General features: G+C 37.4%; 5 protein-coding genes and 2 long non-coding RNA genes across 9 annotated transcripts in view; 3 read left to right on the top strand and 4 right to left on the bottom strand.

Moving 5' to 3' along the window:
• Nucleotides 1-17,622, top strand: part of LOC122360777 — a 26,262-nt gene extending 8,640 nt beyond the window's left edge. Inside the window, exons 2-4 of one of the 2 annotated variants that reach the window (XR_006252837.1) lie at nucleotides 16,416-16,561; nucleotides 16,665-16,776; nucleotides 17,006-17,622. This is a non-coding gene — a long non-coding RNA (uncharacterized LOC122360777). Of the gene's footprint in view, nucleotides 1-16,415; nucleotides 16,562-16,664; nucleotides 16,836-17,005 lie in introns of both variants that reach the window. The other variant, XR_006252838.1, reaches the window with a different exon arrangement.
• pear1 (platelet endothelial aggregation receptor 1) overlaps nucleotides 1-20,939 on the bottom strand; it is a 34,788-nt gene extending 13,849 nt beyond the window's left edge. The window contains exons 1-5 of one of the 2 annotated variants that reach the window (XM_043261631.1): nucleotides 20,697-20,939; nucleotides 2,667-2,774; nucleotides 1,177-1,281; nucleotides 563-663; nucleotides 357-449 (exon numbers count right to left, since the gene is read on the bottom strand). In XM_043261631.1, coding sequence (XP_043117566.1) covers nucleotides 357-449; nucleotides 563-663; nucleotides 1,177-1,281; nucleotides 2,667-2,773 — 406 coding nt within the window. In that variant the 5' untranslated portion in view covers nucleotide 2,774; nucleotides 20,697-20,939. Of the gene's footprint in view, nucleotides 1-356; nucleotides 450-562; nucleotides 664-1,176; nucleotides 1,282-2,666; nucleotides 2,778-20,696 lie in introns of both variants that reach the window. The other variant, XM_043261630.1, reaches the window with a different exon arrangement.
• Nucleotides 20,940-23,591: 2,652 nt separating this feature from the next.
• On the top strand, nucleotides 23,592-28,294 carry pdia7 (protein disulfide isomerase family A, member 7). The gene is made up of 13 exons (XM_043260944.1): nucleotides 23,592-23,828; nucleotides 24,209-24,287; nucleotides 24,394-24,511; nucleotides 24,877-24,984; nucleotides 25,161-25,290; nucleotides 25,541-25,654; nucleotides 25,784-25,909; nucleotides 25,982-26,164; nucleotides 26,284-26,392; nucleotides 26,466-26,594; nucleotides 27,057-27,136; nucleotides 27,249-27,306; nucleotides 27,418-28,294. Exons 1-13 carry the CDS (start codon nucleotides 23,686-23,688, stop codon nucleotides 27,505-27,507), a joined length of 1,467 nt encoding a protein of 488 aa, XP_043116879.1. The 5' UTR covers nucleotides 23,592-23,685; the 3' UTR covers nucleotides 27,508-28,294.
• A 730-nt stretch (nucleotides 28,295-29,024) lies between these two features.
• On the top strand, nucleotides 29,025-35,136 carry cct3 (chaperonin containing TCP1, subunit 3 (gamma)). The gene is made up of 14 exons (XM_043260943.1): nucleotides 29,025-29,135; nucleotides 29,705-29,766; nucleotides 29,860-29,910; nucleotides 30,010-30,072; nucleotides 30,173-30,269; nucleotides 30,489-30,606; nucleotides 32,182-32,368; nucleotides 32,732-32,881; nucleotides 32,968-33,100; nucleotides 33,186-33,267; nucleotides 33,683-33,863; nucleotides 34,121-34,366; nucleotides 34,478-34,609; nucleotides 34,717-35,136. The coding sequence occupies exons 1-14, from the start codon at nucleotides 29,108-29,110 to the stop codon at nucleotides 34,813-34,815; spliced, it is 1,629 nt and encodes a 542-aa protein (XP_043116878.1). The 5' UTR covers nucleotides 29,025-29,107; the 3' UTR covers nucleotides 34,816-35,136.
• Nucleotides 35,137-36,982: 1,846 nt separating this feature from the next.
• tmem79b (transmembrane protein 79b) lies at nucleotides 36,983-41,046 on the bottom strand. Its single transcript, XM_043262025.1, has 5 exons — nucleotides 40,890-41,046; nucleotides 39,606-40,211; nucleotides 38,938-39,132; nucleotides 38,583-38,805; nucleotides 36,983-38,007 (listed from the first exon to the last, which is right to left on the bottom strand). Exons 1-5 carry the CDS (start codon nucleotides 40,891-40,893, stop codon nucleotides 37,812-37,814), a joined length of 1,224 nt encoding a protein of 407 aa, XP_043117960.1. The 5' UTR covers nucleotides 40,894-41,046; the 3' UTR covers nucleotides 36,983-37,811.
• A 17,489-nt stretch (nucleotides 41,047-58,535) lies between these two features.
• On the bottom strand, nucleotides 58,536-183,165 carry sema6e (sema domain, transmembrane domain (TM), and cytoplasmic domain, (semaphorin) 6E). The gene is made up of 21 exons (XM_043260764.1): nucleotides 182,940-183,165; nucleotides 165,437-165,532; nucleotides 125,732-125,820; nucleotides 102,625-102,821; nucleotides 97,364-97,478; nucleotides 96,865-96,922; nucleotides 95,187-95,243; nucleotides 94,298-94,399; nucleotides 91,439-91,529; nucleotides 91,019-91,141; nucleotides 90,844-90,932; nucleotides 90,063-90,280; nucleotides 89,846-89,981; nucleotides 88,896-89,050; nucleotides 88,516-88,689; nucleotides 86,042-86,179; nucleotides 83,448-83,525; nucleotides 76,564-76,622; nucleotides 75,809-75,859; nucleotides 71,546-71,698; nucleotides 58,536-62,550 (listed from the first exon to the last, which is right to left on the bottom strand). The coding sequence occupies exons 4-21, from the start codon at nucleotides 102,761-102,763 to the stop codon at nucleotides 61,274-61,276; spliced, it is 3,213 nt and encodes a 1,070-aa protein (XP_043116699.1). The 5' UTR covers nucleotides 102,764-102,821; nucleotides 125,732-125,820; nucleotides 165,437-165,532; nucleotides 182,940-183,165; the 3' UTR covers nucleotides 58,536-61,273.
• A 64,319-nt stretch (nucleotides 183,166-247,484) lies between these two features.
• Nucleotides 247,485-277,500, bottom strand: part of LOC122359994 — a 40,508-nt gene continuing 10,492 nt past the window's right edge. The window contains exon 3 of the long non-coding RNA XR_006252752.1: nucleotides 247,485-250,280. This is a non-coding gene — a long non-coding RNA (uncharacterized LOC122359994). The remainder of the gene's footprint in view (nucleotides 250,281-277,500) is intronic.

Here is a 277,500-nt window from a genome sequence, read left to right as displayed (position 1 = left end):
CATACATTGAGTCAGAAGTCAGCTAAGACATTGCCGGAAGTCAGGTATTTAGATAAATATCATTTTAAAATTAGAAATATTTTTGTATGTACTTGCGGATATATCCGATTTATGGAGCTTCAAAATAACGTCCGCTATCCACCAACATTACCAAGCTTGGAAGAGCCAGGAAAATTTTTAAAAACCGATTGTGTTCGTCCGAAAGAAGAAAGTCATATACACCTAGGATGGATTGGGGGTGAGTAACATATGCCCTAATTTAACTTTTTGGTTAAACTATTCCTTTAAAAACTGCACTTTTATGTTGTTTTTGCATGTCAGAAAGAGAAGGAGAAAAAATCTGCCGCATTACTCACAGCTGGAACAGTCTTCTCCACGCCAGCCGCTCTCACATTGGCAGCGATCAGGTGCTACGCAGCGGCCATGGACACACTCCTTAGTGCAACGGGCTACACACACACATAGAGCAGCAAGGGAAAAATAAACACAGAGAGATGAAAAATACAAAAACAAACCATTCAAAACCATTAAGGTAGAAGTTAACCGTCAATTTAATACTCACGAACACATTTACTTCTGCTCTCATAGAAACCGCGGCAGCACTGATACCTCCTCCGATAGTCCATTTTCACCACCTGCCTGTAAAGTGTTTTATAGGTGATCCTGGAGAGTGAATGAGAGAACCTCCATTTTAACCATGGAAAAATAAACAATTCAAGACCACACAATAGTCATTATTTCATTATCACAGCTCTGCTGTACTTGGAACATAACGTCTTCTGATTCAGTAGCTGTCTTGGATCAGCTTTTGGCACTTTTTTACAGAAAAGTATAATATTTAGAAATGTATTAAACATTCGGTACCCTTCCCATTCGCCTTATTTCAGATTAACCTTAAAAAGGCCTTTGGGAAACGCTGTAAGACCGGCAGGGAGAGTGAGTTTGCACGCCAACATTGTAATAAAGGGAGCGTGTGCGAACGCCAGCATCACAATTACTTGGATTCAAAGCAATTTTAAGATTGCACTGCCAAACCAAACAATCCCTCCGGTGACCAAAGCTGAAGGCCGAAAACCTCTGCAGCATGAAAGAATTCGTGCTGCGTTTAGTCTAAGTCAGCTCGCTGTAACTGTGAGTAAACGCATGAGCGCTTGTGTGTTTGTCGGTGTATGTCACCTGTGTCGGGTGCATTTGTTATCGTTCCAGGGTTCAGAGCAGGCCTCGTCGTACTTCACTTGGTCGAAAGGTTGAGCATATGATACCTTCACTGAAGTGGTAAAACTAGAAAGAAACGAAGATTTATGTTCACCAAATGCTTGTTATTTTGCATCATTCAACATGATGTACAACACAATGGCTGGAACTGTCCCCATTAAGTGTTTTGCTCATAGTCTGTAGGGTTCCGCTCGGTTTGTAGTGCTAAAACTGAGATGAGAATTAATTTTGTTCCCTCAGGAATTTATAATGGGTTTTTGGAATGACAGTTTTGGATTTATGAGTAAAAATAGGTCTGTGGTTAAAATTACTTGAAAAGGCTGTCACAGTTTTTTTTTTCTTACAACATAAATGGGTCTTTCTCAGAAATTTAAACTTTCAGTTAAAAAAAAAAATGTTTGAAAATGTTTGAGGTTTGGTTTTCTGCCATTAAAAATGATTTGATACAATTTAAAAACTGTAAAAAAAAAAAAATCAATCCAACAGCTTTCCCTTTAGCGTTGAAGGAATTTATTTTATATAATGAATTATTTAATTTAATTTAATTAAAGTACATCACAACTCAAACTTTCTGATCTAATTACATTTTTCAAAGTTCAAAAATTTCAAAAGTTACTAACAAATACAATTATTATCTATCCATTATCAAACAGCCTGTGCTTTAGGGTTGAAAGATTTTTTTTTAATGAATGAAGTACATCATAACACAAACATGAATTTTAAAACCATTGTGATAACCACCTTAAAAATAATCTCGGTAACACTTTACAACAATTATTGTAAAGTGTTAGCAGGATCTCTTTCTAAAGAATATTTCTGTACAAATGACTTATTATTATATACAGAGATTAAATAGTTTGACACAAGGGTCCTCAACCGGGAGTCTATGACCCCTAGGGGTCTGCCAATTAATGTTTAATCGCAAAGATTTTTTGTAAAAAAAATTAAAACATGGGTAGACAACATCACAAAGTGAATTTTAAATACAGCTCAATGTAATGACAGCAAAGGCACTCTCAGTCAATAACATACATACATACAACATAATTTATTCTTAATCATAACATGGTTAGTTACAATTAACACTGAAGGTCATATGCTTAATATAGCTCTGCTTGATACAGGGGGTCTCTTCTCCATGTCTTTATCTCCAAAGGGGTCCTTTCCCTGAAAATGTTGAAGACCCCTTGTTTAACCTGTAGCTTATGAACTTACACTTTTATACTCATGCTGTATAAAATAATTTTAAATCAGGTCTTGAAATAATTTATATAATCTTCCTACTTGGCTTACTTGGGTATCTTGTTTTAACATTTCCTTCATATTGAGACATTTTGACAGGATTTTGGTTGTGTTGTTGTTGTTTAACTTTTGACATTGATGTACTGGAGCAGATTCTCTCAACTTGGCACTGGCTTTCTCAGCTCTGTATCGGAGCAGATGATTCTTACCTTTCCCATAAGCTGCAAACATTTGAATCTCGGGGGTCCAGAGACAATGACAGTTCACACACGCAGCCCAAGACAAACAGGACCACACAGATCTCCTCCGTCTTCATCCTGCTGTAAAGAGAAAAACAGTCAACTAACTTGTAAAACTCTGCCTCTCAGAACTGTTGATGCGACACTGCAAGGCCAATGCAAAACTCTCCTTCCATTTTAAGACATATTGAAGCCATCTGGTTTTATTTATGAGGATGCTTTAGGCACTCCGTAGGAAAGGGACAGACAAGTCTCCCATGGTGAGGATTTTGGAGAATAACAGCAGCTTTATGAGCACAGGCTCTCAAACGCAGTCTTCAGAACAATCCCAAGATACATACTAGCTCTGTAAAGAGTCTTTTCTCCAGTATAGGAAAACTGCTAACCCTGAAGTGTCACAGAACCTTCCCTGTCTGGACACCTAGTGGAATTACTATTGCGTCTAAAAAGGTTAGCAAACATCACATGCTATAAAAGCATGGTGTACTGTCGTAACAAATTAAGTACTATTTTATTCTGCAGTCCTTTGCAGATGGATTGACGTGCATTAAAATATATGCCTAATTTTATATTTTAGCAAGTGGGTTGCTCCCAAGAGGAACATCATATTTGGGAGTCTGTGGCGTTTAAAAATTATTTAAAGCCTTGGTCCACTATACTTTATGAGTGAAGGAAACTCTTTACAGCGAATCACAAATCATCACTGCCTGTTCTGTTTGAAAATGAATAATGAAATGACTTTTGAACAATAACACTACAACTTCTGAAAAAGTCATATGAAAGGTCAGTTCATCATCAAACGCAAATCCTAAATCAAACTAGACACAAACAGAACGAATGAGACCAGAATATTGTGGGTACAAGTCAGGTTTTCATTAAGAGCTATAGGATTTTATAGGTCCCTTTACTGGGGTGGAGTATATTATCCCTGTTCTTTCTGTTTTTTAATTTTTTTCAGGACTTCATTAGAAAAAGTGTTCGAGACCGCATTAGGATTCCTGTGAGCTGAGAAACTAAGAGCATGTTTAATGAGCAGTGCACCGCGACAGAGAGTCTGTGACAAACAAGTGGTTTAAATCTACTCTGAACCTGAGGCTGCGTTAATTGCATTTACGTCTAAGTAAACAACAGCTTTATGCAGGAGCAGATGGATTTTTTGGAAATTGAGTACTTGTCTCTAGCAAGATATTTGGCACGTGTGAGGATGCTGACTGTTAAACTGCTACTTCAATACAAAATCCATTACATAAGTTTATGACACAATGAATATTAATGGCAAGTACTTTTAAGACACTCTAGATGGCACAGGCTGATGTGTCCTCAAAGTAAACCAATGATTTTAACCTCACTATACGACATGGCACAATGCGATTGGTTCATTTTGCGTAAGCAGCCAATGAGCTTTCTGCTTTACATTTAAATGGCTGGTTATCATTCACTTGAGCATTTTGTAGTTTTTCTAAAACCCTCCACCTTCCCCAGCTCCGCTTGCATAGATCTTCTATGGACTATATTTTATTTGCTACTTAGCCTCATGGCATAAACATACCTTGGTGCACTTTTTAGTAAGAAATAAAATACGTACCAACAAGTACATATCACGCCAGTTTCCAAAAGCAATTACAACTAGAGGCAGTAAAACTCTGACACCTTTTATTCCTTCTCCCACAAATTTACAGAGTTTTGATTAATAAAGTGTAACTTTTACACAATTACTTGAAGAATATCATGATATGACTGATGCTTTTGAATGTTAGCACCACATATATTCAGCTTCATATTTATGTTTTTTCCAAAGGCTGCAGGTTTGTTTGGTAGCTTATGGAGTATGGAGATGTGCTTGAGAGTCGAGGAGCACCTGTTTGAATCCCTAGAGTTTGAGAAACAAAGTTAAACTCTGTATTAAAGAAAGTTGAACATACTGTTCAACAAATGCATTTTATATCAGTTTTTTGGGTTAGGGTTGGTGTAGGTGTACATATTTCCAGCATGATAGAGCATTAACTTTTAGCAACAGTCCACGGATATTTGTATTTATTTGCAGCAGCAATAATCTAATCAAGCAATAAACAGCATATATTGTGAGTTACTTATGAAAAAGAACCAGTTCATTTGTGCACAAATCTGTCTTGCACTGTTTGTTGCTGCTTGCAGGAAAAACAAGTTTAACTAACGGCCTAGATTGTCGGTTGCAAGTATTTTGTTTTTCTTTTAGCTTTGTCCATTTGAGTCTCAGCTTGGAGTTCCAAGTAATATTTAAATAAGTTTGATCGCTCTTTCTAAACTGTTGCAGGACTGCAGGGCTTTGAAAGGTGCAGTATTAAGCCATGAGTTGATTTTAATGAGCCGAACAGATGCCGTGGCCGCACTCGACTGCTTTCATGTGGACAAATTATGGGGAGGACGCATTACACGGCACAAACAAGAACGGAGAGAGAGTGAGGGATTTCTTTCATCAACATTTTGTTTGCATCTGACACCAAGAATTGGTGCCACATTAAAAATGAGTACCATACGGCAGGATATTTTTAGGGAACACGCTCACAAATGTCAAGCGTTCTGCATCCGAGTAGTAGCGTGACTGAGAGTGCTCCGAGCACCAAACCAAAGACGTTCTGTCATTTAAAAGGCCCCACAATGCTGCTCCTGGGTTAAGATAAGGGCAGAATAGAAAATGAATGAAAACACATGTAGCCATCTGTTTCTGGCTGGGTCAGAATAAAGTGCTCGGGAAGAGTCCAAAGTCAATGCACAGATATGAGCTTTTCATGCAGTCAGATATTGCAATTTAATTTCCATGGTTTTAACTGTTTTTTATTATATGATAATAATTCTGAAATCCAGATAACTGAGAAGGCTTTGCGTGCATCAATATCTCAGAGTGTTTGTATGCTTCCTATGGAAATAAGCATGTGACATGATGCCCCAAAAATGACCGTCAAAAATATAAACTTCCTCATGAGTTTGAATCAGACTCAGTAAGAGCCATTTTCAGAGTTGTTAGTAAACAGCTAAAGAAATTCATGCAATCAGCAAATGAAAAAAAAAATTATCAAGAGATTCTGTAATTGTTCAACTAAAAAAGTCATGTTTTTTTTTATCTTTTATTGTAGTAGCTAATGGTCTTTTTGTGTGTGTGTGGATCTTTTCTTTTGGCCATAGTGTTGCACCACATGCTGTCTTTGAACATCCCGCCGTATGCATTTGTGGTTTTAACTGTGCAAAATTAAAAAATCTTTTGTGATCAGCCCCCTAAAATGTGTCCAGTGAGCTCAGATGGGCATGAAACTAGCCAAAGAGTACCTAGTACACTTGCAAACTACTTTTGGAAAACACACACAAAAAAAGAACACGCAGTCACAGTTTCTCGTAAGTCTATTTCAGCCTGGATCGGAGTAAATTAAGTTTGGATTAAAAAGGCTTCAGGTTTTAATGCTTGTGCTTGGGGTTAGATGCACATGGCATTGATCAGATTTCCTTATTTCCTTTCCTGTCCCTCTTTTCAACTGCTTGGGGCCGCATTCTAATTTAAGGAGAAAATATTAGTCATTATTTGGAACGGAGGAACACAGGGAAAGGAAAATAAGAAGAAAAGAAAAATGAGCCATCAAAAAAGACAGCCAAAAAGAGAGGGAAACAAAAAAGGAGAGCGAGAGGGGGAGAAAGGTTGCATAATATTTCTGGACCCTATGGACCCGCATGCATAAATAGTTTCTCATATAACATCTCATATAATCATTCCAGTTTTCCTCCAATTCCACAGACCACTGACAAATGTAGCAAAGAGCAGATATCCTGGCAGGATCCAACTAACACGCGCTCAGAAACACATATACTGAGACTGCCAAAACTGCTATGAAGTATATTGTGGAAAGGCTGGAAAATGAGAAAAATAAGCTCTTAAACAGTCAACATGTCTTTCTAATTCCACTGTTGTAGATGTCCACTTCAACAAAAAAATGGGATTTGTGTATTATTCGTAAAAATAACACACAAACCTCAACACCCCTCAAGAGAGCGTCCAAATCTGACATCAGGACTTGGAAGACGCAGAACTGAACACAAATTCATGGCCATTCGGAAAATGAGAGAAATACAGCTGGAAAGCCGGTGTATTTGGTCCTTCCGTTTTAAGAAAGATATAGTGTCAACACCGACAGTAACCAGATCTTTGGGAGCACAGCCAGCTGAAGCTTATCTTTGAGTGAGGTCATACTGTATGCTTGCTTCTCAAAGCATCTCTGCATACACACAATTTATTGTTGCAGCTTATTTGAGATTGCAATTTTTACATTTCATTTGATTCAATGGGACCTTACTGTTTTGTTGTATTCAAGCGGAAAAATGTATTGCTTTCTAGAGTACTTGAGAGGTAAATTTTGTACATTTGTAAAATAATTACAAAGAAACTGTAAGTGACACATTAAATTAAATTAAATTTTTAAATGGACGGACTGAAATAGTATTTTCTGATTTAAAAAAAAAACTCCAATTAACTTTGTGTTAATAATGACTTGTGACCAGTAATTAACCGTGATTAACCGTGATTAGTTAATGCAATTTTATAATAAGACAAAAAAAACAGGGTAACATTTAACATAAAACGTTATTATAAAACTAATTACATGGCTTTGTGGAATACTGCATTCTGATTGGTCAGTTGCCACATTCAAAGGTTTGCTATTCCTATATAACAACCAGTAAAACTAATAAGACAGGCTCATCCGGGTACTACGAATAATTTTGACTGTTAGTAATTATATGTATCACTCCGCTGTCACTGACAGTTTGGGCTTAAATCTTGCAGTCTAAATTTGTCAAATATTTCAACTATTTCGATTTATGTTTTGTGTTTTATTATTTAATTTTGTGGCAAAAAGCTGTGTAATAAGCGGGAGAAAAAATCTCCAGTTGGGCTTTATTCTGTGATAACAACCTGCTGGTTGTACATTAGCACTTATTTATTAAAGGCTATAATACATTATAATTAGTCTTAATGTGTGTTGCAATATGTTAACTGTTATCTTGTCCTAAATAATTGTAAGCAAATTTAAAATGCATAGTGTAATGAATTGATAAGTGTTATAATGCATTTATAGTGGTTACAATTATTCATGAGAGCATCATACAGGCTTTTTGAAAGTAAAAAAGTACTTTTTTACAACGTTATATTTAACAGTGAGAACCTGTAAATTGTTATTCCCAGAATTTTTCATTGAAATTAATTTATTATTAAGTTAAAACATATTAGTACTTCATTAGGAAAATGAAATGGTTACGTGAAATGTTTTTGGTTTGTTTGTTTTACTGTGAATTTTAATTAGGATTGTAAAACCTAAAATGTTGCTATCATATTATTTTTAGTTCTGTAACCACAGTTGTCAGTATTTTACAAAAAAGTTTCAGTGTAAACTAACTTAAATATAAAGTAACATAGTAGTCAGATCTATATTTATTAATTTATTCGTAAATGAATGCAAATCTGGATATTCATTAGGATATATAGTAACAGTAAAATAGCCTGTTATCACCAAACAAATCACTGTATGATAATTATATGTCATATATTTCTCAGCAATAAGGTGGTAACATGTTTTTTTTTTAAGTAAAGAAACCCACAACTCCAGAGATGCAGGTAATTCTCCATGCACTATCTTTCTTATCAATATTGGTGTTAATCCAGAAATGCAGAAATGCAGACGTTTCTCCATTGATGTTTAGCTGTAGTACAATTAGGATATGACAGTTGGTCGATGTGTTTTCCAAAAGGTTTTAACATTTTTCAACTCCCGGTGCATAGATATACGAACAACACAAACTTCTTCTATTGAAAACACCTGAAAAAAATACACTAGGCCACTTTGGTGGACACACACCCTTATTCTAATCCTTCCAGCCTTACGTTTGCTCATTGCAAACATCGGCATCACTTTTAATTTATCCATGCTGGCAAGTCATAATGATACAAGCAGCGTTAATTAAAATAATATAAGCAGCATTTTATGTACACCTATCTTCAGATCAAGTTGTTCTTTGCCTGCGTTGTGCATTAAATTAGTTTTATGCACACCTAGCCATGCATCTCTTCCATTATTTCAGGATTATAACGATAGTTGTTTGAGCTAGCGTGCATTAATTTTCAAAGCCGAAAGGAGACAGAGTTCATGACTGCATTAACCACTCAAACCAAAGTCAAACTCAGTTTCAATCACATTTAACCTCAGCGAAAACAACCTCATAAAAACATCTCAACAGACTGAGAGTGAGCGAAGGGTTACTACAGTGTCTATTACAACAATGATCTGCTGCTGACCCGCTCCTGTTCTGGCAAGTACGGATGCCACACTGTTGTTTACCTTGCCAGAAAGAGCAAAGAGATGAGGTAAAGGAATAATACAAAGCTGACTGTCGTCTGACCAAACCCCTAGTTCTGGCTCAGACACACTAACTCCAGTTAAACCAGTAAATCTAAGTTACGGTAAACTGGCATAAAAGCCCCATAATATAAAACATCTGGGGCTGAATTTCAAAACACACTCTCAGCCTCCGCACCACAGAGTGTTTAGCTGGCTGTGGTCTGGGTTCAGTGTAGCGCCACATAGTGTGTGTCTATGAGTCTCTGAGTCTCTGAGTGTGGGGGTGGGGGGTAGTGAACCCCTCATCAATAAACCAGGGGTTAGTGAGTCAGTGCAAGATCAAACCCCACCCGTTTTTCCATGTTTAATGCTACACTAATCGCAAAGGCTGCGGTGATGTGTATTACTATGGTAAACGCTTGGGTTTGGTGAACCCACTGACTCACTGTGAGCTTTTTGTGTTGCAGATTCACACTGTAAAATCATATGTTTATGTGTCTGCTAGAAAAATAATAGTCACGCCAAATGCGCCTCGATTTGAGCTGGCTGGTTTTTTGCAGCTTGGTGCAATTTTGTTTACGCACATTACCTACCTCATAAAAAACATTAGAGCCACACAAGAACAGCAGAGTTTGGTGGGCTTGTGGGAAGGCGTCATATAGGGACCAGGTCTAAACCACCAGAATATCCACTTACAGGCCATACAAGCCATAATTACAATGGAAAATCACATAAACTGGCAGCTAGAGTCTGTTCTGATGCATCTCAAGTGACAGTGGATACATTTCAGTTGGAATGCAACTTGGCAAAGACCATTTAGATAGGTTTAAATATATATGTTTTAAAAAGAGTTAACAGCGTATTTTACATTTAATGGTGTTCTATTCACAAAAAAATAATTTCAAATATTATAAATTAGCAGTGTTCTTTTCTCCATCTTGTCCTGTTGTAAGAGAATAACAGAAGCATCTCCACTTTTGATGAATAGTAATAGCTAGAACGTTGACCTTTCAGGCCTTGTTAGACACTTAAATTTTCATTCTCTAATTTATCCCCAAAGCAAATAATGTCTCGAGCTCTCTATTTTTGCATTGCTGTTGGGTTATGCCACAAACGCAGCACAATTTCGCATCTTTCTTACAGCAACACGTTTCTGTTTTTACTTTTAACTGAAAGACAAAACACAGATCTTCGAGGGGAATGGCCGTTCACTGCACAGATGGATTTGCAATACTGTTCTTCACAGTGTGAGTAACAGAGGTCTCAAACCCAAACACTCTTAGCAGATGAAGTGACATGTTGGCTGCTGTCTGCCAGCCCTTAAGCTGAAACACCCCTATACCAGCTTTCACATGCTGTTGCCCAAGAAGTTAAGATGGAAACCATATAAACACCACTGTAAAGTACTGCCTGAGAAAGAAAATCTGAATGACTAAACATGCCTTCTAAAAAAACATCAAACGTTTTTGCATTACATTTTAAGGTCTTTTATGTATTTTCTAGTATTTTTCTAGTGTTTTATTACATTTTATAGACATATAACATGCATATGCAAATATTTTAGTAAAAATGTATTCTGTCTGTATAAAGTGTGTGTATGCATTTTTGTGACATATTAGGACATAAATTTGTATAAAAACATGGGTATGACACTTACTAAACACAGTATAAAAATGTCTCTACACATTAAACATATAGCTTCCTTAATATTTTTGAAAGGAAGGGGATCATAATATTTAGGGGTTCTTGGCAGGGGCTTCACTAGACCCTTTTTATTTTATTCTGTGAAATGCCACTGTGCCCCAGTTAAATAAATCCTTATGTTAATAGAGATTTCTATATACCGACTTGAGAATCTTTTTTGCTGATAAAATTTCAGCAATCAAATCATGGTGTTTTTGATCATCTGTTTAGATTTGCTACTGACACACTATTCTGATTGGTCAAAAATGGGTATGAATCTGTTTGAGGTTTAGTTTGATTCTTTTGGACAGTTCAAATCACAGTTGGACAGTTCATGGACTGAATCATTTCAGAGGTATTTCACATCAAGATACTTTGTTTAATAAGAAAAAACACAAATGAGCACTTAATGAGCAAGATACAATATGTACTTACAATCGAATGTTTGAAAAAACATGCAGTTGTACTTTGCTTGCATTTTGATAGTCCACTTTAGACATTTTACTATCTGAGAGAAACTCCCTGCCATGTCAACTAATTCTCATTCATTTGCAACTACATGTCTTCTAACTCTGTAGTATACTGTTAGGGTAGGTTTACGGTGAGTAGAATAAGTTGACACACACTTTTCAAGTTTTTCATAGTTTGTTGTGTTTTTTTTTTTTTTTATAAAGATTTGAAGATATTAAGTATCTTAATATATTTAGAACAATGATCAGTGATATTAAATTCAGAGCAAATTCAGTAAACACCTGATCATTCTCTCCTTACAGGCAAGCAGATGAGCGCAGAATATGAACATTATGTACTAAATGGTTCCATATTTTTTATTTATTCTTTTTAATAATGGTTTTCTTTTCTTTATATTCTGGGTTCATCTGCTTTCATGTACAAAGTACATTACTAATGCATAACTGCATAAAAATAACTGGCGGTCAGTGGAGCAAACCTCGTTTTTCCCTCCAGGTGGGTTTTCCTATAGGATGTGATTCAAGTGATAGTGACAGGAAGTGAATTGGGAGAGAAAGTAGGGGAGCAGGAAAGGTCCATGAGGCCAACAGATTACACGTTTTTTCAAATCTCCGTTTTGCTTTGAAGGAGGAACAGACCCAAATTCAAGCTATTTACAGCATTGATTCTTTTTTATTTGTACAATCTTATGTTGCTTTTATGATGAGATTGTGTTCCTTTTACAGAAAAAAGCACAAATTTCCTCCTTTAGCGCTTCGAATAAGAAATCCAAATAGGCTTATAAAGACATAAAGCAGCATGATTGAAAGATCAACATCTGTTCGATAGCAAAACGTTTTAGAACTAGCTGCAGGATTCTGTGAGACTGACAGTGTCTGGTCTCATTGGGTTTGGCTGTGGAACAGAAGCTTATGTCATGCTGGTCTGTAGCTCCTCTAAAAAGAGAAAAACAGGATATGTGGGGGCCCTTCCTCCTTTATCGCGCTCTCTTAACACCCGCCATCTCTCTGGGGTCAGACAGCACTCTTCCACACTCGCACGGCCCACAGAGACCGACCTGACCACTCCACACATCAAAGAGCACGATTCCATCAGCAACCACACCTCTGCGTCCGCTCCATGTGTCTCAGAAGCAAACCCGACCTCGTGTGTTTGTGTTGGTGAGCGGTAACTGATTCTAGACCCGAGGTGGTTTTGTGCCCAGCTGGCTTATGTCATGGCTTATATCCGCATTACCTCACGCCTGGAGGAAACTCCAATCGCACAGACACCCCGATAAGGCCGCTGTCATCACAGCAGTTGTGTTGTGGTCGTGCTAAAGCTGACAACAGTCCCCTATAAACAGAAAAACTTTCTCATCAGGGTGTGTTTTGCGATTTAAAGCGGCGTAGACAGTGCGACCAAAAATGGACAGATGAGTCTTTATTTTTGGCTTTGTCTGTTGCGATATTTCAGCAGGAGTGTTTTAAGTGGTGTTAAGTTTTCTGCCATTTAAAGGCATGGAGCCGAGAGCTCCTGAGGCCTTGTGGGGGACCTCACAGTTTGACAGCTGGTTCCTGCTAGACATTGTCGACCATATAACCACATGCTACATGACTGTGGCTTCACTGGGCCTGAGACACGTGGTGGCCAAACAAACAAAACACATTTCTATCCAAACGCAGGGTTGTTTTTTTTTAATATACTCGGCCTTATTTTTTCAAGTATAGGTGCACACAACCGCACCAAATCAAATTATATTCACATAAAAGCTCACATACTCGTGTTCACGAACTTTGGTGAGTGTCGCCATGCTAAACCAAACCCTCAGAGGCAGAGAAGTTAAAGAGATGGGCACTTCTGAGGTTTGAGCTCTTTAAAAAGACATGACCGAGCACCACCATAATTACATGGGCCATAATTTATATGGCCCAGATCATGTAGAGGCAAAAACCAAAGCAGAAAAAACTAACTTTGCATATAAGTCAATCTTTTTGTTTTAAATGTAATTTTAATGTAACTCTTTTTCATTTGATAACTGTTATCGTTGCCCGTATATTTAAGTGTAAAGTGGATCAAACATCCACTTTCATGACTCAAAACTATGACATCTGAAGTATTTATTCTTGATATGAATGTTTTTCCGAACAGGAATATGACAATAATTACAATGGAATGTTGATTTACACCGCAGAATGACTCTACACATCCTTATCTAACGGGAAATGCTTTCTAGCTTACCTCTTCCTCTTACTCACTTCTTCCTCTATTCCTCTATACTTCCAGCGTGGTCCAAACACAAATATCACGACAGATGCATATTGACTGACATATCGCTCATGACTAACTGGCTTGAACTTTACTTCAATTAAGAGTACTACTTATGCACTATACACATTTTTTTATATTAAGCCTAAAATGTGATTTAACATATTGATAATGATTGTGTGATCCTTGAATAATATCATTTTTTAAACGTAATATAAAGTGTACAGTATACTAGCAACACTTCCACTTTCAAATGCACTTCAGTATTTCTTGGACATCAGCCCTACTTCTGTGCAATTAAAGTGCATTTAGTACAAAATTAGTTTCATTTAGCAAACTTTAGGTATGCAAGGTATTTTTTAAAAGTACATGTATAAGTAAATGAATTTGTAGTATGGTTAGCATGAAATAAATATATTTTAGTATATTTATTTGTGCTATTTTTACCTCATTTAATCTGTAAAAATTAGGTTTGCTGGTATAACTGGATTTATATATTTTGGTTCAGTGATGTAAAATAATATTTTTGACTTAAACCAGTTCATTTAGTTCACTTTGTTCAGGTGACCTTTTGTTTTCAGTGTATTGTAAATGTCTACTAAACGGATAAATGTAAATATTATTGTTTCACATATAAATCCTCACCTCAAATCCATGCAAAATTTACTGTGCAATTTACAAAAGGTTTTTTTTTTAGTTCTATCAACTGTCAAAACACAATGAGCTCCAAAGTGTTGTAGGTTTTAGTGTTAAGACATGCAAGCAATTTTAAATCTAAAGGGCATGAGAAACTAATTATGACAGTCTGAGATTTTAAGTTCTATAAACAGATTTTTTTTTTAAGAAAGAGGCTTTGAGAGAAATTACAAGGATGTTTTTCAGTTTTTGTTTCTTCCCAAAGGGACAGATGAGGTTACCCTCTTAATTTCAGTGACACAGCCAAACATTACATCATGACCGTTCCTTCAACATGATTTATCTTCCTTGTTTTCAAATACACACAACAGAAACTAGTGGACACTATTCTTTTGTTCCAAACAAGGAAAACTAGATACTCTTTAAAAAAATGTAGGCTCTTATAATCTTCTGCTTATTGCACTTGGGACTGTGACCCAGTTTAGGTAATTGCTCTCTAAAACTTGTCACAATGATTGTTGCCGAAGACTGATTGGAAGAAGACTGAGTTCAATTTTAGCTCCAGCTGTGCCGGCACGTCAGTCACAATTTCATGAATGATTGGCCAGTAGCTTAGACTACAGGACAAAGATGAGCAGCGTTTCCTCTCCCAGTTCAACAAAGTGTACAGTATGTCATCCACAGAAAGGAAATGCAGAACAAATGTGTATGTGTGCAAAGAAACAGCCAAGTCGATCGTCACAAAGCCCACATGAGCGTACTTGAACTCCACGTGCACATATGCAGGCCTATATATACAGCTCTTTTAAAATGGGGGGTCTCTGGTGTGACGCCCCTTCCCCTGCAAGCTAAATTGATTGCAGATTTCCATGAGCGCAGAGCTGGCCTGTGTGTGTGAGGCCCTCAGGAGTCTGGGCGTACAGTCAGAACACATGCGAGAGAAAGCAAGGAAGAGAAAAAGAGTGCCGCGGTCCCAATAGGACCCAAAGGAACATCACTCCATGCAGGCTGGAGACCCAGAATCACAGCTGTGGAGTCAGCTGAGCAACCTCTCGGTGGGGGACATTTTCCTGAAAGAACTTCTGTCAGCACCATCAACGTAACAACTGTGGAATTGTGCTGTGAAATAATAGAAATATGAGCTCAAATCAAACATCAAAACGTGAAATTTACAATAGACAACATCAGCTTAAGTGATTAGCTGTTCAGATGGGGTTCCCCAAAATGTCTGACCTAGTGAATTTCAATACTTTTATTGTCATCTGTACAAATTTGTAAACTAAAATTTTAGAGGAATTTTGTAAAAAAAAAAAAAAAAAAGATTACTTAAGATTTAAAGATTACATTTTCTGCTGAAAAAAAACAACATATGCTGGTTAGTTATGGTTTGATGGCAGGTGGTTTGAACTGGTCCTTAATTGGTCCTGAGCTGGTTTAAGTGGTCATGTGCTGGTCCTAGCTCCTGCTCATAACCAGCTAAGGACCATCTTAAAGCATCTTAAACTCAAAGCAGCTGCCATGCTTTAAAACATTTAGGGATTATACTAAAGGTGCTCAAAAGGTTTTTCATGGTGATGCTATAGTAGAACCATTTTTGTTTCTACAAAGAACCAATCAGTCAAAGGTCAAAGGCTTTTAAAGGGTTTTTTTACAATGTATAGAACCTTTTTTGGCCACTGTTCATTGTTTTTGTGAAACGGAAAGGTTCTTTATGAAACCATTTAGACACACATTTTTCATACTTTAATTTTTAGAAATTCTAGATTTTTCCAAATTTATCCAGATCTGGAAATTAATAAATTCAGTTTCCATATATTTGCACAGTGCATGAGAACCCTCCTCAATAAAGAATCCTCTTCTTTAATACATTTCCTTTTTAAAAATAGCACTGATGTGGTCAATCAAACAATCTAATCGTTTAGTCTTTTAGGCAAAACAAGCAGTCCACACATTTGCTTGACTACTCGTTGACAAGATTTTTTCATTATGTACAATATATTTCATTCATTTAATTACAATGAGCTACGCTGACAGCTGCTCAGACAGTTCTCATCATCTCATATATCACCAGCATCACCGAAGTCCTCTCACTGTGTTTTCAATCACACCATTTCATTTTGCTTAAGTTTAGTTAATGAACTGCCACAGGACTGAAGGGAGATAACAGACTCCATCCCCCCTGAATCTGGTCTAAATCAACATGCTGTTGGCTGGCAAATTTATTTGCAAACTAATATGAACAAAAGCTCAATCTGCACAGCTAAGGAACTTTTCATATGTGTGTTTTTTCTCTTGTCTGTGGTGTTTTATTGTATGGCCTGGGCAGTACTGGATGTCCTGGGTATAGTAAAGCTGTCCCACACAGGAATTTACCTTAAGAGGCCCATTTATTTATGAGACAGAATAACAAACATTTGGATCAGGACGAGGTGGCTGCTGTGCCTGTGCGGACAGATGGACAAACTGCAACAGGTTGTACTGATGAGAAAGCTAATGCTGTGATGACTGAATTCGTGTCCATATTTTTGCATTTTTATTTATTCATATTTTTCCCCCAATTTTATTACATTTTCAGAGATTTGGATCAGGCCTGGATCTATTCAAGCGAGTGTGACATACAACACTGAGCCTCCCCTAAGTGCAAAGAGGAGTGCAGCATTCAGAAAAGGCATTAGGACTGAATCCAGGTGCGTGATGAAACAAAAGCCTTCATGGTTTTGCAGCAAAATATCTTTTCAAAGCAACGGTAAAATATTTTTATGTTTGCCAGCTTAAAGATGTGCTGTTTCTCTTATAGCTTTTGATAAAATGCGTGCGTGGGGATAACGCCGAGATAACGTTCGAATGAGGGAATTCGGGGATTTGGTACCACACAATATCATTGCATCATACGTTTGCCATCATTTATCTCCCCAGAGGAAGTCAATCCGCTGCCAGTACATTCTTCCTAAAGCTTTCTGATTTACTCAACTGGCCATCGCTGCAGAGCCCTTCTGGAGAGCGAGGAGGAAGCCTGCTCCTTATTAAAACCTTCTTTTTATCGCCTTTTTACAGCTGAAAAAATAACCAGATGTTTCTGAATTTGAGCATTTGCAAGTAAAGAGGTTTTCACCAGAAGAAAAGAAACGCATCACTCTCTGTCTGCCCTGAAGGTGACTCCGTGGAAATGCTTCTATTCTCTTCCTCCTCTCACTCTCGTCACAACAAAGACTATAGTTTAACCCCAAAAGAGAGGATTCTTAAATGGTAAAGATTTAAAATTTAAGTTGATTTTAGTTGATTGAAATTACTGAAATTTTATTACAACGTTTTAATTTAGTATTTAGTATATAATTTAGTTGACTGCTTTGATCTCTGAAGCTGAATTTTCAGCAGTCATCACTTTTGTGTCACAAAAAAATAGAAATTCTATGCTGCATTTATTTATTATCATTTATTATCAATGTTGTGCTACTTAATATTTACGTGGGGACTGTGATGTTTTAAAGTTTTGTTTTATGAATTTAAAGAAAATAAAGAACTGTAATTTATTAACGCGCCTTGATAAAAAGTATTATAAATCAATACTGACTCCAAAATGTACTTTTTTCTAAGCGTTTAATATACATATTTGTTTGACATATTTGTTTGATGAATGGATTAAAAAAACACAATTCATTTGAACTAGGAATCTTTTGTAACATTATAAATGGCATACTGGCACTTTTTATCCGTTTATTGTTTCCAAGTATTTATTTCTTATAAAAAATATCACATTGACCTCAAACTTTTGAACAGTAGTGTGTGTGTATATATTTCTATATCTTTACTAATTTGAAATGCAGCTAAAGACTATGAATCTGATTCCAAGGTTGTACATCTTCAACAACAAGGCAGAAAAAACAGGATGAGAGGGAGAAGGAGGGACAGAGAAGAGGGCAGGTATTTACCAGATTCTGGTCTCAGGATGTCCTGGGCACAAGAGAAGACAGGAAACACAGGGGCAATTTCCTATGCTTCCAACAAAAAAATGAACCCAAATTAAGTGACGTTTTTTTTCCATGCAAATCTTTCTTCCATTCGCATCGGATGTGCTTGAGGATTCATTACTTAATGTATTGATGTTTACAAATCCTCAGTCCTCAGGTCTCTACTATCTCCTCCTCTGATTCCGAAGGACACCAGGGAGTTTACCAGAAAAAAACTATAGGAAACATCTTGAGAGAGAATACAGGTCTGTCATCAAGTGACCATTTCCCTTTGGTGGACAGCACTGCACACTCACAATACACATGTATAAAGTCAAAGCTCTCTATTTTTGTGCGTCTCCCACGTACTTATAAAAGATCGTTTGTCCTGACCTCATATTTTACCACAATGAATTTTCCGATTGGATCTCGTGGGACAATCTTCAGCACAGTGCCAGTATGCCTTTTCCATAACACTGAAGCAAAAGGAAAAGATGAGGAGGGTTATTATTTTCCCCCTGTCGTCTACCTGATTTAAAATACAACCCTGAGACAGCGGGAGGACAGAGGTAAAATCAATGGCTACAGGTCTGAGTTCAAATGTCAATCCCAAATATGAAGGACCGGATTTTTACGCAACATTGGCTTTGTTTTGACTGAAGGGAATGACAGATATAACTGTTATAAATCATAGCCCCTTTCTGTATCGCAACAATTACAAAAAGGGCTTTACTGCCAGCTGTGGTGGTTGTTTTTCAAGAGTTCTCCACTTAAACACTTGCATGAGATTTACAAACACAACTATGTTTCTATATTTCACCCTAGATGGGTTATTTGTCTTTTCTTCCGCGCAAACAGACCGTGCAAAACAACATCAGAGTCACTTTCCCCTCTCTTAATGACTACCAGCTCTGCGGCTGTGCTTCAGTTCTCTCCAAGGCCGACCAACTTTCAGATCTGAGATCTTCTCACTGTCTCTACAAGTGTGGTGGTTCCGCAGTGAAAATAAACAAGGATGCGCAAACAAAAATGCAAAATGAATTGCCAAAAAAGTCAATGGACAAATGGACAAATAAAAAAATGGGAACAGCTTTAGGAAGAAGTCCACAGATCCAAAGCCCTCCTTAGGCCTCTGCCTGCAAAAAGCATGAGTTAGAGAGGCTTATGTAAGCATGTGGTGGAAATATTACCCACTGTCTTCATCCGTTAACACAACACCCCCATCTCATCACCGCTGACCTCTGTATGTTCTTCATGCTATTTTATCTTACCCTAACCTCATATAAAGTCCATTTTTGACATGTAGAAGGTTAAAGGATTTAAACGGATAAAGACAGTTTAAAGATTTACAAAACCTAAAATCCGATATCTTTTTTTTTAATGTTTACAAAAACAATTCCAGTTTATTAGCTGCTAATTTGCAATTAATTTCATGACATAAATTATCTCATAACGCAAACAGCTGTGAACTACTGAACCAAGACCCCCTGGTGTAATCTGAAGAATTTCAGTTAAAGAGCCTGTGCCAACCCAGTGCTCATGACCCAACAAAGAAATCATATCCACAGCAGATGTTTTTTTATGAGGACCTCAGTATGCTGCTGTCAAGGTGAAACGTTTCTCCTGTGGAAATCAATTAGAGTCTCTGCTCTCCAGATGTGGAACCATTGGCAGGTACGAGTGATTTTTTTCTGAGCTCCTAGTCTGACCTGTTTTAGGGGATATTGTGGTCTGGAATAAAAAGATGGCGAAACAGGTAGAGGACTCGTTTTAATCAAGAAGCGAAGTCAAGGTCAGTGTCACCTGGATCTAATGTGCTTTTGGCCGGTTGTGGTTTTGCAGGGATCGGGTTTGCTTGTGTCTGCAAGCGCCTGACACTTTAGAATGCTAAAAATCTGTTAGATCAACAGCAAAAGAGCAAAAACATTGGCAGAGCATTTGATATGACTCACAAAAAGATTAAATGTGTGTGTCATTCCAACATTCTCCTTCAAATAATACAGCCGTGACACAGATATTTGTATTATGACAGGCATCACATACAAAGTACATGTCGTTTTTAAACATAGGCTAATAAGATAGGCTACAGTGTGCTGTTTTGTTATGCAAATGATGAAAAAGGGTTGTTTTTATGGAAAAAACATAAGATGAATAAAGCAGCACCTGCTTCAGATCACAAACACATGTCTGATTTTGTCTTAAAAAGTCACGTCTATGTTTCAGCAGCCAATTTACACCTTAATTACAGGAAAACCACTATTTTTCAGTTATTGGCTTAGTTTTTTTATACAGTTGTGTGTGAGCTAATGAAATGTATTACCAATGTATTGTTATTCTGTTTGAAGTCTAGGTTTACATGTTTAACATTATTAATTATCTCATTTTGGTTCCATGAATGATACGGTTTGTTTGAATACTGTATTCAGTTTAAGAGTGAGCCCCAAGAAAAAGCAATCACATAATCTCATCAAAACCAGACTTTAAGAAGTAGGTCAGGACAGAAGATGGAAACTTCAACAGAAATAACTTCGGGCCAAAGATGCGAAACGAAGTAGGCTATACACAAATGTGATGCAGTCAAGCAACCGATCGCGTCCTTTGCGGTATGAAAAGTCTTACTTTACATTCGGGTGTATTGTGAGTAGCGTAAACTTTCTTACCTTACTGGAGAAGTGGCATGGAACTTTATTGAGCGAAGAGACGGAGTGCTCCGGCGATCAAGACGCTCTCGCAGACGTACGTCCTTTTGTAGATTTCTTTGGAAGCGGTGTCTTACTCCCAAAGTGATCGCTGAAGCGGTGTGTGCTAAATCACTCTCCGTGTCTCTATCCTGTGCGCTGGAGAGCGCGCGACACTGACAGAACCTCAAAAACAATCGAATCGCGAGTGCGCGAGGAGTGGGTCAACTCTACGCCTACTCTATTCTCTCCCTCCCACTCTTTAGTTCTAACTATAGTTTAGTGTAAAAGTATAGTACAGATGGGCATACGACTGTCATTACAAAACACAAAACAATACAATCTTAACAAATGATGGAGCCTTTACATTTCCATACACTACACATTATAGGTTAGACTAATGTTCATAGCTAAGAGCTAACTTATGTACTATTTTTATTTACTTTTTGTTGTATGCATTCCAGAAACCCCAATGATATTAAAATTATGGGGATAATTCGGCTACGTAATGAACCTAATAATGTTTAGGTGCTAGCAAGCTGTTACGTTTCATGAATCTCTTCATAAATGTTATTCAAATATTTCCCTCAGCATTTTACCATCAATTATTAGTAGAAATGTGACTATCCATTGTTGCTTATGTAAGAAGTCAAGCAATACAAAAAACAAACAAACAAAAAAAAACCATAAGAATTAACTTTTTTTTATAGATGCAGTAGGTAATCAATCATATCATATCAAGCACATAGCAGAATTATTTACAAGGGTTTTTACACCATTGTCTACAAACTTAGATTTGGAGATTGAATAAAAATATTAACTGAAACTGAAACACAACTATTGTCTGTTTTAGGATGGTCTGGAAAGTTAAATAAGGGATTTGGTTAAAATGGGGGAGTAAAATGGAAAATTCAGGATCTGGAACATCAAAGCTTTCTAAATTACTATTCGAATGTCTGTTCAAAAATAGCTGGCCAAAAGAAGGCTTTAACAACTATGATTGGTAAGCCATTGCACTGAAGGGTCCGTGAGAATGGTTTCCTGCTGGCTTTAATGATAAGTGATGCTCCAGGACGTATTTCCCCTGCATGCATTGTATTAACAGATAACACGCTATAATTTAGGAAATAATTGAGAATGAAGGAAAACAGGGTTTCCTTTTCAATAAAACACTCAGCAAAAGATAGGCTGAGTCAGTTTTGGCATTAGCTTATCATCTGAAGACAGGAACTTCACTTGCACATACTGTGGGTCTTGAAATTCCCTAGGTGATGTGTTTCTATGTGTAACTTCTTGTTAAAGGAAATCTTGAAATAAGTACATGGAAATCTTTTTGCATTTCTACAAGTATGAATAACAGGTTTTTGTTGCTCCCTTGAAAAGTAACTTATTATGTTAATTTGCTACTTTTTATAGAGAGTAATGCATTACGTTAATTTTGTGCTGTTTTTGCGTTACTTTTTCTCATGTGTGCTGAGCTTTTTTCAATAAAAAAATTTTTTCAATAAAATTTTTCAATAAAAAAAAAAACTTTCACACCAAAAGTGAAACGGATAGGCCTCAAGGTGAAGAAAATGTAAATTCAAGTCGGTACAATAGAAGGCGCAGCTCAAAACCTGTTATACTTCTGGGCTGTGTGAAAAATAGGATGAATGGGTTCATTTAGCGAATAAAAAATAGGCTAATTTTCATTTTAGCGCAGTTTAGCATAGATCGTTGAATCTGATTAGACCATGACCAAAAAATCACCAAAGAGACTATTCTGTAGTTACGTCGTGTACTAAAACGGGCGGAAAATTAAAAGTTTGCTTTATAGTTTAATTTGCATTTCACTGTTTTTATTCTTTATGAGGAATAGTAAATCTGTGAAGTGAAATGGGAAAATGCATGTTTATGTTTAATGTAAAACTAACCATCATGTTTACACCCGATTTATCTGAATATGAGGACAGAAGAGCTGTCAGTCAATGAATGGGGAAAAAGTGACTTTATTTAGATGTTTTCTTGTACATGTAAAAAAAAAACATGTACAAGTCTTACTTACTACTTGCTAGTCACGTCTTACTTTACTAGTCACTACAAAAAGTAATCTGATTATGTTAATACTCAACACTGGCAACAACTGCATCTCATTGTATCACTCACTCAGTCATCTCAATCGAAATGCGTTCATTCAAGAAGAAAACACTAAACTCAAGACAAGTACGAAAATTTACCTTAGGACAAAAAATATGGTTGCTATAAACCATGCCAATCACAAATTAACAATGTTTTCGCTACACTAACTATAATTTAACCATGGTAATTATAGTAAAACTGATTATACAAATGTTAATGAATTCGGCAAAAACAAGCACTACTACACTTTTACTACACAATAAATTTGGTTAATTTTCATATTCAGTAACATCTGTTATAGTAAAGCATTATTTCACTGCTCAATATCAAAGGTCTGTTTAAGATCTTATCTTATTCATAAATATACTACTCTCTTGCTGCTGTAATATTTCTTATATTTGTATTTTATATTTTGTCTGATTTAATGTCTGTCCGGTCTCAACTGCCAAGTGAAAATCTCGAAAAAGCAATCTCTTGTCATGCCAAATCTAAATATGTGTCTGTATATATAAGGGTGACCCCTAGTGCTAAAATAAATCACTGCATACCTATTCCCCTCTTTTAACTTATGGTCTTTAAACCCTTTATTGATTTTCATAAACTAGCCTAACATAGCATCTAAAAGATTAAAAGATCCGAGAGCAATAAATCCCATGAGCTGGTGCACCACGCCGCCGTAGGCACATGTTATACCGAGTAAATTGTAAATTACCAGTGTACTGAATTTATCAAACGCGCTCCGCTAGGAGAGCGGTGCTTTGTGGACCTTTAGGCGATCCATATATCTGCTACTCGCGCAGCGGGGCCAACTTCAATATTCGCTTGCTCTAGTCTCCACTGACGGGAGTCAAAAATGCTTTTGGCTCGGTTTATTATCTGTCTGGTCCTGACTGCGTGGTGTGCGGACGGCAGCGATGTGCTCGAGCTCGGAGACTCTGACTTTGACCGGAACGCAGCCATGCACGAGACTCTGCTGGTGGAGTTCTTCGCGCCATGGTGTGTCCCAGATAATATGTATTTGTTATAATTGCACAAAAAGTAGAATTCAGTCTGAAGCCGGGTTTTAGTTTGGTGTTTAGTTTAGTTAACTGTTTGTGCGGCGACCGGAGCGTAAGTTGCGTTTTTCTCGTTTTTGTCTGGACTATGTGGAGAATGCTAATGGTGGATAATGCATGTAGTGGATAAATCGAATTTTATGTATGGAGGTGAATGGACCTAAATGGAGATGCAAATGCACAGTTCTGTCATTTACACGATAACATTAGGTGTTTTCTCCAAAAGATCTATCTGAAGCTGAAACTATCTAGCTGTTATTGCTGTTGACTAGTACAATGCCTTTATGTATCATTAATATCTCTGGTGTGATGTTACCACAGGTGTGGTCATTGTCAGAGACTTGCTCCGGAATATGAGGCTGCCGCCACGAAGCTGAAAGGGACACTGCCTCTGGCAAAGGTGAGGAGTGATGGATACAAAGCCCAAACCTGTTTCTGTTACCCAGCTCGAGATTATGATTTTCTATACGTTTAGTAAATGTGTCTCTCCCCCGATGTTTGATCAGGTTGACTGCACCGTGAACTCGGAGACGTGTGAGCGTTTTGGCGTGAATGGCTATCCCACACTTAAAATCTTCCGTAGTGGAGAGGAAGCTGGATCTTATGATGGCCCCAGAACAGCAGGTTGATGTTTTATGTCCATACATGCAGCAGGCAAATATGATAATAATATATTTCTGCAAGAGCAAAGCTGAATTTCCAGCAACCGTTACGCCAGCCTTGTTTTGACCCTTAAGAAACATTTCTTGTTGAAAATAGCTTTATTGCTTCATATTTTTGTTGAACCTGTTACTTTTTCAGGATTCTTAAAATCCTGTATGCATCTCCTTACTGCCACTTTTGATCAATTAAGTGCATTAATTTCTTTTTTTTTTTTTTTTTTTTTTTTTTTAAACCCAAACTTTTCAATGGCAGTTTGTTTTTTATTGTTGTTTTTATGTCTCTAAATATTTTTGTGTCTTACGTTCCTTTAACTTGATCTGAAACAGATGGCATTGTGAGCTACATGAAAAAGCAAGCAGGTCCAAGTTCTGTGCCTCTGCTCAGCGAGGTGGATTTGGATTCATTTGTTGACAACTACGAGGCCAGCGTGGTGGGTGAGTTGAATTTGTAAAACCTGCCAAAACATCTAAAATCGCTTCTGCAGCAGACGCTCAGAACAAATCATATTTGACTTCTGCATTCATTTTAATCTCTCTTGGAACTAAAGGAGGCTTAAGTTCTCTCCTTTCATGTTTTGCCCTCTTGTGCCTTTGTTCATGGTTTCGCCCAGGCTTCTTCTCTGGGGAAGAAAGCGCACAGCTTGCAGAGTTTCTGAAGGTCTCCAGTGCCCTGAGGGACAGCCATCGGTTTGCTCATTCCACCGACGTGAGAACAGGCCTGAAATACGGCGTCGAAGGAGAGTATGTATGACGCCGAGCATAAAGGAAACAACTGTTTGAGAAACTGATTGACTACTATAATCAATATTTATTTGCAGTCAGAGGTAGTGCTTACCAAAAAAAGGACCGAACTCTAAAATTATATAGGCAGAATTATTTCTCTTATTATTTTATATGTGATAACTTACCTTAAAATTATAGAAGCTATGAGGGTTATACGCACATTATAGATGTTTTAATGACTGAAAATGCCTCCGTCTTTTCTATTCAGGTGTGCTCTGCTGTTTCGTCCCCCTCGTTTAAACAGCAAGTTTGAGGAAAACGTGGTGAAATACACAGAATCCATTTCTTATTCCTCTCTCCGCACATTCATCAGAGACAATGTGTAAGTTACTTTTATGCTTGTATAGTTTGTGGATAATTGGTCAAACAGTTGGAACTCCATGTAAAAATGCAGTTTGATTTTTATTATGATTGTGATACCTGGTCTTGTTGTTTTCAACTCCGCTTTTAGATTTGGTCTCTGTCCACATTTGACCACAGAAAATAGGGACGTTCTGAGAGGAAGTGATCTGCTGACAGCGTATTACAACGTAGATTACTTACGGAATCTCAAAGGCACAAACTACTGGAGGAACAGGTGAGCAACCAATCATAGGAATATAGGTATACTTGTTCTATTTATATCTGCACATTTCTTTGTCTCTTTCAGAATAATGAAGGTGGCGACACAGTTCCAGGGTCAGGGTCTGAGTTTTGCAGTGGCCGATCGACAGGAGTTCCAGGATGAGCTGGAGGAGGAGTTTGGCTTGGGCTCATCTGAGGGAGGGGATGTTCCCCTTGTCACAATCCGGACGAGAGAGGGACACAAGTATTCTATGCAGGAAGAATTTACGTGGGTTTTACAACACGCTACACTCTACAAACGATGCTTTTCTGTTTACATCCAGTAAAGAATAATCAATAAATTAGAGAAAAGGCTTCAGAAGCTCGTTCTGTGTTTTTGTTCTGTAGGCGAGATGGCAAGTCCTTGGAAAGGTTCCTCGAAGATTACTTTGCTAAAAGATTGAAGCGATATGTAAAATCCGAGCCTGTTCCAGAGCCCAGTGATGACCCTGTCAAGGTAAGCCGACCCATAGATATGTTTGTTATATTTTGAAGGTTTTCTGGCATTCATCACGTATGTGGTTCCGCAGGTTGTTGTTGCTAACACATTTGACGAGATCGTGAATGATCCAGAAAAGGATGTGTTGGTTGAATTTTACGCTCCCTGGTGCGGCCATTGCAAGAACCTGGAGCCTGTGTACAAGGAGCTGGGAGAAAAGGTTTGTTAATACACAGCGTATTTTTAATACAAAGCAAAAAAATAAAGCATTATTGGCCGGGTTTTAGAGATTTAATGAAAAACTTAATTAAATGAAGTCACCAAGGCTGCATTTATTTGATCAAAATATGGTAAAATTAATTACAATTTATAATATTATTACAATTTAAATGCAATTATTACAATTTAAAATAACTTTTATATTTTAATACATTTAAAAATGTCATTCATTCTTTTGATGGCAAAGCTAAATGTTCAGCAGCCATTACTACATGTTACTTTTTCCTTCAGAAGTCCTTCTAATATGCTGATATTGTTTTTGTCACATGTTTTAATTCAGTATTTTTTTTTTTATAAAAATGTTAATTTAAAAAAACATCTCATTAACCCCACACAGTGGTATATGCCAAAAAAATGTTGCCACTAGTGCTCATTATTTGTATTTTATTTGTGTTTGTCTTAGCTTTCTGGGGACCCCAACATTGTAATTGCTAAAATGGATGCCACTGCGAATGACGTGCCCCCAAATTATGATGTCCAAGGGTAACGATCTGTCTCTCTTTATGTCTCTGATTTATATTTCATTACAACAAACATTCTGTGACACTTTGCTGTTTTTCTTATTAATTCGCCATCTGTTTTGCCTAAACTGCAGATTTCCAACCATTTACTTTGTGCCCTCTGGACAAAAAGACCAGCCACAGCGATATGAAGTGAATATCATGTTTATCTTTCTCTCTCTCTCTCTTTCACACACACACACACACACACACACACACACACACAGAAAATTGCTACGTTACTTAAATGTTTTTGTCCCACAGGGTGGTCGTGAAGTTAGTGACTTCATCGCCTTCCTGAAGAAAGAAGCCACAAATCCACTCATCTTGGAAGAAACAAGGGATGAACTGTAAACAAACAAAAAGATGCTGAGTTTAACAGGTGGAGAAATGCACAAAACCACTTCAGCCAAATATGTCACTCGCAGCTATTCATGACATCAATCGGGATCAACGAAGCACACGATAAAATGCATCACTTGTAAAATGTTAGTACACTACTGGACACATAAGGAATGTAGTTTATAGTTAAAATACAGTTTTTACATCAGCTACTTAACAATCTGCTGCCAAGTTGCCTCCGTTTCTTTTATTCTGTCTTTTATAACAAAATGCACTGCATATGTAAAATATGCTAATTTCCTGTCTCTTTAATTAAAGAGAGACTGTGTTTATAGGTCACTTGTCACAAACATGTTGCTGTAGCATCCTAAAGTGTTCCACTGACTGAATGCTTTTAAGTTAAGAAGTTGACTCTTTACTGCTGGTTTAGTTTACAAAATGTTGAAATTTGTTACTGCATTGGTACATCAATTACACAATCGCATCATAGTCCAATCGCTATAAAAGTTTGTTTCAGTTATACAGGATTCTGTAAGCAGTTTATGACTGCAGTAACAATCTATGAAAAGAATCGTGGTACCTCTACTACCTCCTCGTGTCTGTCGTATCGAATCAAACATCTGTAAGACTCTTGGACTAGATCCTTCATCCATACATGTGAGGATGTGAGATGTGCATCTGCTCCCAGGCTACTAATCTTTTTAGAAGTTTGATACTTCTTGAACTGTTATCAAACTGTCATAAAAAATGGGAGCGTTTTGTGTTTGCAGTTATAATAAAGAAATGGACAGACACCTGATTCTGTGTGTATTGTAGCATTTTTATATATATATTTTATATTTTTTTGTAGTACTGTTTGAAAGGTTATTTAGTAAGATGAGCTTTTTTGATTAATATTCAATTTCAAACAGAAGCAGTCATATTTAAAATTTTAAATATTTAAATACTTAGTTTTATAGTAAACAGACAAAAATAGATTAATAGTCTTAAACATGTTTTTCTTTATAAATCTGTAATAGTTACAACAGTTTGCTTTAAAAACGATGGATTATTAATAATAATATTAAAATTAATCTGTTATTAGTTTATGGCTAAGACTTAGGACATGTATTTAAATATGACCATATATGGTAATTTAACATGGTTAACTATTTCGGAGTTTTAACTGATTTTTTTCCATTACTATTCAATATTTCACAGTTTAAACGTGTGTCGTTGGCATATATTTTGATGTATGTTTATATTTTGTATTAATATAAATGATTATTTTAGATCATATAAAATGGTATACTGTCTAAAAAATGTAGATTTAGTTTTTTGGATCTAAAATCTAAAATTAAGCGTTTAATTGCTTGTAAGTAAAATCTTTTTATCTCGGAAATCTTCATCCTGACGGGATTCTTTCGAGAACTTTTCAGTTCTGCTTCAGTCTAAACCCACCCACAAGCGTTGCTGAGCTTTCTTTGATTGGCAGAGATATGTGTATGTCAAAGACGTCTCGGTTGCTCATTGGTCCACTGTTTCGCTGAATCCCCAGCCACGCCTCGTGCATCCTCTCCTCTTACCGTTGTGCGCGTTGTCCGGTACCGGTGATCTAAACCACGCCGCAAACATGATGGGCCGACCGGTTCTCGTGCTTAGTGAGTGCTTATTTCATTATATCATCTGAAAACGCGCAAGTGTATCTTTCATATGAGCCGTCGCTGATCTCGTAATCGGCTTGAATAAGAGTTTTATTCATGCATCGGTGCTAGAATGCTAAGCTAACTAGTGTGGCATGGGGGCCTCGCGTGTCTGACAAGCTCGTGTCAGTGTTCAGATTAGTCATTGTGTTAGCCTTGTAGCTAACATTGCTTATTATTAATAATAATGTTGTAGACATTGCACCACAAGTTGCACACTCAATAATAAATCTAACTCTGCTCAGTTCTCAGTCATTTGTTGGCTTTATGGTGCGGTCGGTTCTGTTTAACGGAGGTTTTAAAGTAATGAATTAGTTAGCCTAAGGCTAACGGCAAAGAGGGTGTGCTGCACCCTGTTCATATGCTTAATAGACGCATACCATTGTTAATATTTTCTGTTAACTTGTCAAATAGTTAAGTTGAGTTTATGTTTAAGTCACTGTGTTTTATGTTTGTAAAATAATTAGGGTTCATACTATTTAACTGATTTAACACACTGGCTTTGCTTCTGCTTCTGCTCATAACAGGTCAGAACATCAAGAGAGAGTCTGGACGAAAGGTCCAGATAGGAAACATCACTGCAGCTAAGGTGTGTCTGCTTTATTGTGTTTTTCTTTTCTTTTTTTTAACGTTATGTCAGATTAAACAAAATCACTAATTTGCTGCTTCACCCTCTTTTCAGACCATAGCAGACATCATAAGGACATGTCTGGGACCAAGGGCTATGATGAAGGTGCGTTTCTGGTGTTTAGTCCACATTAATATGTAAGATGAAACGCATGATATTGCTCGACAGAAACTTTTGATTAAATGTTTTGTTCTTTGTGTGCAGATGCTTCTAGATCCCATGGGTGGTATCGTCATGACCAATGATGGCAATGCCATTCTGAGAGAGGTGATCATGAATACCACTCCATAAACTTGTAAAATAAACATTACTGATTGTTAGTAATGTGTTTATTTATTATTATTATTATTTTCTTTATGGCATTCAGATCCAGGTCCAGCACCCTGCTGCCAAGTCCATGATTGAGATCAGCCGAACACAGGATGAGGAGGTTGGAGATGGGACCACCTCTGTAATTATTCTGGGTGAGGGTCATTTGTGTTCTTCCTGTCATTTCAGAGTCTGTGAAGTCTTTGATTAAACATATTCTTGAATAATGCATTTTCTAGTTTAGTAAAACAAATAATAATTATTAGGAAAAATAATTAAAATAATAAAAAGTACCAATTAAATGTATGTTTGAAATCTAATTTGTTTAATAGCATTTGAAGTGTTCGAATCCTAACGTGACATTCTGTGTACAGCGGGTGAGATGCTGTCGGTGGCTGAGCAGTTCTTGGAACAGCAGATGCATCCTACCGTGGTGATCAGTGCATACAGACAAGCTCTGGATGACATGTTGAACGTACTTAAAGATATCAGGTACAACCAGTTTAATTGTTCTGTATGTACTCTCAATTAATAAATGAATAGTTTGCAGAAAAAATGAATCCGCTGAAAAACCTCAACCTCAGATTGTCTAAGATGTAGATGAGTGTTTGTTCATCAGAACAGATTTGGAGCGCTCCAATCTTCTGCAGTCAATGGGTGCCATTAGAATGAAGTACAACTCCAATTAAACGGTTAATAGTGAAACGAAATCCATCAAGACATTTTGAACTTCAAACTGTTGCTTCCCACTAAAATGATGGTTTTCTGCCCCATTATATTGCTTTCTCCATTGAAAAAGTAACACAGTCTGAATCTGGAGAGAAATGTCCATAGATCATGCAACAATTATAGATGGAAACTGTTCTATACACGTCAGGGGATTTGATGTGAGAGGGAAACACGGCTTGGACATTTTTTTTTTTTTTTTTACTTTTTTTTTTTTTACTGTTTGGACTGATTTTGCAAATACAATGCCTTTATTATGGAATTGTGTCTTACAAACAGGCAGGGTTTTATTGCACAAGATTTTAAATTGATAAACTGGTATCATGTGGATTTAAAATCTTTTTAACAGCAGTTTGGTAAGCAAGTGACTTAGTAGCCACGGTTCCACTGTTGAGCCAAAAGCGGGTGTGCTAGTGCGTTCCACGGTCAGTCTTGTTTCCACTGTCACATCTGGGGTTTGATCGTGCTTCCTCGGGGCCAGTGGCCCACGACAACCTTGGGCCAAAGCGGCACAGCTGGGGCTAGAGGAGGGGTTATGAACAAAGGCGGAGTTTCTCCGTGTCTGGAGACCCTCAGCGCCACAGATAATTTCATAAGGTTAACAGAATAACACCAGCATCAAAGACTTTTAAAAAATTTAAAGCGTAAGAAATAACATATGTTTGAGATCCAGTGATGATTATGATCCCCATTCAAGGCAGAAATGTTTTAATAAGGAGTGTAAAAGAGTGCTTATATAGTCGATTTGCAAGTACCAAATTGAGTTTGATTCCAAGCAAACTCAATAGAACCTCAAACGCATGTCCTTGTCCAGCAGATTATCAGAATTATTAGCCGAAATCCAACTGCAGTCTTTTTCCCTGTTACACAAAACATGCAAACATGATTGTGCTAGTTCCACTGACGTATTTCTCATTAGCATTCTGGTAATGTCCCTTTGTTGCTGAAATACTGGGGTTGTGTGTCATTCCAGAGAGGTGTGTAAAAGTTTTAGTGAAGTGCAGCAGAGCTGGCCTGACAGTGGAATACATGTGGTGTTTTTGGGCTCGGTGCTACAGGTCCGAGGCTGTTAGCTCTGCCTGGCCTGTTTATAACACTGGCCCGACAGTGGAAAAAGTGGCTAGTGCTACTGTTCTCCAAATCTGTTCTGATAATGAAACAAGCCCATCCACATCTTTAATATACTTAGGGTGAGTGTATTTTCAGGATTTTTTTCAGTCATTCTGTTAAGCTGCTCTGTTTAATCAGTGAATTGTAAAAGTGGATGTTTGACTAAAGTGGGCTGAAATTTTTCAGAGCTCTGTAGTCTGAACTTTTTTTTCTTCCTCCTCCCCCTCATAGTACTCCAGTAGATGTGAATAATCGTGACATGATGTTGAAGATAATTAACTCTGCCATCAACACCAAAGCACTCAGCCGCTGGTCCACCTTGGCCTGCAACATTGCTCTAGATGCGGTCCGTACTGTTGAGCTGGAGGAAAATGGACGCAAGGAGATTGACATCAAGAAGTATGCCAAAGTTGAGAAGGTAGGACTCAGCCTCAACAAATATACCTTAAAGGGGCATTCCACTTTTTTTGATAAATAGGTGCATTTTCCGGCAGTACTTAAAGGTTCCACCCCAGAATAATTTTTTTTTCATTAATCAAAGAACCCGTATACCGTTCCAAACCTTCGGAATGCTGTTGAAGATATTTTTGATAAACCATCCCATTGACTGCCAAACAATTACTAAAGTTGTGTAATCTATTAGATGATCATAACCAAGGGCCACATCTAGCAATAAGACCAATTCATGATCCAGTTCATTCTCAATGGAAAAATTATCATAGGATCTGCAATTCGTTATGTCAAGCAGTGTGTAAATATACCTTCATTTTTGTGTGAATAGGTGCCTGGTGGCATCATTGAGGACTCGTGTGTGCTGAAGGGGGTGATGGTAAATAAGGATGTAACTCATCCCCGAATGCGAAGACTCATCAAGAACCCGAGAATTGTTCTGCTGGACTGCTCTCTGGAGTACAAGAAGGGTGAAAGTCAGGTGAGAGATCTGAATCCACAGTCTTCCTCCGAATTCTCATTTAAAACCATCTAAAACACTGACCCTTGACCTCTTGTTTCTCTCAGACTGATATTGAGATCACTCGTGAGGAAGACTTCGCCCGCATTCTGCAGATGGAGGAAGAGTACATCCAGCAGATCTGCGAAGACATTATTCGTCTCAAACCTGACCTGATCTTCACTGAAAAGGGCATCTCTGGTACATTTGAGCACTCATGCAGTTGTGCTTTTTTTTTTGTTTTGTTTTCGATCCTGTGAGTTGTATTAATTTGTCTGCTCTATAGATCTGGCTCAGCACTATCTGATGAAAGCCAACATCACTGCGATCCGTCGTGTCAGAAAAACGGACAACAACCGTATTGCAAGGTACCAAGCTATGTGCTTTTGTCAGTGCATTTTAGTTTTGTGTAATTATTTGCATCAGTGGTTATTTAGCGAGACATGCATGCACAAAAATGTAAAGCAAATTTTCATTTTTGGAAAAAAAAAAGTTAATTATGATAACGTATTTAGTGGATCTACATTTTTGTGTGTGTGTGTGTGTGTGTATATATATATATATATATATATATATATATATATATATATATATATATATATATATATATATATATATATATATATATTATTAGTGAGTGGTTTATTTTATTGTAAAATTGTAGTTTTTATTAATGCTTCAAATTAACTTTTGTTTTTGTTTTTTTTCTATAAGTAGTAGTTTTGTGCGTGTATGGAAAGTGTGGCGAGCCTTTAACATTCTACTTGTATTCGTCTCTGTCAGAGCATGTGGTGCACGTATTGCCAGCAGAACAGATGAGCTCCGTGAAGAGGATGTTGGTACAGGAGCTGGCCTGTTTGAAGTCAAGAAGATTGGTGATGAGTATTTCACCTTTGTGACAGACTGTAAAGACCCCAAAGCCTGCACCATTCTCCTCAGAGGAGCCAGCAAGGAGATCTTAGCGGTGAGAAAAGAAATGAGACTGGGGCCACTGTTAAAAATTCATGACTGTGCAATGCTCAGAGGAAGATTAATGAGGATGTTTTTTAATCGTTATATAGAGTCTCACAAAGGTCTCTATAGTGAGAGCAGCCCTCAGGAAGAGGTGCTTAGATAATTCAACAGGCCATTTGTTGAATATTTGATCAGCTCATCCAGAGTTTCAGGGGATTTTGCGCAGGTTAATTGACTTGTCGCTGTTTGACTGATGATCTGTCTCAGGAAGTGGAGCGAAACCTGCAGGATGCCATGCAGGTCTGCCGTAACGTGCTGTTGGACCCGCATCTGTTGCCAGGCGGTGGAGCAGTGGAGATGGAGGTGTCCCATCGGCTGACAGAGCGTTCACGAGCGCTGACTGGTGTAGAGCAGTGGCCGTACCGCGCTGTGGCTCAGGCTCTGGAGGTCATCCCACGTACACTCATCCAGAACTGTGGAGCCTCCGCAATACGAGTGCTCACTTCCCTTAGGGTAAGTTTTTGCTTTTTTTTTTTTTTGCAATTTTTATTTCAGTATATTACGGTTTTTCTTGAGTAACTTGTATTTCAGGTTGCGTTAAAGCATTCCTCATCTCTTTTCCAGGCCAAGCACACTCAGGAGGGCAACTCTTCATGGGGTATCAATGGAGAGACAGGAACTCTTGCTGAAATGCAGCAGCTGGGGATCTGGGAACCACTGGCAGTTAAAGCCCAGACATACAAAACTGCAGTTGAGGTAAAATGGCACAAACACACAGGAAAACTGCTTTAGACTCCAGGAGGAAGTTAAAGGAAGTCATTTTTTCTTTTGACTGTTAATGGATTTTCTCGTTTTGCTCCTAGACGGCCATCCTGTTACTGCGCATTGATGACATCGTTTCTGGTCACAAGAAGAAGGGAGAAGACCAGGCCGGTGGTGCACCGATGGAGGACAAGGAGTAAAGAAAGTGGAAATACAGAGGATGAATGAACAAGAGTTCAGAAAGGACAGTAATGCAGCAAATGAAGAGCAATTATACACAAGCATTTATTTGTGCAAAACTCCATTCTCCAACATAATGTTCTCATTAGAAAGCCATTTGCACTCTTGCTTTGTGTTGTGTCATTAGGCCAGAAGCTCTTCTTCCCTTCAATTTTTTTTTTCTGGAAATGAAACAACTCTGGATTGGATTAGGATGTTTGTGCTAGTATCTCTGTGCTTCAATTTGCTGGTATTGTTACTTTGTATTTCCTACCGGTGATAAATTTCAATATCAGACCACATTGTTGAGTATTCCTGTGCCACTTAAATTGAATATAAGTGAAGGTACTCCACTTCGCAAACCTCAACCTATGATGTTTTATTTTTTTCATAGAATCAGTAACATTTACAAACTCCACCCAAAGATTCAAACAAAACACTTGTGTATTAAATATTTCATACAGATTTGTCAGCAAATGTGATATTAAGGCACCAAGCATTTACAGAAAAACAAGCCATTTTGATTTGTAAGCATGTGCATCAAACAGCATTTTACAAAAAAAATATTTAGTTATTATAAAATACAAAACAATACTTGAGTCCAATGGAAGTGTTTAGCTTTACTAAACTCCAAGCAATCCAGAAGACCACCCATAAATTACATGACGAGCAGTTCTGCACAGGTTTATTGCCATTTGACAGTTTTTGGATGCTAAGATGATTCAGTATTTGCATTTCAACACCACCAAACAAGTTTTATGTGCAGTTTTGGTTACGCTTGAATAGCACTCAGACCTAATCTGTCATCATCAAGCGTTGAATCTGCCTGCAGTCCTTGCCTAGAGACAAAATACATTCAAATTCACCCGGAGTATTAGTCATGGGTTGCGATATCCAGCTTATTTGATATTTTTCCACAGATTTGTGGTATCACCCCTGGGCTCGCTCTCCTGTCTCTGGGTCAACTTCACTATCCAGAGCTAAAATAAAAATAGAACATAAAAAAAAGATAATTTACAAAATGTTTATCAGGCATGTAAATACGATCAACTGAACAACCAAGTTCTGCTTCTCTTACCCATAACACTATCACTGGAGGACAGGCTGTGCTGCTGGCTAATGAGGATTAAATTTGAAGGTCCTGAAGCATCTAATACAGCATAATCCGAGCCATTTGGTGAATCCGTGTCTGTGTCCATGTCTGTTCAGACAGCAGGGGATAAACAATATATGTAATAACAATGTTATACATGTATATCAATAATTTACAACGCGCCATGTCGTCGCACTTGAAAGACCTCCAAAGTTAATGTCAGGTCGACTCTGACCTGAAAACTCTTCCTGCAGCTGTGAATCAGACTGAGGGGGTCTGGATAAGGTCTCGGCGCTGACGGCTCTGTTTATCCCGCAGTCTAACCCGGATGCTCCTGCCTGAGGCGGGGTTTCTAATGTTCTCCACTGGCCTCCGGTGGGCACGAGCGTGCTCCTCGAGTCTGTGCGTTGCGATTGATTGATAAAACAAGCGATACAACTCCCGACACACAGCTGGCACAGCCGACAGATAGATTTATTCTAAACGACTAACAACTTATTGAAAACACAACTTGCCCTCATGGGTCGTTTAAGGGCAATTTTAGAACTTGAGGTCAAGCGAACACTTAGATAACGATAAACGTTTTACACACAACCAGAACGTTATGTCTTTATGAACACACAGTGCGTATTTGATTAAACATTTCTGTTATTATTTGACAATTTGTGGGTTTTAATTGCTTGCACGAATATTTTGGTAATGAGTTATGTAACCTTACCATCGCACACGTTTCTCCTTAGCTTTCGAAACGGACAGTTCTCCCTCACCCGAAACAGACAAGCGCTGTGTTTCCTTCGGCCTTGAGATGTCATTCTCCCTCACGGTCAGACTTATACAGCTTATGATACAAATGTTATATACCGCTGGAGGTTTGCCGTCACCTTTCCATGTACTCCAGCTATCAAATGACAGCAGGTAATAGGAAATACTTTCTGCCCTCCGACAAAAAAAAAAAAAAAAAAAAAAACCTTGTCAGGCAGGTTTGAAACGACCACAACTGTATAAATTGATCTGCGTTTTATATTTAAATCATGAACAAAAACACTCACAAAATATTGGATTTGTTAAAAATGTTTATGAAAATATAATAAACGTATTTATTAGGCTTAATACATTCATTTGCACTAGGCTACATAGATTTCCTATACATCTTTGCAGCTTTAAGATTTCTTTTACAACACCTTCTAACAGATACCTGGACTAATGCACCTTTACAAACCTTATCATTCGAATACATTTTACAAAACTAAACAAATTTGTTCAAGATATGTCTACACTTTGCATACATTGCCCTTATATTAAAGGGAGATGAAGGAGTGGTTGTGGAAAATTACAAGTTTGGGCAGGCCTCTAACTTCACACACCACACAGTATAAACAAACCATGCATGAACATTTTTTTTTAAATTGCATTCTTGTGGAATAAATATTTGGAATCTTGTTTTCTTCTTGTTGACATTCTCATCTTAAAATAGAGTTAAAACCAGTCTATTTAGAGCTCTTTTGAGTGATGATGAATCTGCTTTGTGCTCATGTTTGGCTGCAGTAAAGAGTAGCTAGCTCATTTTAATTTGTAGTTTAGTGTCTAAAGTTTCACTACACAACTTCTATTTATAAGTTAGTTAAAAAAAAAAAAAAAAAAGAAAAAAGAAAGATTCCCCCTTTGTTCTGCCCTCCTTCTTTGACTGGATTTCTGTCAATTTCAACCCACCTGGTCGTGATATAAAAGTACTCGTGAAAGCATAGAACAGGAGAGGAAAATTAAATCACAGCTGGATTAAACATTCTCAGACACAAATTTCTTAAAGTCCAATTTAAGCTGTCTCTAAGCCTAAAGTAATCGGTTCTACATTTGGCAGTAGCAGAGGCATTAGATGTGGCGTGTTTAGCCCCAGAACCGCTGTTTGGTTGGAGGAACAGGTGGTTCTGGGATGTCTGGGGCAAAGATGGAGCCTGCAGATTCAGAGACGAAGATGAAGTAGAGGTTGGCCACCAGCATAACCAGGATCGGCAGAAATGAAAACCCAAAGCCAACACCTCTCAAACTGCTGTCACAAGCTGCTGCGATCCAGTACAGTAGTCTGTGATGAACAAAGACACCAATTAAAAAAAAATGAATTTTTTTTTTTTTTTTGCTAGTGACATTAAACATCTGGGATTCATAGTCTTATTTAAACCTATAAGTGAGGTGTATCAGTAAATAAAAGAAAAACGAAGGAAAATAATCAATCAAAACATAAAAAAATAAGTAAATTAATCACTAGGGTTGTAACAATATATTGTGCTGTATCACAATAAAAAATATGCTACAACATACAATACGTATAATATGTATTTGTGGATGGTGACAATATGCATTGTGTCTAGTTTAGTCTTATAACATTTTATACAGATATAATCATTGGTTAATGCACATACAGAGAGCACAGTAAATATGGTAAACCTAGAAGCTGAAAATAGTACCCTATGTGTCTGTTTTTTGTTTTTGTTATTTCCATATCAGGTTCAATTAAAATGAAAATATGGACTTTTTAAATTTAATTACACTATTTTGATCTTGTTTATTGAACTGAATTGTTTCATTATAGTCTTATCGATCTTTGGGCGCTTTCTATATCAGATATTTAATCTTACAAGTTTAAAGGGGATTATGTACCTTCCGAAGGCAAAAATGATGGTGAGAAGAGGAACTAGTTTAAGCAGATCCTGATTCAGGTAGGCAGCCATGACAGCCAGTTGGAGGAAGTAAAGCAGAAAGAGGTAGACGGAGTCTTCCACGTAGCGCTGGTGAACTGCCACCTGCTTAACTTCCCTCTCCCCCTCAAACCGCGGCTTCAAGGATCGATACCACAGACGGGACACACCTAGCACCAACATACCTAAGAGCGGAGGAAGGAAAAAAACAACCATTTCCAAACAGCTCGCTTCGATTTAATGATTCAGCGCTGACAGAGCACAAAGACACACTGTATCAATCAATCTTTGGGTCATATCAAATCATTCTTTCTCACCAAGGACAATAGGTATGACGGCGAAAACAGAGCAGCGCAGTGTGTAGACCAGTCGTAAGGGGGCACTGTCGAGCAGAGGGGCATCAAAGGGCAGGAAGACATAGCCACCCCAGACCAACAACGGGAAGATCAGGGCCGAGGTGAACATGGACGCACCCAGTTTAAGAGCATCACGATTAGATCCACCAAAATCACCTGAGAAACACAGAGACTGTAAAAAGTGCACCAAAATTCTAAAAGTTTAGAGGTAGAATTATATTACGCTCAAGAAACACTATAACAATATCATAAAGGACAGTATGAAAAAGGATGTTAATAGTTAATTCGATAGTGTTATTTTTTAAGATGTAATGAAATGCAATCTAAACGCAAAAATAGGGTAAGTGAGTATGCACAATTACGTTACCAAAAATATTTTTACATTTATGCATTTGGCAGATGCTTTTTATATAGTGGCTTATATTCCATTCAAATATATATTTTTTTAGTTTGTGCATTTCCTGGGAACTGATCCCATGATTTTGGTAGTGCCATGCTCTACTGTTTTAGCTACAGGATTAATATATTTGACTCTATACCAACAAATTGTCTAATCAATAATATAAGTTTATAATAGGGTATACTATGTATTAAAAGTTACAAAACATACTGATTTAATCTGATCTTACAGCAGCGTGATCTGGGTGTGACGGGCCAGTCGTTGTAATACTCTTCTAGAGGTGTTCCATGTGTTCCATGTGTCCCCAGGAAAGGACTCCTCTCTTCTTCTTCTTCTTCATTCCTCCAGCAGTCTGCAGCCTCCTGCTGGCTGGTGGAGTGCAGGATGGTGATGCTGGGGCTGAAGACTCGGGCTGCGTTCTCTGGCATGATGTTCACCTCCTCCACCTCTATCTCCGAGAAGGTTCTTTTCACTCTGTTTCTCAGCTCAGTGTCAGAAACACTCTCTTTCCCCGTTTCCAACCCCCTCCACTCCTCGCCCGTATTCTCCTTCTCTCTCAGCCCAAATTCCTCCCTCTCGCTCTCCGTCCGGCTCACTCCACCCCGGAGTGAGATGCAATCCGATTTCATGCTCGCGCTCTCTCTATCCCTGACCGGCAGAATCTGTGCTTCGGGTTTGTTCTCACGCCACGGTAGGGTACTGGGTTCCATATTTGCAGATTTGATTAATTCCTCCTCAGTGCTCTTCACATCCTTTGTAACCTCGTCCACATCTGCCACCCACTGAGGTGTTTGGGGCACCGCTGCTGGCCCAGGAGGGCCCGGGTCCACTGTCCCTAGGAATCAAAACAGAAATTCCGGTAAGGAAAGATTTAGAGAAGCTGCCATGGCAACAGTTTGTCTCAGTAATTTTGTGAGACGTTTACATTTTTGACATCTCCTGGAACCAATATGTAATAAATTAGAAGAAGAAGAAATTATGATATGTATTTGTCAACAAAATAAAAAGAATCAAGAAATTGATTATCAGATCAACAAATAATGTCACCCTAACAAATGTACTTATACATGTACTCAAACTTAACAAACATAACATAGAAAGTACTAACTACAGTAAAAGATACTGGCTGTAAAAGAAAATGGATTTTCACCAATCTATCAAACCTGTCGATATTTATGTAGCTCGAAACTACGGCATTTAGGTTTAATAGTGTCAAAATACTTAGCTCGATTAGCTAGGAGACGAAAAACTAAAAGCGAACGAGGCCGCAGCACAACTTTAACAAACAATCACATAAACAGAGCGAGTTCAGAAGAAGCACGTAGTACGTTACGAGCAGAACTTATTCTCAAACGTCTTGTCTACGTGACATTTAATCTTTATTGTGTTCAGCGGGGCCTGTTTTAATAACGCGATGGAGATTCTTTAAACGGGCCTAAAGTCATTTAATGTCAAAAATCGAAACAGGTTGAGGAACATGTAACACCTATATAAAACTTTCCCGTGTACTCACCCATATTTCAGCACAGGATGTTGTTTTTTTCGGTATTGTTTTTCCTCTACTATATCAAACTCCCGTAGTGGAAGTTCAGGTGTGTCCAGGTTAAGTTTGTTAAAGGGACAGTCTCTTAAAGGGAAGGTTTGTTTGTCACAGTCTGTCATTTGGCTTGTGGCTCTCTAGGTGCCGCTTATACGCTTATAAACTCGTGAAAGTTTGTCCAAGCACGATAACAACAAAGATGTAGTACTATTAACGAGTTACAGAGTCCACGCTACGACGATATGGAATCATTTTCATAACGATTTTATTTCCAGCTGATGAACGATATTGTCATAGGAACATTGACAGCCAATCAGAATCCATCCTGCATCCAGCTGGAGAATTTAAAGCAGACGCGAATATGCGCTTAGTACAGATATTGTTCGCTGGGTATCTTTATGGTTATCGTACTTGGTTTGAACGGACCTTAACTCTACTGAAAACAACTTCATTTGTGATCTTGGCAAAAGTTATTTTCTTGTGATCATGACATTAGTTGATATGCTAGAATATGCTTTTTATTCAGACTTGTAAATACCCTTTTTTTTCCTAAACTTTTTCGTGTTTTAAAGCTCATTGTCTCGTATTTATTTTTTGTGCTGTAAAATGTCTGTTTGTTTTTCAGCTTTTGAAACTGAACTTTTTATTCTGTTTCCCCTCCCCTGTAAAAACCTTGCTTAATGTGCTGGTGTGCATGTTTTTGTGTATACATAGTATTAATGTGGTTACAAATGTAACTATTCTATTTGAAAATAGCATATATGACATTTATACTTAACCAGTGTTGGTAGTAAAGCATTACAAGTAATGCAAGTTATGCAAGCGTTACTTTTTCCAAAAAGTATTGCTAGTTCCTTTGTTTTACCATTTATTGACTGTAAGGTTTCCTGTCCTCATGTTGAGAAGAATCAGAAGGCCAGAGGCGTTGTGTATGAATACGGTGTAGTTCTAGACTAAAGGTGAATGTACAATAATTCATCTCACTGGCAAGAAAACTGATTTAGCGTTCATCAAAATTAATTAAAACAGTGAAATGCAAAAAATAGTTTTTTTAATTGCTGAAGAGTATTGAAATGTCTTCTCCCGTGTTCTAATGTACAGACATGGATTTGCTTTTCCTTCAGCATACGGTTTATTCATTACACTTTTTGGTGTGAAAGGGCATTTACACAAAAGTAGCATAATGCATTACTTTCCAGAAACAAGTAACTAATTAGTTAAAACAATATTGTAATGCATCACTTTTAAAAGTAACCTTCCCTAACACTGCTTAAAACACAATACATAATAATAACTAACATCTCAGTTTAACTACTTTTTTTTTGCTTTCATTTGAAATCTTACTTGATGACTCTTCTGTCAGCTTTTGTGATCTCTTCTTAATGAAGATCATTACATGCTAGACATTGTACAGACGCTATTTCACATTTTCCATGTGAATATAACTTCTATATAACAACAACAGTTGAGCAGTGGGTATCCCCTTGCATTTAGGGACACACTCTTTAGTCTTCATAGGTCTTTGTGTCAGAACATTGCAGTCAAGGTTTGTGCCATAATATTGATCACATGACCAGCTGTACGATATTACTGCTAATTAAATAAATGTAAACTCTTAATTTTATGGACTGTTTCATAGTGCAAAAGAGTCTTAACACAAATATTATTCAGCGAATTGAGTTAATGAACTGTTAAAGATATCTATTTCGAGATAAGATGTAAATTTTTACACAATGTACCTAATTATGACACTACCTATTACTAAATATTGCAAATTGCCTAAACTGCAATGACAAATTGATAAATGGCATGTTCGCTGATATAAATAGACATTTGTGATTTCAAAATAGACAAATAGACATTTGTGATTTTTTGTGATTTTTTGTTTTACCAAGAAGATGTTGGGACCATGGAAAGTTGATGAAATGTAATTAAAAGTTGAGTAAATATAATAATATGATCTTAAGGTGGTGGTTCTTATTATGTTTTAGTCAACTAGCTGAAACGTGCACCCAAACCCCTTCAAAACCATTAAAACAGAACCAGAAAACGTTTTGTTTGCATAATATATGTGTGTGTTCTATGTATATTAATTTATATATACTGTGTATATATATATATATATATATATATATATATATATATATATATATATATATATATATAAATGCACATTGTATTTTGAATGCAATTAATTGTGATTGATCATTTGACAGCCCTAATTTCTAGACATTATTTCTGACATTCTTGAAGGTTGTCCGTCATAGGCACTGTGTTCATATTGGTACATCACAACTTTGTTGCAATATGTAATGTAATGTAAATATAAATTATGATACTTGCAAAACAAATGATGCCGAACAGCATAGCACAAGATTGATTCAGTTCTGCACCGTTACAACGTTGCAATGAGAAAGTAATGTCAATGAAAGCCATCACCGTAAATAGCACAACATGTAGTTTGATGAAGTAGTGCTCCCCTTCTCTACATTACATGTCTCATTACCTTTCCCTCTAAAATAAGCCTGATTCATTTTGCACTACAGTACATTGTTCTGAGCTCAAAGAGCCCCTGTGGGATGTGACACTGTAAAATGGAGCCGTCACTGCTTTTCTGAGGTTGAGTAAAAGCACATCTGTACACGGTGGCAATGAGAAGATGAAGACAGATGACTTTGAGATGTTTTCTCGCTGCACACTCCCTCCTGTGAAAGCTGCTGCCAGCATGTGTGCCTGCTGTTAGCATAATGCTAATGAAGGGGTTAAGGCTGTTTGCATGCTGTTCTGGAGGGTCGATCTGATGTCTTTCTCAACAGGAGGAGATGTTTTTGGACCAAAAAGTGTCAGGGTGAAGGGATGAGTGCCCCTTGCCATCAGGCTTTTGAATCGGATCTTAATGATGTTATATGTGCGGTTTGTGGAGTTGTGAACTAGACTTCATGAAAAGTGGAACAGAATTACATCAGTTGTACCAGAAATCATGCACCAGAATTTGGAAGAATTTCAGTTTTTTATATCCATTTGATGCAATATATAAACTAAATGCAAATTTCTGTAGGTGCATGGCATTTCAAATTAATATTTATATGGCCCATAAACCTTCAAATTTCAATATTTGAAAACTATTTATTGCACTTTGCTTTTCTAGTTAAATTTCAGTCAAAGTTTGATTTCTGCTAGTTAAATTCATTTGAATTGAAGCTGCATTGCAATTTAAGTGCAAAATATATGTAATAATGTAATTTCAAATGGCGCACAACCATTCCATGCATGTTTCTATTTTAATTGTTGTGTTGTTTTATGTATTAAGACGCTAGGGTGAGATGTAAACATATCTTTTTTTTTATTTGGAAACAAATATAAAAGCACATTAAACTGCAAAAGCCACTTGTAAACTACATGGCACATTTTCTCTTTGAATAAAATCACCAGCATCTCTCTGCATTTTAAAGGCTCAAAAATACTGGACACGCCACTCAGCTAAGACACAATGTGCATCGTGAGAACAGCACATCGGTGTTGTGGAGAAATAACACCGCCGTATTACTGACTTGAAAGCGATATCTAAGTTGCACCTAAATGGCAATATTGACCTCCTCGGCACGCAAGACACATATCGGACCTGTTTATTTCAGCTTCATTTCTATTGAACATGTAAGTCAAGCAAATCACAGGTGAACCAGACTTTGAGAAGAAAAAAAGCACTGTGCTGATAGCCCGGGCAGAACGGCAAACGTTTGATAGAACAGTCCATTTCAACATTGGCAAATACCGAAGAACAACAGAGAGGAAATCAGACTCATCCTATTAAGAACACCGTAGAGAGAGGCAGGGAAAGGACCTGGCAAATCAAACATTCAGTTTGCCCACAGAGGCTGGTAGGTCAGTACATTGATTGACATTTAGCTGAATAACAGCAAGGCCAGTTTCTCTGGCTGTTCTGTAAACACACGGATTTATAAGGCGCAAAGCTCAAGAGTCCCAAACCGAAGAGCTCAGAGGACGTAATCATCCTGGAACCAATGCACTGTGCTTTTATGATAAGTGTGGAATGATTCATTGAGTAATGGATTAACCTAATTTCCCCATTACGGAATTGTGAATTTGTCGTTTCCTTGGACATAGAAAATAATTAACCATATTGTTCATCCGTAATAAAGCTATTTGGCTGGTTTCGAACATAAAAGATTCATCGCTAAGACTTGTCAGCCGTGCTGAACGTGACATCAGTGGTGGAAGCTATGAGTTGAAAAACCCTGTCAGAACACGTGAGACACGAAAGTGTGTTTAAGTGCAGTTTTCAGATGGAAAAACCAGACCCACAAGCACACAAAACCACCATCACGGAACAACAACGCTTGAGGGATACAGCTGGCTCTGAGGTGGTGGAGGAGGTGTGGTGGTGGTTGTGTGTCGGCGTTTGCGTGTGCGTGTGTGTGTGCGCGTGTGAGGTAATCATCGCATGTCTCCTAGCCGAAAATCTGGCTAGCAGCTCAGGCAATGCGGTAGTCGAACGTGTCTTTTTCCATATAGTCTGTCCACGTGGAACTCGGCATGCTGCTGTACGGATCCAGAAGGATTCGGAAGCAGCGCACGATGAGCAGCCCCAGAAAGATGAAGAGTAGGAGGACGAAGACGAAGGCAGCCTTCTGTTCCAGTGTGAGGAAAGGGATGGGGTGGGGGGCCCCAGACGCAGACAGCGTGCTGCCGTGGAGATGCTCGGCCATCCTCTCCAGCTTGTCGGCGCGGGTCAGGGGCACGCGGCCATTTTCACGATCAACAGGTTTTTGTATAGAGCCATTCTGGAAACACACGAGATGATTAGAAAAAAAAATCACTAGAAAACAGTGCATTTTAACCTGAAATATCGCTGATATCACATCACCTAACAACATTTTCGAGGATTCAAAACAACAACAACAACTTCGCAGCCAGTGTGGTGCAGGCCTCACGTTTAAAGGCACAATGTTATATAAGATCACTATATACATGTTTTACAGCATTAAATCCAGCTCACGGTGCACATAAGTGAAATGATTCATCGTGCTGAGGACAGTAAGTAGCCTTGAAAGAATTATCTCTCTCATCTTAAGGCGATCAAATCCATTTCCGCCTGGTTTTTCATGCCCCCCTGATTCATTCTCTGAAAGCGCCGCTTTCTGTGATAGTCGCTGACCCTTTAATGGTTCGGTTCTTTGATGCCAGCGCTCACGATCAGCCCTGGCACTCCCTGTAAAGCCACAAATGTGAAGATTTCTCTTGAACAACGTGAAGTCGCACGCACGAGATGCCAACGTGTTGCTCAAAATTTAGCCGCACGCGTATTGAGTACCTAGGCTTTGGATTACAGAAACGAGGAGCAAGACACAAACAGCTCTCCATTTGTGATTTTATTTATCAAATGGCCGTGTAAATATCCAACCGAGCCCTCCTAGATTCGGCCAAATTGCATTGTCGCCGCTCTGACAGTTGAACATACACAGGGCTGCGAATGCAATGAAAGCATTAGTTTCTCACCTGTTGTTATTGAAGAGGATTCATCAGTGGGAGGGTGATGGAGACCCAAAATAAGCAGGGAGAGAGACAGCTTCCATCACGGCTGTCTGCCCAGAGACAGATGGTTGTCAGAACTTTTCCAACCTAGCTCGTCGATTTGTTCAGCAATCCAAATAAAATCAGCTGCTCTCCGCTTCCATTCCTCTCCTCTGTGGTCCAACTCCCTCTTTCCCTCACCAAGATGAGCATGTAGTGGTGTCACATCACCCATAGCAACCAGTTGCCATAGCAATCCCTCCAAGTGTGTTCAGTAAAGCCGAGCTGGTGAGAGACAAGTGTGATCCAGCCAAAGCGCAGTGTAAACGTGTGTTTCTGTGAAGGCGGAGGATTTAATACAGACCCACTGATGTGTGATAACAACAGTGGCTAAAAATAGTGGTCGCTTTTAACTTTGCAGGATTAACACGTTTTAATACGGTGTCTACTACAAGCTGCTCATGAATGTCAGCCAATCAGCTTAAATGGAGAATTGTCATGCTTTCAGACATGCTGCTGTCATCTGATACGTCTGAGACAGCATCCAGTCTCAGTATCTTCAGCGCTGTCATTGCAAACACTGTCTGTACGTGCAGTTCTAGAAATGTAGGTGTATGTGCTGGATATATTTAAACATTACTGACAGATCAGCTGACTGACTGATTTATACATTTCTGGTGTGATTGATGGCCGTGGAGAAATAACTGTGAAGTCTGGATAATATTCAGCCATGAATGATGCAGGGAGAATTCATCATCATAGCGAATTATAATTTTTTTTTTAATGCCATCTTAAATGCTTTGGATACATGTAAGATGTAACTGGATGCACAAAATCTTAAATATCAGGCAGGGTTTGTAAATAATACAGTGCGTAAAGCAATAGAGGAAGATAGGGCTAGACTATTATTGTTTTGCAAATAATTCATAGATCAATAAATCATGTTTTTAGTCACAGTCATCATAGTTTATTCAATTAGAGTGAACTTAGCCTAATTGATTATGTTGTGAATAATTTTATTATTATAATTTTTTTTTTTTACTTTTTATTCATGAAAGAATTGTGGAAAAAAATGGTCACAGGCTCCAATAAATAAAAAAATAAAAAAATAAAAGAAATACATTAAGCAGCGCAGATGTTTTCAGCATTAATAATAAATCAGCATATTAAAATGATCTCTGAAGGGTCATGTGAGCACTGTCGTCATTTCTCATTAAAAATCAGCTTTGCAACCACAGGAATAAACTGTATTTTTAATTTGATATATTTTGAATGTATTTTATATATACACTCAAATATGCGTAAATATATTGAAGATATATAACTGAACATAAATACATGAGCCTGATAAAAGTGTTCATTTTAGAAGAACACACACACACACACACACACACACACACACATATACGTATACTGTGTATACTACACACACGTACACTGTGCTTGATTGGCCAGCCAACATGCCTGACCTGTACCCCATGTGGAGTCTGTGCCATATTTTCAAGAGAAAGATAAGAAACAGTCGATCCAACAACACGAGCTGCAGATTCAGTGGTGCCTCAGCGGAGCCACAGACTCAGTGCATAAATGAAGAAACTGTTTTGCAAAACAAATGTTTTTTGATTGAGTTCTTATTTTGCATTAATGATATTATGAATAAAATAATCAATGGAATTTTATTACCTTCCTTAATGGAATAGTTTATCCAAAAATTAAAAATAGTTTACTCAACCTCAAGCTATCCTATATGAGTTTTTTAAAAAAACATACTTTATAATGTAGAGCAATACCAAATGCCAGTAACAAATTAAAAGCTGAAAATGAGAAAAAATGAGAGAGAGAAAAAGTCAGAATTTCACTAACTTGACTCTCTCACGAACACGCACACGACCAATGCTGGAAATCAGTCATTTGAGTTATAATTTTTAAAATATTAATATTTTTGTTACAAAACCCCATCGATCTGCTTTAGAAGACATGTGTTTATGCCCTGGAGGTGTATAGGCTAGTTTCATTTTGGCTATATCGTATTTATGGAGCTTCAAAATAAATGTCACTATCCACCAGCATTATCAATATAAAGAGACAGGATTTAAAAAAATCTGACTGTGTTTATCTGAAATAAAAAAAGTCATAAACAACTAGGATGGCTTGGGGGTGATAAAAATATGGGGTAATTTAAAATTTTTGAGTGAACCATTTCTATAATGTACAACACACACACGCACTCACACTGGACATTTTAAGGGGATACATTTTTTTTTAAATAATGGTATTGCAATAAACTTTATGAAATAATTTTCAGAGAAAGAACGACCATCTCAAAGCTCTGTCTGAGAAACTGAATTTGGCCTATTCTTGTTCAAATATGTTGAAATAGCGCCACCTACCCGATGTCTGTTGTAGTTCACTTCACCAAAATATCTCGATTCAGGAGGTTTTAACCAAGACACAGAGAACACTTTAATAATACATAAATAATGATGTTTGGCTCTGGTTGTTAACATATTGTTGTATTAATATATGTAAATGAACTTCTACCATCTTCTGCTTTCATTTTTAATTATCAGTCTGTAAGATTCACTCGTGCTGGTAACAGATGGTGTGGAAACTGGTATTAAATTCACCAGACATCAGATACAACTTGATTAATATGCCATATTCACAAAAATAAAGAGAAGCATAGAGATTATTACGTGAATTTTCTTATTTCTGGCCGCTGGGTGGCAGCAGGGCACCATCTTTTTCCCGCTCATTGTTTTGTTTTAAAAAAATGTACGTAGATGGCGCTCTATATCTCTGGATTACTTTTGTGCCAGAATCTTGTTCCAAGACAAAGAGAAAACAACTACATGAAAACACAAGCATGTAAAACAGACCCACACTTACAGTTACATACAGTTCGTGTCTCATAAAAGAACAAGTATGTTGTAAACGGTCTACTGTAGTAAACTGAATTTAGCTAGAATTACTTTAAGATGCACTTAGCTAGGTTTTTGACCCAATGTAACAAAAAACGCACAATAACCATTCAGTTAACGGTGAGTAAGAGTTCTACAAATTCGATTACTCCAACAAGTAACAACTACCCACCATGAATCAACATACTCGACATATTTTTTGCCCAGCCAAATACAACATAAACAAAACCATTTTCCGTCTTTGCTCTCTCAAGCTCCTTTGTTCTAAACTATGAACACACAGCAAGACGCTGCTGCTGTACATCCTCGGCAGAAATATTACAGTAATGAAACATTTGACTGATTCATTCCCATTTATACTAATATGAATGCAAATGGCACAAAAGCGTGGGTAGCTCACAGATATGTGATCATATATTCCAAAGATTAATGATCTTATCGATCGTTATTATTCAGCTGAGAGTGCTGTTTGAATTAATGAGGTGTGAGGCATTCAGTGTGGAATGCTAAAATGAAAACAGAAGGAACATTTAACACCATAATGTGCCACATTCGAAGACCTAAATTTATCTTTTAGCACTATAATGCACAGTATTTGCGTGGTTGCTGCTTCTCGTTCTTTATATTTCTTTGTGTTATTACCCTCGACCAAATGTCCGTGTGTGACATGCCTGCAGTGACCTTTGGCGGGTTTCCTCGCATAAAGCTCAAGAGGGCGATGAAAGAAAAAAATAATTGCTTCTTTTCCAAATGTTTCAAGCTCAAATCCCTCTGATGCTTGACACTCGTGTTCATTGCAATCAACTGTCCTAAACACGTCTCCCTCGCCATCAAAGCGCTGAATAAATGATGTGTTTATAGAGGAGAACTCAAATGCAGCTCCAGCTGAACAGAAGTGCGTGAGCCACTTTGAAATATTTTAGCTTCATTTCATCAGAGTAAAATCTTTTGAAAGAGGAGCGAGAAAGAAAGCGGCAGACGGAGAGTCGGGGAAATCATCTCCGCGCTGACTGCAATGACCCTCGGGCCATTTTTTCTGTCCTCCGTTTTGAGACAAGTGATTTAATTGAAAAAAGAGGAAAGAAATGATACTTGTGGAAGATTGTGGTTCCGAGTCGTTAGCTGCGGGGAGGTGCGCTGGTTAAGGGGACTAATTGAATGTCAGCATGAACCATTGAGAAAGAGCTCAGGTGCTGTGTCAGCAAAACCAGGTGGGCGGGTGAGGGGGCGAAAAAGTTACGAAAATGAAGGATTTAATCTTATTAAAGAAATAGTTCAATCAAAAAATCATTTACTCACCCTCATGGCACTCCAAACCGGTACGACTTTATTTATTCTCATTAAATATGCTTTGAAGAATGAACTATTCTTATGAACACAATAAAAGTAAATGGGATCCACATACAGGAACGTTTTTTTTTTTTTTTTCCCAGAAATTTATTTTCTACGTATCTGGATCTGGGAACATTTAATTTGTGTTGCTGTCTTTGATGGGTCAGATTGCTCTCAGATTTATTCGAAAATATCTTAATTTGTGTTCTGAAGATGAACAAAGGTCTCACGGGTTTGGAACGACATGAGGGTGAGTAATTAAGGACAGAATTTTCATTTTGGGGTGAACTAACCCATTAACTGTGTATGACAGTTCTTCAACATGAGTGTATTTATGTGGTGACCAGTTCACAAAACTTTGTGTTGGACCAAGTGCAGCTTCAAATGTAAGAACAATGTTTACAAGAGAAGGCGTGAACTATTGCTCCCTCACACACCACATTATCTCACTCTGTCTGGACCTTCTTCCTTAATCTCTGGAAATCCAGCCTGCATTGTCCACAGATACGGAAAGGGAGTCTCAGAGCAGAATCTTCTCTGCTTTATGTCTTCCCTGCGCTATGTTTTTTGGCACCCTTCCACCATTACACACACACACAGCAGGAAGAAAACTCTTCTCCAGATGCTCCCCATCTTTCACTGATAGTCGCAATTCATATTCAAGAATATGCAACCAGATTGTTCCATTTTTAGCCTGTTAGAATTTCAAGCTAATTGGGCGCAAAAGCGAAAGAACGCTAGAAAGTCTCGTGCTGCTTCTGGATTACTTCAGTCTGTGGAGTTCAGCCACCTGGTTGTTTTTTCGAAGCCTCCTCAACAGGGTCTGCCTCAGGGACCACCATACTGCAGATCGCCTCTAAAAGCCTGTGATAGGAACATTCAATCTGTCTGCTCTGGTTTCATCAGATCACTCTTTTATTTCCATCCCCCTCCTCCAGTCTGAGCTGTAATGGGAATGAGGAGAGAGGCAAACAGTGATTACAGGTATCAGGAGTTAACGCCGGATCTGGGCTATGAGATAGGACCCTGCGAGAACCAACAACAACTTGGCACAGAGGCCATTACTCACTGCTTGCTTGGACTCTGAACTGATACTTTTCTTTTTCTCCAATTCAATTTGTCTTTCTAAGCACATATTAAATGAATCTCACCACCAATCAATACAGTAGGGGAGAGCGGGGTAAGTTGCGCCACCCTTCAAATACAACTATCTGTGAAAGAGTGATGACCTTTTTTTATCTTTATGAATTTGATGTCAAAGCAATAACATAACATAACATAGCATAACATAACAGAAGCATTGATAGATTTTTTTCCATTGAAACTTTACCAATTATATAACACCTTGAAATGACACATCCCTAATGTGAGCAAAATCTGTTATTGAAGCCCATGTCAGGATGCTTTCTAGTGGGGCTATTTTTTAAAATAATATTTTATTTCCTATTTTGCTAATACATGAATTTTAAGCAATTAGGCTATTGTTAACGATCTATTTTTATTACCGCATTTGTCTTTTTAGAATTGTTTGATTATTCGGTTAATCGACAGAATGTAATCGTTAGTGGCAACAGTAAATTTCAGGTTTCAGGTTTTAAACATCCTGAAAGATAATTAGGAATATTAGTTATGCAATTTACCCATCTCTCCCAAATACCCGAGACTTTGTATTACTTAAACCTAAAAAATCACTGGCATCAGGTGACAGAACAGATGTCCTGTGACAGCTGCTAATGTACGTGAGTTCTGCAGAAGTTGTTTAGATTTTGTGGTGCTGTGATGGATGCCAGTATGCAGCATGCTGCGAGTGTATGTGTGTGTTGGTTGGGATGGGGGGTCATGCTTTGTAGGTTAATTAGAAGTGGGTAGAGAGATGAAGAATGTGTATATATGTGTGTGTGGGCTGCGTTTATGTGGCTAATTAGGCTGGGAATCATTCAAGCTTCTGGGGGACAGATGCGGGGTGTATATGGTGAGCAGGTTGGGGCAAGTAAGCAGGGAAAGCTGCCAATTTAGTGTGAGATGGTCAGGGAGAGTATATATATGTGTGTGGGAGTGTGACAGGCAGAGGCAGGTGTGTTACTGTCTCTATGTAAAAGTGCTGAGTAAAGGCATCAGGGCACCAGAGAGAACTAGATGAATCCAGTCCTGACTGTAACGGGGGGTGTGCCATGCCTGTCTGGCATACTGAACACGCCAGACATAGCACATAATTCTCCACTGACCTAACAGTTACTGTACTACTGCCTGGGACTTCCCCACAAAACACACACGTTGGCTTCACTACATTAGTAAGGACATCGTATAGATATGATGGTTTTTATACAGAGGTCATGTGATTCTAAACCTATTCTTGACTTTGACCGATATTAAAACAGTTAAGCTGCCAATTCGTTTTTGTGTTGTGGCTTTGAGTCATAACTGCTAGATTATTTATATTTATATTTATGCAACACTGAAAAAAAATAATCTCAAAATTGCAAAAATAATTTAAAAAATAGCAAGTAAAACATAAATAAACATGACATTTTGAAGTAAAAAGCTATTTTCTTGTAAATTGTAATAAACAACTGATATGAAGTGAATTTGTAAAATCTAATATCAAGTGTGAATTCAGGTTTCACATTATAAGTGTATGAAAATTATGATATATATATATATAAGCACGATTTACACAGCATCCTTGTTGGTTTTGTCAATCAGATTTATGGTTAAGAGCAACATTTAAATCAACCCATCATTCCCCTCTGCAGTTAGGGGCAGGTTATAGCTATGGCTTGACTTACGACTTACGCTGTAATAGAAATGTTGTTAAAAGGCCAGTAAAGAATGTTGATTCAGGAACATGTTCTACTTGTGCAACTCCTCTAGTCACTCAGTCCTGGAATCCCTTAGTTCTGGTTGAGATCCATCTGGCTTTTAGAGAGTAACTCAGAATCCCTGAGCATCACTGCCGAGACGCCAGAGGTGTGTTATAAAGGGCAAAGAAAAGCATTTGTTGATTTTAAGAAGGCTTTCCTCAGCTATGTTTGTCCATATGTCTATGGACAGAGGACATAGTGGGACAAGGTTACCATGACAACAAGAAGAGAATATGCTGTGGTGCTCCATCTTTGGGGGGACGTCCTCTCATGAGGTTATTTGCTTTGTCAGATGCATACGTAATTTATCTTCATTCAGAATGAAATAGCAGAGGCGATGACTCTTTTGACTTAAACTATTAAAATATAAATGAGGCAAACAGCCAGCAGTGAATCTTAAAACATCATATTGTAAGTGCAATTCTGAAGGACACAGTCCACTGGCTCCTCTGTCTCCTAACACACTTATGGAGCCATGTGGTTCTCTTTAGTTTATGGTTCGTATAAATGTATCCAAATGCTATGTGGTTTGCGGTACTGTTCCACGTAAAAAGTCTCTGTGAGAGGGAAGCCAGACTGAGAATCTGCTAAAACACTCAGGAATGATACAGATGCTTACAGTTACATTAAAAATACGTTTAAATGCAGAACAGTGTTGTGCATTTTACACTTCTAGAGTACAGGCGTTACTGGCATTGCTCTTTAACAAACCATAAGTGTACATATATGACAGCAAAATAACTGTTGTTACTGAGTAAATGAAAATTTTGAATAAACTGGCTGAGTAAACGATTCAGTGAATCACTTAAAGACATTTCTTGCCGGAATGAATCACCTTGTGTTCAAAAATGCTATATGAAAGGTCAAAGGCCAAAATGCTAAAAACTAGCCACTTCAAAGGGAAAGGGCAGTAAACGAGTTTGTTTGCAGGATTTTTGATGCTGTAATTTCTTGACTGTACGAAAATGTAAAAACGACATAATACCTTTTTCATAAAAACTTTTTTGTTTTCATGGTGTAGTTGTTTCTTTGAAAAGCAATGCTATAGCCAGTTAATCTGCTTTGAAAAATACGTTCTGTGTCAGACAGTGTGTGATTTTTAAGTCTGTGTGATTCTGCCCACTGACAATTTACCCAATTGTATTTTGACCTCCAGGGTTACCAGGTTGCAGAAAACACTGTGTATTGCAGCCATGGAAGCCACCAAGTGGACTACCTTGGCATTCACCCAAAAAGTTGTATGAACAAAATCATATTAAAACATATTAAAGCATGAAACCTTCCATTGTCAGTTGATCTTTTGCAAAGACCTGCCCCCTTCATTACTGTTGCTATGTCCGACAAGCCATGGCACTATCATGTCACACATGATGTTTTCATGCAGGAAAAAAATACATTGCTGAGCAAAGAAGAAACTGAGAATACACAGACAGACATTTTAGTTATGAAACAGCCTGAAGTCTCAGCTTTCCATTTTTTTTTTTAATTCAAACAATAAATATTGTTTTTGTTTCTTTAATGTATTGTGACAAATCGTTGTAATGGCTCAGTTCACATGAAACAATTTCGTCTTTCTTTTTAGTTATAGCTTGAAATGAACATGAATGAAACTGTGGAAAGATGCCAAATACACCGTTAATCTACTCTCATGTTTGATTCATTTGTCAGACAAAAATGGCAGATTCAGAGTTATGATTGTTTAGGTTTCCTGTCAGTCAAACTCTCTGTGAAGGGTCAGCTGCACTCATTTCTGTTGCGTTTCCTCAATCTGGCAATTCAGAAGTCAAATCTGAGGAGGAGAGGGAGGAGGAGTACCCATTTGAACTACTTAGGTGTCAATGTTGCGTGCTGCAACTTTATGATAATGTTTCCTTCTTAATTGACTCGGCAAGATGAGACTGTTTTATCTGAGGGTGGACACTTTAAAGGGACTAGGGGACTGGAATGAATCCTTAAATGGATTGGATGAGTATATAATTTATATAAATTTAACTTCTGACTGAATCAGTGTTGTTGAAGGAATAGGTTGAATAAATGATTCAGTGACCAGTGTAAGTTAAGTTTCTGAAGAAGGTTTGAACGAATCAGTTGAGTGATTCAGTACCTATTCAATTTTGCACACTAATGCATAAATTGATAACCACTTATAACTGAAGGTGAAGGCGTTTTAACTGCAGCTCAGTCTGGGGAAACACAAATACTTAATATCTGATATCAGTCTAGGTGGAATCCCTCAGCAATATTATATTGCCTGACTAATATAGCAAGTTCAGTTTCATAAAGCACAAGGAGTATTTTTAATGTTCTTCATTTACAGTAAACACCATGTATCAACATGAACGATACAACCCACATTCTTAGCAGAAAACAATAATAACAAACAATAAATGGGAAGAATTTTTAATATCAGAACCATCCATCTCTTTGTAATAAAAATAATGCAAATGAAGGAGGGTAGCATCGTATATTATGCCAAACACGGCAGCAAAATCATAACCATGACTATCAGCTAAATCCTTCAAGATGATCTCACAGATATGAGAAAAAGACACAACAGCAAAAGAGAGCATACAGAGAAAGAGAAGAGGAAAAAACTCTTTACAAGAGAGAATTGAAAGCAAATGAGAATGTTTCTAAGCATAGCAGGGATTTACTGCTGATGCCTTAAATTAAGATCGCAAGGTTAGAAATGAAGCAATAATGCCAGAGAAAAGCAACATAAAAAAAGACATGCAAAAAAAGAAGTTATATTCACTATTAGTTTTGCTATATTCAAGTCACTTCTTGGTCTAGGCACATATATTATCACATAAAATATCTGTTGGTGTTGAGTTAATTTTATGGGTAAGAGGTAATAAATTCTCAATCCAATTATTTAGATTATGTTAGGGAATTTATGTATTTGACATTAGATTTTATACACGGTTATAAAAAGCCCTCATAACAATAAACAATGCATCTGGCACAAATCGGGTATTTCAATTTTATCCATCAACAGCTACATAGTACACCATATCACACAATGAGTCTATGAGTGCGCGTACACACACACACACACACACACACACACACAAACATTTGTAGTCAGCAGAGTTACATGTCGCAATGTCAGCAGTGTCTATTGTCATGCACTGTTCTGTATATATCCTTTCAGCTGTGTTATTGTGAAACAAACAAAAAAAACAAAACAATCCAAAAAAAAAAAAAAAAATACAGACCATATGCTGACAAACAAACTCAAGCAGCCGAATATATCACTACAAACCATTACAGCATTTTTACAAAAACCAGCAGATGTTGAGCAGGTTCTGGATCTTTGCTACAATTCACGGGTCCCCGGATGAAATGTTTGTGAGCCCCCTTTTCCTTTGAATCCAATAACCAGACTACATACCATAGCTGTTCTCCACCAGTGATGATGAAATTCTGTATATCAAACAACAAAATGCATGCCGATTTATCTACAGAGAGGTTGGACTGGTCTTGACAGTTCTAAGATGAAAACCGTTTTTTCCATCTCCCAGAATACATCTCTCTAATGCCCTCTCGCTCTCAGAGCGCTGACAACCAGCCAGAGAAACACAGCCAACTACTGAAAGCAAGAGAGAGCCAAATAAAATGATGTAGGGAGAACCAGGAGACGTGAATGTGATGATTCTCATAGAGGTGATATCAGGTAGTAGCTCTCTTGATGACCCCTGATGAGTACTGAACTAAGAACTGTGGGTAATAATTGAAACCATTCAGCTCCACCTGTCAGACAACCTGCAGTTAGTGTGTCGGCCGAATCCGGAGCCACTTATCTGCACCAGAGTCTTTATGGATAGGAAGTGGGGAAGTGAGCACCACATAGAGTATAGGATAGAAAATCATAACATCGCAAAATGATCTAATATAACAAATCTATGGGTAAATAAAGAGAGCCTGTAAGGGACTGTTTTCTAGGCAAACGCAATTCCCAAATAACTGTGGGAAACCGAACAGGTTCTGCCTTGCTTACTCTGGCTGGACGGGTACGAGCAGTTACTTTTGGACCTGAAGAAGCTCAGTGAAAACAGTGATTCTGGTGAGTTTTCATTAATCTTTTACAAAGGCAGGAATAATTTAAAGCAAAGATATGCACTAATGTTACCAATATGTGGCATTTTGGAGCTGAATCAATGAGAAGGCAAAGAAGCCACAACAATAAAGCAAATAACAACACAGATTTACAGTAAAAAGCAAGGTTATTTTGTGCTGTTCGCCTTCAGAACTTCCTCACATCTGTAGCCAGCAGTACCTTTGAACAGGGAAGGCAGCAGAATTGAATCTTTTGAACAAGAACAGAAAACCAGCTGCCATTTAAACAAGGTGCACCGTCTCATGGATCAAGTTCATGCTTTTTATTTTCTCTGGAGTGGAGCTTGTATCTATTCATGAAAGACATTTTGAGAAAGCAGTAGTGAAATGGCAAAAATCTTGAATTTGTAAGTGAAGCACACAGACTTACGCATGCACTGAAATGTAAAACTCATTTTGTTTACTGGTAGAGGATTTTCATGTGTGAAACATAAGCATGTGAAGCAGAGCTCTTATTGTATTGTAGAACTCTGCTTGAAACTTGTAACCATAGTAAATGCATAAATTCCATGCACTCCCGATTTGGCTAGAGTTCCATAGATGTCACTTTTAATATATATTGACCTTCAATTCAAGGGACCAGAGGAACTAATTGGCTATTAAGTCATTTTTGGCCCCTGAGCGGTACAGTAAACATCATCCATTGCATCCTTGTAGTGCAGCTGCAGTTGGCCAACAATACCAGGATCAGCTGTATTTTTTCCATTACAAGAGCCGGGAGACCTTGACTACAAACAAATTTTTTTTTTTGCTTTGTTTTTGCTGCTGCAAAACATACATAAACCATCTGAAAAATGTCAGATAATGAGGATAGCATGCAAACTTTGCAAAATGATCAATCAGTAAAAAATATGCATGTTATGATCTTTCATTTATTTCTGTTATAAGGAAAATACAACAGTATTCCATAAAAGCAGAGGTGGAGAATCCATAGGGCTTTGCCCAATAGTAATCATAACAGAGCACTGAATCCTGGGAAACTCCAGGACTGTATTTACACTGTGCAATAACAGAAACCTCAATGGTTAAAGCAGATAAAACAGACACACGCAGTTCCCTTTCCATCATAATATCTATAGAAATTCAAAGAAACTACACCAGTCTCTTTCCACTCGATCTCCACGCTCTGGATTTCCGTCGAGGACGGTGCGGGGATTGAACCCTCAGTCCATTTTCCACCTGGGATGCATATGATGTGGTAGCCGTCTATTAAAATGTGACATTGCATTTGGTTTTGTGAGGGGCAACAGAGCACACAGTTACAGGCAGCCAATTTGAAAGGTTCATTCAAGTGTACATGATAAAAACTGTATCTCAGACCAGCACCAAAAATTTATGCAAAAGCAGACACATCATAGAGTCTTAAGACAGACTGAAGAAGAAGATGAAGATGACTTTGAGCAGAGGAACTGTTCTGAGTTGCTCTGCCAGACTGAAGAACTGGGGAAAAGCAAAGGGAGGTATGTGTTTGAACTACAGCCAACTGATATGGTATCCTCATGAAGCAAGCGCACACGCACACGCGCACACACACACACACACACACACACACACACACACACACACACACATACACAGCCAACCCACCCACCCACCCACAGAAGTCTCTCCTCCAAACAGAGTGCAAAGCCTAAGAAGTCTTGCTCTCTCCATTAAACATAAGATCTGAAGATACGCTGCAGTTTAGAAGTTCACGTATCTTATACATCTTACTTCATACATTTCAGAACAAACCTGTCTGTGAAGACACAGGTTTCTTAAACTAATGCTGTGTTCAACATGAAAGCAAGAAAGAGAGATAAATCTTGCAACAATACATAGAACAAAAGACAGGATAGACAGTGATAGAAAGAAAGAATGATAGATAGAATGATTGCTCGATCGACAAAGAAATACACAGACAGGACACACAGCGTGATGGATTGGGCAATAGAAAGAATGACAGAATAATAGAACGATAGATAGATAGATAGATAGATAGATAGATAGATAGATAGATAGATAGATAGATAGATAGACAGATGTCTCTTTGGAGGGAAAACTATGTAGATGCTGTTCCAAAATGCAAAAGCGTCACACAGCCTGGGGATATCAAAAGTATCTAGAAATATATATCTACAACAGTTATGACATACAGACAACCAAGCTTAAAAAAAATACAAATATTAAAAAAAAAGACAAATGACAGCCTCTCTGCCCTTTTCTTATGTCCCCTCTCCCATTCTGCCGCCACCCTCCCCCCATTAACACATCATATTAAATAAGGCACAAATTTACACAAACAATTAAAATTTGGCTAGTTATTGTTCATATATTTACACAAAACAGTTTTAGTGTTAATATCGATATATTTTAACATAATATAGGAATAACTCAGGACAAAAGTAAGAAATCTTTTTGTTCTGGACTCTTATGCAGTGTCCTATTCAGGTGCGACCTGTTTCAGTGTGTCAGACTGCTTCATGGCAGAGCCAATGATGATTATGGAGCAGAAGTTTAGACTGGATTTCACTGTGGGTGAGGCTATATATAATAGAACACAAAGTGATCACAGATAGCTTAAGACAAAAACGTAAGATTTACATAGAAGAGATAGTTTTATCGGTTTATCGCGCCTGGATAGGACACAGTGTTTGACGTTTCCACTGTAAGATTAAAAAATTTGGATTCACTTTCACCAATTAAATGATTTTAACAGAGACATAGAGTAAATACTGGAGCACCTCACACTGATTCTGCAGCGTATAGACAAAGAATACATTCTTCTTAGGTATATACATACATCTCCTTTATAACACTAAGACTTATTCACCTCACTTGGGCCCGAGCATTTAGATGTAACTGTTTCTCTAGCCATTTTAATCATCTCAATTTGATCTATGAATTTGAGTTGTTATAACTGCATTACACTGGAGTGGACAGGATGGGCTGGAGATTATTGCTTATGGATTTTACAGAGATCACTTCAAGTTGTGTGGGAATTTCAACAGCACATCTGCTTTCAAAATAAGGCGAAGGAACTGGAGGGGGCTAAACCATTTCAGTAATCTAGATACATACACTAGGTATGTATATACACACACACACACACACGCACACGCACACATGCATGCATATATACACATTTCTAATTGGATTCAGCACAGTTCATCAACTCTACATCAACAGAATAGTTAAGCCAAAGCAAGAAAGATCAGAATATCAAACAAGGTGTGTACACTTGTTCGGATAAAAGTTCAGGTCCAGAGTTTTGGATCAGTGACACCTGTCTAGACAGTCCAAAGTAACACCATAAAGCCACACACGTATCACTGTGGCAGCCTAAATCTAGGTGGACTCCTGTAACTTCTCCTCTCCTAATGGCCAATAGCTGAGCAATACCAATATGGTACAAATATATTCATGAAACAGAGAAAAACAAGTCATAGTTCAAATGTAAAGTTCGACAACACTGGCAGCCAATCTCCAGAGGATTTTTTTTCCTATAAAGGCAAGTTTTTCATCCAGTCTTTTAATTGTTCATGACCACAATCAGTTCTGATGGGTCGTGTAGCCTTTTTACGAAAAACCACAGGCTTTTCTTCTCCATCGTTCAGTAGTTGAACTTCCCTGCCTGGTTGACAGGAGAGCTAGCAGGGATGAACAGCGGTTTGGGAGGGACGTCAGGCTTGAGCGAGGCTGTCCGGCGGACAATAGCTCCACGGTGGACTTCTGGCTGCTCGCTGTAGCTGTGTTGGCGAGTTAGGTATCCGTTAGGGATGAGTGGGTGCCGTACGTCGCAACCCGAACTGCTGCCGTTAGAGTTCATTCGAGAGAGCAGGAGGGGCTGATGGGCACTACGCTGGTTGAAGCTGTGCTGCCGTGGAACTACACCGCCGCTGGGCATCTTGGGAGTGGTTATCAAAGAGTGGCGTTGAGACGGGTGACGGGACACTCTCTCTAGAGTAGATTGATGATGTGGAGGAATCTCTGGTGGGACGTCCATGCGGCGAGTTAGACTGTCCCTGGGAAGCGTGGAGGAACTGTAGTACGGTGCAGACTCTGTTTCTGGTATCTGTGGCTGCACTCGGTTTGCGAATGCCATCTGACCTGCGTTGGCTGACATGGATGAGGTGAGGACTGTAGGACTCTTTCCCGTAGCCACGTTGATTTCGTGGATGTGTTTCAGAAGCTCATCGAGCGAGGTAACGTCCACAATCTTGTGCGGGTAGCAGTGATACGGCTGGCTTGCCATGCGTTCCACATTGTGGACTTTGCGCTCCTCCATGTGTGCCGAGCTGCCTAGTACTTGTCCGTTGGTCAGTCCTTGAGAGAAAGGGAAAATTTGATGCTGCATTCCAGTGCTCGGCCGAGATGCTCCCATGTTATGGGACTTGGGTTCTTTAGCATTATTGCAGTTTTGATTCTTCTCCCATTGGTTCTTAAAGGCTTTCATACTCTTGATAGGAAGCTCTGGCGTCGAATCAGGCGTGGGAAGGCCGGAGAGCTCTGCGGAGTGGTGATGATGTGGGTGAATGAGTTCTGTCATGGCAGCATGATGGGCATTCCTGCGATGTGCCTGCTCTTTTCCATTCGCAAAGAAAGAGTTGTAGAGTTTGGGTGAAGACACCTCCAGCTTCTCGTCTTTGTTTTGAGTCTCCAGCAAGCCGTTTAGCTTGGCCAGGCTGCGCAGGGATAAAGCATGTGGGATTGGTGCTTCTGGATCTTTCGACAGCCTTTTGGTCTTGTTCACGTTGTGATTGCAGTAACAGGAAACGAGGAAGCCGGAGAGGAAAGCTCCCAGGACAAACGCCACCAGGACACACGCAATGAGCAGAGTGTAGTGAACACTGTGGTTGGACTTATCTACCTCAGGGGGTCGGCGCACTCCTGCAGAGAGGGGAAGAGAGCGGGATGAGTGCACTGTAAAGACACAGTGAGGTGCCAGTTAGGTTAGCTTTTAACAGTGTGAGAGTTCTTAGCAGACTTCTACTCATGTTAGAAACTGCTGACAAACAAAGCAGAGCGCTGGCTGAGCAGACTGTTCTGAATCAATCTGCAAATGCTCATTGGTTCAACATCAAATAGCGCGAAAGCCTCAAGAACAATTGCTAATGGTCTTGTAGGGAGCTAAGTGGTTCTCTCATTAGCCACAGTCTCAAGAGCAGCAGTGCTATGTGCTTGACTCAGGCTGATTGTGCTGTTCTACACTGAGCTGCATATGGCGTTAAGGTGGTGCGAAAATGATATGGTGATGTTTTCAGTGACTGCAAATTAAAATGAATGCACGGACCACCTTACGGTCTTAATGAGCTGAGGGTAGAGGTGATTTCACTAACATGTGCATGCTCAGATAATTAGTAACTCCCACTGCCATCTGCGCAGTCAGCCTTTCCTTGTTTTTCTAATTTTTCCTGTTTTTCTTTCAGTTTCTTCTTTTTTTATAAGAGAGCAAGTAAACGGAAAATCTGCTGTTAGAGGTATTTTACATCTAGAGGTATTTTATACTGAGCTGTAAGCTGATTTGGTAAAAAAAAAAAGTGTCAGCTTAGAAACTAAATGTTATGTCTTGATTAATTTTAATACAACATCAAAGACCCCAGGAAATCACTTGAAGAGCACAGATTCCTTTACAGTGTTAACGTATTGGAACTGAAAATTTGGGCGGGACATGTAAAATAGCTTGTCCTACTTTTGTAAAAGCAGCCAATGTTTTATTTATACACATCACAGCCATGAAAGTGAAGAGAGGTGAAAGAAAGCAAGAAAGATGGATACAAGGATGAAAATAAATGAACCATTAATACATAAATAAAGCTAGTAAAGTTAAAGCTACTGTAGATAAAAGAATAGCTAAATTTATGCTGCTTGCTAATTGTAACTTACTAATCAAAGTTAACATACAGGAACAACATACTTTTTTGAGCCCCATTTCAATAAAAATATCTTCAAATATATGTTCATTACAATTTATTACACCTTTATCTAAAAATAGCTTAAAAGATGTTATTAGCTGCATAAGACATTTGACTTTTACTGATGGTCACGCCAACAAACAACGATGGCACACATGACACCGTGTAAGAACAGAGTGGGTGGACCAACCATTAGTGAGTTATCAAGAACATGAGAGAGATGCTATTGTGCTTTTTCGAGCTGCTGCAAGCAAAAATATAACTATGAATGCATAATAACACTATGTGAGAAAAACAAGGATAATCTTCCTTCAGGCATCAATACAAACACATTAGCAGAGCAGCAACTGTGCTTTGCTATAGCAGGAGGAAAGCTTCCCGCCAACTCAATTCTCACCAGTAAAAATGTTTCTGCCTAACTGTTTATAGATGCAAACCAGAATGAGTTATAGCTAAGTAAACTTCTAAAGGAGCAGCCAAGTGCGCATACATCTCCATGTCTCACAGAATAGTTACTGGAAGCATGTAACGGTTTTGTTGTTGTTCTTTTAATAAGATAGAGTTTCTCAGGCATCATAACTGACATGTTTAATGTTTACATACAACAGAATCAATCTTCTAATAGACCTGCCAGACTTTGCCTTATTTTCTTGCAAGCTATAACAAACTTACGTGCAAATACACAGGAAGATGTTATGAATAATAGAAGGGACCTTTATCTTCCTCTGACTCATTCGTCTGCTTTCTGCTGGTCTATAAACTGAGGTCTTTGGCCCCTGGGAAGCACTGAGGGCCGGCATATGCTACGCGATGGGTGACTCACGAACACACACTTTTAGTGTCACAACAGGTTTGTTGTCCCCTTTTATGACTCAATAGCTTTTTGTACAGTACACTAGTACAAACACAACGAGAAATACTTCCAAAGGTAATTTTTTTAAAGCACAAATTAGATATCAAACCTTAATGTTAACTCATCAGTATCATATATAGTCTACGCTAACAATTTATAGCACTTTACAGTTTATATTCCGGCTAACAACGGAATAGTAGAGTTTTCACTGACACAACAACTTAAAATAGATTAATAAATACACAGATAAAGTGCTACTTTAAATATATATATCTAGTTGACTTTGTAATTGGGTCAGTTATTTTCAGGGCCATGCAAACAAGATGATCATCAGTTAAAAAAAAAAAAGAAAAAAACAAAAACTGTATAAGAGATTTTTGCTGCTGGCTTATCTCCCTTTTAAAGAATCTTGGCAGAACAGAGGCTAAATATAGCATAAATATGTGAAGAACAGGAACAGGCATAGTACAGACCAAACTTTGCCAAAAGACAGATAATTAAAAAAAGAAAGAAAGCAGAAGAATAGAGAACAGACAATTGTTGAAAAAAAAGGGAATTAAATAATTTTTTTAAATGTGTAATTGAACATTTTTAATACTTTAAATATACATGCATATAAACCAAAAAAAAAAAAAAAAAAAAAAAAAACACACACACACACATATATCTCACAAACAAAACACACATTAAGAACGAATGAAAGACAGTTTAAAAAAATGACATAGTAAAAATACACATAATAATAAAAAATTAAACTGTACACAATAGGACTGCATGTATGAGAGCGGGTGAGGAAGAGAGGAGAGGGAGGTGCTTTCACTTTCTCATGGCTGTGAATTGTATAGGCCTCTGTCGAAAAATCCAATAACTCCTCATTGACTCAAAGAAAGAACGAGCATGAAGAGGAGAGAAAAGAGATAGAGAGAACTGAGAAAGATGACTACTGTAAAAAAAAGAGAATGACAGATTTATTGAGAAAGGAGAGGAGAGGAAAAAAATGAATGGTACTGAGAGTAAGAGAGTGGGTGAGAAGAAAAGAGGTTGATAGAGTGAAGTGGTGGGGAGAAATGAGTGACAGATTTTAGTGGTGAAAACTTTAAGTCTTTCAATCTTCCTTTCGGCTGTGTGAGGGATTGTGTAGGCCTCTGTCAAAACCCTAGTAACTCCTTCTCAAAGAACTGGAGAGTGGGAGAAAGAAGTACTGGAGACGTCCATAAAAAGCTGAAGGGCACAAAAAAAAAAAAAAAAAAAAAAAAAAAAGTGTGTTTAATTGAAAGCAGACTTGTGAGCAATCTCTCAAAGCTCTGCTAAAATATAAGCGTGTATATACTAGAGCTGCCAAAGTTAACACGTTCATTAAAGATAAAAGAAATAGAGTAAAATTTGGTTATCGCCATTTATATAATAATGACATTAAAACGGCTTCTGTTTTGGACTCAGCTGAAATTATTTGAACCGTAGCAAGAGCAGCAGAACAAGTCTCCATGCTCAGAATGCACTTAATTTCAGTCAGGCTTGTTTATCTGTAAAATATGAAGAAACTTGCTGGACAAAGGCCTTTTTAATGGCAAATTCATATATAAATTACTTTCAGATGGGACTTTTATCAAAAGCCATTAGCATGGGAGAATTTTATTATTAGTGAAGCTCAACAATTACGAAACATCACCTATGAGTATAACATTAAACGAACTGCTGTGGGCTAGTGCTAAAAACACGAGTAATAATATTAGATTTTTTTATTCTGTAAAGGGATACTTCACCCAAATATGAGAATCCTGTGATCATTTATTCACCTTTATGTTTTTACGAATGACTTGCATGTTTCTGTGAAACATAAATTATGCTAGAATGTCCCTGCAAGTAAACGATGAAATTTTCATGCACTATCCCTTTAACACTTTCACACAAAGACCCTTGTTTCTTTAAATGCTTTGTTGGTGTCTATCCTTTTCTCTCGCTCTCTGTGTGTGGCTGATTGCCTGTGAAAGGTTTGAAAATGGAACTTTTTATGCACCATAAATTTGATATCACTGAATAGATCTAGCCCATTTGGTGATCCTAGGAGTCACAGAGCTTCAAGGGCTATTGTTGTTCAGTTTATGCTCCTTATTCCAGAACAAAGGTGAAAAGACTATATCTATGTAGGTCCTCAGGTTTTCTGTTTTGATTCTGCTTTCACTAAGGGGAGGAAGTATAATCTCATCTGTATGGAGACTACAATGTTAAAGTATCTTATCAATGTATCAATGTTAAACTTTCCATCACACATTTAATATGAAAATGGACACTGAACTATTTTAAATGCTCATAACACTAAGAAAATATTGTTTCTTCACCACGAAGACCTGTTTTTATGTTAAGTATATTGTCTATCACTCACTTGGTGCTTTTGGGGGAAGCCAACGTTAAGTTGTGTTGGCTTTCCAGGGCATTCAATTCAAAGTCTTGCTTCTTGATTACCCAATTACATCTAGTGTTTTTGCGTTGATGTGAAAGCAGCGATGCTGTCATAAATAATCTTTTCTGGGCTGCATGTGGAATAAGCAGGACATACCGAGATCCTGAAGCTGGGAATAGTGTAGTTGCAATCATGCAGAGGTTTTTTTTCCTATTGAAATTGCTTTTTCAAACTACGTTTTTTTTTGTAGTAGCACTAGTTGGCGAATTAATCATTTTAAATTGTAAAAAGCTTTAAATTGAACCTGTATACCATCAAGTTTACAAAGAGTAATGAATGTCTGTGGGTTCTCAGCTGGGAGGCTTTTATAAATTCACTGCTGACCAAGATTGCATTGTCTTTATAGAGGGCTATGAGAAGCTGAAATACAGCCCTTTTGTATCTAGTTCAAGCCAAGTAAATGCCAAATATGGGAGCAAATTAATTCAGTCAAAAGGTGACTGACATCATCTGATCTCCACACAGAAGTGCAAAATCCGCTAGAAAATTAAACATGGATGAGTATTACTTTACCTCATGATGGAATATAATTGACAATATGAGCGGGCACACAGAGAACAGCAAACAAAAGTAAATAATTGAGCGCTTCTGAATCTGTGAACGCAGGAAATGAGAAAATATTCTGACTGAATTGATTTGCATTTTCAGCTCAGCGCTCTTGTGCCCTAAATGCTTTATTTGATAGACTCTGCAAAAGCTTTTATGAAGTCATTTTTCTGGCAAGTAAATGATTTGATAGGAATTAATATCAAAGTGGCATTATTAACATCTTCGTACATTAGCATCCCTCTTAAAACATAGTATAGAGATCATATACAATTAAAAACCAGTTAAGTCCTTTTCACATAACTCGCATCAGGTCTTGGAAACAATGTGGTCGTGGTGGAGAGACATTGCTAGGTAGCAAAAAAAACAAAAACCAAAGCAATACTATATGGCATATTATATATAGTTAATTATTAACATGCATATGAAATGCATATAAAAAAAAAGGCCAAGAAATAGTTTTGATCGCTTATTATTATGTTAATTTCATACTAAAAGGCATTTTATATCATATACGATGTATAATTTATATAACAAAAAGTTTTTTCCCCTATAAATGCCACATTCCTTTCAGGGTGCTGTTTAACCAATTTTACTGTTTAGATACCATCCATGTAATGACACTCCATGTAAACTGTCCAGTAATCATTAGCTGTGCTTGAAAAGGTCATCAGTGAACAAGTTTAAGGGTTGCACCACCAGACAGCGTCAGGGGTAACGCTGCAGATTTCACTGCACTGGAGAAGGTTGATGCGAATCATGTGAAAGGACCTTTAGAAACCACAAAAGTCAACACATTTTACAGAACATAACATTTCAAAACATCATGCATAATACGATGCACCATGCATTCAAGGGCGAATAAAGCAGGTATCTGATAAGAGAGGTATTCTTCTCTTCAGCAAACCGAAGACGCGCTTTCAATCGAGAGGTGACGTTAGATTCATGCAGTGGGTTCACACATACTTTTTGACACACCACACAAGCAGATAGGGAAAGAAATGCAAAAACTCAATGGAAGCCAGCGGCCGCTCAAGCTCGATCTCACGACCCTAGAGAAGCAAACAAGCATGCGGGAAACAATCGAACTCGCTACAGCCTCACTCTGAAGCCTGAGTTGCTCAAGTATCTCTAATCCTTAGAAGAAAATTATGAACTATCTGAGACAAAAAAAAGAGGCGACAGACAGTTCTAGAAGAACTAAAAAAAAATGCTGAAGGCCATAATCCTAAAGTCGGACTACAGAGCTCAGGCTTTACGAGACTCTAAACTAAACCCAGAGGGGGAAAATAAGAGAGGCTTTAGAACTTAAGAAGGTGAAGCATTAGTCTGAAAAAACAGGCAGGTTAACAGAACACTACATCTCTCCAGTCAGAAGGACTGGAGGAAGAGAGGGAAGGGGCAAGGAAAAGGAGAGGGGGGCAGAGGGTTTTAAGAAGCGCATTATATGAATCCGAGCATCATATGAGCCCACAGTTCTTTAGAAATAACTAGCGTGTGTGCACTATTTAATAGCCTGTGTGTCGAGTCTGCATGTGTCAGGGCATGTGCTGGCTTGATATAAAGAGAATTTTTCGGGGAAAACTGGATCTATTTTTTGTGACCTTTGGTGATGGACATTATTACCTGGCTCTGGCTACATGAGCGGCAGGCTGACTGTGACATTTACAAGTGAAACACTTTAATGAGAAGGACGTCACTTTGCTCTTTTCGGGAGCAGAGCTCCTATAAAGTCGATTAAAGCAGTTACCACACCTGCGTTTGCCGAGCGGATTGCGTTTTTCTTTTTTACTTGAGCCTCGTTTGGGTGTGTGATTGGAATCAAAATCAGCAGATTTCTCACTCCGTCCTTTTCCATTATCTTGCCTCTTTCTCGATGCGGAAGCCTCGATGTCTTCCACCCAATTTCAGCATGTTTCCATCTCTCGCCGACTCCCTAAACCTCAGGCTCTCTCTTTGTTTCTCCCCCTGCCATGGTATTAATAGCCTCTCTGCAGGACTGAATGCGTCTTCAGCCCGGAGTTCAGCCGGAGTTCATTGTCAGTTCATCTTCGACTGTGTTTTAATGAGTTTCAGAATCCGCCCACCCCCTCATGGCAGTCCGTCCTCCAACACTCGCGCAAATTATCAGGGGGCCAGGGTTCCTGCCATCATAGCACTTATTTGAGCGTGTGAATGACCTGCGAGAAGGTGTGTTTAAAATAACATTAACGAGTGGATGGACTCAGCAGTCGCCACCTCAGAACAAACAGAGGTTTAGTTACTGCAGACATCATTATAGTTTTCCATATATATATATAATTTTATTTTTTAGAGGGAGAGAAATTTCAGCCACGCATGCTTAAGTCAACACTACCTAAAGCCATAGGAATGGAATGGATTACTTGACTCTTGCGAATATTTGTGAATAAAGGAAAAGACTGAATCATTAGAAAAATGACATTTAAACTAATAGCTCATATAATTGAGATCTAGCTAGGAGTTTTAATTTGGTATATGAAACCATTAATAAAGCACGGAAATATCTCAAAGATTATTAACATACAATAAATGTGCTTTAATTAATAGATAGTGTTGACAAAAATGTAAACGAGAAAAAAAACTCAAGCAGTAATGATGTTTCTGATGAGGAAAAAAACTCTTGTGAAAGACCCAATAAATGTCTATAATGCTGTTGAGCAAACCACTTGAGCTGAAGTTGAACGATGATTGAACACTGGTAAACTGAAGTGCTTTTCTAACGGGATTAATTAACTCACCCAAATGCATCCTATTAATAAGATTAATCAACAGTACGTAGTAAAGAGCGTTAGAAGAATTTGTACTCTAAGTCACATTGTGAATGTGATCTTTCTGTGACATGTGATGCTTGAAACACTGACAACGAATAAAGCATAAATATCTTATTATAACGGTGTACTCATAAAATTATTTCAGTTGTATATTTGTGATAAATTTAAATGTTTCAATTATTATACAGAATGTTTGAATGCGAGTTTCACCAAAAATATTAATTTACTATATATATACACAGTACATGCATGTGTGCATATATATATATATATATATATATATATATATATATATATATATATATATGCACACACACATATATATAGAGTACATGTACTTATTATATAAACAAATGTTTATTTTGGATGCAGTACATTAATGCTATTAATTAACTGACAATAATTTAATATATTTAAATTGACAAATACAATGACAAAATATTGAATAAATCTAAAAGCGATCTAGTTAAGACTACTGACATACGGATAAGAAACTGTAGCTTGAACCGGAAGTAGCTGTTCTACAATTTTAATTGAATCAGCTAGACTAAACTACGGAACATAATCCTTTAAGGATGTGATAAACCTTTATTCCTCTAAGATTCACGACAGTCTGTGTGTATTAACATTACCTCTCAACAACAAGGATGGTGCAGAGAAGGAGGGGACTAAACCAGCGAACCTCTCCTGTCTGCGGGTCGTTTGATTGCACGAGCATACGACTGCTCTTGACCGAGCGGCTGAATAGATTGCACGCTGGAAATTTCTATCAGCCGCCGTCTGCCCGCGGGCCTGTAGTCGCTGCTTATTTATCGACTGCTGGTGCTTCTCATTACAGGCTGAGTGGATGATCATAGCAGCGGGCGTAGGATTTATGATCATTTTGCTGGATTCTAGCGAACTTCAGCCAGGGACACATGAGTGGAAACCAGACAAAGTACCTTTGGAGATGTAGGGCAGACTTAAATGTATTAAAACAACAAAGACGACAGCAGACAATTGGTTCTTTTTGTTTGTCTAGCAGAAACAACGGGGAAGGTCGAATGCGCCGAAAACAGACTCGCAGACTGCCTGACTCAAAGGGGTTTTTTAGGAAAGAGAATTTGTTTGCATCTTTAAGTCGGTGTGTATGAGTGTGCACTTTACTTTGATTCTTCGGGATTCTTTTATTTTTGTTTCTGTGTGAGTGTGTTTTGTGTTGTGTGCAGCTGTGGGCTCATGCAGCGGAATCCAATATAGCGCTAGAAAAGTTTCAACTTGGGATAAAGGGAATCTAGAAGACAGACAACGGGCCAAGGGCCTCTCCCCACCCCCTTACCCTCCATCTCCACACTGCCTGGCTTCAAGTCAGGAGAACCCTGCCCTCCCCGCCTCCCCTCCTCGGGGCGGGTACCTGTCTCAGAGACAGCCTTGACTTTAGGCAGAGCTGGCCCCTGATTGGTTGTGCTGGCGCTTGTGGGTGAGGTCTTTCCTGTGGTTGTATTGGAAGGGGGCAACAAAGTTACTTATAAGAAATATCCATGAAATGCATTTTAAATAAGGAAAACATCCATTTTAATTTATACGAGTTCAACATATTTCCATTTCGTGCACTATCAGTTCACCCAAAAATGAAAATTCTGGCATCACTCTCGTTAACAACCTTTATGATTTTCTTTCTTCTGTTAAACACAAAATAAGCCAGTGTGGCTGTTTTGTCCCTTGCTGACTATAATAAATACTATAAAATAACTATAAAAATAATATTGTCTTTATTGTCCCACAGAAAAATGAAAGTCATACAGGTTTAGAGTAACATGGGAGTGATAACAGAAGATTAAAGAAGATATTTTAAAAAACTGTTTCCCATATAATGATAGTCGATGGGGACCACAACAACGAATGTTGGTATTATTCAGTAAAACAACCTATCAAGTATAATTTTTATTAATTGAAAGAAAGCTGAAATAAAACTAGTTTAAACTGATGTCAAACGTAATCTTTAATTTTGTCTTCGTAATGTAAGAGATATACAAACAAACAAAACCTAATAAAAAATAAGTGCATAAAATAAAAATGAAAATGGAAAATCTAACAAAAATGTTACTAAATATTTAAGAAATAAATATAATAAATAATACAATTTGACACTGCAAACAACATTGGACCCCACTGACTTTCATTGAGTGGCTGAAGAAAGCATGTTATACAGCTTTTTTAACAGAGTGTGAGTAAACTGAGTGTTCATTTTTGAGTGAACTATCCCTTTAAATAGCTTAGTAAAAGATTTCAGAAGTTGTAAAGTTTATGTGAAGAGTGCTATAGAAATCACAGTACAAATCACGTAAAACATGAAAAAAACAATATCTACTTGCAGCAAAATCAATAAAACATTTTCTTTGTTTTGTTGCGCTACCACATGAATTTCTAGCCCAAGAGTATTGCAGAATCGAAACTTGGAGGCATCTGATCTGAGCTAATCTCACAGAAGCTTCTTTTTGAACAGATTCCCCTCCCTTTTCCATCCATTCCCCCACAAAGTGCTGATCCTAAACATACTTGCAGACCACATACTTTGAGGATATCCTCATAAGTCTGATTCGGAGATTTAGCTCTCCTCGTTCCCGAGCGACTTAAAGTACCAATGACCTTGCGGGGTTCTCTTTCTGAAAGACTCGCCGTCCTCTGGCTCGGGCTGCTGCGAAGAGCTCCATCACTGGACTAATGCTTAATGTAGCGGCACACAGTGCTCGTGAGCAGCAGCCGGTCGTCAGGGGCCAAACGCGAGCCCATCCTCCGCCGGCCCACCTCTAAATAAAGCCTGTCATCTTGCCATCTGTGCCACACAGCGGCCGATCGACAGGGGAGCTTGCGGCTGGCACACGGGACGCTTTTATTATCGTTCCGTTTCCATTCTATTTAAAGGGTGCCGGAAGAAAAGAGCTGTCGGAAAACAGTGGTGCATTGTGGGAATTTTGGTCCACCTATCACAATGGGATGGCTTTATCACGCAGTGAGAGTTCTGAGGATGTAATAAGTTCTCTTGAATGCAGGTAGAGCTGTAATTACCGTGCCGAGGTGCCGTGGGAGGCTTTGTCTCAGCGTGAGGTGAGGAGCTGCACTGCCGTGTCATTTCCAGGAGCTGTGGTGGCTGAATGAAGCGGCGGGGAAGCTCATTGAATGTTTGCACCCACTGTGTGCTCTTTCACTGAGAGGAGCACCGGGACACACCGACCAGCGTCCCACACCTCCATGACACTACAGCCCGTCCTCTATCCTTCCTTTCTGCCTTCATTGTTTCCTCTTTGATCCATCTCACGTCCTTCATTTCTACCTTCTTTAAGCTCTGCCCTTTTAGGGTTAGGCCTAAGACTAACCCTATTTCCTAAGGGTTAGGGTTTTTCAGACCTGCCTTAATCTATTCTTTCTTTCTTCCTCTATTCGTCCTTTCCTATTTTTTAATCTATTCTTTCTTCATCAATCAATTCTTTCTTCCTTCGTGAATCTATTCTTTCATAAATCATGAATTTATTATTTCCTAACTTCACAAATATATTTCCTTTAAATCTACTATTCCTTATTGATAAATCAATGTTTTCTTTGTGAATCTAATCTTAGTGAATCTATTCTTTCTTTATGAATCTGTTCATGAATCAATTCTTTATAATTAATCTATTCTTTCTACCTTCAATCTTTTCTTAATGAATCTATTTTTTCTTCATGACTCACTTCACTTTTAAGATTAACTCTGTTAATCTTTTTTTTATAATTAATTATTTTTACCTTCTACTATTCTTTCTACCTTCATGAATCTATTCATTCTACATTCATAAATCTAATTGTTCTTTGTGAATCTATACTTTGTCATTAATCTATTCTTTCTACATTAATGAATCTATTTTTTCGTCATTATTGTTCCTTCATGAATCTATTCCTTCTTTTGTTAAATCATTTCTTTCATCATTAATCAGTTTTTTCACCTATCACGAATTTCTTCATTTATTCAGTTTTTCATTATTATTTTTGATACTTAAAGAATCTATTCTTTCTTCATAAACCAATTCTTTCTCCATTATTATTTTTTCTTCCATCATTAATATATTATTTCTACTGTCATGAATCTATTCTCTCTTTTTCCAATCTGTTCTTTTTTCTGTCTTCATCTATTCTTTCTTCCTTCATAAATCAGTTCTTCCTTCATTAATCTATCATTCCTTCTTTAATCTATGCTTACCTATTTACCTATTCTTCCTGATTTTCTTTCCTTTCTTTGTATTATACTTCCTCTCAAACCTTCCTTTCTTTCTTCTTTCCATCAATCATGTATCTTCCTTTTCTCCCTTCCCTCTAATACTGTTAAAACAGACGGAAAGGGAGTTTTTTTTCTCTAACTGGCTGATGGACAGATTGCAGGCCATCTTTAAAATATTTTGGTACCATAATCAGCTCAGAAAACAGTGGCACTGATTCATTAGCTGAAGATTAGAACGGAACAAAGCAGGTGACTTGGAAATGTTATTATTTACTAAAACTCATCTGTGCTAATAACCTCATGTGACTAATCCAGATGGTAATACAAGGATATTTCATATCATCCACAGAGGATGGGGAGCACTGATATATGCGTGTGTGTGTGTGTGAGTGTGAGAGATTCAGAGTTCATTGTGTGTGGTACAATAGCTGTACGCTCTGACCCGGATCACACTGCATCCACTGGCACGCTTTAGAAGCAAAACCAGACAACACCACCCAGGGATGTTAACACACACTTTCACACACACAGGCCAGCTGTCAGCTAGTATTAGCTCATGACTGTCTGAAATATAATACAGTTAGCAAAAAAAGAAAAACAAACCCTGCACATTTCTATTTCGCTCTTCAACATGAGCACACACTTTCCCTCCCTCTTTCACACGCTTCCTCTCTCCTTCCAAAACACACACATATGCTCTCTCTCTCTCAATATCTTTCATACACATGCACCGTCTATCACAACATACACACCCTCTGTTCCTTCTCTCTCTCTCTCACACACACACACACACACACACATACCGTCACACATCCATTCAGTGAGAAAATTAATTTGTCAGATGGCGATTTTCAGTTGTTCCTCCAAAGCTCTTGCTCAGAGCTCTCTGATACGGCCCACAGCCCTGCAGGACATTTCTGTCTACCGTCCAGATCTGCAGCCTGCAGACTCACTGCGGGTCATTTGTGTAACGGACTCTATTGATCTGGGAAACTATCGCCTCTCTGTGAGCTGTTGTAAGAGCTGCTCAGAGGTCAGAACAGGACAGATTGAAGATGTATGCAAGTGTGCGTGAAAAGAAAACTGTCGAATATAAAAAAAAGACATATTTAACGCTCACACCAAGAGATCAGAGACACAGCGTGAAAAATAAATTATGGCAATCTGTGCCTATTGTTGAATACAAGACTCAACTTTGCAGGATATAATGGCCGGCCATAAAATTTATCCTTTAAAATGGTCAATGGATATGGACATGACTGTGATTATGGCTGGACAAAGTGTAACCATTTACTAAAGCAATTTGAATGACTTAATCTAAAGCTTATGTGATTGAATTAGTTCACTGACCGTAAGCCGAGTCCACCGCAGGGTTCTGCTTGCGAGTTGTGGCCAAGACATCTACAGAAAGAGAGAATCTTCAGTTACTGAATGTGCACAATACATGAATCTATAATATATGTTGCAGGCTAACTCTGATACAATGTAAGAAACAATAAAATAAAAGAAAATAATTAAAATAAAATAAATGAAATCTCACAAAGAAATATCCACCTTACTGTGAGAAGAGAAAAAATGATGTGATTTTTTTTTGTGTGTGTAACATCAACTTCATTAAAGATTGATGTCATGCACAAAAAAACAAACAAAAAACATTCGGTGTGCCATCATCATTCAATATCATTCTAACATGAGTTTCTAATAATACAAAATAGGAACATCACTTTTGATTTAATTTTGCAACAATTAAATGCATCTTTGCTGAATAAAAGTCTGTTTTTAACTGTAGTGTTAATTTTATTACGATATATCATAATCAATTAAAATCTGCATCAGTAAAAATAACACTATGATTTAGCATTTACATAATATGTCAATTTGGAAAGAGATGCTTAATTGTCACTACAAAAGTCACAACTTGTGATTTCTTTTTGTCTCTTTTGTTACTGGAGAGAAACATGACATGTTCCATGAGATTCCTTCAGAAAGGTTCTCGAGTTCTGGAAGTCTTCACAACACAAGTGGAGTTGTAGTAGGAATGTAGTAATGGTGTGAATGAGTTATGATCTCTGGGAGCGAGTCGGCTCGGACTGTCTGGAACTCACCATGACAGCTGTCTGGGTACTGAGGATATCCACTCTCCACATACTGCTCAAATCCAGACCTGTGACAGAGACAGAGAGGGAGAACGACACAACAGAGAGAGAAGGAGAGCGTGAGCAGCAGAAGGAGTGAGAAAAAGGACAAGAGAGTGACAATCATTCTTTTGTGAGCCTCTCCCTGAATGATCCCTCTAATTAGTTGTGCTGTCAGCAGTCTGTTGTTGCCTCTCCAAGCAACTGTAAAGGGAAATAACATGTTACCATTTGATTGAGGCTCGAGTGTCTGACATGCAAGGACACTTCCTCTATACCATGACTGACAGCCGTGATTTAGCAGCTATAAGATGAGAATCAAATGTAAATGTGCAGGTACAGAATTTAACCATAAGCAAGAAAAAAAAAATATCAATGAGGGTACATTTGGCAATTTTACAGGAACTGCAACATACGAAAACAATGTGACTACTTGTAACAGTTTTTCCCCCTCAGTGGAAGATTTATCCTTATTAGTTATTTATCTCCTTTTTTTTTTAACCCCACAGTCTATCTACATTTTGTTACCCTGCCAAAACGGCATTTGGTGATTCATAAGATGAACATTCTTTGCATTAAGCGATAAAAATAAATAACTAGACTATGCGTCTATGTTTTTGCCACAGACACATTTTCATGGAGAGATGGAGACTGACTCATCTCGTACATAATGCTGTGGGTGTCACAATGACGTGGGCTGTTTTCCACAAATATACAGAAAAATATTGCAATAGAAAAAATATATACTGTAATAAAAAAAGAAGCTCCAATGCTGCTAAAAATATTGATGTACATAATCTACAAATATTAATACAGATGTTTTGTGGCTTGATATTTGCATGAATCTTTTAAGCAAATAAATAAATAAAAACATATGTTTTAAAATATATTTGAAAATAATATACAATTTTTATTCATTCTACTTAATTAAACATGTTTTTTTAATTTATATAACTTCATAATTTATTCACATAACTAATTAAACTCACATTTACTAGCGATTCCTCAATGGAAATAGTTTTTAAATTTTTTTCCCCAGTGTGGATTGGTAGAAAAATTCATAAGAAAAAAATGCTTGCAGCCAATATATAATTCAAAAAATAAAAATAAAGATAAAAATAAAAGTATACTATATATAATATATAAAATATCTTTAAAAAATTAAAAGATGTTCCTCAAGACGTTGATTCATATAGCATTTAAAACCATCATGTAAATATGACACACCAAATGTTAAACACCGAATGCGTTTAACATGCAGATATGTAATTAATGCGTTCACGTCAAATTAGCGAAACAAGCTACGGCGAGTTATTCATTCAAGCACACAAGTGGCAATAGATAGAAGCGGCTTCAGTTTTGAATGTCTTTCAGATACAAGAACCTTTGTGTGAAGTAAATGAATGTTTGGGCAAAACAGCAAATTAAGTACAATTTGAAGAGAATATGTTTACTGAGAGGGACATTGCTGACTCATGCAGCCTCACAGCGTAACCACAGTGACACGTTGCTCTGAGTGACTGCAATGTTCGTCTGCTCCTGGCATCACAGAAGCGAGCGTGTCATTGCCGAGCACCTGAGTGACATCTCACACACACACACACACACACACACACAGAAGCATAACACATTCTGTCTGCTTTTGCTTCCTCTCTGTGTTACCATGGAGACGTGATTAGATCAGAGGGCTGTGGTCTAATAGAGCACGCAATTCCGTACCTAAGTCCAAAATCAGGATTTGCACAAATCACTACATGTCACTTTTGTCCAAAAACACTTTGTGCATGTTACTTCCGTGCAAAATCATGCCTCTTATCCATTACACACATTGCAATTCAGTTCAGGTGCTAAATGCGCTGATATAATTATTAGTGCATAATTATTGTCATTAATTTCAGGGCAAAGGCGCCTTCTTTTTATGTAAATTAGTTTAACAATAAATTGTGCCTTATTCAAAAACTCTGCTCACAAAAAAGGAAATTTTCCTGATGTGGTTCATTTGGCAAACCTTGATGAGCCCAAGGCAGTTTTCGATTTTATTCATTTTATGGAATTATTCATTCGGTTTAATAAAAAAATGTAATGTAAATTATTTTCTCCTAAATACATGCATATATATGTGTGTAAGATTTTCTTCTTTTTCTTCCAAATTTTTTATTTGTGTATTATTATTATTATTATTTTTTTGCTGTCACACCATAGGACAGAGTCTAATTTTTATTTGGACTTTTATCAGAATTTTTATTTATATATATTTATATATATATATATATATATATATATAAAATTTTATATACAACTATAATAATAATAATAATAATAATAATAATAATAATAATAATAATAATAATAATAATAATATGTTTGAATGATTTAAAATTTATTTATTTTTTGGTTTATTCATTTTACACAAAAGACTTTTCTATAATTGTAATATATTTTTATATAGATTTTAATATATATATTTTTTATATATATATATATATAAATGAGATATAAACATCTGACCACTGCATTTAATTATCACATTTGAAGATCACTAGAATCAAAAAGTACACAAATAGCTCATACAAATAATTAACTGAAAAAAAAAATTTCTGTCCTGATTTAATGTCGCCATATTTGATTGGAATTTATATTTTTGTGGAGCACATCATGGAATACTGCCTTCAACAAAAGATTCAAGAGAGAAAAAACAAGCTTGCATACAAACATAACTTATCATCTAACGCTGTCACCCCATTTCAGCGCTGTAGAGGCACCTGCCGTTCTCCTGCTTCACCCTGCCCTGCATATTCAATCTATCTGAGAATCAGCCCTCTCTACCTGACATGATTTAAAGTCCTTATTTCCATTAACCTGAGAGGGGAGAGAGTGACAGAACGAGAGGGAAAGAGAGAGAGCGGGATGACTTCATCTCATATTGAAGGATAAATGGAAGGACAAGATAAAAAAAAAAATCTCCTGCATAAAGTGGTAAATTGGGATCTTGCAGGTGCATAATATCTGAGCATCAATACGCCTCTGAGATGCATGCTTTTCATTATACCTGAATTGGCCAACACACTCGCACACACACACACACACATTAGCAAACACTCTCTCTCATCATATGGAGATTAAATTGCCCCAGGGAGAGAGCGAATAGGGAAAAGGAGAACACAAAGAGAAAATATCCCACAAGATAATAAAGTCATATTTTTCTTCATAATCTCCTATCCGCAGTACGCTGCAAAAAAACAAGCCACAGAGCTGTTCTAAAAATGAGAAAGTCAAAGTATTACCATCGTACATCTATTGCCCTCTTTTCTTACATTTCAGCCTCTCAGTCTTGCAGAATTTCATTAGAAGCTGATTAGCATTTAAACACACAGTTCGCTCTGGAACTAAAGTTTCTCTTGTCTTATTTCTTGTTCTCATGTCCCCAGACTTAAACTTAGCATAAAGTTTCTTGCGGCGTATTCAGGTCAAAAGCCTATCAGAAGGGGCCAAGTGACCAGTCACAGTTTGTTTAACGTGACAACCAATTAGGCTGGACATAAAGATTTCAGCTACATATTGCATTTTATGTGTACAGTCCTGGTCTGTTTGTCAAAAGTGCAAAATTTACTCAGAACAGGTCATGTTAAACAATATAGCAATGTAAAAGTCCATCTAAATGTTCTCCCACTCCAGCACTCATTTAAACTACAGTTTTTGGTCGGAAACTGATAATTTTTTTTTAATAACTCTTTGCTATTTTATCATATTTAGAAAACCTATGGCAAAAGTGATTTTTCTGCAGCCATTATTTTAAATCATCCATATCACATGATAAGAAAAAATTGATATGTTAAAAATGATTATGTTTGTTGAAACTGTCAGTATTATTTTTTAGTTCAAAGGAAAATCATTTCCTACCACAACTGAATGCATGCTCACTGAATAAAAGCATTAAATAAATGCACTGACAAGCTATCTTTTAAAGTGTATTTCATGTTTATTGTATAATTCAAATCTGCTAAGTATCTTGTTGTGTTGTGATTGATCTGATTTATTGTATTTTTAAGGTATTATCGACAAACGTTAAAACACTATCGTTCTTTCTATATCAGTATTACATTTGCAGTGCTGTTGCATCTGGTTTCCATGAATTCAAACCAAAATTCTATATTTTAGCCAAGATTCTAAAGCTCTTTATAATTCTAATGCGCTGTATGATTACAGAAGACTTTATGGCATCTGACAGCACAAGATGTATGACTCTGACATAGGTTTGGCTATGAAAGCATATAATTGAACGCTGAAGTAAACCAAAGCTCTTCTGGGACACTGATAAGTACTCTCCACAAGTTCCGTCCATTTTGTTGGCAGCGGTCTGGAAATCTGCTGTGTACGTAATCATTTTCATGAGTTCAAGATGAAACGATTCCCCATCTCTGTTTATAGAGATCAATACTCGCATTAGGACACATTAAGGCACATTAAGAGTCAATAATTGAGTTTATGGCCAGAAAATATCATTAAAGACTGTGACCAGGTTACAGAGAAAGTGTATAAAAACCATCATTAAATTAAATGAATTCAGCTGAATAAAAAACTTAATTCCTACATCGCAGGACTTGTTTGGATGAGCAGACCAGCAATAGCATGTTAAGAACACGATAATGATCTCCCAGTAAAATTTCTACTTTGAGTACAAGGGGTTTAGGGTTTGAACTTTTTTTAATAAACCAAAATTGCAGCTGTATGTCAGTGGATGCGTCTCAAGAGCAGGAAAACATCAGAGCGTGCTGGGGAGAATATTGCCGCTGTTGCTTTCCACAACTGATGACAACCGCAGCGACCACTCAGCAAAACATTAATAATAACAAATTCAAGCTCTGGATCTGCACTCATTATAACACACACAAGTGAAATGCACTTCTGCTTGACAATTGCACAGGCAGTATTAGATACATCCCTGGCAAAAGCTGATATTGTGGAAATGTAAGTATGCCCTTTCAGCCAGAGATCTATGCAACTGCTAAGATATTGAAATGAGTATTTCTAGAACTCAAATGGTAGAGCACAGCGCTAGCAAAGTAAGTTTGATTCAGCTAAAAAATATATAAAAGCATCTACCTAATGCATAAAAATATAAAATGTTAACACGGAGCGTGATATAGAGAATCACATGAATTTGTCACATGGAGAGCGCATATGCTTATGATACAGCATTGAAGAGCAGTCCAGTTTCCTGTCTATTCTCTGCTGTCCTACACTAATAAAAGTAAAATGCTCATCAATAAAACATCAATTAAAAAAGTTGCATGGCCTTGTCAGATACCTTAGACAGCAATGATACCGCATTACCGTTAATGTGCCATTATAACCGTTTTTAAGTGTCATAAACAAGTGTGTTTGTTTCTTACATGAAGTTTATCTGAGATAATATCTGCACATATATCTGGTCTGAATCATCCGATTAAATTAACAACATACGGAGTGAATGAGTGCAACAGCGATGTCATCGCAAACAAAGATAATGCACTTTTTTACAAGCATCCACTGTAAAGTTCAAGTTTGCTTTTTTGTCTTTAATGGGACAGGACTATAAATAACCGGCAGAAGGCAAAGTGGGAGAGAGAGTAGGAAGAAATAGGGAAAGGACACAAACTCAGGTCACTCGAAGTGCAACGGTGCTACTCGAAGCGCTGCCCACAAGGCTATTGGCTCCAACTTATACTACCAATTTACTATAATTTCTACCAGATGGTAAAATTGATTGACTCAAGAAACATATCTAAAGTGATGGAGTAACACACTACAGTAAGGTTAATTTGGTTAACATCAGTTAAATGCATTAGGTATTACAAGCACTATTACAAACAAGATCATTTAATAACCAAAGACTGCATCTAAAAGGCTAATTACGCAATAGAGAAATAAAATGCACTTCTGTTCAGAATTCAGAAGTTAATTAATCTTTTTGAGAAGAAATTAATACTTTAATTCAGGATGCATTAAATTGATCAAAAGTGACTAGAAAGATATGTACAATGTTACAGTTCGCCGTTTCAAATAAATGCTGTTCTTTTGAACTTTCTATTAAATCAAAGAATCCTGAAAAAAACATATCAGTATTTCAACAAATCTTTTAATTAGCACAACTATCTTCATTATTAATTACTATTAGAAATGTATAATGAGCACTACATTGATATATTAGATTTATTTCTAAAGTATCACGTGACCAATGGCTGCGAAAAATTCAGCTTACAAAACCAATACATTACATTTTAGTATACATTAAAATATATATTTTTAATTTTTTAATAGTATTTCAAAACATTACGAATGTGCTATATTTTTAATAAATGCATTCTATCAAATAGATATAAAACTACAGCTTTTAGAATGGTACAGATGTTTTTTATTATATGTAGAAATTGACGTAATCCAAATTAATAATTGCTGCAAAAGTATTGTTTAAGTATTGTTTAGGAGTTTGACACCTAACGCTATGTAAATCAATCAAGATTTTATTGTATTACCCAGGACGTTACATTAAAATTACTGCAAAAATATTTTGAAGTCACCCTGGTCATTGTATAGACTGTCTAGTAAAATTCTGTAACTGCACTTGGTTATAAATTTTGAAGACATTTTACAACCATCTGATTTTTACCAGATGTTTTAAGGATGTTTATAGTAACATAAGCTCTAAGAGATCTTTAACAATAAAGCATGCTATGGAAACACACTGTCGACTGTATAGTAAACTTGTGTACAGAATTCAGTAGCTGTGTAAGTTTTTTTTATTCTAACGAACCGTAAAAGTGTTTACTGTGGCAGGACTAATAGAAGGGTCATGTGATGTAGCTTTAACTCACTTGAATCCTGGCGCCACTGTGGCACAGTTTCCCGCATTCAGCCAGATGCAGTAAGGGTCTCGCGAGGACAGACAGCTCCTAAAACACACACACACACACACACACACACGGTTAACTCATAGCACATGTGCTGGAAAGCCTGTGTGTGTTTTCCTCGCTCACTGGCTCCATACTCCCTCCCCAATTTCCCTTTCCCCTCTCTCTCCAAGCGTATGTGACAAGCTGGAAGGGACAGCCAGACACAGTATCTCCATAACAAAGCATTATTGCCTCTCGCTGGTCAGACACTCAGACTGAGAGCAAAAAATAAAAAAATAAATAAGAGAGAGAAAGAGTGTGACTGACTGCTGTATATTCAGGTGTGTGTGTGTGTGTGTTTGTGTGTGTATTTGTGCTGCATGATTGACAGGTGTGTTGTGTTTGCCAGAGGCCAACTGAGATTCAGATACATGGTAGAAACGGAGAGTTGCTTGGAGAGAGAGAGAGAGAGAGAGAGAGAGAGAGAGAGAGAGAGAGAGAGAGAGGAGCAGAGAGAAAGACAGAAAAAAAGCACAAAAAAAAGCATGTGTGAGGTGACTAGATGTGAGTTAAAGTGAAAGAGAGGGGTCACTTCCATTTTTCTGCTATTTTTTTCCTCTTCACAGGTTGTTAATTTCCTCATGCTATGCCTGTTGGTCGCTATGCTTTAGCACTTTATCTATTGTTAAAGGTTAGATGTGTTCAAATGATGAAATACTTTCTCTTATCCTAGTTTAAATGAAAAAATGAAAGCAAACCAAGTTGGGTCACTTTTAGTCTGTCTATTAGGTTTAAAGTCATCTATATGCTAATGACCTACTAAAAATGGACAAAAATACTTAGCTATAACTTGGTTATACTAGCCATCTTATTTTTAATTCCAAATTTTAACTGCAATTTGCAAAGCTTTCAATGACAGCCGATGGCAGCTATTTTAGTTTACAGGCTGTTATGCAGTTTGATGTTGTAAACCCCCATTATTCATTGCATTTAAGCAGTAGTTATTTATTTTTATTTCCATGTCAGCATCTAAGGCTATCTTTATGGGTTGGAATAATATAAGAGTTACAAACAAAGGATAAATAATCTCTTCTGGGAGAACTGAAAAAAATACTGACAACTACACAATATTCTTTAGAACAAGAAGTACCACCACCTGCAGCCAACTAGCAAGTAGCATTAGTTAGCCAACTACTGGCTTTAAAAAAAACAAATACTCACGAACCCTTTGATACTTCCCATACAAACATCCAGTTTCAATAGAAAAAAAAGTGTAAACAAGATACAAAGAAAATACATAACTCTTAGTATCCTTTTAGTAGCTCTATTTTCTTGAAAAAGTGACACATCATGACGAGCCTGATATAGCAACAGCGGCTCAACCAGTAGTGTGAGTTTGGGGTGGGGCTAGCTGTTTGACCGACCAATAGCATAGAGTTTGGAAGAAACTGTTAAAAACATTATTTTATATAATACAAGTAAATCTGCTTTTTTATATAATGTATTTTGTACATTATATAAAAATATGCATTATTTATAAAGTTTGATGATGCACAGAAATTACACCGTGTTAAACTCAGAAAACATAGAGGACCAAAATTTTGCTCCTTGACCACAACAAACTTTTTTTGTTCTTTTAGATAAAAAAACCTATCAAAATTAAAAAAAAAAAAAAAAACACAGCTGTTTTTGCATCCAGCACTCAGGGTATGTGAAAACAATTCAGTGAGTGAAAAAACAGAGAGGAAAAAAAAAAAAAAAAAAAAAAAAAAGAGATGTTTTCTCACAAGTCCACAGAGAATCCCGTGTGAGTGTTTCTCCTGAGGCTGAGCAGGCATGAGCTAACAGATTGGTAAAAAGTTAAGACATGGCTGGATCAGACATCAGGATTGTTTTTGGAAAGAAATTGGGACTGAAATTCCCTGATAGGATTTGGAGATCTTTTATAAGGAAACACAGTCTATCGGCTTGCTCAAACTACAGCTGTGTGGAGAAAAGAAAAAGAATAGTTTGCTGTGCTTTGGCCTGTGACCAATCAGATGGCTCTTATTTGCGTGTGAGTAGTGGAAGCATGTGGTGATGCTGGCTCGAGGACTGCAGCATGTGATGGAGGAAACACGTCTACATCAGTGATGACCCATCTCTGTAACTACGAGGCTACGAGCTAAAACCTTTTGCCCTCTAAAATCCATCTGTGTTTAAATTTAAATGCATTTAAGAATGCCTGTCTTTGGAAACATACACTGCTTTCAGTGCACTTATGGCGAACGTTATCCATAATAGATCAAAAGCGAACCCGCGCATAGTACTTTTTAGAAGATTCTTGCACGACTGTCATAAATTTTTCTCTGAGGACTGAGCTGCTGCACTGCATTGTGAACAGAGTTTGTGATGCTGCTTCCATCTTCAATAAATGTTTCAAACTACTACTCTACGATAGTAACACTTAAGTGTTTACGTGATTAAAATAGCAAAAGGTACTTAAAGATGTAGTCAGCATTGTATATATTAAGTGCTCTCAGATGTAATGCATATTTAATGGAAATGATTGTGGGTCTGGATTTCATGTCACTCACTTTTTGCAGACGCCGTAGTCTGAACAGCGACTGAGTGGAACGCGGATCACGCAACTTGAAAACGCCACAAACAGGGCATGATGATCCTTGTCCAACTCCAATCCCAGAATCCTTCGGTCCTCACCACGCACATTACACCTGAGGAGAGAAACGGTGGTTCGTGTTGGTATGCCATTTTTATGACAGTTTAAGTTTAAATGTACACATTAACATTAAAGTGCCCCTATTATGCCATTTTCTAATATTGTTTTGGGAGTCTCCTATAGGTTTATATGCATGTAAGGTGAAAAAAAACATTTTTGTTTTCTCAAAATATGTGTTTAATATCCCCTAATTTTCTAGTGATTCTTAAACGATTAATTCGAAGCAGTTCTGAGATTCAATCTCTCGGAACCCCTCTTCCTTTCCATGAGCCTACTGTGCTCTGATTGGTCAGATGATTAATCTGTTGCGACTGGTCTACAATGTATAGCAATCATCAGTAAAATTACAGGTTTGTGGGTGGGGTCAGGTTTTTCAAAGCGTACAACATAGGCAGTAATTATGCAAATGTGGGCAATGTTGGAAGTGGCATAATAGGGCCACATTAATATTAATAAAGCTTATGTTTAGAATTGCATGCTATCATATGACTTCCAAAAGAATGCAACAGAGACATTTTCTGAATATGTGGAATAACTGGATTATCCAGTGAATTTCACAAAAATGTCTACAAAAAGTACAGTGTATTGAAAACTGTATCCCTTAATGCAATGCAAAATGTGACCTTCAATGTACCAACATGATTAGCAATATAAAATGATAAATTCCATCTAAACATAAATAAATAACAAAAATACTAAAACTTTAAATATGGTAGTCCTTGTCCTCTTGATCACAAATTGCTTTCATTTTATGGAAAAGAGCAGGTCTGGATTATTATCTTATTTTGTGTTCGAAAGGATATTGAAAGTGGTTTTAAAGAAGGGTCGGGGGTAGACCTTTCTCTCTAATGGAAGGAATGAAAGCAATCCCCAATATAAAAAAACCCAATATAGAATGAAATCCAATATATGTGTCACACAGATGAGTCACCCCCATCGAGTTGATTGAAGAAGGTCATGCCGTAAAGGTTGACTGTAATTCATCTTCCTCAGTATCTGTAATAATCAAAATAAATCCTTTGCATCATGTAAAGTGTCGTTCCCAAAGGCTAACCTTTACACGAGGAGGGGTTTTCAGGGGAAAAAGTGAGCAATGCTGCACGAAGATGTGGTCACATTTTGTTGTGGAACTTGTGAGTCTCAGCTGGAGTTGAGGCTGGTTGTCAGATACACAAGAGGAACACAAACATGGGCGAGATCCCAGGAGTACAATTACAGCTCCACACGTATCATCCGTCCCATTTACTGCAGGAGAGATTCTCTCTTAATCAAACACCTCTGTCGACATTGAGTTTGGGGTTGTGTGTGTACATGTTTATATTTGCCTGAGACTTGTCAATGAGTGTGTAGTGCATGAAAAGAGTTGAAAGCGAAGGTGTTTGTAAAGAACCTTCTAGGTGAAGTTATGTTTGCTCAAGTGTCATTTTATCTGTTGCTTGGTTTCCTGCTCTGAGTCGACCTAAAATCCCTTTACGGCAAGTCAGTCCACTCGGCAGCCATTCTGGTATAGCTCTTATCTCCTTGAATAAAAAAAAATCTCCAATACGGTTTTGGTAACATATTTCAAATAATCAATAAAATCTGACAAACGCAACACCGATTTTGTTTCTGCGTCTCAATTCACACAAAAAACTCACACCATTTCTCAAGCTTGTCTGGTTCATGTGTTTCTAGAATAAACTATCAAAATGCAGATCAGCACCAGAGCTGTAGCCTCATGGGCAGTGCTCTGACATATGGCTTAGCTGTGCCTCTGGCAACTCGAGTCTGAGATCCTCTCCCAGTCCTGTTCCCTTTCTCCTCTCCCTTTTGTTTCCTGTTTGTCTCTTAGTATCCCATCAGCAGCCTTGGCTTTGGATTTTTTTTCTCCCATAAGGGGTTAAAGATATCTGATAAAGAGTTATAATTCATGAACTAAATCAACCAGCTACAATGTGAATTGGTACACCACTGTGAACTACAGTCAAGAAACACTGTCAATTTAAAAAAAAACTATGAGAAAAGGAATGAATCAAATACAAAGAAAAAATATTAAACTTTTGATTTAAAGATGTTGATTTAAGGAAGTTTTATGGCTTCAACAATACATACATCATTGGTTACCAAAAGCTCATAGTAGGTATGTCTTTAATGGCTGAAAGTTGTCATTAAAAATACATTTCTTGTGCATGCCAGTAGCCCTTTTGCCATAGTGAAAACCTACTGATCCAAAACGCTGTACAGCTGCATATTAAACAACAACAAAATTTTTTTAATTTTTTTTCAGATTTTAGTGTGGGCAGACAAAGCAACACACATCATGTCGCAGTGTATGCATGCAATATAACTCACTTGTTGGGGTTGTAAACATCTATGTCCTCCAAAACCTGCGTACTGTAGGTGGAGTTTGGGTGCATGCTGGCGAGAATCTTTAGGACTCGTCCGTTTTCTGAGCCCAGAAACAGAACGGTGTAGTTCTTATATGGGCCAGCTGCTGTGTCCACAGCGATCTGGGTCAGCTTGAACCTACGTCAGAAACATCAGCAAATTAGTCAAAAAAAACTAAATCACAAACATGTCTTTCCATCACAACAATAAATGCTTATTTATTCTTTAGGAGCAACAACAGTTGTCTCTCCTCTGGAGAAAGAGATGCAGATGTTAAAAAAACAAAGAGCTAAAATAATGAGTGGCTGTGTTTATAACTTCTGTTGGAGCATGTGTGTGCGTACCTGCTGGTGGTTCGTGTGAAGCAGGGTCGGTTGTTGACAGACGGCACGGCCTCATCCATTAGTGGATAAGACTTAATGAATGTAAGAGTTTCATCAGGGAAATCTGTGGAGGACTTATAACCAGCAGCAGGGCCATCACCAGCACAGGACCCGGCCTAGAGACAGAGAGCGAGAGAAAAAAACAATAGACTACTACCTGCACAGACTTTTCCCATGAAGGCTCATGGAAATGATTTGCAAAAACAGCTCACACACATACAATTAACAAGAACCATTCCAACCATCTGCCACTGTTAAATAAAAGCTGTTTTCGGAGTCCATCGGGCCGAACAGGCTGCTGTCACAGCTCCAGAGAACAGGTCCAGGCATATCACGGATGATGAGGAAGTCTATTTTGTGTCACTTGTGTATATGTGGCATGTTATATTTGATTCGTTTATTAATACATGCTTTTGTGTGATTTTCATCTTACTCTAAGGATAATGCATTTACTTTTTCAAACTAACACAGTAAGAACAGTAATACTGTGAAATACTATTACAATTTAAAAAATAACTGTATTTATAAGACTTATTTTAAAACAAAAGTTATTCCTGTGAAAGCAAATCCGAATTTTCCGCAGCCATTATTTCAACGTCACATGATCTTTAAGAAATATTCTAATGTGCTAATGTGGTGCTCAAACATTTATTTTTGCTATCACTTCTAAAATAGTTGTGCTGCTTAATATTTTTGTTACAGGATTTTTTTAATGAATAAAATTCTGAAGAACAGCATTTACTTATTCCTTATTACTCACTGTTTTCTATCGTTTATTATTCACTATGTAATGCTTGAAGACTACACTCCATTGTTTTAATGCAATTAATAGCTATACATTTATAATTACTTTTGTATTTGTTGAAATTAGCATCAATTGGATTGTTTGTATTGCGATTAAGCTGTGGAACTGACCGTGGTTTGGGCACCAGTTCATCAGGAACTGGCGTCCAGGCGGATTCGCTGTTTCGCTGCTCCTTAAACTTCCCATTAAACGCTTTTTCTATGTCGTCCATGTAGAACGCACATACGGCAGAACCGGTGATGCTAAGGAGATAAAACCTTTGTTGGGCATTTTTTTTCTAAACAAATGGAATTACAAAATTGTATTTTGGTGAGCCTCCGTACCTGTTGGCTTGAGTGGTAAAGACGCCTAACACCGCAGGCCTGTGGTTGATCTGCATGACATTGGTTAATGACTGAAGAACGTCAAAGTAGAAAAATGAATCACCCGGAACTGAACAGTTTAACCGGGCTTTCAGGAAAGACGTCCAGTAGCGCTCTAGAACTCTTGGAGAGCCGCCGTTATCATTCTTGCACACGCGAGCAACCCGAGAGAACACCACCTGGTGTAAGCAAATAAGACAAAGTAAAAGAAGTGAGAGACATTTTTCAGACCTACATTGACAAATAGTATTCATGTTGACTTTACCTGAAAATAAAAAAGGGTTACACTTTATTTTAAGATTCAATTCTCGCTATTAAGTATAAGTTTTGCCTTAATAAACTACTACTGATTAAGAAAAATTTTGGTCCTACTTTATATTAGGTGGCCTAATACGTTTAGATTACTCATTAGGTATAATGCACTTATTGTGTGCATATATGTTTTTACACAGTACTTATATTTGAAAAAATACCTAAATGTAATTACATCTGTAATTAATTTCTGATATTACATTTATATTTACACTGTTGACCGATCCCTTACACCTTAAACCTTAAAACTACCCATACCACCAAACCTGTCTCTAACCTTACCCGTATCCCACCCAGCAGCATTTTGCAATACAAAATGACCAAAATAAGTACATTGTACTTACTTTTGATGCAAGTACCTCAATAAAGTGTGATATAAAGTATGACCAAAAGTTGTTTTGCAGTATATTGAAAAAATGAACTGTCTGACCTTGCCAAGGGTGGTGTACTCTACTGCAATCTCACTGAGAAAGAAGTAGATGTAGTTCCCATACTCAATGGCATGAAGGAAATGAGGCTCTAAATAAACAGACACAATAAAAAACTTACAAATACTGAAATTATACAGAAAATAAATATAGGTATCTAAACAACAGGTGACCCACCTCGTAGCCATTTTGAGTCATATTTTACGGTGCGCAGGACAGAACTGCTTTCTCCTAAACTTCGGTAAATTACTGCATCACTTGCTAGAAAATCTGTCATTGTGGCTGAATAAAAGTCACCGCCTGGGAAGAGAGGTGAGAAATAAGCATTGATAAATAAATAAATAAATAAATAAAAATCACAAACCCCACACAGTGGAGCTAATCTCAGTTCAGTTTAGTGTGTATATGGTACAAAGTGGGGGAAAAAAAAGAGACTCGTCTCATCTCCTGCATGTCCCTATTGAATCTCTGTGCTTCTGTGATCACTGCTGTCTCACTGCGACTTCCTGCGCTTTGTAAAATGTCAGTGGAACACTAGTGAGATTATAGGAGATTTTGTGTCTTCCTCCCCAGACGGCTGGTGCTCTGCCAACTCACCGGCAAACAGGCCAACGTTGGACTGGCGGGATTCAAAAGGACAACGGGCTTGACCGAGCACCTCCTCTCCGTCCTGCTCCAGAGAAGACATCTGACCAGAGAAACAAAAAAAAACCAAAAAACAGTGAGCCAACTAAAGAACCCTAGAAATACAGCACAGGCGCATTTTGAATCAATTCTTTGTTTATTTAGATCCTACTGACTTTCACTGTTTGGACAAAAAGAGGCAAGTTAAATGACAGAACATTCTTTTTTGGATGAATTATGCCTTTAATATTTTGTTAAGAACAAATTGAGAAAAGAATTGTGATGATCTGCTGAATTGTTTACATCTACAGTACAAATATTTGGTTTTTGGTTTTTCATTCAGAAATTGCTGGTAAAACATACCTTTTTTTTTTTACAGTGTCAATATAAATACCATTTAGGGCATGTTTTAAATACTGCTTGGTGGTTTTTGCATACTGTTTTGGGAGCTTGAAATCTAGTGCTGTATAAATGTTTGTGGACCGGTGGGTGTTGTGTGTTCCATGGTTGTTTTGTTTTGTTCCTCTTTGGGAGCTGTAGGTGTGAACAGTGTGCTAGTTTTTTCTTGTTAGTCAGAGGCAGAGCAGAAGCTCCCGACCTGTGGTGATCACAGAAAAACAAAACGCACACACACAAAAAACAGCATGCTAACTGCCTGTATTGAGTGATGCATACATATATGTGTACAAATCCACACAGATATTCACCCTGCAGGGCTAGAGATGTCCTCACAAAGATGGCTGGATTACATACACACACAGGCACAAATGCATTTAGCAGTGCAGCTGTGAGAGTCCTATGGGCATTCTGGTATTCAGGGTCACATTGTGTGTCATCCCTACCGGATTAACACCTACTGAACTAGCTGAAGCTCACCGGCCCTTACACTGCCCTGTATATCAGAGGGATAGAGAAGAATAGAGGGGACTTAAAGCAGAAACAGCACTGGATTGGTTCTATGTCAATGAGTGACCATCTATACAACTCTATCGAGGAAAGTGTGCCTGTTTGTTTTGTGTGTCCGTTTATAACTTTGAAAGAAACACGAATAAGCTCAATCCTACAATATCAAAATTCTGACAGATGTCGATAAGATAATAGTTAATATTATACGCTATTGACTACCACAAATAGACACTGGGAAAAAATCATTTAAAATGGCAAATTTAACTTTTCCAAGTCTTAAAACTACTATTCCTCCTCAACCTCTCCTTGCACAGTTTTCCAGAAAGTTCTCCACAGTTAATGTGTAACCTCTCAAGCTGTGAGTTGAGAGTGAAAGAATGCGTGAGGAGACGAGGCAGAGGAACTGAGCGACATGATTTGCACGACGTGACATATCGTCCTTCTCCAGGGCTCTAACAAAGCGGCCTTTTCCTCGGAGAGATGCAGAAAAACGAGACTGTGTGCATGGGAAATGGAGACAGACACAGAAAGAAGCGGAGAGGAGGAGGAAAGAGAGGGACATGGAGGGAAGATGCCTTCAGGGTAAGGTGCATAAATCAGGATCTCCAAAGAGCCTCAAACGGAAAAGTTGAGAGCAGAGCCTCATCCGAGAGTTTAGCTGACTCCCTGCTGGCCTCCTCGGGAGTTTAGTCAGATTTACATGCTCTCTGGCAAACAAACACACAGTCATGCACATACACACACACACACACAGCTCAGGAACTGTTCTGCTAATGTTGATGGAAAACCATCAATCATAGGAACGACCTGATTGCACATCAAACTAGCGATTTGGTATATTTGTGCAAGCACTAAATAAAATCAGTAAAAAGAGTCTTTGTGATTCTAATACTCAAGATTATTAACACAATACAAAAGTCGAGTGGGATTGACCGAGTTAGTGAAAACCTATGACAGTGATTAATTTTGAAGACAATTTATTCTATGGACATATTAAAAAAGAAACTAAAAAGAGTCATTTTGATTCAAGGTGTTTTTTAAAAATGAAATTTTAATTATTAAAAATGATTCATTTGAAAAGCTTAGCTAAAAGGAAACAATTGAACAAATGAATATGTATTCATTATATCATACATCTACTCTATCATAGTTTATGTATATCAAATAGCAGTCATTCATCCAAGTGAAAGAATAGCCAATCATCTGAGTAAATAATCAGTCACGTGACTTTTCCGATATCCAAATCGCTTTTGTCCGATATCTAAGAATATATTCAGTAAATGTGTTTCAAAGATAGTTTAAGCACTCGTATCCTTTACAAAGAAATAATAATAACAGCAAGCAATCATATTCTTGTAAATAATAGCAGCCTATAACCAGGACACGCGACATTTAGAACACGCAACTGGGAATTTATTCAGTACATGCATTTCTACTGCAGTTTATGTGCATGACTTCTCCTTGAATAAAACTTTTTCACCTTAATTTGTATGTGCATTTTAATAATTTTACTTGCCTCTTAGTGCTGCCATCCAGCAACTTTTAGGAATTTTCCAAAAAAATGGTTAATGTCTGACTAATATGCGTTAAAACTGCTCATTGCAACTGTAGAAAAATGCTTAGTTTAGCCAGCAGCCAGTGTTGGTGGGAGAACACAGAACACCCTCACAGCAAAATCATCTTGTAAACAGGTATGACAGGATATGTATTCATTTCTGAGGAGGAGCAGGGTATATACATTTTTGAACAGGCCTAATATCCAAATTAATTTTAATGCTGACAAATGTAGGTAAACGTGTGCATGCAGACTGTCAGTTCTGATTCTGCAAAGGGAAGCTTTAGAAATCTGTGCATCTGTAGGAGGTATTAACTGTGTGTAAGTGTGTGTGTGCGTGTAAACGTGTGACAGAAATAAACTCATCATACCTTGTAGTTCCGACATGTGGGGTTGAACGCATTGGTTCCACAAGCAAAGAGAGTTTCATCGTTACGTGGCACCAGCACTTTGATGTAGTTGTAACACTCATCCTGTGAAAGACAAGACACTGGCTTTTACTCACACTATATATAACTCCTGAATGACACACACACACACACTCTGACTCATCTTGAAGCTTACAGCGAGCATCATTACCGACTCTCTCTTTCCTTCACTTCCACACACACAAATTACCATAATCCCTATGCTGAGCTCCAGGATCTGACTCGCTCCCTGCAACTCAGTCTTAAACCAACAATGATATTATAAAGACTATGAATATGAATATGAATATGAAGCCACCTGTGAAGAATCACCAGACCGTTTACTGACCACAAGACAGGAAAGTGACTGATTGGCTACCATGACCCAACTTTTAGAAACAAGAACAGTTTTCGTGACTGATAATTATTTTCATGTAAATATTTCATTTGAAATCAGTCCATATATTTTGCTATTTTTATTATAATGTACGAGAAATAACTCAAACCTATATATATATTTGCTACATCTTCTTCACAGTTTATTGCAAAACTGTTCATACAGAATGATGTGCCAATATTTAGAACAGCAGCCTATTACTGTATAATTTATTTCACATAAATCTGCCTCTAATCGGCACCGAACTGCAGAATGTGGCTGGTCACATTATATGTCAGTCATGTGGTCTCTTTCTGTCTTTGTTGGCCGTTCCTTTCCCGAATAAGCTGCAGACCAGACCTGCCATTTAGATGAAGGTCTGGCTATGCGAGACTAATAACCACTAAACGCAACAGTTGCTGACTTCTATCAACACAATTACAGGGAGAAAGTGAAATAAAAGGGCTGTGTACTCACGCTGTTTTTCCCCCTGACTGTGCATTTCTCCACATCCTTTGTCTTCCATGTCAGTTTCTGCCACACAAACAAACACACAATCATGGGCTCTTCGCTATTCACAACAGCTGCAAAGGGAAAATCTCATTTACTTCAATAAGCATCACACACAAAAAACAAAAAAAGAAGGAAAGAGAGTTAGACAAGGAGCACTGAGCATCAAGAAGGAAGAGAGGGGTCCCTAAGGTTGTTAACAAGCTGTGTTCATGAGTGTGTGTGTGTGTGTGTGTGTGTGTGTGTGTGTGTGTGTGTCTGGGTGCTTGCTGGTGTCATTAGGTCAGGCTGTATTGCAGAGATTTACTGAGCCGCCCCATGTCAGCCCACCCAACAGGAACAGCAGGCAATCAACACCCACACACACACATACCATGACAAGCTAAAAACAACACTCTCACAAACTCAACTATTTGCTGCAGTGACATCTTATTCTCAACAGTTAAGATATTAATGTCAGAGAGACCCAAAAGGCGAAAAGCAGAGTGATCTCTCCATAAGCAGACCGCTTCATCAACATAAAAAGGAAACAGGATTTCTATTTTCATTTAAAACAAACAAGCTAACACTTCAACAACTCATAATAACAGCAACGATTGGTCTCTTAGGAAAAACAACTTGAATAAGGTAAAAAAAACAACAACACACAGACACAGACACATACATACACATACATATATATATATATATATATATATATATATATATATATATATATATATATATATATATACACACATATATATACATATATATAATATTTCCTGAAAATGTTTTCCATTTATTTTATGTGAAGCCAGCAATTCACTATTATGCACCTTTAATGAATAAATATGTTTTAACTGTCTCAAACCTTTGCTCACATTATATACTGTATAATGTATATTTAAGAATGGAATAAATAATAAAAGATTCAGAAATATATGTATATGTAGATATGTGATATTTCCAAATTAAGAATTTCATAATCAATGCAAATATTGCAGTATTATTTTTGATACAGGAGGTCAAGAGTTCTGATGCGTGATAGGCAAATTTTTTTTCCATATTTTAACAGGGCGATACAGGCATTTCATGCTTTTTTGTCATAATTATATTCATTATTGTAATAATCATTGTGCAGGTTATAATCACTGTATTTCAGCTTATATGAAATTGAATTGAAAAATCACAAAAGCAAAAACAGTTTTTTGTCAAACCCCTTATGATTCAGTCTCGTGAAGAGGCTTTTCAGTAAATGAAACTCATATTCAATGAGCTTAGTTAATCACAACTGGTCATTAACCTATAGAAACCTTACATAATGTACAATAAATAAAAAGGCTATTTAATTCCAAGCATCACACAAAGTGGGAAATGGTTCTGTAAAACTATATTACGTCTGTTTTTTGTGTTAGAGACCTTGACTAACATTTCAAGTGGACCTCAGGGAAAAATAGACAGTGCTATAAAAGTGTAGAATATTCGTCCTTTAAAGCCGCCATAAAGAAAATTGCTCATTTGAAAAATGGGATTTCTGAATGGTCCTTCCCCAAAGACGAATAAAAGTGAATATTCCGACATCACGCACTCACGGCACTGATCTGAGAGAAAGAAAAACATTAGAGATGGCTGTAACAAGAAGTTGAGAAAAAGGTGAGCTTACCTGTTGGGGGACGATACGCTCCGCTGAAGCGCTGAGGTTAATGGCAAAAACGTGATCTCTACAGAGACACAGAGAGAGACAGGAACGCCGATATTCTCATCAAGCATTTGAGCAACCGAGATTCTTTTTGCCAGTTCTTTCAATAAATAACAATACGGTGCCAATAACACCTTGAGCTGAAATGAAAGGGGCAGAGGACAGCATGAGTGCCGAAGAGACAGACAGAGAGGAAATAGAAGGGGTGAGATAGGTGTCAGAGAGCGAGCCGGCATCCATCTGTCTGCAATCCAGTCTGAATGAGACTGATTGGCCCAATCACACGACTCTTATCATTAGTGTGTGGGTCTTATCGCTGCGGGCGTCTGGAGAAACAGCAGTAGTGTGTACCGATCGGGAGGTCTGGAATTCCCAGTCGATGTCGCATCTTGAATCTTTTGAAATGTGTGTGGCTGTGGTGTTGTGTGCAGCGTGAGCGTGTGATTGAACTGACACGACATACCTCGCAGCAATGTAGACCATGTGGTTAATCCGCAGCATCCTCTGAAAATCCAGCCCCAGTCTGGCGGTGTCGTTATCTGACATGTTCCCCTGGAAACTGGGGTACAGGTAGGTGCCTTTATGACGAGGGAGAGAAAAAACTGGGTTAAAATCGTCTGGAAATGCTCAGCCAGAAATGTCAGTGATGCACCTGAAGGATTATTTTATATTTGAATTTAATTAACTAATTAACAATGAGTAAATGTGTACGACGCATTATCTCTATATTTCTTAGGACTATTCATGGCACTATATTAATAACATTTTGAGCGTTTTTAACATTTTAATATAAATTCATACATGCAAATTAATTGAAAATTAATTAAATACACAAATTTTCCGCCTGAAATAAAAGTACAATAATAATAATAATAAAAAATAAAATACAAAATAAAAATACATTTAATTTCTATTTAAACATTGGTTAAAAAAATTAATTTGATGAATAATATTTAGTCTGGTTTGATCCATTTATTTCCTGTCTCATGTCTAGAGATCTTGATCAATACCAAAAAAACAAAGACAAAATAAATTAAAAATATCAGCCCCCACACATCAAAAACTGTTTCATGTTTATAATGATTCATATTACAGATCTCATTTTGCTGCAAGCAATGTTGATAAGTGTTTACACTCGCAAACATCATCTGCTAATTAATCTCATTTACACTTAAAAAGATTAATTTCTAGCACAATGTCAAAGATGAGTCATGAGTCACTTTGGCATGCTCTTCTCTCAGAGGCCAAGTGGGTCACAAAACATTTTCCGACCCGCAGAGACGTCTACAATGACCTGCAGGGGTTTTTCATTTGCAGGTCTGCTTGGAAACTGTGTAATGCTCAAAAGTAGCAGCCACAGGGTGACAAACATGACCTTGGGGTGAGAAGAAAATCTGGGCCTTTTAATGATTCCTGTTACTAGTTACTGAGCGATTATGAAGCTGTGTATTGTTAGTGTATCTCCTGAGCTTGGCAGACCACAGGTGGCCGCGCTCTGATGTTCAGGAACTACAGTAAACAAATACGCAAGGGTTAAACTGGAGCTGAAACTTTACTCTCTTCTCAAAGACACTGACTGAGTAAACACCATCATCTGATCTCGGCAGGATCATCACTCAATAAAGATCACCCAGAGCGTCTCCATCTCAACATAGAGCCAGAGCCAATGAACCAGTGATATGAGAAAAGAAAATTCAATCCACATGACAAGTCTGAAAATCACTGCGTGAACTCGCTGCATGAGAATGAATATTCTAGAATTCTCAGAATTCAAGATTATTCTACCAAACTGCAGTTATACATTTAAAAGGGAGGAAATAAGTACTTAGATTTTGAAACAATAAGCCATAAAAAAAAAAAAAAAAACATTCAGAGATCATTCACTATCAAACTTTCGGTAGCTTAATTCTTCATTCTTAATTTGCTGTTGGGTAGAATAAGGCATTAATATTTGCTTAATTAGCACTAACAAATGACTAAAATTCTACTAATATGCATGCAGAAACTAATAGATAAGAAACTAATAGATGTAACAGTAAAATAATGTGTAACCAAACTTTCAAGTCATGAAACATGACAAACAAAAACATGGGTCCTAAAATCGCTTCAAAACGTCAAACATGTCTGATATATCTTGCACAACATGATCTTCTGTGGAATCTGTCAATTCTAACTGCCCCCAATCTGCTGGCTGGCAACTAGCATCAACTCCACCAGACTGCAAACTGGAGCAAACATCTGGCCAATGTAGTGTATTTCAGCATTTACCAACAGGTCTAATTCACATGTTCAAATGGTGTCTGGATAAAAAGATTACTTAAAATAAAGCTTTTATTCTCATGACAGGTGTAAATAACACTAGAGATTTTTTTTCATGACATGGCTGAAAGCAAATGTAATTATTTTTAGTGAGATTTATTTACTTAAATTGTAATATTAAAATGTATATTATTTATACAAATTTTAATTAATTTAATTAAATACTAGGAACTAAAATAATGTAAATCTGCATGAATTTAAATATTAAAAAAAGATTTAAAACATTAATTTCATACTAAGTATAGCAACATATTCACTAACATGATATACAAATTACTATTAAACTCTTTTTGGATTACTAGTTTTGCATAATACAGATTTCATAACATTAAGCTTAAAATTTGTTTTAGTGCCAATATTGGTGAAGATTGTATCATCTTTGAACAATATTGGACTTCATAAACATAAAGATATTTAAAGTGTAGCTTGTGTATAGCTAGTGCACTAAACTTAACTTCTTTTTAGGTATTTAGCACATAAATACAAACAATTATTTGTAGTACACTTTGCATAAAATAAATGTATTTCAAATACACATTTTGTTTTCACTAGGGAACATATAGTATGAAAAATGGAAATTGATTTGAAGATGTGTTAATAATTTTATTTAATAGGGTTATTAAATTATTACTGTTCTCTTAATCTTAACTTTAGAAGAACAATGAACAAAAGAAACCTACATTTAAAAAGAAGAAATCCGCAGTACAGTTAAACATACAATCTCGGCAATAGATAAATATCTGTATTTTTTTTACATTTCTAAAATCGGGCAACAACTGATATGTTACCAATATATTATGAATCTTTTCACTAAGTAACAGTGTCTTAAGCACATGGGACTTATCAGTGTGTCCAAAACCCCTCTAACATTAAAGAAAAACTATTTTTGTAACTCTAAGAATGAAGGAATTTTTCGCATGTTATTTATGCATTACATTTCTTTTCCTACATTTTTGCTCTGTCAGACCACAGGACACAGTCCAATTTTTATTTGTCAACCCACATATAAAACACATTCACACTGTATGTCATGAGACAACTTCCATTCGTAGCACAGGTTTAACAAACTCAACTAAAGAACATGGATGCCAACAGTGTAAACAACAAAAGACACCATGTTTTGTTAAAGCTTGTTAAGATACTGCCTCTTTCTGTCTGTAATGTGTGGGCTGCACAAAGACTGCGGGGCTGATGGGACCATCTATGGTGGAAAGAGACAGACTGGTATCGAAATATGCAAATGCACCAACTGTATTAACAACTAGCTGTTCAGTTCACTTTTGTACAATGAAAATCATTTTCAACGACTGAAACTTAAGATAGTGGCAATCACAATCACATTATAAATTAAATATGTGTCGCGTGTACAGAAACAAACTGAACAACTAGTTGTTAATTCAGTGATGCCAGTCGCTGGCAGTTCCTCTGAACTGCTGTTAAAAAAAAAAAAATAAAATCAATGGAACCGAGGTACCTGTCTTGACTCATTTGCATATTTTGATATGGTCTCTGTGCACTGTGGCTGCTCCCACCATCCAGAACAAACCCATACTTTACAGTTCAGACTGAACATGTTGCTTCAAAGCATTATCTTAACGAGCACAAACAAAACCCCCCTGCTTGTTACAGTTGGTTCCATGAAACAGAACAGGATTCAGCACTCTGAAGAGAAATGACAACTGTATTCAGCAACATTGTGAACGCGGTCGAGGCCATTTAACAGGTGTAAAGGTTACAATGTGTAAAAGTTGCAGAACAGAGCAAAGTCTCTGGATATAAAACCACATACACATTCACATACAGCAAGCACATAAACACACACAGGTGGAAATGGTTGATAAATGGGTCTCATTACTCGTGTGATGTTCTTTTTGGAGAGCTCTATTAGCCCAGCTATCTGTACACCAATAGCTGTAAGGCTCAGTATCTGTTTTTGAGTCCAGCACTCTCAAATGTGGTCCACTCATTTTAGCAGAACAAAGGACGCTGCAGAGCTCTCGTATCTGCTCAAACATGACCCCCGAGCCTCCCCTGTCAATCATGGTACATCCAAGCTGAAATTCTGTTTTTAAAGTTAAAATGATAGGAGGCAAAAGTGAAAATGGGACCACAAGCTTGATTTCAACTTAAAGTAGCCACATAACTTACAGTTCACCTAAAAGTTCATTTGCACACTATTGTTATTCCAAAACCTGTATGACTTGCCTTCTTCTGTGGAGCACAAATCTTATAAAGCTCTAACCAAACAGTAAAAGTTCCTATTGATTTCCACTGAATGTTTAAAAATAGTCTTTTTAAAAATAGCCTTAATAATAATAGAAAACCTCTGAAGAAAAGAAAGTCATATATGTCTGTCCATCCATCCACCCACCTGTATTAGTCTGTCCATTTATCTATCCATTTTCCATCTATTCATCAATCGACCTTTAGTAATACATTTTTGTACTTACATTTATAATTACACTACTGACCCATCCATTACACCTTAACCCTAATCTTACCCGTATCCCACCTCAGTAGCAACACAAATACAATATGGCCGCAATAAGTGCATTGTACTTAAGTACACAGTATTTAAGGCCACCTAATATAAAGTGGGTTGCTTTTCTGGTTAAAATTGGTCCATAAATCTATTTGAATTGCAATTTGCTTTACAATTAATATTGACTGAACTGTTTGCAACTTTAAATTAACTTAAATTCAGTAACTGAACTATCAATTCACTTCTAAATGGCTAAAATCCCTCCCACTAAGCCACACTTTCAACTAATTTAATATAACATAACACTTTTCGGTTTCCTAAAGAATTACAAACAATATAGTGTTGGGTGGTATGGACTGTATAAAAATGAATTGTCCACAAAATCTCAGCTTAAAACAGTAAACACTTCTATCACACTTCATTTGCAATTGAGCTGGCCTCTCCACACCCTACTGTTTGCTACACAGCCAAGACTGTGTAGAGTTTTTATTTGCCAATTAGTAACAACTTCACAGCAGCTCCGAGTGAAGCTGCTCTCTCAGACCCAGTGGGTTTGGAAGCTGGGGAGTAACATAGAGTGGAAAACCAGGATGGGGTAGATTAGGGCTGGGAACGGGAAGGTGGAGTGAGGATGGACTTGGCAGCCATGGCTGCTGATATACGTATTTGGCGTGTGAAACACTTTACGCCTGCCAAGACCTGATTGCTTGGCAGGCGGTTTACTTTTAAACTCCGGGTACGGTTTAATGTGCCTATTGCAATATATCTTGCAAGATAAAGTATTCACAATTCCAAATGCCATGATTGAATTATGAAGATATGAAAACAAACTGGGGTTTCAACACTAAAGTTAAAAAGAAATCGTCAAATAATGTCACTTTTATCTCAGGAACTAGTGGGGTTTCATTTTTTTTTTTACTTACGTTCACTACCAACAGTGCTGATGGGCTCCAGGTCCTGAGGAAAGGGTGTCGCACCATGGCACAGATGTTTTAGGCAGGTGAGGGTGAGTGTGAGGGTCAAGGCCAAGAGGGGCCGCGACCCCAAAATCACCAACCTCATTTCAGCTAGAGCATAGAAGTCAGCCACACAGCATGACCCAGAGCAGACAGAACACCACCTGAAAAGACAAAAAAGAGAGCAATGATAACAATAGCTGTTTTTTAAAAAAAAATGGTCACTGCGACCTCAGTAAAAAGGATTTTTGTGATAACACTTGACTCAACAACTTCTATGTGACTGGATGATTGTGAAATTCACTGACATGTCATTTTGAATCTGTATGATTGTGGAACACAAATGGACACATTTTAGAAATGGCACTAGCTGCTCTTTTACAAAACAATTACAACGATTGGGGCCAAGGCTTTTTAAGCTTCGGAAAGTGTTGTAAAATGGTTGTTTTTACTCCAGAAGTGAATAAGTCATATGCATCACTTTTACTGCAATTCTTATTTCTGAAAGAAGATAAGCCAGATGGGTAAACAAATAATTAAAGAATTTTCCCTTTGAAATATCCCTTTAATACAATAATAATCAAGCATCCTGCAGTCACACTGATTATTAACCTGCCCAACATAACAATGGAGAAATGGAGATGGGGAAAGAAAAAAAGATGGACAGAGTGAGCGAGAACACAATAGGTTATATTATAAGGACCCCAGCCTTTGGGACACCTGGCTCATTGACTCAAACTGTACAGTCTTTCACAGGTGACTTAACTCAATTAACCGCAAAGGCTGCTGGGATGCCGTCTCAGTCTGTCAGCTTTTACACGAGGCCGATGGGGATGGATCAAAAACTTATTTTCAGGGCAATGGAAAAAAATGAAAGTCTCCTGCCAAAGAGTCCTTCTGAAAATAGGATGAATTATTAATGTACGCTTTGAGTGTTTGTATTAGATTCATAATGGACTGAGATACTGACGTTAATGAGTTTGGCATCAGGTTATTCTACATGATACAATGGCCCAAGAACGGACTGCCCTCTAGTAGAGTGACTCTCAACTAGTTTTACTTTAGGATGCAGAAATAAAGCGGTGGCCAATCAAAAATGTGAACAAAAATGTGCTTTAAAACTAATAGTCTGAAACATGCAAAACTATTAAGATGACTGGTTAAAAAAAGGAAAATTCTAAATTTGAATTTCTATTTTTTTTGTAAAACACAAAACACATTTATCTTTGCTAAACCAATATTTAAATAGCCCGAGTAATCGATGTAGAAACGCTACTTTGGTAAACAGATGAGTTTGTGTCTTTTAAATTTTATTTCCCAGGCAAAAACCTTTTAGTTTTGAACTTACATAAAGCCTGATCAGTATTAATCACCCCATGTGGCCACATAAGGATACATGGTGTCAGGGCTATATAATTGGACATTTTGTCTGATGGATTAGCTATACTTAGAGAACCGAGTGCAGAGACAGGGCTGTGTGCTTCTAATGGAGCATATACACACACTTAGGAAAGCACACGCTCTTCTAGAACTAATACAGCACAAAATATGAGACATCATCCTTCCCAGACTGAAGCTGAAAGGATCATGGGGTCGTTTTTGTATGGACACAAACAAACAAGGATCATGACATAAGCACAAATTATACCATCCGAATGTCTTGTGACTGCAGAACCAAAACCAGAGTCATCTTGCTTTTCAAGGAATTGGCGATGGGGAAGAGATCATGTGAAAACTAATGAATACAGTGTGGAAAACATCCAACAATAACATTTTCACAAAAAATACTGACAAGGAAAAAAAAAAGAGTTGTGCCAGGATGTTACAAGGTTGTGGGTGGTTGCTAAACTTTAGTTAGAATGCTTTGAAAAGTACGAGCACACCTCTCCCGAACGTGATCTGAGGTATCATTCATACCAACAGCAGAAATTCTGTGAGATAAATTACAAACTAAAGTTCAATACTTAAAGTGTCTAGAAAAATGGAAGTAATGGCATATCGTTTCTTCCACATTGTGAAGTACATCAAGGGATTATTATACAAGAAAAAAAAAGTTGTGCTAGAGGTAGGGCTTGGTACTGTCAATCATTTGCAGTTCATTGTGAGGAAGAAGCGAAGTTTAGGCAAAAAAACTGATTGGGATAGATTTCGATATAAAATAAAAAGTCATGAAAAAAAGACCACGAAAGAAAATGTGTTAATGACAAGATCAATAACATGCATTTAGAAAACGGATAGATTTTCATTTCATGGCCACTTTAAGGTTATGGTTTAGAACAAATCCAAAAAAAGAAGAACTTCAAAGATATGTAAAACCCGCAAAGGAATCAAATTAATCCTTAACAAACTTCTGTCCTAATAATTTTCAATATAAAGATGTCCCTTTCCCCCCAGGGCGAAGCACTCTTTAGAAACCCAAAAGTTTGAGACCTCAGCGACGTTGTGCAGATAAGACCAGACAGCCCATTCCTCCAAGCTGCTCTCTCTGCTGCCATTAATACATGCTCCAAATGGCATCTCAATCAGCACTCAAGGCTGATGTGAACAGTGATAGGACCGGGAAACCAGTGAACGTGTCCCTCAATTAATTAAATGACCTAAATGGATTTGGACTTAATTACTTCCCCTCAGCTCACTCTCTCTGTCTCTGTAAAGCTCTGCAAATCACAGCCAACCTAAAACAAATCCAGGTTCCAACAACGCTTTACAAGTCTTGGCACAATGATTCTCGGTTGAAAAGCTTTCATCCAAGTTTTAAGACAGCACAGCATTTATCCTTCACAAAGAAAACAATCATTTGTGGTTGACCGTATACCAGATGCTAATCAATAACATTGACAAGACATTTATGGGTCGCCAATCTGACATTAGTTAAAGAATGGGTAGATAATCTTTCAAAGCCCTATTAAAACTATTGGCAGACATAAATAATGTAGAGACTCAAGAAACTGCTCTATTGACAGTTCAAATAAAAACTTTTAATGCGCACTGAGTTTGAAACCAAACAGAGTTTAATAATTCAGTAATGGAACAGCCAATAAGCCTTTTGTTTGCAACACAAATTAGTAAATTCACCATTTACGTTTACAAAGGAGTACCTTAGTAAAATGCAAAAGCAGCTCTTGTCCATATAATAAAAATGAATGGGGTTCATCTTCAACAAAAGCAGAAAAAAACAGACATTCCAAAGAAATTAATTCATAAAAAAACAAAAAGTGTCACCCTCTCCTTGATACAAACTCTTATAGAGTATACCGAGTAGTTTACCTCCAATTTTCCAGGCAGGTGGCACACGCTAAATGTGTGTGCGTGTTTGCAAACTGTTTGCATCTCTCTCGCTCTTCTAATCAGTGCGCATTCATGTGGCGTTTGAAGAGACGCAAAGCACTGATGAGCAGACAGCTGTCGATATGTGACTAAACCCCTGCTTATCCCTCGCTTCCTCCACGGGGTCAGAGCTGGCTCTCTGTTGGCTCGATGTGGGCCCCATTGCGGGTCCTCAGAAAATGAGGCAGAGCTGTTGCGGCAGCGGGGAGCAAAGAGACCGCACTGAAGTTTGAGGAGGAGAAATCTCTTGAGCTCAGGATTGATTATCCGACATTCATTTGGATTTACCAACAGCTCCTTGGCTCGCTGTGGGCTCCGCACATCCCTCCCTCTCTTGCAGCACTTAAAAAAAAAAAAAAAAAAACACTTGCAAAGGCCAACACAGAAAACCTGATGGGAAGAGAACGACGGCTTTTTATGGTGTGTGACCTACGCGGTTGTATCGCTTTTAAAGGATCTATATTCATTTACAGGTTGACTCTGTTTAACAAGCCCAGCTTTTATCACTGCTGGCTCGCGATAAAAATTACGATTAAAATCTGAATTTAAATTCCATCAGCGGTTTAATACCTGCTTAAGGAAACATCATGTCAGCCAAGAAGGGAGAGAGCAACCTGATTTTTAATTCAAATATGACTTACGTGCTCTATAATGCGATTCACCCCCTTTTGTCCCAAGTGACATGTGAAAAAGGACACACTTCGCTCGCTCCTTCTCCCTCCTCCTTCCACTCTGGGACCCTTTCACACCCTCAGAAGCAGAAATTGAATGAGTCTCTTCTCTGTATACATGGTCCAACATAATAAAGTCTGGTGTCCCTGGGCTCCTCTGTCATTTCAAACACGATTAAGCACATTAGTGCTCTGGCTCTCCACGGCCCATTACCCAGCAACCCCGCTGTCAGGGACCCACAAGTAGCTGTGAACAGGGGCAGAGGCCAGACTTTCCCCTCACAATACTTTTACAGATCCTAGAATCCAACTGAGCTGGAGATTCTACATCTTCATTCGGAGTTGATAAGATTCAAAAACCCTGCGTGAGTTCAATGAGCCTTTGGAACCCCTGGGAAACCTTTTCTAGTGATTGGTGTCCCATTTCCACTAAAAATGTAGATTTAAGGTGGAAAATTACATTTGACATTCATTCACTAAGACGGGATATATTCTTACTATGTATCCTTTTCATTTTAGTAAACGTCTAATAGTAGTGACTTTAAGTCAGCGCTATTTGTATGTTTATTTTACTTTCACTCGCACTTATTTTTACATTTAAATTTCCATTTACTGCTGTGTAACTCTCACTTAAAGTTTATCTCTAAATCATATATTAATCATATAATAGCAGTTAAATGCAACAGTTAGTTTTCTTTCAACAGTTTCAAAATTAAATCTAAACTAAAAAAAAAAAAAAAACTTCAACAGCTTGCAAATTTTAAAATATTATACTGCATATTTTACAGTTACATTATACATTATGTTGTGATTATATTCACTTAATTTTAGTTTGATTTACTTTATATTTTTTATGTAAGGAAATAGCATAGAATTTTAAAATCTGCTATTATTTCAAAACTAGTATTTAATTGTTTTACATTAATTTTCAATTAAATGGTATAATATATATATATATATATATATATATATATATATATATATATATATATATATATATATATATATATATATATATATATACACATATGAATAAATATTAGCTAACATCAAAAATAAACATTCCTTTAAAACAAATTCTTGATGACTAATAACTGTGAATATTAAAATAGAAAAAAAAAAATCTTAAAATTACGAAAAATACTTTAAATGTGATGTGTTGGTTATATAGTAAGATTTTGTTATGTCGTCCTTTGGTTCTCAATTCAAAGAAAATGTGGCATTCAGGCACCTGTTACCAGCCCCATTTCAGTGAAAAAGGGGTGTGGATATGCTCTTGAAGGTCCTGTCAGCAGATAAACACAGCTGATTAGTCTACATTATTGCACTAGCACTTTAAATTATACGCTTCAACCCTACAATGATGAGAAACCTTCACTGAATGCCTGTTTGTCACACATAGATTGAGGCTAATTGCTGCTGAATCACACATACAGCATCCGGGTCTCTGGGCAGGAGAACAGGAGCCGACTCCACGAGTGATTGAAATCTGCAAGTCCACCCTAATGTTCCTCAAACAAACTGGAACAAATATACCGGTATTTACATTTAGCTGACACATTTATTCAACTTGCGTAGTATTCTAGGTATAATCGCTTCATGCATTCCTTGTGAATCACACCATTGACCTTGGCCCTGCGCTACTATTTGAGTTACAGGAATAAATAGCAGTTTTTTTCTGAGCTGGTGAGCTAAAGAAAAAGGCTGAAAGAAAAAAAAAGTGAATTGCATATAAAAAGTCACAAACCTGCGTTCTGGTTCATCTTTAGTCTGACGAACGAGCGTGGAACTGATCAACAGCTCTTGAGAAAAACAAATAAATTGACAAAACGGCGTATGGGCTCAGTTAGAGGAGGGGAAAAGCAAGCAGGGAACCTTATCATGGTGTTTGTGTGTGTGTGTGACTTTCTATCACAAAGACGACATTGTTGGTTCGATTCCGCAGCCGTTGGCCTGTTTATGCCAAAACAACCAATCATTATCACAGACCTGTCCCATGATATCGTCACATGATCCAGGGGTCACCTAGCAGGCAGACGTGTGCATAAACAGATTACAAACCTCTACCCAGTTTTGTTTTTGAATCGAAATCAATTAGGTCAGTATTCAGGTAGGAATAGCTGGAGCAGGCTTTAAAAAGCCAGATATTCCTGGCACACATTCTGCCTCTGTTTTAAACACTGATCCAAATGGCTTCCTCTGCGCTATCAGTCATTTCACTCACCATCTCACAGGAGACGCGCACACACATATGCGCACGCACACACAGGAGCCCCTAATTAGATTTCCAGTGAGTGACCACCCTGCTGTTGCTGGGCTAAATTAGAATTGGACTTAAGGAGTGTCGGGCAATTATTGAGGGTCTGCCCCTGCAGAACAGATGAGGAAGAGAGAAAGAGAGAGAGAGGCACACATCTGACAGCACAGAGTTAAGGGGCTATTATCACGCTTCATAAAGTAGACACATTCGCCCTCATCCCAAGCCACATATTTAAGTTTTAATCTACTCGGAACAATATCAGTGTATGATGGGATAAGAGCGGGAACTTTGGTAACCGCGGTAACCCAGAAAGATATTAATATGCAGACAATACCAGTGTGGCAGCCGGCAAAGTCTTCTCAAGAGCACAGAGAGATAGAGAGAATGACAAACAGCTGACAGACAGGAAACACTTTGACCCTCAATTGGGATTAGATGAAAAATGGAAAGGAAGAATCCTCACTGGTCTTTTCTCTCTTCCTGAGCCTGCCAAGGTTACTGTAGTCAAGTGAAACTACTACAGAGACAAAAAGCATTAAAAATAGTAAAAATTAAAACAGTTTAGAACAAGAACACTAATCTGTGCGTGTGTGTGTTTGTGTGTGTATAGACTTTTGACTACTTGCACATAAAAAAAATTAAAGAATTGAACAGAAGGGTTGATCAAATAAAATATATATTAAAAACTGAAGTGAAAAAGTGACTGATTTATTTATCTAATTTCCATTGTATTGTATTGACTTCTGACTATTTGCTCAAAAAAAAAAAGAAAAAAAAAAGAATGTCCTTTGCTATGAACTTTGTACTAGTTGTTCTCTGTTTTGGGCCATCTGACACCATATCCGAGTAGATTCAGTACATATTGCTGAATCATAAATGTCCCCGAGATGGCAGATGCTAGAAGTGGCAGTAATGGCACATTTTATAACTCATTTCATAGACAGCAAGTACTGCAATATGTTGTGCTGTTGAGAACTTGACAAATAAAATTTGAACATCAGTGTTATTGAGTATGGTGCAGTTGCGATATGAGTATCAGGATGAAAAGTAAAACTAACTGAAATCAAACAAATAAACATAGCTGTAATGTTGCAGATCTGGCAAAAAAATAAATCTGCATATTAATATCGCTGTACTAATATATACACAACCGAAAACATAAAACTCAATTAAGCAAACTTACGGAAATGGAAGGTAGAAAAAAACTAAACAAAACCCTGTCATCTGTTGCCCACTGAAACGGTGACATGGATAAGTCAAAAGAATCAGATGCATCTAGTGTCACGTGGGTGTCTTGTCTGTCAGCAAGAGGTCACGACCTTCTCACTATCAATGCCAGTCAGCCAATCCCCGAGGAAGAAAGGGATCCGCTCTGGCCACAAGGGTTCTGCCTTGCTGACAAGGTCAGTCCATGGGAGGAACGACGCTGGCGGGCTGTGCTGCTGCCTCTGCTGGGAATGATGGTGGAAAGGAGCACCATCAGTCTTCATTCAAGCACAGATGACAATTCCCGCTCATCCCATTCCCCGTTGAAATTCCAAGAGGACTGGCTGTCAGCAAATGTCAACGTGCATCTCGATTAGCATGAAAGTTGGCGCGTGACGCGTCACATCTTGCCACGAACCGCTCAGCGATGCATACGACACTCATTGTGGCGATTACTCTGCGATGGACGTGTTGCGGCTACATCCCGATAAGCATCAAACAAACTTGACGTTTCTCTCTTGAAACGACATCCCCAGCCAGATGTCGGCCAGACATCAGAGAGGGATCCGTGCCAGGCGGCAGACAGTGGCTATGCGGATCGATACGAGAACCGCCGAGACTCTCCTTCACTGTCGCCAAGCCAGGCAGACGGCAGCGGCATTAGCGGAGCGTCACCGAACCGTCCCCGGGCTTGCCTTGCGTCTGTTTCCAGACTCACTGCGGCACACATTAATTTTGCAAATCAGTAATTTAGACAAAGAGGAAAATCAATTCGGCTTTTCTTTCCCGAGGACGACCTGACGGCAACCTCTTCAAACAAAAAGCCCAAAATTATGCAGTCGTACCTTCAAATTGTCTCACTTTCTTCTTTGACTTTTAAAGTTATGAATGTAAAATACGCTCTTTTCTTGATCCCTCTCCTCTCTCCCCCTCGCTCATTAATATTTAAGGTTGTTATTTAGAGGCATTACCTGTCTGTATTGACAGAAATTGGAGCCGTCGTCCCCCGGCGGGTATTATAATTGGAGGGTGAAGTGTATGTGCTGGTGGAGGAGGTGGGAGCAAAACATGTTTTTCCCTCAAACTTTTTTATGTGCAGATCTATTTTTATTATCAATTCTGCTCCTTCACACAAACCCCCACCACACAGCCCAGGGACTGACTGCTAAAGTCATCACGCATGCACATGCAGACTCCCAGGAGCACTCCCAGAGGAGCGCATGGAGTGGGTGGTTGTGTGCAGGGGTAAGTGAAGATTTTGGGAGGAGGAACTGGAAGAGTCTTTATTGAAAGAAATGCAGTGTAGACTGCCGAAAGCTGCCCGGCACACTCTCTCTCTCTCTCTCTTTAAGCAAGCACAGCATGAAACCATTCCAATTAGAGAGAGATCCAGAGAGAGAGAACGAGAGATCGGCTCTGATCTCATAAGGAGACATCAGGACACCAACAAGGATTACATGACAGTCACGTAACACCCTCGATTCCAATAAACACACCCTTTGCTTTGTAAAGTTGTAATCTGGTTCTGCATTACAATAGGAGTTCAGTATTAATGTAGTGATGTAAAGAACAGAATGAGACACCTTGATGAAAGCAAGATCACTCGTCTGTCATCAGTGGTATTTGTGCTAAAGATCTATAACTCAAGCGGCTTGTTGAGAAAAGGTGTGATATTACTTTTCTAAATTAGATTTCTTTCAGGATAGCAATAAAACAGGCCAAAATAATCCTATATACTTTTGTTTAAAAAGGCACTTATGTTAAATTTTTGGTTGTAAAGGAAGATAACCTTGTTCAGCTTCTCGTTGTTACCTGAACAGTGTAGGCTGTTTGGAGTTTCGCAAGAAACTTATGTCTTAGAAACAAGGGCCAGATCAACATTGGATTATTGCACATTGCAATAAAAAAATGATTTGAAAATTGATTTGAAACTGCAGGTGGTAAGTAAAACTGCATTAAATTTATGTGTATTTGTCGCACTTTAGCTCCGCCCACTGCATGCTTCTAGGAGCTTGGCTGTTTTTAGAGACAAACAAAAAGGTGCATCTTTCTTTTATAAATTTAAGAAAACGTAAGACTCCTTGGCAATACGAAGGATGCAAAGATTAACATGAGTAACACAAGGCGCCCAAGATTAACACTACAATGTTCAACCCACCGAGTAACAAAGAGGAACAAAACATATTAACGAAAGAAAGCGCGCACAAAACAAGCAAATAAAACAAAGCAATATATAAAATAAAGTGTGCGCAAAAACAAAAATCCTACGTAAGAAAATGTGTACGAAATAAACAGTCTACATAAAGAAATAGTCTATAGAAGACAGAAAAAGTAAGAATGAAAAAAAGTGTATGCGATAAAAAAACAGCTTAGAAAGTAATGAAAAAACATGAAAGAAAGAACATTCAAAGAATGAAAAATAAAGAAAGTGCACAAAGAACATAAAGCGTAAGGCTTTTTCTTCTTCAGAAAATACTTTTTTGGCAGAGGATAAAATCCGAAACTTACAATAACTGGCCAAATTTTGTATTGTAGTGCTGTATAAAAGCAATATCGCACTTGCAATCTTGTCCGTGACCTACGGCTGAATCACAGCCCCATTTTTTCCACATGCAGCACAAATGCACTCTTGCTCGTGTGATATTCCTTAAGTATATAATATTCCCATGTGTCTACATATGGATAGTTTACGGATGCACAAAGAATGTGTGTGTGTGTGTGTGTTTGTGTGATAGAGAGAAAGACCCCCGGGTGCTCAGCTAAGACATGCCGAGCTCAGCGCCTCTGTGCCTGGTGAAGAGGATTTGGGAGGTTGAGTTTCTTTACAGGGCACTGATGCTCATCCACACACACACTCATGCAGCTGTGATCAAACACCATGCTGTGCTGGACTGACATGAGACACACACACACACACACACACACACACACACTCTCTCTCTCTCTCTCTCTCTCTCTCTCTCTCTCTCTCTCTCTCTCTCTGCAGAAGACTTGTGTCATTTCAGGATGGTTAGTTTCCTGTGACAGGTCTGTACCCAGTTGCTATGTTTCAGTGCTCAGCAAGCCAGCTCACCTGGGCTCCCACACAAATAGCTCTGGGTGTTACCATCATATTTATTTCATGATTCCATTATGCTATTTACACATTACTACAAACGTTATTGGGCTATTTCAAGAAAATATTGGGAACTGAAAAGAGAAGGAGAGAGAGATAAAATCAGTGTTCCAGTCTCTCCTTTAGAAGATTAAATTCTTCATCAAACTGTCCTCAGCTTAAGAAACAGACACAAACACACAAAGCCCTTAATTTACAGTCTCTCAGAGACAGCTGAGTTAAGGATGTTGTGGTTCAGACAAACACTGACACTCTGACACAAAGCGACAGGCGATAAATCGCATCTCTTTCAAGTTAATCTGAGATTTATACTAACCAGCCATGACCAGGAAAGTCTATGCTTATGAATTCACAATTACACATACTGTAGAATCACTCATGAGTCCAAAACCCCCAATAGGGACATATGTTAATATTTGATCGATCACTTTATTCATCCATCCATCAATGAAATGTATGCATTAATAAGCGATTCTTAATAATAGTAAGTAAAGTCTTATTTTGTCAAAATATTTGTCTCTGTTAATGAAAATATTAATGAAATAAGAATTGCCATCAATTTATTTACACGATGACTGAATAATAAATATTTACCACATATCAACGATTCTTAATAAAACAGAAAAAAAATATAAATGAATGTTTACATTTTTAATAAATGAAGAATTGTCATTTACATATGATAGTTGAATAATAAATATTGACCACAACGACTATTGATAAAAGTGAGTAAAGTGTATTTTGCCAAAAGAACAAATCATTTAAACTTTGACTTTGAACCCGCTATTTGTAGTGTTTGTTCTATTTCCATAAATAAAAAATGCATTTTAAAATTCAATATGGACATAAGTAGTACTTGATGCCTGGTCTGGACACAGTGTTACAAATGTTCTGTTGAGAACGCAGCAATTCATGCTCAAATATGAACTGTTGTGTATGTGTGTGTAGGCGAGTATATCTTCTCTTTGAAGCCACTGCCTCATGCTGCGTTCATACTAATCCAAGCCTGTGCACTCTGAACTGAGACCAATCTGCCATTTTCCCATCTAGTTCTAACCCAGAGAGTATATTACCGGTGCAGTATTTACAGAGACCTCTCCTCTCAAAGGCTCAGACCACACAGCTGTGTAAGGGACCCCTGCAGAACGGGTCATCAGGCCATATGGTCACAGGGTCAGCTTCCCCTTAATAGACGTCGAGTCAGCAACTCAACAGCTCAAAAACATACCAACGCTATCAGTTATATGAAAGACAACCATCTACTATATTTTAATATAAACAGAAGTTGAACAATGGGTTTTCATTTTTAGTACATTTTGTTATGGAGAAGTTTTAACTGGTTTTGGCAATGTATCAGTTCTGTGATCTGGAATATGTGAATACAGACACAAACCTAATTTCAACTCAAATCTTAATGGCTTCAGATTGTTCCCGTCTGATCTGTCTCATGGCAAAATGCCAGCTGGTGTCCCTTGCTTTAATCGTATTAATTGGAAGCTATATGAGGTGGCACCTGGTCAAGAGTGTTTGTGTGTGTGTGGACTATTGATGTGGTAATATGGCATTCCAATCACATGCGGAATGATGACACAGATTCCTCTGGTTTTCCGATGGATAATCCCACGCGTAATCTTAATCTCAATCTCCAACGCTTAATCTCAATCCCAGACCTGATTAAAAGATCAAACGTGGCTCAGAAATCCACTCTAATTAAGGCTCCCATCAACATGGCATCCCGTATCAATTTAATATATATCAATATTTTGCATCTCTTCTATGAGTAGTTAATTATCTAGATTTGTACTACATTTCAGCAGAGATCTTTTGTTAAGCATATTTTTTTTTATTCATCTTTACTTACAGTACCCTCTCTGTGCTTTGCATCAATGAAGGTTAAATATGCACAAACTCAAATTAAACTCTACAATTGAGACAGTTTTGGTCTGTTTCTCACCCAAAGCTATTGTAAGGCTTGAAATATGAAGCATGAGTCATATTCACTAGTTTATGGTCTGCTTTATTCGTTCTTGACAGCTTGACAGGTGAGTAAATGATGACAGAATTTTCATTTTTTTAGGTGAACTGTCCCTTTAAGCGTTAAGGTTTGATGCTCTACTGAGCTTCCTGAGCTACAAACAGAGGAACAGTGTATGTTAATGTGTTTGTGTGTGTCTGCATAGAATAGACAGAGTGTGTGTGTTTAACGCCCTTGCTTTGGTGTCATTAAGCATGTGTGTGTGTGCGTGTGTGTGTGATAAATGCACTCCGCTTGTCAGATTTGAGATTCTCATTAGTCTGAGCAAGAGGCAGTGAGAGGCCATTACTCTTCTGCCTCACTGACGTGTGTGTGCGTATGTTTTCAGCAGCGTATGGTGGCCTTCTGAAACGGCGAAATTTGCTTTCTGGTTTTGTTTTACTTTTTTTTTTTTTTTCTCAAACTCAAACATACAATACATTCATCTAGAAAACCATTACCATACACTTCATCAAGAAGCACATAATACCACAATTTGTTTATTTTTACACTTACATGTTTAGTCATATAATTAGTCATATAAAAAAGTATTGGAATCCAATTGGCTACACTCGAGAAGCTGATGAACTGAAATGTGAATTGCAATAACATGATACCGTAAAAGATAGCAAATAAACAAAAACTGAACAAGTACACTGAAAAAAAAGATGAACTGAATTCACAAAATTCTAAGGTAAGTGGTATTTCTTTTAGCTGCATTTAAATGAATTTGGTTCAAGTCAGTCAACTAAATTTGTTTATTTAAATGCAGCTAAAATAAATTGATTTAAAACAGAATTAAGCAAATAATCTTTGTAGTATAATGGAATTTTGGGAAACTGAGGTCTAGAGATCTGTCTGAGGGGATCATTTTTGTAGAATAATATTTTCATTAAACTTCAGCTAAGGGAAGATTCAGTAGCAACTATTTGCTTATTAGCATGGATATTACTAGCATTTTGGCTGTATTTTAGCAATATTATATTTTACATACACAAACACTGGACTGTAACCATCATAGACATTGAGAGGTACAAGTTCCACCTTAATAGAAATAAATAAATTAAAAAAAATTATATAGCTTATTATAATATTTGAGGATTATCTGCCTATATTATTACTAAGTAGCAAATTAGGAGTTGCAGGAAAACTCTGATTTAATAGTGAATATGATTTATATGAACATTCTGAGAAGGTTTTTTCCATTTACAACTTATTGATCGAACAATAAACTGAATGGTAGAACAATAGATAGAATGACAGACAGACAGAGACAGATAGATAAGACAGACAGACCGACGGATAGGTGTGGCCAAGATAATTATTTTTAACACTCATGAATAGAAAAGGAGTCAATTCTGCACAAGCCTGTTGTGTTAGACAGAGACAGAGAGAGAGAGAGCGCGAGAGAAAAGAAAAAGAGAGAGAGAGAGAGAGAGGGCACAATCTACTAGAGTGCAGAATCCCTCTGAATAGAGTCATCCAAATTGAATCAATACATAAAGGCAGCGAGGCAGCGTCTGGTCACGACTGGGGTTTTAGTAGTGGCACCAGAAGTCATATACACACACGCACATCCACACACACAGGCCGTCTAAACACCGCCAGCAATTTTAAGACATCTCGATTTATAATGGCTTAGACTGCCACCGTATCGCTGTAACACGAAACTTACCGCAGACACACAGAAACTCAGCACGTACATTAGTCTGACACAGATACAAGCCCGTATCCCACAACCACCAACATCATTTACGGCCCTCAGATACGGCTCTCCCCAGAGGGAGCTCGGATCCATCGACTCTCACGCTACATGCAACAAAGAGCTTATTTCCAATGAGAACAGAGGCCGGAATATGCTTTGAAATCGTGGCGAGTGGCGACACAAGCCTGGAATTGGAATATTATGAAACATGAAGAAGAAAGGGGGGGGGGCACGGAGACACCAAACAATATGAGCAACGAATCGATGAGAAGGAATAAATAGACTGAATAAGAAACAGAGAATGGGCTAGCATGGTGCTGTGGTTAGAAATAGAGGCTATTTAAGGCCCGGCTGATATTTCTCAATCCTCCGCTGTTGAGTCAAGAGCAGACTGTTATGAGACACCAAGACGTTTCCCAGACTCTCAGGTGTGATGGATGGATATTTCAGCCAGTAAATATTGCACAGGCTGGAGGTTATATATTTTTTAGCAACGACAAATCAAGTCGTTCAGATGGTCTCGGCAGGTCCTGTGGAAGTGGTCCTCGGTGTCCAGAGCTAATTATATAGCAAGGAGGAGGGAATCGGAGCACATTCAGACCTTGAGAAATACTCAGATCTCCAGAGTGCCCGTCCTATCAACAGATCAAAGACTGGAGTCTTCCACAACACCCCCTCGGGCGACGAGGGACCAGTGGATGAAACGAAACGGGCCGGTTGAGAACGTTATGAGGGCAGTGTATGTTACGTATTCTTCTGTGGCACACTGTAAAGCCAATTATATTTTCTCATTAAAATGTCAGATGTGCAACAGTGTTACTTCAGGGTTTTCTCGACGCTACTCCGTGAAGAGCAGAGACTGCAAAGAAGTAATACAAAATTTAAGACTTTCAAACTTTCTCTGTTGTTATTGTTTTTTCTTCCATTCTCGGTGTTAATTAAAGCGGAAACAAGTAGCGCCGATTATAAACAATGAGCAAATATTGCAACCTTCGAACGCTTGATCTCATCTGACCTAACGTAAGATGATTTTAAATTCAAACAATGCATTTTAACAAGTGCTTTTAAACAGTAACAAGAGCATGATAAGGGTTCAGACATACTGACCAAAGAAAACATCCAACACAAAGACCAAATGGCTTACATAAAGCAAAGGGTGGGGAAAAAATACAGAGCAAAAGCGTTGTCATATGTGCTACATCTAAGAGAGTATAACTTTATTTAAAAAGTGTTTTATCTTTGGTCACTTTTATCTATGTTTAAATACACCGCTGGATAAATATTTATATTTAGCTATTTTAAATGTAGTACTAAATATTATAAGTAAAAGGACAATGTCTTTTTTTTTCCCCTTTACTACTATTTTTACTATTTTTGGCAACTTTGATGACGTCAGATGTCACATGTTTCACAGAATGCAAAATTGACATTTGAAGCAAATAGTTTCAATTATACTAACAAAACGTAAATTAAGATACCCAGTTAACTACTGAAAAATGAAGTGCATTACTTTAGCTCAATTATAAAATAATGAAAGTAAACTAAACTGAAGTATAAAGTATTTTTAGTAACAAGGCATATGCACATTTTTCAGTGCACTGCAGTGCCACTTAAAAAAAAAACAAAAAAACATTAGTCTTTTGATAAGAATTGCATAACATTTTTTAAATGAAAATTATGTTCTTATAAAAATATAATGAATTTGAAATGTAACAAATGTTACAACTTTACTCTTACAATAAACAAAATGCTACTTTCAGAAAATGATTCTTCTAGCCTAATAAAACTTCTCATCTCAAGGCTAAATATGAAGTCAATTAAGAGGCGTTTAATTAATTCCTAAATATTTAATTAATAATTAGATTAGCTGATTATCAAAATAATTATTAGTAGCAGAGCTAGTGTTGATCAGTATAATCAAAGAAGCTTAGCAGTATCTCTTCATAGTACGCCACCTTGCAAAGTTCAACACAAGGTTGTTCGTGAAGCATCCAGAGGTCTAGTTACGCCCTAAATAGAATTAATTCATCTCCTGCCAATTATTTTGGACCCAGGGCCAAGTCTAAAAGTAGAGCGCTATGTTTTATTCTGCTTATCTGTGGAAACGGTTCAGGTCAATCAGATATCCAGCCCACAACAGAGGCCTGATTGACATTCTATAAGAAAAAAACCTCTTCTTTTGGTGTGAAATGTGAATAATGCAAATGCCCCGGGCCACATTTATCTACGGTCCAGGTCGAGGGAGTCGAGCGCTATTAAAGCAGTACTGTGACAGAAGTAGAATGTCAATGGACAACGTTGCACGTTACCTGCTGCAAGATTTAACATCACATTAAACAGTGTGTGTCCACGCGTCGACGCATTCACACACACACACACGCGCGCGCACACACGGGCTCCATGAATATTATAATGTGACCTACGGGGCAAAAACGCAGTGTGTCAGAGTAGCGGAGGAGTGAAGGGCCTGTCTGCCAGCTCGATGGCCGGTCTAGCCGCACAGACACCGTTCGATAGCATCTTTCATTTGGATTTCTGAAACGCCCTGACGGGAAAAACTACTGGCGAAAGAATGTCAGCGAGGGCCAGATGCCCCGACAGCGAGTGCGCATCAATGTGTGCGAATGAATGCGATTGCTCTCACGTGTTGTGCGATTGAAAAAAGGCAGACAGAGAAGAGATAAGGAGAGGGCAAAAGGTAAGAGTGATTCACTACGTCTCTATCGTACAATTATCAGATGAGAGGGTGTGAATGTCTCACACTCGGGCCAGAACCCTTTGCGAATAAAAAGCACTTCTCCATGTCTAATACGCACATTAATCACGAGTTCTGCTGCTCTTCTGAGCCTCTTTGTTAACGCTTTACATCGTGTTAACAAAGGGGCTTTAAAACCATTCTGTTTTCGAGCAGACTAACAGGACGGTGGACGTGAAAAACACTTTAAAACGATAAATGATTGATTAGATACATGACGGTAAATGAATAATGGATCGCTCCGAGGTGGTTCATGCACCTTATGTAATATATCGCACAGCATTTCTGGTTTTTTTACGTTAGCCACAGCTCAATTTGCTGTATCACGGCTGCCATCTAACCCTCTGCAGGCATCTGAAATAGCATCTCGCTCCGCTTCCACGGCGGAGACCGGGAGGAGTTGAGAATCATCGCATCCCTGGGAGGAGAGGAGGAGGGGAGGGACAACCAGCTAAATGCATTTATCTGCTGTTGGCAGCTTTTCAAGCCCACAGCTGAGGCGAGATCAGACAAGAGCGAGTGTTAGAGATCCCTTTGCGGGCTGATATGCGGGTCATTTGTGTTATACAGTACACTGTCATGTTCCCATCAGATACGTTACCAATCGAAAGTTTGAGGTTGGTGTGATTTTGAGCCTCGTTGCAATGCTGCGTATATATGAGGAAAAACACAGCAAAACAGTAATTTGTGAAATATTATTACATTTTGAAATGTCTAAACATTAAAAACAGTTATTTAAAAAGCATTGTATTGCTGTGATGACAAATCTGCATCGTCAGCTGCCATTACTCCAGACTTCAGTGTCACAGAATCTTTCAGAAATCATATGCTGATTAGAAAGATTTTTTTATTATAATGTTAAAACAGTTGTGCTACTTATTTGTTTGTGGAAACAACAACACCCATTTAATCAAAAAATCCTAGAAATAATAATAAAAAAAAGATTAGTATTTATTGTAAATGTTTTCAGACTCTTTAATATATTTCAGTATATTGATTTAATAATTTAAGAAAAATCATTAAAGACATTAAAGACTAGTTCGAAATTTATGTTTGTACTTTTTCGTATTCGTCATCATTCCCTATCAAAATGTTTGTTACAGATGCTAAAATACAGAAAACCAAACCCAATCCAAATTAATATATATATATATATATATATATATATATATATATATATATATATATATATATATATATATATATATATATATATATTTTTTTTTTTTTTTTTTTTTTTACTATAGACAAACGTTTGGTGAGGTCGCATTCATTTTACGAAAAAATCTGACAAAAAATTTTAGACTCTGAGTGCAATGACCTTGATAGCTGATGATAATTCAGCCATTTACCATCACAGGAATAACATATAAATAGAAACAATACATTAAAGAAATTTCAATTAGATCCATAATAAAATGTTGTATGTATGTTAGTAAGCTTTTTTCGATTTAGAAAAAGCAGAGGAGGAAACCAGACACAAATCAAGTAGTAAAGTATTGAAAAATAAGAGAGAACTTGACAGATCAAAGAAGAGAGATCAACCAATCACAGAAGTTCTCCAGGTCTTCAGACATTCTTCCACCTGTAGAGAGCGAGACAGGTTTTGTCTGGGTTTGGAGAGTGAGACGGTCCCATCGGAAGCATTACAAGCAGACAGTATAATTCTGAGCGAAGGGATGCAGTGCTCTTCTCACAAAAAAAGAATCCTGTGTCCTTCAAGAGGAGAACTAGAGTAGACACGATTCACTGAAGTTTGTGGACATTTAAAGCAGAAGCAGAGTTTGTTTAATGACAAAAGCCTGTACTCGGCTTCTCTTGACAAACATCCAAGCAGGGTATAGTGCACATACATATATCCAGGAAAGATTAAAGTTGAAAAAAGATTCGGTGTTTGTTCTTCTGCTAGATTCGCGTTGATTCACACATCGACGCACCACACGGCTTGTCTCTGTCTCTACGGTGGATGCGAATGCCCGAAGGAGGCGTGTGAGAGACATCCAGGACTGACAGACCTGATCCTAGATCAGCAGCGGGTGAATCCCGACGGATGCGTCGCATCAGAAGATCAATATACCACTTAATGCTGCACTGTTGGTGAATAACAATGGGCCGTGAGAAAGCTTTTCACTCACCACCTCCCAGCTGATACCAGCCACAGCCCATAATTACTTTAGCAGACGGTTATGGGTGCTACATGTCTGGAATGATGTTGCAGTAAGGTTGCAGAGCGCTTTCGATGAAATCTCAGTCTTAGAAAGGTTACTGCAAACATGCTACAAGGTCTGCTGGTAAATAAATTAGGCTTATTAAATTGAAACATGCTCAATATTATTTAGCCGGAGAACTACCAAGCTTCTTACAGGAACGTCTACATTCATTAACAGAAAGCGAGTTAGGTGGTTGCTCTAGTCTAGAGGCATATAATTGATCCAAAGCAACAGAAACACTGTATTTCAAATAAATTGCATGTTCTATTCAAACAATCCACAACAATATTCAAAAATGTCCACAAAAACAAAGCAGTACAAAAGCTTTCAACTTGGATAATAGTGAATGTTTCACCAAATCACCATATTAGAATAATTTCTAAAGGATCATGTGATTAGGATTAATGGCTCCAGAAAATTCTGCTTTGCAATCACAATAATAAAATTGGAAATCATATGGTAAAGCATTTTTAAATATATTTATTACAGTTATAATATTTCTAGGTTCTCCATGACTTTGGGAAACATGAATTAGTTAGTTTACAAGCACAATTCAAATTCTAGCATCAACTAAACAAAACATTTTACGGCTCATGATACATCTAACAGCTTTTACCAGGAAAAAAAAAACTATATCATATGCTTCTGTATATGTTTTTGCTAAAACTCCATATGGCAACACATATGTAGATTATTCCTCTAATTAATTTGTAAACCCAAAATACACAGACACCAAGAACAGACACCAAATTTCATTTGATGAACAGAAAATCCGGCTGTGTTTGGGATGCAAGTACAGTAGCACACCACGTTCAATACCACTCTTGTCATGGGTAATGGATGTTGATCGCTCATCCAATGAGACATTGAAAACACATCTTGTTTAAACGATCAACAATACGGCATATTGAACATGCTGTAGTGGTCTCTGTTTTAATGGCATCAAATTGAATGGCATTTACTTTGACTAAAGTCTATAACTGGATCAAATCCAATGCCTCTTGAAATCTTTTATAAGCTCACTTACTAACTTCACTCGCAGCCACTGTGGATTTGCACAATATAGCCTATATTATTATATTTTTAGTCTATATTATAAAATGCACTGTGACGGAGCATAATCCAGTGGCTGCCCATCACTGGTTGTTGTGACAAGACAGGAGGAGGAGAAGCAATGTAGATTACAAAAGCACGGCAAATATGAGTGTGAGCGTGTGTGTGTGTGTGTGAGTTGTTTGGGTATCTATTAGGATTACAGAAGCAAGACGTGTGTGACTCTGGAGGATATAATTCTGTCAGAGTCAGAGTTCTGCTACGGGGTCACCCCTCCTTGGAGCCATCTGCTTCCTCCTGCCTGTTAGTCTCAGGGCACTGAAGCTCAGAACTCAAACAGGCCCCGGGGGACGAACACACACGCATAAATACGCCGAAAATAACTAGACGCTGGTGGTTAGGAACCAGGAAGTGATTCCTGAGTGCCAATCTGCTGGTGAAAATGGGAATTTAACCCCAAGCTTTTCCTGCGCAGCCTAGTGCTTCCCTGTTGGAGCGTAGAGGAACCAATCAGATGATTAAGTTTGTGTAGCCAACATAGAGTTTGCTTGAATCCTACTGTATGGTTCACAGAATATTCATTTTTGGGTGAACTATCTATATAAGTAGATGTTAAATCTCATATTATTCCAGTTATGCATTATCGCCCCTAGCCAAATCATTATAACAGGGTTTTTCAGTCATAAAAAACAAGAATGTGTGGAATATGCTATTGTAGACGTACAGACAGTCCAATCATTGTATTCAAGCCTAAAGTGCCGTTCCAGATGCCTGCTCTAAAATTTCCTGTTCGCTGGGTGAGATTTTGCTATTCAATTTAGCCCCTCTGTGGTGGGCAACAATGAAGCAGAATGAGTGAGAATAATAGACAGCCACAGAGTCACGAAGTCAGAAGGCCAGAAGGCCAGAAGTCTGAAAATTGGCTCTCGTCTCCTCACAGCAAAAAAGCCTGAAAAGGCCCACTTCTCGCATTACAGATAATCACACTTACTGTATGTTTCAATATATGGTGCCAGATATAAAGAGGAGTGAAAGAAAGAGATTCATTCATCTCTTAGACCCCGTTCATACCTGATTTTAACATTAATCTCTAGTGTGCAGCTGTAAACGCAGCATCTTGCGCAATTGGTTCACTGAGCACATTTGGAGGAGGTCGCCGACACACATGGTCATATTTATATAGTGTAAACACTAATGCATCCTGTCAGTGAAAGGCCGCCTACTCATGTAACATGTAATCATTATGAGACATGTTGGAGGATTTGGTCTCTGCCAGCTAGTTATAGCTTTAAAGTCAAAATTAAACCAAGTCAGAAAATTAACAAATCCATTTGAATTCTTTAATGTGATGGATTTATGAGATATTAAATGAGAAACATCAGGTATGATCTGATTTTTACCTATCTGTAATTGATTGGATCATGAAAGGGTTTTTCATACTGGAAAAGAGCCAGAAAGCAATAGCGGATGGCCATTTAAAGCCTCCTAAAACACTTCAGGTTCTCATTGGTTGAAATATTAGTGGCCTTGATGATTTGATCAGAAAAGCAATGGTAGAGAAAGTTCAATTAAGGGTTACATAAACAAACATCAACAAACTAAATGAATTAAACACAAAATGCCCAGCAACTTAAAGATGGTTTTGATCTCATGTTGTCTTCAAAATAACATGAACCATCCTTTTGCATTTGTTTTATAAAGCAAAAATGCTTTCAAACTAAATTACTTAAAACCAGTTTCTTTCACATTTCGTTATTGGGATTCACAAAAAAACATCTACACTTATAAGCGTTCACACCTGACCTTTCACAAAGTTGGTACGGGCCTTTCCACTGGCACATTTCCAGACCTGCAGGGCTCAGCTCTATACCAGATCATCCACAACACACTGAGAAGCTTCGGGATAAACAGTGTGATGCAATTTGACTGAATACCGCTTCGAGTGATTCTCTGTGGCCATCAATGACCTTTGGATGAAAATGTGGATTCCAGGACAAAAGGGAAAGATAGGGAGAAATTTAGAATGATAGTGCTTACGCTGTTGTTTCTGCTCAGAGGTCAGCAGCAGGGAAGTGAAAGAGAGAAAGAGTAAATGAACAATGGTACGGCTCAAATGATTTGAGGGCATGTCAGTTTTAGTCAGAGCGAAGGGTTTGACCAGAAAAACAAAGGTCATGTCATTGCATGCTAAACACCCATTATACTTTCATTGAGCGGTAGATGGTACGATCGAAATCTTATCTTAATTATATCCTTCCTCCCTCAGACTCCCTCATATTTTGAGATAAAGTGTAAAATAAAAAAGGCAAACTATGAGATACAAATATAAAATTGTGAGAAATAAAACCATGTCACAGTCATTTTGTAGTATAAGATATATTGAGATTTTATAGAATATAGAATTTGTAAGACCTGCTACTTACTAATATATCCTTCATCCTCAGCTCATCTAAACAATGGGCTAATGCAATAAATTGGATGAGCACAGATCTGTATCTCAAATGCCCGTCAGTCACGTTTCCCTAACGACGCAATCCGTGAACGCAATCCAACTATAGTGGGTTGCATCAGATCTGACAGGTCGATCCGCGTCTGTTAGTTCTGCTGATCTCGAACTGATGCTGCATCTCTGTAAACTGCTGCGTCTACAATTGATTTTGTCTGCCATGACGAAGAGAGGAAATACGAACTGGCGTGTCCATGATGACACGCAGGAAACCCGAATCACTGTAAACAGAGAGACTAATTCAAAACTCACTGTTATCCTTGCAGAAGATGAGCAGCGGTTTCAACCCTTCGGCTCTCACTGGTGTTCACGAGGTTAGATGGAGATTTTCACGAAAGATCCTAAAAGGAAATAAAAGAAACAGACAAAAGAGATGTAAATATATTTGGATCTGGCTGTGCTGGAGATTTGTAGACTAATAACCGCTGGTTTGTAGGTGACTCATGTTGGCAGGAAATGTGAACCGGCCGGTGACCCATGACAGAGGAAGATTCAGAACTCACCACTGCTCCGGAAAAAAAAAAAAAAAAAAAGAGAAAAAATTCCCTCTGACGCTCGTGCTTAAAAACACTCTCTCATAAACACACACGGCATAACTCTAAACAGGACCAGATGTTTCTGCAAGGGAGCTGAACTCCCGTCTGTGAGCGGAAAAAAAACGAAAGCAACAGCAACTTTCCATTCATTAACCCGCTTCTGTCAAAAAAAATGGCAGGAAAATCATGGCGGCAATTTGTGTTTAATACACAAGACATACTGCAACTCTATGCATTTCTATATGCATCCATCTAATCATCCATTAACCTCATGCGGTTTCTTCGATAGGGAAACATTAAACTTTAATAGAGGGGTCTTGCAGCACTAAAACAGAAAACGGTACAATTCGGGAGACTGAATCACGCATTCAATTAACCGACTGTGGAATTCCATACTCCTGCATCTTTTAAAACCCCTGGTGAGGTCGAGGTGGGGGGTGACTAGCTGGATTTCCCGGAACACATTCGTGCAAGGCTATCACATTCTGACCGCAGTTAGCCCCGCGAACCGCTAGTGAGTTATCGCATGTGGCTCAGGCATTTAGCCCTCTCACCCTTCTCTTTCCATCACTCACACCCCCCACGTCCCAGCCGGGGGGGCTGATGGGTGAGGGAGGGGGGAACAGTCATTGCTCACAAGCCTGAAACTGGTGTCTAAACTCAACCATTTATATTACGCTACAGAAGACAGGAGAAACAAAACAAACCAAAGCGAAAGTCACTGCGGACAGATCACTTTTTCAGAAAATATCACTGGCTAGCTGTCTGGCAGTATTCAACTAGGATTAGTGATGTGGCTAACTTTTCTAGTAAATCCCATAGTATACTTTTGGTCTTTTACATGTTATCAAGGATTACATTATGTGGTTTCATCAGCACAGCATGAACTGCTAAATTTTTTTCTATTATATGCAACTAATAATTCTCTCTTTAGGGTAGTTTGTAGCTGTGAACTTAATTAATCGGATACTAATGATGTACATGAGGTACTGTATTTGGGATAAAGACAATACCGTAAGATCAAAATCATTGTAAATACAGGGGCAATTATGTGAAATAATAAATAAAAAAAAATACGATTGTGAATTTTTTTTACAAGAAATAATATACAGTTGAGATATAAAAGGTAAAATTGTTTATGATTTAAGTTCACATTTATGAGAAATAGTCATTACACATCTTTTTTTTAATTTGAGGCGGAAACTATATAATCTTATTAATATAGCAGAACCTTTATTGCTTTTATAACGGTTACATAATAAAAACTTTCTATTCATAAACATGCCTGATGTAAAAATTACCAGTGCTAATTTCGAACATCTACACTGCAAAAAAAATGGCTACTTAATTCTCACTTCAAGTTACTAGTCATTTCTAAAAGAAAATAATTTCTACAGCAATGTTTTTGAGTGTGCAGTGCAGTGGCAGCTGAATGAACAGGCATTTAAAATCATACTAATATTGCAATATTGTTTTAGCATGGCTGTAATAAATGCATTGACTAATTTGCGACAAATTACCTGTAGTAATTATAAATGACTTGTTACTTCGTCAATGCTGATACTTTTCAGCTTCTGTGAAAGCTGAACAGGATTTTACACACACACACACACACACACACACACACACACACACACACACACACAGGCTCACAGTGTATCTTGTGTTTATGCCTCACACTGCGGAGGGTGAAACCGTAGTTCATTCTTGTTTGGCCCGGTGGATGTCATTGGCTCTGTGAATGAGCAAATCCATCAAACACAGTTCATTTGAAATGAAGCTAATGTAACTATCCGAGCATGAAGTTACACTGCAATAAAATCAATACAGACCGTGGTTGGAGCGTGTTTCTGTTTGGAAATATGAACTTGAGGATAAAAAAGACAACAATGTAGAAACTCTGTGATGCCGGTACATCCCCTTTTGGCTAAATTACACATTTAATCACAGTATTTGTGTGTGCGCTGTGATTTACTGGCAGTCTTACTGAGGTCCCAGCATTCTCTCTCACTGACTAACTCAGGGTCAGTGATCTAATGGTCGTGACTGTATCTGAGCTGTGCTGCATTTTGAAAGAATCCAATTCTGATAGTACCATCCAAAATCTATTACGCATTTCTCAAGAGCTTTCTCTTTATTGTGACATAGTTGCACCTGTTATATCTTATACAGAGCGGCCTTAAAGGGACAGTACAATAAAAAAAAAAATCGTACTTCTCTAAAACACAAACATGCACAAAATCATAAAACAGTCCATACTAGCTTTTTAAAAAGGGTGATTATAAAAATTAGAGCATTTAGTTTTTGGGCAGTAAACTTTTTAAATAACCTTTGAATCTTTTTTAACCTACTAAATTGTTTGTTTGCGTGTTTGTAATAAATAAATCTCAGCTGAGTGTCAGCTGTTTATCTTCTACAATGTGATTAGTGTCCTGTAAGTGGCTGGTCTACACACGGACAGAGCTGCTGTTGTTGTACACGCACTCAGAGACACTGCTCACCAGAATTAGGCTTAGGTTCGAGATTAGATGTAGATTTGCGATCATATTCCATTTAGGAAACATGAGCTTTAGATGAACAGCATTAGGTTAAGATTAGGTTTATGATTAATACTAGAGATGTGTGTAGGTTTATGATTATTGGTTGGATTTAGGGTTGAGGACATTGAGGATTATGGTTTTGTTTGGAGTGAGTCATCTGCTGGCATGACTCAATTCCCAAAGAAACTTAAAAAAATAAAAATAAATAAATCACTCACTGCATCTTCACTATAAACTCATCCATCATCATTCAGAGGACTATGCAGATTAAGTTTTACAACTGAACATCTGAGATTTGAGTCAAAAACCATGGATTTCAATATGTTAAAGCTGATTAAACAAGGTTATGTAACATCTAATTTGCGTGATGTTTAGAAATGCTTTATTGATTTATTTACCTTAAGGCCTGCTCACAAGGAAACAGCTAAAAAGAAAACGATATAGATTCTAAAAATCATTCTCAATATTACAGCTATAACAATACATGCACAGAAACACAATATCGTTGGAATCTCTTTCAGAATAATTTTTTTCAGCTGATGGAACAAAGCCAATCAGAATCAATCCTGCTATATAACGAGCTCTGGAATTTAAAGCCTTAGACACGTACACACTAAAAAGAAACAGGAGATATTGCTTGCATGTGGATGCTAATATTATTATCTTTATAGTTATTTTTAAAGTTAGCATTCTTTGTGTGAATACACAAAAAGTCTAAAAATGGACTACAAAATGGCCATTCTTTCTACCAAAAATAAATGTCAAAAATTGTATTTTAGTGTTGCACTGTGGTTTATTGCATGAAAAATATGAGAAACATAATTTTTGGATGAGCTACTTCTTTAAAATAAACTAACTACAACTATAACCATCCCATTGTAACATTCTTCAATATTTCTTGAGGGTGAAAAAAAAAAAAAAAGATGTCACAATTTTCATCTTTGGGAGAACAATTATTTTAAAATATATATCTAAAATACATACAGTATCTTACCGTACCTGCTTTCTTTTTACTGCTACACAAAAACATTTTTACCAATCTATGAGCATGTGTCCTACTTTTTTTTTTTTTCAGTCTTCACTTAGCACAGCCCATCTCTCTCTTTCATTTTGCCTCTATTTGATGATGAATTGTCCCTGGTCTCCAGGAATGGATCTGTTAATAATTCAGACCAGACCATGGCATTGACCATTAGAGCCGGGAGGCAGAACTTTCAGCTGATGGATCACTAATCAGATTAATCGCTGTCTTTCACTGGGAAATGGAACAGAGTGAGCGACCACGCCGCGCATGGTAATATACTGGACCTTCTAGAACACTTCACCAGCAGACGCTTTCAATTACGGCAAGCAACCACCTACAGCTTTAGAGAACATTGCTCATGATTGAGTACTCAAGCAGCAATGCTAACATTAGCCCAACACAGTGAAAATATCATCCCGATAGATGCGCTTGAGTAATTTGTTTACCGATGGATGAGACTAATGCCTGTTCCAGACAAAAACATATAGCTCAGATGAGCTAGTTGGAACGGCATATGACTAAACTTGATCACAGGAACATTTAAATCATGCTCCGCAGGAGTAATTTGATTCTAATTAAAGTGTTCTGAGACTCAAGTACAGTATGTATTTTTTCCAGCTGAGCTGAAAAACACAGGTAATTTATATCAAGGCCATTATATTTCATTTCACCTGAGCTTAACACTGATTTGCCTGCTAAATGATTAGATTGTATTCTGGGTTCACGTACAGATGTTACCGGCGGTAGCGGATAATGACAAAGTTTTTGTTTGGTGGGGTGTTTTGTTTGTGTCCGATTGAGCTGATGCCAGTTAAATTACACAAATGAGAGTTCATCGTGGTGTGGAAATATTGATTAGTCACAGTCTGCTGCGAGGCCCGTATATACTCACGCACTGATAACAGATGATACAAACACCCAGCACTACTTAGTTCAGTGTAAATTCTGTCTTATCCAAACCCAACAACAAAACATCAATATGACTCATGAGTAATATTAAGTATTTTGTAGACGTAAAAGCAGTATACAGATATTCTGTAATATTTTTAGACATTTAAAATTTGAATTTAAATACTTTACATATAGTATTTACAATAAATTAATGTTTTCATACAATAAGTAAAGTGTTTTGATTATTTTGCAGTATGCAGGTTTGAAAAAACATAACAGTGAGAAAATAACGACAAATGTATTTTAAAGGGTTTATTATAGATTTAACCAGAAGCAATAAAGTTCATCCAACTCTATAACTTTGCTCCAGTTGTGTCCTCTCTTTTTTTCTCTCTCTCTCTCTCTGTCTCGCCTCTGTCTGTTTCTCTCTCAGAGCGTCGTGTTCTCGCTCTTGACTTACTGTGATGTTTTTGTTCTTTTTTCTACAATGAAAAGTCTGATCTGGTCTGGCTGACGGCAACATTCACTGACTATTCATATATAATTTATCACAGAGAAACAGAACGAGGGTGAGAGAGTGAGTTTGTCCCTACCTCTAAGAGATTTAAATGCTGTATTCACACACACTGGGGGGAAAAAAATAGCTGCATCAGGCCACTGATCCTAAAGACACTGAACTCGACACCACAAGATTGAGCAAGAACAAAAACAAAATGTACAACACAAATATATCCAGGACCCAATCCAAATATCACAGCAGGGGTAAAAAAACGTGTAGATCAAGCTTAAAAACACACAAAGTGTCACAAATCACACAAGACATCATTTCAGATTGTTTGTTCAGTTAATAAAACCAGACATTGGAATTTTCCTTTTGCGGTCACATTTGCTCCACTGTACCTGTTGTATTGTTAACCAAGCGTTAACTGTTACCCCATGCTCCGTCAACCTCAGTGTTATTAAACATGAACTCTCGTCCCCGGTCTCAGTCAGAGGATTTCTGTCTCTCATTATCCACTCAGTCCTTATCAGAATATAAATAAAGAAACTGAGCTCTAAAAATGGAGTTTAGAGATACTGAGAAGCCTCTGTTCTTGAAATCAAAGGATTGCTTTCTAACAAATCGTGACTGGAAAACAAATGAAAGCTGAAAAAAAAAAATACTAGATATGATGGAATGATAGTTTTTGATCTTACTTGTTAGTATTAGAAAACAAACACATTTTAGCATCTAATCAAATACATGATCATTCAAAAGTTCAGAGATTTTTTTAACGTTTTTAAAAATATGTCTAATGCTCATTCAGTTTGCATTCATTCGATCAAATGATATTGTGAAATATTATTAAAATTTCTAATTTATTTTAAGGGCTCAGCAGTCAATACTCAAGTCATATTTGGTGCTCAAGAAACATTTCTTATTACTATAAATGTTGAAAACAGTTGTGCTGCTTAATATGTTTCTTATTTTTTCGCATGAACTTGGTTCGGTTATGCACTTAGTGGCTAACATTTGCATCCAGAAGCAAAACCAGCTGAGAACTGCTGATCTCAACAATACAAAGTCAAATAACTGATGTTGTTGATGTGAACAGATCCTTTGTTTATGTGCATGTGTGTGTGAAAGAGAGAAAGAGAGAGGGATGAAGGGGTATAAAGCTCATACAGGGTCAGTTCTTCCTCCTCCTGATACCGTGGGAACGGATAGACGGGTCAAAGACACAAACAGACCACTGTATCTCTTGCTTCTCCCACTGCTCTGTTCCAAAACCTAGCTGCCTAAAGAGGGTGCATTTTGAGGCATCATAGACATGCTCCCAACGCTGTTCCAAAAAGCTAGGATTCTTAAATATGCCTCCTAAGAGCCCTTAAGATACAATGCGTCAGAGCAGGTAATCCCAAAAAATTATTTAGGATTTAAGTGAACAGTGCAACAAAAATTATAAGAATTTTATGAATTAAATCAAATGTATAATTTATTTAATTAAAGGGGAAAAAAAAGAGTTTCGTGAGATTAAAAAAAATTGTGTGCATGTGTGTTCCAATTGATTAGCATTAGCTTTGCAATACGCTAACTCCGCTGGAATCAAATACATTCTTCCTTGTTATTGATGTTTTCGTTTTATATATAAGTAACCATGTGTTAGAGCTGTAAAATACTCAATTCACTGCATGAACATGAAAAATGAAAAGTAAAAAATGCTGTCAAAATGCTGACACAAACACAGTATGCAACAGAAAACTTCCTTTCAGCAGAGTCAAGGCTGCCCAAGTTTCCTCCCCTGCTGCACCTGCTGCCCCCCTCTCTCTCCCACCACCTTTCACTTCTTTCTTCTCATCTTTCCGTCTTTGTCTTGCCACTTTTGCTCACAGTGACCCTGACATGTCCTTTTCCCAGTGTCCACAGGAGTCCTGCTGTTTCGCTCCTGTCAGGTGACAAGTGGCCTTTTAGCTCTGTCACGGACCTTCTATCTCAGCTGCAGGATATCTAATATTGTATACTTTCTTCAAAGTACTTACTTTATGGAAAGCAGATCTTTTAAAACACAATTATGTAGACATGCTACAACATTCACAACGCAAACCAAAACTACAATCCAGATGTCAAAAACTGTGAGAACTTTCACATATGACAACCCATATTTACATTCTAATGCTTACTCTGTATTCAGCAACGGTGTTAATTTCAAGGAAAGCACCAATATTAAAAATCTAGCTGATGGCAATAACCAGAAAAAGTTATAAATGTACAACATTAAAATGTTAAAAAAATAAAACACCACAACCATCAATGATTTTAAATTGTACAATCAAATTCAGGCATCATGCATTATAATATATAACATAAAAATGCATTTTAAGAAATTACTTTGAGGCTACTATTAATAGTACAAAATTATTATTAGATTCAAATATTAATTTGAAGTGAATTTTACATGACTACAATTACAATTAACTGTTATAAATTATGTATATTAAACTTTTTTTTTTACATTTATAAATATTTTTTCATCTCATCCAATGGTAAAGATAGTATGCATCCTCATTCATTCTGATATGCAAAGAGGTTAGCTAATTAACCAAACAAAGACTAAACTATCACATAACTGTTTTGGACTAAGACATTTTGAGATATTAAAATTGGACTTTAAGTAATGTAAATAAATGCTACTTAAGTGTATAACGTGCCCTTTAACTCTCATTTCATGTTTTCAAGAGAAATGCAATGAACATTATCATTGACCCAACAAAATCATTGTTCCCTGAAGTTCCCCACATTTGTTACTTCAAGCTGAGACTGCACTATGTTCAATAAAGCACCAACAAGCATTATATAGCAATAAGCTAAGAAAAGTAGTTGGTAATTCAGAGGCAGCACCACAAAATGTAACAATTTCAGTCTAATTTAAAAGGCACCGTCAGAGCACCACTGGGCCAGTGGCCAGCGCTACAGCCAGGTTTGAGAGCAATATAATGGCATCTCTGGACATTAATCACCTTGAAAGCCACAAGCAGCATAAAAATTGACAATCTGGCAACCCACTGCATGTCTTTATTAAATACCACATCACTCAGGGCCTACAAACACCCCTGTCCTGGCAACGAGGGCAGAAACCGAGAGAAACGGAATAAGATCCAGGAGGGAAGGTGAAAAAGAACAAGTGAAAAGGGTGAATGATGGAATAAGAGATGGAGAGATGATGAATGTTTAAACTAGACTATATTTTATGGACAGAGTGGAGGGTGATGCATGCGTCTGTCAGTGTGACAACTAAATCGAACCATGACATGTCATCAACACTATTCAAGAGAGGCTGGGAAAAATGTACCTATTTAAAGTTTCCCTGACATTTAAAGTAAAAAAAAATTTAATTAATCAGAATTATAGTGACGTCAACTCGAGTACGGCACAGTACTCTAATGGAAATGCTAGTGATGTCACACGTGGTCTGTAAGGAGCGTTTCTACTGTGAAAAGCAGCAGGGAATGAAAAACACAACGACACACCACAGAGGAAACGGAGGCAGAAGGCTTTTGCTCATTCAGGTGAAGCTTTTCTGTCAGCAAGAAAAACTGCCTCCCCAAGTCATTAATTCAAGCAACTGGTAATTTCCTTCTGGACAACAACACTTCCTCTGCAAAGTACAAAAAAAGTGGGGAAGGGGGGGGCTTTCACGTAGTTGGAAGTGACAATGTAAATCTATTACTCAAAAATCTGAAGTGTCTACATGACCCTAAAATGGTTTGGTGCAAGTTTGAAAGGGAACAAATAATGGAAAACAGTACAGTAGACATGCTCTAATGCTCACAGCACTAAAGTACCTCCTCAACCTATGCAGACCACTTTTGGAATCCAGGGCTCTAGACTGTGACTGAAATGGTCAATAATATGACAAAACTGGGAAAAAGACAAGAAAGCTTTATGTCTGTCCATTTGTGATTTGGTCTGATGCCATCTGATCAGAGCGCAAGCCACTATTATGTTTTATTTATGATTACAATTACTTATGAACTGAATCTTTTTAATTATTTATAAATGTTTTTGACTGTCTAAACAAAATTCCTGATTTTTTTCCCCTTAACCCATTTAACTCCACCCTTTGGCCAATTCTGAACATGTCACTGGCCCTCAAACCCTACATTTAACAGTAGTTTTAGCATTGGTAGCACATCCTTATAGCATTACTGGTTTTTCTGATTGGATTCAGAGTTGATATTTATGAGCTCTGAGCCAAAACCATGAAGTAGAAAAATATTTCATTAAATGATTGAGTTGAAATCGGCTGCTGGGCAGAAATTGTTCTTAACTGGTTTGTGGAGTAGAAAGAAAAACACGCAGACAAAACACACTTGCCTGTGAGTTAGAGGTTTGAAACAGACTCACAGTGTCAGTAAATCGTTCAGAGGCGATGTTGAGTCCAAACTGACTCCCTCACTGAAACGAGTGTCATTTTTCAGTTGTCCAATTTGAAATGAATTCTGAAACATTATTGCAATGTATAAGCCTACTTCGCAAGAACATTTATTGACTGTTGTTCAAGACACATATTCGCAAAATAAGCTTTGTTGTATAAATTGATAAATTGACAAAAAAAAACTAATATTTTACAAAAACTATAAAATCAAACTATGAATATATAAATATATATTACAGTATACTGTGTAGCCTGACTGACAAAAGCTGAACTAGACTGTACACATCTGGCTTTGATCAGCGAGGATATGAAATCAAAAAACACACAGCAGTAGAACTCACAGAGGGACGACCGGAGAAACAGTGATATTTAAATTTCCACTCACTCATCTTCAAAATGATGAATTCAATTGTTGTGCTTTGCAGAACATAAAAGTCCCAGAGCGAAAGCCCAACAGCAACAAAGCAAAGTAAGATGATGTGAATTGGGATTTGTTGCGAAATCATCAGACGAATTTCTGTTTTAGCCTCTGAGAAAAAAAATAAGTGAGGAGTAATTCTGCTGAGAGAGAATCTAAAATCATAAACTCTTATCCTAGTGTTCCAGAGAAACATGTTTAAGCCATTCCACACAAAGAGCAACGGCTCCTTCCTCATCCCATTTGTGCCATCTACAACATCCATGCAGGTAATCCTTTTATACTTTACCAGGTAATCCATCAACAGACATCTATAAACAAGGACAGACACATCAGCATTTCCCATTCTGTTTCTGGTTTCCATGTCTGTGAATATGGATAAACACAACGAACTCTGAAAGAGTTAATCTGGAACACATCTTCTGAACATCCAAACTTTCAACCATTACATACTGTTGGACAAAGTCTTGCAACATGACACGAAAATATCTAGTGGTAATGTTCTGCAATTCAGCCAACGTATAAAAAAAGCTGTAGGAGCTCTCTTTATAAGACCGCAGGATGCAGCAGAATGCTGCGTGCTACTTGGCTGCCAAATATGAATGATCTGAGTGCAAACTTTCCCACTTTTGTGGGAAATCAGGTTAATCTTCAATGGATTTTCGAGAATACAAGAGAACAACCTCGTATCGTTCTCTTTCACTCTCTAAACATTTGAACTCAAGGCTTTAGATTCGGAATCCACTGCTTTTCTCTGCCTATGGTCTGGAGGCTTTTATTCCTTTCTAAAATTGACAAAAGCAGAAAAATATACAGCGACACCAAAACATATCTGAACACTTACATCACACCTACAAACGCAGGAATTTCTTGACATAAAGTAAAGTATAAAACGATCAACTCGAGTGGATTTTTATTAATTTTTTTCCACAGTAGAGCTTTTCTTTTGAAATAACTTATCTTTTCTGATTCGTTTTGGAAATTGCTTTCAAACAACTGGCCTGAATGTGATTTTTTTTGTGTATGTATATTGTATTATCATGTATATATTTGTTTATTTATTGTATCTTCGATAAACATACTTCTGGTTTGGGTGCTGATATAGCCACAATTCTTACAAATGGGGCTACAAGGATACATAAGTCAAAAAAAAGTTTTGAAAATGCCAAACTAAGTACAATGAAGTTCATACACTAAATGCGATATAAGTGTCCATTTTTGGTGCACTGTTCTAGGACAAAAAGATCTCGCTGTACTAGGTCTAGAATAGATGTGGGTTAAATTAGCTGCTTTGCTCTGCAGAATGCGGTGCTTATTGACCAGAGATCTCTGAGGGACTTCACCGTCCTGCTGCTGGATTTCAGATTAGCTCAGGTATTTTTCACCCTCTTTGACGACAGCTAAGTAGATTTACAACGAAAATCTTTCACTGAAAACAGCTGCTTAAAGAAAAAAAAGGTTCTAGTTCATAAAGGATATTCCAGGATTAGCCATCTCTCCTTCCGCACAGACTACAGCAAACCGACCTTTCACCCAGAAAACAAATAATTCGCGCACAAGGACCCAAACGCTTCTCAAATTCTTTTTCTAAATCAAATCAACTTTAAATTGAGCACTTGGCAGCAAAGGAGCATTGTTGAAATATGGGTCAGAGAGCTTTAGGAACGTGAGTCGTTGGATAGAAAAAGCACAGCTCGGTCAGCTTCTCACGGCTTTGCCATTTTCTTCGATTGCGAAACATGCGTGATGGTAGTCATCCAATAAACTCCAAAATGAGAAAGCAATGAGCAAATGCCACCGAAAATCCACTAAAGCAGATCAATACAGTGAGAAGGAGAGGGAGCGATTCAGCTCCTTTCGTGTAACACTAATGCAATTGAATTTTCCCTCAAAAGAAACGATCATTTCTGACCGTCTTCTTGGTCTTTACAGGCCGTAATCTCTTCATTAGGGCAGTTATGACTGGCCTCTTCAAACAAACAACTGTCATTCAGAGAAGTAGGAATCTTAAAGAGTCCCATTACATAAAAAGCATTGCAGTAGGGCTTGTGAGGGGCTCTTTTATGAGGTGGGCTGTGTAAACATGAACCGAATGAATGGAGGCACTCACTGACTGCTGGGTCTGAGTGAGTGATGCCCGAGATGAAAAGTTTTGCTTTTCTCCATCTGTAGCATCTGAAGAAAAACACATTTTTGTGCCAGCAGAACACACACGCCTATGAAAGCAGCTTGATGGAGCTAAATTAGTTGAGATGTGCTCTGCGTACACACAAGATTCTGACACCCTTGCTTAATCTTTTAAATCCAATCCTGGAACAGAACGTCCTGAAATTTCAGTAAATAGAGAGATTTGATCGCATTCGTAAAAAAAAGATTGTGTTTAGAGATATATTTCTTTTCAGTTACACTTAGGAAATGTTGCAGTGTTTTAGAAACTTTCAGTTAGCAGGGCTAGGTTTGCTAATAGAGCAATAGTGAGCAGGCAGGTGGATAATCAATGGTACAAAAAAAATACACCACAACTTCCTTCTGTTTATATGATATAATAGTAGGTTCTTGATTTTGAGACTTTCTTTCCAGTTTGCAAAACACATAATTAACATAAAAATAAGCTGTTAGCCCTGACTTTAAATGCAAGTCAAACAACCTTTTCCAGTTTAGACTCAATGGCATATATTATAGCATTTCATTCACACTGTATTCTGGTTCTGGTTTAGACTTTTATTCTGAAGTAAATAATCCAGAAGAATACCCCTTTTAATCTATCTATCTATCTATCTATCTATCTGAAATGCTAAACAGGTCAATATGTCACATACTTTAAATATGTACACATTTGAAAACAATTAACGCTTGCATTGAATGTACTTAAATTCAATAATGTTTGTTATGACTCAATAATAAAAGTAATTCTAAAGTGTTACCACATAGTTCCTCTACTATTCACTAATTAATCACACATCTGAATCACCAAGTCAGACAAACAACTGTCTATCCAATATAAATCACCACCCTTACCAAGTGAACTCGGTTAGCATCCCACCCACCAACATTCACCTTACTTTCACCTTCACCAACGTCATTTCAACTGGGTAACTGCCTCCTACCGTTCCCAAATTTTTCCATCTGCACTCCATGCATCCACTCAACGGCATCTGTGAGTCGTTTTAAAGGCACACCGACAGTGTAATTCACTGGGACCGAAGGTTTCACAAGCTGGAAGACGACCAGCCCTGTCCCATCCTCTCGTTCTTCAGTGGATACGCTTCAGCAGCTCTCTTTACCTGAGCTGACAGCGATGCTTGGTCAGTGTTATCTGACAGAAACATTCTCAGCTGATTCAGGCAGTGATTACTGAGTTAAAGGCTGACAGTTGTGGAACGCCCTGATGGACGGACAGGTTGGAGAGAGATTTTCACCGTTTGCTAAACATGGCAGTCTGAGTCATCAGACACTGTATCAGAGAGGAAAACAACAGAGCGGGAACGCCGGGCTTCATTAATGCAATTATCGTCAAGGCCGAAGGGATATTTGTGTATGTATCATTATTGTTGCAGGATTGCATGTGTGCATTTCATTACTGTCGAAAAGCTGTGAGCCAGCTTCTGCCGAGCAGTTGTTTACGTTCTGCGCAGGCCGGTGTGTCGGGACAAAGAGGTAATTAGGTAACCATGGTAACCGAGGTGTGTGGGGTCGAATCGTGCACGTTGTGCTGTGTGGACAGTTTTAGAGCAGGTGGACGGTCTGTCGTGATAGTGTGCAGTGGCTCGCCGGAAGGGTGTGTGTGTGTGTGTGTGTGGTGACAGTAGCTGCTCTGTTCCGCTGATGCACGGTGGGAAGCCGGGAGCTCGTCGACAACAGCTTATCTTCCAAAACAGCCGGAGCCCTCGGCACCTCCCACAGAGAGGACACGCACGCAAACGTACGTGAGCATCACCCACCTGAAGGAGGACAGTCAGTCACTTAGTCTACAGACGGAGAAAGAGAAAGACAAACAGAATTCGCACGCAAGTAAACACGCACACCCTTTATGTCACAAAATCTACCCAAACCAGCTTTAAACTATAGTTTGCCCAACCTCACCACACCTAAGTTGACATCCATAACACACTGCAAAAGAACTGCGACGGTTGTTTTATTTTATTAATAGGATTCTGCACGACACATAAATGGTTTTAGGAGAACTATAGTATAATTTGAATCAGTTGGAGTTTTGAATTTTGCCTGGCAGATCGTTCAAAAGGAAAGAATAAAGTGCTGGGCAATGATTAATTGAAATTAAACTCATCCAAAATACATATTTTTGTGTATAAATATACAGTGTAAATTTATACACACACATGCACGTATAATTTGAAAAATTACGTTATTTTTATATACTGCCTGTATTACAGGACAAATCAGGACTGACAGGAAACAGAGATGGGGCGGGATTGTGAAAGGTCCTTCAGATGGGATTCGAACTCGGGACACCTGAAGCACAACAAAACTGTATGTCGGTGCACTGCCCACAAGGCTATCAGAGTCAACATACTGAACACATCAAAAAAAAAAACAAAAAAAAAAAAAAAAAAAAACATTAACAAAACATTTTAAAAGGGACTGAATTTAGGCATCAAAACATAAGGTATAGTATGACAAATGGATATTCATTTTGAGATTTGCTGAATTACACTTAACATTGTTAGTTAAGATAGTCAAAGCACTAATCATTTGTTTGATGGTGGCAAAACAAATCTAAAATCTGATATTGACTGAAACAATAAACAAAACTTAGTGACAGTAGTGATATCTCGGCTTGTCCATACGGTGATTTATTTATTTTTTTGGTATTAATCACAATATTTCCATTAAAATGTGGATGTAACATCTTAACACCCTGTAATACTGTGGCAGCATGTTTGCATGATCAAGCTGCACTTGAATTTTCTTCAAACTATGAGCAAAAGCTGGTTAAAATTACAGCTTTACTATGTTTTGCACTTCACACACTCAGGGTGGAAAAGAGGTGTGACAGATGAAGTGCCGCTGTTAAAAGAATATGAAAGAGATAAACAAACCCATCAGGTGAATATTACCGAACCCCCTGTGGCCAAAACAAAGACCCCCAGACAGCTTAACCCACATTGAGTGTGAGCGAAAGCGTGAGTTTGTGCGCTTCTCTGCCTGCCATTGTAATGAAATTAGAGAGAGAAGTCCATGTCTGATTTATGGCTGTGTCAGGTCTGAAAGCACCTCTTTTACATAAAGGAGAGGCACTTCCAAAGCACACGATTTATCATTCCCATCTCTCATCTCACCATCCATCCTTATTCACGCCAAGGCTCGTCTCCAGCCTTCCTCAGAAAACTCCCTCTCTCTCTACGCAGCGAGGAGTTGAGCAAGAGGTGTTTAACCTTGCTGTTATGTACTAGACTGGTTTTGGAGGCGGGGAGGGACATACTGTATCCAGAGGGGCTTAAATGTGGATGCACATCACGCTGGGGTACACGCATTGTATTATGCTGCTGCAACAAAACAGAGGATTATGGGCTGCATATAAGGTTGTAATGAACAGGCCCTGTCTTGGGCCGGCTAGCCTTTGTCGTGTGGATGGAAAGGCTCTGTGTGTGCGTCTAACAGCAGGAAGTCGTATAAAAGATGTGTAAAGACTGAAGCCGGGACATTGTGTACAGCTGTGAGGCATCTTTTGTTGCTGAAGAACTGCGGGGATGTGGGACAGAGAACAGGCTAAAGACGTCAAACACAGGCACATCAGATGTGATTTCTGTTCCACCAAACACTAGTGTGGACCGTTTTTAAACAAGTTTTCCGAAAACACCACAACAGTCAAACTTTTAGTCCCACCGCTCAGAAGCGTATAGCACAAACTGTATAGTCCGATTCCTTGAACACAAACCTTTTGAGCCGATCTGTGAATCCAACCATACAACCAAATTACAGGACAAATTACTTTTGGGTAAGGTTATTTTTAGTGAATCTAAATAATTTTATAACATGTTTTTTTTTTAGTTAACAATAGTTAACAACAAAGCCCATTCAGTGCAATCTGATTTACAAACAAATCTCATGCCAGATTTGTTTTAGTTAGTCGGACTTATTTTAAATAATATGACAACAAGGCTTATCTGGTAAACCTTGTCTTATGAAATATGCCACAGGTCTTTTAGTCAACCAAAAATTTGGAGTATAATTAGTGTAGTTCAACTACTAAATGAATTAAATTTATAAACCAGTTCTTTTTAGTGAATCAAACGCACAGTTCAATCGGTGCATTTTGATTGCCCAACAAGTGACTTATGAACTGAAACCTTTAAAAAAAAAAAAAAAAAAAACCACTGTATAGTCAGCGTAGTTTGAATACTGAATGAATTAATCTTTTAAACTTTCTTTTTAGAGAATAAAACAAATGATTCTTATTAACTGGTCCTTTTGTTTAGTGTACAAATAAGGCTTGGTAATAAATAATTTGGCTATAAAAATCCACTAGCTAGAACAGCAACACACTAAAAATAAAATTAAAATATAATACCTTTTCATCCATAACATACACAGGCCTCAACAAACAGGTTCAACAGACAGCAAATTAACACACTCTCAGAACATACGCAAACACATTGTATGCTGACTTGTGACATTAACCTTGATGAGTGGCTGAATGTGCGTCACAAGGTGAGCTAACGTACTGTATGCTTAACAGATCTGAATATCTCACAAAAGCTCATTATTTTAGACGGTCACATTCCAGACAACAAACAAGCACACACACACACACTAGCACCACAGTTTTAGCATGTGTTATGAGCTTCCTCAAGAAAAACAACAAGCACATGCAACATGTCAAAGCGTGTTTCTATGGCAGCTTGCAGAAAGTCTTGCAGGGTTCTCAGACGAAACAGCTCACAGAGAGCTTGTTTTACCAGTTATCTTTATTTAAATCACAGTAAACAAATAGCTGCACATGGTCAGGCATGCTAATGGCTTGATGCTTAACTAAAAAGCAGCCACAGGGTCCTTTCTAGAAGAAGCTCTGATGTGGATGGCGTTGTTTATAGCACCATGAGGTTTGGTTTAAGGTATAATTCAGGGATTGCCAATGAACTCCTGCACTCCATTTATCGAGAAACTTATCTACTAATGGTCAGGCATCATTTAAAGAAATTAGGACAAGTCTAGGTCAAGAAAACTGGTCCATGCAGTGTCGGTAGAGGTGAAAGAGTTTAGACGAAGAGAGAGGGAAGGAGGGAGAGGGAAAACGAGGGCAAATGGTGGAGGCGTCTATCTAATCGAATGTGCTAATTAACCTTAGCGCTTCCCAGGGAGAACAGGTGGAGGAAGAGAGGAATGGATGGATGGATGCATCTAATGAATACTCCTACCCACCCGGTGAGCGACCCCCCTGAGGAGGTCTGTCGGGATGGGCTGATGAGGACAATCGGTGGAAACATGTCCATGGAGATGTGGAGACAGAAGGACGGATGGGGAATCGGGACAATCAATGATTCCGGTCTAAAAGCAGTCGCTAAGAAAAGCAACTGGTGCAAACGCGCTTGTCTGAGAAGAAAAATGTGTGGCACAGAGATTGAAATTAACGTCTTTTATCTTTGGAACACTGAATACAAGACAGAGGGAAAAAAAGGAATAGAGTGTCTTTGTTCCAACGCCAAACGGGTCAGAATGAAACAGAATGAAAGTGCTCAAAGTGAAGGACACTTCAAGGAACGGAGGTTTATTAGTGTGTGTGTGGCTCAAATCAAACTCTGAGGTGAGGGGTCCTCATCATGAGTCCCTGTCCCCGCTGTCATGTCCCCTACTGTCCCTCTGAGAACTGTCCTAGTTTCTGATAGTTATCTGTCACAGTGTCAGAGCTCCACTTTTTCTGGCAACATTTTCCTCGGCTATTGTTTGACTGAATTAAAAAACATTATACACCCACCTGTTTGTAAAAGGATAGTTCACAAAGAAATTAATATTCTGCCATCATTTACTCACCCTTGTGTCATTCAAAGTCTTTTTTCCCCTTTTTGTTCCACAAAAGGCGGCAACAAATTTGTCTACTGAATGAAAACCAGACAGGTCCAATGTTGTTTTAAAAATAAAGACTTAGAATGAAAAAATGACGAGTACATTTTAATGTCCCTTTCTGAGAGGACAAAACAACATGGTTTTTGCACTATATTTATTTGCAGAAATGGAAAAGAGTATTCAAACAAACTGGCCAAATTATGTCTAGATTGTAAATTTTCATACAGGAGTAATTTTTAGTAATGAATACAAGTAACATCCGCAGTCTAAATTTCTTCTTGCATGAACAGCTGATTAAATTAAAGGTATGCTGATTTCCAGTAGAAAAGAAAAGAACAAACACATTACTGTCCTCTCATAACACCATCTCTCCTCTGATGACGTTTACACCTAGTAAGTGCTGGACAATAACACCCTCCCGTCCAACAACCAAATTAGGTCAGAACAACTAGCCAATGACAACGAGCCAATCAAAAAATGATCGCAATTTCCGGTTCAGGTCGACTTTAACTAATGAAGCCACAAATGAGTCTATTCATTAGCTTCCAGATTAGTATCAGTTGATCATATTCCTGCATGTCTGGGCCACACAAAGGTCCATTAACCCTGAGCACCTCACAGCACAGAATAGACACCTGCAGATGGAACAACACAGCTGTTCAACTTCCCTGGGTAAATAGAAGCAAAAAAGAGAAATTCTGCACAGTCTGGTCTTTTAAATGCTAAATACTCAGCATGACACTAGCACTGGCAAGGTCATGGGCCTGATTCCCAGGGAACACACTGATAAGATGTATAACTTTGAATGCACTTTAAGACACTTTGGATAAAAGTATCTGCCAAATGCATGAATGTAAATGGAATACACTTACTTTATAACTTAAGTGAAATGCAAATGTACTTGCCAACAGTGTAACTTAGTTTACACTTTAGTTTAGTTTACAAAGTTGCTTGTACAAACCACAAATAATGCTTGACACATGAAACCAAGAATATCCAAAATATATAGTTTAATTTGTAAGTTTAACTACAACCAATTAAATACTGTATATGAAGTGCAGAGGACAAATACTTTACATGTTATGCAATGTTATGTCAAGTATAATTTAATTTTATGTGTGACTGTATTGATTTAAACTTAAATCAAAGTGTTCAGGAAACCTGTTAGAAAACAGTAATTATTATATTTTGTTTCAACTAAAACAAGCTAACAATAAATATAATCTAACATAATAAATGTTTTTTGTATGTGCCATTATATATATATAAAAAAAACACATTATATAAATGTCTTTACCCAAAAGCCATTACCCACATGATAAGCAAATTAATGTTAAAGCTTTAGTTGCATTAAATAAAATAATGCATGTATTTTTCAGCAAAATGCAATACTTGCAACAATATTTTGTTCAGAACATTCTTTGTGACATCATCAAACTGTCTACTATCGAAGCTACTAAGTTCTGCTCTCGTCACCTCTTTTCCCAACCAGTTGTTCTCAAAGTAGACGAGTACCTCCGGCGAGACCCCCCTCTCTGTTTCAAGTCTGTCTCTCCTTCTGTTTCTCTCTCGGTTACCTGCAGCCTCTCTCTGGGTCCATTACCACACTGTCTCCATGGCAACGGCTGCCAGGGCTGAACGGGCAGTTTTATGCGAGTCCAAACACAAGCGGGTACATGTGAGGGTATGGCCGGACACATGCAGAGCACAAAGACACTAAAGAGCTCTCCATAACAGAGATAGCCCCGTCTCCTCGCTCCCCTTTTCCTCTCTGCTTCCTCTCTGAACACTGCCAAAAGCGCAGAGATGGAGAGAGAACGAGTGAGAATGAAAGAGAGAGGCAGTCAAAGACAGAGCTGTCTCTGTGAGACTGAATGGGGTTGTAGGAGAGACTTCATGCTGCATATACCGCAGAATCAGAATGTTAATGCGGCCAGACGCTGAGGAGAGAACATCCTCTCTGTCTACATGTCATCTCCTGTAACAAGGTAACATGGGTAAGGGCTGTGGATTTGGCCAGGTGATGGATACAGGCTTTTATTTATTTCCTTCTTCCCCTTTGCTCGCTTTCACGCAATTATTCCTTCTTGCCCTCTTCAATCTCTCCATCCACCTTTCCATCTCTGCCAGCGCCCTCCCTCCCTCTCTCTCTCTTTCCCTCTCTCCCTCTCCCTCCTTCTCTTCCTCTACAAGTCCGCTCCCCTCCGTGTGATCTATGGCTTCATTTCCAGCAGGTCTTTCTGCCAGAATAAGATTACAATCTGTGCAATTGAGCAGAAACTCGATGGATTTGGTCCAAAAAAAAAAAAAAAAAAAGAGGAGTAAGAAAGGAAAGGACAAGAAAATGTCTCCCTTTTTCTGATTTCATGAGTTGCTGTTCAAAATCTGAAACCAACGCAAATCAAAAAAATAAAGAGATTAAGGGTTATGGGTCTCTCTCTCTGTCCATCTAATCCATATATCTCTCTTATATATATATATATATATATATATATATATATATATATATATATATATATATATATATATATATATATATATATATATATGTGTGTGTGTGTGTGTGTGTGTGTGTGTGTGTGTGTGTAAGCACGATATCATCATGTAAAATATTTGTAATTATATAAGTAATTTATTCCGGAAGTCCTTTAGAAATCATTGTAATATGCAGATTTGGAGTTTAAAAACATGTACTTACATACATTCATTAATGTTAAAAACACTTCTGCTTCCCTCTTTTTTGGAAACCATGAGTATGTATGCATGTATATACATATACATATACATATACATATACATATACATATACATATACATATACATATACATATGCATACATATATGCATACACATATACACACACACACACACACAAACATATATATACATATATATAAGTGTGTAATTATATATATACACATAATAAATACACTCAGTATACACACATATCAACATAAACACATTCATCATTGCACTCAGCACTAATTAAAATAAAATAACAATATTGTAATAACTATTTATGTGTGATTTTCGATAAGCTGTTTAAAAAATAAGGTTTTTTTTACAGTGTAAAAAACAGAGCAATCATTATGTGTTTAGCAAAACAAACATCTACTTTAGATATAGATGTCTGCTAAATTTATTTACATTTTTAAATAATTTTATTAAAATCAGTTCTGTGGTACAATCCATTTAGCAAAAATCTCACAAATTTCTACCGCACTATGTACCGTCATACCGCCCAGCCCTAGAGACATTCAGATGAGACAGAATGATAACAATGTAAGAGACAGGTATGTAGATGTTAAAAAAGTAGTGAATATGCAGACAGACAGGCGGAGATATGGAAAGTGGCGACATTGGTATACGGAGCAGGCGTGTGTGCAGAGGAGTGGGGGGCGTACGAGCACTCTGGCCTTTCAAATGGCTCGTTATCGTTCTTTGCAAAAGGGCAGAGACACAGATAAATGCAATATCATTAACGCAGAACACACACATAACACGCGCTACCTTCAGCGGTTACCACGGATACAGCTGTTCTGTCGGCATCTTGGCCCGATTACAAAAGCTCAAATTCTCACAAACTGGATATTTTCTAATCATTCGAAAACAGCCTGTGCTTAAAAGGTTTTAAATTAAAAGGAGCCCGTGTCAATATGTTCGATTCTGACCGCATAGCCTTTAAACTACTTAAAGCCCACGGAATTTGCATTCTGTCGGTGTTAAATCACCCGTCTAAACCGCCACAAAGGAGGGATACAGGTAAAGAAGTCTGCTTGTCCTCTCAGATGTGTTGGGTTACGACAAGAACCGCAGGGCCTTTAATGCAAGCTAACAGCCAGCGGATAGGTGGAAGTACAGAATGACTGCAGGACTCTGTCACACCAATTACATCCAGGCAGACATTTCTCACCTCCCTCAAGCAAAGGCCTGCAGCTGTGCACAACACAGCCCTGAGAAAAGACAGTCACAGTCCACATGCAAAAACAACCATAGGGAAGTTTAGAGAAAGAGAAACTTTCTCTTTTTTAACCAAGGGTCTGTGTATGTGTGTGTGTGTGTGTTAACACCAGTGTAACAAAAAAGTTTCTTACTATATTTAAACATTTAAGCTATTCTAAAAGTTACTTAAAGCACTTAAAATAAAAAGAAGATTTATCTTTCAGCTATGAGATAATTACATACTTATATTAGATTACATAGAAATCAATGCACTCTATATGACAGTATTTTATTGGTATAGTGCTGTTAACCAATTAATATTGATTAAATGCGACCAATATAAAAAAATCTGTTTACATATGCGCACATACATACATACATACTTATATACACATACATTTTTGATGTGATTATTTACAATTAATAGTTTGACAGCACTAATTATTGATAATTTTAAGTGTCAATAACAAAGAGATTAAAACTGTTAAGTCTCTTCATTTATTTGATCAAAAACACAGTAAAACAGTAATATGAAATATTACAACAAATGTAAGTAATACATTTTAAAATGTAATTTATTCCTGCAATGGCAAGCTTAATATTCAGCAGCGATTTTCCAGTCTTTATCCTTTAGAAATAATTAGAATACGCTGATTTGATGATAATTCTGGATTCTCTGATTAATATTTTAAAGTTTAAATAAACAGCATTTACTTAAAATAGATTTTTTTTCTAATAATTTATTAGTATTCCTTTCTGAATACAACTATTCAGACAAACATTCAGACAACAAACCCAAAACTGACCATCAAAGTTTTCAACGAGTGCATATTATCATTTCATTACATTTATTAAATATTTATTTTCGACATTATAAAGCTTACAGCAGATTAAAAAGATATTTTCACTTGGAAAAAAATGACTCACTGATATAAATTGATTTGCTAAAATGAATCGCACTTTAGTGCTTCTTGAGAGAAAGGCGCATTACACAGTGTGTTTACTTCACTATCTCATATTTAAATGCACTAAATCGCCACTTGTTTGGGAAAAAATTTGCTTGTTTCTGGAACCGCTAGACCATTTTGAAATGCCTGACTAACGACAAATATAGTCGAGTAGTGTCGCAACTTCCAGTTAACCCAGCACTAGTCTCGAGTAGTCAGACTTTTCACTACTGCATTAAATCTGCCCACTTTGCTGCTTATTCTGGACAGAAATCGTCCATTTAGCCAGAAAGAGATTGTCTGAATGGCATGTAAAGAGACCATTCACAGTTCATTATGGCTGTTTATGTTATTAAGGGGCAGGTAAGTCTGAAACCCATGACAATAGTGTAACAGACTGAAAAACTTACTCAATGTCAGTCTGTAAACGGCTATACAGAAAACAGTAAAACATTTGTGAGAAGATTTTCTATCTGCCATGGAAAGTAATAAAATAAATTCACAGACACAACAGCGGAATATCCAGTTCTGCTAGTGGATATTGAGTTCATTTGCTACTTAGTGCATCAAATTAAAAAAAGGCAATCGATTACGTGATTTTTTTTCCTGCATCAGACAGTGTTACACAAATATGATCGTGACAGAGAAAACTTACACTCCAGAGTGCATGACACAACAAGCTAATGATCATCTCTAGACATCTCAAAGACACACAGGTATGCAGAACAAACAACAATCTGTGGACCCACTGAGATTAAACTTCATGCAAGCTTAGCGATACACCGCAACAAATCTCACAAACTATGATCCAGAACTCTGATCATCTGACATTATGTGGTGAGGAATGAGAACAGTAATCTTCAGAGATCAGAGGCTTCTGCCAGCATCTGGGAATGTTTGCTATCTGTTACTGCTTGTGTAACATAAGGAGAAAAATAAAGATTTTCCTCTCTGTGATGACGAACTAATGAATTGTTTGAATCACCAGTGTCTTGTATCATTCCAATAAGACAACAAAACAGCACTGGCTATGTTCACACAGCAGCAGAATGTTTAGGGTGCTATTTAACGGCAACAAGCTGTTTTACCGCAACATGATAGTATAAGATATGAAACAATTCCAGAGCTACACCTGTTAGTAGATACGATTGTCGACCTCAAACGCTGACTGTGTGAACGAGCCAGCGAAATGACAAATTATGATTTCACATCTGCATCTTCTCTGGAGAGCGTACAGATGACTACTTACTCCAACTGGGGCCCAAAAATCTCATTACAGGAGGAGCTGCGGTGTACTTTGGAAATCCTTCAGACATCTGTTGAAACATCCCGCAGACCTTTGCGTGTGTGCTTTAGCACATCATCATCTTAGCGGCCTTCTTCAGAGGAAAAGCGTGGTGATGAAAAGCACAAAAATGAAACACCTCCACAAAACATCTTCACAGCTGTTTCAGCAAATCGCTGAAGTACGCGGTTGATGGGAGATAATTAGTATTTACTGTGAATAAGTGAGGATGCCATTAGCAGGTCTTTGTCTATGAGACCTTGTCAGTGAATGCCGCAAGCTCCAGCGTGTGCGACTCAACCTTCAGCCGCATGGAAAAATGTAATCGGCGATACAGCACACCGACAACGCGATGGCGGAAAAAACAGAAAGTGACTTGCTCTTCTCTCAGATGACAAGACTGATTTAAATATCAAAACAGAATGTAAAATGGTAATTAAAACCCAATTACTCCGTACGCGGTTGAAAAGTCAATTAGAGACTTCAGAGGCTCGGAGAAGACAGATGCCAAGGTGAGGAATGAGGGGAAATGGTGCCTGGCCCTCCGGCAAACCTGACAAGTAAGAACACACCTGGGAAAGCTACAGAACCACCCAAACATGCATGAGAACCGGCAAGAAAAGACTTTGTGCGCCATCGTGACACTTTCTCGAGCAGCCGGGATCTGGGATGGGAAGAAAAAGAGGCTGTCAACTCCATCATGACCCATCTATAAATGATGAGCAATTTGCATTAAGAGACATTCAATTAAGACCAAAGAGAGAGAAAAGGAGGTGCAGAGAGACAGAGGGAGTTTGTAACAGAGTGAGAGAGAGAATTACAAAGCTCGGAAGTTAAGTGGGCTCCATCCAGCATTCCAGCGATGCCCCTTCTCATTGATCCTTCATTAGTTATTTATGTGGCGGTAATGAGGGCTGAATATGAGGGGAGAGAGAGTGTGGGTGGTGTTGCCAGACCAGGTTTTTGATCACTTGTATTTAGTTCCAGAAGAGACGGCTGGTGTTAAACAGAGCTAGAACAGCACTGACAGGGCCTCGCTCGGGTTTGGACTAGCTTAACTAACATAAAGCAAAAGTGGATTTAGTAACACATGCAGAAAAATACTGCCTGTTAAAACGCACAGGGAGATGTGAGAAAGTTCAGACTCGCTTCACACCGGAATGCCCAAGTGCTCTAACAGTACTTAACCTTGGATGTTAAATATTCAGCAGCTCATATGAATATTCATTGTTTTCAAAAGTGATTGGTGATTGATATTCATCTCAAACATAGCTTATTCTCATCTCAAACTTTAATCTTTTCTTTAAAAGTTATTAAGATCAAAAAACGCTAATTAATTTATGGCGTGGCCATTTCCAGCAAAATGTGAACGGTCAGAAAGGTTTATTGTTAATAGTGTAATGATGTACTGTATGAATCAAAGATTCATCATACTTTACAATTAAGTAAAAAAAAAAACCTGTTGTTTATGGGGGCGTTTTTAGATAATCAACTGAACCCGTTGCAAAATCTTTGTCACAAAATCGGTCACAAAATCCCAGATCACATAGATTCCTAATAACTAGATTCATACTTCAAAAAATGCTAAAACACATGAAATATAATTTAAATGCAACTATAAATTTAATAGTATATTCTTGTTTTTGTTTCCCCTAAAACTTTGACATTATCAAAAGCCCTCAGATGCTCAGAGAAATGAGATCTTCAAACCTGTATTGGCCATGTGTGCACACTGACTCAATCTGTCGGCTAACTTTTGTTCCAGGGCTTAGACTTAAGAGATTGTTTTAAGAGCTTTTGGAGGGGACAATGTCAAGCTGAAGTGCCATATTCACGCTATGCCTTGGTAATATCATTTCCATGTCAGGCCTCAGCCACTAAAAACATTAGTGCCAAAAATAGCCCTACCAAGAATGGCCCGTCATCACTGTGATTTTTCAGAAAACTCCAGGGACAAAAAGAAAACACACAATCACATGCTAGCTTTTGTTTACCCTCTGCATTTTTCCCAAGATCTAAGGCGCTCTAGGGTTGTGGGAATACACGTGCTGCTATCTTTAAGTAGCCCAAGCAGCTGACAGTTTACTGACACTTGAAGCACAATGACATTAGCAGCCATTTACACAGCAAGGAGAGGAAAGCTGTGAGAGACCGAACCACAGATTTAGACGTTTACGCCTTAATATACCCCTCACCCCCTCTGATAAAGAGCTTCTGAAGCTGCTGAAGCTTGGCCCAAAAAAAAAACTTACATGTTCTAAACTTTATATTGCTTAGAAAATTGGCATTGTTTTTTGATTATTGGCTCACAATAGGATCGCACTGATCCCTCTGAGTCACTGGAGTCATGGACGGATTCTGGCCAGCCTCAACTACTATGGAAATGCTAATGCGTTTTAAGTAGTCAACATTAGCTAATTGCCACAGAGATTAAACAGATTGTAAATTTTTATTTATGGTCTATTTTCAACATGTTTTTAGCTTTTTTCCATTTTATTCTGTTCTCATAATGTGAAAAACAGCCACTTCGGTTTGATAACCTGATTTATTGAACAATTTCTGATGAATTATTTCACTGGTTCACACCAGGAATATCTAATTTATATCTCCCCAAATCCTCAGTCACGTCTATCTTCTGGTCTATTTTTTACAGAGGCGCTTTAAAACTTTATTTCCCCCTCTTTTCTTCAATTCTGATTCCTATTAGCATCCTTTACTGTGGCAATGTTTCTAAAGTAGGAGAACAACAGAAAGACAGAAAGCTTTTTGAATTATCTGTCAGTAAAAAAAAAAAAAAAAAAAAACAAAACAAAAAAATTCTCCTCGGGTAAGACTGATTTTATCTTTATCCGACCACACTGGAAACGCATCAGAATGCATGCCGAAGAATATTTAGATAGTATCCGATATGAAACGCATATCAATGCCAGGTAGAGTGAGGAGTGAGAGCGATGCAGACTTATCGAACCTGGCATGCTGATTGGCTTCAGAGTCAACAGAAGACACACTTGCACTTTCTCTCTACACACAGAACAAACGCAAAACAACCATGACCTCCTCTGGCATTTCCAGCTCCTCTGAGGGTTTGTGTGTGTTTGAGGAGAATAAAAGCCTACAGGTCAAACTGCTGTCTGACAAAATCATAAACTCAGCAGCCGAGCTCCCCTAAAGCACTGCCTTTAAAACACCATAAACCCCGTCATTAAACCGCTATCGAAATAGTGCCGAGCATAGTTCACAGTCAAAGTCCGGTTTTGCTCAGCACACAAAATTAGTGCTTATTTTGCTTTAATACAGTATTAATCCAATTATTCAGATGTGGCCAATTGAATGGCATGTGCCACATGTGCAGTAAAGACGCAATTTAACATTTCTTAAGATTGTATTTAACAGTGTTATTAGCAAGTAAGCATTACATCACAGAGTAAAAATTTTATATACTATACAACATTAAATTTAATATGCAAAATCGGGTGACAATAATGAAAGAAAACACAATTCTCCAATATTAATTGATAACCAATATGGTACTAGTACATGCATTTCCAAGTGGCCATTACTGAAAAGATAGTCTTTCGAAATCTGTAAAACCTTTGTTCATCTTTTATATACATATTAAGATATGTTTGATAAAAATCAAAGACCTATTCAAGACCCAGAAAGATAGTAATGACTTTGTTAAAGTAGTCCATGTTATATCAGTGGTTCAACTGTAAATATTTCAACAAAAAATATCAACTTTATTCAACAATTTCCTCTCTTCTGTATCAGCCTTTGACGTAAGGACATTGGGCAAAAATATTATTGTATCTTGTATCTACTGATGCCACATGAACAATTTTAACAAAGACAACAAGAACAACAACGACTATATTCAAAGTTTCTTCTCATCCACATCAGTCTTTGACATAAGAATATCGTTAAATATAGTCTGTGTGACATCAGGGGTTCAACTTTAATTTTATGAAGCTACAAGAATATTTTTGTGCACAAAGAAAACTTTATTCAACAATTTCTTCTCTTCCGTGTCAGTCTTCAACACACATTTGCGAAAGTATGCTTGCCTTGCATAAAAGCACAATGTAAACCTGACATTGCAGTTATGCTGTGAAACAGTTCTAATGCCATGCTGTCAATCTGTGACGGCGAGTCACGCTGTTGTTCACTCCCATCTCTCTCTGACGGACGTGTGAACGTGGCTTGCTCACCACAAAATGGGAGTAATTGATTACCGTGCTCTATCTGTCGGCCGGTTGCTCCTCAGAGTCAAGGGCAGATCGACAGTAGACACAGGGCTGTGGGAAGAAGGGAGGAGAGGGTGCCTGCCTGCACACGTGTCCCTGCAGGAAACACAATGTGCTCCGTGCCCAGAGCAGGAGCCTCAGGGCAGGTGAGATCACCACTGCTCTTTCACACAGACTCCAGTATTGCGCAATCGCCGCCGCAGGCAATTTTTTCCCCATTACCGTACAGCAAAAATGCTTTACATCAACAACTCTGGAGCGTCTCAGGTCCGCACTGTACACTTACTCAAACGGATCTGAGGCCAACAACAGCAGACTACTTAGTGGCTATGAAACGCTGACCGAAATGTTTTGCTAAGGCTTTTGAATTTTTCAGAAGTTTGCGGTACCAAAATACTGAGGTTATTCCTGTCGCACTGCACGCTATGCAACTCTTTCACGAAAGACCAGGCCATGCTGACAACATCATGTATTTCAGCATTTTTTGGCCTTACCTATATATATATATATATATATATATATATATACACACACACACACACAAAACATCTTACATTCAGTGACTTGAATACATCTAAATGGTGAGCGTGTTATTTTGTGTGTGTGTGAAACTCAAAAATGTCAACATGATGCAACTGTCCTGATATTATAATAAATAAAAAGAAAAACTATTACTTTTTATCGTTACTGCTTAGGGGAAAAATTGTTTAATAAAATTGCTAATAAAACTTTTACTAGTGTTCAGTGTCACATGGGATCAGAGATCATTGTAATATGCTAACTTATAACTAACAAAATTACCATTATTATCGGTGTTAAAAATGGTGTTAATATTTTTTAACCTTGAGCCTAATATTTTTATGGAAAGAGTAATACATTTTTTAGAACTGTTTGATGAAAAAAAAAAAGTTTAAAAAGAAAAGCATTTATTTGAAATAGAAATCTTTGTAAAATTATAAATGTCTTTTCTGTCACTTTCTATTCACCTTGTTGAAAAAAAAAAATCTTTTTAAAAGGTATTAATAGTGTACATTTCTAAGAACCCTTTATATAAAAAAAACCTTTTCAATTTTAAGTTTAAATTAACCAAAAAATGGCTTGCCAAGTGAAAAGCCAATTTAGACCTGTGAGGCTTCAAGCACTCAGCAAAAGTCTTTAACTATTCCCAAGACGTTACATTGAAGTTTAAGGAGACCTTCACAATCAAAACTTTATTTTCTGAGAGCTTACAGAGGGATGTTCAGATGCTCAGCCTCACTAAATATTTCTCTCTATCCAAACTCTAAATAAACTCACAAAGGAGGTGATGTTTTCTACTCCTAGCATTGAGTGCCAAACTCCACATTAAAACCTCCTGCACCACTGTCTGACAGGGCAATTAGAGTGCCATGAAACCGGTGCTCTCCACTCCAGAAAAAAAAAAACAAAAAAAAAATACAGTCTCCATGGTAACACAAGTGGTGGTCCACAGTTTTGAGCTTTTCAATTTGAGATCCTTTAGTCAAAAGCATCAAGCTTCAGAAGACACCTCTGGACTTGAAAGAAAGGAATCTCAAACCTCAAACATCTGTCCTAAGGCCATCATTACATAGGCCGTGAGCAGGTATAGATATAAACAGGTAATAAATGCTGAGGGATTGTGGGTAATAGAGCCAGCAGGCTTCACTTACTCCAATAGCAGGTTTCTGAAATAATTGTGAAGAGCTCATCTTATATTTGTGGGTGGAAAACAGCTTGGAAAGCAACTGTACCATTGCAGAAACTCTCGACGAATCAGATCTGAATCAAACAGGAGATAAATAATGAATGAAAGAATGAAGTAACCCACTGACATCTGGCCTTAGCCACGAAGGATCCAAACGAGCGTACAACTTTAGATGTTGCCCAAAAGGCACGGATGTAGGCGATCCAAAAGCAAAGAAGCCTTCAGCAAAATGTTAAACCCTTCAGATAAAGAGATTTGCTCCTGTTCATCCATTCAGCCTATTATTCCTCCATTCATCTCGATCTGTATCAGTCCGGCCATTTCGCCTCTGCTCTTTGGATCGGCCATCGAAGTCATCTATATCCAACAACAGCAACACAAAGATAAACATATCCCATAACACCGAGATGAAAGCAAAGATATCCTACAACATCCCAAACGGAGGATGAGCTCGCGTACACGCACGCAGTCGATATTATCGAATATGCTGCGGTCTTTGTGGTGGGAGATTTAGTGACATTACCTACCAGTGACAGGTCTCATCGTGAGGTCATTCATCACCGTCGCGTGTGCGGGTCGACTGGCACGCGACCCGTGATTGCAAAAAGACGCTCGATCACACTTTGGTGTTGCGATCACACGGAAAAAAATCAATTCACCTGTGTACATTCGTGTACGTGTGTCGACTGTTGAAACCATCATATCGCTTCTCAGTGTCCTTGAGGTACCAGATTCGCAGATGATTACAAATGGACAAGTATATGAGCTCTCGCACACAAGCCGCAATTTCCGAAATACATTTCGGTCAAGGTCTTGGTCCCAAGTGGCTAATTTCCTGCAAACTTCGTAGCATTAGTCGCTTGGAATATGAGGAAGAGCAAAAGAAAGGCTGCTTTGTTCTCCATCATACCGAAAAGCAATTAATACAGTAATCCTGTCCCAGCAGGCCTTGGAGGGGAGGGCTGTATGTAAATGACCTGAAACAGGAAAGTGAGTGAGATGAAGTAAATTAGCTTCAGGCTGAGGGTAATAAATAAATATCCATGCTGATTAAAAACTCACTAACACGTCTCTCCAATGCAGGTCAGCTACATTCATTGGGCAGAGGGGGGAAAAAAATTAAAGTCTAATTTCCTTTTCTCAAGGTGACCTTTCATGTCCAATATAAAGATATATAACAATTTCTTCAGGCTTTAGACACCACACATACGCATTCATTAAGCCTTTAAATGTGCTGACAATGAAGAACGCAGCTTGAAATAAAGATTCATAACTAAAGTTCTTCTGCTACGACTTGGTGGAATAAACCATTTATCTCCTGGACGTGTCCTTCTACCCTAACAGTGCTGGAGAAGATACACAGACTCATACAGAAGCAAAACTAAATTTTCTTTGGAAGAAGTATTTAGACATGATACAAAGTTGATGTGGGAACAAGAGTGAGCTTGTGAAATGCACTTCACTCACTTAATCAGTGGCCTTGCCCTACGCTGTCAATATGGCTGATCACACCGGTTTTTCCACATTACGTTAACAACTTCATGAGCTCTGCTGAGCACAGTATTAATCTCTGGCGAAACCCCGCTTTACACCCTGATCGATACACGCTGTCTGTCCTGCCTGCGGCGCGAAGACTGTGGGAACTTCTTTTTTGGAATCCGGTCAAAACTTTCACCACGCATTTCACACGCATGGGATCGAAGCGAACAGAGGCTATTTTTAAGATGTAGCACCCTTAAAGACAAACAAGAGAAGCAATATGGCAAAAGTGAGAATAAATGGAAAAAGCTACGAAAACTTATCAGAAGCAGCCAGCTTGGCAGAACAAAAGTACATTGCAAAACAACAGGTAAAAAGCGCAGAAAAACAGCAGCCGTGTTGCACAGCGTAAAAAAGGAGTCATTTTACCTAGGCATAAAACACGTCTGTATGTGGGCGTCTGTAATGTAACATGCTATTTTGCAACCAGGCCTGCAATTAGAGCACGGAAGCTTAACCAAGTTTGCCACTTTTTTTGTAAGAAAGTGCTTTTCTCACTCTCTCAGAAAGGTATGGGATTAATCCAGCTCGCTGGGAGGCCACTTAAGCTAATTGGCAGGTTTTGTGGCCATGGGTTGGTACTCAAAATAGCCGGGACCACCTTCCTTCTCATCTTGTATAAATGCCTCCTTCACCACCATCATCTCCTTATTCCAATCAGGCCTTTAAATAAGCCAGGCCTCCCCCACAAAAACGGCGAAGTGCTCTGTTAAATTAGAGTAATGAGACAAATGACTTGAGAGCAAATGAAGGAGAAAGCAAGTGAGGAAGGAATTAAAAGAGAAGGAAAGGATCCGAATACGTCACATTCAATGTCACGCACTCATTGTGTCTCAATCCGCTCCCTATTTCAGTAGGCTGTCCCACTGTACAAATCACTCCAATGCAGAGAAATGTTCATGCCCCAGAAATTCCCAGCCCACACCCACCTTGGAACTACCAGTAATATTTACTCACTAGAAACGTCAAGTCATAAATTATCAAGTCATAAATTTGCCAAACTTCAGTGCATCAGTACTTCACAATGTCCTGAATCACATCATAGGGCATTAGGAAGAACAATGAAATGCAAGCATTCTTCAGTTTAACTTCCACTGAGCTAGAGTCACATTGGGTAACCGAGGGCGAGAGTAAGGTAAATGAGCAAGGAGTTGTTTACTTAAAACTTTTAAAAGTACGCCAACTTAAATTCCCAAGGTGCCCTCTTTGTCTGAGGTAAATCACAGTAGGGCGGTTCACATCTCCTAAGCGAGCCAAAGCTTTGTCACCACAGTCGCCGTTAAGCTAATTGCTTTTATAGAATCTGAATGATGATGAGACAAGAGTCTTGTCTTTCTGTCTTTGTAGCGAGAGACGGATCTGGCATCTAAAAGGCTGAGGCTCAATTCTTCAATGCTTTCAGCCAGGGTCACATGTCATTGGCAGATCTGAGTCTGTAAAACAGAATACAGCAAGTCCATGAGCTCAGACACCAAACCACGGCAAAAATAAGGACACGTTTAAAAATACAGAATGAGAGAATTAGATACTGTGCCGTATTAATGAAGTTTCTAAGAATATGAAACATTATCCGAGAGATATTTCTAGATCTGTTTTGCTTTGTAGTCTATTCTGTCTGTGATTAGAGAAGACAAGGTGGAATCTGATCCCAGACCTGCTGTATTTTCTATGAACACAGTGCCTGGCTTCCTCAGAGACGTCTTGAAGCAAGGCTTTCCTCTTCATTTACATTTTCGTGCAACATAACAAATGTCATCCTCAAGGATCTCTGCATAAAACAGGCAGTATTAACCTCATTCGTTTCATTTTCATGAATTTGCCACTCCTTTGTGTTTGTGAATCCTCACAGCAGCAGTTGTGGAGTCCCAGCCTCCCTGAGCACAACACGAGTTCAAACATCAGCATCACAGTGCCTCCCCGGGTCCAAAACGTACTTTCTTTTTGGCCAGGTATTAAAGGTGATCAAGTTTGTGGCTGCACAAGAGTTACAAGCTGATAAAAAGAGTTGAGTTTTATCATGTATATTACCTCAGGCGGAACAAGAAGGTTATTCTAAAAATAAGCAAACCTACATGTTTTCACATATTTACACTAAACTGTGGCAGTCATATGGGATGTAAAAGTTTTTTTTATCTAAACTACAGCACAGCATAATGTGTTAGTAACATAACTTGCTCTTTTCGTTTTATTTATCTATATGGGGTAGGGTTAGGTTTTGGGGTAGTACCTAGTTATTACCTATTTATTGTAACAATAAGTACATAATATGTACATGAGGTACAGGACTGTTAAATGAAGTGATAATAAAAAAAGTGAAATAAAAAAAAAGCTATGTGCACTGAGTTAAGCTAACCAAGACTTGTTACAGCACTTGATTTTGATTGCTTCCATTGTCTGCCTTTGTAAGTCGCTTTGGATAAATGTAAATCTGACTAGATTTCTGACTTAATCACATTCAAAATAAGTTTTTGATCACATAATATATGCATGTTTAATTTTTAAATACATTTATATATAATATACACCACATAAAAATATACATGTAAATATTTTTCAAAATATCAGCTGTATGTGTGTGCTTTTATATGTACATAATAAATAAACGCAGTGCACATCCATATATTACGTAAATAAAAACTTGGATTTTGGATGCGATAAACGTTTGACAGAACTAAACATAACATAAATGGAAAAATATAAAAAATATCTTAATTTGTGTTCTGAAGATAAACGGAGGTCTTATGCAATTGGAACAAAACGAGGATGAGTAATTACAGAATCCTAATTTTTCTTCAGAAAAATCTTTAAAAATCTTGAATCTTTAATACATTTAATTTTAATTATTTTCTGAAAGCAGTCAGTATTATTTAAAAAAAAAAGAAGATGTGATCTAGGAAAATATATAGCCTATACCTGGAATTTCAAAACTTTGGCCTACAGTCGGTTCACCCTCCGCCTATGAAAGCGTAGAAGTATACAAGAAAGAAATGACTTCTGACTCTTGCAGAAACAGTGAAATGTCTTTTATGGCACATAACTGCATAGAGGTATGCAAGAGGGTTGTGTTCAAAGTCTTGCCTTGTGCTGACAGACATAAAGAGAGAGGGGACATTCATAATTCAAAGATGGGTGGTGGTGGAGGGGGTTAATCCCTCTCCATCTGCCTAACAGCACCTCTCCCTCCCTCAACACAGGCCTCAGATCCACCTGCACTGAACCAGGGGCTCTCAGCTAAAGATTTGGGCTGACCTGCATGAAGGCTCCCTGCAGACTTCGCCTCCCCGTCTTCCAAATCGCCAATGCCTGACTTTGAAGTTTCCAGAAGGAGAGACTCTGAGGGGCCTGCAATCTCACCAGCATGGCTGTTTCTCAGGATTAAGGGACACAGATGAGCCAGGAGGTGCTTCCTGGCTCCAAATGTGCAAGCTTATTCCCCATCGCCAGCGCTGATGGATTAACTGACGAACTAAAAGCAGCAGAAAACACAAACAATGCACAAACAAAGTGTAATATGGCACCGGGTCCTAAGAAACCAATTTGTGAATAAGAACAGAAGGAAGGAGGGGGTTGCTTTGGTCCATGACTCCCATTTTCTCTTTCTCCTACTGTTACTCTGCTTGTTTTTTTAACGACATTTCAGTTCTGCACACCAAAAAATAAAAAAATAAATTAATTCTGAAATTCAAGAAACTGCTTATAAGACTTATAAAGGAGTATTCACTTTGCATAATTTGCAAATTTCTGTTGTATTATTGACCTACAGTACAGCGAACAAAAAAATGCAATTGCCTATTTGGAGAAAACAAAATGGTTACAACATTTCAAACAAAATGACATGCTGCTCAAAGTGAAAATTTCATTGAGTGAAACTGGCTAACACAGACTCACAGCACCCCTGAGGAAAAGTAAATGCCCCCTTAAATCTAATATCAGGCTAGACAACGTTAAACAATAATAACGGCAATCAAACACCAGCTGTAATTTGATATGAGCCTTTGTTTCTTTTCAGTACTTCAGATGTCAACTTGACTCTGTTTTGGATTGTTGTCCTTCTGTTACACACAATTGCACTTAAGCTTTAAATTATAGTCAGACGCCCAGAAAATCTCTTAAAGAATTATCAGTATATGGTTAAATACGAGCTACTTTCAGCGAAGTCACAGAAGTCAAAGGCCACCACAATTCAAATCAACCACAATTCCATTGCACACATCACATTCTTACACTAAAATGCTGTATATATTATTTCTATTTTCATTCCTCTGACCATAGAACAAACCAAGGTCGTGGGATAATTCAAATGCATTCTTTAACGAACATCTTGTGAACTTTGATGTTCTTCTTGGTGAGCACACGTTTTCACCTTGATACTCTTCCATAAAGTCCATTTTGCACAGTCCCTTTCCTATTGCGAATTCCTGGACCATGTCCTTCTCTGATGCAAGAGAAGGCTGTAGTTTTTTTTAAACATTTGTCTGTGATAATTCAAAGCTTTCTGGATGAGGTACCTCTTTGCCCTCTGTGAAAAAATAAAAAATAAAATACAGCCACTTGAACTTGAAGAGTCTCTGGCTCCAATTTAATTTGTTGATTTCAAAGACTAAGGGTGCAATTTCTTTTACACAGACGCAACTACTTTTTTTTATTATTATTGAAAGGATGAGATATTTGTCATTTACTCACTGTCATGTCATTGCAAACCTACTGTGGAACACAAAATATATATATATATATATATATATATATATATATATATATATATATATATATATATATATATATATATATATATATATATATATATATATTGTGTTCCACTCACATTATTCAATATATATATATATATATATATATATATATATATATATATATATATATATATATATATATATATATATAGAATAATGTAAGTGGAATATATATATATATATATATATATATATATATATATATATATATATATATTAATGAATATATATATATAATATATATATATTTATGAATATATATATTAAGTAACTAAATAGTTTGTCAGGACAGAAAATACAATGGGAATGAAGGGTAACCAATCTTTGTCATACAAGAATTTTTTCTATTTGTGTGGGCTATCCCTTTGAATAAAACACATGTTTTGCTGCTTTGTGTTGTCCATGTTTCTCTGCCTACATTTTTATTGTGAACGCATGAATAAATTCAGGTCGAAAAATATGTAAAAATCAGGCTAATACTTTGTCATGCCAATGTACCTGGAATGTGCATACTCATGATAAATACACATTTACAATCAACACGGCAAGTGTAACTGATTCTAGCAAGGTTTTTACAACTATCCCAGCCAAACGCTTATTGGTGTAGTGGAAGGGTGGAGGGGGGGCAGGACTGATGGGCAGTTTGCCTGAGCTCAGTGCACAGCTGCAGGGCCTGCGGGCAGACAGATAGAGCCCTGCTACAGCAGGTGCTGACATTAATGAGAGTGATAAACCATGAGAGAGAATTTATAAATCAGTAAAAAGCTATGGTGGACCAAACCCTCTGCTGGCATCTGCCCATTCAGCTGACCTGTGGTTAAATAAACCTCTTATGAGAGGAAGAGTATTTGTTGGAAAAATGACGTGGAGCCAAAATTGACGATTATTTTGATTGTCAGGTAGGCTTGAAGTTTCACTGAATTGTTGTTTTTGAGACTGCCGGAAAGCCATCAATTGATTTGATTCAAAAACATGAAGAAAATAAGCCCATTTCTGTCTTTTGTATCGCCAAGTGTTTGATCACATATCTTTTGATATTGGAGAATAAGTTATACTTTGATGAACATGAATAAAGATTCAAAAGTGGAAGAGCACAACGTGGCCTCAATGGCTGGACTGAGATTCAAAAACATCTATCAACATCTTTTACATTGTCAACTTCAGTCCCTATTGTCAAATGAAGGTGAAAATCTGAAAGAATGGTGCTATGAGTTATTGAAGAAAACCGAGAGATAAAAAGAGAATGGATACTAGGAACCATTAGCAGGGCACATATCTGTGACCACAAGTGTTTACTTGGAAAAAAATAAATAACGCTGTAGACATTGCACTTTGTAATAGTGTGCTAAAAGCCATCAAACCATTAGGAAACAGATGTCCCTTGAAGAAGAAAAAACAATGACCTTAGTGAGAGAATAAAGAAGTAGAACTCAATGAATCAGATGATATGAAGGCTAAGACAAAATTAAGAATGGTAACCGTCGATTCATTTTCTTGATATTGTCGTTAAAATTAATGCTGATTTGCACTTAAATATAATAATTATCTTATGCAGCCACACAACAATTTCCCTGGAAAACCATAGTTAATAATGATGTAAGACACATTGATAATAATCAGTTATCAGATGATCTTGGAAATGCCTATATTTTATATCAATTAATAACTTGTATTACCTTTGCTGTCATATAACTTTTACTAATATGAATCTTTAACTGTACATTATCATGTTATGATAATGTTGTAAATTCAAAAGAATCATTTAAAATGACTGATTTAGTGTTTTATTTTTATAAAATAAAATAGACATAAAATAGAGCAGAATTTTTATATCAGATATGCATCAGTTATCAGCTTATAAAAAATTATTAATGGCTTAACAATATTAAAAAATTGAAATTATAATATTGTGCATTCTGACGTAAAACAATTTAAAAAAAAAACGTGTAAACAATACTTCACATAATTAACGGCACCCATATTAGCAATTATGATTATTTTTGATTATTCATGCAGCCATGCAAACTCAAATTTCCACACACTTTTAAAAACAATCCCCGTTCCCTTGCATCTTTCTAATCCCACATGGTATGCAGCAGAATTCTGGGTAAAGTACTGCACGGCAATTGAAGCCGGCATACGTGCTTATAAATCTTAGCGCTGCCGACTTGCTAAAGATCCCCTCCATCACGTCTGCATCAGCTGACCCCAATTATAATTCTGCCACCCCTTTCTGTCCGAGCACAGAACTGAATGTGATTAGTCATATCTCATGGCGTATCTCCATTGTCATGGACAGTCTGGGTGACTTGAACTCGTCTTTGTTCGAATACACACTGGGTGATAAACTACACTCGGAATAGCGATAGCAGCTAAACGATGGAGCACATAATGGCTCCATATGGCTCATCTAAATAAAACAACCATAAGCTGTCAGAGCGAAGCAGCGGCTCCATGGAGCGGCAGAAAGGTGGAAGCGCCGGAGGATGCCTATGATGTTTTAGCCTTCCACGGGGCCCAAGGTCAAACGCAACCCTGCATCTGGCCAGCCATCTGCTCCCTGCAGCCGGCTGACAGAGCCTGTCACCACCAGCCCTGCGTCCAGCGTTGTGGGATGTGTCTTGATCTCTAAGGGATATCCAGGTAGACAGGGGGCATGAGTAAAAGGGCCTAGCACAGGTGCGCTGTGATGCATGCGTGTTTCCAGCAGATTTTTTTCCACTCTTCAAGTCAAGTCTCCTGTCTCATCCGTTTTGTCTTCTCTTAAGTGATCTCTCTCCGATTCCGTCGTCTGCTTGTTTCTCTTTTCTGAAGTGTTTGAAAATCTGCCCACCTCCCTTTTACCCTCTCCAACTGTGATACTTTTCTAGCGTTTGTCGCCTGCTCGCCGTGAGACTTGATTTAAACAGATTGTCTGACAGACTGTCAGATGTTTCTTTTAAATTATATTTGTATTCTTCTAAAAAATTGACAGACGTTGTCCCCCACGCGACAGCCTCGGGTGAATAGTCCAGCCAAAATAATGAAGTTGGATGATATTTCAATTTTCTGTCAAATCAAGTCATTGTCCTTCAGAGGGGCTCAACTCTACTACACCAAGCAAATTTCAACAAAAGAGCAAGACGTGAGGAGAAAACAGAATAAACCGTTCAAGTGACTTTGATCAGTTTAACAAACCTCATGCCATAGGCTCTTACCTCAAAAGATGATCCAATCAGACGTCGGGACCGCAGTCGGGTGATTAAGGTGAGGGTGCTGGAGTGCAGGATAGCTTAAGGAAGTTCACGACAGACCTAAAAACAAAGACAAAAACATAAATAATTTTTTTGAGTTTCAATGCATTCAATGCATGCTTTGTGCATTCAATAAAAAAAATCTAAAGTTTGCTCAGTTTTGTAAGTTTGAGGCCGGTAAGCATGAAAAAAATAAATGAAAAAAGTCTTTGAATGTTAAGAAGACAGCAAACCAGTCTTAAGAGTTTTTTTGTTATGATCAATGGTGAAAAGGTTGTAGTGCTTCACGTTTTTGATAAAGCCATGAAACTTTAAGGATTCTTTGATGAATAAAAAGAACAGCATTTATTGGAAATAGAGATCATTAGTTATTTGCTGTACTTAAATTACCATCACTTTTGATCAAGTTAATAAATGAACAAACAAAAACACCAATACCCTGGGACACAAAGTGGCCAAAATGTTAATAGCCATAGAAAAAAAAAAAAAAAAAAAAAAAAAAAAAAAGTCTGTTGCATCTGAAGAACATCTTCCCATTTATTGTCTCCACAGACAAACAAATGAGTCTTTTTCCATTCATAAAGCGTCTGTTTGTGTGATCTGCACATACCAGTTAATGAAGCTATAGACTGTCATCTCAGGACTGTGACACTTAGACACAGAGCCAAAACTAACAGAACAAGCGCTCAGAGAAAACAATGTCTTTGCTGAGAAGATGATGAAGGCGCTTTTCACTTAACATTCATTATGGGCAGATTTCTAACCAAATCTCTACAAATCCCCCATCGGAAGCTGCCCAAATCTCAGGGCATCTCAGAGCGCAATCTGCTCTTCCAATCTGCCGTGTGAGAATGAGACACTAGCTCAAGCCAGCTCCTTACTGACAGCACCCAAGTCTCCACAAATCTCCCGTCTCACCGCCTGTCTCCGCTGCATTTCCTTATTCTCTTGGTCAGTCCGTCTGTCTCTCTTTATCTCCTTCCATGTCACTCTCTCTTTCGCTCCATGCACCTTATTCTCTATCTGTCTCTAGCCCCAGTTTGCTTTGCATAAAGACAGTCTGCAGACACAGAGGAAATGCAGTACTCCAGCTGCCTGTGTCACCAGAGAGTAATATGAATTACAAAAAAGAGAAATTGATCTAATAACAGCCATGTTTAATATTGCAAAATGATCTTCAACTTGCAAATCCCCTTCAGGGCAATGTGAATTAGTTATGCTCATGTAGAGCGGCCTCTTAATTCGACGAATTCTGCAGCACTACCTGCATTTGTTAAATGGCTTTCATACAGCTCAAGTAATAATGAGCACCCTGAATCTGTGAAAGTGGCAATTATACAAACATTCAATATTTGGAAAGCATTTTATCACTTGTTGTTCGATTCAAAATGACAGTCAGAGGACCACAATCACCTGGTCAGTGCCGGACAGAAATGTTCTCTGCGTGTACTCTCAAAGCTCCTCAAAGCAAAACACTGGATTTGGGAGAAATCCAAAGCTCAGTGTGGAAAATCCAAGATGAAATCTGGCATTTAAATTGGTAGTTCGCTCAAAAATCAAAATTCTGCCATTATTTACTCATTTTCATGTCGTTCCAAACCCATATGCTGTTTACTTTTTCCTGCGAACATAAAAATAGAGATATCTTTGAAGAATCTTCAGTCAGGTTTTACAGTGAGCCTGTTCAGGATAAAAAAAAAAGTCATTTTGTGAGGAACAAACAGACAATTAGGACATTATTCACAGACTCAATTCACTGGAACTGAATCACTGAGTTGGATTCAAGAAACGGATCAATCTAATTAGTTCATGAATCACTCTTTTGAGCCAGTTCTTTCCACTATGCTGAACCTTTCCATAAAACCAATGGGGAAGAAAAAAAGTTACAACTGATTCCACTATAGTTCAGCTCAATCACTCACAGTGGTTAACGATTCACTGGAATTAATTATTGAAAACTGTTACTAAATAACATGTAAATTTCACACAAGCTTTGGTATGACTTCAAAAGACCTGGAACATAATTTACATGTTGTATGGTCTTTTATGGTGCAATTTGTTCTCCATTTTTGGAGTAGGAGGTCACTATGAACTGTTATTGTATGGAAACAACCTCCATAAATTCTGTTCAGCATATGGTTTTGGAACCACATGAGGATGATAAAAAAACTATGGAGCCTTCATTTTTTGAGTGAACCATTTCTTTAACATCCTATTTACATTTTGTCTTCATTAGCTGTTTTTTTAAAGCATCATAAATTAAAGCACAACAGTCTTTGTACCTCCAGAGCAAGCATAAAGTACAACATGTCTGGATCAACGCAAAGAAAAAAAAAAAAATATTTGTACAGTACAACTAGTGCTGAAGACCAGGAAACCTGATCTTAGATCAGCATTTCAACACAAGAATGTTTCTCCAAGCGCAGTCCTTGTAAACCCACGGTCTGCAGCGAGCAGAATACGGGTGGCATTCTGCCAACATTCCTCAAAGGCTTTTAAAGCACAAACCCTGATAAGAACCCTGGCCAGCTGGTCACCCTTCGCTCCTCAGAGTTCATGCCGAGGCTGTCGGGGAGAAAAGGGCTAACAGCTAAACCATCCATCCAGTATTTTTTCCAACACCTTCAACTAAAAGAAACTCGTGTTTAAAAGTCAAAGTGTCCATGATGCTGATACTTTTTACATTACTTTAGCCAGGAGGCACTGAATAGAATCATAGAAAAAGAACTTAAGTGCATCAATAACAGTATACTTAGAGGTTACGTGATGCTTTTTAGGAGTTCAGCCAGAGTCATACTGCCAGTTAGTCCATTTTGAGTCAGATCCAATGGGTTTTTTTTCCATGGTAAAATGCAATACAAATAAATAGTAGTTTTGTAGCACCATGTACTTCAGTATACAATTGGAGTTCAATTTAAAAAAGAAAAACAGCAATATTACATTATCCAAATCTCAGTCAAATAAACTAAGCATGTGTAATTTAGCAGACACCTTTTCTCCAAAGAGACTCATAAACTAAAAGTACAGGACAGCAAGTATTTTTTTTTAGGTTTGTTTAGTTTGCTCCGGTCTTCCTCTGTTCTCTGCGTGGTCCAGAATGACCGAAAATCACTATTATAGGAATATTATAAACATTCTTGGACTGTCATCATAAGTTTTATTCTTAAATCAGCCAGTTTTCACAACTCCGTCTGCTTTAAAACTTTTATCTATCAGCTTTTAAAATGGCCATGTGGTCATTCAGAAAGAATCTCACCCAAGTCTAAATTTATATCTGAAAGAGGAAAAAAGTAGGAAAAAAAAAAAAAAAAACATGCTGGAAACCTTTACGACAAAACAAATCTGAGTGAGCCATAGGCAGCGTTCCAGCATCTATGTGCTTAGATTAACTGTAGAGAGAGACTTTATTACTCTAGCTTGGCTTGGTCTTACTTGAAAACTTTTACAGCTCTGTACTCAAGTATTGCTGCTTATTTAAATCACCCTCAAATAAATACAGCATACGTTTAGCTTTAGCTTTCACTGCAAATGCTCATTTCTGGCTTCTCCTTAGCATCTATTTAAAGACACAAACCAAATCCTTCCAAACCGCACAAACTGAGTTTCGCCCAAGCTGAGAGAACTTCCTGAAAGGAACGTCTGATTCGTTGAGCCGCTGAAGTTTGATTAAGTCAGAGCGCCTGAGGCGGGAGGTCTCATCATCCCAGATAAATCTCTGGAGAGAGGAGATCGCCGGGGAGCATTACTAAAGATAAATAACGCATGGACATCATCTCACCAAAACACACATTAGGGAAGGGGAAAAAAAAAAAAAAACACACTCACACACTACTAGAATGCAGAGCCTGAAGGGTTGCTTGTATAAAAAAATTTCTTGTTAATTTTGTCTAAATAAACTGAAACAATAAAACGGTAATAACTAAAATCAGTCCATTTAAATGCTACAAATGCACAAGTACAAAAAGCATATTAATTTTGAGATTTTCTAAAGACTACATTTAAGTGCTAATAAATTATTACTGTTTTTAACAAATATGAAAACTAAAAAAACATGGAGAAATGAGCATAAACGGTTAAGTATCATTATCATCATTATACTAAAAAATTTAAAATAACTTTTATATACAGATACTGTACCATTATATTATGCATCTATACTTGTCTTAAGAAATTTTAGCGCAAAAGATTAAAATCTCAAAATAGTCATCTACATCCCATCCACTGATGTTTCGAATCACTTTTTAAGACCTTTAACACCTTTTGCCAGGAATAACTTGGCAAAAGTAGTTTCCGTTTACTAAAAAAAGCTGAGATGTAGGTCAGGATTCAGTTTCAGCCCAGTTGATGATGCCAGACCACCATTCCCCCTTCTTTCCTCTTAGAGTGCAAATGATTTGACCCTAGGCATCTTCTACCTTCAACTTCCCTCTGGAAGAAAAATCAATGGCTTTGGTATTCAGGACACACTGCTCCTGCTTAACCTTTGACCTTTTGACCCAGTCAGACTGCATCAGGAAGAATATGTAGACTTTGCCTAAAAGGGGTCAAATGTTTTTAAAAGTATTTTCACTTAAAACACTACAAGGTGGTCTGATGCAGTCTGGGGGGGCAAGTATGCCACCTTCATTTTCAAAAGGAAAAATTCTCAAAATATAGTCTAAGAGATGAAACTTTTAGATGAACATACCGCTAACCTTCCATCCTGCTCTCACTTTCCTTATTTTCTACGAGACACACTAGGAGACTATTACGACAGAATAATAGCTGTGGAAACGAGTCTGCTAAAGAAACATAATATTATTAAACTGAAGTAAAAATCTGCCATTGTCCCTTTCCCATCTGCTGGTGGTGTGAGATATGAGAGATTTATAGAGCAGTTCAGCATGTTAGTTTAACTGATGGCGCATTCTGTGTGATAATAAGCTGTCGATCGTCACAGAGGAATGAGATTAGCTCTTCCCGTCTATCTACACGCTATTATCATGCTAATTGAGAAAGAACCAAAAAAAATATCATCTCAATCTGAACTGAAAGCAGCATTGCTGTGTCGCTAAGCACTATGGTTAACTGTGGCTGAATGGTTTGCTCACTGAGCTTTGAGGGACACACTGAATGGTCACGTACTGTATGCTTCAGCCAACAGTTAATTAACAGGCCACAAAAGGTAAAGTATCGGTCTAAAAAGGTCTTGCCCGTGTTGTGACCTCAAAAGCAGAGATACAGCCATTCGAAATGATTGTTTTTTTCGTATTCTTGCATATAAATTACGCTACCTATTTAGAGCTACAGAGTTAATGACAATAAAAATCACACATAGGATCTGCTGTTACTGCTGTCTTAGGGCTTATAATGTGCCTCATAATGTACGTTAATGTGCATTGATGTGCTAATGTGTATTTTTAAATTGAAAAAAATTGCTAACTTGAGTCATAACAATGGGTCACAGAAAAAGAACAAATGACAGCTGCAAAAAACATAGAAATTTTACCATGCATTACCATTAAAATATCTGTGTTGCATATATTAGTATTATTATTTTTAGAAAAATACACACACACACACACACACACACATACATACATACATACTTTAAATGCAATATTGCTTTAAATATTTAATATTATTTATATTATAGTTTTATAATATAATATTTTATATTATTTTTACTTTAGAAAATGAGAGTGTGGGAAAGTGTAAATATTTTTTCATGTTTAATTACTGCAACATTTCCCAAAATTTTATACAATTTGTAGACAAAACCATGCCATATGGCGTATCCATTCAGTGAATTGGAAGGGGGGAAAAAGGCTGTGAAGAAGGGCTTCACAAAAGGCTTCAAAAGCCAACTAATACATCAGTAAGCCTATTTTCACCCTATATTCAAAGCTCATATATTCTATGTGGCACACCCTGGGGAAGAAGTCCAGTTACTGTTAGTATATGATGATGAGATACACCGAAGATATTTTTAGGGGGCCTGTCTAGAGGGAGGTTTGAGTGGGATCGGGGGGGCAGACTTGATTATTTCATGGACTCTTGAACGCCCCCCAGTAATATCCACTGTGATCACTATATGATGACACCAGGGACTAGAGAGCGAGAGAGAGAGACAGAGGAGAAGCGGAGGAGAGACAATCTAGGTATATGCCTGTAGTGAGAGATGCATTAGGGGTAATATCATTCTCTGTGGTTGAAATGTGTTTATGGCGAGTTGTTTTTCATACATCAGAGATTGCTCCGCAGGGATGAGCTGCAGGCCAACACGCAGATAATGTGAGAAAGCAATAAAGCGAGATCAAATGAAGCAACCTAGAAGCACTACACCAGAAATGTGTGTGTGCATGTCTGTGGGAGAGAGATATTTGCTGGTACCTGTTATATCACAAATAGCTTGAAAGGATAAAAGACCAAAAAAGACTGTGATGTACATGCACACATGCATTTCCCTTCCCACATGCACAGTTGAGTCATCATATGGTTAACTGTCGGTGGGACATACTTGAGGAATGTGAAAGGGTTGGAGGGGGGTGTTAGCGAAGGCTCTGGCTGAGAGCCAGGGGGGTTACTTTATACCCCTTCCTCAAGTCTCAATTCTAGCCCACACGTCCACAGCCAGGCCTAAAAATAACCCCCGTCTCTAAAAGAGCGTTTGCAGAAACGTAGTGCAAGGGACGTCTGTTTCTAATCTGAAAGTCGACAGGGTCCAAACCAAACCCAGGTTATCTGCACAAGCTCACAGAAATTGGCTCAGACGTACAAAGCAGATACTGAGGTACAAACCTTCAGATCGGCCTCTTTCTGAGAACTGCACGAGAATGCCTTCGCAGTATCTACAAAGGTCATACTAGGCTTTCTATTTATAGGGAGCTTGGAAATCGGAGGGATTCGAAAATGGCACTAGTGGTCACGCTAAATGTACACTATAAAGTTCATGCTAAAACACACCTGAGGATGAATCACAAACACAAACCGAATGACATGATGGTGTATTCTGTGCGACAAGTAAACAGACTTGCAGGGCTCTCAGCAGGTATGACTGGTTGACATTATTTATGTGTCAAGACATGGAGTTTTATTAACATGACATGTCACCCAAAAATCATTTTATTCACCACTGTGTCATTCCAAACCCGTCTAAGTTTCTTTCTTAAGTTGAACATAAAAAAGGTATTCTTAAGAACCAAACTTTTGTTGGTCCCCATTGACTTCCATAGAAAACTACTATGGAAGTCAATGGGAGCCAATCAGTGTTTGATCACTAGTATTTTTCACAATATCTTTTTTATGTTCAACATAAGAAAGCAACTCAAACAGGTTTGGAATGGCATGAGGGTGAGTAAAAAAAAAAAAAAAAAAAAAGACAAAATACATTTTTGGTTGAACTGTCTCTTTAAGGCACAAGACAGTGGTTAAAGGTGCATTAATACAGAATATAACAGATATGCAAGTGCAGTGTTGTTTGTGTGTGTGTGTGTGTGTGTGTGTGTGTGCACTGGCTGATTCAATCAGATTTCAGAATCTAAAATAAAGCAAATACTTAGTTTTACATAATATGAAGCTATTTTTGCATAAATGCCAGACTTAATATCCTTTAAATAATCTTATCTTTTGTTACGCATATATCAAGTTCATCAAGTAAATAAATCAAATGAAATGAAAATGCTTCATAAATAATTTATTTCTCTGCATTATCCAAAACTAGGCATGTTTGAGTCTCACTTGAAAATTGCAACATATTAAAAACAAAATATCAGCCAACTGACATCATGCTTATCTCAGAACAATTTTTCTCACAATTACTTTAAATCCATTGGTCCCAAGGTGGTTTCTCAATTGTTTTATCATTCCCAGCCAAATCTATGTGAGCACAGTTTGAAAGTTATTTTTGCTTTTTAAACTTATTTCGTGACTTTGTTTATAATGTGCATTTTGTTTCATAATTCAAAGACATTCGTGCATTTTCCATGCGTATTTTCAAGGCCACTGTACATGCATTAATATATATATATATATATAAACATTTACTTTTAAAATCGTATATACAATTTTTAGTAATACCGCCTGCTCCATCACACACACACACACACACAAAATAAATTTCTGCTGTGTTTTGCTGCTAGTCCTGGTTGAGTGACGGATGGTGTTGCGCTACCTTGGGATTCCACGGCCTCTGTGAGAGGAAGAATCTCCTTATCTTCAGGCTGTAATTTCCTGCTCCGTTTCACTCTTTAGAGCCATAAAAATTTTCATTTTAAAAACATGCAGTGAGGCAGTCAAGTCGTTTATCCAGCACTAACTCTGATGAGCGCATTTCAGATGCTCTTTATAACCGCCTATAAAAGTTACAGCAAAACAAAACACAAACAAACATGAAACACTCAGACAGACTCTTAAAGGTCACCGTCATGCCAATAATATAAAACACACATATAAAAGGTCTTTTTTCTTGCTTAGAGGCTGTCAATAATGCTGAACACCTGAGAATAAATGATTTAGCTCTGGTTTTGTTTGCCCTGTCTTGCCTGATGTTTGAGTATCTCCATTTGTGAGTTTACATGCTCCCATTTTGGGAGTTTGAGAGCTTTGTGAACTTCTGAAAAAAAAACTGGCAGTTCCAGCATTAACACTTAGAATCAACAACCGACTAGTTGATTAGCTACTAGTCTTACTGATTTATCTTAGGAATGTACCAGTTAGGGGTGGGTGATATACTGGTAAACAATAGAAATTAGTGGCAATTTGTCAACTGGTAGATGTTCTGGACCACTATCTCCATCAACACACTCACGTGACAATGTGGGAAACTTACTGTTTACATGCGTTAAAAAAAAAAAAAAAAACAGTTTAAAAACAAGATTTTAAGCCATTAAAATGCAATTAGCAGAATTAGTATGTAATGCAATTAACTAATTTCACTATATAAAGCATGTGCTTCATATATTTGTGCTCCTTTAAGCCATAAACGATTAAATACACACATCCGTATGTGTCAAAATCTATGCACATCTTTGAAAGTGTATTCTAAATGAAAACAATGTATACAAAAAAATTACATTTAACATTTATTCAATTATAAGATTAAATTTAAGCATTGGATGAGAGATTTGAGAGTAAAATTAATACAAAAAAGTGTCTAATATATTCTAAATAATATTCTCTCTTGGACAAGTGTCTTAAACTAATCCTGCCACATTCACAAAAAAAATCTCTTCCATCGAGCTCAGTCTAGCCATTTTTGGACATAATAACCAGTCTTATGTAAACACCCTTAAGAAACCCATGCAACAATCCATCAGGTAAACCTGAAAGCAGTCTAATTACCCAGGCCTTCCAGTTCAGGCAACCCACGGACTAGTTGATTTAAAAAATGTGTAGTTTTGCACATTCCCAGGAGGAAACCTCTCACTCTTTAAATCAGATTCCATCCTCTAAATTCATTAGAGGGTGATGAAAGCAGCATAAATGGCTCCATAATAACCAATATCAGATTATCCATGTATGAACAATGCTTTATCTTCCACCGCAAGTGGGAAGAACGGTAAACATTACGTACTTCGTGAGGCGTTCAGGGAAATAAACATATTATAAAAGGAGCCTTGAGAGTTTAAAACCAGATTAGAAAGTTGAAGGCTCACAACAATTCCAGCACAAGCAGGTAATCAATGCAGCAGGAAGAGTTGTTCCATTATAAAGTGATTAAGAGATCATTTAAAGCACAATCTGGAGCAACCCCAAGCCCACCACCCTGGAGTGAGACAATCAATAACCTGTATGTATGGAGAACAGTAATTAAAACGGAGAGCCGCAGTTCGCATTGCAGGCTGAGTGGGAGAATGAGGGGAAGGGGGTGGCGGTTTGGGGAGGAAAGCCCGTGGATGTGAGCTCAGCTTTGAATTCAAGCATACCAATGTCACGAGTACAAAAAGGTGTCTGTGTGGAGACTGAGGATATGGTTGAATATTCAAATGAGGCGAACCGGGTAATCATGGCTCCATAATCAGGTGGAAAGAAGAGTCGCTAGAAAAAAGAAATAATAAAAACAATGACACACTTCAGCGATTTCACATGGTTATCACTCAGTCTCCATTTAGCTCTCATTACTCAGCTAGCCTTACATTCTTAAAGATGACAGTTTGTGTAGGCAGCGACTTCTTTCCTCATGAATCACAATGTGTGCGCGACTACGTGATCCACATGGTGTATTTGTTTGCACAGAACCGACAAAAGAAATGTAATGATATTCATTACATTTATAAGGTCAAATTTTGACAGCTAAAAAGAGACAATATAGGTTTATAACTTCTTTTATAGTGAAGGATACACAATTATATTGGCCATCGTCATTTTATTTAGTATTGGTTTCTATATTGTTTGTGCATACTCACTAGCAAAACTTTCATTTCTTAAATACCTAGGTTGTCTTCTAATTCTCATTGAAAGACTACAACTATTTCAAATTCAAATTTTATTTGTCACATACACATACATACATGGTACGACATGCAGTGAAATGTTCTTTACAACCGTCCATTTAATGTAATATTAGGCAAATCTCATTATGATCCATTCTTCTTAGAGTGATTTATAATGTTCTGACATTAAAATTTACTCTAGCATTTAAGAGGATTGTTTCTTTTTTTTCGCATTACATATGTGGCCCTGGTCTGATGTTGCTGGGGTATACTTATAGCAATAGCCAAAAATAATTATACATACATACATATATACATATACATATACACATACATACACATATATATTAGGGATGCACCGATACCACTTTTTTGGAAAACGAGTACGAGTACTTGCATTTCAGTACTCGCCGATACCGATACCGAGTACTTAATAAAAACATGATTTAAATTTACAGGTAACAGCTTTAGTCATATAATTTAACAAAAAAAAAACAAGGGACTAGTTTGAAATTAAGAACATTTATTTAAAATGAAAAGCATGTTGTATGCAACATATTACAGAATAAATAATTGTCAAAATGTAAACAGTGACAGTGCAACTCAAGTATTTTTTTCAGTTTGTTGTAAACTCTGCCGCTTTGGACAACACAAGGGGCATTAATAAACATCTTTGCTATTTAGTGCACAATATTTGAATAAACTAACAACATCCACCAACATAGAACTGTGGCAGTCAGTGCAACTGAGGTAGGAATTAATATATGTACATGTACAACATGTACTGATGTTTTAGGTATACCCCATGTCTGGAGCATTTCCTCAAACACATGCGCTATAGCCTGGCTGGTGTGCGAGCCGCGGAATTGTTTCGCATGTAATATGGCTCGTTGCGGCGTGAAACTCTCGTCTATCCACTGAGAGGTTAGGCTAATTAGCGACACGGGGCTAACACTGCTTGTCCAAATATCCGTGGTGAAACTAAACGCAGAGGAGGTTTGCAGTAGGCTGTGGATATGTTTTTTTTCACGGAGTCGTGTAGTTTAGGCAGCTCCGTGTCAGTCATGTAGCGGCGGCTCCAGAACATGAAGGAGACGCAGGAATCCCACATTTTCTACCTCCGAGAGTGGCTGGTCACTCAGTGCAATGTACTCGATAATTGTTATATGCGCTACCTTTTGAGCCTCCTCTGGACAATTTCGCTGAGCACAATTTGCAGTCCGCCTTTGTTTTGTCGCCTTCATTCACTTTGAAATAGTTCCACACAGCTGACATGTTTCGCCTCGCCTTCTACCCGCTCTGAGCTGGGGGCGGGGCACTCGGCGCCTGTGATTAACATACACGCCGCTCAAACATAGACAATTCTCAGACTGCGGTATCGGTCCCCGGTATCGGGGGACTTTTAACGAGTACGAGTACTTTAGAAAATGTGGTATCGATACATACCAGATATACATATCGGTATCGGTGCATCCCTAATATATATATATATATATATATATATATATATATATATATATATATAATGCTTTTATATCAGCCATGTATCAATTAGCAGCCATAACATTTTATTCAGAATTTTTTTAATGGTGAATTTATATTCTAAATAATTTATTAAACACAAATAAAAACCTAAAATATTATTTTTAGAATTACTATAATCCCCATTTAAGTGACAAAAGCTTTTAACAAGAGAAACATCATTGCTGTCATATTTATTTTGTCATGAAAGCCATCAAAAAAAAAAAAAAAAAAAAAAAAAAATCGCTTTGGACCTCAACTGACATCTGTTGGTGATCAGGATTTTCAAATCCACTTTGTCTTACCTACATGCAACTCATTACAATCTGGGAAATGAATGAAACATCATCTGTATTGAACAAAGCTGTTGTACTCAGCAAGCGATCTGCCTTTCCTTTTTCTGCGTTTAATCTCTCTTAATTTGCAAACATATCTCTGTCTTTGTGTAGTGTCTGGACACACTCCATCTTGGCGTGCTTTGCAGGAGTGGCCAGTTCTCTGTCTCCCTCCATCTGTGGCTGCTGTGGTTCTGTGCGTGATGTTTGACAAGAGGTTAAAGTTTCAGAAAAATGGCTTACAAAGCTGCTGGAAGCCAGGCAGGCTGTCCAAGGGCAGAAGGGAGCTGAGGGCTGAGGCCTGTAACTCGTCCAATGTGACGTCCAACACACACTCGTCCACTCTCAGTTTGCATCACTCTTTTTTTTTTTTTTTTTTTGCTGGGTTCAGTGCTTACTCATCCAGGCTTTACAGCCCAGTTCTAGCTCTTCTAGTAGTGACAGTACATGCTTCAACTGACACCTCCATAGATTGGCCATTTTCCCCAGCTTAACCACCGTAGAGATTGTGTATTTTTAAAATTAATAAACAACTACACACGTCTACGTGTATTTTCAGCCAAGGACCAACCAATTTATACCATGACAAAAACCATATTATATGCTGGGCTTTACAATGGAATAAACAGGGTCCTTATGTACTATAAAGCTTTGTGTAAAAAGTGTGTGTACACACAAAAAGCTTCAGGTTTGTATAACCATACACCAGACTCTGCACAAAATCTCCAAATCCTAGTCAGAAAGACTTTGTATACATAGCTACATCCCCATCCCGACTTTTGCCCAAAGCAACCATATACAATACAGATCTTAAAACATCTAGTTTTATTACGCATAACCTCATCTGGATATGACTTCCATATGCAAATGTCCAACCACATAATGCTACAGTGTTTAATGGAGAAAAAAAACATAATAAAAAAAGGTTATTTTTGATAAAATTCAGAAATTTGTGTGGAAATTTGCCTACACAATTAAATGTCTATTTTGTGCATATTTACTGTCCCAATCTAGCATCACAGCATGCCTCAGACTAGAGTAAGAATAGAACTTGTACTTGGACTCTGCTGAAGATTTCAACAGAATTACCTTAAGTGTGAATGTGTGACAAATTAGAATCATCGACCACTAACAACTTGATAACAGAGTTTAGCACAACGATGCCATTCATTATGGCAGATTACGGAGGCCTGGCAAAGATGCCACAACCTCTCAGCTGGAATCTTAAACCTGTAGGGTTATTTAGCATTTCTGCATTTGTATATAACTTCTGGAGATGCTCATAATAGCTGGAATGCCACAAGTTGTACCCACCCAGAGAGTGGAGGCCAGGTTTGAAGGCCAAGGCCCACTGATCGCGCTGCCATGCTGGGGCTGACTGCCCCTGCAAGAGGGCTGCATAATGGATGATGCCGAGGCCTTAGGTCTGACAGGTAATAATTCACTCCCCAGGGGTACGAGACCCTTCACTGGACTAAGGCAGCCAGGCAGGAACAACAGCTCTCATTCCACTGCACCCCAACAGCCACGTAACCCTCCTCTCCAGGTGCATCTTCCAGCTATTGGCTACCCTGTTGCTACGGGTTACAACAATCAACATGAAATATGAGGGGCCATTATAGTGCAGAGTGAACTCCCCAGAGTAACTAATTGAAAGTGATCCATTGTGCCGGTCCAGAACAGGTACACGGTGGTTGTTTAGTCCGCATTCAAATGTAGAGAATGAATTGACTTGCATTTGTTCCATTCTAGAGTTTCAATCCATCATAAAAATGGCTATGAATAACTAAAGCAGGGTAACAAGTCTACAAAGTAAATTGTCCTCGTCTGATGAAATTGAGGGGGGGGGGCTACAACAACGGTAGATGATGGCTTTGATCCAAATGTAGCACAGAGGCTATTTTAGCTCTCATTACCCTAAGAGCCATTAGGAGCATACAGCCATCCACTACGCACGGCTGGCGTAACATCATTTGGGGCAAAACTACAGCAATGGAAATTGGAAATAAAATTACACCCCAGCTATATGCATCATTACCCTACCTAGAGGCAGCCATGATGGGCTAAGGCAAAACTTGAGGTAAAATTAAAGGGAAAATGTCTCCTGTGTCCTGTACATGCCTGACTATCAAATATTTCCTTCTAGACAAGCAGGTTAATGATTATAGAGGATCATTAGGTTTTAAATCAGCCTTTAAACCAAAACAAGGACTAGAGATTTCTGTACCTGTGCTTATTCAAAATGGATCTGGCTGCCAAATTGTTTTGCTCCAAAATGACAGTTAAATGATTGAGAACTATTTTCGGTAAAATAGCCAAAGCAATCTGCGCGCAAAATGCAGCTTCCGGCAATTTCACGTTTCATGTACTCTTTCCTTGGTCATGACATGTTCAAAAATTGTAGAGGTTTTTTTTTGGCATACAGCTTGAACAGATGTGACTTAAAGGTACAGTTCATCATTAGCTTTCTGTAGAGCACAAAAAAAATATAGAAACAAGAATATCTTTTTTTGTATATACAAAGACAGACAATTGGAGTCAAGTGTTGTTTGAACTCTGACGTTCTTGCAAAAATCATTAGGCTCGGAATGAAATAAGGGTGAAATAAGGAGTTCCTTTTTAAAAGGAAAAAGAACAATATAGACATTTCCCGCAGAAGAAGAAGTGAGTGTTGACCTCCAGCAATTCAAAAGCCAGCACAGTATATTCAATAAGTGTAACATAAACAATATCGAACAGTCTTAAAATCAGTGAAGTAAAGCTAGAAGAAAGGCTATTTAAGTGGAAAACATCACACTCTCTGAATGTATTCGTAATACTGGAACCCATTAAAATTCTACTTGGGTCACTTCAGAATTACTGGTTGAATATTTTAAGTGCACTTATATTGCAATTATAGAGCAAACCTACTTATTAAATAACAGTTATCAAATGTTTTAAAAAAAGAAAGAAATACCATAGGAAAATGTCTAATGATAGCTCAGTGAGCTATTCATTATTCAATAACACTTAGATGATTCAAGGCAACCTCGGGGTAGATGCCAGAAATATACCTCCCGCACCCGGAGGGATGAACCCTTCAAGCTACTCTTAGTCTTGCTTACGGCTAAATTTTATCAATGACAAAAGCATTTTAAGAAATCTAAAGCAGGGTCAAACTGTAACAGGCACTTGGAGCAAAAACATAATTGAAAGTGACAAAAAAAACCCTGAAAACAATGTTGGGGCAAAAATTACTGATCTATAACAAAAGGACTAGTAATGTACTCAAGCCAAGCGTTTGTGTCATGATATGTACAGATACTACAGATGTTTTTCTTTGCATTTGATACATGACAGCCATAACTGTTCAAAATGAGAATTTATTTCTATTGACTGACGCATGTAATGGACATAAATGGATGACATATAGTGCGCTTTATAGAGTTATGAAACAATACACCCTCATAACAGATCAAAATAAGCATGAGAATCAATTTCAGTGGTCAATATTGTCCTTTAAAAAAAATTCTGACAGTGCTATGAAAAGCACTCTATCTGGGAAATCCATATGAGGTTTTCTTATATTTTAAGCAAAGCCAATATTTAAACTTACAGTACTAATTAAGCTACAACTCTGTCGAAATTCTAGAACCATCGACAACGTCAAAAGCATAACTGAAACGATTGCTTTTGAACCGCTCACGCGTTTTTGTGCGCGTGCCCTCTGAAGAGAGCTTGCTCGCGCACTCGACTGCGCGGTCAAACGCACTTCTCCGTTAAAATGCAGGTCTTGCCAAGATATTAGACACGGTCAGCTTTGTCTTAAGTTAACGTACACAGACAGAATGGAAAAAAAAAAACCTAATATGTCAAAACAGATCTGTGCATTAGGTCCTGGAGTGTAAATGCAGGCTAAACCTCCCGCAGTCCATTATGTCATTAATAACACTCAAAACAATATCGGCAGGGAAAAAAGAAAATCACTCCCTCATTGCTCTCATCTGGATAACTTTAAGCTTTAGCTTTAATAAGCCCTCTAGAGTTAGATACTGGAAAACGTCAAGCACTCTTTGTTCCTAACGCGTTTCTTTGTTCTCTTCGTTTTATTACGTTTACTTGTCTTACCGAAGCAATGTGTACGTAACTGAAAAACAGTCTAAGGCTATATGCCACCGTTTTATTTAAGTACTAATTTGCACTTTTACATTAGTTAATTAGTTTAACAGTTCTGAGTGTGCCGAGTAGCAAAGCAGCTTTGCTGTAATACCGGGAACAGTGAAATGTAACTAACGCTAACGACTAATGAAATCTTGTATCGTGACAATAACAGTTGTAAAACTGGGATGTATCGGATTATCCGCAACAAAACGACACGAACATGCTTGGACATCCCGTATTTATTTTTCACTCTAGTTGTTTAGAGGAAAAAAATAATTTTGAATGTAATGACCACTGTAAATATCCGTAAGCGTAATTAATTCGCCGCCACACAGCTGGTAAAGGTGCGCAACACGCTGAATGAATACTGCACTCTCAGCTCCGTGCCCAAGGCCAAACTCCTCTTAAAACCACCGATCAGCAGTCCAAAACCAGCATGCCCATCTTTCTGGACCAAGACACACGGCTTCCTCTTTATATTCTACCGTCCAGCCGACATCCCAGCACTATATTCTAGCGCCGCGCTTGTTATCTAAACAACCGAACGCTTTCGTGCAGAGCTTGTAACCGCAGACACGATAAGTGTTTCACGTGCAAACACTAGTCTAACCAGTACAGGTTAAACTGGAAAACGGAAATACTTCAACGTGTCATCATGTGTTTCTCATCAACATGACCAACGCGTGTTCTATGTTGTCAACAACTGTGTCACAGCATTAGGTGCACAACCCAGTGGTTTTAATTTGCCAAGAAGACCAATGCCTTGCGTAGCCTGTACACGTTTGAAGAACACACAAACGTGCAAAACTAAGAACACGACGAGCAAATCAGATCAGAACCGCATTGTCTGTAGCAATAAAGGCTGCCTTCATGTCGCCACTGACTGCGATATTTACCGACCCGAAACGATACCTGCTTATTTCCCCCCCAAACTGTGCAAAATATCGCAGTGCGCGTCCATCCTATCTAAACTTCACTGACTGTCACGGCCAGAGTTCGTATCATATAAACCGACACGAAGAAAAAACTTCTTACAAAAGAGAAAACCAGCTCATTTACCTTTTCTTCCCTTTTAAATTTTCCTTTGTGCTCGTGCAGAGGGATGATTCCTTTGCGGACGCGAAGCTCGTCCGTATTAAACAGACGAAAAGGAAAATCAGGTTGGTTGTTTAGTGTTCCCTCAATTGGTTCGTTGTGTTCATTAATCGCACTGGTAAGAGCGGAGCACCCCTTGGCACACACAGTTGACACACGCCTATGAAAAAGCAAGACTGCGCTAAAACTCTATTACATTGTGAACGATCGCTCCCAAACCACGCCCTTGGCTTTCGAGTGACAGGTCGCTTGCCCAATCAGGATCCGCTGAAGTGTTTTGGATGGTTCTCTTTAAAAAGTTTCTCATAATCCCCGCCCAAAACGTGGACTGTTTGAACTGTAGATCCTTTTACATGACTAATAGTCCATTACATGTCCAAAACAGCTGGCCAGAAAAGAGCCTGATGGCCAACAGTGCATGAGGTAATTGCATTTAGAATTACCTCATAAAATGAAGGCGTTTGTTCCAATAGGGGTTTGCAATGTTTAACAAGATAACATTTTATTAAGAGATGATATTTGCCCACGGCATTCATTTTTAATTTTTTTACTCTTTTTTTCCTAACCACAAAAAAACTGTGTTTAATAACAATTTATTATGCAAATTTATTATTATGTAATTAATATATCATTATTATTTATTATATTTTGATATTTAAAAATAATTTTTGGCTGTTACTCATTAAATAAAGATCAACATCACATACAAAGATAAATCTTAATAATAATTCACAAAATTATTTGTAATATAATAAATGCTCTGCTAGAAAACATTTTACAGAACTGGCTTTGAATTCTAAAAGCAAAATAATTTTTTTGTACATAATATATGTGGGTTTGTTTTTACACACATGAATGTGTGTGTATATATATATATATATATATATATATATATATATATATATATATATATATATATATATATATATATATATATATATATAAGAAAATATGTTTTTATATATTATAAGAACTGTTTATAATATAAATTAAATGAATATAAATATATAGATGTATATGCATAATAATTTTAAATATATACTGCATGTGTGTCATACATAAACATATTATACACATATTATACACATATTATACACAGTACACACACACATATATATATGTGTGTGTGTGTGTGTGTGTGTGTGTAAATAATATATATATATATATATATATATATATATATATATATATATATATATATATATATATATATATATACACACACACACAAACACAACAGTGTGTTTTAATTTTAGTTTTAATTTTATATATAAAATTATATATATATATAATTTTTAATTATTTATTTTTTTGCTTTTTTGACCAGTGCCCTGGTTCTTTTTTGACCCTCATTGGCTTTATACTTTAAATACTTTAACATACTTACAAGAGCAAACATTCAACAGCGTGGTTTTGGTCACGGAGGTTCTCTGAACTAAAGCAGAGACGAGATCAACTTGGTTCAATGGGCACTTTTAGAGAGCTCAGCTCTCCCTTGACGGGAGATTTCCAACAGAGCTTAGCCATGGACCATAAAACCTGGGCGTTTTGCAGTGGTCAGACACTAAAGTCCCTGTGATTTTGTTGAACACAATTTTTTTCTTTCCATTTACATGTTATTGTGACATAAGACGGAAAATAACATGAAACAGTAACTAAGCAATTGTTCAATAATAGCTCTAGAATCCATTAGTGTATCATTATTGACTTTCTAAAGAAAATAACATGCAGTACATAGACTATGAAATAACAACAGGGTAAGCATACAGCAATAAGCAGTAGAAGAGTAGCACTGTGAGCATTAACGATTCCCAGCATGGCACATTGTTTAAAATGTTTAAGTGCAAATGGTGAAATTATCATTGTGTTTTGCTTTGTCATGCTTTTCATGGACTCTGTGGGTTTTTGGTTGGTTTGGCATATTTACAGACAGATTTATCTGTAATTTCCTTTGGCAGTTGGATGTTTGCTAAAAGCCCAGTAACTGCGGTGAGCTCTTCGGAAAAGAAAGAGATCCAAATACATTCACAGTGGATAAAGCTCTTCTATATCCTCTGACTGCTCGCTCTTCTGTAATGGATGTTGACAAAATCTTTAACGTGTTTTCCGTTTCTCTTCCCCCCAACCAGCTATCGCGGTCAGAGAGCTGTCAATGCAGGACTACTTTTATAAAGCTTCTCTTTTAATTGTTTTTGTTTCTCTTGATCCTCATGTCTCGAGTTTATAGGATTCAGAGGGTGTCATGGATCGTCAAAACAAAAGCTCTTGAATACCAATTTGGGATAGAATCTGATTTGAATTTAGATTTGTACTGTCTGGCTCAAAGACATTTTCATACTGTAATATTTCATGCTTAAACATTTATTGAGAATATTTGAAAGAAATGCCACGGGCATACATAAATTAGATCTTTTAAACTAACCATTTCCAATACCAACAAACCAAAGTTGTACCGGTATGGAAATCAGCCTGATTTACTTCTCTCAGTGTAAACAAAGTATAGCATCTGAGGCATTAAATGTCATCGAACCTTTAACGTGTTAACATTCCTTCTAACATTCACTCTTCACTATTATTAACAACATGGACACAAACCTCAAAGTGCTATGTGGTCTATCATATGACTTGCCCACACTGTGTTTATACTCAAGCGCACAAACGTACACAGACATGCTGGCTACACATCCTGTTGCTGTCATCATCTCTGTAGCAAATCATGTGGTTTCTGATCCAGAAGACTCTGTTCCTGGAAACACACACAGCAACTGTTGAGAATATGAACATTGTGCCTTGATCAGAACATTAAAGGTGCCTTTGAAGCATCTACATACTCTACACTGCACAGTTATCTCCGATGCTACTGCAGCAGTGCATTTCCATTAATCTCATAAAAACTTTAACACGGTTAGGGTTTAAAGCTGTGATATCATATATTTTTCACTACTTGTTCCCCCCCCAAGGTCCATTTACGATGTTTTTGAAGTCTTTTTGGAGTCCTAATTTAGTTTTTATGACCATTTTTCTACCTCCCTTAGACATTTTAGTCAATTAATCAGGCCAAATTATTGTTTCTGTGTCCTAAAAGGCATTAGTGTAAGTTTCTACTATTGTAGCATTTATTCATATTTTCAAATAGCTTCTATATATTTTCTGTCATTTTTTGTCTTTTTGTCTTTTTCCCCTCAAATATTTAGCATTATATTTAAATTTTAATTTGACTTATTTAACTTATTTTTTATTAGAGTTAGTCACCAATGCAACATTTTTACTTAATTGTATAAAGTTTGTTTCTTTTGTTTATTAATATTTATTTATTTGATTTATTTTTATATCAAAATTTATTTAAGCTTCACATCAGTTAATGAAAACAAAATTTTTGCAGGCGTAAAAGGAATAGTTAAACCAAAAATGCAAATTATTTTATTGTTCATTTCTCTTCATAAAATGTAGTAATTTGTCAAAACTACAGATTGAAAAAAGAAGTAGCTGTTTCAGGTTTGGAACAACACGAGGGTGAATAAATGATGACAGTATTTATTTATTTATTCAATTTAAGTAAAACTCTTTATAAAGTCTTCTAAACCCATTCTGTGTAAAATAAATGGATTCACTTAAACATGTAATATCAACCCGAAATGATCAGGGACATTGTTAAAATAAACTTTTCTCAAACTAGCGGGTGCCGCGGTCAAAAGCGCAAGGTTTGACAGACTTCCCTCATTAAACACTTATCAGATTGTCTGGTGTTTGGAATAGTCTCTATCTTACTTCCTCCTGTTACCTCACCCTGACTGGACAGACATTTGGCGCTGGCATGTGGCTGGCCATGTGTTCCAATGTATTTGCATGTTTTCAAATCAATCTGTCTGACATCAAAAAGTTGTGAAAATACAGAGCCATTTTCTCAGTTTTCAATAAATGCCTTTTCACTGACAAGAAGTTCTGAAAGTTACAGAATGTTTTCACAGTGAACTCTTTCATCTCAAAAGATCAAGGAAAATGTGATTCCTCATGATGGCAGCATTTTAAATAACAAGACACCTAAAGTACATCCCAACATATCGTAAGAAATCCATAAATGACATTAGCAGCACACCTTAATCTCCATCGACGAGACAAGACATCTTACTAACTATCACGTCAACTTCAACACATTCATCTCAATGCAAGAAGCTCACTCTCTGAATTCTAATCCCTCTTCAATCCCCCTTAATTCCTTGTTCTATTTAGCAGACGAGGACATTAAAAACTACTTTACTGAAATACATTTGGTCATAATCAGTTAATGCAGTACAACAGTTGCATTCTTACATTGTGCTGTATTGCTGTCAGCACTTTCGGCCTTATTTTACTTTTAAACTGGAATTAAATGAGCATGCTTTACTAAGAAAGCAGCTGCTAGGAAGAAATAAAGTTAATTCCTGACAAGATCCATGATTAAGCTAGTCAGACCAAGCTTATACTAACAGTCAAGTAAAAGCAGACAAGGAACAGTCTAAAAATATATGTGATGTGAACAAAGTAGCTAGAATATGAAACATTCAGCAGTCGGTGATCTCTTGTGCATCTCTTGTGTCCTCAGGGGAGCGAAGACACTCAAGGGCAACTGAGACAAGAGGATTTCATGCAATGAGCTGAAAATCTTACCACCCTCATTTTTTCTTCAGGATTCTTTTTTTTTGTTGTGTGGGACCCGGGTCTTTCTATGTTGGTCTGTTTCATTGACATTGAGGCCGAGCTGGCAGATGGTTCATCAGTGCAACTGCTCAGTTTTGCTGTGTCTCAATAATTATAGTTCTTTCATTTTCGCCTAATAAAAATGTGAGTACAGTGAAATTGTAGCGTGCGAGGCAGCTGGCCTGACCTTGGAGGTCCTTATCATGCTAGAATTTCTATTAACAAGAAGATCCTAAATTGTCTAAGGTCAAAAATGAGGTATTACCTGTGGTTTGGTTCCGTTTAAAGCAAATCAAATCAAAAAGAGCTGACAAGGTTCATCCCTGGTGGAATAGTTCGGATTTTCAGACAAATATGCCCTTGATTGGTTATGGTTATGTAATTTGTAATTTTTCATTGATTGACTGTACAGCAAAAGAACCATAAGAGAAAGACAAAGTATTTCCCTGCAAAACATATACATACACATATACATATATATGCATGTATATATATTTTAAAAAGTGTTGTTTATATATTATATATATTTTAAAAAGTGTTGTTTATATATTATATATATTTATTTATTTAACGTAAATGTTTTCAAAATAAATGCTGTAAGTGTATGTATTTATTTATACATAATAACTATATAAAGAACACACACACACATATGCAAACAAAAACGTTTATTTTGCATGCAATTACAATAAAAAAAATAAGTTAATTTAAAAGTGCAACAAAACATTTTTCTTGGTAGATTTTACTGGAAATATATTATTTTCATTATATTTCATAATATATATTATGTTTTTATTATAATGTGTTCAGACACATTGAGTAAATATAATAAAGAATTCCATACTTTTTACATTTACGAGCTTTTATTTCTCTGAATTGAGTACAAATGTAAGTTAGAAATGGCTGAATATCTTCAGGTTTGCACTAAATAAATGTAATGTATATTTAAAGACAAACATTCACACACTGAATTACTACATTTTCTGCTGCACAGTTTCTTCTGATGCATTTACTTCGTACTATGTTGTTAAATTTAGAAGTATTGATAGGTTTGAGGTATACAATTTTTTAGGTTGACAGTTGCATGTCCTTGATTGGTTCCAAATGCTCTGAAAGCATCAGTGAAGAGCAACAGCCTAGTATGAAGTTGTCAATCATCCAATGGGGTGCAACTGGCTCAGTGCCATCTGCAAGTCAAATCTGCTCCCATACTGTTACTTCCAACCCCTCCACAATTCATAAAACATCAATTCTGCAGCCAGCTCCACGTGGAAAATCACTCTCCTAGCAGGATCTAAAACTTGCGAAGATGTGCCTCTTTGACTTAGCTGAACCAATTATTCTGTCAAGTACGGCAGTTGTTTGACAAATAGCTAGCATGTTTTAAACTATTAAGCAATTATAAACATCTTAATCCTAATCCAAATTCTGTCTGTTATCTCTCTGTTTATGATGACGGAAGTCTGCCCATTTGGCCTGAGCCTGAAACAGATGTGTGAGCTATTGTGCTACGTTAAAACTGATTGTAAACAACAAAACCTATCAACAAGTGTGTTTTGTCACCTTCAGCTCTCTGTCAAGATGTATGGAATTAAATTACGTGCTCTGCACATGTATTGTGTTCACATCCTGCTCGGCCTATAGCTGAAGAAAATGAGTTGACCCCAGAGAGCAGTTTGGTGGACCAAATCTGAATTCCCCTCATCTCTCAATGTCAAAATTAAATTTCATCCTCTATGAGCTTCTCAAAGCTGATCTTCTTCATTTGACTAAACAGCATTGGCATTTTCCAGCATTCGCAATGATTTGTCATCCCAATGCAGTTTTCGGTAACATGGACAATGTTTTGTTCTAGGAAGAACAACACATTATTGTCTAGTTTAAGTGAGTTAAAACAATTATGGTATTTTGAATCTGTCTCTAGCTCCCACTCTCTGTCTCTGTCAGGGCTGGGGAATCCTGGGGCACATAAATGATAATAAAGGAGCATTTTTGGAAGACATGAGGGCAGAAAGGGTCAGTGCTATTCTGCCTGTGGGTCTCTGAGCCGTCTGCGGTCTGGCTCCCACTGACATCAGCTGGATTATTCCTCAGCTGATACAGGCAAAGCTGTCTTTCTTGCCAATTTAAGGACTGCAAAATAATACTCTCATTTCTCCAAAAGAATCGAAAAGATACAGTAATTGTTTTCAGACAAGATAGTTCAGCCCCAAACAAGGAATCGGAATCGTAAAGAATTGAACAATTCTGAATCCTTTAAAGATATATGTAATTTGAATAAATAGGCAACTAGATAGTTGGAAAACAAATGTATTTCTTTTGCCAAATGATGGGGTCATTTTAAGTGTAAAAACACAACAAAAAATGCACATTTCACAAACCTTTATTTTTTTTTTTTAGAAAATACCATGTACATAACGCATTTGAGTCTTTCCAGACCCTGACTTTGTAATTCAAACTTGCTTTTGATTCACAGAAAAGAACTGACTCACAAGTGTTTGCTCAAAAATCTGAGTTTAATGGCTACACTGTATGCGTTCAGCCAATTACTTACCCTTATGTTTTTCCAAACCTGCAAGATCTTCGTTAATCATCTACACATTAAGAAATTTTTATGACATTTGGGAGCTATCTGACCCTTTGCTGCGATTGGTTGCAAACAGAGAAATTCACGTTGGGATTGTGCACCGAAGACTGACATGGAAGATAAGAAATTGTGGAATAAAGTCATTATTTTTGTACTGTTGTAAAAAGGCTATACCAATGGATGTCATAAGCTTTTGGATTTCAGTAAATATATCTTAATTTGTGCTTTGAAGATGATTAGTAATTAATGACAGAATTGTCATTTTTGAGCAAACTATCCTATTAATAATTACACTTCATTAGTCACTCTATATGCTTCATGAACAAGAACTGACTCATTAGAGTCATTTATTTGAGAATCAGCTTCATTTGCACTGTGTAGGCTATTATCGATTCACAGAAACGAATCAACAGTATTCGCTCAAGAATTGGATGTCACTGGTGGTGCCGTACCTTTAGCAGAGAGAAATTCTCTTTTATTTTCAGTTTTTTATATAGTTTTCACTCGCATGCAGTTCTGTGAGCCGATTATATGAAGTGAGGCATATACTGTAGCCAATGATATCCAATATATAAGCAAACAATTGTGAGACGGTTCTTTTCTGTGAATCGATAGCATACAAGTTGAAATGACAAAATCCAATTCGGGAAAGACTCAAATGAGCCTACTGTTTGTTCATATGTAGTTGTATTTTGTATATCTCAGAGACTGAACGGCACATGAGTGAAAACCATATACAAAACCAAAAATAGATCAGTTTCATATTATCATTTCATATCATTGTGTACACTTGTCAGAGAAATGGCTTAATCCATTGCTTCTGATTAAACAGGATTTTTACATCCAAATAAGTCCACACTTCACCTTTAATCAAACACAGAATAAAAGATTTAACCGATTTCTCGTCAAAGCCTTCTGGACATTCTGCCAAGTCAAGTAACACAGTTTAAGAGGATGTCTAAAGTTATTTCAGTGATTAATCAAACAATCTTCCACATGCTACCTCCAGTGCATGGCGCGTGTCTATTAAAAATAGCAGCCTTCTGTTTTCCTCCCAAACCGAACCCCCTATGACACGGTTTACCTACAAATGATACCAAAATCACACTTGAATCTAATCAACATTCAGCTGCGTTCGCATATGTGAGACCGTGTATTTAATAATCGCGTAATGAGTCCCTTGCATAATGAGCGTTTGTACAGCAGGGGGAGGTCAGCGGATGGAGACGGCGGAGGATAGCGAGCGCCTGTGGGCTCGGCTGGGGCCTTGAGGTGACACGGTGTTAATGAAATCAAAGCAGTAGGATGGATAGAGCTATTAATAAGGGTGTTAGAGGTCTGATGATCCGTAACACACCAGGAGCCTCTCCCACTGCCGAACCGGTGCGCCCATGGACCTGCGCATCAGAGGCTGTCTCTGTTTACTGCCCAGAGTCGCACTACAGAAGACTAATTAGGCTGTCAGGGGACGCCAGCCCTCCCTTCCTCACTCTTGTGACAGCAATTAAAGGCAGAACAGGACGGCGGGGATAGCTTCCCTGCTCCCACAGGTGACAGCTACGATGACACCTCACTGTTCCTCAGGTGCGTTCTGCCGCTGACAGATAAACCAGACGCAGCAGGACAGAAGGGTGCAAACGCAGAGTGACATCTGTGAGGCTTTTTGTAGAGGCGCCTATTTGTAGAAACAGCCTCGCAATATGGCTCCCAGCTCGCCGTAATAACTGACACGCTGAACCCCACGCGAACGCAGAGCGGAAAACAGAGGTGCAATCTGACGAGACAATCTGGACAATCTCTTTCAATCTGCCCGAACTGCTCAACCTAATCACATTCAGATATGCCAAACATTCCCAGCTTGTTTTCAGTCCTCTCGGGTTGGCAGGTACTTCATGTACGCTTCTATCTAACTATACTTATCTTGTAGCGATACTTCACCGGAATCTTATTCCGCACAACGTACATCTGCATGACAATGGGGCGCTGTCTGATTGATGCAATTTACATGGGATCCCTGACCTGAAGCGGAGCGTTTATTCGCGTTCTCTTTCGTCCTTGACAAGATGCTGGGGAGAGAAAGAGCGGGAACATTTGAAGACGAGATAGCGAGGTAGACAACCCTGCATATTCAGTGACAAAGTAATCCTATCAGCCACCGGTTGCTATTTACGCAGCTACACCTCGATAAGAGCCGGAGCGACCCGCGGTTTCTTTGTTCTTCTCTGTCATCGTCCACTTTGCAGCATTCAAAAGGAAATTGCTTCACGGAACGCACTTTTCAGAATAAAACACAGCGCGTGTAGCCTGAACCAATAGCATAATGCTGTCGATGTGGCTATCACAAAAATCCATATATTTTATGAGAACTCATGCTGGCTTTAATGTCTCCATACCGGCGCTGCCATCCCACGTCCCGCTGTGGGCAGCAAGAGGCAGGTCATTTAATAGCCCAGAGAGGGTGTGGGAAAGAATGGACCCGCAGAGAACCTCAAACTGTGCTAAAAAAACTGATCTATACTACCCGTGAAGAAATAAGTAATGGCATCTATTCGGTAACTTTCACTCTAGCTCTCCCTCTTTCTTGTTCAGTTTTCATTTTTAAAGTACTTTACTGGCATACTCTATATAATAGAATTAATGTGCATGAAATGTGAAACACGAAAAATACAGAAATAAATATTCAATAAATAAACAGTATAAATAACATTAAATGAATGTTTTAAAATAACTGTCTGTCTGCCTCTTTGTTGAGGAACGTATGATTCATTTTTGAATGATTCATATAAGTGGATACAGAAGAAGAAGGTTTGTGAAGACCTCACTTTCTGACCTCATTTACTGTTGTCCAGCATCTTAAACCAATATAAATGAACAAATGTCATTCTGCATTCCTGCCTCAACAGTGAAAGTGTAACTGATGGAAATGTGTTTCCTACGAGAAGATTACAGGCTTCTAGTTGACCTTTACAGTTTGCATGGATCAGGATTAAAAGAAATGATTAAAAGCCACTGTAACATGGCAGTCATCAGCACAAAAACAAACTGAACGCAATGCACATTGCGTAATCAAAAGATTGGGTTTATTTATCTGCGATCAGTAGTTTATTAATATATTTTTATGTTTGCAGGAATCTTACAGATATGGAGACAGATGAGGCGTTTGGGCCTCAAACACAGGAAATGCTCTGGAAAGGTTCAGAATGTTCCGGACCACAGGTCTTTGTGCCAACAACAACCAAGATCAGAAGAAAATATTGGTCAGTTTTATATGTGGGTGAGTAATATCTGTAATCAGCAAGCTTCAATGACATTAGCAGACTTCAAAGTTATGACCGCATCGGGCAGAGCTAATGGTGGTCCCTAAGATCAGTCTGAAGTGGCCATATTCATTGACATGAAGTTTTTAAAGCAATAAACCACAAAAACATGTGATACACTGATTGTTCTATGGTAAAGGGGTGTTGTTAGGCACAAGTGTAACTTTTAGCCTTTTAGCTAAGTGATTTTACCAATTGGCGATAGGCTTTAATGAAAGGCAACAAAACTCAATCAATATTTAAATGAATATATGTATATGTAAATATTTTCTGAATACATACTGTATGTATGTGCATTTATATATGCATAAATATACAAAGAAAACACATATGCAAACTAAAACTTATTTTGGAGGCAGTTAATTGAGATTAATCGCTTGATAGCACTATTTCTAATTGATCATTCATACAAATTAGCCATCACGTTCATAAGCCAAAATAAAAGTAGTTTTTGGCAAATATAGCAAATCCATTTTCAGTTCCAGATCAGAGTGCAAATGAAGTGTTTCACCATAACTTTACAAGCAACTTTTGATTTTGAGCCCAAACTTTTCTTTTAGTGAGTCCCATCATATATTCCTACAGCCTTTTGTCAAAATCAATTTACTTAGTGCATTCATTAGTACAAGGTTTGAAGCTTCCTCTTAGCATTGTACCACCTCAGTCATCTCATTTTGCCATTAAAGTCAAATGTTTCAATAAAACAGCATATCTTCCAAGTATGGCAGCCACTGGATCAGAAAGAATCTTCAAAAGCAAAATGTCAGCGTCCTCATTCTCTTTGCTCTCTGTTGGTGTTCTGATTAGTCCTCCATTAGTTTATGGGTCAAAACACTAGCCGTAGCCCCGATCAATCTCACTTCTTTCAGAATCTTTTAATGCTTGGTGTGTGGTTGATTAGCAATTAGGTGATTAGACTTTAGGGGTGCAGTAATAAGGCCTTTGACTTTACTGCTCTATATCATTGTCGATGGCATTGAACTTACATTATAGGGACATCTCTGGGGTGACATAAAACTCTTTTCCATCACACTTCTACATCACTGCACGGCTACAAAGCACAAATAGCATTTCTGCCATATCTAACAGAAGATAACCTTAAATTACAAGTAAAATATGGCATAAAATTGTAAATATGATGGAAATACACGTTTGTAGAGCAGCAGATAGTGAATAGTTTCCTCAGGCATAACAAAAAGCATTTGTATTGTTACATATGAGTGATTTATTAAAATTGTATAATTTTGTATAATTTTAATACAAAAAATATTGCTAGAAGCTCACGAAAATTAATGGGAAAATGTCTAAATAAACAAAAAAAATGTAACAAAATTAAAAATAAGGAGCTAAAAAGCATGAACTCAATAACACACTTTGAGCATCAAATCCACACATGAAAAATATTTTCCTATTTATACCCATTAATGGTGCTTTCTGTGAACCTATTTATGTGTAAAATACAATCTGAATGTTTAAATGTGAATATTTTAACCTAATAAAAGCATTGAACTTTTAATTGGCCTTTATCAGGATCTGTGGTGTACAAAGCAGAGAGCTAATGCATTTCACGGTGGAGAAACTAAATGTACATACAATGGTCTCTACTGGATCCATTTAAGGAATCCTCAGTGTTGCTGGATCAAAAATGTGTGCTGTTGTTCTGTCATTAACTTGTCCATCCCTCTCTTTAGTTGTTCTCGTTCTGCTAATGCTTTCAGCAGACCGTGACCCATCCGACCCCGCTATCCGAGCACAAACAGCACTGTGCTCATTTTCACAACTAAGCGCAACTCTTTATATCAGCACTGTGGTGGGCGAGAGTTTAACATATCATCACCTTTTCAAAAAATCAGACTGAATATTAAGCGTAAGCCTATAACACAACCCATACATCCTGATGAGTATGAGTTTAATGCACTAGCACTTGTGCATTAAACCAAAATGCCAACTCATCAGCTCCTGCCTAGCCAATAAAAAGTTGATATGGCAAATAATGTTGCCAAGCTCTCGTTATCAAAGCTCTTTTAAAGCGCATCCATTTTTAATGAAAATTTTATTGCTCAGATGATGCTCTTTCAAAGCACAAGACTCTTTTAATCATTGTATCAAATTTGTCAAAACAGATATTGCTTTTTTAATTAAAATTGAAATAGACACAATTAAGACTAGCGCTGACGTATAAAGCCCCGTTCAAACCAAGCTTGATAACTATAATGATAAAGATAAAGATTTTTTAGTCCACACCAGCGACGATATGTTTATTCTAAGACCAAGCGTGTGTTCTGATTGGCTGTCAATGTTTGTATTGTTTATTGTATTGTATAATTATTCTAAAAAATATTACAAGGATATAGTTTTTCTTCTATTCTCTTCCATTACAGATAACTGCAAGTTAAAGAAATTAAAGTTAGTTTTAAATTTTAAGAGAGCATTAGCCAAAGTTCTAAGAATGTTCCCGGTTAGCTGGGATGAAGTTTTGGAAGATTTTGCTTAAAACAGGGCAAATATGAGCAAAGACTGAGACATTGCTGATATATCAACATTAGAAGTACTCTCAATTCTTTCTTCTACATTTAAAAATACAATATCCAAAAAGGGGGTGGGGAGGGTGTTGTACTGGTGACCTAAAAGGGATAATTTCTAACTTTATGTTTTCTTATTGCAAAGATACGTTCCACTATAAAATACCGTTACGTTTTTTCACTGAACCACTGATGCCAAAAAAGAACTGCTGTTGTTTTGATTTTTTTTTCTATTTGAGGAACAATGAGATATTAAACAGATATCACTTCTGATTTTCCTACCTACAGATTTGATTAAAACTACAACTTGATAAATGGACCTTGCAACAGTGAAATGCTGTGGGTGAGCTGGACTCAAAGCTTTAGATGGAGTTTCTTTCAGGTGCGTAGAGGCTGGAGAGAGCCTGTGAAGACAGGCAGGGTGCCAGCTTCACCTGCTCCCTTTTTCTCTGCAGCAGCTGACAGATGGGCTGTTGGTAGGATGTGGTTCTACAAGCAGGAGATCTGTAATCCATGGAGACTGACAGTGGTTGATTGTGAATGACTAGAAGCATGACAGAGGAGAAATGCGGGAGATATTCATTCAAGCGGAAGCTAAGAAAAACATTATGCTATCCAGGACCTCTTGAGAGACTTATGGCATTTGATTAGCCAAAAAGGTGGAGTATTGAGGCAGTGTAGCATGACACTAAACAGTCAGGACATGTAATGTTGGTCGTAATAACAGTTGCACTTAATGCTGATTAAACGCTATTGTTTCAAAATGAAACCCATGGTGCCTCAGCCTGTTACTCACCATGATACTAATTAACTAATTCTCTTCGTCATTTATTCATTCTTCATTTGGCAGACATTGTTCAGCTAACCCTCTTTTCTAAATCTGAACGGTGAATTTACAATTTGGTTTCACATAAATAATATATATAGAAATCTATCTATCTATCTATCTATCTATCTATCTATCTATCTATATATATATATATATATATATATATATATATATATATATATATATATATATATAGAGAGAGAGAGAGAGAGAGAGAGAGAGAGAGAGAGAGATAAATTATCTGCATCATTTTTTATCATGCTCTTAAAAATTTCATATACAAAAAAATATATATAAAAAATATATAAAAATATATATGAAATATTATTTACTCCAGCGATGCTGGAAGGATTTCAGCAGTTATTATTTCAGACTCCAGTGATATTTCAGAACTTTATCCAGGATTGTTCATTCAAGAGCAAAAAAAATTACAACTAGTATTTATTAATGTCAGTAAATGTTAATTTCAACATTTACTGATACATTATTACTAACTGCATTATTACTAATTCATTATTAATCAGACACATTTCTGTTAATTTTATTCCATGAACCTGAACTAAAAAGAATTAACAATGAATGGCTACATTTCAATTTACTAATATTGATGAAGATGAAAAAGTACTATAACAGAATTACAGGGTTTTATCTGCATTCTGAGCAGTTTTGAGATACTGAGCTTCAAATCCCATTTTTGCATTCCATAGAGTTGTGTAGATAGAACCCTTTTTGTTTCCCAAAAAAAAGTCTGAAAATGTACACAGCTTACAAAAGAAACCTCGCATAATGTAAATAAGAATAAGAATATGCGAATGACTCCATTTTGACACAAAGGTCAGATAGAACATTATAATTCTAAGGCGACAAAATGTATTGCTCATTGTCGTTTAACGCTAGTTCATATATTACTAAAGGAATCTTACTGTAAAGTCTTACCCACATTTTTTTTGTCATCATCCACTTTTCAAGCAGTCTCACGTATCTCTTAGAATCCTACTTGTTTTGTGTCTTTAGTTTTGGTGATCGCCGAAGCTCCATACTAATGAGTACACTCTATACAAATAACAAGAATATAGCAGACTCCATCTGGCTCATGAGAAATCAGTAGTATTTATGAGAGCAGAGCTCCTATCTTGACTGCATAGTCATTATACACATAAAAATAAAAATTCTGTAGCCAGGCTTGTTGTTCACTGTTAGCTTCTGTTTATAGTCACACTGCAGATGGGGAACTGCCAAACCTGCACTAATTCTACCAGTGTAATTCGGAGCGGAAAGCAGAACCACAAATCAGGGTGACAGCAACATTCAGCAGCAGCTCTGTAAAAGGCCCTCGCTGCCTCGCTAAGGACAATCGGCTGAGATGTGGTAAATTGCGTCTCTTGAAACAGCCTGAATTAAAGGAAGTTGGCAGTGCTTTAGAGCTCAAATTACTTCATTACTCACTATAGATATCGGACGAAGACTTTGCTAGAGGAGGGAAAGAGGGAGTCCAAGATTAAGGAGCTCAGTTGAGAGTTAGACAGGCTGGAAAAAAAGCATACACTTTCTCTGTGGTTTAAGAAAGTGGACTGGATGCAGATTAGGCCTATTTCGAGACTAAAAGGATTCTCACAGCAAAATTACACTTGACTGTGTCTTTTAGCATAAGGATAGACTTAATATATGACTAGAAAACCAGCCCCCGTTATGTACTCTTGCTGATAGTTGGGCTTTCATCTTAAGCTCTGCGTTCATGACATTCTGCACTGCTGTAAATTAGTCATTTTACAAAATACATTCTGCTAATGCGTTTACATACCCCTTACGTAAGTTTCGAAGACACATAACATTATAATTTGAGTTTTCAGTTAATATCCAACTTTGCAAATCTGGATTAGCAGAGGTCACTGATTATGAAGAAAGCCACGGAATTAGATTTGTGCCAACAAATATTAACAAAACTATTTTCCAGAAACCAATCTGGTGCCATACAACACAAGATGTTAATTACTAAGGAAATAAATTTAGTAAATGAATGCATAATGTTTGCCTAAATATATATGGAAATGTATGCTATGCGGCTCTTTCAGGGCAGAACTAAAAATAAAAATATATAACATCTAGCAGATTGCGTAAACTTATAGCAAAAAGGGTATGTAAACTTATTCAGACTTTAAACAAATACAGCACAAACATGTACGCGTATGAGTCACTGTTTGCCTCACAACATGATGAGGCGGTAATTAACATTTTAGGACCTCTCAAGCTGTGCCTGCAGTGGTCATAAGTCTTCTCACATTAAAACACACATGACAAACAGTATGCATGTGAATGTGAACGTTTGGAAAGAAATCTACACTTTATATAGATCTGTAAATGTGGAAGCACATAAACACAAACTTGCTAAGCCTGGAGCAATCGATGTTAATAAAAAAACAGAGAACTCTCTTCTAGACTCGGCCTCAGATTTATATAGCCCATTCGTCCACCCCCTCTCCTCTCTCCGTGTCTGTCTTGCCCTCTCTTTCTCAGTCTCACTATTTTTTTCACAGTCGGGTCCCATTAGAGAGCTTGTTCGTGCATTGGCGTAGCCTCAGGCCAGCCAATAAATGACTTAAAATAATAAGGAACAAATGTTCCTGTGCCAAGGTTTTGTTAGATGGCTCGAGGAAGAGGTAAAGGTGCAGACACAAAGTCCCTGAATAAGCTTTGAACTTTCATGCACATTCGCTTATATTGTCGAAGTCTTACGCAATAATTCAAAGTGCACAATAGATTCACATATTAATACGTTTAGTTATGAAATCTTTTTTTCCCTTCTTGTAAAGCAGAAAATATGTGCTAACCAGATTCAGAATCTGTCAACAAAGTCGGTGGTTGCTGTCAAGCCACTGCGGTGATGAACATGTCCAAATCTTCCCACATTGTAAAGATTTGTTTTCACAACCAGAACACGAATTTCCAGCAGTAGTAGCGCTTGTGTACCTAAAGTCTGTCAAAATGATAGAAATGTTTCTTTAAAATTATATTCAAGAGCAAAACTGTCTCCAGTGAAAGACGCTAGAGAGACGTTTGCTATGCCGAGGACTTCAAATACCCTACAGCTGGAATTCTGACAAATAAGAAAATTGAGTAGTCATTTATCAGAAAGTTTTCCTGGTGAAACCTGGTCCCTATAGTTTGCCGAACAGATTCGACTTGTTTTACTTGAGGAGAGTCATCGGAAAGGATTGTCATAAGTTGGTCATTTCATAAGCAGGACAAACAGAAATAAACAGCCTGGTATTCCCGCTAGCTGTGGAATGCTAATGAGAGAAGAATGAAAAGAATCACTTGTCTGGTAAATAATGAGTCGAACAAGACCTGAATCCGAATCCAAACATCACCTATTCTCCTGTATTTCACACATTTCTGAGTAATCTAAAATATTATACATGTAGCATGTGCTTAAAAAGGCTCTAGAGTTGATAAAGGCAGTCTTGCACTTTAGAACAGATGCGTGGTCTTTTCAATTCATCCCTCATTCATCTTCACACAGACCTACATGTGGTTACACAACTATGCAAAAATTAATTTCATAATTAAATAGTTATTTGATTTATCAGCATTGTGGTCAATACAACATTTTCATTGGTGCTTCGTAAATTCCTAATCTTTTATTAACAATCATCAATAAAATGCCCAGCTGGCTGAAAACATATTCAAGTCATTGCGTCGAAAAGCCACTTTTTTTGAAACTCCAGTCCTCAAGGTGGCGACACATTCTTATCAGATATTTCTTCAACAACAAATGGAACAACAAGTTGCAGTTTCTTGTCAGGTACTGTAAGATATATTCATACAGTAGATAGCAAATTTTCTTCAAATTACTTTTGCACCCTGCTTATTTATATCTGTATGTATGAGTAGTTACAGTCTTGCTTTTCTTATCACTTCTTATTCAGCTTATGTATTACTTGAATTATTATTTACTTTGTAGGAGCACCAATCATGTGTAGCAAATTCTCCACTTCACTTCCCCTTATCTGTATCTCTATCTGCCATTCTGTTTATTACTCGCAACCTTCATAAAATAAATAAACATAAAATCTAATAAGAAAAATAGGATGCGTGAAACTCATCAGCAAGATCTGAAATCATTTTAGCAGTAGTGTGTAGTCAGCACGTATGGTACATGCTCAGTTGAGTTCATCTCATATTTTCTCATTCAGCAAATCCCATCACTGCATAATGAAAACACACACATTTATTAGTTTGATTCAGGGCAAGCAAAGCGGTTGGTATCACAAAAACAACTGGAAAAAAAAAATAAATGAAGTTGAGTTGTACTCATGTCATGCTGCATGCTAACACAAAAAAGAGACTGTGTGGTTTCAACCCAGAGAACAGAAGACGCCAGAGAACCGCCATCTGGGCCCAACAAAGAACTGTCATAAACGGCCCGGGAGATCCATGAGAATGAACAACCCAGCCATCTTCCACTAACACAGCCTGTTTTCAACTTTTTTACGCTTTGAACAGGGGAATGCGGGAAAGAGGCTGTCAGTGGCAGACTGTTTTTTTTTTTTTTTCTTTCACAGCATTGCACAGCCCTGCATCTTTTGATGCTTGTTTTTGTGGACTGTGTCATACTGTGTCAGTAATGAATGAATATTTAACTGCCAGTTCAGATTTCAGTTCAATTATACCCATCCTGAATGTTGCCTAGGAGATCCTGATCAAAAAACATAGCAGAATAATGCTGCAGAATTGTAATTTATCACTAGGAAATTTATCGGTAGGAGTGGTTGTAATGGCTTTTGCTTTAACATCTGTAACACACTTTCACATTAATAAACTTTGATAGAATTTCCCTACATTTGTCTGGCACGATTTTTTAAATTGATTTGAAAAGTACAACTCACCCATAAACCATTTAAATTAATGTCAAGTACAAAAAGTTTTTTTTTTTTTTAAGTTTTTTCTTTATCAGGGAGTGGCTTGGATGTAAAAACCCACAGAGGTTTGTGGGATGTAACACTGTAAAAATGTGCATCAAGTTTCAAACATGCATTAATTTGGTTTATTTTATTACCATGTGAAAAACTGATATTATATAAGACTAAAAGATGAATATACTATCATCCAAACCTTAACCTACAAGTAATTGAAAATATTCATAACATCCAATGGAGAGTCTCCATAAACAACAAACATCAACGTGTGTGTGTGCTTATTTACTGTGTCATTTTGTTGATGATCATCTAAATTGTATTCAATTTTAATCAATCTTCCTTTAATTCTTCAATCTACTTCAAAACGCCATGTTTAATTCAGTGAGTTACTACAAATAACAGTATCTGCGTAACATCACTTATTACAATTTTTTTATATAACTTTGTAAGTGAAAAGTGGTGGAAGTAAAGGGTGGTCTAATATTTTCTTGTCATTTATTTCATGTTTATTATGTTATTTTAGTGTCATTACTTCCTCCGGTGCCTTGTGTGTGTTTGACCCTGTGCACATCTATATTGGACATGTTTGATGGACAGGCCACTAACAGCGAACTCTGATTCATCAAGTGGCTTTCTATTGTGCCGCCTGATTTTTATGGTGGTTATTGCAGCTGTTTAAATTCTGTGTCTGTGCTTTAGCTCTCAGTGTCTTATATAAAACTTTCCAGGATGGACTTTCAAGTCAAGTCTTGACATCCGCAAGAATGCAGGTTATGTAGTGGTCAGCATATGCATGCAAATGTTTGTGTTGAGTTATATGTGTGTGTGTGTGTGTGTGTGTGGTGTCTCCGGATACCCAGACAACTTAATCAGATTCTCCTGTCTGGATTTCCCATGCTGGCTGTCCAGTATCTTTCAGCTGTCCGCAAGCTGTTTTAATGCATACACAATCAGACATTCTGGTGTGAGTCTTTTGGATACTAAGCCATTGGAGGCTGTGACCATGTCGAACGAGAGACAGTCGGTAAAAGCAACGCAGCGGAGTATCCACAGGTACTGCCAGCAGTAGAAGTGTGTGAATGCTGACAGAACAATGAATCCTGGTCAATCACTACCGAAACAGCCAAAACCTTTCAAAGAAGACTCACCAGCCACCTCCGCATAAACCCGACATGTCACCAGGCAGTCTCGACTTCTATTGGACGTAAACTGACACCCAGCAACAGCTCCTGAGCCGAGACGGTTCCACCTTATTGCACAGCCTGTTTGATTTATGTTCTTTCAAACACTGTTTGGGTTTGATACATTTCTTTTCTCACACCTGACAGCTGACTGAAGGAGTGTTCCCTGAGAAACGTGTGCTGGGTAGAAGGTGTTGACTTTCTTGCTCAATGATGGAACTGGATAATTAAGTTTGGTTATTGAGCACAGATGAATTTGTGCGTTTATATTGTTATTACAAGCATTAAAATGACAACATATCAGCTGTTTGCAAGCTAAACACTGGTATGGTGCCCCACTGCTAAATCATTACCAGGTTGTGACAGAACTGCTAATTAGGTTTTTTTTAATTACATCAGGGATTTTCATTTAGTATGACTACAGATCTCACAATTTGAATTCTACATAGAATCTGTCTGTCTATCTATCTATCTATCTATCTATCTATATATTTATCTGTTATAGGACTTATAAAACCTTCAAAAGTTTAAACTAAGCATTCAGATGAAGCTTCTTCAAGCCATCATTCAAACTGTGCATTCAAGTCTAAAACTTTACACAAAAACTGTATTCGTTGAACGTTGATTATACTTTTTTCATTTATAATAAAACTAGTGGTGTTGCATGTACGAATATTTTACAATTACAATAAAATATGTAGTTTACAGGACCTTTACTTAGTAGAAATTAAAAGTTGTGCTGTAGAAAAAGTAAGCTGTCATCTCGCTCTAACCAATGTTTTGAATGCAACTGATAACATATTTACAATATTTACAACTCCTACACTTCCACTGCTTTTACAAACCTTGCATATTTTAGTTACACAAATGGTTTTAAAATTAGGTTCATTTTAATGCTACTTCCTTAAATTCAAACTTTGAAATTCTGCATGCTGCTCTCAGCCTTAGTTCAAATTCAGGAGCTGGAATAAAAATAAAAAACAATTATCATCAGTTCAATTCCGAATGGAGCACAAATCTTACAAGTCTTACCTCTAAATTGGTTATAATAGTTTCTGATTAAAACCAGACCAATTTTTATTTTTTTATTTTTTTTTGTTACTGCAGCAGCTCATGTTGGATCATTACATACTTTCTCTGCACAAATTATGGCCTTAAAAGGACTGGATTTCATTCAGCTCAGTGTAAAAATAGGCATTATTTATTTATTTATTTATTTATTAACTGATCTATTAAATCACCGCAATAACAATGTTAGCTGGAAATTAGCTGGAATGCTTTCTCGGAGCATTCTGGCACAGATCTACAACATCACTGCACCATCCAAATGAAGTCATAATAATGTTTTAATAATGCTAAAAAGAACAGTATATATATATGCTGATTTTAGCAGGTCTATGGCAGCTGGTCTTCTTGTCTGGCCATGCAGGCTGGCATTAAGCTGGTTTACTTTTTGGTCACAAAACCCTTGCTAACCTTGTTAAGCTGGTTTAAAGTTTTTTTTGCCAGAAGACAATTATCAATTCATGAGTGTCACGCAAGGAGGTTTGTCTTAGAGTTTCAGAAAAGTCAGGGGAAAGTCAAGAGGATTTATAGAAATAACTTCATAATCATAAAAGCCTTAATAAAATGGCTCAAATAGCAAGCTTTACAAATATAATTACAAACCTGGTTTAGCAGAACAGTAATGAAGCAGCTTTTTTGGATCAGTGACAAGTAAAATTAAAATTATTTTATTCAAAATTGAATTTTCCTGGGTTTCACTGATTCAGAAAGGATGATACTCACAAAACATCTCTTTTGATTACTCTCTCTATTGGCCATGCATTATACTCATTAATAAAAACGTCCAGCCCTGTCTGTAACCAAGCAGCTGATTGGTTTTCTTATCGATTCACTGTTTCTCATCTAGGAACAGGGTGAGCTGTAAGGTACGAGTTGATGTTCAGAAATGCATCAGGGTGAGAGTGAATGTGCCGTGTGTCTTCATCTTTAAACGCAGCACACAATGAATGCCTCTGCAACAGAACACTGCCAGGAGTAAAAAAAAAATGACGGGGTGAAGGAAGAGTGGAATGTTAAATCTGAATAAGCAGGAAAAATACATCACAGAGTCGCAAAAAGATTGTGAAAGGGAGCAGTGAAGGTGACGGAGAAGAAAAAAAGAGGACAAAAAGAGAGACAGAGATGGAGAGGATGCGTGCACCAGGGAGACGAGAAAATAAAGAGGGAACCTGAGATTGGAACAAATGTGACAGGATGAGAAAGGGAAGAGTGACAAAGAGAGTGATGGAGCAACAGAAAACGAGGCGAAATTAAAGCAGGTCTGTAGAGAGATGAAGAGGGATTGAAGACAGGAAAAAAGACTTTGAGGAGGCAGACCTATTGGCATGAAAATGTGTCACATTAAAGGGAAAGTTCACGTAAAGTGAAAATTCTGACATTATTTATTCACATTGTTTCAAATTTCTTTGCTTCATAGCCAGAAAATACTTTTTACTTTTAATTTTTTTTTTTTTATACAACGGCAGTTCACAGTGACCACAGGCTAGAAGACTCGTGAAAACAACAACAAAAAACACTTGTGAAATACATTCCAAGTTTTCCAGCTGAACTAAATAAATCATCATTGTCTAATTAATAATTAATGACAAAACCAGTTGTTTACAACAATGCTGATATATAATCCAACACCACTGAGGTGTTTCAATGCCTATTTTGTTACTGTAAGTGGTGAGATGAGTGAGTGATTGATTCATTCACTCAACGGATTCGTTAAAAACAAAGATTCATTCAGTCTACATTATGTGAATCAAGAATCATTTACTTAACAAATGTGAAAAAACTTTATTTAGGAACAAAACAAGTCATTCACACATTAAATTAAAAGGTTTAAATCAAGAACAAAAGTCAACCAATACACAGAGGCTTCTTTAAGAATAATGATTCTTTCAGGAATTAAACAAGTCAATATATTTAAAGCAAAATGTAAAATAACAAAATTAATTCAGGAACCACTACTCTCACAGACACAAATTAAATGATTCTGCATTGACTTTGCTCCCAAAATATATTGTTACTCATGTAACTTCATGTAGCCTTCCAGCAATCAGCAATTTGTCAAAATCCCTTTTTAAGTAATCCTTTAAACACACTGCGTATTTAATATGATGCAATATTATAAAATCTGCATGATAAATTCATCTCTGTGTTGTTACATCTGAAACCTTGTTCTGTTAAGAAATCAAATTAACGGAAAAAGGAATTGCAAGTAGCACTGAAATGGTTCTGCCACGTGTAAATGAGGGATAGAAGCTTCTATTTTTCTCTGTGTAACCCTCTAATTAACACATCCTTGTTTTAAAACCCCTCAAACCCGAGCACTGCCCTTGGAGGAGCATCCACTCTAATAGCTTATTAGTTGGGTTCCTGGTCTGTTTCCTTGTTATCGGCGAAAATGTATGAGCAAAATCAATTCTCTTACAAACATCCCGCAACCTCCTCTGCGACTTTCTCTCGCTCTCTTTTTCTCATTTCCTTTCTCCCTCACCTTCATTCGCTCGCTCTCGCTTTGCCAAACACTCCCGCCAACAACAGCCACCGTCAATAAAACATAATGCTTCTGTATTCTTCGCTGATGGCCTGATCTTTGCTTTAAAAATGGATCCATTAAGAGAGAATGCTATCTCTCTTGTCCTTTCAAGTGATTCTGCATATTCATTATGGAAACGCCACGAGCACTAACAGTGCCAAGTTAAACGTGACCCTGGGCCAATTACGCCTGTCCCACAAATACAATTACAGATACTGTCATTCAGGCCGAATCCCTATTATTACCGGGCCAAGCGCTAACAGCTTGTGCAGGCGCGGGGACCTGCGGAAGCTATACTACCGCAATATTAAGAGCTGTGATACAGTAAGTTGTTATCCGAGCTGAGCTTGCTGAGAATATCTGAGCTTTCTGAGAGATCTCTGACAGAGACAACAGAGCGAAGCAGCATCCTAATTTAGCATCATTTCTCTGCGGTGGCTTTGCGGCAGCAGGGGAGCCTGTCACAGGCAGCCCGGTGTGACAGGTGAATATTGGGCTGAGCTTCCAGCTGTCTGCCTTTATTCTGTTACCTCGGGAGACAAAAGCCATCACAACACGTGTGCGGCAAAGCGCCCGCCCAATCAGAGCCACACCGAGAGAGAAAGAGGGGGGAGAAGAGAGGAGGGACGAGCGATGGCTACTCTCAGCCTGCAGTCAGAGAAAGCTTTTTCTCCCCTCCCGTTTCCCTGCTGGTCAAGCTTCTTTTTTAAATGTGCTCTTGCCTACGATCGGTTATCTATGCATGAGCAAAGCAGAGGACAGACGGGTTACGGCCGACACAACCAGAGGGGGTTTGTTAGGGGGCTGTGATGAGGGAGAGACAGAATAAATCAGACCTTAGTGGGCGAATGCAGTCACCTCACTGAAAAGAGGCTGTTTAATGGCTGTGCCTCTAGTCGGCTGTACTGTACAGCGCTTTTACCAATACATATCATTTCAGGAACAGAAAATGGCGCTTTACTACCCTAAGTGAGCCATCCAAAGGCAACCAAAATTGCCAGGAAAACCTAGTAGGAGAAGGGATTCAAACATTTCTGAAAAACAAAACGAAACATCTACCATACAAAGGTTTGGAAATTAATGCTTTTGGATGCATTATTGCCACATAGAGTTTCATGACCAGAATGTATAGCTAATTAACACACACACACACACACATAAATATGATGAGCACCGAAGAAAGCATGGGCAGCTATACAGCTGTATTAAAAGATCTTACAGACCCCACATTTTTGAACAGTAGTGTGTATAAGTTATGTATAACTGTTTTGACCAATGTCTAATTCCTGATATATAGATATCTTTGATCAGAGTTTGCTCAGCACAATTTTATTTTATGTAACAAAACAATACAGGCAAGACTTTATTCTTTTTGCCCTAAAAGTAGCTACTGTAGATGCTTGATATGCTTGATGCCATAAAGGCTTTGTTTTCTTTTTCTTTTTTTTTTTTGACTGACTCAGCTTTGAGTGTGGTATCAATATTTAAGCCAGACGGAGAGTTTCAAGCACTTTAAGAAAATAAAAACCTGAAACAGACATTGATTTTCTCAATTCACAAAAAACTGCTAACATTATTTTGGTACTTGGATGTTACATCAAAGGTGATGCTTGCTGAAAAGTTTGAGAACCACTACTTTCAGATTCAATTGTTGAAGTCTATAAAAGAATGCAGGTCAGCAACTCGCTGTCTGACACATATAGACCGTAGCTGGCACACAGATGAGATGAAGCTGAACTGGCTGAAACTATTAATATTTACCCTTAGATGAGTTACAGAACATGCAAACTCAATATGCAATATTAAACAGCCAGTACAGTGATGCATTAGATCTCTTTAAATGAACCTACAGCATCTTTAATCACTTATTCCATATTTACTGTAATCAGGACAGTAAAAAATGACTATCCCCAATGGGCGATATATCACTTAACAGAATGAGAGCGCTGCAAAACACGGCTGGCTGTTTCTCAGAGACCTGCTGGAGCGTCAGTGTCATGTTATGTTCAGGCCTGTTCTCACGGCTCTGTGTGTGTGTGTGTGTGTGTATGCGTGTAAAGGCCTCGCAGACAACAACAGACATAAATCAGTTTAGGAGGAAATGTCATTCAGCATCACTAATCCGATTGTTTGTCCTGGTAATGCGATTGTTCTGCCGTTTCATTTGATCAGCTGCAACAGATTTAAAATCCCTCGCTCATCCTCAACCAGTATGTTTCATCATTTGTCTCTTCCATTTATTGGTACAGTACAGGCATATTGACTGTATGACAGATATATCGTCCAGGTTAAATGGTTTATGTTTGTGCATTTTGCGTTACTTCAGTGGGATTATTGCAGCAGCGTGATTTTTTTTTAACCATCTGGCTTTTGCAATGAATGAATGCGAAAAGCACTGCGTTTATTTTAAGGTAATCATGTCAGTGTCCATTCTGCTGGAATGACATTATCATTGCTCTCACAATTATATGATTAGATAGGCAGATTTTATCTAAAAAATAATAATAGTCCCATCGTAATAAATGTATTATTGATATTTAACGGCTTAAAAAGGTACATCTTTCTGCTAATGAAATTCTGGATGAGATACATTTCAATAGAAAATACATTTAGTAGTAAAGGGAAAGAAATGAGTGGTTCACATACGCTTTGATTGAACTGAGGTTGATCTGTCACAGCAAATAAAATGTGCCAAAATTGCATTTATTGTTCGGATTTAAAACTAAAACTGAAAGAAAACTTTGTTTCTTATCAAAAGTTTCAAAACTGAAAACAGCATAGACCTAAAGATAATAATAATAATACATTTTTTTTTACCCTAAACTGTAATAATCACACATTTGCATGCTTATATTTTTATACTGTATATATAAGTATAAGTAATTTTGTTGCCTGAACTCCACTCTACCCAAACCTAAATAAGTTTTTTCCCTCAAGCAGAGTTACTGTAACTTAAGGCTTCTGAAGATATAAAATATAACTTTTATGAATGTTTTATGGTGCATTTTACCCATAGCTGTCCACAGCAAACAAAATCAAACTTAAATGATTAAGTAATGATTAAATGATGACAGAATTTTCCATTCATTTTAACATTTTAAATTAAGCTGCGGTTTGGTCAAGGAAGGATTCAGGATTCAGAAAAATTGGAACGTCTCTAAAATTGTTAATATATAATATTAGACACCGTCAATACAATAAAAATGTATGTTTCACCGTTTCTGAAAAACAGTTACCAGAGTTTCTGAAAAACCATAGGTGTCTGTGCAAATTACTGCTGGAGAACCACTTTTTGATCTATAGGGGGCATATTTTTCCTGTTTCTCATTGATTTGACCATGCTGATAAGCTTGACTAATTGCCTCTCATTTTCATAACTCAAGCTCACCCGAGTTCAGTCCTGCAGTGGTGATTACCAGGTATGGAATCATAACTGTGTTGAATATGAATATTGATTTACAGCAGTTTGTTTGGAAATAAGAGATTTAATGAGGCCTTTATAGAAAAGGTTAAATCAGAACAGTGCGCACATACAGTACAATCAACCCTCTACAGACAATTCATGCCACAATGAAGCTAAATGGATTCAGTTTATTTACCTATACCAGGCGCTCATTAGCATTTACTCAATCCGCTCATTTTGTTTCATCTGATACAATAAGGTGTTAAAAAACTAATTTCACCACAAGTGTCCCATGAGCGAGCCTCTACTACAGCCTATAAGGAGAACCACTGAGGAAAAAGGAAACAACAACACAAAACTGATTATGGCTAATTACAGAAAAAAAACTCATATTGTCTGTACGCAAATGTTGGCTCTAAAGAGGCCCCCGTACAACATCATGACAATATGCTTCAGATTATTCAGTAATTATGGTACATTTCGTCATTATTTCTCAATACAGAGAAGACAAGGGAGGCCAAGCGTTCTTGATGAAGTCAAATAGAGAGCTCTGGGGCAGAATGACTGTTAAGCTACATTATGGAAGGTGGGTTGATTTGAACAAAAATAATTTGTGCTAGTTAATGGCAGAAATGCTAATATGGGTCATGATTTTCATAGTATCATTTTAAAGCACATAAAAATGCAAGTAACAACATACTATGAATTGAAATTAAAAATAATTTAAAAAAACTAACTGAAAATATGAAAATAAACTATAAGTAAATCAATGCTAAAAAAAAATACCAACACATCCATGATGATTTATTTTTAATTTTTTTAATTTTTTACCTTTGCGTTAATGTTTTCCTTCTAACAAATCTCATGGCATAAACGTACCTGGGTGCATGTTTTAGCATGACATGAAATACGTACCAACAAGTGCATATCACTGCAACTGTGTGACTTTAAAACAATATTAATATGCTGAAACATATTTGAAAACTGATGCTTTTGAATGTTAGCATTTGTCTTTGAAACTGCAGAGAAACTTGCAGTAAGGCATGTAAAAATGGTGTTGCACAAAAAATGCACAGAGGCACATATTTTTATGAGGCAGGCTTTTTTGGGAGGCGGAGGAGGACAAGGAGAAAGTGTCAGGATTATACAATTTGACACAATTTGTTTTGATGTCTTTAAAAATACAATTGAAAGAAGCACTTTATTTTTTTGTATCTTATTTATTTATTTAATCTTTAGGTCTGACTATTAATATATTAAAACATATGTTTCAGTATTCGTTTCTTCCCTTTCATTATCCTTGTCACTTATTGTAACTGACCCTTATAATAGAAATGCACTGTCCATAGTGAAGTGCTTATAATTACTCATTCCAGAAAATCACATTGCTCTTCATTTTCACATTTGTTTCTCAAAATAAAACCCTGTGCACTCCAAAAGAAATATTCCTGCTGGGCTGGGAGGTAAACGAGAGGTCATGATGTAGCTGCAGGTGCACTGATCCCTGAACTAGTAGAAATGAAAAAGAAAACTGCATCGTTATTCTATTTTTACTTAGCCGGGCAAATTGCATTTAGGACGTGATCACTCCTTTGGCGACTGAATGACTTCAACTGAACATTCATTTACTGCCTGGGATTTATCAAAAGAAATCTGTTGAACTGTGAAGACACATAGGAGATGGAGAGCGCTGAATAGAGTGACTGAAATAAACATACGTTAGAAATCTCCACTTAGCAGAAGGACAATACTGGCTGATTTGGATTTTGACTGGGGGAAAATGACTGAAGAATAAGTGAAAATGAGGGATGGAGGAGGGGTAACATCTCCAAGCTCATCTCTCTACATCTGCAAAAAAGATTGACTGGTCTGAGCTTTGAACTTTTCATCCTTAAAACTCTGTCAGTCCTGCAATTTTGAGGCTTGGCAGAGCTATACACATCATTAACTGAACAGCAAATTTTTCCTGATTGCCTCATTATAAAATATGCAATTAGCCCCATGCATTTAACATCAGACACCCAGGCACCATGAACAGATCCTTCACTCAAAAGCTTCATAAATATAATGTATTTCGATTTGTGCAGCAGAATCAGATTATTGGCATTTTTATTCCAGAAAGAAATGCACTTGAGAGTTAGCGAATTATTACATTTGATTAGATAAGGCATTACGGGTCAACTCCTGTGAAAAATATACTTGGGTAGTCTTTAGAAAGACTGTAGCCTAAATATACAGTCTATTTATAGTCGTACATTTACAAAGGCATGATGTAATGTAACATCATAAAATATTATGCACAATATTTAGAGTGTATCATAGAGTGCACACCCATTACATAACAGGTCAATGAAAAGTTACATTTTAGATTGTATTGACAGACGTTTTGCTCTGCCAAAGGAAATAGTTTTAAATGACCCCTGATTAACCCATTGTGTTTGCAGTGGCATTTCATTTGTTTGTAATGTTTTTGAATAAAATTGTTTTAATGATTTATTGAAATAAATATTGTTTTAGAATCAGTAGAGTAGATAATATTGACTCATAAAAAAGTTTTGCCTTGACTTATAAAAAGTCACATTTCTCTCCGGAATGAATCAACGTTTAGATTGAATCATTTGAGAAATATAAAGGGACAGCGCTGCGTTAGTTGATTACGAAGAGCTTCACCTGTAAATCTGTGGAGGTGTGTATTCTCTTGAGCTTTACCTAATTTCATTTCCCCACTGCACAGTAAAACATATTGTATTGTGCAGTGTGTAATGCATTCAACTGTTTCTCAGGCTCTTCATTGTCGCAATGGCAGAGTATGTCTGTTCCCGTACAACAAGCTTTGAGGGTGCATTGTGAGTATTTTGAGAGGAGGGAGGCATTACCACAGAGTTTAGCAGCATTTTTATCACATGCAGAACTGCTGGGGCACAGAAATTCAATATTTCACACTGAGCTAAAGCCGCCTTCCTGAATACTAACCAGGGGATTTAAAGCATAGAGACAATAATCGATCTTTACATGTTTAACAGATGCCACAGAAAGAGGAAAAAAAAGCAAAAATCAGAGAGCTCAATCTCATGTGTAGCAATCATCTTTGCTCTAAGGAGATTATGGCAAAGATTAAAGATATCCTCCCTTATTTATGACGCTCTCTAAGTCTTTTTGAGCCATGAGACTGCTCATGCAGCTGTTGTATTCGGGAAACAATATTTCTGTGCATTGAAAACCGTACTGTTCTGCCTGTCAAAACAGATCCAGGGAAAAGACAAACAAAAACTTGAACAAAGTTGGGATGTTTTGCTTTTTTTTTAAATCATCATGTCTGTTAAAGCCTTATTGATTCAGATCTGTTCAAAAGCCCTGCGTTCATCTAACTAGCATCTATTTCAGACACTCCAATTTACTTTGACACCAGCATTTGTCAGACACTGAAGCTCTGACACTGAAGACGCTTGTGCGCAGAGCCGTAAATAGTAGTTTCTGGTAAATAGTAAGTTTGGAAGTCGACTCCCAGAAACCAACTAATTGGCCAGTAATTGAGCGTGTCAATAGCTAGGGAAGAAAATAGCGGCAGCAATTGTCCATGAACGGTGCAGTTGAAAAGAGGGGGAGAGTCCGTACCATCTGCGGGAGCTTCAGCTGGTGGCTCTCTTAGAAACGAAGAGGCCGGATCGTCCTGCCAAACGCACTTACGCATTCAGTCAGAGGGAGATGTGGGCACAGATGACTGCATTACACTTCAATTAGCTCAACTCAGCTGAGTCTGTGATACACATTGTCACTATCAAAGATAAATAAATAATAATGAACTCATCAGAAGTCTGCTGAAATGCATGTTCCTGTGGCGTGCCGAGGCCGAGTCCAATGAGACAGAACCTGCAGAAGGCTGCAGAAACACATGGTGCCATTTTGCGCTCTGGTCGTGGGTGACTGAGCAGGCAAAGCAAATTTCCTCGAATCAATCAACGTTAGCACTGATGGCCTATACTGATGGAGTGACTTCCCTCTCATTCAGAGAAGACATTTAGGCCCATAACAGAGAGCAATGGCACCATAAATTTAACATGAGGCCCCTCAGCCTCGCTGAATAGAAGGAGAAAGACTGCAGTTCTGATAAACACACTACTCTAACGAGGTGACAGAGGCACCGTGGGCTATTTCAAACACACACCACCGATTTTAAAGATGTAGGGGTTGTGTAGGGGACCTTTCAGTACTCTGATTCACACACCACTTTCTTTTCTGTTAAGCCCGATACACACTGCACGATTTCAGCAAGATCATTGCATGTCATGCTATGAGACATGGATCTAATAAACTTGGCTACAACATGTGTGTAGACTGTAAGATGATGACAACTATTGACTTATTTTACGATACGCAGAGGCAGACAAAGTACACAAAAACATCAATTGAGTAAAAGCATAGATACTACTGGTCCAATATTACTCCATTACAAGTGAAAGTATTAATACATTTCCACTCAATGCATAGTTTCATTGTTATACTTGCAATACCTTATGCCTCTGAAACAACCTACTGAATACACTGACTAGATTTTAATATCTGTGTAATAAAGAGTTTATTAACTGGAGTAATCTCGCTAATCTTTAAACTGAAACGTACTTTCTTTAATATGCCCATGAATGCACAAACTGCACTGACGGAAGGATAAAAACCACTCACATTTAGAGAAGAAAATAAAACATCACCCACTATCTTTTAAGGCGCTACATAGGACCTTTTTACTAATTTGAGGACCTTGGTAGAAATGTAGTGGAGTAGAAAGCACAATATTTTAGTTTCAAATGTAGTGAAGTTAAAAAATAAAACTCACGTAAAATACAGATACTCAAAAAGTGTACTTAAGTACAATACTTAAGTAAATGTACTTTACTACTGTCCGCCTCTGATGATACGATGCATGTTACTATAAAACATCATTAGAATGCACGATAAATCCCACTTTATGCTGGCAACTGTAGTTTTCATGTTTGCTGAAAAAAAAGTGGAAGAGAAAGGCATAAGGTTTATGTTTTAGTGCCATGTCGCATTGATTTCGTGTCGCATGTTTATTGGTTGGTCAGTAAAAGTGGATTATACCAGTAAACGTAGCATCTTTGGTCACAAGACCATGACAACGGCCGTTTTTGAACCTCTTTCACTATAAAACACAGGAACACTGATATGGAGCCACAATTACAGAAATCCCCATGATTGTTTCACAATGACAATCTTTCATCTGGTACATCACGCATGTCTTGAGTTTTACACACACATTACTGGAAGATCATAACATCACAAACTAGTGCAGAAACACACAATATAGTGGAAATGTTAACTACGAAAAAAATGCTTAATTCCTTTGTATTTTTAGTTACATAGAGAGAAAAACCATGAACAGAATTTAATGACTGGTATAAATGACATTTTTAATTATTAATTCACCTGGTGGTAACCTGGAATGATAACTGTACCTCAGGGTTCGATTTTACTTGATCTAACCAGTAAAATTATGCAGATAAAGTAAGGCTGACTTATATTCAGATGAAATAATGTTTCTGACTTTGAGTCAGATAATTAAACCAGTTCAAAACTCCCACATTTTATGGTGTCTAAAATCATAAAATCGTATGGCAGAAACCATCCACTCATTTGGCTCGACAGCTTATCAAACTGAAGTTTACACATTTAGATGTTAAGGGAAAAAAATGCAGAAGCGGGGGAAAGCTGGTGCCATGCAAGCCGTCACAAATTTCACGGCAGTAATTACGACCTTCAGCTTCTTAATGTTGACAGCGTGGCTCTAATTGCTCTCTCTGTAATTGTGTTATGGCTTTTTTAAGGGCAGAAGAGATAATGAAAGAGAAGTGATCAGCCATCTGTGCAGCAGGTAGCAGGGCCCATTCTCCTCAGGAAAGAGTAATATTACTACACCCAAATTATAGGTACAAATAAGTCTCTTTAACAATGCCAAGCTGGTGAAGAATTGCCACTTCATTAAAATGACATACGGATGAATTATGAGAGTCTGGTGAAGTCAGCCATCGGTTTCCAACATTATGCATCATATTTTACAGCCACAATTAAATCACACGACAGTAATCAATATGAGACCTTTGAAAAATGATGTCTTTAATAATGAGATACAAGCATGCTCATTTGCTCTCATGCATGTATGCGCACACAATTAAAATCTCATCAATCATTTTCTCTTAAATACGGTGAGCCCTGACTGCTGACGTTTATTGGTTTGCAACTTTTACGGGGAGTGATAACAGATAGTGAACAGGAAATTACGAGGAAAACAGGAATGGTCTTGACAAATAATGCAAAGCAAGACTTGAACTCTCTTAAAAAAGCTTCTTTTTAAGCAGCAATAGTGTAGTGAATCACCTTTAACTTTTATGAAACCTTTCCAAAAAAAGTTTTCATGGATGAAAAAGTGGGATTCTTCTAAGGACTGCTAACTGAGAGGAAGCCAAATATGCTTCTATGGCTTTGCTACAAAACGTCCTTTATAGAACCTTTATTTTTAAAGTTGTATGACCTAATTTAATTTCCTTAGTTCTCCTTTCCTACTTTTCTCTTAATTATTTCCTTTTCACATTTCCTTTTCTCTTAATTTTTTCCTGTATTTTTTTCATCCCGTTTCATTACATTTTTCCATTTTCTCACATTTTACTCCTCCATTCCCCATTTCTTTTTCATTTTCTCGTTCATTTTCTACTTCCTTTTCTTTTTTCCTTTTCAATTTCCTCCAGTTTACTTCCTTTCTTTTTGTACTTTTGACACCTGAAGAGTCTGAGGTGAAGCGTATTACTTCATATGTATGAGTTTAATTCCAAGAGGAGGGGAAGATACGGTAATAATTGCTAAATCTGTCAGAAATGACCTTGGATGCAGCATGTTTTGAACATCGGTATGAGTCCACATGGATTAACCGTAAGGAGTGGCGGATCTGAGGGATGACCTTCTCTCGCTCTTCGGTTGCTGTTACTACAGCGCTTTTTTCACCAATAAAGTCCAGCTCTTACCCAAGGCTTATCTCTCCATGCTCTAATTTCTCTCTGTCTCTATCTCTCGGGACTCTCCTCTCTCATCTTAACACACTTTTATGGTTTTAGGGAAGCGTGCATATCCAACATCAAAGATATTTTACTGTCTGTTCACAAAATTTCTTCACGATAAGTCTTCCGTGAAGCCAACACACACGGCTCTCATATAAAGAAGCCGCTGACGGAGCACAAAAGGAGAGTGTGAGGGTTTTAAAGCTCAAGCGGAGGGCTGAGGAGCAATAACTGAAGTTATAATGAGCTCTTTCAGTTCCCAACACCCAACCTTTTCTTCCCTCTCTCCTTTACTTATAATTTCTCATTTGGAATTAACACTGAACTTATCTGACATGCAGCTCTGAACATAGCAGTGGAGCTTTTCCATCTCAACAAAAAAATGGGTGAACGACCCAATGCCATCATGGGTTATAATGAAACTGAGCTTCTGTGGAGCAGATGTAACCTTGCACTGGAAGATTTTTATTTCTATTTTAGTTTGCACAGCTAGACAGCCTTGGGCATGATAATCTACTGACTTGATTTTCTGTAGTGATACAAAACATAATCTGCAAATGTCAAAGCGAAGAACCATTTCGCGGAGGTCATTGACTGGAGGATGATACGATGAGATGGAGAATCATGAGTATTTTGATGCCAGCCGTCTTAAAAGCCACAGATGCGAATTACACACAAAAAGATGTAGCCTTCACCTGTATGTTGTTGAGGGAAACAGGAAGTTTTCCCAAGTTTGCCTTGTTTGAGTAATACCTTGTATTTTGAACACATTGTGTTGTGTTTGATATCGATTTATCAAGAAGAGACCACACAGAATATAGTATTCTTTTATTAGATAAAGACTTATAAGATATACAGCATGCATAGTATTGTATTCATTTAATTGAATAGTTAAAAGAAAGGCCACCATGGTATTATATTTAAAAGTAGTTAATTGAGAAAAAACATTAAGCATGGCATATGTATCATTTAGTTAAAGTATAGTCAAAGATAAAATATGTATTAGTCAGAACTTTGAAGAATAGGAATGTTACCGTTGAGTGCTGAGTTCCAGACGCAGAGAAGAAGACATCTTAGAAAGATCTTCCAGAAGAGCAGAATGATAAGATGGCTGTCTTAGGTGCAGGAGATTTGAGCACCATAAAACAATGTCTTCATTAGTTACTCAAATAATTAGAAATTCTCAGTGCTAAAGAACTGTTACACCATCCAACAAAGTAGCATGTGATCATAAAAGGGCTCAGGTTTTTTATATTTACTATATATACACTATATTGCCAAAAGTATTCGCTCACCTGCCTTGACTAGCATATGAACTTAAGTGACATCCCATTCCTAATCCATAGGGTTCAATATGACATCAGTCCACCCTTTGCAGCTATAACACCTTCAGCTTCTGGGAAAGCGGTTCACAAGTTTTAGGAGCGTGTTTATGGGAACTTGACGATTCTTCCAGAAGTGCATTTGTGAGGTCACTCACTGATGTTGTACAAGAAGGCTTGGCTCTCAGTCTCTGCTGTAATTCATTCCAATGGTGTTCTATCGGGTTGAGGTCAGGACTATGTGCAGGCCAGTCAAGTTCATCCTCACCACATATCCTCCATGTCTTTATGGACCTTGCTTTGTGCACTGGTGCACAGTCATGTTGGATAACAAGGGGGCCAGCTCCAAACTGTTACCACAAAGTTGAGAGCATGGAATTGTCCATTCAGAGTTCCTTTCACTGGAACTAAGGGGTCGGGCCCAGCTCCTGAAAAACAACCCCACACCATAACCCCCCCCTTCACCAAACTTTATACTTGGCACAATGCAGTCAGACAAGTATGGTTCCCCTTGGTAACCCGCCAAGCCTAGATTCGTCCATCAGATTTAGCATCCTCTGACCCCGCTCAAAGTGGCTTACCACTTTTTGCTGTCATTCCCAAACACTTCCACGTTATTATAATACAGCGGACAGTTGACTGTGGAATATTTAGGAGCGAGGAAATTTCAGGACTGGATTTGTTGCACAGGTAGCATCCTATCACAGTTCCATGCTGGAATTCACTGAGCTCTTGAGAGCAACTCATTCTTTCATAAATGTTTGTAAAAACAGTCTGCATGCCTAGGTGTTTGATTTTATACACCTGTGGCCATAGAAGTGATTGGAACACCTGAATCTGATTATTTGGATGGGTGAGCGAATACTTTTTAATATATATATATATATATATATATATATATATATATATATATATATATATATATATATATATATATATATATATATATATAAATAACAAGCAGAATTTTTCTCAAGTACTGGGATACAAAAATGAGGCTAGTCTTTAATGTCATAATCTGAAAATACAGCATTCATAGAAAATAGCAGAAAACAAAAAAATTCAAGTCAATGGGTAAACATGTTGTTTTGGATCCCCACTTACTTTAATTGTACATAACATTTTTCTTTAGTTCCAGAGAAGAAAAGTCATAAAGATTCGACATGAGGTTGAGTAAATGATGATACATTTTCATTTTTGGGGTGAATTATCCCATTAAGATTAAGATCAGCATGAAATGCGACTTATAAAAATGCCTTCATGTTGTATGTGCAGATGCCAAAGAGTGAGTTTCCGAATACGCCAGAAGAGGTCACAGATGATTTAGACACAGTGTTATGGAGAATTTCATTTGCAAAGCTCACAAATTAATAAATACCTTCAGTCTGTCTCTGTAGGCCAAAACATAAATTAGAAATGTAATGTCCGGGCAGAGACGGATACAACGGATGCCAGCAGTGTCCCAGAGCCTCAAAAACAATCAGACGCTGCTAAATATAGCTAAGTGAAAACCGCAGATTCATGCACAAGCAAGAATCAACACCTTGTGCCATCAGGGATTACCTGTTTTAATTACTTCCTCCTGCTCGTATCGACGTCTTTTGCTCTCCAGTTCAGCCTCTCCAAGTGTCTTTCCATTAGAATCGATGGCTGTGATCTGTACAATGTTTGCATGATAAGCTGTGATGAAGCATTTACAGGCTTTTGTAATCTGTTTTTTTTTTTTGGTGAGCAGATAAAGCTTATTGCTTTGGGAATAATCTTTGATGGCTCACTGGCTGTTTGCCGGGTTATCTGAGTAAAATTGCAACAGAAAAAAAAAAAACGTAAGCAAGGACGAACACACAAAAATTGCATAAGCAGCTTTGCAAGCCTCCTTCGGGTTTGTGGATAGAAAATGTAATAAAATGATTTTAAACCACATTTCACACAAAATATAAATAATGAACAAGAAAATATTGGCAGCACTGAAAAGGCGAACAGAAATGGTGTAATACTGGATAAAACGGCTGCTGAAATTAAAATCCTCATATGAAAAATTCAACGTGTCTTGATTAATTAAAAATAAAGTTTTCATCTACACCAGATATAGTAAACTGTAAATTGAAGCTGCTATATAACATGCCAATGACAATCATAAACAAAAACAGTATCTTGTTGATGTTTCATGTTCTGAGTCTCAAAATCTATTTTAATAGGTCAAAAATAGAATTTTTTTTTCACCTGTAAACAGAATTAACTTGAACACATAGCAGCTAATCAACATGAAATATGTTACATCACTTATGTTTGGAGTTTCAGAGAGCCCAGATACGAATATGGATAAACATACATTCCACTTTGCGTGTGTGTGTGTGTGTGTGTGCGCAAACACACACTGCACAATAATGATGGTTTGAAGATTAGAAACAACCTACATTTGTGTTTTTGTGATTTATCATCAAAGCACTCAATAAAAGACTACATCGATTCTGTGCTTTCCCTGATATATTTAATATAAAATGTATATAAACAAAATAAAATCTTTTATTGGTACCCAGCTCAATTCATCTGATATTTTGTGTATGATGTTTACCCAGTAGTTTGTATGATTCATGACAGGGTTATTTTTAAACGCATCCTGTCTGGTCTTTTAGCATTCAAAAGAAGTATCATCAAAGATTTAAAGATTAAAAAACAACATCCAACTCAGTTTTCAGAGTCTATATAATATAAAATATTAAACCCGGTTGATAATTTTCACCAGCTCAAAATAAATATTGATCAGATAAATGCAGTGAATATCCTGTAAGCTGTCTTGCAATATAAACTATGAAAGTGTCACTCAAGTATTAACCCTCATCTTCTGTTGAGGCTGACTTTAGTGCTTTTACGCTTGCACATGTAGAAAATGAAAATGATAGTAATTTTATTCAAGATTAAAGGGATAGTTTACACAAAAATGAAAATTCTGTAATCCTTTACTCACACTCAGTTGGTTCTAAACCTGCATGACTGATATTTTGTGAAATGTCTCAGAGTATTTTTTTTGTCCATACAATAGAAAGCAATGATCACCAGATCTGTTTGGTTGTCAACATTTTGCAATGTACTGTATCTCTCTTGTGTTTTGAGAAGAATGCAATTTTTGGGTGAACTATCCTTTTAGCATTTTATTTTCCCCTTCAGATTATTTTAATGTTCTCTAACCCAATCAAAACTCAGCAGGCAGATATTACTGAAGCTTTATCTCTTTTTTTTTCATATCTGTTCAAGCACTGTTGTGACTGTCTAACCAGGAAAAGCAAATCGGTACACAATACACCGGTTAGACAGTCTTTATCATGTGAACCTAGTCAAACCTAGTCAACCTAAACCTAAAACCTAGTTCAAACCATGTATATTATCTTATAATGGTATGCAAGTCATAAAGTAAAGTTATCTCAAAGATTCCAAAAAGAATTAACATAATAGCACATAATGAATTGTACACAAATGGTTCACAACTGATCCGGTGACTTTTTATAGCACATGAGCAGTTCATCCCCCAATCAACGCTTTCCATTAGACCACCATATATTGGCTGCCTGGCAACAACCAACTTTAGATGGAGAAGAGCTCCCAAAGGCCCGCACAAACATCTCAGTATGCAAATCCAGCTTGTGTTATGTCTCTTTACTCTGCCTAATGCTGTGCTATCACTCACTCTTGTGTTTCTGTGTGTGTGTGTGTGTGTGTGTGTGTGTGTAAGCGTACATCTGTTATACCCTCCGATAGGCCGCCTCCAGCTCCCAAGAGAGAATGATTCAGGTGCAGGAGTTTTAAAGTATGTCTGAAGCCGTCTGACATCACACACGCTTGCAGGTCTGAATGACATCAAACTTCCATGAAAATCGAGTCTAAATCGGCACCAATGTGGGTTTAAAGCTGTAATCCTTTCTGCTAAAAATGAGGAAAATAATAATAACCTGACACTAGGGCAACTTCCACCTGAAGAGTTTTCATTTTTCCCCTGCTAGATCTTTCAGATTTTCTTTCTCGATTAATAGGCATTTGGTGGCTGCAGATAATGAGAACAGAGCCGGCCTATGAAATAAGTAACTATTTCAGTTGCTTAAGCAATGCAACCGATTGCATTTGATTACTTATTAATTTCTAATCAATGTTTTCAACTGTTAATCAATCGCTTTCAAACATTTAAACCAGGCAGGGTTAGCACTCAACACTAATTACTGTCAGACTTTTAAGATTTTTTAAGACTTAATTTTAAAGCACAGCCACCACAAAATCTAACAAACTTTAGCACCTCCTTTTGCTTGGAGATCATTTTGCACTTAAAACATATTTAAAATCATAACAAGAAATAATAAATATTATTCATACAGGAAGTGATCAGATGTAACCCCTTTCTAATCATTAACATTTTCATGAGTAACTGTCATTTAAATACACATTTTTTGTGGACCATTTCTCACTATTAATAGTTGCTCATGGGAATGCATATTAGTAGCATACTGGCTCTTTATTAGTTCTTGCAAAGCATATATTAATTTCTCATTCTGCATAACACATTTTAGATCTTTTAATCCTCCACCAAATAAACTACCTTACTAATTAACAATCAGCAAATGAAGAGTTTAATTCATAGCACATAGTTAACTTAGTGAAAATTGGTCAGCAAACTAAAGTGTGACTGTTTGAGTAGTTGTCAAGTGTGACTACAAAACTAGGTATATTAGCAGAAGTTAAGTTCAGTTGTCAACATTTACGCTCTTCTAACAGCTTCTCTGGGCTTCTCTTCTAACAACTGCTTGGGCTTCTCATAACAGTAATGGCCATTAGCAACTATATTTCATCTGGGATACCATATGTAAAACTCAGTATAGATTTCACTTCACTCTCTTACATTAGTCAGAGCACAGATTTAACCAAGCATTTTCAACCAAGAAAAGTAACTTTTGCACTTTAAAGCACAATTCCAAGCATAAGGCCTTCAGGAAATGAAAATCGTTTTGAGTATTTAATGGCTTGTGGTCATTAAACCGCTCTTCCGCCGTAAAGAGCCATAGAAAAAATCTTATATACAACATAGAGCTTTATTTTTAACACCGTTTCAATTTGTTACATAAAATTAATTTAACATCACATCACCTGGATAATGATTACTTCTGATTTAAGTGTTTAAATTATTCTAGATGTAGTGCATTGAATGAAATGTGCGTCGGGGAAAATTCACTAACCCATTGATTACAGCCTGTGCGTGCTAAAATTATAATCAATTACAGACTGGCTGTAATGCTAACATTACAGACCACGCAGTTAACAGCAGCCTATTAGTGATTCATGTTTTGACTGGTTTGAATAAAGTTATCTAAAGGTCAGAGGCCTTTTGCAATGCTCATTTTGTGCATACAGTACATAAGGCCCCTGACCTTTATATAACTTCAACCAAAGTTGTAAAATAATCGCTAATGAGTTGCCATTAACCGCATGGTCTGGACTGTTAGCTGTTATAGCTAGTAGGCTGGAATGCTAGCACAGACAGCGTGTAATCAATGTGTAACAGGATTTTTTTTCTCAATACAGCGTAGTGCTAAACATACAAGCTTATATGAATAGCATGTAAACAAGCTAAGCGATATAAACCACAATGGCTGAATGAGTCACAAGGCCGCTACACTAAGGATGACAAGAAATGCACTAGACAAGAATTATTGTTTGTTTGAAAGCTTAAGAAAGCCAGCACACAGTCATTCACATTCTTGCATGGTTCATTAAATGACCTTTAACCCTCACAAATATAACCCATAAATTAAATATGGCTTATTATGGACCCATAGGGATTTTGTTGCTTCTGCCCTTTCGATTTTAAATTTAAAATACGTTTTATTTAGATTTTATTTAAAAAGTGTCTAATCCTTTCCCTCAGTCAATATTGTATTGATATAATGCTAGCTTCTGTTGTGTAGCATTTCAGCTACATAGCTACAGTTCAGTGATCTGACATCCGTCTATTTTCTTTACTTTAAAAGCTTTAGCCATTATTGTAAAAGAAAATAAATAAATAAAAAACAGGCCTATATTTATACGTCAAGCCTGAAGTTGAGGCAGTGCCTGGGCCATTAAACACAAGCTAAGAATAAACATTTAAAGCTACATGCGCACATATATAAAGCAAAGTTTTCTCACATGTTTATCAGCTTGCTGCATTAACTAGCATAAAAACATTCAACAGATTTCTGCTAAAATGCGGTCGTTTTAATCTAAATGGTGACTTGAGTACATAAAGTAGATTTCTTCACACTAATGTGCAGATAAATCAAATGTTTCAGACACCACTGGGGGAATCTCATAACGTTCTGTTTTTGGCACACCGATTTTGCATTTCCAACAGGTTGTTAGGGAAAGCTGTAATTGCAGGTGTATTCTCTCAAGATTCTTAAATCCCAGTCAACTCTAAGAACAAACTTTGCACCACGTTCATCGCACACATACATGAACACGCAAACACACACAAGGACAAACCTTCTGCAATCTACCGGCAAAAGTTCTGGCGTCTCAAGAGAGTGAAAAGCAGCTCGTGAGATTTTCAGCAAATGTGGAATTCCATCTTGCTTGAGTAAATATAGCACAAATCTGGGCCATGTTTCGAGGATGTTTCTGCTTTCTCTCAATAAAAAGCTTCAAGTGATTGGCATCTACAGACTGGTGTATAGTCATGTGTATACTTCATGGTAAGTACTGATGTGTAGAGATGCACTGTGCGTTTCCAGCTATTTAAAATTAATTGCTTAAAAAACAAACAAACAAACTAACATTCAAAAGTAAGTCAGTGAGCTATTGAGCAAGAACAAATAAATTGACAAAATACACTGACAGCTGTTCAAAATTCCCAGTTTTTTAAAATCAAATTTTGATCAAATTATTGTTCAAAAATTAAAATAATTCACAATAAAATGTTTAAAAAATCAATTTTATAATAATTATTTAGAAATAATAATTTTTATTGAAAAATTTTTATTTAGTTTTTTTTTATTTACTTAAAAATGTATTTTGAAAATGTAAATGTCAGTATACTCCTACTGAGTCTTAAAATATAAAAGCTGCCTTTATACAATTGATCCAATTAAATGCTGAAGCCTTTATCTGTTACTCTTTAAGTGTCAACGACTGAATTTTTAACGAAAATTAAAACTGAAAAAGACGCTTCAAAGCTGCTCTTTCAAGTTGGAAAACTTGTAAGCAACAAGTCATGCCTCCTTCCATAAAACGCATAAAGAAAAAAAATATATTTCTAAGTATTTTAAAACAGGCCACTTTAATACACAATCTCCATTCTTCTACATCAAATTTGTGCTAAGAGCTCTTGTAATTTCCGAAAATAAGAAAGTAAAGCATTAAATGTAATTTTGTGTGATTTTTTTCATGCTGGGAACATTTTCTTAGTCTATGTCATTACCTCAATGACCCCCTCATTGATACATGGCAGTTTGCTGGTCGGCATGTGATTTATGAGCCCGTTTTGTCTGATTGCCTCATAAAGGAGTCTTTTTCCCTCTGCCCATCTCAGCAGTGACCGACAATAAAAAAGAGCGTTTGGCAGCTATTAAATAAATATTTATCCACAGGCTCCTCTGCGGCTGTTCCCCCTCCAGCCGTACGTCTCAGTCTGGGATGGAAAGGACCAAGAAAAGTGAAGTAGGTACTTTTTAATCAAGAGAGAAAGCAATGAGTGCAGCAGGATGTAACAAATACCCCCGTGCTGTGCCGGGCTGGGCTGAGGAGGAGGCAAGAGCCATACGGTAATGAAGTGAGACAGGGACATGTATGGACAGGACAAATCACTTGGCTGCTCAGCCACGGTTCTCCTCTCGCTTTATCAAGGGCCAAGCTTTCCACGTAATCCCCGCCAATCAATTACCCTTCACAGAGAAAGTCAATCAACCAACCCCTGTCAGCTATTCTTAGCCAGACCTGTGCTGAAGGTGAAAGCAGTTCCATTTAAGTTCAATGCCATGTGTGACTGGAGTCAAGTGGGGTCCGAAATTGTGATAAATCATAATAATTGATAGATTGTATGTGTGTATATATATATATATATATTGGTTAACATTGGTTTAATGCATTAATTACCATCGATTAATAGAGAAAAACATTTGTACAACATTTATAAATCTTAGCTAATATTAATTCTAACATTTACTAATGGATTTTAAGATTTTAGTTAAGTACCATGAAGTATTGTATCATTTTTTTAAGTAACACTCACAAAGCTAAATGCTGTTGCACTGTTAAAATGGTTTATTAGATTATTGGAGCATGCTTAGAAAAAATAAGTAGTTTAGTTTTTTACTCAATTCAATGTGTTATTTGCCGTTTCTTTGCAATTGCTTGTGAAATTTACTAGCATTATTTCTACGCTACATTTTTTCTCAGTATAATTCATTTTAGCAATGCATCAGCTGATGTAACTATTGCTACTATAATATTTAATGATCTTTATCTGTTTGCTTGTTTATTTTGCAGCTTTCTAATTCATTTGTATTAATTAAATAAAATCAGAACAATCCCGTATACTGGCTGAATACAAATAACTTTCTAAATAATTGTAAAATTAATTTCTAAATAAAAAAAGAATATTAATGTCGTTACCTCTGAATTATCTTGGCATGTTTAGATATTTTAGTGGAAAAACAAGCCAAAAGTACTGATTAAAATATTTACTCATCACTTGTATGTCCATATACATACATTTTTAAAAAACTAATGACCTTTAAAATTCTGACTTGATGTCACACTGAATTCTCAAACGCTTTGCTGAAGGCAAAATGCACTCATCGAGTCGCTAATGATGATCACATTTCTGCAAAGTATGTTGCACCTCTGGCTTTTTGGCTTTTCCATCTGCTGTGCACCAGAAAACAAACACTGGAGATGCACATTAGACCCCTACAGCTAGCGTTCGTTGGGAGATGCTCCAATTTATTCTTCCGATGTTACAAGTGCTAATCTAATAATGACAGGGAGGAAAATTACGCCGCACTGGTTGTCACAGTGCCTTGAACCCGGAGGATTTCAGCTTTTGTGAATGAAGTGTGAAAGCCTGAAACAAATCCCTATTACATGTCATTAAGCGAATGAAAATGAGAAGCGTAGGGGGGCAGAAAGAGATGGAGGGATGGGGGACACATTAAGTGGAGTTTAAAATGAAAGTTCGTTCAGAGTGTTTTGAGATAATCCTTCAACTCTCCCGCTAATCGGTCCGCACGGCTAAATATCTCAAAACCCTTTTTTTTTTCCCAGTTCAAAGCTTCTTACAGAGTCCAAAAGTCTCAAGTTCACTGGTTCTTCCTCAAGCAGTGGTTTTCAACTGGTGGGTCACAACCAAAAAATGTTGCTGTCAAAAGTCTGTTCTGGGAAGGAAAAAAAAAACACAGTGCTAATAGTGCAAATTATGCAATGCAACCAGCCATAAAATGAAGTATAATTAGCAAAATAAATGAATAAAAAGACTGTGTCCAATTAAACTTACAGTATTTTGGCACAAACTCAACTGTCATGTGGTACAAACCGGTTATATTAAACACTCGCCAAGGATGTGACATGCCTTTATCGTCAAAGACCATGAACCTATATAAAAATGACCAAGGCTACATTAAACACCCGTTTTTGTGTGTAAATATTTCTGCTTAAATTAAAGCAGTTCTTCTGAACTTCCTTTACATCAAATAACTGTGAAAAAGTTCTTGTTCTCCACAATATATATATATATATATGTGTGTGTGTGTATGTATATATATATATATATATATATATATATATATATATATATATATATATATATATATATATATATATATATATATATATATATATATATATATATAAACTTACTACATGTACTGCATTCCAAGACTATCCAAGACTTGTTATAGTACTTGCAATTTATTGCTCTTTTGTTGGCTTTGATTGCTTCTATTGTCCTCATTTGTAAGTCGCACTGGATAAAAGCATCTGCTAAACGACTAAATCTAAATGTAAATACATATTCTGATTTCACAATATTAAAGACTTTACTGAGCAAATAAATGCTGTCTCCTTAGGACTTTTTTCAAAATCATTAAAAAGCAGCCCCAAATTTTTGGAACGGCTGTGTAGTATAAACAAAACATATATATAAACATTAAAATACAACAAACTACAAAATTTCAGAAATGTGCAACAATTCATACACATATAACCCAATCAAATCAAGTGTCTTTGTTCGCAAACCTTTTAGAAGAATTGCTGCACCGAACGTTTCACACACGTCTCCGGTGCATTTCCTCAGAACGCGTCTCTTAAGACTCATTTCCCTTCTGTTATTCCCTCCTTACCAGAGCTCACAGGCTCCCCCTGGAGCAATACAATTGCTCTGATACCAACATCAGGCTGGAGCTGCAGACATCCATTGTGTGCTGCAGACACATGTCTGCTGATGACACGTCCTTCTCACCGCAACACACACAGCTGTCCCTGTTCTCTCCCTTTCCCTCAGCCTGTCTCTTTCCATACGCATCTATTTCCTTTGTCTCTCTGCGTGGGTGTGTGTGAGTCTCTCTCTCTCTCTCTCTCTCTCTTTCTCTCTCTCTCCTTCTGTTATCTTCCTCTATCTCACTCATGCCATCAATCGGTGAAGTCTTTAGTCATGTGCTGTCTATCATGTGTCCGGGGTCCCATTGAGAGAAATCGCATCCTAGCCATCTTTGTCAGCCAGACAACCTCATGACCCCCAGGGAGGGTGGGAGAAAGCGAGAAATGTGTTTTTCGGTAAAGGTGGGGGGTGGCAGTTTTTGTGAGCCAGTGATTTGTCAATGGAGTGGAGAGGAACTCAAAAAGTGCTGCTGTTGTTTCGCAATTGGTGAAGGGTTTTCTTCCTGCCTTCCAAGATGGCCGAATTGAAAGACAAACAAGTGTGATGGATGTTGTTTCTTTAGGAGTAAGACTTTTTGCCAATGTTTCCTCACCCACCTTGCCACAGCTGGCGAGAGCCCATAGGGAGGGGTGGAAAACTTCTGTTACACATGGCAGACTTTTCTCAAGTATCCATTTAAAAATTCATACAGATCCAATGATCTGGCAACCCGGTTTAGACTGACTAATGTCATTAGTCTAACTCACTGATCTCATGGACTTTTTTTAAATTCGCAGGAATCTAAGGAGTCTAATTTGAGGCTCAAATGACCTGAGACAAAGTCAAGTGGATTTGGTAATGATCTGTACAATGGCTCTTGGTGAATGTTGAATTTGATTAGGCTTGTGATTTCGTTTGGGATTCAGATTAACGTTTAATCAAAACCTGTTGGTAAAATCAAAGGCGGACGGTCTGGACTGATTGGACACTTATAAAATTATGAAGGGATTTGATTAACTTCCTCCTCCTCCTCCTGTCTACTAACAGGTTTGAGTCAAATTGAATAGTACTGATAACTTGTTCTTTCTTTATTCTAGTTCTTTGGGTTAACCGAGGGTGATTATAATGATCACTTCGGTCACCATTATTATTTTCTTTTCACTTGTGTAAAAGGATTCTTCACCACTTGACATTCTCATTTGCATCAATATGTGCGTCTGGCCAACAATGCGACATATTATCAGCTCTAAAGTGGCTCAGAGCCGTATAACATAAAGAGCTTAAAATGTCAGTCACAAAAGTAAACTTTCACTAAATCAATAAACCAACCTGCTTATTTGCAAATTGTTTCAGAATCGGGTGACCGCTTTAATACCTCCGCTTTTTGAAGTGAGTGAAATACCACACAGAAGTTTATGCAATCTCCTCACATCTCTGCGAAGGAAGAAAATGAGGAGAAGGCGTCAGAAAGCCATCAGCGCGTGTTTTTATGTGAGTGCGTTCTGTCTCCTCTGCATTATGGGTAATGGTGAAAAGAGAAAAGCTTCAGATTAGCTTCATGCTCCACTAGAAACATACTCTGTCTTATCGAGCACCGGCCATTTTTCATCTGCTCTTTCAATTTATTTATCGTTTCAAACAATAACAACTCATGCAAATGAGAGACCGAAAGCTCTGTTCAGCACATTTCATAAATTGTGCCCTCAGCAACAGAGACGCTTGTCCCGCAATGAGAGCAGCTTTGGGCTAGATTACTCATACAGGCTGTTATATTGTGTCACTGACAGCAGAATATTAGCGTTTTAAGAGAATCCCACGCAAGTTTTTAGTGCTTTTTCTCTTAGCGAACAATGGAAATGCTGTGTTTACCAATGGCTGTATTATTTTATAATATCATTGTTTATTTTACAACACACAACAACATGGCACATTTTTTACTGCAAGACTTGATCTGCTTTTAAAACTATCCTGTGAAGCCATTCAGTTACATACAATTTAGGATGAAGTGTAGAGGTAAGTACCTCAATAACCTTTAAATATAGAGATCATGCAATCTGGTCTCATAAAAATATGTACCTCTGTACCTTACGTACCTTATGGAAGCATGTATCTTACGTACCTTACTGCACGTTTCACCACAGTTTGAAAAAGAAATGTCCACTGAGTGGTGCTAACACATAGGTTCAATATGTGAACCCACATTTTTATTACAATGATATAGGTATGTATTGCGGCCGTTCAGAATTAAAATATACGTGGACTGTTGCTAAAAGTTATGCTGGAAATGTGCTCTAAACCAAATCCAACCCTAACCCTACCCGATAGTGATAACAAATACAAGACTGATAAAAAAAAGTCATTGCTAATAGTTGGCAGATACGTTATAGGTTCCCAAACAGTGACAATATTTTTTTACACTGATATAAAAACAAGTATATGTATATTTTTAATATATAAAATAGATACGAAATATGCATATGCTAAATATATGCATATGCTAAATTTAACTAAGTTATAAAATTAAAAATGTTAAAAACAATTAAAAATTAAAACAATCTCAGCAAACAGTCATAATTACTTTTTTATCTTGCAAAAATGTAAATATTATTAATCTCAATCTTGAATTTCATGAAATACACTTTTTAATTAAATGTCATTGAAGATTTCAAAAGTTGGTGAACTTGGTTACTAAGGAAACAAAGGTGTCAGCTTTAAAGATGAGACACGTCAAATGTTAATAAGTCGAATATTATAAATATTCTGTAAATATTGCTTGCAAGCAGTATTTTTATTGTGTCATTTCCCATCTAATTTTAATTCTTCTAAACGTGTGTGGGGTAAATTATTTGTGTAATTAATATAGTTTAATTGATGTATAGTTAAGATGACGATGTTTTAGAGAGAAAAAAATAAGAATTTTTCAGTCTTACCAACTCAATAATGATATATACAGTATCAGCTTCCCTTTTATTGCTTGGAGGTCAAACTTTACTTGGTCTACAGGTTTTTATGAACAAGTTTAGTAACAGTAAGAGTCAGCAACTGATTCACAGCCTTACAAATCATGCAACATGCACATCACCGTCAGCACTACGAGCATCTGTACTAAAAGTGTCAGCACTGCAAACACACTGACTAAAATAACAAGATTGCTGCCCATGACTGTGAATATACATTGGTTATTAGAAACTGAGATAGAAAAGATTGACTGAAATTCGTGACCCAAGTCAAATCCCTGTTGGTATATATAGCCTGAACTAATCCCTCCCACTATCTCTGAAATGATTGGTTGGGTCATGGGTCTGCAAATAATGACTGGTCACATGTTGTTGTTTATCTGCAAGGATCAGAGCAGATTTCAACAGAAGACTAAACAACAGATAGAAGTCAAATAGAGAAGAACATTCCAGATGGACACACTGCACACGTACGAAGATTTGTGTTTTTGTTATAATGAACTGATGTGTTCTTGTTAAACGAAAATAACCTTCTCTGTGGTTAAAGGAGATTTCCCTCCATCATTAAAAATGTGCTCAGCATTGATTGAGGTGCATAATGGGATTGAATGAGCGCACTCAATGTCAACTATGGATTTGGAAAACACTACAAACGACTGTCCCCTCTAATAGTGCTATGTATATGTTTCGCTGGACATTATTCATCCCAGCAGTCAATAATAAAAAAAGCCTGTACTGACACCCAGTGGCCTGGATGTATGGCATTTGATAAAGGTGATGTATGTAAGATTTTGACTCTACTAAAGCATACAAATACCATAATATGTTTGCAGATGTTTAAGAAACATGCCAAGTTAACATAGTCTATTATTTTCCTTTGAAAATGTGCGTTCTGGCCTGAAATGTCTGCCTCTGTTTTGGTTTGTGAAACCCGCCCACTGTCAGTTTACACAATCGCTTTTTTGGAATCCTGGGTTGCCAGTTGGCGACAAAAGAATGTACTTCATTTCAGTCATGAAAGCTGGCAAACGAAAGGGGTATGGGGGGGAATCTGGCAACCTGTGTGTGTGTCAAGTCTGAGTCGGAGGGGCCAGGTCCGATATTTTGAATTTGGACTGCAATACCTAGTTCAACCACAATCCTACATACAGCACCTTTAACTAACTGCTATGCAACTAAGTTCTATTTTGTGTCTTTTCTTAATCGCATACTACACAAATGTAATGGAGATTCTTGGATTCAATTCCAACTCATCCCAGCTCAGTTTTTTTCTATCAGACTGCTACATTAAGGGTCTTCATCTTATGTCTGTACACCATTTGAATAACATTTCCCAAAGCGCTATTTATTATATTATTAGCAAAAAAGTACTCACTGTGGTTTTAATACATCAAAACAAAAAAAGCACACCAACAACCGAGGCTTAATGCCATACTAAAGACTCTAAACCCTTTTATAGTTAAACTTTATTTTCAACATACTGTATAGTTGCGCAAAGTCTGTATTAACTAATAAGGACTAAAACATTCGACATTGTGCATTAAACAACACTGCTTAATACAATCTCGCCCTCTGCTCTCCCTTTCTCAAGTAGCTTTTCAATCCTTAATTTAATATGAGCTCTAATAAGGCCCTTAATAGTGAATATAAAATTAGCACTAGTAAAGATTTGCTTGTTATATGCTTACACTAATAGGGAAAATTGAGAGAAATGAATTGTAAAGAAGTGGGTGCTAATTAAAAGATAGTGTTGTGGAAGTGAGAAGAGGCTTTTCCGCATGCAGGGTGTACAACGGCAATACGTCTGTTGGCTATGGACTGACACGAGGACAAACGAAGGAGGAGAGGCGGGAGAGATGGAACCGGAGAGGAGAGAAATGAAGGATTGATGTAATAGGAAGAGACATCCAGCTCTGACAGTAGCGATAGAGAGAAATGGAGTGTGTGCGGATGTGTGTGCATGATGTGATATTTGACTGCAGTGTTTTGTCAGTTTAAAGCAGGCGTTCACCCCTCATTCTCTCTGAGATAAAACAAAAGGATCACCTGTCTGTGGTAGACTGCTGATGGCTACCTCCCACGATATGACCCATAATTCTCTTTTTCACACAAATAGGGTAAGATGGGCTAAGATGCCCCCCAGGGTAAGGTTTCTCTTGCACTACAATTTTTCTCTTGACCACAGATGTCACTACACTGTTAAAAATGTCAGTAATACATTTTTTTTTTTAAAAGACCGTAGAAACCTGTTGATTTGTTAACTGCAGGTTAATTTATTATAACCACTGAAAAAAATGATGTGTAATTTGAATAAATTGATAACAATAATAATAAATTCGGTAAAATTTACATTTTACATTTTAAAAGTAAAAACTATGAATTAACAAAAAAGGTAAAATATTCCTAGACCAACATGATACGACATGATTATATTTTATATAAACAATACAGGAGAGAGAGAATTGACATATTTTTAATTATTAAATGTAACATAGTTCTAAACGCAGAATGTTGAATTTGATATATCTTAATGTTATTGTATTTCATTTTTTCTAAATGCATATTACACAAATGACACCTTTTCAAAAAACTGTAAAAATGTATCAGATTTATTTAACATATTATGCAAAAATCAAAAGGTAGAGGGTGTTATAACCCTCTTTACCTGCAAATTAGCAAATGTGTCAGTTTTCTTCCTTTTATAATATCCTCTACATGAAATATGTTACAGTTTAGCAGCACACTGTTATTGGGGGGGGCATTTTCACTCATCTTTCCCTTCCTGATCGAATAGCTGCCAAAGTGACTTTCACACTCATGCACACACTCAAATTAACAGATTTAATGGATTTAATTCGTTGCTTAATATACTTCATGTCAGAGTGTAGAGATAAACAGATATTTATCTCATTTGTTTCCTGCTAAGGAGGACGACTGCTGTTCTGCCTCATAAATGAAATTACAGCATCGGTTTTTAATGGGATAACAGTGCTGTGTGATTAGACACCACCACATGTTCAGCAGCTCTGCACCTCTTTCCCAAGACTCCGCAGTGTGAGGGATATTTTTTTTTTGGCATGGAGAGTCGTGTCCGGATGGGATTAATGACTGTTTTTGATTTTTGTTTGATAAATTATTGTGAATTCGCCATTGTTTACTCGATTCATCCTGTGAGCCTTTGTCCTAATCTATTAAATATGTGATTTTTTTTACGCATGAGATCTGAAAGGACATAAATGTGTGAACCAGCTGAGATGAAATAAACAGAAAACTGGAGAATCGTGTGGCTGCCTACAGGGCAGTAATACAGTTCTGTTCACCTGGCCTTTGCTCCTTTAAAACCCTCCACTTGCGCACATGCCTGCTGATTAAACAAAAAATACTTTCCTGTGTTAAAGTCCATCATTTTCCTCAAGGTCATGAGTCAAGGGCACCACCGGCTGACAGCCCGCATACAGAAGAGAACAACTGGCAGAGAAGACAGTCTCCTGGAGACAAAGAGAGAACAAATGAGGGAGAAGAAAATGCGCGGTAAAGACGCAACAGAATGGCATCAGCAGTTGAGGGAGTAATCATCGCTGTGGGGTGACGAAAACGCGTTTGTCTGCTGACACTCCGGTGTAAAATATGATGAGTACAGTGGACTTTTAGCTGCTGTGTCTTCATAACTTTAAGGCTTTATCAGAATAAGACACTGATAAAATGAGCAAACAGCCACCTACGAAAAGACGCTACACTGCCAAGTACACAACACACACTTGTACTCTAAACCAAAACCCATTAGTGCTATTATTATGCTGGAATGTGCTGAAAATAGTCTCTGTCTACAGCGAAGTGCTCAGGTTGTATTTATAAGTGCAGCCCACATAAAAATGTGTGACAAAGAAACAGTTTGTTCATTGTATTGCCAATCAGTGCAACTATAAGGTTTAGTGAAAATCAACAAATATTCAGCAGTGGTTTTATCAAACACCTTGTTTAAAAAGATAAGAATAAAAAAATATATTTTGAGGATTACACTTTTTCGGTATTCCACTTTTTACAAACTATTATCTACACAAATGTATCTATTAATATGCAATTGCTAGTGGTACAACCCTTAGAGTATTAGACTATTAGGGTTAGAGTTATTAAAATAAGCTAACATGTACTAAGCAGGCAGGTTACTTTTAAACAGTAGAACGTCTAAAGAGTAATATCTAAATTAAGTAGAATATTCTAACTCGGTACAATATTGTTCTACCTCTAACAACTCTAACAACCTATTTCTAACCCTAACCCTCAATGTTATAAATAAATACAGTATATCAATTAAAGTACTTTGTGCTGAAACCATGGTTTGATATACATTTGCTGCTTTGTGAATTGTGTTAATGTTTACGTTTCACCAAAATGCCTTCAAAAAAAAGAACTAGACACATTTGAAAGAACTAGTCAAAATGTCAACATGTACTCAATAAATGCAGTGTTCTTATGGGAAAAATAATTATTAATAATTAATAATTATTAATAAAAGTATTATGCCAAATTATCTCTTTTCCAACAAATATCTGAATTTCTGATAACAGAATATAATAAAAGAAAGCTTTTCTATGATTATGATTGCTATGGTTCAATATTTCATTTATAGTTCAGGTGTTATGTATAATTCACCCACAAATAGCTCATTTTCGTTAGATCTATCTCTTGAAAACCTGTAAATGTTAATTTGGGTCCAGTCTTTAATTTATACCCCATTCATTATTATTTTTTTTTATCATCCATTAATTTCTCTACTTGGCTATACAGCAGAGTTTTTCCTTGAGCGTTTCATTACAACTGTCAAATGCTTTTAACAAGGATTCAATTTCCTTTTTCTCTTTCCAGCAGTTATATGATTTCTCTATTGTTCGGTCCAGCATTTGACCCATACTGAGTAGAAACGAACCTCACAGGTCCCGATTACTATTCCTCAGAACGGTACAAATTCAGAAAAAACCCCAGAAAACAGTTCTCATGCTCATTTTATACAACTGTCCAAAGCAATCATAGAAATGGATTAAAACCTACCACTTTAACTCATGCACCCTCAATTCCCTCTTTATTATTTCCTCTGGCCTCCTGAAAACTTTGAGGCCAAGATGTATTTTTCCCTCAAAGTATATATCATTTAACGTCCAAGCCAAAAAATACAGTTGCTTTTTTAATCCGTAACCATCATCTCGCACAAACAAAACACATGCATGCAAAGTTCACAGGCCTGTCTCTCAAAAAGGTCCTTCTGATCTGTAGGATGAACAGAGGATGATCGTACCCTCCAGATGGTGCTGGATTTTCACACTGGACTCATTAGACATTTAATCATCTCTGGTCCACAGAGCCATGAACCCTGAGGGACAAGGCTGTCCAGCGTCCAACGGCCATCTGACCTCACAGCCTGGTCACTGATGAGCCAAACAGAAAGAGACCAGACAGCCGGCCAGAACGTGTCCTTTTGGAAATGAACCGTGCTGTAAACGTTTCTCTGGCATTTAACGTCTGATTTGCGATAGAGAAACCTTTACATGAACACAATGCATTTACAGCCAGATATCTATGTCTCTGATATCCAGTCAAACTCAAGTCTGGTGGGAACCATCACATTCGGATTGTAATATCAGAGTCTGATATAGCAAATGCTCGCTGGCACTTCCACGCAGGATAAACAGTATGTTACTCCTGGAATCGTTTTGGAATTCCTGCTGCATTTATTCACATCAAATAATCCTAATGTCTATGATACATCCAGAGACCAAAGCCCAGTCAATTCTCATACCTCCGAATGCAGGCACATATCACCCACTCTTCCTGTGGATCCTCTTCAGGCACTTTCCATTCCATTTACTCACCAAAAGTTCATTTCCACTGAATACACATCCATCTATAAGCCAGAGGGATAAATGAGACTGAGAGACGAATATCCATATTCAATTTCTCTCGTGCACTGAGGGATGCAGTCAGCAGACTGCCAATTTGAGAAAAAAAAAACTGCAGTGACATCTTTCTCTATGAGCACCCGTGTCTCACCTGGATGAAGCCACTGAGAGTGAGATCATGAATAGTAAATCCCTGAGATTTCCAGAATATCCAATAATGAGTCTATTAAAGGGATTTTTCATTCACAAATTAAAATTATGTAATTATTTATTCACCTTCATGTCGTTCCACACTGTTATTTCAATGAGGAGAATTACAAAAGGAGAATAGTCATTGTCAAGCTCAGTAAAATACCACTGTAAAAACATATCTATTGTTTTCAACTATTTTATGCTAAGGACAACAAAATATGATGACCCTCCTCCCCCTTCTTAAAATAAATGCAACTTAAAAAAATATCATCTGGAAATACACTGTAGAATTATAGATTTTTCTTTTATGATACAATTCATTAGGATAGTAAACAAAGATGTTCCGAGAAGATATTCAGCAAATTTCCTACCATAATATTTCAAAAAAAAATTTTGATGAGTAATATACATTGCTAAGAACTTCATTTGGACAACTTTAAAGGCAATTTTCTCATTATTTGCACCCTCAGATGCCAGATATTTAAACAGGTGTATATTGACCAAATATTGTTATATCCTAACATACATCAACAGAGACCTTCTATATGCAGCTCATAGAAGGTGTATAAATATTAAATGTAAACATAATATCCTTATGATTGGTTTGTGATCGAGGGTAACATATATTAAGTTTTTCAAACAATTTTTTTACTAATGTTGGAAGTATAAACCTGAATAAAGTTACAATAAATAATAAATATTGATCAAAAGCGGTTTTATTCTCAAACTTAAATGACAAGTTAATAATATTACATGATTTTTGTGCACCTTGTGACTAAATCACAATGATATTACAAAGACACCCAAACAAGATGATCCTCTTGCCCCTGGCTTAAAATATAAAGGCCCCTTTTTAAAAATGAATTTACTCATTACTGTCCAAGAAACATTAATGGTTCTCATTGATCCTCAAAGGTCACTACATCATTGCATACTACACTGAAAAACAAGATGTTTCTTTTGACTTTATCAAAACAGGGTACGATTAATGGAAAAAAAATTGAGTGTGCTACCCCTTTAAAATCAATGTGACTTTAAAAGTTGTAGAACAGGAATGTAAACCTTTTGTCCAACAAAATCTGAAAGAAATTCTTTCATTAACTCATAAACCGAATAGTGAGAATCCACCTAATTAAACTCATCAGAGGTTACAGAGAAGACCAACCTCCTTGATTAAACATGCCTGATTGACATCTTAGATCAGTTTTGCCAGCATGCAATAATTACATTGTCACTTCTCACCAGAAATCAATAATTAACTGTTCAACGTGAATGGGCCTGTTTTCAGTGATTATACTTCCCTTAATTAAAAGAAATTCTTTACACTATAATCAAAGAGATTCATATTCAAACCCACATCTTTCCATCACTGCCGCTTTTCAAAATGAAGGAATCTGGAGAGGCAATTTGATGATTCTGCTTATTCAGTGAAAATCAATAGGAAACAAACATCTGATTTTTTTGTTAAGGTATTAAATGAAACCATAAGCCTTTCCTGTAGTAATCTTTTTTCCTGTTTTCCATCTATTTCTCATTAATGTTGTATAATGTATTAAAGATGCTCACAGTCTGCCTTCCTGAAACTCCTTTTCACCGCCCGCTCCGAGTGGTCCGTTTTTCCTAAGTCAGCAGTGTCTGCTAAATAACAGTCTTTCAATTTGTCGCTGCACTTTAATATGAGGACAAAGCTTCCCACAGGTGTTTCATCTCCTGAGTCACTCAGGCCTTGGCAGGAACGACAAGGTGGGGAACGAGGTGACAGCAAGTGTGGACTATGTGTCTCTGTCTGTTCCTGACACTTACACTGCCAGACTTCTGCATGCTGCAGGCAAACTTAAGCTGAAGATTTACGGTATCAGGGGTTTTCAAACAGGGTGGTCATTAAGTAGAGGAAGTGGGGTACATCATCCAAGTGCTCAATGAATTCAAGGCCAATAAACCGAACGTTATTTCCAAAAGCTGTTTGCTTATCCATTCACTTGGCATTTGCTACTACATGGGATTGTTCAAGGCTGTAGTGAATAGCCTGATGTTAAGAGACTACCAGTTCTTTATTGCGCTGCCAAACGCTTGCCTTTTCGTTGTGCTGTGTGATACAATTATTGCAAAATACTTTTAAATCATGATTTCAAACTACAACTGACATTACAGGAATATTCTGGGTTATTTGCTACTTTTTGTCTATGGGCAGCATCTGTGGCGTGTTGTCGATTACCACAGACAATAATGAGCTCAAAAATGAGCTGGTAATGTGTTTACAACTTAAAAACGAGTGCTTAACAGCGGGTGGGAGGGTTTAAAAGCAGAAATGTTATTTTTGATGAAGCGCTTAGATAAAATCTTCAGGAGAAATAATGTCACTTGAGCTGGAATGTTGTCTAAATAAATCAGAATTTTTAAGCAGGATTACTTTTCTATTACTTTTGGTTATGCATTACCAGTGTAACTGCTGTGGAGTCAGTGGAATCTCGTTTAAACAGCGTTTTATAGATCATGTAAACCAATTAGGTTCCCCTTTTTCTAACTAGCTAGCTTCACAAAGGCTGCATATGTCTTTGTACCGAGTTTTTGTCACCCAAGTGTCATGCTAACATGTAGCTTCGTGTAAATGCGATCAAAAGGAGTGACTGATGCGTATTTTAAAGCATTTTTCAGTGGAATTGTCTGCTTTCATTATGTTTGCATTTGCCGTAAACAAATTTTTCGCTCATTTATACAGACGACGTGCCATAACCATTAAGTTGCAAATAACATCCTTTAATGCTTGCTATAAACAATTTGCATCAAACCATTTTTTTTACCATGGTCCACGCAGTCATTCTCGTCAAACATCTCATCTAATCACTAAAGCACATATTACGAACAGCATGACTGACCTGTCCAAATGGGGCTGTCACAGGATCTATCATTACACAGAGACACCATTTAATTTAAGCAGACAAACCAGCTTTTTTAAAGAGGTTTCAATGTGCCCCTGGTTTAGTACACCAAAGAAACGCCTATTTTCAGCCTATCTGTCTATCTATATATCTGTTTATTTGTGTATCTGTCAGTCTGTCTGTCTTGAACAATGTTGGACACGTCACTAAAAGTAATTAGTTGTAGTTACTTCTCACAAATAGAAACTTACATCAAAGTTACATCATTATAAATCTAACTAATTACCAGGAAATGTAACTTTAAATAAAAAAATAGTTGTGATAAATGAAATTGAGTAATGCCGCATTTTACTGTCAGTAATGGTAACGGCTTTGTAACTGGAAAAACAGTACTCATTTTTGACAAGAACCATCCCACACTTTGACAGCTGACTAGTAAAAATGTGTATTCACCTGATTAAAACTGAATTAAGAGTCTGGATTTCAAAAGTAACCTAAACAGGAAGTTTGAGAAGTGGAATTAAGTCGATTTTTAACTGGAAGGTCATTCAAGTGTTCCGTAATTACATTTTGTCTCCCTGCCTTTTTAATAGTCCATTTATTGCAGCAAAGCAACATTCATTCATGCAAGTGAGACAGCGAGTGTTTTAAAAGGCAATGACTCCTCTCTATTGGAGAGAGAAAGCTTTCTTTCGCTGTGCGTCTATGTCAGGCTCACAGATCAATGAGCAAACATGGCGATAGATTGTGCGGAGGAGGAGGATGAAGAAGGATGAGAGAAACTGAAAAGAGATGAGCAGAGGACGGACACTGCTGCCTCAGCACTCCGATGGACATCCATCCATCCTGCTCTGAAAACACACACACACACACACTCACTCTTGCACTTTAAATAAAACCTTATCTCATTAATGCACACATGACCTTCCGCCCCGCAGCCCTCCAGTCCCCCCCCCGCACAGTGCTGTAAACACACCAAGGCTGATGTGCGGTGAGTAATTTGTTTAAACAGAGCACCATAATGGATTGCCTAATTTGCCTTGCTGATGTAAATGAATGGCTCAGTTAACTCACAAGTGTGGGAAAATTTTGTGAGCGGACCTGGAGGAGTCACAATGCAGAGTTCAGCATGTATGTAACCTTGATTTCAAAGTGACTGTAAAATCACCCAGCACTTAAGGTAGATGGAGCCTCCCTGTTTGAAAGGAGAGAGAGCCTTTCTTCCCTTTTAAGGGAGAAGAGGGGATTAGCTGTTGCTTTGAAGGGATGAAAGAGGATGTTTCGAATAAGATTTGTTTCGTTCTGCTAAATCACATCAATGATTTACCAAGGCAAACTAATAAAAGATACTTAACTTAATAGATGGACCCAAATACCTTTCCAGTAACCATTTAGCCCATAACATGCCTCATTTCCTGACAATATGCAGTATTTTTCTAAGAAGCCTCATTATTCACAGGAGATTTTAATGGCAGGCCCATATTATGATGAGTAATCCGGATGGTTAACGACTCTAATTCACACAGCCAATCAGATTCCATTATTTTTGAGGCCACAACAAGATTAGATGGGATCTTTCTGAAAAAGAAAAATATCACATTAAATATTATTTATTATATTATATTTAGAACTAATCTTTGTCTTGCTCACTACATCCAACAAACAAACCATGGCGCATTAAGAAGTTCACATTAAATTCCAAATTTATAATCCAATTTACAACCAAATGCAAGCACAAAAAAATCAGCCCGACGACCTTAGAAACAAGCAATTTGTTAAGCCAACTTCTTAGACAAATATTTGAAAAATACAGGGATTCTAAACATACAGACAGAAATGTAAATATTTTAATCATACATATATTAATAAATGTATTTAATAATTGAATGTAGATTAATGGTACAGTCACAATTTCTTTGTTAAATACATATTACTTACACTGTCAGAATGATAGAGAAAAGTTATTCAGTTCTATTTTTCAATTCTGTTCTCAGTCATCCAATGGCATCTTGCTGGAGGCGAAGCTGGTGAAGCTGTTGGACAGCAATTTATATACTTATACCTATATACTTAATGTCATATTTTGTATTATTCACACTGTGTTAATGTTGCACTATGAATTTTTCTCACCCAATTTTTTGTAGGGGGCACTCTCTCCCTTGCCTCCTCAGAGGAAACGTCCCTGATACATGACTTTGCAAAAAGTAAGAACAATATTACTTAATCAGCATGAAATTTTGCATAGATTTCCTTTTTGTGCACATAAATACACCAATTATACAACTTGATTAGTGAATGAGGCCCTTTGTTTTCCGTGCCTTGCTGTGGAGGGCTGCTAGCGTTCTAGTGCAAAACACCTTACTGTAGCTTTTGAGGTGATTATCTGTACATTGCAGCTTAACAACCAGTGGCTATCCAATTCCCAAATGTCAAACGTCCAACTCCGAAATCACAAATGTCTCCTAACTCGCTACAGACAGTTACACTACTGAGTTTAATAAGAGAATCAATATTCAGGAGAGTTGTCGTGTGCATTCAGGAGGTGAGTGTTTTTAATTGATTTGCAATGACCACAGATATACCTCGGGGAACAGAATCTGCTAGACGGACAAAAACTCACCCCAAGTTCTTCATCCCGGCCTGCATTAAACTCTAAGAAGAGAGTAATGGGGTGATCATTTAATACGAGTCCCGACAGCCTCTCTGTCTCCAATGCCAAATTGCCTCTCTCTCGGCTTTATTGTGTCAATGAAATATGACTGGTAAACATGTTTGTTCAAAAACATTAACCTTAATGCAAAACAATGCATTTGGCAGCAATTTGGACAGGAGTACTAAAGTGTCATGAGTTTTATACAAACACTTGTCTATTTGCCAGTGCTGCGAGTGCTCGCGAGTCCTTGTTTTTATTTATTTATTTATCGTTCTTGTGAGAAAGAGTGCCATTTTCCTCATATTAATCCAAGTGCCTACCTCTCGCTGACGGAAGGCCCATCTATCACCACCCTCCTCCGCTACCGTGTCCTCTCCCTTGACTTTGAGAAAGCACTCCATCATGTTTGTTTGTGTCGTGACAGAAAAATCTACATTGTTTAACCAAACCTGGAAGTTGCATGGTTCCATTCCGAACTCCTGAATAATGCAGACGCAATAAGGTACGCATGTGATAATTGCTACTCTCGATCTTAGCATATTGAGCACTGAAGTATCCAAATAATTTGAAAAGAGGGAGTGCGGCTCCCTAACTCTTTATATTGAACGAGAGGCAATTATCCCCCCTGCGCATCAACCCAAAACAGAAATCAAGTGAAAAGAACCGTGCTAATGATTTACAACACAAACCGTAATGATGTACAGACACAGAAATGTTATCTGCAACCTTGATTCATGTCTGCATCTCCAAGATCAATAAATTCCAGCCTTAATTATCATTTCTATTATCATTTCTCAGAAGTTGCGTTATTGTCAGGTCGGCTCTAGACGGCACTAATTTACACCGTAAAACTGAATTGTTGAAATTGATGCATTCATATTTTTAGGTTATCTCAACTATTGATCCTAAATAATGTGGCTTTGTTTCAATTTGAATTACTTTTCTTACTACTGTAAATGAAAAATGCCTTATTCATCCAACAAATGCATCAATGCACATTTAACATATTTAAGTACTCCATTTTAGTAGCCATATACTGTAATTGTCCAATAAGCATAGAGTTTTTATAACACGTAATACATCAAGTTAACTATTCTATCTTTATTTCTGAAGGAACAATCACCTTACAAAGCAAAGATATATTAATTATAATTAATAATATATTAATTTGTATTAATAAAATGCATAATTTTCAAGCTTTGCTCACACTAAACATATCCCTCCATATTGCTATCTGACCATGAAGAAGGCAAAATCACAAAACAAATGCAATCAAAACCACTACTTACAGTACTTTAGGCCTACTAAATATATATATAATCATATATATCCACCAGGGACTGAAAATACAGAGAAAATCTATATAAATAAACTATATATGAGACCACCAAATATGATGATTACCTCTCAAAGGATCCCCTTTCTAAAATTTGTAGGCATTTTTTTTATTTTATCTATTTTTAATTGGTAATAATAGTTTAGTACATTTTTTTAATTGTTTAGCACTCCACTATTAAAATCTCTGCACTAGATAATGCAGTAAATTATTATTTTTAAATGCATTTATAACGCATAGTGGAGCATTATTTGCCATCAGGCTACAATGTCTGGGTTGTTTTTGTCCATCTGTGACTATACCTGACTGTTCTCCACCAGCATCACAGTGGCGCCAGACTCCAACCCTGTAAAACGTGACTCCATGCATATCCCCCTCTCTGCCCACGAGATAATGCACTGTAAATGTCATAAATGTTTAGGCAGGAGACAGAGCTGCACTAGGGTTAGTCTGTCTGGGTGGAGGTGGATCGAGCTTTCGGGGATACACGTCCCCATTGGATATTAGATGACATTTATTGGAATGCACCTGCCGTCATGGGAACAGTCAATCAGATGCGAAGCACTCCTCTTTCCTAAGCTGTTTACTTGTAGTCGCAGACACAAATCAATCCAGTGTTCAAACACGCACTCAGAGACTCAGAGACAAAATCATAATGTGAGATGGACGGTTGGTAAATCTCAGTATAGAAAGATGTGTAATCTTATGGCGTTAGTCTTTCAAGACAGCAGCTTTGCAAAGTCAGTTTTAAATAGCAGCTAAGCTAGCTAAGCTAACAATTTGTTCGCTTAAACCAGTGTTTCTCGATTCTAGTCCTCACGTACCCAGGCTCAGCACATCTTGTACGTTTCTCTTATCGCTTCAAACGTGTATTCTATTCTAACGTTTCTTCTATTCCCTGCGAAGTGGACATGAGGACATTCCACCATAATTTCAATTCGAAGGAAATGTATACGTTCCATTTAAAGTGTATTGATGTGTGCGAGACGTGAAGTTAAACTATTTATTCACAGAGATATATGATGTCACACTCGTCTGTGCGTGAAGAAATTGTGCAGAATAAATCCGTGAATTAATTTTCTGAAGTGAAGTAAACTTTGACAGATTTCCCCTGCTCAGGGAGTATGAAGCGAAGAACACTGTAGGGACCATGTCGACGGGAACACAGTTTATGCACACTTCTAACGGGTTGATTATTGGAATAAGGTGTGTTGACTTGCAAAATATGCAGAGCAGGGGTAAACAACTGGCTTAAACAATTTGTTTTTAAAAAAAATTATAAAAATTTGGTCATCATTGACTCACTCTCAAGTTGTTTCAAATCTGTATCAGTTTCTTCTGCTGGAAATATTTTAAGTAAGAAGGTAACCAAACAGTTGCTGGTCCCCACTGACTATAGTCGAAAATACTATAGTCAGATGGGACCAGAAAATGTTTGCTTAAAAACATTCTTCAAAATATGTTATTTTTGGGTTCAGCAGAAGAAAAGAAGCTGGGTGAGTAAATGATGACAGAAATATCCCTTTAACTATGAACCAAAATATGTAGCATTCATATATATTGGGTTTAATATGTTTTTTTTTTAATTAGACTGAATGATTTGCTGTTTCCCTTAGCTTCCTCCAGCCTCTCGGATAGTTTTCACTGAACAACTTACAGTGTTTTACAGGATTTCTTTATTTATTTATTATCCAATATCTCAAATTCTGGCAAAGATTAGTTATCATAGACAGCAGGGAAACTGTGAAACCCGATTTAAGACCAAAAGCACAAGTCTACATGCTATGTTAACTGCTTGCTACGTTTTGAAAAACATAAGTGTCTCATTATTTTCTCATACTATATCAGACCCTGATCATATCTAGTTTTTACTGCATTTTGCTATTCTGGGCTGATACCAAAAAACTAAGATTTTTCCTTAGCCCTGGGCTAGTTGTGGAGCAAATGAAAATATGTTAAATTGATATCCTGATAGTTCCTGAATTTCAGACTTTATTTGTTCAGACAGGCTCTTCATAATGGCATTTTAAAGATGGTAAGTGCCCACATTAATCCTGTCTACACTGTATAACTTTAGAAGTAGTGGGTCTGGTTAAAGGCAGATTAACATTTTGCATTAATCTCTTCTCTCCAACTATATTTTGGTTACATACTGCATGTATAATGTACGCTTACTAAAAGATATGTATATTTAATTCATAAAACGTCCCAGGTTCACTTCTCAAAATGGCATATTTTACTTTGACCTTCTTTTAATGAGTGAAGAACATTTGAAAGCTCTATGCCAATGCGGGTTTAACAGGACTGGGCTCTTATTTTGTTCTATTTATATGTGATTGTACAGACTTGATTAATCTGACCTTAAAGCAGTAGTGAATTTGTCAGATCCACAGCCTTGTGAGCAGCGGTCAGATTCAGACTCCTCTCCCAAACTTTCCTGTTTCTTCTCCTACTATCCCTTAAAAATGAAAAACCTAATAACATACACACATATTAACATATATCTGTATACTGTAGTTAAAAATGCAGTCTGTTAACCTGTTAACTTAGTAAACACAAAAATAATAATAAAGACAAAAATAATATTAATACAAATTCTACAGCCTCGTTTAAACATGGTTAATGGAATTTTAGTTACTAACATTTTATATTCCAAATATCATATTTTAGAGATAATCTCCTCAAATAAAAAGTCCTCTCATCGACAAAAAAAAAATAAAGTCTGAAAATCAAGTCACCAAATTATCAGCAACACGCATCAAATTTCTGGAAGAAACAAATCATTTCAAATTCTGGAAGTTTCTGACCCATTTATTTATTGGTTTAATTGTGTGCAAAGCAACTCATCCCACAAAATATGAAAGCTGAATCTCCAATTTACATTCAGGTCAATCTTTTAGTTTCTATTATTTATTTTACGATCAGATTAAATCTTTGCTATGACAAAAAATTACATTTTACCTCATTTTCAACCCAATGACCATGTACACACATATGCTGCATATAAAGACCATGCACAAGTAATTGAATGCACATAAATACAGTAATTACACAAACACCACTCCTGCTCAAACTGACTAGATCCGCTCTCTTATGGAACATTCACTATTATAAATCCTGTGAGAGCCTGCCATCAACCCCCTGCAGAGACTCTCTGGTGTAAAGCTGGAATGTTGTAACATCAACACGAAGAAGCCTGCAGCTCAGAATAGCCCCTGCATCTCGCATTCTCCCAAATTTACAGTGTTTATCCGACAGCCAGTCATCCTCGGAGGCAAACAAAAATAGAGCCACAAGGCTGAAATGGCTTATGAAACAGAGACACAGTGGGTTGTTATTTATGACGGAGTATCACCATGTTGCCAGGCAGCCCCTGAATTCTGTGAAGAGGCCTGATCTGTTCTCTCTTCATGCTGATAAAGAGTGATTAATGAAAGAGAGAGAGTCCACATGCGGCAGTGTGTCACTGTCCTGTCATGATCGAACAAACACCCCTTCCATCACAGAACGGTCCGGCACATTACGGTACTGTATTAATGACTGATTCAAATTCAAACAATTCTTATTGTGAATAATAATAGCTGACACATAATGTCTTCATAACTTTTTTTTATAATCAACATTAAGGTTTTGAGATGGAAATGGAAACGGTTTCCAGTTATTTGACAATGTAGTTTGCACTGTCAGTGTTGCTAACATAAAACTGACAAATGTATACAACACTATACCATTTTAATAAATTTTTAATTATAATACACCCCAATTAAAATAACCGAAAGAAACTGGAAATCAGGAAACTGTCCAAATGGGAATGCAAAGACTGAGTGAACCATCTAGAACCAGTTCATTAAGACTTTCCAATGCTGCACATAAAACATTTAGAACACACAAAGACCATTTAGAATTCATTAGAATGCATCTTTTTAGTGCTACATATGAGAAAGAGAGTAAGAGCGAGAGCAAGAGAGTCAGGATAAACTGGTTCACTAGAGTGATTCCAATTTACCAATGCTAAATAAGAAAATTCGTAAATTAGAAAAAAACTAAATTATTAACACTTTTAACTGCAAATGAGAGTTTTCAATGCAACAGATAAGGGAGAAAGAGTCATTTAGGATGAACTCAAATCACTAAAAGGAATCAGTCTTTCTAATGCCAAATATGAGAGTCATTTTGCATGAACTGAATCATTACAATGATTCAAATTTTACATGTTATTTAGGGTGAATGATTATTGGAATGAATCCAATTAGCTACAAATGATGAAGAAAGAGCTATTTCGATGAACGATTCACTAATCTGAATCAGATTTAGTAGCACTATGACACAAGCCAAAAGCGTTTGATGTACCATCCACATATTTCAGGATCATATCAATGCAAGAAACTGTGGGTTTGAAGCAAGTGCTAGTTAACTTAAAGTGAAACCAATTGTTTTAATTCTAACTGCCAGATACATAGAGTTATGTGCTATGTAGGGTAAGCTGAATTAAATTACTTTACAAATGATGTTCTTAAACATGACATTTTCCTTCCCTTGTGACACCCGAGAGCAAATATAGAATAAATATTGATGTCAGAACAGACAGCTATGAGTTTGTCTAAAAGTGAGACCTGCAGAAACAGCATCTCTAAATTTAAAAACTGCAACTTTACAGCGACAAAACAAGTCTTAAAGCTGCTCCTCAAGCAAGTTTTTCATGCATTTTTAATACAGCTCAACAAAAAAGGCTGAAAATACCTTCGCAAAACGCAGTCCTCAATCCCAGCATGCCCTAGTCCATCTATTTGTAAACCTGCTGAGGTGTAAATCACTCAGCGTATGGTTTATGTCAGGGCCTTAATATGGAACTGCAGTTTCTCGATTCCTCATTCCAGATTGACGACTTCATGTTTAATGAATAAGGTATTATGTGATCTTATAAATAACTCATAACCATAACGTTGACATTCACCCCGGTCCCGTGGGTACGTATAGATCGGACGTTCGTTTTTGTGCAAATGTTGACTCGCGGAGGTTCTTTATGGGGCGAGAAATGTTGCTTTGTTGATTCAGAATTCTGCTGGAAGAATGCCTGGACTTTCTCTCCACGGTGGCCTGCTTCCTCTCCTCCTTTCAGAAGGAGGCTGGCAGACAGGCGTGCTCGACACTTCAGAGAAATTCTTTCATTTGGAGGCAGTTTGTAGCTGGCAGTTGGGCTGTCAGTTGGGGATCGGTGACCTTGCTGAACGGGTTTGCAGGCGAAAAGGAGGGACAATGTTTCCTGGCTTCTGCTGTGGCCTGTCAGACTGTTATCAATGCAATTGAGCAATAGACTGCAGGGAAACGGGCCTGAATAACCCAGGAGGGGCCGAGATGGGCCATGGGGGAGGAACGGGGGTCTGCAGGTGATCATACCAGGCTGTGTTTTGTTGACTTTCTGGCTGTCAGCCACTGTAATGAAGTTAAATGAGCAAAACATGCCCGCAGAGAAAGAGAGAGAGGGAAAGGATGATCACTAGGACCGAACAAAAAAGGAAGTGGACAACAGGAGCGAGATGGAGGCGAATGCAGTCAATCAATACCCCTTATACTCTCTCTCTGGCCTCTCTGTGTGCTTCTGCGTGTCATTTCTGTGAAAAGAAAAGTCACCTTTAGATGCTTAATGGGATATTTTAACAATAGCGATTCACAGTGCAGGCAAAGACTCTCTTTTGTTGTGCAGTTATGTGACTTCAACCAGAAAATGTAGTCAGCCATTAGAAGAACGGTTGTAGAAGCCATTAAAACAATTGCTTTCGACAATTACCTTAACATAAAAACCAGACCGTACGCTTTTTTAAGCTCGCAATTTTGAACGTCGAATTATTGGATAACTGCAGACTCCTTCAACATTTTAAAAGCAGCATGCACTGGGGGGAAAAAAATAAAAATGATTCAAAATGGCATTAAATTATCATCTATTTCTGGGTTTTCATTATTTAGTGATTCAAGACTGAGCTTTTCAAAGCTGAAGACCAAATGGAAGTGAAGTTGTGACATGTGGGTTGTGAATGCATACTCATTCGTGGCAAACCTGAACATAGAGCATTCAATTATTGTCCATCGCTGGTCTGCAGTTGGTGTGAATGAATCAGAGAAAGGGCTTCAACTCCTCATAACAGAAAACAACCTTGACTTTGTAACCGCCACAAAAGTATTTCTTTGATCATTAGTGTCCTGGGGGTTACTGGCCAATTATCGGACAGTACAAACAGCTCCCTGGAACACTCACACATCTACACTTCTCTCTGTCTCATTCTTGGTGGTAAGTGAAATTGACAGCTGCAAGAAGGAGGCGGCAGAGGGCTACAGGTTTTGTGTGATCTGATTGGCATTATTCCTCCCTCTCTCTTGCTATGTCTGCATCGCTCACACCTCAACTTTGCTCCTCCATCAGTTCTGCCTTGGATGCATGAGACATCTGGGAACAGCTCATTTAGTTTTGATGAATCTGGATTTCATGCTTTCAGGGGAAAAACAAGCCTTTCATTATGATTTCTTGAAGCCCTATGAAGCTCACATATCAAAAATATAGAGAAAGTGGACATGGATCTAAAACTGAACCTAAAAACACACAAAACAGAGCTTTGATGAACAAAAAAAGCATTAACAATGAACCTTAGTGTAGATCCAATATTAAGTTTCTACATTCTGTTCAAATGCTTGTACCTGGGACTTGTTACAAGTCTCTAAAAAATTATATTTTAAATTATTTCTTAAAGAAATAGTTCACCCAAAAAGTCATTCTTTACTCACCCTCATGCCATTCCAAACCTGTATTAGTTATGAAGATATTTTAAAGAATAACCTTCATAATATTTCTTTCCCTTTCTAAAAAAAAAAGTAATTAGGAACCAATGTTTTTAAAAATTCTTCAAATATCTTTTTATGTGTTCAGCATGAGAATTTATTTTTTTTTAGTTAACTATTTCTTTAATAAAGTACACAAAGACTGTACGCATGTCTCGCAGAGTTAAAAATTGATACATAAATGGATAAAAAATGAATGAGGCTCCTAATGTGTTTACAAAAAGCATTGAGTGAGATCACAATTAAACAAAACAGCACTCCTGCCAAAAAACAAAAAAAAACCTCCCCCCCTCCAAGTTCATCATTCACCTCTTTTTAATTAGATGCCTTGCTTGACTACCCTTATTGATTTTGGTGCCGTTAACATCTTTTTGACTATGGACATCATTAAACATGAGTGCAAAGTTTTTTATGATAATTTGTCCAGTCTGGCTAATTCACTTAATGAATGCTGTGGCCATGATTGAAAACTAGGCTGAATTAGCATTTAGTAATTGAATGCCACGCCCCTTTTCACCGACGGAGGTGATGAACTCTGAAGGACAGCTGTAGAGTGAGTGACAAGTCGAGATGAAACAACCTATATCCACATCCCGACAAGACCCCCCATGGTGGAGAGAAGCGAGTGCGTTGAACTCAAAGGTTGAACGTAGCCAGCGGTCTCCCTGGTCCTGCAGTCTTAATAATGTTATTGTATGGTTACCTTTCAAACAGATCCCTCTACCTCCCTCTCTGTCTCTCTGTCTCTCTCTCTCTCTCTCTCTCTCTCTCTCTCTCTCTCTCTCTCTCTCTCTCTCGCTCTTGCTCTCCATCTCCATCTTTTGTTGGCAGGAGTTACTGTTCTCCTCATGGGTCTCTTTGATGCTGGACCCCTTTTGGCAGATGGATCCATCCTGCCTGGCATGATCGCTGCCGTATCTTATCCTTCTTTTTCAATCCTAGTATTTTTTCAGATGAGAAGGTTTTTGGCGACGGAAGGGGTGAACAGCAGAGGGAGTGTGAAGTAGCTTCACCCTCCCTTTAATGAGGCTTGGAGAAAAAAAATGGGCTTCTCGAATCAGATTCCTTCCTCCTGTGTGATGAGAATGAGGCCTGCCCCGACCGATAACGAAACAAAAAATGAAGCTGCTCGCTGTGGAAGAGGAGCTACGAGCTCAGGTGGAGATGAAGATTTCTGAAATAGCACAAGCTTGATCATGCACCCTAGAACAAATACCATCCTCTCTCTGACTCACGTCTACCTTCTTTCACGCTGCAAAGTTTTACTTCTTTCACTCCTTTCAGTTTCTTTAACATGTATTACCACCTTGCTTCAAGCCTTTAAATGCAAATGTTATATATACTATATATAACATTTTATACAACTCTTCTTTCAGGTCCACGAATCTGATTTGCAGAGAAGCCTTCCCAACTATGAAATATTAACTCTGTATCACACAAGAACCATTTAACTTAGTGTTGCCAAGTCAGCTGTTTTTGATGAAACAGGCTACTTAAAAATTATTGCCAGAGGTTGTTTTTAACAACTCCAGCCATAGTGTTATTTCCTTCTCTCGAAACCTGATTAGGCTAGTTTTGAGTAGCAATTGGCTGGGTTTTGTCGTGAGAACCTGGCAACCCTGTATTCACTATAAAAAAACAAAAGCAGAACTACTTCCTTCCTTCTGATGTAGACGGGTGCTTGTGTGATATCGCTCATTTAAAAATAAAAAAGAGTTTGGGTCCTGAAAAAAAATGCAAAATGGAAGAAAAAAAAATTTGGTTAACAACATATCCCTATCTCTTTACATTTCCACTAGCAAAAATGCACAATTTAAATATACACTATGTTATTACGCATGCCATTGCAGTTTGTTCTTCATTTTATGCTATTAAAATATTTACACAGTACAAATGCCTGATGCAGTGAACTGGATGTCAATGTTTAGACAGTCAACATGATATACAACTAAAAATACTAAATTACCAAATTAGTTCTATGAAATGTCCGAAAGGCACCAGTGCACAACTTTAAACATTGTGTCAAGAGAGGCAAACGTTTCTAATAAAACGCAGCAGAATTCTGCCTAAGAGTTACACACTCTGTCTGCACAGTTGAGTTTCGGCTTATAAACCATCAGAGTATTTTCTACGGGTGGTGAACATCTGTTCTCTCTGAGCAAAGGATTGAAAAGGTGCTTTGAGGGGAACAATCTATGATTTACTGTCCATTCCAGGCAATTAGGCATCAGAGAGAATAAAGAGGGATTCTCATTAGCTACATGAGCTGCAGCAGAAGCGATTAAAGGCTGCGTGGAGCTCTCTATAACCTCCTCATTATTGTACAGTGCGTGCTTTTCACTTCATCAGCTTTACCAAACGTTAAGTGAATATTTTAAGACAATGGTGCAGCGCAAACCATGTCTAAAACGCTCACAGACTCTGCTAGACTTTGGTGCTAACAGTGGTTTAGAGCAAATACAGTGGTTGTTTGGACTGTGTGCTAAACATGCCTAAATATCCGTGAGTGCTGTTTGCAAGAAAGCTGTTTGCATGCTCTAATGAAATGCAAGCAAACACAGGTGCACGGGGGTAGAGGGGGAGTCCTCGCAACATGAGCCTTGGGTCAAATATCAAAGAAGCATGTCTGAAGAAAAATGCACACTGAAGCAGATGAAACCCTGACACAAAAACACGAAACTTATCTTATTCTGATTAATCTTTATTCAAGTTTTTAAAGCAGTGGTTATATCAATATACTTCCAGTGGGTTTGTTCCAGAATAAAATGTTCAGTGTTTAAATATGAATGATTTAATTTGAAATGAGCAAATAAATAGACAATTACTAGCTGACAAAATTGATAGAAATAAAACAAATAAGCCTTCATACCAATGACAACTATTTTTATGCTCCAAGTGAGAACCGAAATATTCAGCACTAATTACATGTCTACAGATTTGAACAAATCTGAGTTGTTAATTGCAAGTTTAAGACAACCCTGTCTCTTTATTTATTGAAATCTATCAACCAACCTTGTCGTCAATATCGTCTTTGACTCTGTGAACACTGTCAGTTTATCTCATCAACGGCAATGTAATTTTGTCTGTACGTGCACATCTTTGTAATGCACTGTCAATGATCACATGACAAAAGAAAAACTTCAAAATTCAAAGGATTAGGTTGAAATTGATGAGGGTTTGAAGAGTTCTACTCAGAAAGGACATGCGATGTGTTATTGATGTTTTGTTATTATTGAAGGTTCACCAGGAAACGTTGTTCATTTCAAACACAAAATGAAATGTTAAAAACATGTTGGTGTTTCTGCACCAGGTCCTGCACATCTAAGCTGTCAGAGGTAGAAATCAGTTCCTCAGTAACGCAGCATCCTGAGTCCCTCTCTTTCTGCCACTTTACAGAAGGGTCTTTCTCTATGTGCCAAGCAGGCAGAAAGGCAGAGAAATAGAAAAGCAAATGAATATAGAGAGAGGGACAACAAGAAACAGCAAGCATGTACTCTAGCTCTGACCATTTGAGTGTTTTCCACCTCTTGGTAGTGACATAACATACAGCACAGATTCAAGACTAGCAAACTTGAACCCTAATTTAAACTTTCCCCGCAGAGAGAGAAAATGCAGGTGTCAGACAGGGAGTGAAAAAGGGCAAAGCCAATTATTATGTTGTCCTTGTAGTATAGCAAAGTAGCACAGAGACGCCAGGGATTGATTTAGTTGAGGTTTGAGGTTAACAGCCTGATAGGGCTGACCCTTATCGCATGCCTTATCAATGACAGAAGAAATAGTAAACTCACAAAAAGCACTTTTCTTTTAATTCATTATTTTCATGGAAAATGTATTTACCATAAATCTATAGTTTTTCATTTTTGCATGGTATTTTTAACCAAAAGCACTTGCAAATAATTTAAGCAGAATTGAGAAAATAATGTAAGTAAAATTTTAATTACATGAAAAAGTGCCTGACGAAAGCCAGATTAAAAATTTTTTCATTTAAAAATGACAAACATTAATGGTTAAGTTAATGTTGGTTAAGTTAATTAATAAGTAAACAATGCTGTCTTTGTAAGATGTGCAGAAAATGGACATGTGGTTGAACATAGTCTAGGCCTCAAAACTAAACACTAACTTCAAGAAATGTGGAAATCAACAAATGTTAAAAATGTGAGCTCTTTACATCACAGTTCAATAATGATAATACAACAACAAAAAAAGGTCTAATGAAATTAGCAAACAGCAAAACAATAATCCTATAACTGCATAATTTATTCAATGCATGCTGGGAACTCACAAAGCCTTAACATTTCAACAACATTAAATTCTTTGTTCAGACAACTGTGCTTGACTAGTTGGGACAACATTTGGGGTTTTTATGTAGTTAATAAAATAGAAAATAGCATTTAGTATTAGGATTCAAAAACGTGCAATACCGTTTTTTTTAAGCCAATGAGCTTCACTAAAATATGCAGCATAACGCATCCAAAAATATTCTGCCAGCACATGCGCAGTAAACAGGCAGAAATTTAACTGCATTTCAACTGAATTTCAAACTGGCCAACTACAAAATCTAATCATCCAAACTCTGACTGTTTGCCTCGAAGTTGTATACTGTGTATAAACAAACCAATTCCAAAAATGGATCTTTAAACAATACTATCCTCTGGTTGGTTAGACTTATAGCCTAAAATGAAATAAACAAAAATGTTATTGGTGACATTATAAATTGGCAAGGAGCACGAATGAACTAATTATCTGCAAAATTAGCCATTCTTAGTCAAAAAGTTTCTGCCTGAACCAGGCACGTCTGGCGACACGTGAAATCTAGCTGATGGAATCTTGCTCGCTATTGATGGCAAGTCAAAATTTCTGTCCTCAGGTGGTTACAGTTAGTGCTCCATATTGATCTCAGTTCATCTTTAAGATTCAGAGGAGCAGCTGGGCTAACAGCAGCATGGTGACAGGTGTGTATTCAAAGGTCAGCGAGGAGCCTCCTACCTGAGGGAAGCTGGAAAGTTTGGTGCTGCTTTGCTTCATCAAATATTAATCTCAGGACTGCTTTCCCATTGGAATCATCCCCAACAAACAAATAGAGTGGCTTTCGATTACGAATCCAATCACAATGGAGGGGAAAAAAAAAAAAAGAGTCCTTCATGGTGCTTTTGATTTGATGGTCAACCGGAGTTCAAAGAGTCGCTTTTGTGACAGCAAACGGGTTTAGAAGTTTAAAGCGGTGTTTATTAACAGATGAAGCTTGTTGATTAAGTTTTTTTTAATTATCATTTTGTCAATGATAACAAGAAACAATGCATTATGATGATAATATCATTTTAATTAAAATGTAAATGCATGTTTAAAAAAAAAATGTCTTTGGAAAAAGAAACCGTAGAAAGATGCTGCAATCAAAGGGGTTTTTAACAGGGGTTCTAAGGGGGTACTGCAGGAGTCCAAACTATAAAAAAGGAAATTGTGCAAAAATCAAAATGCTAAATTTAAGGCAGGCTATTTTAAGAAGCTAAGCTAAATTAAAATGTAAAGTCTATTAATATGTATTCTTGTACTGTATAAATCTTCTTTTAATTAGGCTTTGCAATGTTATCATAATAAAGTATATACAACACTCATTAAATGTTGGGGTCAATAAGACTTATTCAACAAGGATGCATTTAATTAATCAAAAATTACAACAAAAACCCAACATGTTCTAAAAGCTCCCTATTTCTAATAATTATATTCTGGTTAAATCTGTCACTGATCACGGATGATTAGAGCAATAACAATTATTATTAATGCTATTTTAGATGCTTTTTAATGTATTTTGATCAAATACATAAACAAGCATGACATTATTCATCAGCTAGGCTTAAAATGCACTACTCAGGGTGTCCACTCCGTCTATACGCCTGAAAAGTCTTGAAAAAGGTTTAAAAGCCTAAGCCTAAAGATAGAATGTACTATAAATATTGGATGTTATAACATGTGTAATATTTATGTAATATGACAAAAACATACAAAAATACATAAGCACAAACACGAACAATGAAGCAATAGAACAGGGGATCTTTTAAGTAATGTGCTCAGCACTGAACTGAAAACCTCAAGCAATCTTCCCCTGAAAGAGTACATGTGTCTGAGTTACAGCTGAAGTGTTTTTCCATTTGTTGCCATTTGGGACAGCCCGATTTGTTTGACACATAACACATCACGTAGCCTGAGCCACTGACCTCCTCAAGCCTAAAAAAAAAAATAAAAATCTGTGCAATAGAGAATATGATTTTTCATTTTACGAGGGTAGCACACTCGCTGTTCATTTCACTGTTGTGGTTTCATCCTCGTAGCTGTCTGTTAAAGGTCAGAGTCATAAAGGCCCAGGCTCGGTGCCCTTACCATTCAGCACGAGCAGAGGCACCTATCGTCTCAATGACTCACACAGGACTCTTGGAAAGGTTACAACCAAATGCTAAGGAAGAAAAAGGAGGCAGACTCTGGGCTCTCACTGAGAGAATCACAGAATTGCTCACTGTAATGTCAGTCGCCTTAATAACATACCTTTGCTCCATTTGCCACATTCTCTAAATATATTCATTCCGCTCTGCGCAAACCAGATTTATGTTGTTTACATGATAGAGAACAAGGATTACCGTGTCATTTTTGTGCCACTAGCATCACCAAATGGATTTCTAACAATCCTAAAGTCTGAATACGCTCACGTCCCAGTACGCAAAAGAACTGAACGGTGATGTTCAAGGTGGTAATCTGGCTTTTTTTTTTTTTTTTGTCAACGACAGTGAAAAGTGATAACAAAAAGGATTCTTGTTTATTCACTCCTGTTGCTCCAAACTTCCAAAAGAAGATATTTTTAAGAATGTTTGTTTCTATAAAATAAAAAGAGAGACATTTTTGTGTTCTACAGAAGAAAATCAGGTTAAAAAACAAAAGTAAGTAAATTATAAAAGAATTAAAAATTCCATCCTTTAAATATATAGAAAATGGCAATAACAGCCATATAATGCTATATCGTTAGAATTTAAATCAAATAAAGCATGTCCTGCTGCATCCTCATTTCTATGATATAATTCTCAGAGAGGTAATATGATCATGGAGGACAACTTCTTTTTTAATAGAAAAAAATATTTTTGCTCATATAAAATCAATCTTAGTTGCATATCAAGCTAACAATGAACCTTTCGAAAACTTTATTCACCAGCTGTATATTTCAAAGCTCTAACCATCGAAGAGGAAATGTGCCACATAAGCATAAAAAACCATATTGATGTGCTGCTGAAAAGATGCTGCTCCAACAGCCATTAAAGCTGAATGCAGACTATCCCTGCCATATACAAGATTCAAAAATAGAAAATGATACAAATAAAGCCCTTGTTGTTGCCCACTGCAGTTTAATATGGCAATTTGCAAAGCTCTTTCAGCCAAAGTAAGCCGAGGGGAGACTGGGCTCGTTGTGTTTATAAAGTATCATATAACAATACGGTGCTCAGAGTGGATATGATACAGTCAGATTTCCACTCGTACATGATTTTTTCAATTCTCGCTAAGCGGGGAAAGGGCCAAGCATAACATGCTTAACAAATCCCATTGCAAAATATCTTATTTCATCCTTGAAAAACCTGCACAAACAAAAACGAAGTAGTAGTAGTAGAACTTGAAGGATTGTAACTAAAAAAAAAAAAGACAAATAAATTCAAATCCTACTTACAGCCATTCTAGAACTAAGATGGCCGCCTGTCTCATTCTCTCTCCTCTGCACATTGAAAACAGCTGAATGATGCATAAGATCCAGTCAAATATAACCTTAGAATAAATGCAATACCAATTCAGGGCTTTCTTATAACATGAGCAGAGGGTAGACAGAAGCCCAGCCTTTCTCCAGCACTAAATAATGGATTGTGGGTAGGTAAACGTTGGCAAATCCTACATTCTTCCAGGAGGCAGACAAAGAGGTCATTGCACATGCCCCTTGGGGGTTTAAATTGGAGAATTTCAGGATGTGCTCTGCTCTTTTCGTCTACCTCACTTTCTTATTTTATGCCTCTGCAATCCAGATGTAAGAGCGAGAAGACATCAATATCATGGATTTACAGATCATGCGCTACTGATAAGGATCAATTCGGTATTAAACATTCAGTCCTGTATAGGAAACATGCAATTCTGTCTAGCATACTACGTCAAGCAAGTCTAAGAGTGTTCATACGAAGGTAGAGGTCATGAAAAGGACATTCACAGCCTCAGTCTTAGACAGCACATCCAGAGACCGTCCACAGACCAGTCACGGACTGTCTGATGCAAACTGCACATAATCCGATTGGCTGGCTGCTACACAGTGTTCTCAGTCAGGTTGTTGTCAGTACAGTGAGAAATAAAATATGAAAGAAAAAAAGGTTTCAGAACAAAGAAAAGACCCCCAAAAAAACTAACCCAGCAATCAGAAAAAGACAGGTCACTTTATATGTCCATCAGGTGCCCAATTCTAAATTACATCGAGGGAGAATGTTTTAGAGTCCTTTTACTATTGTTAAACGGTTACACAACTCCAAAATGAATATGTTGACGTCCCAAACTCGTAAAAACAAATCTTTAAAACACTATTTAATATATTTTAGATAAAAAAACTGGGAGGCTTCTGACTGTGCACGTACTGATCATGCTGAGCTCAACGTGTTCCTAGGCCAACATATTTTGTTGACCCTTGAACCATATTTTAATCCAAAAATTTAGACTTGACGTATCTCTACACATAGTGATGTACAAGCACCAAACACTAAACACTGATTGTAAGCCTAAGCTTCACAAAAACTATAAAATGGTTCTTAAAATCTGAAAATCACAGTGTTGTTCCAAGTTCAACAGCGATGTTAACCTAGGAACATGTCGAACTTGAAAAAACGAAGACAAACAAAGCTTTCAATGGTTTAGAACAACATAGGCGGTAAGAGATTAATGACAACATTGACATTTTTTGGGTGAAGTAACCCTTTAACAAAACAAAATATCTATAACCACAAATTCTCTTTGTTCAAATTCACATTAGTTATTAGTATTATAAAATGTTAGAAGAGCTTGTTTTGAATATGCAATTAGTACTAGATAGCAATAATCCTAGACTGTGCTAAGAAATGCATTAATGCATTAATTTGCCCTAAATACTAAAAATACTCAATTTGAAATAAAATATATAATAATAAGTAAATCTAACAATAACAGAGTAAAAACTAATCTCAAAAGAAAAACTGAAAATGAAATACAAAATACAAAAATAAAAACTAGCACAACTATATTAACCCTATACAATAGGACAACATTTAAATTGGAAGAAACACAAGTTTAAATTTGAACAGAATTGGTAATACCTTTTTCACAATGAGGTGTTCTGGTCCATAAAAAGACAATTTCTTAATTGGAATTTAAAAGGATTTTTTCAGTTTGATCCTGAATGGCACACAGCCCTATGTGCTACAATGCATAGTCTTGGGAATGCAGTGTTTTCATATTTCCAATATGCCCCGTCAGCTGGGAGATACAGCATTCAGAGATGGTTTATAGTGGTGTGTGGCCAATGAACATTAAACCAGGGGAGATAACAGCTCAAGGACATCCAATGACAGCGCTTGAAAAGAAGGCCTTAACACACAAACACACATACGCTCAGACATCAGCGCTCTCACAGGATAAAGCCTATCTAAAAGAAGGCTGTGTAGGAGCAAAGGGAAGGACTCTCCGGCGGACCCCTGAGATGATAAGTGGGATGCAGCCGGTCATTTGCAGCATGTTGGAGCTCAGATGGCAAAGCGTCTGTGAGCTCCCACCGGAGACACACACGGTATATTAATGCAGCCTACCAGTTAAGATGGAAAAGAGCTCGCTCTGTTTACTACAGAATCAATGCCTTTACAGTTTAACCTGGCGAGAGACGTGGGTTACACTGAGGTGAGGAAATAAAGGAACAAGAGAGATGGAAAAACAAAGTGAAAGACCATTTATACTGCATTTATCTCTCCAGATACCAATGTGAGCATGAAAGACATGGAATGTGCCTTAAAAGGATTGTTCAACCAAAAATGAAAAGTCTGTCATCATTTACTCAAGCTCAAATTTCTTTCCTCCATAGAATATAAAACATATTTAATAAAGCACGGCCACACTATTCCATGAAATTAAAAAAAGGGAATGCTTAAGTAACATAAACACTCTTACTGGACCGATAACAATTCATTTGGGTATTCTTTAGTCCATTTTGTTTAAATTCATTCATTTGTTAACTATATTTAATGCATTAACTATCAACAAGCAATACACTTTAATTAACACAATATTTATTCATGATAATAATTTATTTATAATTAATCTTGATTATTAATGTTTTTAAAAAAAGCTGTTAATTGTTACTAATTAAATATCAATAGATACAACTTTTGATTAGAATAATGTTTTAATAAATTAATGTGTTTTTATTAATTAACTTATGAACTTATGTAGCTAATTAATGTAAAGAAATTCATCAAATGGATAAAATTACCATTTAATTCAATGCAAAATAACATGAGAAAAAAAAAATAAATAAAAAAATGGGAGGAGTCATGCATACAACAAGAAAAAATATATACCACTGCATCAACTGTCAAACCACGAAGTTGTCATAAAATTTGTGTCATAAAATCTGACAAAATCATCAAACATTCTATGTATAAATAAAAGTATTTAATTGGTTTATACTTGTATCTTTCATTGTATGAAATGCGTTTAATTGACATGGCTTCATTATTATAGAAATTTGCATGAAGAAAACAACTATTTTATGGCTACCGGTTAGAAATGTTCTGTCGCTGCAAGCGTCTTTTTTCTGAATTATTCAGAGCTTTGGAAATTCGATTTGAGTGGTAGAGGTGAACATTGTTTCTTTTTCATATTGTGTAAATAATATTAGTGTCAAAAGGTTTCGTACATATCCAACATTCCCTGTGATTAAAATGCCATCAAGGGAAATGTTTTTTTATGTGCATGTGTGTGTGTGTGAGTGTGTGTTTTGTTCTTTAAGCTGGGTCGGCCCCAAGCATTAAATAATGTCAAAACAGTCTTGTGTAATGAGCCCATATCTGCGGATGAAATATTTAATATGTTTCCCCCTTGGGCAGCTCATCTTTAATAAAAGAAAGCGGTTTTGTATCTGTATTTACATAAAGACAAAGAGAGAATATCTAATCTGTATCAGAATTACAATAAAGCAGAACTTAATTATTCCTCTCACATTGTAAGATTGCTTTTTGAACACTTGCTAGCTATGATTACAATTCAATTGGAACTTATTACTAGTGAATAATAATCCTGAAATCTTGAGCAAAAACTTGATTGTGGAAAATGAGAAAAATATATTATGCATATAATTATGCATGACATTTGCAATTCGTATATCTGCAATGGTATAGGAATTACAATGTATGATAATGCCAGCTGGCTCATCTAACGTCTCTGAAATGTTTCATTCATTAAGCCACAAAGAAAATTGAGATTTAGAAGGTTGACATTTATGCATCATCATAGCCTTATTATCATACAGAAACACATTCAAGTACATACGCCTAAGTACATATACAAACGTAATGCACTTATATATGTACAGTTGTATAAGTCTCCCTCATGCTGCCAAACCAGCTCTGATGCATCGAGGCATGGACTCCACATTTGCTCTGAATGTGTCTCGTGGTATCTGGCACCAAGACATTAGCAGCAGATCCTTTAAGCCTCCATTGATCGTATTTGTTGGTCCAGCACATCCCTTAGATGCTCAATTGGACTGAGATCTGGGGAATCTGGATGCCAAGAAAACACCTTGAGCTTGTTGTCCTGTTCCTCAAACCATTCCTGAACTGTTTTTTTCCATGGCAGGGTGTATTATTATGCTAAAAAGACACCGCTGCTATGAAGGGGTTTACTTGTCCACATGATTTAAAATATAGTTCATAGCAAGCCCTCGACGACAACAAATACACAACAAACTTTATTGGGTTGGTCTTCGCTCCACATTAGCCCTGGGCGCCCATGACACTGACACCAAATCACCGCTTGTCCTTCCTTGCACTGCTTTTGGTACTAACCACTACCCACTGGATACTGACAACACTGAAACAAGGCTTGACTTTTTGGATATGCTCTGACCCAGTCGACTAGCCATCACTATCTGAACCTTGTCAAAGTCACTCATATCTTTTCACTTGCCCATTTTTCCTGCTTCCAACACATGAATTTCTGTACTGGTCTGTTATGAACTGACTGTTCACTTGCTGAATAAAATAACCCATCTTTTGACAGATGTCAATGATGTAAAAAATGTTATTTACCTGAACCACAGTATGTAACCACAGTGTGAGTATACATTGGCACACAGTATCTACAGCTGTAATATTTCTGTAACTACGCACATACACCAAACTCTCAGAATGGTATGTCTAAGTACAAATGTGTAAACGGGGCATTGGTTCTTGATTCTTTACCAAAAAGTGCTGTTAGTCCTGTTGCACATTTGTACTTTCATTAACAAAAAGTGTCGTTACCAGTGTCGTGTTACACGTTTGTACTTGCACATACCATTCAGTGGGTTGTTACATATCGTTACATCTAGTTACTAAGTACACAGGTTTAAAGAGCACAATATAAAGTGGGACCCAAGGAAAATATCACTTTTTAATCAAAATAGGTCAATTACAAAATTAATTATATCCCTGATAAATGCAAATCCATATTGACCAGTTGGTGGATCTTATTTGGTCCAACAACTAGTCAGACTGGTCTTTTTTAGGCTGATCTAATCTAGTTTGTTTGTTTTTTGCCGGCTAAAAAAAGACAATAAAACCATTCTGGCTGTCACATTATTAGTTAATAGGTAATGTGATGAACTATACCAGTGGTTTCTCTACTAGAAAACCTGTATGAACTTGAGGAAATCTGACAACAGTTAAAAGTAAAAGCAAGCTAAAAAGCATGGCTACGGTCTAGCATTTTTGTTTGCGTAAGCCACTTGCTTGATATTATGTTATCGAATGCAAAGGCATTCAGCATAAGCATTCAAATACTTTTCGAGGCCACTGTATGGTGTAAACTCCGTCATAGGCCATGCCGATGATTCGGAAAGAGCTGTAAATCTCCCTTTTAATGTTCGCTTTCCTACACAGCCCAGCAGTATCATAAACTGATTGGTTTTCCTGCATATCCAGCTGAAGAGAATTAGATTTGATCCCTTTTTCCCGCTCTGAATGACTGAGTGTCTGGCCCAGAATAATGTGCCATAAAAGAGCTCAGCAATGAAGAAAATGGTTTCCTTTCCTTTCCAACCACACAAACGTTAAACACCTTGACAGCATCCTACAGTGGAAAGAAATGGGCTGGAAAATGGGAGTGTGACATCCAGACAGATGGTGTCAGAGTCCTGGCACTAGCTGGGGGAAGAGGGCATATGCCCACATTTGGACTGGCACAACTAGATCTACTGGCACAAACAAGCACAGTCGAACATGCAGCAGTCAAGCAGGATTTATCACACCACCCAGTGTTTCAGCGGACAAAGACCCCCAAACAGCACGATCTGCGTGTGTGCGTCCTGTTTCCCAGCTGGAGGAGATTTTGAGCTAGTCTTAATCCAAGTGTGACAGAATTATACAGATTTGAGCGGCGGTAACAAAGTGAACAGGATCTTCACAAAGTAAATGAGTGTCACTCTTGTCTTCTGAACGCCTGAGAAACGGCTCGGTTGATTGCCAGAGATCAACACAAACACACGACCGGCGACTAAAACGCTGTGATCACACAGTGTAGGCAGCAGAAATCAGTCCCCAGAGGGCCATCTCTAGGACAAGAATAACTGCGCACTTTACACGAAATGGCAACAGCAAAAACTACATTCAGGAAAATGTAAAGAGATCACAAAAAGAGGTAAAGAGTAAGCATGCATTCACAGCATGTGGCGTAAATCACAGTATTACAGTATCTAGAACTAACTGTTCTGTTCGTCATATAAAATAACTTTTTACGTTTTAAAAAATGGTTTCAGAGTTAGAGATTTGAGTAGAAAATTTTCCACCCATCATCTGCTCATTCAATTTTCAATTGAGTTCAGTTTCTGAAGACTCAGTATCCACAAGAACATCAGGGTGCTTTCACACATGACTGCTTCCAGGAACATACTGTGATTTCTTCCTAAATATGCAAACACAAGTGTTTGATTCCACAATATACTCTGTGGTACAAACTACATAAACCGTTCCAAATCATAAATCACACACATCATTCGACATCTAAAACAGACATCGCAATAATCTTAATTAGACTTTGTAATCATTTTCTTAATCAGTATGTGTGCCTTTTTTCCTCTAAAAATCTAAGCATGCTTTAATCCTTCAAAGACTTTAGAAAAACATTTGCATAAGATTTTATAATCTTATATCTTAAATTAAGTTTATTTGTCGTAACCTATTTTTTTTTTTTTTTTAAGCACAAACTTTGCCAAATTCTTATACTTACTAGGTTTATGCTTAAAACAAGAACAAAATGTCAAGGGAGTAAGAAAAACAAACTTATTTTAAGTTGTATTTTCTAAAAACATGTACTTATATCAAATGTAGTTTTGAATCTAAAGTAAATATCTTGTTTTAGGGATACTTATGGGAAAAACTCTACTCTGTATTTTTGTCTTACTTTCCTGTACAAATGTTCCTTATCAAGATACATTTACTTGAGATGTTATATAAAAAAAGTTGTTACATAAGATATCATAACACATAAGTTTTGTTTTCTATATATCACGATTATGCTTAAAACAAGAATAAAAAACCTATGCCAATGGAATAAAAAAATTCTAAGGGAAAACAAGTTTATTTTTCTTACCACAGTGGCAGATATTTTTCATGTTTTTCATACAAGTGTTACATAAAACCTATTATCTTTTGAATACCTTATGTCATTTCTTGATTTAAAAATATTTACACTAATTGAAGTTAGTTGAAAATATATTTGCATAAGTTGAAGGTAAAATGGTGTCCTTCAAGGTCGTTTTGGACAGTAGCCTATTGACTGAACAGCCTCCGCATTTATTTAGATGACACCTGCACAAAAGTAATCAGGTGCTCATTGTAATCATTCAGCAGCTCAATTCAGCCAGACAAAGGGTGAAGTGCAGGCCTGCTGTGAGCAGGGAAATTAGAGGCCTCCACATCGCATTAATGCTCCTTGCCAGGAGGAGAGATCAGCCGAGAAGAGCCCCTCAAATGATGAGTGGGGTCCAGATTCCTCCAGGACCGCTGTAATGTGTGCCCGAATCCAGATTAGGAGCATCATTGACTCAGCGTGCTTGGCCGCAGACCAGAGCTTTTACCACGCAACAAAAATGCACTGATGAAGAAAGATCCAGCTTTGATGACTCCCCCGAAATGTTGCCATCCCTCTCTCTAGCCGCGATTTTCTCTTTCTGTTACCCACTTTGACCTTTATCTTTCTTCATCTCACTCTTTATCTTTCCACTTCATTATGTCTATCTCTCTGGGTTGCTTTCGTTGAGCGGGGGAATGAAAGCAGGAGATCTATTGGGTGCCAGACTCACAGAAGGAGAAGAGGCAAATGGCTATCGAGAGAGAAAGAGAGAGAGGCAGACATTGCTGCAGGAAGAATACAAGCACATTAGTTCACAGCAGACAGCGTTTCACAGGCCCCGCTCCTCTACACTACATCAAGTAGGCCTGCGGGACAAGCAACGGTAGGAACCCGAACCACAGACGGGAGGTGCAGGAGAAATCATCAGTCTGTCTCTGGTTCCTCCCTCCCCGGAGCACTGCAGGCTTCAGGGGAAAAGCAGACATGCGTGTCCAAACATTGGCCATTTTGGTTGGCGGGCGGAAGACCAGAGATTGAGCCCTTTAACCAAAGACTCGATCATGACTTGTCACACATGACCAGTCATAAAGACCCATTGTCAGAGTGAGCAAAGCTATGAAAATACAAATTGCCAGGAAGGAGTTTAATTAAAAATATAACTTACATAGTATTTTATTTTATCACATCCTCTCGTTTGGCTGACACTTTTATACCAATATTTAACTTTTTTTCTGTATTTGTTATTAGACTTTTTATTATTAGAGATTTTAGGTGGACCAATGAATGGTATAAAAAGTACCCAATTGTGCGCCGTTGTGTATTCAAAAGGGAAAAATCTATACTCATAACTTACTTATTTAATTACAAACACCATGCAAAGTCATTGCAGAGCTTCTTTACAGCGAAAACGGAAACTGATGTAAGACTGATTCATTTAGCAAAATTAACACTAATGTTTATGTTATTTTTCTGTCTATGTCTGTAACAAATTATCTCAAAAGGGAAGCATTTAAGATTTCATAGGGAACCATCATTGTTTTACGGCTGATTACTGAATCCATATAACCTTAACTCTCCACTGGATATTACAATCCAAAATACAGTGAAAGCAATACTAATTAGCACAGTAACAAGATCGGCAGTCTAAAACATTTTCTTTGTTCTGCTAAACACAGTCCTTTTTTATTTTGAAGAAAGTTTTTAACCATATTAGAGAAAAAATACCACTACTGGAAGTCAATGGTGACCCAAAACAGCCTTGTTACAAACTTTCTTCAAAATATCTTTCTTTGTGTTTGGCAGAACAAAGAAATTCAAACAGGTTTGGAACTACTCGAGGGTGAGTAAATGGTGACAGAATGTTCATTTTTGGATGAATTATTTCTTTAACTTGTAAGCACAAAACACAAGACACTGCTCTTTTCAATATCAGTAAGACTTTATTGGATAAATCTAAGACGTATACACTAATCAAACATATAAACACATGTGCTGAATGAATATGAACCTATAAACCATTCAGTGGTTATTCAAAATACACAATGAATGATTAGCACATAATGAAATGTGTGGGTTACGTACATAATATGCAGTTAATGTATAAGTGATTAGTTGCTCATAAGTCCTTTTAAGATAATTTTGTTGCATCTACACATGTAAAAATAAAGACCAAAGAAGTTAAAATACCCGCGCACACACCACTAACAACAACACCAACAACAACAACTTTAAATGCTTATTATTATTATTGATAACAGTAATTTAAAAAAATAATACATGTAAAAACTAATTTCCACTCAATGTACAAAGGGGTCCCTGTGAAGACATTATTTAAATTAATAACCATTTCTTCTTCTTGTGGCAAAAATGTAAGACTTGTGAATATACATTAAGAACTTGAAAAGAAACAGCCTTAAAGTGACCCACTCGGAGCTCTTTCAGCAAATTAAGACAGACATGATCATGAAGACACAGTGCAGAATATATGTAAATAAATTCACACATTCATGAGAGCAACACCCTGCAAACTATTCTGTGAGACGGTGTGATGTTATTAATTTTCTATTTCACTGATGGCCTTTCCGCCGATTAAAACGCAGTTTCCAAACTCTTGGTACACAGAATAATAAACTAGTCTGAATAACTACAGCGGAGTCTTTGATGTACACTATAAAAGTGTTGAAAGTGAAAATCTCTCTCACTCTCACTTTCAGTTTACATTTGTATTGCCGAAGCAGTTGCAGCTTAGCAGGGGACAATTCCTCCTCCCTTCCTCCCTCTCTCCCTCTCTCTCTCTCTCTGTCTGCGCCTGAGGGGTAAAAGATGACAGCACAGCCCATTTTTTCCGTTATACTATAAAAGTCTACCTAAGCAAACACTCTTGGGAGCCCTTCATTTCCGAAGTAAGCAATCCCACACTCTTGCACACTGACACACACAGACACAAGTGAGCATTTCATCTCAGGAGTTCGGTGTCAAACTCAGCTTTTTATCGCAGTGCTAAATATATCCATTTATATAAAGACGCTTAGGGTGCTCTAACATAAACATGAAATTCACAGTTTTTGTTTCTTTAGGTTCAAAAGAGCAGCTGACACTTAGCGTATCCACCACTAAAAGCTAGCTTCTGCTAATTAGCTGTTGATTAGCTGTTGAAATTCTCACAAGACTATTCTGTAACAAACAGAAACAGAACTGATTGCCAGTGCTTTGTGGAACACTACATTTGATTTATTCCTTTTATGCGCGCTTACTGCAGTGTTAACTAGCATTTTACAAACATAAATGTAACAAGCACATTTAAGTAGCACCAGATAGAGGCAACCATTCTCACACCTAAACTGTTAAACGTTTCATTAAAGGAATATTCTGTGTTTAATACAAGTTAGCTCATTTCACAGCAAGTGTGGGACAAACTTAATTAATATAAATACTCCTGACTGGTTGTCTCCATTTTCTCTCTGAAACTTTAAAAGGTTACAGTGTGGTAATTACAATGTAAGTCAATGGGGTCAGTTCTGAAGAGTTAAAAAGCAGAAATGTGAAGCTTATAATTTAATAAAAAGCACTTACATTATCTTTTGAAAACTTGTATTATTAAAGCTGTAAAGCTTTTTCAATTGTCATTTTAACAATTTTAGAATTTTAGGATTTATGGGGCTATTTGTAGCAAAAAAAAAAAACCCTCATTGATTAAATTAAATTCTGTTGCCATACTTTTCACTATTTTACATTCATTACATTTTACATTCTGGTATATTATACCATATATAGCCTACAGTAGTCAGCATTTTAAATGTTTTCAACATCAATAAATATTTTTGAGCAGCCAAACAGAATTTAATGTAAGATTTCTAAAGGATCATGTGACTGGAGTAATGATGCTGAAAAATTTGGTTTGATCACAACAATAAAGACATTCAAATAGAAAGTAGTTATTTTGAATACTAAAAATATTTCACAGTATTACTGTTTTGCAGCATTTTGGCACATATCAATGCAGGCTTGATGAGCAGAAGAGAATTAAAACTTTTAAAAAATCTTACTCTTGCATGTTTAGGGATCTTCAAAGATATAAATATATATTTACAGGACTTGGACAATGAAACTGAAACCAATTTAGTGTTGGAGGTTTCATGGCTAAATTTGAGCAGCCTGGTGGCCAATCTTTATTGATTGCACATTCCACCAGTAAGAGCAGAGTGTGAAGGTTTAATTAGCAGAGCAATAGCACAGTTTTGCTTAAAATATCATAATGCACAGAACATTATGGGTGACATATCAAAGTTCAAAATAGGGCAAATTGTTGGTGCATATCTTTTGCTGGTGCATCTGTGACCCAGACAGCCATTCTTTGTGATGTATCAAGAGCCACAGTATCCAGGGTAATGTCAGCATACCACCAAGAAGGATGAACCACATCCAACAGGAGTAACTGTGGACGCAAGAGGAAGCTGTCTGAAAGGGATGCCGGGTGCTAACCTGAATTGTCTCCAAAAAACATAAAACCACAGCTGACCAACTCCTGAACTCTCCTGTTTACACCAAAACTGTTTCTCTGGAGCTCCACAGGGTCAATATACATGGCTGGGCTGCCATAGCCAAACCTTTGGTCACTCGTGCCAATGCCAAACGTCTGGTGCAAGCAGCAAAAATCTTGTGCTGTGGACAATGTGAAACATGTATTATTCTCTAATAAGTCCACCTTCACTGTCACACATTCGGGAGACTTACAGTGTGGAGAAGCCCCAAAGAAGCTTACCACCCAGACTGCTGCATGCCCAGAGTGAAGCATGGGGGTGGATCAGTGATGGGTTGGGATGCAATATCATGGCACCCAATACTTGTGCTAGATGGGCGCTTCACTGCCAAAGACTACCGAACCATTCTGGAGGACCATGTCAACCCAATAGTTCAAACGTTGTATCGTGAAGGCGGTTCTGTGTATCAGGATGATAATGCACCAAAACACACAGCAAGACTGATAACAGAGTGGTTTGACGAACATGAAAGTGAAGCTAAACATCTCTCATAGCCTGCACAGTCATTAGATCTAAATATTATTGAGCTACTTTGGGATATTTTTCTCCACCAGCATAGTGACCTGGCCACTATTCTGCAAGGCTCACAATTCCTCTGGCCACTGTTCAAGACTTGTATCTGTCATTTCCAAGATGAACTGATGCTGTATTGGCTGCAAAAGGAGGCCCTACACCATACTAATGAATTATTGTGGTGTAAAACCAGGCGTTTCATTGTCCAAACCCTATGTGTGTGTGTATTTATATATATATATATATATATATATATATATATATATATATATATATATATATATATATATATATATATATATATATATATATATTTTATTTATTTATTTTTAATCAACATTTTGCAACAAATGCTGTCAAATGGAGCGTTGTACTGAATCAAGACTATTCTTATTAGTTGCTATTTAACAGAAGCACACCCAAATGCACTCCCAGCAGCCTGTCGCTGGTGTGATTTGAATCTGGCCTTTGTTTTAGCCTGTGATTTGCATGTGTGGATAATCTAATATCCCTGTTCACACTCCCTGGAGTCGCTCTGCAAGGACTGGCTGACCTTCCTCCACCTACCATTACTCAGCACTCACACACATACACACTCAGACACACTATCTGTTGTGGGTGACAGCAGCAGGAATAATAGGGACACAATGATTGCTCCTCAGAGCAATGGATTTAAAGAGCTGTTTTTGAGGGGGGAAAGATTTCACCTCTTTCCCATTTACTAAGCCTGGTCAAGGGCATTTCAGATGGGTTACATTTTATACATGGTAAACATATTCAACAGCTTTACCTGATGAACCGACAGAGCATTTCTGAGGTGCACTCAGTCAGAGACTATATAAGAGGAGACAAGCCACTTAACATTCCCCATCCATATAGATAGGTATAGGCACGCAATTAAATTCATAAAGAAAAAAACAAAAAAAAACAAGAGTACCTAATACTTGCCAAAATACAAAGAATGCAACAATGGCTATTCTGCCTTATAATTGTACTACAAAATTAATGCAATGTTACCTTGATTTGAGCTTACAATTTGAATTATGAACATCTCAACTTACTTGACACATCAGACTGCTGAATGTTAACAAAAATCTAAAATAAATTGGATGAACCATTTTTATCTTCATAGATCTTTTAGCTATTTATAATAAAACCATAAACCTTGTATACATAATGATTAGTAACTTTTTTAATAGTACATAAATACATTTTATTTACATAGATACATAGATAGATACACAGACAGACAGACAGACAGACAGACAGATAGATAGATAGATAGATAGATAGATAGATAGATAGATAGATAGATAGATAGATAGATAGATAGATAGATAGATAGATAGATAGATAGATAGAATAGATGAAACAGACAAATGAGTTTTAGTTTTTAATATTGCATTTTTATACAAACACACACACTATATATAGAGAGACCATGACCATGTATTATATTGATTTAACAAAATTTAGCGAAGTAAGTTAATTTCATTCCATTTGGAGAAACTGTCAATCGGAGCACATCTACAAATAGCTGCAGAAAATTTGACCACAATGCTTTGTAAAAGAAAAAAAAAGAAAAAACAGGCTTTTATGATTGATTAATCCTCCCTCCAGTGCTGCACAGGTGATTACGAAGGGGATTGTGTTTTCACACAGCAGTTTGCGTCAGATTTAAAGGCATTAAAAATGGCCATTAAAAATGTGAGGCTGATTGTGTGTGTTGGGGGATTGATTGTGCAGGTGTCTGTGTGTCCACATGCATTTTAAAGGCAGATGTGCTGGAATCGGTATGTGTATTAAGCCCACCTTGCTCATCCAGTCCACAACAGCTGCGGCCAAATGAACTTCACTAATGCAATTACAGAGCAGCTGTTGCATCCAGATAACACAAAGGTGCAACCGAGAGTGTGTGTAAGATTGTGTACAAGTGTGTGTGTGTGTACCGGCAGAGGCATCAGTATACATAACCGCGCAAGCTGTGGCCCCAGCAGGGCTGAAATTGGATTAGTGTCAGCCTTGATAAGACGAAGGACAGTAAAGGGAAGAGTGAGAAATTGAAGAAAAGAGCATCGGCTGTAGTAATTTCATTTCCAGATCAGGTGGCTGAAGGTATAAAGGCACTGCTATGCTGCTCCAGTGCAGTAAATGGAATATTCATGCACTGATTGCTTCCCGCTCTCTCCTTCTGTCTGTCTTTGTCTGTATTTCTTTCTTTGCACTTCTTATCCTTGCTGCATTGTGCTAGCTGTCATTCAGACACTGTAATCTTATTGTGCTCTTGCCTATGGCTCAGAGCTGCGAGATCTGCTGTATAGCAGGCCCAAAGGGAAGTGCTAGCCAAGACTGTAGTAATGGCTTTTGGTTAGGCTGAGGACTTGTGTTTCTCCTTGGTGTTTAAGGCCTAGCTTAGCAAGCATCATGCATTCTCAGCTGCCTCCCTGCTGGAAAGTTCAGGTTTTACAGTCGCTACCAAATGAATAAATGCAAATGCCAATTACAGTGTTGCTCGTTGCCAAGAAGCTGAAATGTCTTCCAGTGTGTTGATAGTGTGTCATATGACTCTTACAAAGAGGAATATTGCTATTTTAAGTACTTCCGATTCTTTCATAGGCAAATGTGTCGCTTCTGAATCACTAGTAGTACCGCAATTAATCAACAGGGGGCTGCAGGAATAATTGTTTTTGTAGGCCAAAAACCAAAAACAAGCAATTTCACACTACATGTCTAGGGTTTTTCTAAATAGGTTTTTGGTTAAATGCCTAAAAAAGGTCTGTGGTTATCCAAAGGTCAAGACAATTTAGTGTTTTATTCTTGGAGACAGCAGTGATGAGACAGAGAGGAGAGTTGGGGATGGGACCAGAAAAGGACCTCACTGGCCGGGAATCAAACTTAACCCACATAAATACACCATCACAGCACATACACACAGGAAAACACACCTATTTACTAGTCCACTCATAAAGCGTCATTGTGTTTATAATCATGCAAACTATTCTCAAGCCTACAGGAAAAAATGAAGACTAAAAAGCTGTCAGAAGCTTATAGTCTATGTTTTAGTTGTCGCTTTTGCCAATTTTATTTAGGCGTCATAATTCATAAACATTGTGTTAATTTGTAAAAATTTTCTTGTCGAATAAGCCATGTAAAAATCATAATCTATTGTTGGTCAATTTTCTGTAATAATAAATGCCTTTGGAAAAATATTGGCTTTTTGTCGTGGGGAACTGGGTGACAATACCTTGTGGTTTGGTTGACAAAAAATTGGTAATCACTGTGGCAGTCTAATGCATTAATGCAGTGATCAGCAAGTTTGGTCGGGGAGTGCCGGCGTCCCTGATGCGATTTCAAGTTTTCCTTTCTCTTTGGAGATATACAAGCTGTTAGTGAATAGAGAAGATCCTGAGTCTGAGGTCTCAAAACCAAAGACATATTCTTTATAAAAGTAATGACTTGTCCACACCCCAATAAAATGGCTCATTTAAACACGCCGCCACTTTTCTACATCATATAGTGGGTATTTTCATAACACGTCCAAACATTTGAAAGAATGAAGGCATCACTATTATTTGCTCTGTACTGTTGCTGGAGATACTGTTTCGTTGTGAAAGTAAAACTTCACAAATTCTGACTCACAACCTTTAAGTAAGTTATGTTTTCTTATTAAATGAACCTGCTACTTACTATTCAAATGTGAGTTTTGAGTAATGCTTGTTGCTTGTTGTTTGTCCAATCAAAAATGTAGATACGGTGTTGTTTTTACGAGGTTCGAGACAATGCAACGCACAAAAAGACAGTACTTCAGGTCAGGCCAACTTTATTATCCCCAAGGTGTAATTTGTTTCACAGCCAGCAGAAACAACGTAGCAATGTTATTTACAAACATCAAATAAATAAAAAAACACAATAAAAGACAGTACTTAGTCATTATAATCAGTAATTATGTCCCCATTGGATAACATATTAATACCTGCAGGACACTGCAGGTAACCACAGCCTTCCTGATAATTCAATATATCAAAAAATGTTAAAATGTGTTTCTGTACAAATGGTTGAATGAAACATTCAATGCCTCTAAGTTGCCACCTACTGGCTAAACCACGACACTGAAAAAAAAACTATTGTTCTGAACTACACAAATCAGAACTTTACAAAGATTCTCTGCATCACCCACGGCAATATATAGCATTTGCAAATAGATACAAACCAATAATACGTTTTTAATGTGCAGCTCAAAATGCTGACAAAGGTACAAGGCTCCCTCTCCTGAAAATCTATATCTCTCAAATAATTATTATGGAAAGCCGATTATGTGGATTTATGAAAGTCTCTCCCTGTGAAGTGCACTTTAGGTTGCAGGGAGAGATACAAGGCAAATGACTTCAGTGCATCAAAGATTCATCACACTGCTCGCAGCTGATTGGCCCAGTGTCTATATGAGAACTGTGATCGAAACCATAACCTGCCCCAAAGCAGGTAATGAACCCTGGTAAAAATGCATCCTTTGTAGTAAGGAAAATCATTGGTTGATAGACTTAACTAAAATATACCTGACCAACTAATCCATAGTAAAAGGGATTGATGTGACTTTATTAGATCACACATCACTTCTTTGATCAAATTTGATTTCACAGTTCATTTTGTTTGCTAAACTGTAAGTTCTCAAAGTCTGTGATAAGCTTTGATTTTTGGTTTGAAAAATGCATTACCAGTAGGGCCTAAATAATTCACTAAGTGCCTAAAGTCAGAACTCTTGTACATTTATTCTGTTTTGGGGGGCCTAACAGCCTGAATGCAAATGCTAGAATTTGGTATTCCAGAACAACTGTAAACAATTTTCCTAAAATATGAATTGATCTTTGTTTAAAATATTTCAGCCATACACATATCTACTCTGTTAATCACAAGGAAAAAGTCCTTGCAGAAACATTTTAAGCAGGTCTAAAATAATGCAGCTTACTCGTGAGCATGCGATAATGTGAAAAGAATCAAAAAACAGTCAATTACAAAATTGATCTTTAAATATAAATCTTTTAATATAAAAGATTTGTCTCCTGTACAGCTGAAAGTGCAATTGAAAGCGCAGATCATATTGAATATTGATATTTTTAAACTGCCTCCTACAAGTCCATGTCATCAATCTAATATCCACCAACCTAATAAAAACAAACTGGCTTGATGTGTTATGGCGATATAAATCAAAACAATGTCTGGTTCACATTCTTCTAAAAGCCTGCCAAGCAAATGTCAAGGTCGCACCAACCTCTCTGAATCAATACGGTTATCAATAATTTCATTAAAAGCGCAAAATGAAACGTCTGAGCTTCACTTGGGCTTTGCAGCTGCATCCTTAAATGGCAAAAACGCGCAATGGAGGATTAACGCATGAATTTGAAACAGCCTTCAGAGCTACAAGTGAAGTGATCATAGACGTTTTAACTGCTCGTGTGGTTAGACATGAACCCTTGTGGCCGTGTATAAAATTATGCCATTGATAGACGAGAACGTTAAGGTCTCAGTGAGAATTGCGGACTGAGTGGAGAAAAAAGAAAGGGGAGAAATAGGAAACAGGCGCAGACGGGTATTCAGGATTCAGCTATGGGGCATAATGGCTTCGGGCTCGTCTGCCAAGAAATTTCCATTTTCACAACGTGTGAATTATCCACATTGCCTTTGTATGGTCACGTTCCTATTAAATAAGCTGCAGACTCAATCCTATCTACAGGGACCACACAAATGATTTGCCAAATAGTGAGTTCATATTTGAAAATGTGGCAATATTTCCATGAAGTCATTCTGGTGGTAAATACGCACACTCATTGAATTAACATTTATGAGTGAATACATATTAGATATGATGGGGGCATTTGCATTCCTCCATCCGACTACTGGTCCTGAAAGAGTCTGGCCTTATTATGCATGAAATCCATCAGTGTCAGACCACAGGATGTGCCGCCATGTACATGCATTAGTAATATTTTTGACTGTAATGTAAACACGATTCATCCATCATTCAGCAGTGAAGTAGCAACACAGATGCAGGCCGACAAACATAAAAGCATGTCATTATACAAGCACACAAGTT

Source organism: Puntigrus tetrazona, chromosome 16, assembly GCF_018831695.1.
Source record: "Puntigrus tetrazona isolate hp1 chromosome 16, ASM1883169v1, whole genome shotgun sequence".
In the NCBI taxonomy this organism is placed as follows: Eukaryota; Metazoa; Chordata; class Actinopteri; order Cypriniformes; family Cyprinidae; genus Puntigrus; species Puntigrus tetrazona.
Note: the sequence above shows the minus strand (reverse complement) of the source record. Positions and strands in the feature narration are given on the sequence as shown.

Excerpts from the sequence above, each read along its gene's own strand:
- pdia7 (XM_043260944.1), top strand. The coding sequence starts at position 23,686 with ATGCTTTTGGCTCGGTTTATTATCTGTCTGGTCCTGACTGCGTGGTGT. Across the intron at positions 24,985-25,160 it reads CTACGAGGCCAGCGTGGTGG|GCTTCTTCTCTGGGGAAGAA; the intron begins GTGAGTTGAATT and ends GGTTTCGCCCAG. Across the intron at positions 25,291-25,540 it reads AAATACGGCGTCGAAGGAGA|GTGTGCTCTGCTGTTTCGTC; the intron begins GTATGTATGACG and ends TTTTCTATTCAG.
- cct3 (XM_043260943.1), top strand. The coding sequence starts at position 29,108 with ATGATGGGCCGACCGGTTCTCGTGCTTA. Across the intron at positions 29,911-30,009 it reads GACCAAGGGCTATGATGAAG|ATGCTTCTAGATCCCATGGG; the intron begins GTGCGTTTCTGG and ends CTTTGTGTGCAG. Across the intron at positions 34,367-34,477 it reads GAGTGCTCACTTCCCTTAGG|GCCAAGCACACTCAGGAGGG; the intron begins GTAAGTTTTTGC and ends TCTCTTTTCCAG.
- tmem79b (XM_043262025.1), bottom strand. Across the intron at positions 38,806-38,937 it reads CGTCATACCTATTGTCCTTG|GTATGTTGGTGCTAGGTGTG; the intron begins GTGAGAAAGAAT and ends CTCCGCTCTTAG. Across the intron at positions 38,008-38,582 it reads ATCATTTTTGCCTTCGGAAG|ACTACTGTACTGGATCGCAG; the intron begins GTACATAATCCC and ends TGTTCATCACAG.
- sema6e (XM_043260764.1), bottom strand. The coding sequence starts at position 102,763 with ATGAGGTTGGTGATTTTGGGGTCGCGGCCCCTCTTGGCCTTGACCCTC. Across the intron at positions 95,244-96,864 it reads AGCGTATCGTCCCCCAACAG|AAACTGACATGGAAGACAAA; the intron begins GTAAGCTCACCT and ends TTTGTGTGGCAG. Across the intron at positions 91,142-91,438 it reads CAACGTTGGCCTGTTTGCCG|GCGGTGACTTTTATTCAGCC; the intron begins GTGAGTTGGCAG and ends CTCTCTTCCCAG.